The sequence below is a fragment of the Actinia tenebrosa genome, unplaced genomic scaffold (genome assembly GCF_029948245.1).
Source record: "Actinia tenebrosa isolate PJP-AT-01 unplaced genomic scaffold, QUT_ActTen_1.0 PGA_scaffold11__36_contigs__length_13525064, whole genome shotgun sequence".
In the NCBI taxonomy this organism is placed as follows: domain Eukaryota; kingdom Metazoa; phylum Cnidaria; class Anthozoa; order Actiniaria; family Actiniidae; genus Actinia; species Actinia tenebrosa.
The window spans coordinates 2,238,265-2,454,797 of NW_028292571.1; the positions used below are offsets into that span (position 1 = coordinate 2,238,265).

General features: G+C 37.7%; 24 protein-coding genes and 2 pseudogenes across 35 annotated transcripts; 11 read left to right on the forward strand and 15 right to left on the reverse strand.

The window, feature by feature from the left end:
- The first annotated feature begins 720 nt into the window (after positions 1 to 720).
- Positions 721 to 5,725, forward strand: LOC148912322 (serine hydroxymethyltransferase, mitochondrial-like). Its single transcript, XM_089027591.1, has 7 exons — positions 721 to 743; positions 979 to 1,027; positions 1,549 to 1,648; positions 2,313 to 2,356; positions 3,144 to 3,255; positions 4,047 to 4,154; positions 4,559 to 5,725. Exons 1-7 carry the CDS (start codon positions 721 to 723, stop codon positions 4,687 to 4,689), a joined length of 567 nt encoding a protein of 188 aa, XP_088883717.1. The 3' UTR covers positions 4,690 to 5,725.
- Positions 5,726 to 7,109: 1,384 nt separating this feature from the next.
- LOC116295462 (small ribosomal subunit protein uS14-like) lies at positions 7,110 to 9,035 on the reverse strand. Its single transcript, XM_089027622.1, has 3 exons — positions 8,931 to 9,035; positions 7,911 to 8,010; positions 7,110 to 7,278 (listed from the first exon to the last, which is right to left on the reverse strand). Exons 1-3 carry the CDS (start codon positions 8,990 to 8,992, stop codon positions 7,270 to 7,272), a joined length of 171 nt encoding a protein of 56 aa, XP_088883748.1. The 5' UTR covers positions 8,993 to 9,035; the 3' UTR covers positions 7,110 to 7,269.
- Positions 9,036 to 9,738: 703 nt separating this feature from the next.
- LOC116295217 (ectonucleoside triphosphate diphosphohydrolase 5-like) lies at positions 9,739 to 25,795 on the forward strand. 3 transcript variants are annotated; one of them, XM_089027732.1, is made up of 14 exons: positions 9,739 to 9,862; positions 10,425 to 10,779; positions 12,176 to 12,255; positions 12,988 to 13,131; positions 18,923 to 19,037; positions 19,564 to 19,652; positions 20,349 to 20,428; positions 21,241 to 21,308; positions 22,144 to 22,231; positions 22,738 to 22,814; positions 23,422 to 23,493; positions 23,691 to 23,747; positions 24,747 to 24,856; positions 25,273 to 25,795. In XM_089027732.1, the coding sequence occupies exons 2-14, from the start codon at positions 10,575 to 10,577 to the stop codon at positions 25,345 to 25,347; spliced, it is 1,260 nt and encodes a 419-aa protein (XP_088883858.1). In that variant the 5' UTR covers positions 9,739 to 9,862; positions 10,425 to 10,574; the 3' UTR covers positions 25,348 to 25,795. The 3 variants fall into 3 exon arrangements, with proteins under 3 accessions (XP_088883858.1, XP_088883859.1, XP_088883857.1); XM_089027733.1 differs by having other exon boundaries at positions 10,489 to 10,779; XM_089027731.1 differs by lacking the exon at positions 9,739 to 9,862 and having other exon boundaries at positions 10,237 to 10,779.
- LOC148912323 (uncharacterized) lies at positions 13,308 to 14,660 on the reverse strand (annotated as a pseudogene).
- Positions 25,796 to 29,999: 4,204 nt separating the features above from the next.
- Positions 30,000 to 33,174, reverse strand: LOC148912324 (QRFP-like peptide receptor). The gene has a single exon (XM_089027632.1). The coding sequence runs from the start codon at positions 31,946 to 31,948 to the stop codon at positions 30,947 to 30,949; it is 1,002 nt and encodes a 333-aa protein (XP_088883758.1). The 5' UTR covers positions 31,949 to 33,174; the 3' UTR covers positions 30,000 to 30,946.
- A 5,757-nt stretch (positions 33,175 to 38,931) lies between these two features.
- LOC148912325 (uncharacterized) lies at positions 38,932 to 40,265 on the forward strand. Its single transcript, XM_089027132.1, has 3 exons — positions 38,932 to 39,251; positions 39,360 to 39,578; positions 40,143 to 40,265. The coding sequence occupies exons 1-3, from the start codon at positions 38,945 to 38,947 to the stop codon at positions 40,229 to 40,231; spliced, it is 615 nt and encodes a 204-aa protein (XP_088883258.1). The 5' UTR covers positions 38,932 to 38,944; the 3' UTR covers positions 40,232 to 40,265.
- A 365-nt stretch (positions 40,266 to 40,630) lies between these two features.
- On the forward strand, positions 40,631 to 43,943 carry LOC148912326 (uncharacterized). Its single transcript, XM_089027110.1, has 3 exons — positions 40,631 to 41,644; positions 41,717 to 42,716; positions 42,789 to 43,943. The coding sequence occupies exons 1-3, from the start codon at positions 40,658 to 40,660 to the stop codon at positions 43,691 to 43,693; spliced, it is 2,892 nt and encodes a 963-aa protein (XP_088883236.1). The 5' UTR covers positions 40,631 to 40,657; the 3' UTR covers positions 43,694 to 43,943.
- Positions 43,944 to 48,770: 4,827 nt separating this feature from the next.
- On the forward strand, positions 48,771 to 58,621 carry LOC148912327 (uncharacterized). 4 transcript variants are annotated; one of them, XR_016119318.1, is made up of 4 exons: positions 48,771 to 49,376; positions 49,483 to 49,737; positions 50,011 to 58,449; positions 58,518 to 58,621. XR_016119318.1 is itself a non-coding variant. In XM_089027677.1 (4 exons), exon 4 carries the CDS (start codon positions 51,274 to 51,276, stop codon positions 58,198 to 58,200), a length of 6,927 nt encoding a protein of 2,308 aa, XP_088883803.1. In that variant the 5' UTR covers positions 48,771 to 49,376; positions 49,483 to 49,737; positions 50,011 to 50,971; positions 51,040 to 51,273; the 3' UTR covers positions 58,201 to 58,621. The 4 variants fall into 4 exon arrangements, 3 of the variants coding, with proteins under 3 accessions (XP_088883803.1, XP_088883801.1, XP_088883802.1); XM_089027677.1 differs by having other exon boundaries at positions 50,011 to 50,971; positions 51,040 to 58,621; XM_089027675.1 differs by having other exon boundaries at positions 50,011 to 58,621.
- A 31-nt stretch (positions 58,622 to 58,652) lies between these two features.
- LOC148912328 (uncharacterized) lies at positions 58,653 to 61,563 on the reverse strand. Of its 2 annotated transcripts, none has more exons than XM_089027678.1 (7): positions 61,342 to 61,563; positions 61,006 to 61,203; positions 60,630 to 60,816; positions 60,113 to 60,364; positions 59,675 to 59,843; positions 59,268 to 59,416; positions 58,653 to 59,181 (listed from the first exon to the last, which is right to left on the reverse strand). In XM_089027678.1, exons 1-7 carry the CDS (start codon positions 61,561 to 61,563, stop codon positions 58,973 to 58,975), a joined length of 1,386 nt encoding a protein of 461 aa, XP_088883804.1. In that variant the 3' UTR covers positions 58,653 to 58,972. The 2 variants fall into 2 exon arrangements, with proteins under 2 accessions (XP_088883804.1, XP_088883805.1); XM_089027679.1 differs by having other exon boundaries at positions 58,987 to 59,181; positions 59,341 to 59,416.
- Positions 61,564 to 61,568: 5 nt separating this feature from the next.
- Positions 61,569 to 62,951, reverse strand: LOC148912329 (uncharacterized). Its single transcript, XM_089027680.1, has 3 exons — positions 62,403 to 62,951; positions 61,781 to 62,316; positions 61,569 to 61,704 (listed from the first exon to the last, which is right to left on the reverse strand). Exons 1-3 carry the CDS (start codon positions 62,754 to 62,756, stop codon positions 61,569 to 61,571), a joined length of 1,026 nt encoding a protein of 341 aa, XP_088883806.1. The 5' UTR covers positions 62,757 to 62,951.
- Positions 62,952 to 65,324: 2,373 nt separating this feature from the next.
- On the forward strand, positions 65,325 to 66,254 carry LOC148912330 (uncharacterized; annotated as a pseudogene).
- Positions 66,255 to 66,322: 68 nt separating this feature from the next.
- LOC148912331 (neuropeptide FF receptor 1-like) lies at positions 66,323 to 68,209 on the reverse strand. Its single transcript, XM_089027135.1, has one exon. It carries the CDS (start codon positions 67,988 to 67,990, stop codon positions 67,034 to 67,036), a length of 957 nt encoding a protein of 318 aa, XP_088883261.1. The 5' UTR covers positions 67,991 to 68,209; the 3' UTR covers positions 66,323 to 67,033.
- A 4,227-nt stretch (positions 68,210 to 72,436) lies between these two features.
- On the reverse strand, positions 72,437 to 76,758 carry LOC148912332 (putative glycoprotein hormone G protein-coupled receptor). Its single transcript, XM_089027138.1, has 4 exons — positions 76,541 to 76,758; positions 74,781 to 74,852; positions 74,462 to 74,533; positions 72,437 to 74,069 (listed from the first exon to the last, which is right to left on the reverse strand). The coding sequence occupies exons 1-4, from the start codon at positions 76,720 to 76,722 to the stop codon at positions 72,686 to 72,688; spliced, it is 1,710 nt and encodes a 569-aa protein (XP_088883264.1). The 5' UTR covers positions 76,723 to 76,758; the 3' UTR covers positions 72,437 to 72,685.
- Positions 76,759 to 78,764: 2,006 nt separating this feature from the next.
- LOC116295464 (uncharacterized) lies at positions 78,765 to 96,047 on the reverse strand. The gene is made up of 11 exons (XM_089027592.1): positions 95,694 to 96,047; positions 94,954 to 95,118; positions 94,098 to 94,211; positions 92,355 to 92,412; positions 91,495 to 91,713; positions 90,609 to 90,982; positions 89,701 to 89,868; positions 80,555 to 80,665; positions 79,714 to 79,833; positions 79,213 to 79,303; positions 78,765 to 78,772 (listed from the first exon to the last, which is right to left on the reverse strand). The coding sequence occupies exons 1-11, from the start codon at positions 96,045 to 96,047 to the stop codon at positions 78,765 to 78,767; spliced, it is 1,782 nt and encodes a 593-aa protein (XP_088883718.1).
- Positions 81,067 to 87,184, forward strand: LOC148912333 (uncharacterized). Its single transcript, XM_089027656.1, has 9 exons — positions 81,067 to 81,834; positions 82,173 to 82,255; positions 82,427 to 82,593; positions 82,686 to 82,883; positions 83,722 to 84,041; positions 84,162 to 84,294; positions 84,660 to 84,793; positions 84,942 to 85,119; positions 85,821 to 87,184. The coding sequence occupies exons 1-9, from the start codon at positions 81,175 to 81,177 to the stop codon at positions 86,078 to 86,080; spliced, it is 2,133 nt and encodes a 710-aa protein (XP_088883782.1). The 5' UTR covers positions 81,067 to 81,174; the 3' UTR covers positions 86,081 to 87,184.
- LOC148912334 (uncharacterized) lies at positions 86,603 to 89,000 on the reverse strand. Its single transcript, XM_089027657.1, has 3 exons — positions 88,336 to 89,000; positions 87,565 to 88,117; positions 86,603 to 86,893 (listed from the first exon to the last, which is right to left on the reverse strand). The coding sequence occupies exons 1-2, from the start codon at positions 88,845 to 88,847 to the stop codon at positions 87,640 to 87,642; spliced, it is 990 nt and encodes a 329-aa protein (XP_088883783.1). The 5' UTR covers positions 88,848 to 89,000; the 3' UTR covers positions 86,603 to 86,893; positions 87,565 to 87,639.
- Positions 96,048 to 108,418: 12,371 nt separating the features above from the next.
- Positions 108,419 to 115,319, reverse strand: LOC116295480 (TGF-beta receptor type-1). Its single transcript, XM_031703300.2, has 7 exons — positions 115,153 to 115,319; positions 113,569 to 113,880; positions 112,365 to 112,580; positions 111,049 to 111,267; positions 110,463 to 110,714; positions 109,985 to 110,337; positions 108,419 to 109,660 (listed from the first exon to the last, which is right to left on the reverse strand). Exons 1-7 carry the CDS (start codon positions 115,208 to 115,210, stop codon positions 109,523 to 109,525), a joined length of 1,548 nt encoding a protein of 515 aa, XP_031559160.1. The 5' UTR covers positions 115,211 to 115,319; the 3' UTR covers positions 108,419 to 109,522.
- Positions 115,320 to 116,081: 762 nt separating this feature from the next.
- LOC116295459 (fumarylacetoacetase) lies at positions 116,082 to 126,326 on the forward strand. Its single transcript, XM_031703271.2, has 15 exons — positions 116,082 to 116,240; positions 116,537 to 116,647; positions 117,303 to 117,389; positions 117,773 to 117,807; positions 118,420 to 118,469; positions 119,470 to 119,560; positions 119,731 to 119,828; positions 120,239 to 120,291; positions 121,120 to 121,173; positions 121,386 to 121,431; positions 121,848 to 121,978; positions 122,468 to 122,543; positions 123,304 to 123,350; positions 123,609 to 123,710; positions 125,928 to 126,326. The coding sequence occupies exons 1-15, from the start codon at positions 116,160 to 116,162 to the stop codon at positions 126,120 to 126,122; spliced, it is 1,257 nt and encodes a 418-aa protein (XP_031559131.2). The 5' UTR covers positions 116,082 to 116,159; the 3' UTR covers positions 126,123 to 126,326.
- A 3-nt stretch (positions 126,327 to 126,329) lies between these two features.
- Positions 126,330 to 132,612, reverse strand: LOC116295460 (G protein-activated inward rectifier potassium channel 4). Its single transcript, XM_031703272.2, has 2 exons — positions 132,151 to 132,612; positions 126,330 to 128,608 (listed from the first exon to the last, which is right to left on the reverse strand). Exons 1-2 carry the CDS (start codon positions 132,610 to 132,612, stop codon positions 127,871 to 127,873), a joined length of 1,200 nt encoding a protein of 399 aa, XP_031559132.1. The 3' UTR covers positions 126,330 to 127,870.
- A 6,194-nt stretch (positions 132,613 to 138,806) lies between these two features.
- Positions 138,807 to 144,900, reverse strand: LOC116295482 (adenylyl cyclase-associated protein 1). Of its 2 annotated transcripts, XM_031703301.2 has the most exons (9): positions 144,771 to 144,900; positions 144,644 to 144,666; positions 144,491 to 144,559; positions 143,540 to 143,617; positions 142,604 to 142,657; positions 141,659 to 141,748; positions 140,804 to 140,889; positions 139,509 to 139,631; positions 138,807 to 138,950 (listed from the first exon to the last, which is right to left on the reverse strand). In XM_031703301.2, exons 1-8 carry the CDS (start codon positions 144,778 to 144,780, stop codon positions 139,526 to 139,528), a joined length of 516 nt encoding a protein of 171 aa, XP_031559161.1. In that variant the 5' UTR covers positions 144,781 to 144,900; the 3' UTR covers positions 138,807 to 138,950; positions 139,509 to 139,525. The 2 variants fall into 2 exon arrangements, with proteins under 2 accessions (XP_031559161.1, XP_031559162.1); XM_031703302.2 differs by lacking the exon at positions 142,604 to 142,657.
- A 1,016-nt stretch (positions 144,901 to 145,916) lies between these two features.
- LOC116295450 (protein transport protein Sec61 subunit beta) lies at positions 145,917 to 148,554 on the forward strand. The gene is made up of 4 exons (XM_031703256.2): positions 145,917 to 146,007; positions 146,104 to 146,198; positions 147,030 to 147,131; positions 148,213 to 148,554. The coding sequence occupies exons 1-4, from the start codon at positions 146,005 to 146,007 to the stop codon at positions 148,298 to 148,300; spliced, it is 288 nt and encodes a 95-aa protein (XP_031559116.2). The 5' UTR covers positions 145,917 to 146,004; the 3' UTR covers positions 148,301 to 148,554.
- Positions 148,555 to 149,309: 755 nt separating this feature from the next.
- LOC116295449 (uncharacterized) lies at positions 149,310 to 169,241 on the reverse strand. 4 transcript variants are annotated; one of them, XM_031703255.2, is made up of 7 exons: positions 169,150 to 169,241; positions 157,471 to 158,912; positions 156,427 to 156,483; positions 154,953 to 155,106; positions 153,147 to 153,238; positions 152,161 to 152,252; positions 149,310 to 151,796 (listed from the first exon to the last, which is right to left on the reverse strand). In XM_031703255.2, exons 2-7 carry the CDS (start codon positions 158,701 to 158,703, stop codon positions 151,613 to 151,615), a joined length of 1,812 nt encoding a protein of 603 aa, XP_031559115.1. In that variant the 5' UTR covers positions 158,704 to 158,912; positions 169,150 to 169,241; the 3' UTR covers positions 149,310 to 151,612. The 4 variants fall into 4 exon arrangements, with proteins under 4 accessions (XP_031559115.1, XP_031559113.1, XP_031559111.1 ...); XM_031703253.2 differs by lacking the exon at positions 169,150 to 169,241 and adding an exon at positions 160,227 to 160,487; XM_031703251.2 differs by lacking the exon at positions 169,150 to 169,241 and adding an exon at positions 159,897 to 160,016.
- Positions 169,242 to 171,141: 1,900 nt separating this feature from the next.
- LOC116295492 (N-acetylneuraminate (7)9-O-acetyltransferase) lies at positions 171,142 to 187,338 on the forward strand. Its single transcript, XM_089027864.1, has 23 exons — positions 171,142 to 171,360; positions 172,985 to 173,078; positions 173,658 to 173,775; positions 174,142 to 174,180; positions 174,824 to 174,886; positions 175,484 to 175,528; positions 175,811 to 175,856; positions 176,521 to 176,652; positions 177,490 to 177,580; positions 178,350 to 178,455; positions 179,372 to 179,496; positions 179,855 to 179,922; positions 180,411 to 180,543; positions 181,073 to 181,181; positions 181,949 to 182,038; positions 182,737 to 182,856; positions 183,171 to 183,327; positions 183,900 to 183,979; positions 184,442 to 184,546; positions 185,166 to 185,306; positions 185,742 to 185,819; positions 186,228 to 186,320; positions 186,978 to 187,338. Exons 1-23 carry the CDS (start codon positions 171,156 to 171,158, stop codon positions 187,248 to 187,250), a joined length of 2,511 nt encoding a protein of 836 aa, XP_088883990.1. The 5' UTR covers positions 171,142 to 171,155; the 3' UTR covers positions 187,251 to 187,338.
- Positions 187,339 to 191,851: 4,513 nt separating this feature from the next.
- On the forward strand, positions 191,852 to 205,997 carry LOC116295444 (catenin beta-1). Of its 2 annotated transcripts, XM_089027386.1 has the most exons (14): positions 191,852 to 191,989; positions 192,071 to 192,219; positions 193,790 to 193,829; positions 194,083 to 194,138; positions 195,962 to 196,211; positions 196,597 to 196,753; positions 197,452 to 197,517; positions 197,892 to 198,070; positions 198,618 to 198,838; positions 199,389 to 199,570; positions 199,997 to 200,311; positions 201,304 to 201,702; positions 202,083 to 202,355; positions 204,706 to 205,997. In XM_089027386.1, the coding sequence occupies exons 5-14, from the start codon at positions 195,970 to 195,972 to the stop codon at positions 204,910 to 204,912; spliced, it is 2,241 nt and encodes a 746-aa protein (XP_088883512.1). In that variant the 5' UTR covers positions 191,852 to 191,989; positions 192,071 to 192,219; positions 193,790 to 193,829; positions 194,083 to 194,138; positions 195,962 to 195,969; the 3' UTR covers positions 204,913 to 205,997. The 2 variants fall into 2 exon arrangements, with proteins under 2 accessions (XP_088883512.1, XP_031559107.2); XM_031703247.2 differs by lacking the exon at positions 191,852 to 191,989 and having other exon boundaries at positions 192,061 to 192,219.
- A 1,300-nt stretch (positions 205,998 to 207,297) lies between these two features.
- Positions 207,298 to 210,793, reverse strand: LOC116295433 (uncharacterized). The gene is made up of 2 exons (XM_031703230.2): positions 210,662 to 210,793; positions 207,298 to 210,045 (listed from the first exon to the last, which is right to left on the reverse strand). The coding sequence occupies exon 2, from the start codon at positions 209,964 to 209,966 to the stop codon at positions 208,116 to 208,118; it is 1,851 nt and encodes a 616-aa protein (XP_031559090.2). The 5' UTR covers positions 209,967 to 210,045; positions 210,662 to 210,793; the 3' UTR covers positions 207,298 to 208,115.
- Positions 210,794 to 210,888: 95 nt separating this feature from the next.
- On the reverse strand, positions 210,889 to 215,511 carry LOC116295436 (carotenoid-cleaving dioxygenase, mitochondrial). The gene is made up of 2 exons (XM_031703239.2): positions 214,938 to 215,511; positions 210,889 to 213,643 (listed from the first exon to the last, which is right to left on the reverse strand). The coding sequence occupies exons 1-2, from the start codon at positions 215,464 to 215,466 to the stop codon at positions 212,619 to 212,621; spliced, it is 1,554 nt and encodes a 517-aa protein (XP_031559099.2). The 5' UTR covers positions 215,467 to 215,511; the 3' UTR covers positions 210,889 to 212,618.
- Positions 215,512 to 216,533: the final 1,022 nt, after the last annotated feature.

A 216,533-nucleotide genomic window follows, 5' to 3' on the forward strand; every position in this document is an offset into this window, starting at 1 on the left:
GAAAAAAACTTAGTGGGTTGTTTACTTTGCATGTAATGATATTGAATTGTGCAGCTAAAGTGCAGGCTTTATCCAGAGCAGTCATATTTAAATAAAAATTTTATTTTAGACACACATTAACATTTTAAATGCATTACTTTAGTTGATTCCAGGGCCTTTGATCACGTATGTCATAACCACAACGGACGCACAAAACACTCAGAGTGCCAGGTTAAGAGATGAGTGGACACATGCTGACTGAATTGATTCACTGCAGTGGCGTTCTATTCTAAGTTCTGCCATCATGTTGAGGGACTGAGTTTAAGAGTCCAAGTGTTGCGAGGGGGGCTGGGGGGAAATAAACCAACACAAAAGGAAAAGAAAAGTAGAGGCACGAAATCACCTGAACTTCCAAGAATTACTTACATTTTTCGTAGTTATAGGAAATCGCATTGATCTTGAGTACAATCAAAAATAGTACAAAATTGGACGATTCTGTATGTGAGGTTCAATTTGAGAACTCTCAAAACATTACAAGTATCTCTGAATTCTGAATTGTACGAGAAAATTGTGTGATTTTTTTATTTTAATCACAACTCAAAAACTGTGCAACTTATTGGGACTTACAGAGTACAATTGGGATTTAATTGCTACTTGTCTTGTTCAATCAGAATGAGTAATGTGTAGAGTGTATTATATAAAGCGGCAGTAATCTTGTATGCAACTTTTCATCATTAAATTATGGATGATATTTCTCAGGTCTGGTATGATTATTCTATGCATTGGACAAAAGGGCACAGTCAAAAGAAGAGGAAAACGTTCCTCTTTAAATAAACCCAAACATCCTCAAAAAAAAAAAAATATATTGGAATGATGATCTTATACACGATCTGGCTGTATGAAGCTTTTCCTGTTTGGTCGAAGACCCTTATGACAAGTATCTTAGCCAGTCTGTACGATTTTGAAGAAAATTAATGATTGCAGTCTTCATCTCTCCAGGAGGGCCTCACAATCCGCCCATGCTGGAGTGGGTGTGGCCTTGAAGCAGGTAAGTCAAATTGATTTTCTTTGCTTGGGCGTAATCTTTTCCCATTTCACACCACGTGTCGTTCCCTAGAGTATCATTTCTTTGTTAATGATTGCAAATGAAGAAGACACAGGAATATGGATACACTCAATCAATGATCTTATTCTCAAGAGAATGACATTGTGATCTGGAATGGGAAAATTATTCTTCATTCTTCCTTCCTTCCTTCCTTCCTTCCTTCCTTCCTTCCTTCCTTCCTTCCTTCCTTTATTTATTTATTTATTTATCTATTTATTTATATGATTGATTGAATGATTGATTGATTAATTGATTGATGAATGGATTAATTTCTATTGTAATTGTAATGACTCAATGACTCAAGCGGGGACAAGTTCTGCCAATCATACAGTAGGCAGGCTTTCCTTACAAATAATCATGTTGGTTGCCTTGAAAACATTGAACTAGACAACAAACTTTAAAAAAGTTAGTCAACCAGTAATTCATACTTTAAAAACATCAATTATTCTTTTATTTGTAAACAGGCCTTGACCTCAGACTTCAGGAAATACCAGAGGCAGACTTTGATGAATGCCAAAACAATGGCTGTAAGTCTGATGGAGAAAGGATACACCATTGTTTCAGGTTATTCTCAAGTTTATTACAATCAAGTTGGTTACAATCATCTGATAAAGACTTTTAGATCTCATTATCTGCTGCAAATGGTGCTCTAACACTGACGACCATGTACTGCCGGGGAGCAGATCCAGGATTTTGTTCAGGGAGGGGTGCTGCGCACAAATTTAATCCAGGGAGGGGTGCACCCCTCTAGAATCAAAGAGAAAAAACGTACTTTCTATTGGTTATCTTCGAAAGTAGGGGCACAAAGTGGAATCAGGGAGGGGTGCACACCCCCTGCAACCCCCCCCCCCCCATCCCCCCCGGATCCGCCACTGTACTGTCAGCCAGAAACTTGCAAATCAGCTGACGCATTCAAACATTCTGCATGAGACAAAAAAAGGGTGTAAGCGAAACCAAGAAATAGAATGTTCCAATCATAGTTTATATGCATGCGCATAGTGATTTGCATCAAGCATGTGCAGTTAAGTGTCACATATTGTTTTCTTTTGCTATAACTGGCTTAGATTTGTAATTTCAATCCCTGATAATGGGCCAAGTGGCCAGAAAGCTTGGATATTAAAAAATATAAAATTACACATAGAAGAAACACTTTTAATTTTTGTTAACAAGAATTTCTTTTTGTTCTGTAATAGTTTATAATTGTGTTCTATTTGAAATCTTTTTGTAGGAGGAACAGATAACCATCTTATTCTTCTTGATCTAAGACCCAAGGTAATGTTGTTTTACTGTTGTACACAGTCCCATAACCGCATGTCATACAACTAAGTCCAAAATGGCGCACGGCCAAGTGTGTTACATGAAAACAAGGCATCCAGGGCCAAATGCAAAGAAATAATATGGTGACAATGCAAAGTATACACTTGTTCTGTCTTTCTTTCTTTCTTGCATTCAGAAAATACTGTAAATTTGTAAGTTTGGCCCTGGATGCCTCATTTTCAACTGGCTGTACGCCATTTGGGATTTAGATGTATGCTATATTGCCAATGAAGGGAGTCAAGAAGAGGGGAGGGGAGGGGAGGGTAGCAAAGAGAAGCTAGGGAGGAAAAACTGGTTTAGTGAATCAGTGGTGGAGTTGCAGTCCTGTACTTGCCTCTCTCCTCTTTTCCTCCCTATGCAAAACCTAACAAGCTAAATTCCAATTCAATCTGTGAGGTAGGCTTACCCTGACTTCGATCAGCCCAGAGGCTGTTTCATGGTATTGATAAAATTTGAAGTTGATTCAATGGGTAGAAAAGAATGGAAGAGAAGAGAGTAGCTTGAAGAAAAGAGAAGAGGACAGAAAAAAAAGAGAACAAAAGAAAAGGAAGAGAAAGTAAAGAAGAAAATGAAAAAGATCTGAAAAAAGGAAAGAAAAAGAAAATAAGAAAATAAGAAAATGAAGAGATGTGAAGAGAAGGGAAGAGAATAAGGAGGGAAGGAAAGGAAAGTGAAGTTCACAATACTCGTCACTGTACCTTTTTCTCTATAAATTACTATTTTTGATGGACTGATATTTCAGGGAATTGATGGTGCAAAAGTAGAAAAAGTACTGGAAGCAGTATCCATTACTGCTAACAAGAATACCTGTCCAGGAGATAGAAGTGCTCTGAAGCCAGGTGGTCTGAGACTGGGTATGTTGAACAGAATTTTTAGAGAGATTGTTGGTGTGTGGGGTTTGAGGCCTGGAGGGGGAAGGCAGTATCTTAGGATGAAGGTGGTACTTTAGGGTAAAGGTGGTATTTCATGGTGAAGGTGGTATTTCAGGGTTAAGGTAGTATTTTAGGGTAAAGACAGTATCTTAGGGTTAAGGCAGTATTTTAGGGCGAAGACAGTATCTTTGAGTAAAGGTGGTATTTTAGGGTGAAGGTGGTACTTCAGGGTGAAGGTGGTATTTTAGGGTGAAGGTGGTACTTTAGGGTGAACGTGGTACTTTAGGGTGAAGGCAGTATTTTCATATTCACAGTGCTCCTCTCCAACCATTTGGGGGGGGGGGGGGGGGGGAGGAGAGGGCATAAAGAGAACATTTTGTGGGCACACACACCCAGTCACCCCATGTAAGAGCTGGTTGGTTCTCTTTTTGGCACTGAAGGTTTTCTGGTCCTCTGGCTTTTCCTCCCTCCTCTCAAATAACACCTAATTCAAACTGGCCAGAGCTGTGCTTCGGGGTCATACATGGACTGTATAGCAGCTGCCAGAGGCCCCTTTACATGCTTTCAGTTCAACCCTGTTGAGCTGGGCCATCGCTGTACTTTGCCGTGGTGATTAGCTACAACAGTTTTAGGGTATGGAGGGGAAGCAAATATACAAACAACCCTTTCATTGTATACCAAATGTATAGAATACTAACATACTAATTTGAAATGAAAACATTAAGAAATATTTCTTAAATTTTCTATTGTTTTATCTTTCTTTTATTGGTCAGGTACCCCAGCATTAACCTCTCGTAACTTCAAAGAACATGACTTTGAACGTGTAGTGGAATATATCGACAAGGGCGTTGAAATTGCTTTGGAAGCTCAGAAGACCACAGGTAAGAGAACTCAAGAATTTTTTCAGATACTCAATTTAATGTGTAGTTCCAGAAAAATATCCATTTCCCCACCATATAGGGAATTCATAAAAGACCCCACCTTCCCCCAGGAACTTCCAATTTTCTTCTATACAAACTCTGTTATTTTGTTCTGTCTCTTATCCCCCTCCCCTCCAGAATTTCCAATGTCATCTGTGGGTGGGGTATATGGATATCTTCACTACACAATGTTACAAACCAAATCCCGGTTTACAAAGGGTGAATAGGCCTATCCACTGCATAAGAATTTATCTATCAGATAGCACTTTCCACCCTTTGTACAACTATAGGCCCAGCTGGGCAACCCTTGAAGGAGATTTTAGCATTTTTCAATATGTTGATTTTTTAAATATTCTACTCTGCAGGAGACAATCTCAAAGAGTTCTTGGCATTCATTCATAAAGACCAAGCAACCTTAGACAAAATAGCGGGTTTAAGAAAAGAAGTGGAAGAGTTTGCGAGAGGATTTCCCATGCCTGGATTTGATGATCACTAAGACAAAGTGATAAATCTATAATAAATTTAGCAATATGCACAATTCTATATTCTTAAAAACTACAAAAAAACTTCTTAAAAACCATCATTTATAGCTCATTAGAGATGCAGCTTTTCTTTCGTTCTTTTGTTGACAGTTGATTCAATCAATAGTTTGAGCTTCATGTTTTTACATTTAATACATTTTCCATATAGAGTATCATTTCTTAAACGGTTGTTTTTCGGTTGTTTATTAGAAGACACATGAAATGTGAATACAACTCAAAAAATTTTTTTCTCAAGAGAACATGGTGGTGTAAATTGGGAAAAGATTACAACAGCGAACCACCATAATAAATTGAGGGTTCATTGACATCTACAGTAGCTTGTCATCCTTGCAAACCAAAGGGGAAGAGAAGACAGAGGAAGGGAACTTATTTGTTGTTGGTTTAGTATAATTCCTGGGGGGTACTCCCATATATGGACTATGCGGGGATGATCCACTGATCAGGGTATGGTTTTTCAAGCTTCTTATCATAAACAGGGTATGCAATTTCACTCGAGTTCCAAGTTTTTCCTGAGTTTCCTGTCATATTCAGGGTTTCTACTTTCATATTGACCGAAACTGGTTATTATGGTCATAAAAAACGATACGTGAGATGACGTGATAATTGAAACAGGAACTCAGTGCAATAAATTATATCTTTTGCCATAAACAGGGTCTACAAATTTGATTTTTTTTTGTCATAAATAGGGTACCCCTTTCAGAATCCGAGCGGAACACCCCTACCCACATTCTGGCAGAGTAGCCCCTCCGGGGTATAATTATAGTAGTGGAGGTAAAGACAAGGTTTTTTTTTTGTAATTTTTTCTCTTTGTTGCACAAAACATGCAGGATACTCTGGGCTCCAAATCATCTTATTCACTTTGGCTAGGCCAACTTTTCAATTAAGAAGCAAATGCCGCACATTAATAGATAACTTAGGATAACCAAGAATGCAATACAGATAAAATATATGCCTTTATTGTTGTATAAAAATAATAAAGTGATAAATGGTCTTGCTTTCTATTAAAAAAAATTAACTTTATGGCACCAAACCAACCTAGATTACCCTGTAAGGACCTGCAAGCTGTGCATGGTGCCAAGGGCAGACCCAGCCAAAATTTCAGGGGGGGGGAGACAATTGAGTTTGGGGGTGCTAATTAAGTTTCTTCCGTCAACACAACGGAAAACAATGAAAAAAGCATATCATTCTTCAGTTTTGTTTTGTTTGTTTTTTTCTGCTGAAGGGGATCTGCCCTTGGGCGCCAGTTTCTTTGTGTTCCTCAGCTACTAGGCAAACTTGACTCAGATTTTATTAAAAAGTGAAAGTTATTCTAACTTGGTGATTGGGATGGACCCTAGGCCTTTCCAAAATTATATTGAATGTGAGGCTAACATAAAATTGCAAGAGAAATGCCGCTAATTCCATCGAGAAAAATTGTGATTTCTTTTGTATTTTCATGTTACAGTAGCCTTGCATTCAAGATTATTTTGAGAAAGGTCCATTGTCCATTACAGAGCGGCTGTAGCCACAAATTTGTGTTTGGTCCGGTTTTCGGTTTTTCTTACATTTTTAAAATTTGTCTTATATTTTTTTCCTGAAAGTTAGTCTGGTTGGTGGCTATGGCCCTGCATTATGAGTGATGTATACAATAGAAAACAAAAAAGTGCAAAAGCACTGAATAAGCTAAGGTATATTTCACTGGTTTATGAAAACATCTCTTATGTGTCAACAACTTTTAATAGGCTTTGTCACTCGTTTGTTGGATGATTCACCGTTTCTGGTTGGCAATTTAAATGACAATTCAGCAAAAACATTCTTGCCATTAATTTATTCCTTCTACATCTAATGGACTATTGATGGGTTGCAAACATTCCCAATAGAGTGAAAAGACAAAAACATGGCGGCCATTGTGGTGCCAGTAACAATGGATGAAATTGAAAATGAAATAAAGGCAATATAAAATACAGTACGAATTAAATTGTAATCTACCATCCAAGAAACACTGAAATTTCTTTTTATTTTTCTCTTATCATTTGCAAGAACTCTTATCTGCCAAAGTGTAAGAAAAGATACTTTGTGTTTGGAGATCGAGTGAAGTCACTAATCCTGTGAAATAGATATTAGACAAATACACATTGGTAGACCCTAATACCACTGCTTTCTTTTACACGTTGACTAGTATTCTTCACTCTAGAGGCTTTGCACCATCACGTGACAGCAGCCATGTTAGATGCTAGGGACAATACGATCATTTTTACAAAAGAATTCAATTAACGAGAGCAAAGGCATTTTGCTCTGCCATCTAACCATAGGCACCCCAAGCTGTATTACGGTATGGGAACAAGCATGTGAAGTAATATACGGAAAACTCCCAACAAAGAAAAAAGAGAAACTGTTATATTTCAGATTTTATTCTTTACTATTACAGTAATACAATACAACACCGTTCTTTCCATCATTCATCTTCCCTGACTCTTGTCTTCTTTCTTTATAAAAACATTGTCTCCATTTCTTGACAATTGTTTTATTGTAACAGTAAAATTCCATTTATTCCTTTAGTGGAACTGAAAACAAATGGAAAAAACTAAGCATATTGTTGTATGTAGTTTAAAAAACATTTTTTTATGTACATGGAAGTAAAGCTACCAAAGTTCTTATGGAGCATTTATATGCTTATATACATAACTGGGATAATAAAATGTTTTCCAATAGACCAATCCCGAATTTGCTTGACTGGTCACGAAACAATGGTTTCAAGTCGAGGTTGAACTTGATGAATAAAAGAACCAAGTTCAGTCTCGACTTCAAACCATTGTTTCGTGGTCAGTCAAGCGAATTCGGGAAAGGTCTCTTTCAACCCACATTTTGTCCCTATGCAGGAAAATTGTTGAACAGAACTATAAATGCATATAAAAGCATAGGCATCAATAAATAAAATAATGAAATAACAGCGAGCCTTCACTCGATGTCCGGAATTTTGACCAGTAAATGAGGTAAAACCAAGCCAAGATTTGTCCAGTGATCATAACCGACAATGGGTTATTCTTTTAAGCCCTGCTAGATATGCAGATCACAGTTCCCAGGTAAAAAATCTGGAAAAAAACTTTTGCCTATTCCAGATATTGGTGGCTCTGCCATGCACTCTTCATGATTTTGATTCAAGTTTCAACAGTGCTTAATAATACAAAAGACATACCTTTTGGAAGCCAATATCTTTGGCATACTGCCTGAAACATCTACGGCAGATATTTAAACCATATTTGCGAATAAGACCATGGTGGTTGAAGCACACACGGCTGGAAAAACAAATTATACATGTTACAAAAAGAAAACAGCCAAATTACATAAAACAAATGATAATCTTAGGCTAAAATACAACTATACTGGCCAATGAATTGATTTAATTTGTTCTTTAAAATAACTTGTCTTTCCCTTGTTATTTCTTTGCTTTATCAACAAAGGTTGAGGAGGTGTATTGGTATGCTAAAATGCTAGTAAATAATCTTATTCTTAAGAGATTTCAAATGGAGAAAAGTTTAAGGTGAGCCAAGTAAAGTCCAATTTCGTTAGAAAACTGTTAAATGGCATGATGGCATGTCACATAGTGCTGTATAAAGGGTATAGAATTGACAACATCCTTTTTGAAAGATTACTGCTCATCCAGTCATGTTTGGATACAGTATACTAATACCATGGTCTTGGCACTTCATCCATACTTTGGGTTTATCACGCACTGTTAGTTCTATATTTCCATTTACAGTATATGCTATGGACTATCTTTGCGATGGAAGGATTTGATTATAGGGATATCTTAAAGGAATCAATTAAATTGACTTCCTTTCAAACAAAGCTTTTTTATACGGTAATCTTGAATATTTATTATGCAAAACTTTGAAATTCAAGGCTTCATGGCTTGCTCTTTCCTAATATTCATTTATCAAGCACGGATAAAAAATGCAACTAAGCAAAACTAAATACCGTAAAGCGTTAAACAAGTTTTACATACAAATTCCTTTAGCTTTTTAACACTAATTTATTTATTTAAAGCCATTTGGCCGCAAGACCATGGAATTCATTGCCGCCATTTTGGATTCGACTGAAGTTTTCGAGACGTAATTCCTTATTAAGTTTTGCTTGTGCGATAAAATTGAGTTCCTAAATCAAAAGATTATTACTTTAGGTTGAAATAAATGGTAAAATAACTAGATTAACTAACCAGGATCGCGAGCCAGCGCCGTAAGTACGAGAATGACTGAACCACACGTTTGAGTGTCCCATCTTGTTCAACGCAAAGAGAAAGAAAGCATGTGGGTGCGCGTCTAAATGCATGACGGGAAGAAGCAAAACTATCCCTTCGGGGGTGGACTAGTAAAACAAATTTTTTTGTTTTTTGTTTTTAAAATTTAGTCTCGAAACCGACTCGAAACCTTCGTTTATGTAATAAATGATATTTCAACAACCTCTTATTAAATAGGAAAAACATAATTACGATAACAGTTTATAAGAAAATAGATAGCAAGCAAAAGCGATGAGACGATCCAAATGATAATTTGCGTAGAAAATTGACCGAACAAGGAAGAGAAAAATATTATTTATTTAAACAATCTGATCGTAATGTGTGATTAATAGGCTTCGGAAATGCAGAATGTCCAGAAAATATTGTCAGTGATATGGCGGGAAATGGGTCACGTGATTTATCCTTCCATTCACTTGCGCATGTATTATGAGGTAGATTATCTGACATAATATTGTGGGCTCATTGAGGTGATGTGGCTGTGACACGACTACATCACGGGCGAAGATGGAATCCCATTCTGGTGCAGTGACCCTTAAAATCTCATTTTCCATTCAATTCGCAGATTCAAAATAAAGGCTTCTTTACTAGAAATTATACGAATGGTGGGTTTGCTGAAACTAGAAAAAATTGGTAAACATAATTAGAACATTTGGGAAGGGGGGAAGGGGGGATGGGGGAGGGAGAGGGGGGGGGGGGGTGATGACGTTTATCCAGTCAATTCGTAGGATTTCCGTGAGGACGAGGACTAGCAGATCACATTATTCACTGCCATGTTATTCATTCCAAAGCACTCATCATCGGAAATAACCCAAGGACATGTATAACAATTAATAAAAGGACAAACGAATGAGGTAATGAACGATCGATGTGATTTCAGATTCCATTTTTACGTTTTAAATTGACGTGAACGAAAATTTCAAACGCGGAAACAATTCGAAAGGAAGGCGGAAATGACAGAGTTATGAAATTGTGAAAAGAAATGCTTCACCAGGGCTATATCGATTTTTATTTATGCTAACTTGCTTTTTCTCCTCGTAATACCAGTAGTTCTGATTATCGTTTTGTATAAGCATTGAAATCCGGATGAATATTACTAGATAGTAGGATGATTTTTCGTACGAATATAATATACGGGGATGGATAGAACATTACGATGTAAAGCGTTACAGCATTACGTCAAATAATTTAGTCATTTTTTCAGTCACGCCATTTTGAACATCTTCTCCGCCCGAGGTTTTACGTATGGCTTCTACGCGAGGGAAGAAGTTGCATTTTTCTTCTTTTTATTGTAAAATCTACCAAGACTGACAACCAAGCAATGCTTTAAGGACTCATTGTCCTCGATATTATTTTTTAACAAATCCTTTTTTTTATATATATATTATATGGATACGTGTAACATTCATCATGAAGTCAAAGTTTGAATTTGGGCGTTCAGGAAAACGAAAAGACTTCAAGGAACTTTTCGACTTTCCAGGAGGGTCGTCTGTTAGGAGAAGTCCTTCACAAGTCAGCTTAAAGAGCTTATTGAAATCAAGGAATCCTTTCAAAAGCTACAAGGCCATGGGTTTAGTATTAATACTGCTGTTATTGTTTGGACTTCTCGCAAGAGCCTTCAACAATTTCTCGTTGGAAGGGAATTTTTCTAGAACCGACCACTTCTCGAGAAACGTTTCTTTCGCCCGACGATACTTGGAGTATGGAATAATGTTTGATGCTGGAAGTACTGGTAGCAGAATACATGTTTACGCGTTTAAAAAGAATCCAGGTAACATGAATAAAGAGTTGAAAGCTTATCTTTAAGGTGGCTAGAGAGGGTTTCCATGGAAATTGGTTGAATGACCTAAAATGTCAATTAGTGGGCTGTTGCCAAGGGAGCACATTAAAATTTTGATTGTGTTGGTTTATCTTCGATTTTATCTCACATATTAAGATATGGTAGGTGTTCCTTGTAGTACTTGCTTACTTGCATGCGCTACACTTTATAGCGAATTTACTCCGAAAACCAACGAAACCAAAACGCTACAAGGAACGCCTGTCACATGATGGATCACGCATGCTAGATAGATCAACGAAGAACAATAACTTTCTTTACGTAAACAAAATTTTAATGTGCTCCCTTGCTGTTGCATGGTTTCTTCAGCACATACAGAATTATATGATTTTCTGTTTTGATTAAATAGCTTTTAGTGAACTTAAAAGGCCCTTCCAGGTTTTTTCAACTTTCGATATGTGCAAGTTAGCAAAAATCAATTTTGCCAGTAGAAAAAATACCTCGAATTTAGCAAATTTCCCAAGTTAGAGGGCGATAGGAAGGAAAATGGCGAAGATATAGCTCCGTAAAGTTGAGATTGTATAGTGGGAAGCAAGTTTGTGCCCACCACCATATAAACGTCTGTCAAATTTCCTGACTTTGCATGGCTATATCTTTGCTTGTTTCCAATACATCACTCTCAAACTTGGTAAATTTACTAATTTTGGGATGCTAGGTTTACTAATCTTAAGGTCATATTTCCCTTGTTCAAAAATAAGCCATGTGAGAAGCATTTATATCATTTCACTAGTTATAGACCCTGCTAACATATACCAAGTCTGGGATTCAAACTTGGGTCACATGGATGTGAGTTGAGCTCTCTCCCTGCTACACAGCCCATTATTCCCAAATTGCCAATGTAAACTTTTAATTAGCTTTAAGTTTATATATAACCAGGGCTGTCAACTCTATCTCCCGGATAGACCAGGAGTCTCCAGATTTTGGACTGTATCTCCTGGTCTCCAGATTAGAGTCTCAAATCTCCCGGATACTCACTGAATTAAGCTGACCATTTCTTGTGAGACTTGACTTTCACAACCATAAAATTCCAAATGTTTCGTGTTGTTTGTGTTATTTTACATCGCTAACAAAATCAAAACCTCATAAACTGTTATTGCAAGTAGGCCATTGTAACTATAAGCGATAATCTGATTGGTCAGAAATAAACCAATCACATCAAATGTTACAAAGTAAATGACGTCTTTTTGCTCGCTTTTTTCTGCTGTGATGTCATTTCCCTTCCCTATCAATTCTCCAGATTTGAATATCTTGGGGGTTGACAGCCCTGTATAACCTAAACCAATCTTGAAGATGGATAGTTGCATGTAAAGTTGATTAACTTTGGTTTCAGATGGTCAATTGATTTTAGAAGATGAATTATTTGAACAAGTTCAGCCAGGTCTATCATCATATGCGAAAGATCCAAAACAGGTATGCTGTTTTGCCAGAACTTTTCTATGTACGCAGGGTTAGATTTGCCAGTCATTTTGACCAGTAGCGTTTAACCAGAAATGAGGTATGATGAAGCTAAAACTGATTTGGCCTGTGTTATGACTGGCGACTGATTGGCTGTTAGTTTTAAGCCCTTCATACATTGTAAGTAGCTTTATATTGACTCAGCTGTTTCAAATTATTGGTCCATATTTAGCAGCAGTTGATGAAAATTACAAGAGTTGACAGCTAGAAAAATTACAAATGTACCTGTCAACTAACTGTTGTAAGATTGAGCAGTTTTAGTATGAACTTGGTCCTGACACAGCAAGGCATGCCAGACCAATCACATTGTGCAAGAATGTATTCATGAAATCAAATACCAGAAACATGGCACAGACACACCAAGGTCACAGCACTGCCCAAGTAGGCCAGACCAATCACATTGAGTGCGAAAAAATCAGCCAATCAAAATTCTCGCACTGACCTTTTCAAAGTCATACAAAGACTGCTCTAGTCCCCGAACTTTCATTTGCTTGCCACCCAAGAGTTGGTCCAAAAACACATTATTTCCAGTTGGATAATATAAACAAGTACTTTATCGAACCCTGAAACAACCTCTGCATTGATCTAAGTCAGGGCATGGCTCAATCACAGATCATATTTGACTGGATTATAATATTGATTTATAATTATATGTTGCTAAGTAGAATCTTGATTTTCCATTTTAAGGGTGCCATGTCTATTTACAACCTTCTACAAAAAGGAAAAGATGTGATTCCACCCAACAAATGGCATAAAACACCTGTGGCTTTGAAGGCTACTGCAGGGCTTAGGTTACTGCCACCAAAAGCCTCAAAACAGCTAATACAGGAGGTACTATACAGAAACATCATGTTAAGAAATAATAGGCCTTTATATTAAATATAGAACTTTTTAGTTCATACATGTTCTCCCATTTCAGGTCACTTGTATCCATGAATTTTATGTGTCTTCACAAATGAAACATTAAACAAAGAAATTTTAGTTAACTTGTCGTTACGATGGAGAGTAGGTGCCTGGCAAAGCGGTAGGCGATGGCAACTAGCTGGCAAGAGGCAACCATGGCAACCAAGCCACGGGTCAACCTCCATTACTCCTCTCCAAGCATTTAGTGTGGTGCTTGGAGTTGGTCGACCCGTGGCAGGAGCCGTGGGACCGACCAACACCCAAAACTGCATCTCCAAGCACCAGCAGTCGCTGCCTCTCCAGTTGTCACGCATGCAGACACAACATCCATAGGTAGTGTGGTGTACGCGACTCAACCCAGGTGGCAATGGCTAGCATGAGGGCAAAATTGACAATGTACAAATGGTGGCCAAGCTAAAAGGATTCCACTTACCAAAACTAAGCAAGTTTACCAGAGGCATTAATGATTACTTGCTGAGGAGTTCTAATATACTGTTTATAGGCATCACTTTTCCAACGGCCCAAGACTTGGATTAAATGATCTGGTATACCCACTTGAGCCGCTGTAGTTGCGGCCCCAATACGGAAGCTATGGCTTGAAAAGTTACCAGCTACACCTGCTGATTGTAGAATAGCCCTGAGTCTGTCAGTGACCAGCTGCCTAGTCAGTGGCTGACCATTGGCCAGCAGGAAGAGTGGGCCTGGAAGATTACCACGATATGCTAAATAGTTCAGCACTGCTCTCACAGCACACAGGGATGATGATCCGCGACCAACATACACATGACAACCCTGACGAAACGGATCCGTTTTTGAGGCTTTAATGAACAGTCTTAAGCAAGAAGGAGACCCTGTAGAGTCCACGGTTATGTCCTGCACAGTCAGGTGTACATCTGGATCAAATTTTTTTAAGCGAGGGGCAAGTAAATTCGGCTGAGCGAAGGAAACCAAAATAAGCCAATGAGCAAGCAGCCCAAAACATGCAGTCACTGAACGAAGATAGAACCAAGCCAGAGTGTACTACTCTCAGGACCTCTGGAGTAACAGGCAGTCTAGACGAAGAAGAGGCGACGCCTTGGGTTCGCTTAATGCCTTTTGTCACTCTTTGGAGCCGCAAGCAGTTCTGAAGTGGATCATCGAAACCTTGTTCAATATGGAGGGAACGGACAGCTGACAGATAAACTTTTATAGAGGAATGACGCATCGACTCGGCCAGCATTGTCACAAATAAGCAGAGGGTCCATTCATCTGTGGGACATGGTGAGCCTGATGGGGATAAGCGGCCACTTTGGTAGCAAAAGTTGACAAACTTCTCTTGGGCGGTAGAATAACAGCGACGGGTGGAATGCGCTAAACCCTCAGATAAATAGACCAAACACTGATTATTTAGAGAACCGATGTCAGAGAAGACAGAAGCTGAGCTGGGACCTCTGCTGGGTATAGGTTGGCGTTCGGGGCCAGAGGACGGAAGACCTGCATATTAAAACGAGAAAGAGCATCAGCTATCCCATTACGAATACCTGCCACATGTTCAGCTGAAAAGGAAAAGCCATGACGGGCTGCTGCAAACAGAAGGCTTCGGAGTAAAACCATGATCGAAGAGTCTCTGGAAGTCCTGCTATTTAGGATTGCTACCACAGCTTCGTTGTCCACCTTAAACAGAACACGCTGCTTTCTCCAACCGTGACCCCAGATATGCGCTGCCAGTACGACTGGAAATAACTCCTTGTAAGCAATGGAGAGGGAAGCTTGCCGAGGTAACCACCTGCCATTGAACCAATCAGAATCGAGGAAGGCACCATAACCCTGTGTTCCTGAGGCGTCTGACCCTACGCAAACCGTAGGTGGAGGCTGTAGTGGGGGGAGCAGGAAAAAACTTATCCCCTTCCATTGATTGAAAAATCCAGCCACCACTTCAGGTCTTTCTTGAATTCTGTATTCAGGCGGATGGGGTGATCGTCTTTTCGGAAGCAACAGAGTAGATCAATCATTCTCCGAAGAAAAGTGCGACCTGGCCAAACTACCTTAGAGGCATGATAGAGTACACCAATCAGCGACTGAAGTTGTTTCTTGTGGCACCATTTGTAAGAAGACCAAGTTCTCAACAGTTCCAGGGTAGCAGCAAATTTGTCGGCAGGGAGACGCAGAGTTTCGGCCATTGTGTCAATTTCAATCCCTAAAACTACTAGGCAGGTGGATGGCCCTACACACTTGTCTGGGTGTAGGGGCAGACCTAGGTCAGCGGTAATGGATGTAGCGATAGCTAAATTGTTAGCACATAAAGCTGAATTAGGAGGTCCAGCTAGTACGAAATCATCTAAATAGTGGCGGATGTCAGGTATCCCATAGTTAGACTGAAGAATCCACTCCACTGCATTGGCGATTGAGTTAAAGATGAAGGGGGCTGATCGCAAACCAAAGGGAAGGACAAGGTCAACAAAGTACTTTGACCTCCATCTCATGCCCAAAAGATGTCGGTCAGATGGGTAAACTGGGACATTTCTGAAAGCACTTTCGATGTCGAACTTAGCCAGCATAGCCCCCTTACCCAGTTTGGAACCCATCTTAACTATATCGTCAATTCTAATGTATTGCAGTGAGCACTCCTCAGGGTCGATGCCATCATTAACACTGTGGCCAAATGGGGAGGACAGGTCAAAAATTAGACGCCATTTTTCTGGTTGACCTTTCTTTGGAATCACGCCAAAACTGCTTACTTGAAGAGGAATAATGGGAGGGGATTCAAAGGGGCCAGCCACCCGCCCCAATCTAACTTCCTTGTCTAAATACACATCAACGACTTGAGACTGCTGATATGCTGAAGCTTTGTTCTTCTTTGACGATTTCAACTTGACAGACGACTTAAAACCCAGTTGGAAACCATCTATAATGCCATGCAGTATAAATTCTACCCATTGCCGATTGGGGTGATTCTGTAAGCCATGGGCGAATTTATCAATTCAAAGAAGAAATTTCAGCAACTGAAGGGAGGGGAAGGCTGGTGCCTATGAAACAATGTATAAATAGATCAACAAATGCCCCCATAAATGATTAAGTCAACATTAAATGACGTACGTTAAGTTCGACGCACAATGTAGTGTCTAAGTGATATTCAACAAACTAGAACGAAAATTAAAATGGTGCTGTTCTCTGGACCTAATAACACAGCCTTGAGTCCAAAGTCACATGCTTAGTGGTATTTTCTGCGCTTGGCCTCGGACGGATTGACAGAGCGGGAATGTTCCAAATTTCTGGGCTTGATCGGCTCTGGGCATGCACTCTTGCGATGGTCCCCTTCGCAGCTACTGCAAGCATGGCGGAACCGACATTCGGGAGAAGGGGCAATGCACCGACCAGCATTCCAAGAGTGGCAAAGGACCCTTGAGGTCAAACTACCTTGGGCCTCCCTCCCCCCTGCTGTAGTTGAAGCAACCACTCGAGGGCGCACCTGGGCACCTGCAGTGTTAAAACTGTAAAGTTGGACATTCATTGTTGACCACGTTGTGCATTTCTCAGCAGCAGCATATTCTCGAAACTTCCGATCATAGTTCAGCCATGCACTGCCACTAAACTGTCGGTATGTGCGCAAGATAAGGAGCTTGTACTTGAGCACATCGTCTTTGCGGTTGGGAAAATATTTTCCGACGATTAAAGAATAAATGGTGAAAGCTTCCACCCAAGATGTAATATCTGAAATTTGCTTTTTGTTTTTCTTGGCGGTGTTACAAAGGATGAGGCGGCCATCGAAGTGCAGTTGTGGCTCTGGTTCTTGAGAGGAGATGTTTTCCGGCAGCAAGTCCTCAAGATGAACAAATTTTCCGGCAAGAATTTGGGCCACCACTTTGTAGGGAACGGGAGAATAACCAGGACCCACTACAAACGGCTGGTTAAGGGGGGGCGTGTTCCCCAGGAAATTTTCCGGCGCCGAAAATGACGAAGACGACGTCGCGGCACTTGGGACAGTTACGGGCCGAGGGAGAGTAAAAGGCGATACAAATGAAGGTACAGATAAGGCAGACGTACCTGAGCAAGATGGCGGAGGCAAATAAGCCGAAGACGCAGTCGATGAAGAAGGAGGCGACCCGGCCATGGATGTCCATGGCATAGATGAGCCAGTCTGGGCCAATTGGTTAGTACGGTTGGCCAGAGGTGTCGAAGAACCCTCGTTGTTCTCGGGCAAAGATCCAGAACCTGCCGATGACGAGGCAACGCCTGCCGCTAGTAAAGCCGAGTTGACCATGGCCGCCAAAGGTGCTTTTAAAGCTTCTACTACTGATGTAACCAACTCAGTAGACGGCGCAGTAGATGTAGGGACGCCATTACAAGCCGACTCAACCGAAACTGGAGGAGCCAGCGAAGAAGAACAAGGTAGGAACCATGCTGTCCAAGCTATTGCGTGTGTTACGAAGCATTTTTTTTTTTCGACCAAACAATTAACACGAGGACAAGGAACAATGGAAAGACGATCGTAAATAGACGTCGAAACGCTGGAAGAACCACTAACAATAAGGATTGAGAAAGGATGGCTTGAAAAAAGGCGTATAAACCAGAAGCAAAACTGCGATATGAAGGCAATGGCTAACAGCAACTCAGCTACAGCAACCACGAGGCCTTAGGCAGCAACTGCGCATGTGCAAGTCTCACACCGCTGGCCAGCACTCCACTCCCAGTTAACTTTGCTTAAATTTAACCACATTTAACAAGACAAACAAAGAGTAATATTTTCTAACTTCAGTGTAATGTTTTCACATATTATTTATATATTTATAGGATATAATTTCTTTGTTTAATGTTTCATTTGTGAAGACACATAAAATTCATGGATACAAGTGACCTGAAATGGGAGAACATGTATGAACTAAAAAGTTCTATATTTAATATAAAGATAACTGGGAAACCCCCTCCATTAAGGAAGGTTATTTGACAACAATATTTGCCGAAGGCAAAGTGATCATTGGTAGAATATTTACCGAGCAGCAGTCTTGAATTGAATGGTGAGGTAAATATTCACCATGATCAATGAGCTTGAGAGGAATAAAATTATTGTTTTAGTATAATTTTAGACTTTAATATCAGACAAAACACAAATTGAAATTAATTCAGGATAAAATTCAGGAACGTTTTGATATTACTTCCACTCGGGCAAACTTTGGAAAACATCATATTCACTTCTCAACTAGCAGTGATTATCATCTCAGAATCACTGGTGCTCAACCAATCATAGCGTGTCTAAGCTCTATATTCAAGTCTAAAATTATAATAAATCTTAATAAACCCCACTCACATGTGATGCTAACATGACCCCCAAAAGATTACAGTGCAACTAGTATAACCGTGGCCACTTAGATAAGTTAAACAAGAGAACCAATTAAAATGTAAAATGAAAACAATTATACATACCAACTTTGGTTAGTGGAGCCAATCAGAAACCTAGACTGCACAAGAATTGTAACTTGACCCAGGTTTTCTGTGTAAACAACTAGATAGCGATTGTCATTTTCTCGTGGGAATAAAAAGATATGTTAAAAGACTAGTGTTTTCTGCTGATTTCTGATAATTGGCTCCACTACCCAAAGTCATAATGTATTGTTTTTATTCTACAATTTGATTGGCCCTCGCTGTCTAAGTGGCTCCGGTTATACATGTAGTAGTCGCACTGTAAAAACACCATATGTGTCATTCCCCATATAATAACCACTGTCTGTTTTCTTGACTGTAGGTATATAAAGTCTTTAAAGACTCACCCTTCCATGTGACTGGTGAAAGTAGTGTTTCAATCATGGATGGCTTAGATGAAGGCATCTTTGCATGGGTCACTGTTAATTTCCTTATAGGTAAGGAATAGAACTCTGGTGTACTTGTCAGTTCTATTTTATTTTATTCTGGTCAAGTAAATAACTCCAGTGCCCTTTATATTTTATTATCATATTATTATTATTATTATTTTATTATCCGACTATACTCATTAGCCGAAAAAGAAGGAGAAATGTCATTTTTCCCCAACTTTGTATAGTCCTTTATTGCACCATGGATGTTTCAAATATGCAATAAAAAATGGGGGTCACCATTCTCGTTTTCGTGCTACATGACCTCAAAATATGACAAAATATGACAAAATATGACAAAATACGGCCTTGATTGACAGATAGGGCTGTAACCAGAAGTCAAATATAAATAACACCATTCCTTGCAAAATTATATGTTTATGTTAATTAGGTAGCATGGGTGGCATTCAATTATATGTATATGTTAAGGAAGCATGGGTGGTGTTCAAGGCTAATGCAACAGTAAGAAACAGTGCCAAAGCAGTGTTTGCCATTGATGCCAATATTCCTAAGTTGTGGTGTCTTCTCTCTCCAGGGAAGTTCAATCATGGAGTTGAATCATTGGTGGGTGCTTTGGACCTAGGTGGTGGATCCACACAAATCACCTTTTACCCTAAGTCAGAGGTACTTAATGATTATTAAAGAAACTGGCTTACCATTGTATGGTCACTGTGCATTTAGTAGCTGCTCCTAAACTGTGTAATAGACTGATTTAGCAAACTTAGTGCACTCACTGTTGAATGTTTTTCAAAACAGCCATTGACATCACGACATGTATGCAATTTTTATGGGAAAATATGGTTATTATCAGCTGTGTGAACTGATAGTAGAGACCGTTAGCACAACATTAGATTTTGCTAGGTTACTGCAGTTCAACATTAGGGGTTTTCCATCAAACATTTAACATTCAGCAAGACATCATTACAAAGTTGTTGATGGAAGAGCCGACATATTGAATTTCATTGATGCCGAGTGTTTCTCTGTGTTGGTGGGTGTGTTTCTGTGCCTTCGGATCATTAGTGATTAGTACTGGCTAGCGGTAAACCTGATGCTAAAGGTCTCTTCTAGTGATATGTTAATTACTGATAATAGCCCACCTCCGAGATATGCTTCACTTGTCATGCACAAGGATTTCAGTATGAGGCTATGTGCTAAATTAAATTTATTCTTACTGCCTGTCACGAATGACTGAGCATTTAGCATGTAGCCTCATACTGAAACCTTTGTGTGTGACAAGTGAAGCATATTTTGGAAGTGGGCTATTTCAACTACTGGGAGCCAATTATTACTTAAATATATGCTGAAATGTCTATTTTGTAGGATACAATTGCTAATTCCCCAAAAGACTTCACACAGAAGGCTAAAGTGTTTGATCAGGAATACAAACTCTACACACACAGGTAACCCATCACGAGGAACAAGACTATATGCCTATCATCTTAATATGCGAGCAAGGTTGCAGCTCTAAGGAGATTTAACCCAATTGGATTAATACAATAGAACGAGAAACAATATGAACAAGACAATAGATTCTCTGCTAGCAGAGTCCCTCCTCTTTCTCTCCCTTCTTTTAGGCAGGGAGGAGGGAGAGCCTATTTTTCTCACTCCACCAAAACAAAAGGAAAATAGGCTCTGCTAGCAGGGAAAACAATAGAAAGATTTGACAATGAAAACTATTGTTTGTTTTGGCCAATCTAGGCAGCTCTTCTTAGCAGGTGTGACATATACTGATGCTGTTGCAAACAGTGTTACAGTGTTTTCATTAAGAGCCGGAGATCAGAGAATGCTCTGGTAGCTTAGCAAAATTCTCTGGCTAAAACTACCATAATCTTCTCCTATTATTTCAAAAATTTATGAAAACCTGACAAGACTCTTCAACTGGTGCATGGTCTTCTAATATTATTTCAAAACTTAATGGAAACCCTGCATAAAGAAGTGGTAAAAAGGCTTAAAATAGGTAAAAGTTGCCTTTTGAGAACTCTTTTTTTAATGGTTCCATCAACTATTTTTAAAATAAAAAGCACAAAAATTAGCTAAAGATGAAAATGCTTGACAGTTAATTCTCACTGCAATTATGAAAAATAACATCTACAAAAAATTTCATTTAATCTTTGAAATAATTCATGGTTCTTCTCAACTAAATGACAGATTCTAAACAGTAGATCTGACATCATTACAGAGTTAATGCGTTTATTCTCTTTTTTCACTGTAGCTACCTTGGGCTGGGTCTGATGTCAGCAAGGGCAGCCATTACATCACAAGGTGCCAAGACCACAGATTGTGAGTGATAGTCATTCAATATGTATTTTTGTGTAAACATCAAGAGAGAATTCTTTTCGTATTCAAGCGGTGAGCGCCAAAAACTTTTTTCTTGAAGAAAGGCTGTCGTACAAGGCTAAAATCTTGTTATTCAGAAAGTTTAACTTGTTTGGAAGTGGAGATGACCGATGAAAGTGGAATCAAAGTGTTAACCCAAAGCAAAAATTTTCGGAAATGAGGTTTAGGCCTTCATTTGCTTATTTCCCATATATTTTCTATAAAAAACCTGACAAAGCAACATTCTAACACAAATGCAACAAAACATCTTTGTACAATTGAAAATACTACTTCAAACAGGCATTTCCAATAGTAAATACTCATAATCCACATGTGATAAGAGTGTCAAACCATTACTGAGTTGCATTGGTGAGATGCAGCACTGACCTTAATGCATCCCAACAGAGTATATAATAATAATGTTATTTACTGGCCCGGAGGTCTGAATATTAGGGAAAACTGTGCATGAGGTCTTGAGTATATGTACCTCCAAGGTTGTTAGGCCAATATTCATTTTCAATACTGAGGGCACAGTTTTTACCTATCTGGACTGCTGGTATAAATAGCTTGTAATAATTTTTTCCCCATTTGCTTTTCCACTTGTTTTGTAATATTTTGTTGTTGTTTAACTATTCATTTTCCATTGTGATTGCTAAATGGATGAAGTAGTCTTATGACAGGACACTGGACCTCAAGCAGAAAATACCGCCTGCTCGTGCAACCAATCAGACGCACAATTTTTAGGATAAACTGGACCAGAAAAAAGCTATTTCATTTTGTGTGTATTTTTCATCTTTAGCCAATGGTAATGATATCCGTCAAAGTCCCTGTGTTTCTCCAAGTCATACTGTCAATTGGATGTTTGGTGGAAAGACTATTACAGTCAGGTAGGGTGCAACCAGATTAGAGATAGGATCATTGCTTACTGTTAGCATATATTTTATCAGGTTGGCCAAGTTAATTTCGTTAGTACACTGTAAAAATAACTGTCATGTACTTGATTGGCCCTGAGGCATATCATATATGCATTATGAGGGTTTCATTATGAGAGCACACATATAACATGATGTTCATGCCCTCTTTTTTTTTCATTCTCTTTTAGATAAAATAATATTATTTTATATTTTATGTTATATAGAAAAACCTCCCTTTTGTACTGTTTTCAGTATTTGGAATTGGCAGAACCCTCAAGAAGCATTGAAGAAGCTTTCTGCTATACGTCATGCTTTCCCTAACAATTTTTCCTTCTACTCGTTCCTGTATAATTTTGTGCTTTATAACTACAAACAGCATGCTTATAGATTTTTTATTTCCTTTGTGGAATAAAAGCAGCCTCTCAGTCATTGAAAAGTATGCATTAATCGATAGCTGAATACCTTTTCATTTATTGCAGTGGACACTCAAACTACAGTTTTGATGCCTGTTTGGACCATGTCAAAAAAATAATCAATCCCGTAATAGATAGGCAAGGTAAAAAAAAAAAACAGAGAGTGATTTGTGAATATTCAAGGTCAAATTGACATTTAGATAAATTTAGCCCACCTAATTACCCCACTTGCTAGTGGGAGACGATGTGATCAAATTAATAGACCTCTCCAAATTGTAAATTTGGCCCACACCAACCCCACCTGCTAGTAGAAGATGAAAAATCCTCGATTTTTCCCCTTAAAGATATGACAAGCATCCCCGCCATTCAATATATGGGAGCCCCCCCTGGGGCCCACACTAACCCCACCTGCTTGTGGAAGATGTTATGATCAAATTAATAGACCTCTTCACCTTGGATTGATTGCTTTCCCATCTTAGACCACACATCATTCTCTTGAGAATAAGATTCTTTGTTTGAATCATATCCATATTCCTGTGTCTTCTAATGTGCAACCATTAAACAAAGAAATGATACTCTAGGGAATGACACATGGTCTGAAAAAAGTGGGGAAATTATGCCCTGCAGGGTGAATAGGTCTATATATGATAAATTTCCAGTCTTTTATATTCTGGCATTATTCCATGCATATACTGTATCATCTTTATATATTTATTATATTTCTAAATTATATTCATCTTATTTTGGCAGATGAAATGAATGAGCAAACGTTTTACATCTTTTCATATTTTTATGATCGAGCAGTTGACTTGAATCTGATAGGTAAGTGCAATACTTGTATTCAACTCTATATTTTTATGACCCAGACGAAAACTGAATAAAATGAGAAAATGCCATGAAAGAAAATTTAATGAATACAGATAGAAAAAAGTCTGAGCAGTCTAATGTTACTGAGAGGTTCCTTAATTGTATCATTGAGTAACAAACCAATATGGTTTGGTTTTGCTTTTTCTTGGCAGACGTTAGAAAAGGAGGAACTATAACCGTTGGGGATTTCATAGAGAAGACAAAAGAAGGTACTTAAGTTTGTAAAAATATATAGACTTTAAAATTATTATATTTCCATTAATACCAATTTAACAAATTGACATCAGATTTTTATGTGTCCGTCCTCTTACTGAGGATAAATTGCGTCATCACATTGTCAAAGTAGTGTGGATCCACGAGGCGTAATGACAATGAGATGGCAAAATTTATCGTCAATAAGAGGAGAGACATAAAAATCTGATGTCAATTTGTTTTTTACAATAACAAAAACGATAAAAACCTCTCATTTTTACTGATCAAAACAACTAACGGAAAGAGCGCACACACGTTGACGTCAGCTTTATCTGTCTGTCCTCTTAATTGATGATAAAAATTAACCAATTAGTGTGAGAGAAATTTGTAAGTTTTTGTAAAAAAATAAATTTTGAATTTTTTTCACACTAATTGTAGTTAAAGGTGATCTGTTTAGAGATCATGGTAAATTATTGTCCTTGTATTGATGAGGGTACATGTAGCACTTGATAGCCAGGGACTAACCAACCTGTGATCCTCGTGGTACCATCCTCGTTCCATGAGTAATACATATATAGACCTTTTGGGCTTGAATGTAATGTTTTCCCAATTCAGACCACATGTTATTCTCTTGAGAAAAGGATTCTTTGTTTATGTTGTATCCATATTATTTTCTCTTCTCATGCTAAACTGTTAAATAAAGAAATTATCCTCTTGGGAATGACATGTGGTCTGAAATGGGAAAACGTTACACCAGAGCTTAAAATGTTTATTGGAATTTGTAAGTTGATTTTTGCAGAGAAAACTGGAAGAAAACTGGAGAATCTGTAGAAAACCTTCAACCAACTAGCCACTCTCCTCTAATATTATGGGGAGACAAACCCGTGACCACAGGGATGAGAGATGGTGCATGGATTAGCAGCAGCACACACCTCTTGTGCCATCCTTGGGAATAACCAGGGGTAAAATAAGTGACAGAATTTGACAAAGAGACCTAATCTTTTTTTCATTTGTAGTGTTCTCTTCATCTCGAATCAGAGCCAATAAGCTTGCAAGCTTGGATGCAACATACATTGTTGCCTTACTAAAATATGGTTATGGATTCCACAATGACAGAAAACTCATTGTAAGTTAGTATGACCACATGCAGCTCCAGGGCATTGCTTAAAATAATGGCCAATCACTCGCCATTCATTATGACCAGTAAAATGAGCTTGGTCATACAGCTGTACCTCATTTGTGGCTTAACATTACTGATCAACATGACTAGTGAGGCAAACATTTAACCGGCCAAGTTCCAAATGTGACAGGACATTGGATCTGCTGGTTGGCCATTTTGCATGAGTAACTTTTGGAGAACATTTTACTGCAATTTTCATAAACTTGCGAAAGTCTCTTTGTCTTCAAAACTTGCATTATTGTTTAAAAAATGTTTTAATTATCTAAAAATAATTTAAATAATAATCAGTTAATTAACATGTAATTCAAATTTCGTTCTCAGTATTCTGAAGTACTAATGTACGTTTTTCTAATCCATTTCAGTTACAGAAGAAAATTAACGATGTTGAAGTGAGCTGGGCACTTGGGGCAACACTAGATATGTTTAGTAAGAGATGAGCAAGGCAAAGAAGGTAGATCCATGCATTATTATAGTTGCTTTGTCCTATAATTTTTGAAGACAAACTAGGGAGACTGGTTTCATTATATCTCTTAACATAGGAAGGAAGGGGAATTGCTTTCTCGTTTTAAACCAATTCCCTTGAGTATGGTTTCTTCATTTTCCGGTCATGCTCAATGGAAAACATTTATATGAATGAGACTTGGAAAATCTTGAGGGCTAAAAGGGGTAAAGAGTACAAAAAGTTTAAGAGCTTTTTCCAGAAACATTACTAAGAAGTATCGTTTATTTATATGGTTTGATTAATGGAGTTAATGATTAATTAATAAATAACTCCATTAAAAAGTAGTCAATTGTTAATCAAGTAGATTGGCAATCTCAATTTTTATTTAAAAGTACGCAGTTTCTAAGCAGCTCACAATGTCATATATGAGACAGGAAGGTTTTTTTTAGGGGGGGGAGGGGGAGGGGGAGGGGGGTGTTGGTGGAGATACCAAATCGCTGCTAAATGAAATGAAAAACTGAGCCAACATGGGCTATTTTTAGCATTTGATAAGCATTTAATATTAAAATCAATATACTAAAACGGTTTTGGGTCGTATGCCAAAGAAATGGTTGGTTGATAAAAAGATGTCGGGTGCAAATATAAAATGGGCTTTAAATTATTTTTTTTCGGAATTTTTACTATTACCACACCTCGTAATTTATCAAATATAACCTCTTAATTTTAAAACCACATTTTCTGTTTAAAACTGAACATTTTATGCTCTATCTCACTCACACAAACATTACACAAGGATTCCTATTTCTCAAATAAAATCTATTATACCTTTAATCATAAACTTGTAAACAATATATTATTAAAAAATGGAAAACTCATTAATAATTCTTTTTCTTTTTGTTATCAATAAATATTGCATTTCGGAATATTTCAAAATGTTTTTTTTATTTATTTATGACTGAAAATTTAATTTTGTTCTATGATTTGGGGATTGTGTCTAAATACACATTAAATTGTTAACGAATAAATACAGTAAAAACCCCAAAAATTTTTTCTTTTTGTCATTTTGTACTCTTGATGACTTGATCGTAAAGACTTCTGAATTAAAAATTCATATTTTAATCTTAAAATTTAACTTTTTACTTTTAATGTTGTCATTCAAACTAACTTATTTTATTGTTATAATGAATAATCACTAAGAGTTGCTCAACGATTATCAACTACATTTGTAAAGTGCTCCTTTGTTGAGTTCCCATTGAAGGAGTTAGTATGGAAGACGTCTCCTACGCAGCCGCTATTTTTTGTTTATATGAGGGATTTTTTTGTCAGAAAACTTATTGCGGTGTACTATTCTGTCTATATTCGCGCAAGCATCTATTAAAATTGAAGTGGAAGTCGTACAAGACAAAGAAAACGCTTTATGTTTAAAAGCAAGTGGGTGTTATTAGTGCAGCTCTTAGTATTATTCCCTTGGCAATGTCAAAATATTGAATGACAACCGTTTTAAAGTTCAAATAATCCTCCTAGATTGTGCAGCTTCCATACTACAGGAGTAAGTAGCTACCCTAAGTAGCTTTTTAGGGGAGTGAGCATGGCGTGACGACACTAATAGTAAACTTTTCCAACCCACAAACCGGGTGCATCCTCGCCTATTTTTAACCAAGAGAAATAGAGTCAGATAAAATAGATAAAGTCCATTATCTCTTGTCAGTGTGTGATCTTTTGTTATCTATGCGTGATTTTTGCATCATTTCCGTGATATGTGAGTGATTTTAAATGTGTGAAATACGTGCGCTGATTTCCGGCGCGCGATTTCCTTTTGCACTTGAGTGTGTCACGTTGCGTAATGATATGTCCATTAGTCGTAAAAGGTTTGACAAATATCTCACTGAAGGTGTTATTAAAGACATCTCACTACAAGCTTTTACACGTTTTAATTTCAATATCTTTAAGGGACTGGTCACTTTGTATCGCCTAGTGGGGTCGGAGGATTTAAGGGGGGTCACGTGGGGATTAGATAAAAATGAAAAAGTAGCAATTACTAGTAAGGGGGGGACCATAAAAAAGTAATGCCCTTTAGGGGCGGGGACTTGGATAATCCTTCCCCCCCCCCCTACTTCCCACTCCTCTCCTCTCCCCCCTCCCCCCCCCCCCTCCCTTCCCTCCCCCTTCCCATTCCCCAGTCTTTTCAAACAGACTTGTTTTATTAATGTTCCGTGCGCCGATTTTAGGGTATCGATGTCGTGAGTAAACAGAGTTAGGATATGCCTTGCAGTTTGTCAGTATACAAAAGCAAACTTTCGTTGTTGCGTCACATCATATTTTTGGTACTGCCGGCAATCCCTGTGTAAGACAACTAGCGCCAAAACTATTATTGGTGATTTTTAATGTTTTCAGTAAACTTAAAAGAAAACAAGCGAATAAATCAGTATGAGTTGCGATTAGTGTATAAAGCAGAAATGATGGAAATGATCTTACGCTTTATTTTCGTCTCGGACGTTAGTCTAGTCCTTCGTCGATAAAGAAAGGTACCAAGTATAAAGATTAATCACTTTTGTATCAGTTTTGGCATCGAGTTGATAAACCGGTTTAATTAACTTTGTTTCTTCCAGCTGGTATTTTTCCGAGAAAGTAAATTTTACAGTGTCATTCTAAAATACATAAATCTGTACGTTGAATGACAATTACTCGGGTTCGGACAGCTCTGTCAATCTTGAAGCTTTTAATATTTCACCCGAAATCATAAAATAACTAAATATATAGAATATACATTAGATAGAAGGTATGAATGGCAAACGTATTGGGCATTTGAATGGCTTCCCTTTGTTTTTGTGTGAATTATCCAATTGCAGCACGTAATGAAAAACACCAAGAGAACATAAAATTATTTATTTATTTTATGCTCTTATTAATTTATGCTCTCATGTTGAAAGCATGGTTTTTAATTGCACGACAACACTTAAATTTCAAAAACAGGTCTATAAAACCGTTTTATAATTTTCATACGTAGTTCTGATTTAGAAAATGAATAGTCTGCCTCCTTAGTATTTTCAAGTAATCCTTCCTTTACAATCAATTCGTGAGTCATGATAGACTCGTAGTGCAATACGCTTACGACATTTCAATTTTTTAGTGTTGTAGCAAATCACTAGAATCATGGGTTTTTTTTTTACGATTTAATGCGCAACTGTCGTCTTTCAATCGTTTTATCTACACTAACTACATTTCAAATTTCACCCAAAATTAATGAAAACTCATGTAAATGCTTTTCAACTTTTCACGTTGCCAAAGAGTCACATACCTACTTTACTCTTATTTTCCTTCCGAAAATGAATCCTTAAAACGATTTCTTTGGATTCTTTTCGTTTTATGCAAATTAACTTGTTTACTTTTGATATTTGGAGTTAAAAATTCATAAGCTCACGATACTAATAATTTCATTTCAACACAATAAAAATTCCGTCAAATTTCTCTCGGAATTTGATAGCTGTAATCCAAGAAAATTCTTTATTTAAATATTTCATGTTGTCACAATTTTTTGCACAAATGAAAAATTGTTTTTCTAAGTGCAGATACAATTCAAGGATATTTCTCTTACGTCATTATTCCATCTTTAAAAAATTAATTTTCAGTAACAGTATATACTTTTTACTATATTTTAGATTGATTATCAATAGACCGTTTACTCAAGGTTGCGTGTGCATCCAATCTTGACAGGCCACAAAACTGTAAAACGCAAATTCAGAAAAATTGAGAAGACATATATTTCATTTCATATTTAAATAAGAGAAGAATCGATTTTATGAATTCTTATCGAAAAATTAAAAATGCATGATAATTCTCATCATAAAGCTCCTGTTTTGGTGTCGTGGCCCGTCAAGTTTCTAAAATTTGGATGAAAAAAACGTTTATTTAGCTGTTTTAAGTCAGTAAGATTTAAACTGACCTCATTGTATTTCGACTTGATCGTCTCTCTAGCATCGCAAATCACCAATTCAATTCATTTTTTTGAACGTTTAGTTCGTATTATTTGCTCAAAGAGTAGCCATATACCCTTCCATTACGATCAATGCATTTATTTGACAGTTTCCCCGCGACGGAAAAGGTTTAAAAGTATATTCAAACATAATACAAACACGCTATATGGAACATATAACACAGAATGACAAGCGCCTATTTTGAGATATCCCATATACAAGCACCTGTTATGAATGCCGCTCAGTTTTTGACGTTCATCATGTTGACATAGATTTGATTGGAGGTGCTAAGACAATTGAGTAAACATTCGTGAAAATAGACGCCTTGAAGAGGAAATGTGTTCATAACTTGTGTTTTCATTTCCTTTCGACGCTGCATTCATTTACTATTAGATGATTACGGGATCCACTTTTGCTTTGCGCTTATTGCTGTTGTCAAATTTTCCTCTTTCTTCTTCTTTTATTGAATAAATAGACTCTTTTATTTAATAAATAGAGAAATAGAAGAATAGAAGAGTTGTGAAGATGCTTCTCGATTTTCAGTTAAAGCAAAAGTTTTTACAACATTATATTCCTACTGGTATCTCAATCATAGATCATATCAATAATATAATGGACTCAAAATGCGTAATTCTGTTTAGATATCAGATAGAATACATAAGTCTGGAAGCTGTTTAGTTTGATTATCATTTATATTGCTTATCATTTCGATCGGTATTACATTTTCGTGCTATTGAACTGTCTTTAAAAACTGCAAGATATTTATAGACCTTACTCTCCCATGCATCCATGCGTCAGCTGTTTTGAGTTCCTCGTTGTTGCTTCTATAGATCATTCTTTTACCACGCGATGTCGTATCAGACTGTGTCCGGTTGTACGAAGAGTGGATAGCGCTATCCAACGGTCACCTTTCGTATCAGACTGATTAAATTATCGTAGTGGTTATTCCTCGCTGTTGCATTCCCAGTAGCTTACGAATTCTTTCCTTTTTTAATAATCTGGGAAGCAAAAGTACTTTTTTCGTATTAGACTTCGATTAATGACCTAGTCATTCAGAGTTCCTCGCTAATGCATTCCTGTAGCTCACGTCTCACAAAATGTTCACTTTTTTAATGATCTGGTAAACAAAAGTACTTCTTTATACTCAGACTTAGGTTACTATCTTAGTGGTCAATCCTCGCTGTTGCTTTCCAACATCGTTCGTTGTCAAATTTCGTTGCTTCAAATTGTCGGTAAATAGATAGCTGAAAAAATTGTTCAAGTCAATCTTGTCTGCGACATCTCTAACTTTATTACGATTAACTTTCATCTCCTGTGAAAAGTGGTTTATCGTAAATGTTTTCGCCTTTTCCACTTCTCCTGAGTTTTCAATTAAGTGTGTTGTTTTCCTGTTTTATTGCAGGTTCTTCCTCTCAGAACTCTCGACTTTCTCTGACTTTCCGCTCTCCTCAAAATTTTTTTATCACCATTATTCATCTTTTGCATTGGTTTGTGAAACCCAGCAAGAATTGATTAGTATCTTGTAACAGCAATTTTTGTGTGTGCGTGCTTTCGAATTATTGCTCAATACCACTTATTAAGAATACTCTTGTGATGTATGATGACTTAAATAACGAAGGCTTAATGTCTAGCAATCAACTGACTTGAATGCTCGAATGATACCAGAGGGTGCAAGTTGTAGTTTATTCTTCCAGCGTTAAACTGAACAGTACTTTCCATAAGATTTGCGGGTTCAACAACCGAATTTCCGCAGCCCAGCAAACGTTTGATTCCTTTTCTGAAGGTGTTCAAATGCAGGCAAAGCAAAAACGGATGGGTAACAGAGTTAAACAAGATAAATAAGACCGTCACGTTGTACACCATTGAACCATACACAGCTCCAGGAGCAACATACGCAAGAAGATAAAATGTATAGTTAGGTAGTCTACAACAGGCGTGTAATACAGTGATTATCACTAGCATTTGGGTGACTCTTTTACGCATTTTAAGCCGAGCATTCTGAGATGCTTCTATAGCGTTATGTTGCCCTTTCCATAAATAATAGATAACGAAGGAATAAAGTACGAACATAGCAACGACTGAACTTGTCCCCACCATAAAGACAAATCCGACGTACGCTCTCGGCTCGACCCATTCAGGCCACGATTCGATGCAAAAGTGCCTTTCTTTGCTGTAAGAAAGAGCCGCAAGTGTTGGGGTATTCACCGCAGTATTTATCCCCCAACAAAGTGGAACAATCCATCTGAGTTTCCTGATAGTGATGCGTTTCTTAAAGCTGTAGGGATGTAGTATAGCAAGATATCGTTCAGTTGCTATAGTTATAAGTGTGTAGCCTTCAGCAGTTGCCCCGATCCAAATAAAAACTCCTCCAGATATAAACTTGCACAAGAAATCACTCCTCGAGTCTTCTTGATGGTTGAACGCACCAAAAAACACATGACGAGGGAGAACAAACACTGAAATCATAATATCGCTAATGGCTAGGTTAAGCAATAGGTAATTCATCGGAGTTTTTAACGAGTTGGTACGGAGAATTACAACAACTACAAGAACATTGAATACTATTCCTGTCGCTGAATTAATGGCGAATAAAACCGTCAGAATTGTTTCAGACATTGTCATTTTTGAAGACGAACTTCCTTTCCAAATGCACTGAGCTTATGCCGAGCGTGATAGCTTTTTCGTGTCTTAACAAGTGGTTTTTTCACCTCTGCGATGTCCTTTGAAATGCTCTTTTAATAATCTGGTTGTGCGATGTCCTCTGAATACTCTGATATTATTTGAATACTCTGATTGTTATCTTAGAAGAATTTCAATTTCAAACCAACTTTTTCATTTCATCCATTCGATATTTGCGGTTTGTTCTTGTGATTTTTTTGGGTGTATTGTTTGTTTGTTTTCGTTTAGATCATCTTACTTTACTCATTAGCGCCTCGTAATGTACAGTCAAAGCTTGCCGATACTTGCGTCTCTTATCTCTCGTATTCCCTGCTATTCCTGGCAATAATAACCTTCCGCTTGCGTGTCCTTGTCCTTATGATATAAATCTGCGATTGCCAAATCACCGGTCGCTAAAAAGCTTTGACGTAATTACCAAACAACTAATATCAGTCAACAAGCAGAAATCTGTTTGTAATAAGTTGATAATGTAAACTAACGAACGGAAGAGAGACGGATGGGAATTAAGCCAAGCAAGCAAGACGGTTCTTGAAGTCCCTTAAGAAGAGCCAAGTAGAAAGCCAGAATCGCAAGAAGTCTTAAACGGTCTAGAGACCTGTTGGGCTAAAAAGAGGTAATAGGTATCAGGCTTGTAATGAATGAAAATGGATTGCATATCAAGTAGCTGTCCACTTATAAAATCCTTAACAACCAAAACGGACATGGCTAACCGTTCAAGTGGAAATCAATTCATATTCATTAATGACCTGTTCTAATGGTTTGCAAATCATTAAAATGGGAAGATTAGCCCTAAAGATTGTCGAAACGGATTTAACATCGATAAGAGGTTTTGGAGTGTTTTGGATGCGGAAGTATCGAACCACTGACGACTATTTTTGCACCACACTGTTAGGTGTCGTAAAACCGAATAAAGCAACATCCAGCTTTGCTGTTGTGGTACATGAAGAATCTGTAACAGAATTCTGGCTTAACTGATGTAGATGTCGTTGCATCAAGCATACAAACCAACGCAACCGTGATCGATCACTGCCGATTTCTGTTGGACGTGACGTGTTGCATAATTATGCATGTTTGGAAAAATTGATTAAAAATGAGATTACAAGTTATTGGGTGTTTAAACAACCCTGACATGACGTGCGCAACAACATTAAGCGACGTTGCATGGATTGAACATACACTGTAACCAAAGCAACATCACCAAGGTCTGTTGGACGTGACATCAATGTTATGACGTGGAATATCTAAACAAGAGTCCAAGATCTTGGGTGTTCAAACAAAAAGTTGACATAACGTGCGCAACAAGTTTAGATGACGTTACATGGATTGAACATACACTGAAACCAAAGCAACATCACCAAGGTTGGTTTGACATAAGTGTTATCACATGGAATATCTAAACAAGTGTCCAAGCTCTTGGGTGTTCAAACAACCTTGGCATGACGTGAGCAACAAATTTAGACGAAGTTGCTTGGATTGAGCATACACTGGAACCAAAGCAACATCACCAAGGTTTGTTGAACGTGACTTCAGTGTTATGACATGGATTATCTAAATGAGAGTGATCTTGAGTGTTTAAACAACAAGTTGACATGACGTGCACAACAACATTAAGCGACGTTGCATAGATTGAGCATACACTGGAACAAAAGCAACATCATCAAAGTTTGTTGGACGTGACATCAGCGTCCAAACAACCTTACATGACGTGCACAACAACATTAAGCGACGTTGCATGGATTGAGCATACACTGGAACAAAAGCAACATCATCAAGGTTTGTTGGACGTGAGATCAGTGTCCAAACAACCTTACATGACGTGCACAACAACATTAAGCGACGTTGCATGGATTAAGCATACACTGGAACCAAAGCAACATCATCAAGGTTTGTTGGACGTGAGATCAGTGTCCAAACAACCTTACATGACGTGCACAACAACATTAAGCGACGTTGCATGGATTAAGCATACACTGGAACCAAAGCAACATCACCAAGGTTTGTTGGACGTGAGATCAGTGCCCAAACAACCTTACATGACGTGCCCAACAACATTGAAAACTCCCAGACAATATTGCTTAGGTTTTGCACCTCGGTGATGAAAATGAGAGCCCTCTCGTCCAATCCCTGGCCAACCTAATTTCTGGTAACCAATCGTCATAAATTACAGCCAAAAAGAAAATTATATGAAAATTACCGGAGGGGGCAGGCACTCTTCGTTTTTAACGGGTAATCGTTCAACTATTTAAACCCTTAACTGACAAACTTTACCTTCAAAAATAAAATCAAAACTTGGTTGGTTGGCGCTGCACTCCGACTTGATTCGAATCCGTACTACGAGTTTGTGAAAATTAACCACCGTAACTTTCGTAGTTTTTGATGAAATAACTGGTTAGTGGCAGGTGTATTCTGAGGCATGACATTGACACAACCACCATATCATGACATTAGATTGGTTCCCGCTAGAAGAGCGGTTCGATTTATTAATGTAATATCAGCGAGACTAATTTGCCAAATCACTAGTCGTTAGAAAATTGGATGGTCCGCTTATACATGTAATAGAAGTTCTTTGATCATATATATATTGCGCGATTATTACACACTTTTAATTTGTCGGCTTGAACTCCCAGTGACATTTCCTTTTTTTTTAATTAGTTCATATGTATAACCTTGGCATTTAATTTTGTCTCTATTTATTTAAGTTTCATATATTTTTACTGGAAATTCTCTTGTTTTCAATTGTCACTTGGCGCCAAAACAGGAAAATTGGTTTGTTTGCGGAACGTAACAGTGATTTGTATTCTTGGTCCTATTTTCTCACCGAGAGCATGCATGATAATTGGTACTAAAATTTCTACAGTGGTAAATTAAGGTTGATTGGCATGAAAGTCATGTCACTTACTGATGTTATTGCTCCCATCTTATGAGCGAATGGACCCTTCTTAAACGTATCTTGGCTAACATTGAAATACAAAAGAAATCACGCTCTTTCTTTATGGAATTTGTGGCATTTCTATTGATTTTATTTCGCCCATCGTATGAGCGAATGGACCCTTCTTAAACGTATCTTGGCTAACATTGAGATACAAAAGAAATCACGCTCTTTCTTGATGGAATTTTTGACATTTCTTTTTGAATTTCCATGTTACCCTAGCATTCAAGACAATTTTAAGAATGTTGCATCTGGTGGGAATAGTTTGAAGAGTAACGCGCTGCTGTAATGCAATCACCTCTCACCTCAGAAAATTTCCACTCATGCTCGAAGCCTGGATTCGTTATCACACGCTAAATTCCAATTCGATCTGTGAGTTAGCCGTGCCGTAACTTTGATCAGACCAGAGGTTGTTATAGAATTCGATAAAATTGATGATTTGTTATCAGATCGGTCAAAAAAATATTTTCTTAGCTCCAGTTTAGATCTCAGTAATCAAAAACTTTTTCTAAATTAAACGCGACGAACTGATTGAAAATAGTTTTTGTTGGCGGCCAATTTCCTTTGAAAAGCACATATTGATATTGTGCATCAGGAAGACCGTCGAGAAGTCTAAAAATGGAATTGATTTCAAGATTACTATTTAAATTGGGCTTTGGTAAATAACTGCCTAGGTAGCTGAACCTGATCATAAGAATACCCCATCTTTGTCCATCTGCCTGGGTTAATAGCAGGATACCGCGATTGCGTGGAGAACATTCGAACAAACAAAACCTTGGATCACTGAAATATGAATTTCACTAGTGGCCATGAGTTGAGGACTGGTAACGAGTTTTTAGAATTAATCTAGTTACAAAATAAACACCATAACGAGAAAGAGTACATCGAAATTAGTAAACTTCTGGAGTTTCAAGATTTTGGGTTTCATACCTTTTGTGTAGCAACTTCTCAAACATCTCAAAAATTACAAATGCTTGTCCTAGTAAACACACATTTCTTTATAATCTTCGATGTTTTTGATTGCTTATAATTTAGCTGTTACTGTTACCATACTGCTGAAACCGGTTAGTTTTGATGTGCTCTTTATAAAGACCTCATTTGTTTCTATTCAGACCTCTATTGTCTTCAAACAATTGCCTCAAGTCGAGGCATTTGGGTCAATACAATGAAATGTATAGAAACTGACCCAAATGTAACAATTGCCTGAAGGCAATAGAGTGTAACTCCAATATCTGCTATCGTAGTCAGATCCAATCATTTTTTTTAATGCTAAAAACACACGTCAGAAACATACGTCAAACAAACTAAAACATATTGCTCATATGGTTTGTTCACACATGAATCAATCAACTCATTCTGAAGTTTATGCTCGTACTACTTCGTTCAAGACTTGCATCTTTGATTAGCATTAGATCCCGGCTAGTTGTTGTTATGTGATTTTCCCGGAAATGTAAGTTTTTCAAAGTTTTTCGAAATCAAATAATCAAGCTGCTTTTTTTTCTTTGACACTTGGTATATAACGAAACACTTATTGACTTGAACCTTGGGAAGCAGTGTGTTATGTGGTCCCTCGAAGGCGACGTTTCCCTCGGCTTCGCCTCATGAAACATCGCCGTCTCGGGACCACAAAACACACTGTTACCCTCGGTCCCAGTCAATAAGTCAGGGGAGGGGTATACTGGGCCTTTGTTCACCCTGTAGATAGTAATCTGCGGCTTTCAATTTAATCAGTCACTTTGCCAATTTCGTTACGTTGATTGACAACTGTTCCATGCGTGAACGCCCTCATGACAAATGCCATGAAGACCCTTGGGTACTATTACGCACTGAGTTTTGGCATTTGTTTTCACCTTTGCAAAGCGAGACTTTTCTCCAGACTGGCACTTAATAGTGTCGCTTCCGGTACTATAAGTGTGTCTTTTTCGTGTTCCAAGCCGGTAGCACTACAAAACACTTCCCGTCTTGGTACATCCTGTGAACTCCCTATATGAGATCTCGATTTCTTACGAAAATTCTCGATTTATAGCTGTAACAAAAAAGAGTGAAAGTAAAACACCGGAACTAATAGTAACAGCAGTTTTAAAAGCAGTCTGATGAATCACGACTATCGATATAGTGTCAGGGGTTTCGCTCCACCAATTATTATTATCGCGAAAGAGAAATTCAATGGTCATTCGCAATACGTGCCAGGTGATGACAAGGTGTTTTTCATTTTTATTTCGCACAAAAATGTAGAATAAATTTCGTCGTAGAACTGCATGATTCTCGTTTTTGAACGAGGAAATTTGTTATTTTTTCATACGATTGACGTCGCGATGATAAGCTCTATAAGATGTATGCTCCAAAGTAGAGTGTATACTTGGCCAAATATACAAATATTAAGAGTCAATGTCTGTAACGGTCGAGAACCATCGGACAGTTGAAAAAAATCGAAATTGCTCATACTTTGCCTAAATAACCTTCCTGGTAAGACATTTTCAAAAATATAACTTTAAGTGCTGGGCGTCTTTTATTTTTGGAGAAATCGCCAAAAGTTGATTTTTGAGCCGAAACGGGCTTGGGCACCCTGTGTCGGATAGGAAAAATCGAAGTTTTCTCGGCGTTCGCACGGCTTCGCGTTTTATTATATCTAGACCATTATTTTTTCGTTGAAAAGGTACGTTCTTCTTCTTGAGTTTCATGCCACAATAGTTTTGCTAGTCCCCATTGTAAATAAATTACAGATTTTTAAAGTGACCCTACTTTGGTGCTTCAGAAAATTCGTGAATTTTCGTCATTTTCAATATGCCTAAATGTGTCGTGGTACATGTACCAGAACTAAATAATTACCACCATGTTATAGCCTAACCCTTCTAAAATAACATATCCAAAGATTGTTGGCGGCCCGCTAATCCTTATTCGCTGAGAGTCCCAAATGTGTCGGTAGTTTTCACCCAAGAAAGCGTTACGCAACGCGTTATTGATTATGCAAGTATCTCATGCTCGCGGGATTTTAACCTGAAAACAACATAAAACAACCACATTTCACACGCCATGACCTCTAGTGATGCCATTTTATTTCTTCTTTCGACTATAAAGTTGAAAAGTACTATTATTTCAGTCTTCTATCATCACTAGTTCCGGTGGTCACGCAAGGCGACTCAAAACATGTTTCCACAACGCCAAGGATAAATACGTCTTACAGATGCACTACATTTGTTTGTTGCACATTATCAATGGATAGTTAAGAAGTGTTGTAATGGAACATTTCCATCAAAATACAATTGTCCACTTGAATGTTGTATTTTGTCTTTCGGTTCTTGGCAGATTGACCAGTCATCCGAAATGACACTCGGACTAGACCGTAACTCAATAGTACCATAACAGCCTCTAACGAAAACAATTGTTGCATTAGATTAAGTACGTCGTATGTAGGTAACATCAATTTTTCAAAGTAAATTTGTTTTTTCTGAGTAAAATATTTTTGTTTTCCAAGATTTTGGGCCCAACGGTCCATTACTGTGTAAGGGAATAAACGGTGTTACATTCTTTGCGCAATCTTTGACGGATATTTTACTTAACAGAAATCCAGATGAAAGTAATTACACTTGATGCGATGTTATCTTTTCGCGTAACTTTTGACTGACATTTTACCATACAGAAGGCCAGTTAAAACTAATTCAGTGTTGTTTTTCTTTGCGCAATTTTCGTTAAACAGAAATCCAGATGAAAGTAATTACACTTGAGCGATGTTATTTTTTTGCGCAACTTTTGATTAGCATTTTACCAAACAGAAGGCCAGCTAAAATTAATTTATTGTTGTTATTTTTCTTTGCGTAATTTTTGACTAGAAAACAAGATGAAAGTAAGTAGTTTATGTGGTGTTCTTTTTTTTACGTAACTTTTGACTGGCATTTTACCATACAGAAAGCCAGTTAAAACTAATTTACCGTTGTTTTTTGTTTGCGCAATTTTTGACTCAATCCGTGACAGTTTACTAAGCAGAAGACCGGATGAAAGTAATTACACTAATGTTATTTTTTTGCGCAATACACTACAGAACACCAGTTAAACTTTTGCGCAATATTGATCAGTACTTATCAACTGTGAAAGTAAAGCATGTTCAGTGCCACCATTGTGCTCGTAGTAGCATGAGCTTCTGCAACTACTCTGCGTTAGTTGGTGGTTTGTGCGGACCCAGTTCGTATAATGAATCTATTACAGAATGCACCACCCTTGAAAGTTGCCAAAAAGATGTTTCCAATCACCTTTCTTTACATAAAGTCAGCGATGACTCCGGTGTTTCTTCCGAGTTCAAATTACTTCTTGCTCGGGCAGGTAAGTGAAAATCAGTTTTGTATATTGCAATAACAACAGAAAATGTAGTTTTTAAATTCTAGTGCATATAGATTATAAACATTCAAGACGAATTTATTTTCTTTTAAGGAATATTCAATGTTGATGAAAAACATCCACAAATGACAATCTGTCCTCTTCACCGTGATAAGTTTGGTGTTCGCTGGAGATGCAATAAAACTCGATGTGCAATACCAGACGGCATTGCTGCCCACAAATCGTCATCTGTTAAAGGCCAGTGTGGAGTGACAACTTCTATTTCCTCATACGTTTTTAATCAAACAGAGACTCTCCTTCCAGTAGGAACACGTGAGTACACTAACGAATGATCACCGTAAATTTGGCGTGGATAAGGGTAGTTTCAGTTAGTTTAATATGACGAATGGGGGCATGAATATTTTAAGGAAGGGCCCTAAAAATACTGAAAGGTATAAGCGGGGGGCTTTTTATGTTTAATGTTATTGGAAGGGGAGGGCTTTGAATTTTTTACACTATACTGGGGGTGGGGTGGGAGGGACATAAAATATGGCAAGTGCAAAGGGGAAGGGGGGCGGGGGGTGCCCTGAACATGATTTCATATTTCAAAATTAGAAATCTTCATGCTCCCCTCCCCCCCCCCCCCCCCTCCCCCGTCATAACAAATAAACCTTCCATAATTAACCCAAAATTAAGTATTGGGCGGAAGCCTGGACGAGAAATTTCTCTTTTCGCACTGTTTCGTTTATTGCCACTTGTTTGTTGTTGTTTTATTCTTGTTGCTGTCCAGAAGGGAATGATTTCGCTAGTCTATTCCGTACATTAGCAATCAGTACTATCGTTCTTCTCCAGACCTGACAGTACTGACGACGGTGAATTTTATTATTTTGTCTGTAGTGATTTGCAAGAGATGTAAAACCTTCTTGAATAAACAAATGACTCATTTCGAACTTACATGTAGCCGAGACAACCGAGCCGAGTTCTGATATGCCTGAAGACCAACCATCAGAAACAGAACAGGTAACTTTTTACCTGGAGGTATGCCGATGTAAAACTGCATGCATAGCGGGAGAGAGGAGGAACAGAGGCAGGGCTGTTCGTACCCCTTTGACAGCGCTAGATAGCTCCTTTGTACTGTTCGTAGTTAACTCATTAACGTTGTACATCGTGGAGAACATCTCAATCTCCTAATCTCGACACCGAAAGGAGTCAAGAGATTTCTTTAATTTTTTAAAGGCTTGAACCTCTATTCAGTTAAAATAGAAATTACGTTTATCATGATATTTTTCAGTCTGCATATAGCAGTATAGTCGACGCAAAAATGAAAAGTGGAAAATTATTTCTTGTTTGTTTAATAGGAGCAAGAAGAGGAGAAGGAAAGTACGGATACTTCTGACGAGATAACAGAGGCAATGAGAAAACTCGAAATAACTGAACATGATGACACACTGAGCGTATTTTCTCCAGACACCATGAGTACTGCATCTTCTTCTGGCGAGGCACCCGAATTCCCTTCTGCTGTCCTTGCATTAAACAGATTCTTGATAGCATGTCAGCTGGAGCCTATTGTGAAGCCAATGCTTGATTGGGAAGAAGTTACAGAGAGAACACAGCGGCGATATGTGCAGAGGACGTGTGATGTCATAGTTTCTGTTCTTAATGCAATATCTCCCCAGAATGCAGCTCACCTGTGGCAAGCTTTACAGATATCCAAAAACATGAGCAAAGCGTTTGGTCTTACTCACTTACCATCAGAAAGGGGATATTTAGATGCTTTGGCAGATGCTTATAAAAACGCGGATAGCTGGGATACTCGCCGACAAGTGTTGTCTACCTTCTCTGACGTTGCCAGTTTTAGCGTGGCCTCAGAATACATTCCAGAGCTAACCCGTTATCGATACACTATGGCTAATCTTCATCGTCTTCAATATGGAAGAAGCACTCCAGTTCCTGTAAAAAGAACGCCTCGCCTTCACATAAGCCACCACCAGTTGGAACATTTTCTAAGTTTTATAACCAGCCCCCATATTGTACAGGACTTGCCTTTTGGAGAAAGACAATTAAAAATGTCATCAGGGAGAACAATAACCGTGCCAAATATCATTCGTTCAATGGTGCCTGAAAGGATTGTTACCCAATATTCTAAATACTGCGAGGAATCAAACTTTAAACCATTCAGCAGGAGTACCATGCTCAGAATACTTGATGAATGCAGTGCGTCTGTGCGGAAATCACTCCAGGGCCTGGATTATTTTGCAGCACAAGGGGCGCGAGCATTTGACGACTTGGCGGAACTTGTGCAAACTGTGTCCCCTTTAAGGAAAGATGGTGAGAGTTGGGCTTCCAATACACAAGATTGTTTGAAAGTCAGCAAGCTTTATCTGAAAGGAGACTACAAGGTAATAAACAATAAATTATTTAAATATTGATTGCTTCTTTACCCTAACAAATCGTTAATATTTCGTCGACAGCTGCACGTCAGCGACAACACGCAGGTTGCAGATCACTGCTATATCTACGCACTGAGTGACAAGGCAGACAAGGATTTCAAGCGCAATTGTAAGCATGAACATAAAGAACGATGCGACCAATGTAACGCCCTTGATGACACACTCAAGAGTATAGAAGATGCCATAGATGAATGTGAGTTTTCTTCAGATGAAGACAGGGACGAATGTCTCTATCTTTGTCAGTCTTCAAAGCGTGCCATTTATTCTTGGAAAAGCCATCAACTAAGAAGTGTCCGACAAGATGAGGCTCGCCTTGATATCATAAACCTTCTGGATAATGGTACAGTGTGGATCGTTAACGACTGGGCCATGAAATTCCTGCCCCGCCAGTACCGAGAGTCCCAATCAGACTGGTTCGGGAAAAGAGGCATATCCTGGCACATCTCTGTGGTGTTTAGACGGTTCAATGGCGAACTTCAGTCCCAAGGTTTTATTCACATCATTGATTCCTGCAGTCAAGACAGCTCCGCCATCATAGTCATCATGCAGAACGTGCTCAAGACCTTGGAGACTGATAATCCAGATATAAGAACAGCGTTTTTCCGTCAAGACAACGCGGGGTGCTACCATTCTGCAGCAACCATCCTTGCATGCCAGTACATTGAAAGAACGACCAAAATCAAATTATCAAGGATTGACTTCAGCGACCCCCAAGGTGGCAAGGGCCCTGCAGACCGACTAGCAGCCAGATGCAAAAGCCATATCCGTTTGTTCGTGAATGAGGGCAATGATGTTACCAACGCTCTAGAAATGAAAGATGCCCTTCTGTCCAATGGAGGAGTAGAGGGGGTCCGAGTTGCTGTAGTGCCGAGAATTGATAGCTCTTCCCTTGAACAGCTGGGAAAACTTCCGGGGATAAGCAAGCTGAATAACTTCGAATATAAGAAAGAAAGTATCATTGCATGGCGTGGCTACAACATTGGTAAAGGCAAGAAGATAAAGAAGGAAACGATCCAAGAGGGTAAGTATAGCAGTGACGTAAGGGTTCAGTGTGTCGTGATATTCTTAATGGTTTCCTCTATCACTTTTCCAGATATGAGCATCAAATGGATTGAAGTGGAGTTTTCACCCGGCAGTTTTAGACCTGTTGTATCTAGAGCTAGACAGACAACCAAAGACCCGAGCCAAGAAGCGGAAGAGGAGGCGGTCCCTCAGCAAATACAGACTTCAATCTACTCATGTCCTCAAGAAGGTTGTCTCCGTGTTTTCCAAAGATCTTCAGCACTAGAGAAGCACCTGTCCCTAGAATCCTGCACAAACACTCCAGAGAAGCAATCGATGCTAGACCTAGCAAAAGAAAGGTATGCATGTCATCTCAAGGAAGATGTTGATGCCATTCCAACAATTATGGTTTCTTCCTCTAATGATACTACCCAAAGAAGCTCAAGCACTACGCTTGATATGGGATGGGCACTCAAGGAAGCCCGAAAAACGTACCGGTTTAATGAGAAGCAGAAGTCATATCTTATAAAGAAATTTAACATCGGGCAACAAACCGGACGGAAGCTGAGTGCTGAGATCGTATCAAAAGATATGAGACGTGCCCGTGGCGACGATGGTACGCGACTGTTCAGTGTCTCAGAGTTCCTTTCAGTCGAACAGGTAGCCTCATTTTTTTCGAGAACTGCATCCAAAGCACGGAATCAGACGGCAGATGTAACGGAGGAAGACGCTCGCGCCGCTATAGAAGAAGAAAACTACCATCAGGCCAATGAATCAGTGTTGTCATCCCTTGGTCTACAGCACCCAGTAATTTACGACCAGTACAATGTGTGTCAGTTGGTCAAAGAATCGAAACTGAATAAGTTGAAGGTCGACATGCTTTGTGTGATGTGTGAAGACCTGGACCTGGATGTACCTGCAAAGCCAGTTAAGAGGAAAGCACCCTATTTGCAATTATTAGAAGAAGTGGTTGCAAGCTGCAGTTGCAATAAGTAGTTTTTTGTTATTATATGATTTCTTTCTTTTCACTTGAAACGTTTTCTTTGCCATGTTGTTGTAGCTCTTGGAATCTGTCCTATAAATATGGCACGCGTCCGGCTAGATTAGAGGCTCAAAAAGCTATTTGTTTATTCATTATTATTTTATTCTGTTTTATTTAGGGTTTTCCTATTCCTTTCTTTTCTTTTCTTTTTATTTAGTTCGTATACACTCTTTTAATAAAACTTACAATGCTTTATTTTCCGCGTTTGACGTCAAATCTATTCTTTTCAATTTCATTCAAAGGAGCAAATTTCAAAAGAATATAAATTTGACGTCAAACGCGGAAAATAAAGCATTGTAGGATGTTTTACAAGGGTCTATACTTTTCCTTCGCGTTCATTTTTCATTCCTTTCTTTCTTTCTTTATTATATGCTTTTCCAATTTCTTTATTTTATTTTCCTTTATAGAAAGAGGCGCTTCATATACTTAAGATCGGTATTAGTTAAAATGTTCCAAATGTATTTTTGACGAACAACTGATGAACTAGAAATCGGGTTACCTGTGTTACGATATAAATAGAGTTGTCACTCTAACATCGGTAGGACCATGCAGTGAAATTTACTGTTGCTTTAATAACAAAAATCACAGGGTACAATTCGTCCTATATTTTTTCTTTATTTTTTGATAGCCGTTGCAGTTGATTTTTGCCATCATAAATAGCACTCTTGGTAGTTTTTTTTTTATTATTTCATATAAAAATGCAGCTCTAAACCCGGCGCTAAACTACAGATCCAGTCTTACAGTATATATATCATTCCATGATTTGAACTAGATATACGAGTGGTAGTATTGCAAATGTAATCGAATCATTTGATATCATATTATTTTCTTTAGTTTCTGGATGTTCACTGCGTAAACGAACTATAGAGAATGTCAATAATCTTTTTCTTGGATAGTTAATGGCCTTCTTGGCGTTGTGGAAACATGTTTTGAGTCGCCTTGCGTGACCACCGGAACTAGTGATGATAGAAGACTGAAATAATAGTACTTTTCAACTTTATAGTCGAAAGAAGAAATAAAATGGCATCACTAGAGGTCATGGCGTGTGAAATGTGGTTGTTTTATGTTGTTTTCAGGTTAAAATCCCGCGAGCATGAGATACTTGCATAATCAATAACGCGTTGCGTAACGCTTTCTTGGGTGAAAACTACCGACACATTTGGGACTCTCAGCGAATAAGGATTAGCGGGCCGCCAACAATCTTTGGATATGTTATTTTAGAAGGGTTAGGCTATAACATGGTGGTAATTATTTAGTTCTGGTACATGTACCACGACACATTTAGGCATATTGAAAATGACGAAAATTCACGAATTTTCTGAAGCACCAAAGTAGGGTCACTTTAAAAATCTGTAATTTATTTACAATGGGGACTAGCAAAACTATTGTGGCATGAAACTCAAGAAGAAGAACGTACCTTTTCAACGAAAAAATAATGGTCTAGATATAATAAAACGCGAAGCCGTGCGAACGCCGAGAAAACTTCGATTTTTCCTATCCGACACAGGGTGCCCAAGCCCGTTTCGGCTCAAAAATCAACTTTTGGCGATTTCTCCAAAAATAAAAGGCGCCCAGCACTTAAAGTTATATTTTTGAAAATGTCTTACCAGGGAGGTTATTTAGGCAAAGTATGAGCAATTTCGATTTTTCTCAACTGTCCGATGGTTCTCGACCGTTACAGACATTGACTCTTAAATCTTGTAATACAAAGTTGTCTTTTCAAAAATCAGTTCAGGAAAACAAACTGAAAAACGCACTGCTGCGCATGATCAGGAAATGGGCGGGAAAATAGCGAAAGCCCACTAGTCAAAAAGCTGTGAGGTTTTAAAATATCCATAGAAAAACTGTTAATGAGAAAAATGTGGTGCTAATTTTAATATAAATTTTTTATTGAGGGTTTCTTATTCGAGTAATTAATGCATCTAGTTCCTTTTTGTACTTCAATATTTCTTTTGCCCATCTGTTGTGGTTCATCTATATTTATCTAAATATATCTTAATGATATCTTTGCAAAATGCAGCTTTTTCTCTCAGCGAGACTTTGTAGGAGATTCGTTCATAGGAATCAGCGATAAAAGATTATGGAAAAATATTTTTAAACTAAGCTGCTTTGGATATTGTATTATTCCATTAAATATGTGGTGAATTGGGATTTCAAAATGATCACTTATATAAACAAAGAATACGTACAAATCAATTCAAAATCTTGATACGAATGTAAACAATAATGTAGGCATTGAATATACTAACTACTACGAACTCTTTCTTTTATCTACTTATCAGTTCATTGTTGCTTATTTAGCTATTGCTTATACTCATTTATGTTTATAATATATTTTTGAACTATAAAATGACGTTTATAATAATTCAAGAATGTTACTATATTTTAAGAATAAAATTGCAAGTACTTACAAACTTTTATCGTCGAAATTTATGGTCAAATTAAGATCAAACTAGTTTTACTCGAGTATAAAAGTTTTCTCTATAATACGATTGCGTGCAAAGTCAATTCTCGATGGTTAAGCCACAATCAAAGCAAGAAATACGTAAGTATTATATATGAGTTTTATCTTATACTCACTGAAGAATCATTTATCACTGTTGGCAAGTGAAAATTTTCTAACCCAGCTCTTTTGCTAATTTATCATTCCCGTCGATTTTATTGGGTTATTAATATCTATAGTGCTGTTTATTAAATCTATAATGGGAAACCCTCCTTAATGTATTAAATTATATAAAATATTCCTTCAAGAATATATCCCTTTTTGATTCCAAATCCTTGAACCATTTCACTTTATTTCCCTGCACAAATTCATGGCTCAGACTTCAATCGGTTCCATGGTTAACATCACATCTTCTTCAGCAGTTGTTTTACGGTTTGTTCTTTGTGGTTTGACATCGTTGTTCAGTTCTGATTCCAGGGCATATTTGTTTTCCGCTATTTCTTCGTCGACTTCCTTTGCTTCGCTGCTACCATCCTCATCATCACTCGAAACTGATTTAGTTACTTTATTACTGCCTTGTTCTTCTTTTACGATTTTGCTTCCTAAAAAATCTTTATTGCTTAAAACCAAATCTTCGCTACGACTTTCTTTCTTGTTGTCTTCAGTATCAGTGGTCAGTGTCTGTGGGCATTTTTCGTTCCTCTTCGTGGTGTTTTTCTTCCTTTCGTCATAACTATTCGAAACAAAGTCCGAACTGTGCAGGTCTTTCATCCTGTGAGCTACCCCACCTTTGTGAGCTGCACTGTCACTGTTTGCCTCCGTCGTTGGCAAAGTAAGCTTTCTTAACCTCGCGGGAGCGTTCGTGAGGAAACAAGAAGGCAGAACGGCAAATACTTCACGACGAAGATTATTCATGTACCAGCAGAAGAAAAATGGATGGGTTGCAGAATTGAAGAGAATGAGAAATACAGTGAAGCTATAGACAGTCGATCCGTACTTGGCCTCTGGATCGAATTTGCTAAGCATATAAAAAGTGTAGTTGGGAGTTCGGCAAATTGTGTGCACAACAGTCATGAGAATCAACATTTTTGTCACACGTTTCCTAGCATTGATTCTGGCGGCCCTTGACACATCACTGACTGCTTTACGTTTCTTCCACAGACTATACATAATGATAGAATAAAGAATACACATAGCAACGACTGACGAATTCCCTGCTACGAAGGCCATACCCACATAAGCTTTGGGATCACTCCATTCGGGCCAGTCTTCCATGCAGAAGTGGTTTGTGTGATCGTACTTTTGAACCAGTGGACTTGGGAGATTGAAGGCGATTGACGACAACCAACATGCCCATACGTACCATATTAGTCTCCTCTTCGTGACCCGAAGGTTTGCTTTATGGGGAAAGACAACAGCGAAAAGTCTCTCCAAAGCTATGATAGTAAGAAAACCGCTCGAAGTCGTAACAGAGGTCCAGATGAAATTCCCACCGGTGACAAATTGACAAATATAATCACTAGCTTTGCCGTCTGGATAAGTTATTGCATAGCTTAGGATGTGCCTCGGGATGATAAATACTCCTATGAGAACATCGGCGATGGCCAAGTGGAGAATCAATAAATTCATAGGTGTCTGCAGGGATTTCTTTCGACGAATTGCTAACACCAACACCACGTTAAGAAAAATATCCATTACCACAAAAATAGCAAAAAATACAGTCAAAACAATATCTAAAGTCGAAGTCATGGTTTCAGCTCTTGATCTCCGTCTTGTCTTGTTGCCTGACTAGATAGAATTAAACCTAACCTTGTCAAAATAATATCACGTATGTAATCTTAAGAGAGGGTTTGAGTGATGACAGATATGACAGGTTTTCGCGGTTTATAGTTCCACTCGATAGTGAAAGGAAAGAGAATCTATTATGATCTCATGAATTCCGGCTGCTCTAGCTGCTTCCGTGCTTCGTAGACGTGGCTCATACCACAGTTGCTAATGTACTACATCAGTTGTTTTACGTCAGTATTCATGCTTTTAATTTTGTCACATAAACAATTTGGGTTAATTGAGTAAATTAAAGACACGTCAATTTTGGCAAACTTGTTAAGACTTATCCATATCCATGATTAACACCCTCTTAACCAGGTATTGTTTTAGATTAAGGGATTTTGAATCTTTAAACTGTTCCGTGGACTAGGTTGGCTTGCTCAAGTTGCAATTCAAAACGCCCTTTATCGAGCATTTCTGAGTTGAAATGTTATGAAAAACATCACCGGAATTCTGTCAGTATTGATGCCAAGACACTTATGTTGGCAACTCGTTGTCAAAGCGAAGAAGATATATTTTCTTATCATTTTTCCATGCATTTTTCGCCCCGAGTTTTGATCTTTGGTAGCTTAGAAATATATGGCACAAGTGGTCTAGAGCCACCATTCACGGACGAATTTTCTTTTCATTTAAGAACCACTGGGGGTTACTACAATGGTATACTTACTAGTTCAGTCTAGTCTTAGTTCGGCTACAAATACGATCATTTGCACTGATCAATTTGCCTTTTTCGCTGATTTTCGTTTGAGATTATGAGTAGTTATTCTTAAAGTGTATATCAGGTCTAGAATTTTTTTACGGTTTTGGCATCTCTAGATGATATAAGTAAATATTCCAAAAAATTTTTTTCGATTTCGAATTTTTTTCACCTCGAAATCAGCCTTCAAAGTTAGATTTCTGGCGACGCCCAGTCGTGTTGGCCGTGTTTTAGGAGACTGGTAACTAGTGACGTAAATTCGAGAACCGAGAAAAGCGATTGTCAAGGATACGAGTAGACAAAGTATTGTAAACATTGACCCGTTAGTGACTTTCATTCCTTCAAAAAACATAAATTTCAATATATAATTTCACAAGATGGCTACGAACTATTACGGGAGTGATTGCAGCTCTGAAAGCGAGATTTCAAGTATATATTCAGAGGAAGAGGATGGAGAAATAGAGGACGAATGCCATCAACATGCTGAAACACACGAGTCAGATGATAGCTACCCCAGGTCTGAATCTCACGAATTGGTAGGACCATATTCTTCAGAACCACTTGCTGATGCGGACTGGCTCAGTGAATATAACGAAGAAATTTAAAAGATCGAGAAGAGAAATGAAAAGCTTCAAGAAAGATTTGATGGCGTCACGCCGAATAGCGCTTGGTACGTAACTATCAAGATCTAGCTACAAGCTCACTCTTTTTGCAAAATATTTAGTTTCGTTTTGATTTTTTTACTAACTCGCAAATCTAAACGTTTCCTCTTTTAGGTGTAGATGCGGTCATTGCAAGAAAGACTTACTTCAAAAACCTCAAGAGTGTAATTGCTGTCACGAAATAGAGGGTTGTCTCGAGTCACTGAAGTCTTCCGAAGTGCTCGAAGAATTGGAAGTACCTCCCATTTGTGTGACCTTACATCCAGGGTTTGAGCCTGTTTGTTTAAATCGCTGGTCCCTACGTTCATCATGTGCCAAATACCGCACTATCGACGGATATAAGTATAGACAAACTGGCAGTGAAGAAGAGTGAGTAAATCCTTTTTTTTTCTTCTAAGCTTAGTTTTAATTACATGGGCCCAGAACAAGTAAGATAACTATGACTAATGTTTTCTTCCTTATTTTCTTATATCTTTTACTGTTCACGTGCTTTACAAGTCATACCATGCCGTTTTAAAGTATTACTTATTTCCATGATAATGATGTAAATAGCAATTGTAACTGACAGTTGTTTATTTCAAGAATATATTCTTGTTTGTTTGATAAGTTTATATACTAACAAATTATCATTTCATATTTTAGGCTTCTCCGTGCAACAGCTTACAGGGAATTCACCCAATTGGTTCATGGTTATCAAGGAGGAGGATCCAAGAGAATCCCACTGCCTGCTTGTGCATACCACTCGATAAGAAAACAGTTTCCTAGCACCGATTTTTGTGGATACGAAGATAACGAGTGATACATATTATATTATAAACAGAACATTGCATTAGAGTGATTTTACTTGAAGCATGAAAAAAATTGCACTACATAGTAGTAGATATTCACTGTTTTCTTTTGTTTTACTTCAACTCTCCTCACTAATTATACAACTTTGTATCATGGGTCTAATAGAAATGACTCAAATTGCCTTTATGAGGGTTGTTTTGTATTTGTCACTTTGTATTGCACTTACAACTATAATAAAAAATTATAAAATAATTAATTGTAAAAAGTATTACAAAATGATACATTTCTACATATTAATATAAGAGTGAAGTCACTAAACCAGTGAAATGGATAGTAGACTAATACACCTTAGCACTGAGACTCTAATGCCATTGTTTTCTTTTGTGTCTATTTGACTATTACACCTTAACAAGTAATTTCTATTTCACGGGTTTAGTAACTTCACTCTAAAAGCAAGAGAGTATTAACTGCTTTTCTGGTTTTTAGGGCAGTCTTTCACATTCTTGTGTCCTTTCATGGGATTCTTGCAATGAGTGCAATGAGGGATTGATTTCTCTATCCTGCCTTCTCCAATCTTCTTTGTTTTCTTCATTTCGGCAGCTTTGGCTTCTTGTTCAAGTACCTGTGATACTGATAAAAGTAATGCACAAATTAGCATGAAGTGAATAGTTGATGACAAAATTGTTAGTTTATATTATTGTAAGATATGGTCAGCGGTAACAGTTCGCCATGCGCAAGAACGTAACAAGAACGTAACAAGAACGTAGCAAGGACGTTAGAGGATCTAAAGTCATTATTGTAGGCCAAACTTGAGGTAAATTCCGGTTTTCTTACGTTCAGATTTGTAAGTCTTATGTTAAGAATATAACTTTCTCGTTGTAGAACCGTACAATAGCGTATAAACCATACAAAGGTCATAAACTGTACAAAGTCTTCGATGACGAGATGTAATGAGAGTCGTTACGAATTAAATGAAAACTGAGTTACGCGTGTCTAAGTCTGGTCCCTACATCAAGTTCTCAAGTCGTCCAAAGTTAAGGTAAAGGGCAAATGGAAAACTAGTGATAAAGAGCTGAAAATTGTTACGTTACGACGAATGGAAATTACTGAGTTGACATGTCAACTGAAACAAACGAAGATGAGTCTGAAAACCCGATAAGCGAAGTATGTGGAAATGTTAACGCTAGCATATCAAAAATTAATGTCAATGTTTATGGTTCGCCGACTACTACTGGAATTTCAGGAAGTTATGAATTCCCTGCTATGGCAATTTCAACATGTAATGTTCCTGTTAATGGTTTGTCAAGAGCCGAAGGTCGACCGCTTAATGTTTATGTTAGTTCAGAGACCACAGGAACTCCGTCTAGCGAATTTCACCCGCCGACCACAGGAATACCGCCAACCGATGTTCATTGGTGTACCACAGGAATCCCATCACACAGTTTCTACGAATCAACAGGAAATTCATGGAACAATCTTCATGGGCCGTTGAACACAGGGATTCCAATTAATGTTCATGATATTTATGGATTATCAAAGACACTTATGCTACCACCAAGACTGAGGACTACGAACATACCGTATGACGACGTGGAAGGAGTACTTTCAGAGAAACTGACAAGCTTCAAAAGATCCTATAGTAGCTACAAAGGACACTTGACAAGAATTTATAACGAAATCGACCGAGCAATTAAACTATCAGACAAACACTTAGTTGAAGAAAAGAGGAACACAATGGAATCTACCTTCAAAGAACTGACAAGGATTTATGACAAAATGATGCAGCTAATGGATTTGCACGAAAGAGAGACCTTCACCAAAGAACACACCAACGAGATTCAACGGAGAGGTGCGTGTTTACTGAATTGTGGACAATGGCTGACGACTGTTAATGACCAAGCTTCGAAAGCTACCGTGCCAGCCGCGACAAGAGATTTAACAACGACGACGGTAGTGCCATCACCTCACATGTTTAAACACTTCGCTTCCGTCAATTTAACCGAAGAAGGCGACAGATGGAGCCGCAAGTCTTGCAGTAGAATGTCGTCAAAGTCCAGTCGATCTTCAACACGCAGTCGCGCATCTACAAAGGCTAAGTTGGAGAAGGCACGTCTACGATTGCAGCGGCTGGATGAGAGGAAGGAGCTAGAGAAGAAACTAGAAGAACACCGACTTCGAACAGAAATCGAAGAGGCTGAGATAGACATGCGGGTGGTGGACGAAATAGATAGTGATGGATCGCAAAACGAATTTCTCGACCTACCAATACAAAGTGACGGTGAGAAAATAGTCAAAATACTCGATTATCTCGAAGAATGTTCTCAGTCATCTAAAGTTCAACATACGGATGTGAGCCCTGACGTAAAACACGTAGATGTAAGGCTCGAAGTTGAGCATATGGACGTAAAGCCCGAAGTTAAGCACGTGAATGTAAACCCCGAAGTTAAGTACGTGGATGTGAAACCCGTAGTTAAGCACGTAGACGTAAAGACCGAAGTTAAGTTCGGGGATGTAAGCCCCGAAGTTAAGCACGAGGATGTAAACCCCGAAGTTAAGCACGTGGATGTGAACCCCGAAGGTAAGCACGTGGATGTAAAGCCTAAAGTTCAACACGCGAATGTAAAGTCTGAAGCTAAGTACGTTGACGTAAACCCTGAAATTAAGCGCGTAGATGTGAAACCTGAGGTAAAGCACGTGGAAGTGAAGCCTGAAGCTAAACACGTTGATGTAAACCCCAAAGTTAAGTTAGAAGATGTAGAGCGAGAAGTTAATGAGTCGCACGTGTATAGCGAAGACGGCGATCAATCCTTTAGATCAGATGAGAGTCACAAAGGCCAAGTGTTCAGCAATGAAACTGATTATGATTTTCTTCAAGATCGAACAGACGGCGACATTCGGTCGGCACACACCACGAACACTTCTACAGTTTTTAACGTTTTACGAAAACAACAAGAGACAATGGATGAAGTTGTCAGGACATTGAGCATGCCCAAGAGAGGATACATGTCATTCGATGGAGATCCACTGATGTTCCCATTGTTCATCAAAAACTTTGAGATAAACATCGAAGGAAGAGAGACACATGACAGTGATCGACTAAGCTACTTAATTCAATTCTGCAAGGGCAAAGCTAGAGAATCGATTGAACATTGTGTGATGATGCCACCAAGTGAAGGTTACTGTAAAGCAAAGGATATCTTAAAGAAGAACTTTGGTCGAACTCATGTTGTATCGAAAGCATTTCTAGACAAAGTCGTTAAAGGATCATGCATCAAAATAACGGAAAGTGAAAGGTTATCACAGCTCTCTCGCGATATGGAGACCTGTCTACTGGGATCGAGTGAGCTCGGACTTGAATCAAGCTTGAATTCTTTGGACACTCTAGGAAAGGTCGTAAATCGTCTACCAATTACGTTGAAGGCAAAGTGGGCTGAAAGGGCCAGTCAAATTTATGATCAAGGACTAACTCCCACGTTTTTACATCTAGCGAAGTTCATCGAGCAACGAGCTACCGTAGCAAACACTTACTTTGGTCAATTGATTCAAGATAACAGAGCTGACAGAGACGTGAAGATAAAAACTAGAGCCTATGGTGGTCCAGCTGCTAAGGTGACTACGCTCGCTACGACGTCAAACAAGAATCACTCCGAAGAAAAGGCCTCACAAATCAAAACCTGGCGACCCCACTGTCCTCTATGCGACAAGGAACATTATCTCGATCAGTGTGAAAGTTTTCGTGAAAAGACGGGAAAGCAACGTATGGACGTGACGTCGGAACGGGAACTCTGTCGGAAGTGTCTTAAAGGGGGTCACGTGGCGAAGAACTGCAGAAAAACGAGAGCATGCAACGAAGGAGGATGTAAAGGTAACCATCACCCTTTACTTCACACAGCTCTGGTGAATGAACAACGACCACGTAGTCAACCAAGCCTTTCTAGTGATAAAATAGTACCACGTGTAGAAACAAAGAGTGAGACGGACAACAGTTCTGCAACAACCAAGTCACCAAGCACGGTTCACTCTAGGACTGCGAATGTAGCCCACAATAACGCATTAAGGACTGACTCACGTCTGGTGAGTTTGAAGGTTATCCCTGTTAAAGTAAAGGCTCCCGACGGCGATCGAGAGGTAGAAACGTATGCTTTCTTGGACGACGGATCCGATACGTCAATGTGCCTACAAAGTCTTGCTGATGATCTTGGAATAAAAGGAGAGCCGGTGCGGTTCATTCTGTCTACTATGACGGGTGATCAAGAAAACAACGGAAGACAGCTAAGTTTAGACGTCACTGGAGTGTCAACTGAAAAGGGTGTACGAATAACGAACGTCTGGACGACCAACCGGCTGCCTATCACTGAAGAGAACGTTGTTGTCAAACAGGATGTCAGTGAGATGAATCACATGAAGGACATTGACTTGCCAGAGTTAATAGACAAGAAGATAACATTGCTAATCGGTAGTGACGTGCCCGAAGCGTTATGTCCTTTGGAAGTTAGAAGTGGAAAGAAGGGAGAGCCCTTTGCACTGCGAACGTTATTAGGATGGACAGTGACTGGACCATTGAGAAAGGGAAGCAGGCAAAGAGCAAGTATGAACTACATCCATGTTGATCAATCGATAGGATGTAATGAATCGGAACCAGTCTTAACGAACATACACGACGACTTTGTGCGCATGTATAATTCCGAGTTCTCTGAATGCACTGCGGAAGTTCGAGAGTGCCTCTCGGTAGAAGACCAACGTGCCAAGAAGATAATGGACAAAACGGTAGAATTCGTTAATGGACACTACCAAATAGGATTGCCGTGGAAGTACGAGCGACCACAGTTATCAGACAACAAGTCAATGGCAGAAACACGACTCATGTTACTAAAGAAACGTCTTTTAAAAGACCACAAGCTGTTAACGAAATATACGGAAACCATGGAACAGTATATATCGCGAGGTCACGCAGAGAAAGTGCAAGCAAGCGATCACAAGGAACAAAGTAACCGAACAAGTCCCCGGTGGTACCTACCTCACCATCCCGTGATGCACCAACAAAAGCCCGAAAAGGTCAGAGTTGTCTATGATTGTGCGGCATCTTACAACGGAACATCGTTAAACGAGCAGCTGCTGCAAGGTCCGGATAATACGAACTCGTTGGTTGGAGTGTTACTACGTTTCCGAAAGGAACGTGTGGCATTCTTATCAGACGTCGAGCAGATGTTTCATCAAGTTTATGTACAACCAAGTGACCGGAACGCGTTGCGTTTCTTATGGTGGCCAAATGGAGATCTTCAAGGCGAGCCTGAGGAGTATAACATGAACGTTCACTTGTTTGGGGCGACGTCGTCACCAAGCGTCTGCTCTTACGCACTCCACAAGGCAGCGGAAGATAGTAGAGAAGAATACAGTGTACAGACGATCGAAACAATCAACAACAGCTTTTACGTGGATGACTGCCTCAAATCGGTTGCAAATGTAAATGAAGCAATTTCACTTGTCAAAGAACTTACCTCTTTACTAGCAAAACGAGGTTTTAGGCTCACCAAGTGGGTTTCCAATGAAAGAGAAGTTCTATCAGCAGTACCGTCTATGGAAAGAGCAAGGTCAGTCAGTCTCGATATGGAAAAGTTGCCTGTCGAAAGAGCTTTAGGCGTTCAATGGGACGTTGAAAGAGACATGCTAGGATTCCGTCAAGGAAAGGAAACGAGCAGCACAAGAAGAAGTATCTTGTCATTCGTCGCATCTATTTACGACCCGCTAGGTTTAGCGGCACCATTTGTTCTCCCCGCGAAGATGATGTTACAACAGCTGTGTCGCCTCAATCACGACTGGGATGCAAGCCTATCAGAAGGATGTCTTAAGAAGTGGGCAGAAATCAAGAAAACGGTCGAGAAACTGATGGAAGTACAAATTCCACGCTGTTACAAGTCACCAACCTTGAAAGAGATACGAAGTGCAGAACTACATCACTTTGCCGACGCTTCTGCAGAAGGTTATGGCACAGCGTCGTATATCCGCTTGGTCGACATCGAAGACAATATTCATTGTACCCTGATCATGGGAAAATCAAGAGTGGCTCCCTTAAAAACAATAACTATACCAAGACTAGAATTGTCAGCGGCGACCCTGGCAGTAAAGGTAAACAAGCAGATACGCCAAGAGCTACAAATGCCAATACACCGTGTTGTATTTTGGACAGACTCTGTTATCGTTATCGGATATATTCGAAATGTATCCAAGCGTTTTCATACATTTGTAGCTAACAGGCTACAAATAATCCACGATGCATCTTCTCCAGAACAATGGCGTCATGTACCGACGGAAAGTAACCCTGCTGATCTCTCTTCAAGAGGCATTAAAGTCAACGACGAAAAGGAGATGTGCAAATGGTTCAATGGTCCAGAGTTTTTACAAAGGGAAGAAGATTACTGGCCGTCATCACCAGACAACGAGCAAGAGATAGGAGACGAGGATGCTGAAGTAAAGGGAAGCAAAGCACAAATGTACGCTCAAGTCAAAGCGAATGTTGATGTCAAGAATGTTACCACTTCCTTAGATGAGCTTTTGCATCGTTGGTCAAGTTGGTACCGACTATGTAAAATGGTTGCATGGCTCCTACGCTACAAGCGATATCTGATGTGGCACTTCAACAAGACAAAACATCCTGCAGTATCTTCAGAACCATTAAAGGTGAATGAAATGTCAGAAGCAGAAGTTGAGGTGATCAAGCTAGTGCAGAAAGAGGCCTTTCCATCAGCACCAACCAAGATGCGTACTAAACATGGAGCAAAGATCGTACATGATCGTCTTCAAAACCTGAGCCCGATTACAGAGAATGGAGTCTTACGAGTAGGTGGTCGTTTGACAAACGCCCCACTAGACGAAACCCACAAGCACCAAGCTATATTACCCTCCAGTCATCATGTAACGAGTATGATTATCAGACATTACCACAAGCATAATGGCCATACTGGTCGTAACCAAACGTTGGCGGCGATACGGAAGAAGTTTTGGATAATAAAGGGACCATCTACTGTCCGGCGAGTTTTGAACTCATGTGTACCGTGCCGTCGTCAAAGTCAGCAAACTCCAACACAGATAATGGCACCGTTGCCGAAAGCTCGAGTGACCCCTGGTAGACCGCCATTTACATCAACCGGTGTAGATTACTTCGGTCCATTACACGTCAAATACAGACGCGGGACTGCTAAGCGGTATGGATGTATCTTTACCTGTTTGAGTGTACGCGCTGTGCACATAGAAGTTTCCTCCGATCTGACGTCGGACTCATTCATCCAAGCAGTATGCAGATTTGTTAGCAGACGAGGCGCACCTATTGAACTGTACAGTGACAACGGGAGCAACTTCCGAGGAGCCGAGTCGGAGATCAAAGAAGCCCTGAAACAATGGAACCAAGAGAAGATACGCGAAAGATTGAGAGAGAAAGAAATCCAATGGTATTTCAACGCACCATCCGCTAGTCATACTGGAGGCGTTTGGGAACGGATGATCCGCTCAACCAGAAGAATTCTTAGAGCCACAGTCGGAAATCAACTACTTGATGACGAAACGCTGTCGACGACACTGTGTGAAGTCGAGAAGATAATAAACGATCGCCCGCGAACAGCCGTCTCAAATGACCCTAAGGACATGGAGGTATTGACGCCAAACAGCCTTTTGCTTCTCAGACCGAACTCATGTGCTACGCCATGCCCGAACGACGATAACATCGCGGCAAGGGAAAGATGGAAGCTGGCCCAAAGTTTAGCAGATTCGTTTTGGAAGCGCTGGGTAGCCGAATACCTTCCAACGCTGCAGGAAAGGCAGAAATGGCTCAAGAAACAGAAGAACGTGTTGAAAGGTGATCTGGTAATGATCAAAGACGACAGCCTTCAACGAGGACAATGGCCCCTAGGACGCATTATGGAGACATATCCTGATAACCTAGGAGTAGTACGAAGAGTTTTGGTGCGTACCGCCAAAGGAAGCTACGAAAGAGATATCAGGAAGCTGAGCCTATTGGAACAACAGGAGGATTCTGATGATACCCCATGAAATAACAAGCGTGAATACACGTACTAGGAAAAAAGAAAAAATTAAGATAGTTAAGTTACTGTTATATAAGTATCATAAGTACCGTTTTTTTTTGGTAAGGTAAAAAGGGTCAATGCCCTTTTGGGGGGCGGTGTAAGATATGGTCAGCGGTAACATAGTTCGCCATGCGCAAGAACGTAACAAGAACGTAACAAGAACGTAGCAAGGACGTTAGAGGATCTAAAGTCATTATTGTAGGCCAAACTTGAGGTAAATTCCGGTTTTCTTACGTTCAGATTTGTAAGTCTTATGTTAAGAATATAACTTTCTCGTTGTAGAACCGTACAATAGCGTATAAACCATACAAAGGTCATAAACTGTACAAAGTCTTCGATGACGAGATGTAATGAGAGTCGTTACGAATTAAATGAAAACTGAGTTACGCGTGTCTAAGTCTGGTCCCTACAATTATACTTCTATTATGTTATGACTGTTAGATTATTCAACATATTAGAAATAAACCTTCATGACTTAGACACAACAGTCTAATTATGAAGAAAGATCTATAGTGAAAGCACTGAATAAGGACTTGGTGATATTTGAACACTGAAACAGAGTGCAGTCAGTATAACCAGTGAAATAGTACAAAATCTAAATAGTAGTAATAATTAGCACAAATTCATTTGTTTTCTTTTGTTTGGTAAGCACTATTCAGTGCTATTCAGCTAAGCAAATTTCACAGGTATGATGATGGCACTCTTCAAACTTAGAAACATCAATGGGAAATAACATCCTACTCACATGGTGTTGTGGGTGGTACATTGTCTACAACCATACTCTTTCTTTTTTCCTTTTTTTCCAAAGCCACAGTTTTACTTTCTTTTACCAGCATCGTGTTCATTGATGGTGGGGTCATTTCTTTTAATTCTTTCTGTGCCTCTCTTAACATGTCTTCTTTCTGCAATGCTTCGAGAAAAGTGATGTATATCTCTTCCACATACCCTATTGATAAAAGATAAACAATAACATGTATACAAGTATTTTTTGACTTTTTGTTAAATCAGATGTGCCGAAATAGCAATTCTTACCATAATCTGGTTTTATTCTCACATCTCTTACAGTAGCCTCCCCATTTTTAAACTTCAGATAAATAAATCTCACTTGGTCTGATCCATCTGGCTTCTTTTTTGTCTCTCTAATGATATTGTAGTTGAAGTGGCTTACAGCAAGTATTTGTCTTGGAAGGAAAGAAAACAAAGAGAATGATTATAACAAATTATTATTCTTATTATTCGAATATCTTAGTTTGATTTCATTTGTTTCTTTATTTTGCATATTGCAATTCAAGTTTTTGCAAGAATGCAAATATTTAGTCATGCATTTATGTCTTATTTCTTGATAGCTTTTATATGAGAATAATACTATGATTATAATATTAGAAAAATATATATAGCAAAAATACATATTGATACAAGTTATACACAGTACTAGATACCTGCAATACATTCCAGGGAAAGAGAATGCAATCATTTTGGGACAAAATAGTAGTAGCGAGTGAAATCCCTCGAGGCAACTTGTTTGCGATAAAGGAGAAGCCTGTTTAATGCCAGCAACAATTCCTTTTTTGCTCAATGCTTTGTCCAGTTTCTCATATGCCACAGAATCTAATAAAGAAAAATAACATAATTATAACAGTCAAATAGGTGCTAGGTACTAGGAGTCAACTTTTCTGGGCTAGAAAAATTCAATTTTATGCACCAGGTTTGGGATTTGCAAATAAGAAGTGGGAATTGGAGTTGCTCAAAAACATAACTAATTTGAGAGCATGGGATTTGGCCAGGAAATGGAATTTGGATCACTCTTCCAAAACCGTGTGAACAAAACAGTGGTGACAAATTTTGAAATTATCAACATAAAAATAGAGAAAGAGTACCAGGGATAAGCCATTTCCTAGGTGTTATGTCATCGGCATGTGAGCACTTATTGAACAGAGGGTCAGGTAGATCTTTATGCCTATTAAGAATGTGGCTTTTGAAGGAGTTGAATTTTGACCAGATGATTCTTCCGGTTCCACAGACAGTTGATGTCGCACTCCAATGGAGATGGTTTAAGCAAGGCTGAATCCAGTCCTTGATTAATTCACATCCTTTTTCTCTTGCAACTTTGTTCAGAGCCTTCTTGACAGCTGCAAATTAAATGCAATATATTACTATTATTATCATAATATACATATGCCATTAGAATAAATGTATTCATAAACAATCATTCTGACTCCAAAGGTGACATGAAAACAGGTATAGTTGACCAAGAGATATTCAAAGATAACTGTAGTAAATATTTACTAATATTTGCTTTGCCTTCATTAAATAAGTGGTGTAGAGGTTTAAAATATGTCACACCAATAATTAATAAAATATGATATTAATAATAATACCACTAGATATTCATACATTTCTTTAGGTGCCAAAGATCAAAATAGTGAGTAATATTTGGCAGCTTTTCTCGCATGTGTTTGGCAATGGAGAGATGTCTGTCAGATACGAAGGTGCCAATTGTAAGGCCAATTTGAAGAAGGAAGTTGATGCTCCTATTGAAACCAACGTACTCCATCGCCGTACTGCTACCAGTTTCATTTCTCTAAAAGGAACAATGACACAATGCAAAGATTAGCATTAATTATCTTATAGAGTCAAATAAGAATGTGTGTACAGAACATAATGAATGTAAAGTCAACAAAGTGCTTTTTTACAAGTTTAATTCTCACTACCTGTTTTGGCAGTAAGGACAGATATAGTAGAATCATAACATCCAATGATGATAACATACCTGTACGAGGGAAAAATGAATAATGTTCGGCAAATTACAAAGGAAGATTGAGTATACTCCAAATTTGGCGCTGTGCCCCATGCTGTCATGCCTGGCATCTCCAGATAGTGTTAGGGGCTCTGGCAGTGACTTTACTTCACTTAGCATTACTTTTTGGTACTTTTTCCAAAACAGCAGGATGGAAGGAAACAGCTTTTCCTAAAATTCAAAAAATAAATTTACATGGAAAATAATTCTCCTACTTCTCAGGTACAGAGCCCTTGTTTGCATTACTCAACTAAATTCAACTATGATAGATCATTTTTATAAATAAAGCATTTTGTAAACATTGCGTACCCCTTGATGTTTAAAGAAAGTAGTAAGTGTGATGCAGGCAACTCCCATGTGCTGAAATAGCCTGAAAACCTTGCTTGCAGAAGCACCTGCAGTTAGGACAGCAAAGCACAGGAGAATATTACCAGCTGGGATCTTAGTGCCTGTCATGTTGGGTTGGCTTCTCCAAGTATTTTCCTTCTTTGGGCATCTGGGGTTTTGGCATGTAGTAGTGATATTGACCATAGTCCCTACTTCTCGGTATTATATGTCACAACAGGGTTTTCAGTCTTGCAGGAGTGGCAGAAGGAGAACAACAATAACAGCTTGGACAAGAAGACAATGTACTTAGGCTCAGTTCTAGTGCTATAGTTGCTTGAATTGAATCTGTAAGACAAAACAACAGCAAAACAAATTATTTTTTGTCAAGATTTAAACTATAAAGATCAAATTTATTCCATACCTCTTTCCTGTCATATGCTCTTCATCCTCCGTTTCAGTTTCTGTCTCTGTATCTGTGTAGGGGTGATAGTCAACATCATCAGGGATACTCTCAGGCTCTTCCTCTGTAATGTCATAGTCAACTGTGTCCTCATCATCTTCCTCCACTTCCATATTTACATACTCATCGTCTTGTTCCAAATTCTCTCCGATCCTTTCTCCAAGACCTTCTTCATGGTCGTTCAGCTGTGTTAAATTACACTGAATACCACAGGACGATTTTGGAGTGGGTTCCTTTGCCAGAGAATCGATCTTGTTTTTTAAATCGATGCATTTATTATGTAGCAATCGTTTTTCTTCTTTGAGCTTTTTGCAAGCCAAGCAATCTGGAGTCTGGGTGCTGAAATCCCGCGCTGAAGAACAATCCTCGGCACTGATTACTGTATCAGGCTCCTCTGCATTGTCTACAGGTAACCTGTCTTCATTCTCAAGCTCTCTAACAGGTCCCATGGCTTCTCTGGACTCACCAGTACTAGCAGCGATCATGTCTCTAAGAATCTATATAGTAAACAAACGATAGTGCTACAGTTGGGGCATATAGTCCAATATGTGTGACATTTTTTTATTATCAATCGACGACTTACCTTTCGGCGATTTCTTTGAGAATTGTTGGCTTCAGCTGAACTAGTCGATGGAACTGGGTAAAGTTTTGGGTATGACACAATTCCGGTCTCATCCCTTACTAAGTGTGCCAGCTTTCTGTCGTCTTCTCCGAAAGAGTAACGCTGACTGTAGTCCTCTGGAGAAAAGTGCTCCGAGCATATTGCCGAAGTCGCCGTAGGCGTCCATTTTGCTCGTCTTTTCAACACAAAATCGACCCATCTTTTCCTTCTAGCCTTTGCTATTGGTCGGTCATCATTAAAATAAGGGATCGTATGAAGTTTTATGCCTTTCTTCGTTATATTTGAACACCCTCCAACCACGCACCTACTAGGCATATTTACAATACTTCGAAAGGCCGATCTAAACTGTGTCACCGAATTTACGTCACAGAAAAACTAGTGCCAGTCCATTAGCGTCTCCCAAAACACGGCCAACACGACTGGGCGTCGCCAGAAATCTAACTTTGAAGGCTGATTTCGAGGTGAAAAAAATTCGAAATCGAAAAATTTTTTTTGGAATATTTATCTATATCATCTAGAGATGACAAAACCGTAAAAAAATTCTAGACCTGATATACACTTTAACCAAACCGTAAGAGCTATATATCAAGTTGAATAAACTAAATGATTAATTTTCGCCAAAAACAAAGCAAAATATTATTCAAGATTACATATACAACAATGGATTTCCTGATTAGCAATTCTCGAGATGAAGGGATGAAATTAAGGACTGAAGGGCCTAATCAACATATTTCATAATGAAAAAACCTATTGCGTAATTAGCTGTACAAAATTAATAAATTGATGAAGTTTGGAGTAAATAGTATTTTTCTTCGATGGAATAGCATACTTACATTTATATAATCAGTTGCCATGGTCTTTCCGTCTTTCATATTTATCATTCTAGTGTACTTTTTCTTGGACGAAAAGGGTTGACAAGCAACGTTCATCTTCCTGGGGAGAGAAACGTGACGTGACGGCCCTAAGAACATCTGCGTTAGGGAGGCTATTGAGCTTATTTTTTCAGTTTTCTCGTCACCTGTTCATTCTTGGTTATTTAGGGGATTTGGATTAACTTATTAACCGACGCGTACGCTTACGTACGCGGTCACGAGGCAGGTATAGGATACAGTAGTTCGTTACGTACGATTGGACCCTTGGTCAGCAGTATTTTTGACGTATATAGACGGGAAAACTGAAAAAAATCAAGCCAGAGCATAGCAGAACTGATAAGTAACAGTTTAAACCGTTCCTAACGGCTAAAAAACGCCAATATTTGCCCTAGCGCCCTTGCTATAGCAAGAAACAAAGATGCGGTCGACTGCGAAACGGCGGAATCAGTGTGGTAGGAGAGGAGAGGAGAGGAGAGGAGAGGAAAGGAGAGGAGGGGAGGGGAGAGGGCAATAGAAGGAGCTTCTTACCCAGACCCTCTCTTTTCCTTTTCAGTACTGGGATTAAAATAACGGAAAACCGTTCAAATGTTAACAAATTGCTACCCACAACACGAGAGTGCTACTGTGCCAATCATTTTTTTTAATGCTAGAAACTTAAGTTCAGAAACATGCGTTGTCAGTGAGAAAAAGAAAGGCATAAAACTAAACTTTAAAATTTTTACTCTCATTAGCGAGCAATAGCATTGGACAGGAAACAGAATAAATGAACTAAACTAACCAAAATTTAGTGGCAGTAGTAGAGTGATTTTTTTTAAAGGGAAAAGAGGTAGTACGCATAATAGTTAGTAGTAGTGAGACTCTATACCCGTTGTTTTCTTTTGTTTGTTCATCAACTAGTACTAACTAAATAGTTTTTCTTTCTTTCTTTCTTTCACGGGTTAAGTTAAATCACTCAAGTGCAAGTAGTAGTATTAGTACAAGTAGTTGTGTAATGGTGGTGGATACATTTATATTCTTTAATCTATATACTAGGTGTCGATGGGCAAATTTACAGTAAGCAATTAAGGGATGAACAATAGTCCCCTTCACAGTTCCCTGCGCCATCTTGAAAGGTAACCGTGCTTTGCATCGAAGAGAGACGAACGGTGAGCTTGCAATGATATCATTCCAAGCTCACCGTTCGTCTCGCTTTGATGTAAAGGCACGGCTACCTTTCAAGATGGCGCAGGGAACTGTGAAGGGGACTATTAGATAATTCAAGGGTACATTGCAGGAATTTATGTTGCACGATATTTATTTTTTTGTGACAACCCCGGCACGCAATAGACCTCTAAGCTCTGACGTAATGTTTTCCCATTTCAGACCACATGTCATTCCCTAGAGTATCATTTCTTTGTTTAAGGTTTGCGCTCGGTTGCACATGAAAAGACACATGATTGATACAACTCAAACAGAGGTTCTTATTCTCAAGGGAATGACACTGCTCGACATTTCTTCTCTGAAAGGAGAGGTTGCGCGATATTTTTTTCATAGGTGAAGTGCTTGCTCGTTTTCCTTTTTTTTTTTTTTTTTTTTTTTTTGTTTGTTTTGTTTTGTTTTTGTTTTTGGCTGAACTATTTTATATTATGAATTATAGCCGGTTATTCTTTTTTTCTTTCATGTCCTCCTGGATATCCTAGTTTTAACTATGAAACATGAAAGCCGTTAAAGCTGTATTCCCGTGTCATACATGGACTGTATAGCGGCCTTCATTGGCGTTCAGCGACTGATAGCGACGTTACGTGCATTCATTTCAGGGTCTTTGATTAAATTACAACATCGTGTCTTAGCTGCCTTAGATGATACAACATGTAAAGCTGTGAGAGTCTTTAGTATGGACTTTTCCAAAGCCTTTGATTACGTTAATCAACATAAACTTTCTGAAAAACTCAAACAAATGCCGCTGAACCCATACTTATAAGAAATTTATAAACCAGTTGATTAAAATCAACTGGTTTATAAATTTCTTATATAATCGGAAACAGCGAACTATATGTAACAATCATTTAACAGTTTGGAAAAACATAAATAGAGGGACATTACAAGGAACAGTTAGTGGACCATATCTATTCAGTATTTTTATTAATGATTTAGAGATATTTGATTCCTCCAGTCCTGATGAGGAAGTGTTAATCAAATATGCAGACGATAGTACTATTGTATCTCCTGTTTTCTGTGTTAATGGAAATCTAACTGATAATTCAGTCAGTTATGTTAATTCTTTCATGTTATGGTCCTCAAATAATAGTATGTCATGCAATCCTACTAAGTGCAAAGAAATAATTTTTACTAAGAAAGGAATGGACCAATTTAGTTTTCAGCCTATTTCTAATATTCCTCAGTGTAGCAGTCTTAAAATCTTAGGTATTACTTTCCAGAGTGATAGTAGATTTGACCTTCATGTAAAAGATACCATTATAGCTATAAACAAATCTTTATTTGTTATAAGATCCCTTAGGAAGGAAGGATATATCAACAAAAAGAAGTTGACCATTTATTTTCAACAATTGTTATATCAAAACTAATTTATGGTCTTAGTGTTTATGGAGCATCACCTCCGGAGCTTACCACCGTACAAAACTTTTTAGATCGCTGTTACAAACGAAATTATACAACATACCATTATGATATCCAGGATCTTTTAAATAAATTTGACACAAGGTTATATAAGAAATCGGTTAGTAGTGACCATCCTTTGCATAGCATAGCGCCTAAAATACAAACGTCCAAATATAATTTAAGGAAATCATATTTTATTAGACCTAGAGTTAATTCTCAACGTTTTAAAAACTCATTTGTAAATAGAATAATCTTTAGTAATTAGTATCTTTTAATCAGTTTTTTAGTTTTATGATTGTAATCACGTTAATGATATGTATTTTATCATTTCTTTAATAAAGACATTATTATTATTATTATTATTATTATTATTATTATTTCCGTCCCGTCGACTCAACTGAACCCGTTGTAGTTACGATAGTACAGTTCTAGCTAGAGCGAGAAAAATTTTGTCATTCTATGCTCCGTATCCGTACATAGACTGTATAGTGTTATAGGGACGCTTTCACGTGCATTCATTTCAGTCCCGTCGACTCAGAACCTGCTGCAACCTCGTCCCCGACGACCGCCATATTGAATTGGAGTCGGCCGAGAGGGCCCTAGGGACGAGGTTGAACCTGCTGTACATACGACGGCGCGTGCGCGGAGTTTCTTGTGAAAGCAATTTTTATTTATTCCATCTATGTCATCAGCCATCTATTTTATATTCAATAGCCACAACTTACTCATAGTTTAGTACATCCATCTAGAGATAAAACCAAATCTACTAGAGCTAAGACAAGAGATAACTATCCGACATCACTCAAATACGACATAAAATAAATAACATAAAAGCTTAGCCGGTGGAAATAATTCTGCCAGGCGTTTGGTAATCTCATTAGCTGTCTGTTTAGATAGCCGGTAATTTATTTTCAAGTGTAATTATTAATTCGCGTGTGCCTTCCTGTAATGTTTATCATTCTTCTCCCGTTAAGTTTGCATTGTTTTGTTTTCATTCTGTATTTTATAAATATAAAGCCCAGGAACCGATCACGTAGTGGCGCTTATCTCGACTCGATTGAATCCGAAACCATTTCTTGCAAGATTTGGACCATCGCTATTCCTTTTCTACTCACAATCGGTTCATCTGTAACTATAGCTCATGCCAACGCCGTAAACTCGCCTAAAAGCAACCTTTCTTACCGCTTTTATACAAAGACAGGTCTTCAAAATCCTTGTCACTCCACGTCTAAGGGTTCGCATTTGCCAGCAAAGTAAAAACGGGTGTGAAGTGGAATTAAGAACAATCAATAAAACGGTAAAATTGTAGAGATTTGAGCCGTATTTAAAGCTCGGTTCGATATAACTTAAGAGATAAAAGCTATAGTTTGGAGCGCGACAGAGTGTATGAACAACTGTCATGGCGACTAGCATTTTGGTCACCTGTGTTCGCACTCTTAGCCTAGCTGCTTGCGAAATCTCAGTGACATTCCGTTTTTTCTTCCAGAATTTGTACAGGATCCTTGAATACAGCATGTACATGAAAAGAACTGAACTGTTTCCCATTATGAACACGACTGCAACGTAAGCTTTCGGAGACACCCATTCTGGCCATTCCTCCAAGCAAAAATTATCCTTAGTATCGTATTTTAAGACAAGGGAACTCGGGCAGTTAGCAGCTACTGAAATCGCCCAAACAACAATCACAATCCTGTGGACTTTTTTGTTTGTAATGCGAAGCCGAATAGAATGAGGATACTCCACTGTGAAATATCGTTCGAAGGCAATGACAGTGAGAAAAAACCCAGAAGATGTCACACTAATCCACAGAAAACCACCTCCAGTGAGGAACTTGCAGAGATAGTCGCCGAGGACGCCTTGAGGGTGCTCGAAGCTGTGGTTGATGATGTGACGAGGAAAGATAAATATTCCAATAAGAATGTCGCAAAACGCGAGGTTCCCGATCAGGTAGTTTATTGGCGTTTGAAGTGATCTTGTTCTGAGAATCGCTAAACACAATAACGAGTTTAAAACAACATCTGGTATAAACAGAACTATGAATCCTACAGTCAAAGTACCACTCTCAAAATCCGTATCCATTTTCTCAAGTCGAAATGAGTGAATAGAATAGCCCTTCAAATCCTCTTGATTTAGTTGAATTCCAACCAGTGTCAAAAAAACAGAACTCTATAAATCCTCAGCTTAATTTGCGTAGATCGGTGGCTCCTATTAAGCACAGCGTTAATCTGCCAATCTTTTGTGTCCTAAATTGAAATATAACGTGCTAGATGATGCTTCATATACGTCATCCGCGTAGGCAGAGACTTAACAAAGTGATGAGAAAGGAAGCTGGCTTGCTCGCTTTATTACTTTACTATACGCTTCCTCGTAATATTGATAGACATGCGAGACTATGGAAAAAGTGTCAATGCAGGAAACATTGTCTTACCGTGGAAATAATACTACATCAAAATTAATCTGGTTATTCTCTACCGCAGGAATGAGGGGGGGGGGGGGGGGGGGGAGGGGGTTGATTTTATACACACAGACCCTTTTGTATTGCTCTAAATTTTCTCGTAGTAAATCTAAAACATATAAATTGTCTATAAATATTGATTTATTTGAAGATCATTTGTTTGGCTTCAACAAGACTTATTTTTAGGTCAATGTCTTAATCGCGTCTTTCACGTCATAAACTCCTACGTACGGTACCCTTGAGAGGCACTTGTATGGAGATTTTTGACATGATGACGTAATGTTCGAGCGGTTTTTATATCGAGTGGAAAGCGTAAGGTACTAACACTTTACTCGATGTTATGGCATTGAAATGGCTTTCTATTTAACGTTTTCCGCAGCCCAATCATGGTTATGAAATCTGCTCTAAAAAAAATCAAAACTGGGTGTGAAAGCGAACTGATGTTTGAGCTTTAAACGCAATCGAAATGTCTTTCCATTCATCGTTTTCCGCAGCCAAATCATGGTTATGAAATCTGCCCTAAAAAAATCGAAACTGGGAGTGAAAACGAACTAGTGTTTGAGGCACCACTTCTCTTGTTTTATCTCTGATTAAACACAAATGGATTACCTAATGAAGCGCAGCGCCTAACTTATTCCGCATACGGAAAAAGCAATTACATAGGCAGGATTTACTCACTCTGATACTGGGATAGCTTCCGTTCATTTATCAGTCCATTTATGATCCATATCAACATCTACTCGCCATTAATGGTGCTCCAACCATAACCAGCGCGATATTCCGTTTACTCTTCGATCCATTAGCAAACATTAATGAGCCAGAAATAAGTCAGAAACTCGGCTCAAAAGGTCAAAGGATGTTAGGAACGTTCATACCATAAATCTACTGAAAATGACTGGTTTCTAAAGAGATCGTCAATCTAGTTACTTCAAAATTTACGATTAAAAAGTGGCGAAACACGATTTAAAACTAACTTTTAAATTTACTTTTATTTCCAAAGCGAAAGCAAAAATGATAGCACCTTGCTCGTAAGCGCCGACGAATACGAAAAGTCATTCACGGAATAAATATATCGTCAAAGAAAAAAAATCTTAGCACTCCTGTCTTTGTTTTATAGCATTCTTTAATTTTACAAGTCTTCATTCATATATCCCCCCCATAACATGATAGTTTTCCTCTTTTTGAAATATTGCTAAGTTTTCTCTCTGTTCTCTCATAAAAAAAGTAAGAATAGTAAGAATTGGTTCACTTAATTTTCTTTCCTTTGGCGTTAATTCGAATTCCTTTTTTGTATAGTATATTACAATCGCCTTTTCTACTGAAGAAAAATGTTACTCTTGAAAGATTTCTGTAACGAAGATTTCCCAACCTTTAGTTCGGCTGAGGCAGTTCGTGCTATCGTAGCAGAATAAAACTCCCTGTAAAGTTTTTCTTCGGCCGTAATTTGAATGCAACTAGTTTTTGCTTACTTTTGGCAAATAAATTATACGAAAAAAACGTCAGAAAATCTCGCGTATATTCAGACGTAAATTCGATAAGAAGAAATGTTGATTTTGTTATTTCACCTGCGATATTAGAAGACTAATCTAACTAACCAATCAGAGGAGTAGAAAGTTTTTAAGCGATGCGATATCATTTAATGTTTGAAATGCAATAGGATATTTTAGTTTTGAACCTTATAAACAAGAAGACGGTTGAAATTGATGGAGAGATTGGAAATATAGACAAAGCATTCTTGTTCTTCCTATTTGCTCTGCTCTCTCTCTCTCTATTCATCCATTCATCCATTCATCATTCATTCATTATCAGGAGCCAGCAGCAGGCAAGCATCAGGCACAGCAGCAGGCAGACACAGCAACCAGGCAGCCAGAAGCAGGAGCCAGCAGCCCAGCCAGAGCATAGCCACGCAGCAGCAGGCAGCAGCAGCCGTCACCAGGCAGTCATCCAAGCCCCAGCAGCCAGGCAGCCCAAGCACCAGCGCCATCAGCCAGGCAGCAGCAGCCCACCAGGCAGCCATGCAGCCGGCAGCCATCATAACATCAGCCATTCATCATTCATACACCATCACTTCATCCACATCCATTATCCATTCAGCCATTCATCCATTCATCCATTCATCCATTCCATGCCCTCCATTTCATCCATTCATCCATTCATCCATTCATCCATTCATCCATTCATCCATTCATCCATTCATCCATTCATCCATTCATCCATTCATCCATTCATCCATTCATCCATTCATCCATTCATCCATTCATCCATTCATTCATCCATTCATCCAGTCAATCATTCATCCATTCATCCATTCATCCATTCATCCATTCATCCATTCATCCATTCATCCATTCATCCATTCATCCATCCATCCATTCGTCCATCCATCCATTCGTCCATCCATCCATTCGTCCATTCATCCATTTATTCATCATTAATAATAACAACTAATTCGTTTACAATAATAACAATACAAGATTTAACAATACTCTCTCGATCGCCATCAAAAGCACTTCTGTTTAATATTCTAGTTTCATATTTCTCATGATGAATGTGTTTTCCTATACGCGGCGGAAATGCGGAAGCTCACTCAAGTATCTTAAAGCAATCACTTCATTAGTTGATTCATTCCTTCTCGACTTCGAGATATTAATCAATGCAAAATGGGTATATTTTGACTCAGCTCGGTTATATGATATATTGGATCGATTACATGTTTTTTCCCCAGTTAAAGAATGGCTGTCCGTCAGAAAATCAGCTGGCCCTCGACTGGGCTTTGGCAATTTCATATTTTTAAATCATGACGTAAAAAAAAAAGCGTCAAAGAGGAACAAAAACAGGGCGTATATAGACTGTGGGTGGGGTCATAAGTTGCCGCTAAGCCCCCCTCCCCACCCCTATGCGAAGATGATGAATACAACAGGGGGCGGGAGGTATGATTTGTTAAGGTTAGCCGAGGAGGGACTGGTGATGAATGTTGTTGTCCCAGTTGTCTCAGTCCAGATTAATTCTTGGCTTTCACGTGAAGTCATCGTAAAACTAAAATCCAAATTATTTACTCCGCAAATCTGTTTATGGAATACTTTGTATATATCCGTTCTAAGAAAAGTCTTAGCAAAATAATGTTGTATTTTCGATGTATGGTTTAGAATTATTGTGAGTCAAATTCTGTCACGCATTTTCAAAGCAGTAGAAATAGGGACATTCGTTTGAACTTATACGTTTTTAACTTATATGATGGGTAACATTATTTTGATGATTTTCGGTATTGAAAAATTGAAGCGTTTACAATATAAAGACGATTTTCAACCTTTGGGATTTGGCCGCCATGTTTGTGCCTCTCAATGGGACACCAAGATGGCAGACCCATACTGATTTCAACTAAATAAGCGAGTTCATAGTTTAAGGATAGTTTTCAGTGCGCATGCGATTTTAAACCGGATTTCTCGACTTCTTTTGTTTAAACCTTAGGGACCAGTCGCTATTTAAGTCGGGGGGAAGGGGGGGAGGGGGGGGGGGGTGGAGGAGAAAATGGGGGACCCTCAAATTTAATTTTTTTTAGTGGAACATGGGGGCCTTGAAAGGTCAAAATGAGGATTGGGAGGATTTTTTAAACGATTGAATGGGGGTACCCGAAAAACAACGACTTAAATATTGACTGGTCCCTTCTTTTGTTGTTAATTAAACAAAAGGTGAGAAATTCGGGATAAAATCGCATGCGCACTGAAAACGATTCTTAAACTCGGAACTGGCTCATCATGAGCACAATCAATCGCTTGTGTCTTCGTATCTTAAGTTTTTTTTAACTAGAACTTCGGCTGAGATACATAGATTTGGTTTCTCTTTCGGCCCATCGAAGTTTTGTTTTATATAATTCCTGGGAAGACTTTCGATGCGTGACGTAGGTGAAAGACAGGAATATCAAAAACCACCGCGAGCACCCTAAAAGGGGTGCGTGTGTGTGCGTGTACTGTGCTCAACTAATAAACTGATTTTTTAAAACCTCGATAGGTTCATTTATCATATTTATTGTGTTCTCTTTTCCACAATACAAATACAATTATTTTAACCGTTAACGAATGTCTTCTACTAGGATATTTAACTCGAGTAATGTGAGCCATTTTGAATTTCAATGGGTTTTAAATTTAAATACCAATGTGATTAATTTTTTTTTTTTTTTTTACATTTTACATTTCATTTTTTAAAAAATACATTAAAAATGAACTCGGTCAATGTCTCTGCATAAGAGTTGAGCGAGATAACTAGACGTTTCTATTATTTACCAATGGCCTTCATCAATAAAATGACGAGGCTTAAAGCTATCAAAGAGTAACTAGGGATGTGCTATTATTTGGAGAATGTACGACACGGGCAGCTCGTACGTGAAGCTTAATGTTGGTAGAGCGGGTCTTGTGACCTCTCCTGTTAAGCGAGCAACGCCAAGATAACATTCTGCTGAATTCTGTTCTGAACAGCTTGATCCTGAACGCATAGAGGATTGGGTTAAGAACTGAATTTAAAGTCAAACAAAGCAGAGGGAAAGCTGAGTTCAGTACCTCAGACACCTCTCGTGAAATAGCGTTTGTTTCGCGATTAACGCTAGCGAAAATCAATGACATAATGACTGGGAGTAGGAAAAACAGCATGTTTGTTAATACAAGACTGAATACCCTCTTGGCTAGCTCGATATCTGCGCGTATTCGCATGTTCTTGCTGGATCTCCGTACAAATAAGTACATTCTAACGTATATAGGTATAGTAGCGAGGTACATGAGACCCGATAGACCTGTTCCAATAACGCTGTAATAAAACTGAACGGGATTTGACTTAACTGGAAAAACTGATATACAATAAGTATTAATGGAATAACTACCTATTCCAACCATGGGTAGAACAGATCCGGTTAGAGCCCATAACCAACATATAGCTGAAGCTACCAGAAGGGTGGTGGGGCTCATTCTACTGTGACGTGGTAAAGTGTGCATTACACATTTGTATCGCTCTATTGTTAGAACAAATGAAAAGCTTACAGCAAGGCATGTACCAAGAACCCAGAAAAACCCTATGGATGCACAGTAATCTTGCGCAAATGTCATCATTTGGTCAAATGTTTTAAGCGTATGAATAGATATGATCAGGACAGAATACACGCCGTTAAACATATCCCCAATCCCGATATTACAAACCAATATCATGTCAAAGTTCTTGCGGAGACGTTTGGAACGTATGGTAGTTATAATTACAACTAAATTTAAACTTATTGCTAAAGGGCCAAGAAAATACTGCAGGGAAAACACTGATAAAGTTGTATCTCGACAAGGTGCCTTTACGACTTCCTTGATCTCTGACTGACTGCACTTTGGGTTTTCAACTACGCAAGTTGCTAAAAAACTATGGTTTGCAAACCTTTGAACTATTCTCGAGGCTGTAATAGTTATCGTACGGCATGCGTAACCTTTGATGTATCTCGTAGAACCTTCAGTTAACAGCTTGAGTTGACTGGAGTTATTTGATTTGATAAGTGAACAGTTCCAGCAGTGTTGACCCCAGCTAACGCCTTGAACGGTCCTAAGCCGTTTTAACCTCAAGATGCCATTATCTGGTAACCATGGTGATGTGCCAGTTAGGTCTAACGTAGTTAGATTAGGAACTTGACTAATAAGTTCTGATGTTTGCCACACTTTAATTGGGTTCGTGCTAAGATTGCTTCAAAACAAAAAGCAACAAACATGAGTACTTTTCTTGTAACATCTCCATCCGTTTCGTGCGTATTATTTTGCCTCTTTACGCATTCTCCCCACGTAAATTACGTAATGAAAAATAGCATCAAAGGCATATCTTTTTTTAAACCAAAGTGATACTTAACTAAAGAGCATTAATTTGTGGAGAATGTGAAAAAAAATCAGGGGGAAAATGTCGTTTAATCGTCTGATTCAGAATGACGTCACTTTTTTCTTTATTTCACTTTATTTTCTTTTTGAATCCTCTTAAGAATTCACTCCATTTTTAAGAGTTTGAACCAGGCTTAAGTTAGCATCGAATACTAAAGCCATGTGGGGGCTGGTTTTCTTAAAAGAACAAACACTTATGTTACTTACAGTGTTCGAAGAGCCGTCAGTCCTAGGAAAGCATTGGCTGATATCTTCTGGATGTTATTGTTGTATAACGACCTGAAAATAAGAAAAAAACGAAGTCAATTAATATTCAGTTCCGGAGAGTGAATGTATTGTTCATTTCAGGAATTGTCAAATAGATTTCCTCATTTTTGTTCTCCTTATGAGCCCTACCGCCCATTCAACTTGAGCCCACACCCATTCGACCTACAAAAGTAAAGGTTCTTGATTTATTCATATAATTTTCTGATATCATTGATAAGCTAGACAATGAGCGCGCGTGAACAAATTATACGTTACTTACAGAGTTAACAGACTAGTAAAATGTACGAATAACCCATCTCCAAGAGAACTCGTGCTGCTGTTGAATATTTCCCTAACAAAAAAAAAGTTGATAAAACAGTCAATCCATAATTACAGGCTGTGCCTGATATGGTTCAATGTGTCAAGGAGCTGCGTGAAGTAGACCAACGCCTCCCGTTTATAATTCATTTAGTTTTTCTCACGGTGTAAGACGTGGTCCTTCATGAGAAAAGCTGGCAACAACATGCAGAATACCCAGCAAAGTTGTTGGAACTCTTTGTAGAACGAGGCATACAACAATTGCAATCGTTTTTAAAAAGAACTTGAAAAACTAAAAATGTCTTAAACTCAAACGTTGAACGGTTTCAGATCGTAATCAGCGAGTTTTCCAGTAGTTTTTGCTGTCTTAAAAAGAAGCCAACCACGTAAGACAGAACTAATACATTCCTCGATGGTAACTTTGCTCCTGAAATATCTCTTCATTCAGTGAAAATTTTTATTTTCTTGGTTGAAAAACACTTGCCTTCTTTCGCTTTAAAACAAACACACACGTCTCCAGTAACAATCCCAGCAGCCCTTGCAATTCGACCCATTCCCCCACTCGTTTTTGAGAAGAGCAATCATTGTTACTAAATATGTGCATATGATTTGCGAGGTTGGCTGTCATCCAAGGCGTAGTGGGGGTCTCTGGTTTTGCGTTGTCATATAGTTGTAGCAGAGTCTCAGCAACAACGATAGCTTGTACAACTTGTTCCAGGCGGTAACGCAGTCGTCAATACTTTCCGTATCGGTGAAAACAACATGCAAAAGAACTTCTAAAGTGGCTAAAAAAAGATTGCCTATCACAATTGTTAAAAGAGTGATTTTTTAAAATAAATACCCTGTGCTTGCTGAAAGGTTTTCGCAAAAATTTCATTAATTGTAAACCTGCATTATCCAATGTCCGCTGTTGCTTTGTCACGAAAAGTTTTTTTTAAAAATTCCTCACGCACTTGCCTTCTTGTGAATTTTACGATGATCGATGGCTTCGAAGATCTAAGAAATCAATGAATCTCGGGGGAAATCGAGTACAACATGTCTCGAACACAATACTAGACAAGTCAGGGATGGTCCGCAGTCTTGGATCAGTACGTATACTGACTCGGAATCCACAATTTTCTCATTAAAATTAGTGAATACCAAGTCATTGAGAGTTTTAGAATGCTCGGGACAGTGACGCGTTGGCTAGCACCTCAATCTTTTCCTTCACTCTACAAACTTTTATTCCATTTTTCATTTTTTCCCAAGTCGTTTTGGTTTGATATTCCAACCGTATTTCGTTTTCTTTTGGTGCCACTGCCATACAATCAATTCAATAAACGTTGTCGTCGAGCGGCTCAAGCCTACGCGACTGGACCGAAAGGAATATGGGTAAAAATCACTGAAGCGGTTAAATATTTGTTCTGAATTAATTGTTCCCGTTAGTAGTAAAGATAATAATGGGGAGCAAAAACCCTTTAAATGCGTATTTGGGTTTAACCAAAGACCACACTTTCGAAAATGGGAAGGCATTAGAATAACGTTTCTTTCAACACTTTCCGCTCGAGCTCGTCCTGTAACCCATAAGAAAAATTCATCAGATAAAACCTATGCAGTCAATCGCTTTAGTAATTTCTACCCAGATTTCCTTTCGGACCAGTCGCGTGGGCTGGTCGACGACAACGTTTTTTGAATCGACTGTATCTAACAGATGCCTTATAAATTTATCTCATTTCAACTTACAAAGAGCAGATACTTGAATTGGGTAGTGGTAAATGTTCAAGGTCTTGCACGGTAATATGCTGAAGATCGCCACCAATGCCACCACCACGAAGGCAAGCACGAAGAAGGACACGTACAGCATCGACTTCATGGATACACAAGAAAACAAAGAAAAGTGACGAGCAGTAAACTCGTTGTTCCATCTGGGCTGACAAACAAGAAATGATGAATGAACAACACTACTTGTCGTACCTAATGAAGGCCGGTTCAGTTACTGGCAAACGAACATGCTGCATGTCAGCACTGCACGGCAAACAAGCCTGATTCGAAAATGAAAATGGGATGTGAATATTAGTGTCAAATAAATATATAAATGAGTATATGTCATAATAATTCGCTAATAATAATTTTTCAAAAAAATATATAGGCGAAAGTAAAAGTTTTTGTTAAAAGTTTTGAACGTTTTTGACAAGTGTCATCTTCAGGAATGCCAAGTTCGGTAACCTGAATGTTCAGAAATATATACTAAGACTATACTAAGTAATTCCCAAAGGGAAAAAATTGGCAATGAAGCACATATTTTCTAAGTAAGCTTTCACTGATTTCCCTCTATAATCGCGCCCATGATGTTCACATAAATAACTTAACAAAAGGGTTCATTAAATTTCAAGTAATGTCCTGGGGATTTTTTTCATTATACGGTTAATACATAATCTCTGAGATTCATTTGCTGTTCTCTTCTCCTCTTTTGGCAGTTGCTTATAAGTCTTTGGCATAACCTAAAGAGTTATCTGCTTATCTGTTATCATGCTTCTCTTGCTTAACCTGGCTGTCGCCATCGTGTCTTTAACCTGATGACATATGGTTCCGGTTTGAAAGGTTCTTCCTTTTTCCTCTTCTTTTTCCTCTTCTTTTTCCTCTTCTTTTTCCTCTTCTTCTTGTTCTTCTTCTTGTTCTTCTTGTGTGTGTGTTTTTTTTGTTTTTTTGTTTTGACAAGAACAGTCGCGGTGTATAAAGCGTAGTTTCTCTTGTAAGCATACTCCTTCTGGCTTCGTGTTGTGGTTTTTGATTTTTATCAATTTCCGTCAGCTGATTTGGAATCTAGGTGTGCAATACATTGTTCATCACAGCGAAAATGTCCAAATATTTTCTATTATCTCTCGTTAAAATGAATTTTTTTCCACCAACAACGACGGAATATGATATTTCTAAAAGATATGTGGTGTATCTTTCCACGGATTAGTTTTAACGTCATTAATTTTGAGTAAAAGATGTTGTTTATTGCGCCAAAAATCTGGATCTAGGAAATATTGAGCTACGAACAAAATGCTCGCTGATCGATTGGCTAATTCGATGGGACTGAGCGCAGCGAAATGACATGCATGGTGTAAATAGTTTTGTTCTCGAATCTCTTGCAAACATTGCAAGCTTTGTATATGAATGTGGTTTACAACGGTAATCCTAAGAAATTTATCAAAAGATCTTTCTTCCATCTGTTGCCTTTTACATGTGCAGCTCCTTTCATGAGTGGCTTATGAAAGGATATATTCTTGTGCGTTTGTTCTGAGCCAGTTTGGTGTAATCTTCCTGCACGTAAATCCCACGTATTTTGCAGAGTTTGCAAAAGCGTTTGAATTAAATGGAGTACGATTTGCTTTTTAAAATGAACTTGTCCAGTACTAGAATCACAGCGTCAGCTGAGGTTGACTTTGGGATTTCTACAATGGAATCACTTGAATATTTCGGTCCATGATTGTGTGTATAAGTACTCTATCGTGGGCTAGGATCCACAGAAGTCGGCACTCAACATTTCCAATGGGCTATCTGTCATTTGTTGGGGTTCCATGCGTGTGGTGTTTGTATAGGTGGCAGTCTGCAGTGATATGCAAATTTGCCTGCATTTTTTTCACCAATTACAAGCAATAATATTTTCAGTTTTTTCCGAGATGAAATAAACAAGGTGCATCATGGTCTAGCTTGGGTGCAAACAACACCATATAAGGCATGCTCAACAATAGATATATTTGCATCCAAGCTAGATCAAAATGTATCATTTATAAACAAAGGCACACGATGTTTCGTTCAAACGAGATAAATAAAATAAACACAAAGTAGTTATTTATATATGCTCATAGTTTTATTTAATCTTTTGACTATAAATATAATATTTCTATATATCCGACGTAAACATTCTCGTAAAATGATTCGACCCTTATTAATCTTCTATTGCTTCTTTTCTTGTAACTTAGGTAGCTGAAAAACAAAGCAAAGCACAGATTGAGATGGTCAAGTCGTAAGAAATATAAACTAGTTAAAATGGGAATTTACTGTAAAGTCAATTCTACCTCTCGCTCGAACAGGAAGCTATGTTTGTTTGCCATTTGTTTCTCTTTCATCTAAATCAATTTCTCAGGTATTATTCTTTTATTTACGATTAATGATCAATAACAAACATTCATTTGAATGAGACTAGGAATCTTGAAACGTAAAGCACTAAACGCGAAGGTAAAGAATTATTTCCAACGGGAAAAATAATTCGAATTTATAATTTAAAAGTTCACATATTTCATAAGATCATTGTATCTCGTCCAGTTCTCGTCCGATATTTTCGTATTTTAGCATTTTAAAGAATTGTATATTGTTTGGCTTGGTAATTTTTTCCTCTAAGCAATCGCGTGACTCTACAAACTCACCTATGGCAAGAGCTGTGACGACGACAGGATCGTATCCATTCGGGGCGTGGAGTTCTTTAAGGCAGACACGGAACTGAGTTATAGTGATGAACTGCAAGAGAAATACTTTTGCTCAACACACCAATTAATTCAACGGTCTATAATATCTATCAAAATAAACATAAAAGTAGAAAGAAATTGGTAACTTTTCGAAGTCTACGAAGGTTTTTCCTAGTGCAATCTAAGTGATCTAATGGAAGTTAGCTGTTGTGTTGTGCACGGAACATTGACTTCTAAGGACATTTAGTATAGGACCTTCATTGTGTTTAGTACTTGCGTTGCACTACTTCTGCAACCATTTGACATTTTATAATTGTATTACAAACATGGTACTTTGCGAATTTTATTTTTTAAATGTGCTAACTGACTAGAAAAAGTAGGCGAAAAGATGATATATGTTTGGTGACTGGCTGCTATGAATAACAACAACAATTGGCTGCTTTTTACCAGCTTTTTACCTACCTCTGCCCAGGCAGAAATACTGTTATATTCTGGTATCAGATGCGCTAACGCAGACGAGCGATGAAGAGCTGTGATTATCACTGTAGGAGTGGTTGTGTAGTTTCCATTGAAAGCGACCGTCTGGTAAATGAAAAACAGAACCGATGATAAGTATAAAAAGAAATACGTACCCCTTGCAGCACTTTGGAATGCAGCTCAATCTGGGCGCAAAACAATAGGTTCCAATTCTCAGGATATTGGAATTCTTTTGTTTTGTCCTCCAGATAGAGCTGCTTTGACGTCACATGGCAAGGGGTCTATACAGTGTGTGCAACATGCGACTCGAAATCCCTCGAGATATGAATAATGAGACCGCCACCATGTTGGTTGATTTAACAAGAGAAGCTAATGAGGAATGCTTTGTTATCGTTAACCAAGATGGTGGTTATGATGTAACATGCACTTGCTCTATTACAGCACTTTTGTTTCTGCGCTTTCCCCATTTTACAGATATCTGGGTTTTCCCATTTTACGATTAAAATAAGCCCCAGAGGTCTTTTCAGAGTGTATCGATAAAATTTGGTTATTGGTTATAGTTAATAGTTGACCCCTTCAGTTCCTTGCGCCATCTTAAATAGTAGCCGTGCTTTTGCATCGAAGCAAGACGAACGGTGAGCTTGCAATGATAGAGACCTCTTTTAACTTGGACAATTATTCACGTCTCTATCATTACAAGCTCACCGTTCGTCTCGCTTCGATACAAATGCATCGTTGCCATTTAAGATGGTGCAGGGAACTGGGAAGTGGATTATTTGATGATCGACAGGGGGTCCCTTTGATTGGTCGTATTTGAAGTATCTACCTGGCAGTAGGCAAAGTTATCGGCTGTGTTTGGTAGATTGATGTTAGGGAAATCAATAACCAGCTTTTCTGTGTTCATCTCGGCTGGTAGGTTTTCATAGGCAATCCAGTTCTGCAAAGATGAAAAATATTTTAGATCTCACTTTTCTATGGACGTATGGCACATGTGCTTAAACCAGTTCCTCTCTCCCCTCTCAAATCGTACCGTGTACTTGCTGCAAGTCAGTATCGTACGCTTCATACTCGTACACACTCGTACGGCATGTCGTACAGTGTACTTGCTGCAAGGCAGTACCATACGCTTTTTATATGGCGCGTTTTTCTTGTCAAAATTCAAGTTCGACATTCGTTATTCAAGTTCGACATTCGTTATTCAAGTTCGGCATTCGTTATTCAAGTTCGACATTCGTTTTTCAAGTTCGACATTCGTTTTTCAAGTTCGACATTCGTTATTCAAGTTCGACATTCGTTATTCAAGTTCAACATTCGTTTTTCAAGTTCGACATTCGTTTTTCAAGTTCGACATTTTTAGAGATTGGGACCTAGTGAAAGGGCTCAATTGCGAGGGACTGGACACCACAGAGACGACTTTACATGTGCTGCAGAAAGTGAATAGTGAAAATGTCTCTAGGAAGATGTCGAAGCCTTCTGAAAGAAGTTGAGGCGGAACTTTCCAAATCTTTCCCAGGTAATACAGAGACAACAGCAGCTGGAGCTCCTTCAACAGAGAATTCTACAAGTACTGTCCCTTCTTCTAGCAGTGGATCGAACATTGCGCCATCATTGACCGAATCAACAGGTCTACATCAAGAACACAGAAGATTGTTTGGTTTTCGCCCTCAAGGGAACAGTCGACACCGTCCATACAACAACAACAGAAATGGGTTTTCTAACAACAAAACGTCCAAGCCAAAAAAAAGAGCAACATTTACTAGGAACTTTATGTGCTTGTCGCACATGGAGGATACCGTCCCACCATCCCCATCCCAACAATCGGCGCTTAAAAGAGCTGGTCTGGGGGAAAAGAAAATCACGTTAAACCTTGACGATGGGCCTTTTGAAGTAGATAAAACACTGAAAGAGGCATACCCGCAACTCTTTAAGTCAGGTGGTTACGTGCTTTTGAGGATTGTCGAGTGTGGGGTGAGAGTGCTATCTGTTATTAATGGCCCTTACAGCTGCGAACAACTAAAGGATGTAATTGGACAGGGAAAAATCTTTATAAGACCTCTACAGAGAGACCTGAGCATGAATCCACTACCAACTAATGATAATTATAAGGTAAGCATATTGTATTTGCTCATATTAAAATTTTTGAGTTAGATATTTATTTTGAACTAGCTAGGCTTCAAATAACCAGTGAGATTATAAAGAAAACGTGAATTTGTTCATTTCGTCCTGACCATCTCAGAGCTTTGCAGAGAAGCTGCATGCCTAAAAACCAAATAAACAAACAAACATCCAAACAATAACTGAAAAGGAAAAATATAGAGAAAAATCTTGAAAAAGCAGAGGTAGTTTTATAAAATTTACATATGAGACAAATATTGTCATTTCCATGTACAGTGCTATGTTTTCAACAGTTATGATGCCTCACACAGAGATGCCTATTTTTTAAGGTTGAAGATTTGCAGGAAAAATGCTTAAATTGTCAACAAATGTTCTTCCTGGCAGAGTTGTCAGAACACATAGAGCAGTGTTGGTAAGTTTCCAAGTTGTAAAAATATGTGCTGTGTGGCTGAATAGAGAATGCATGGCTTACATGTAACTTATATATTAGCTTCAACTTGATAAGGGGCATCCAAGGGGGGAAAGGGGGAGGGGTGGTTCAAATCACAAAGGTAGTAATGGTCATATTTTGCAAAATTTATAGTAATGAAACCAGTGACACAGCAACAAACCCTGCTTCTACAGAAGCAAGTAATTCTACTCCAACAGCTACAAAAGCAAGTACCACAGTAACAAACACTACTATAGCTACTACTACAACAGCTGTTAACTCTGCTACTATAGAAGACAAAAACCACAAGGCAGAACTAGGTAAGGCTGACAAACACATTATTGCTTTATCAACATTTCCTAATACTTTTGGGTATCATTAACTTAGTGTTATATTTATGATTTATTTAAAGATGACTATTTTGTCCAAAAATATGGCCAAGGAGTTGTGTCTGATGTAAAGTGTCCAAAGTGTGGGTGTGAAGTAGAAATTCCCTCGGCAGGCACTTATACAAGTGAATCAGGGTCTCTGCGAATCTATGCTGATGAGGAAGAGTTTGAATGTACCAGCTCCCAGTGTCTGTACAGTGAAAAAAGAAACAAAACTTTGGGTAAGTTCAACAATCTAATTCAATCTGTACAAAAAAAGTCAAGCCATCATGCATTCCAGTATTTTTGACCATGCGTCCCCCTTTTAGTTACCTCGATCACCTCTCATTTTTAAAAATATGTTGCACTTAGATGAGCGATTCTAATGATGGCCATTTCATCATTGTTAATTCTACAATGCACATGCAGTCAAAAAAAGGGTTTTGCATAATAATTGTAATTATTTTAAATTTAAACCATTATAAAATTAATTAGCTTCTACAAAACGTGCTATTTTTATCAAACTACCACAATATAATACTAAACATGAATATGTAGATGATATGACTGGTAAAAATGTGCATTGATCATTTAATGACAATGTTTTGATTTGTACTTCAAGCGGTGCCTGCATAGATCTTAAGATATCAATAACTTTTAAAGATCTTGTTTATGATTACTGTGGAAGAAATTACTCACTGAAAAAATGAAAATCACTACAAAGTTTCACATTTAAGTTAGCTAGTGTAACAATGGGATGTGTGATCCACCTTGTTTAATTTCACTAATAACTGATTCAATGACATTTTAATATTGTAAATATTTTGTACTTTTAATTTTCATTCCATACTTACCATTCATATTTACATATATTTTGCATATCTTGTCACTTCATTCACCCAGTGTCTAATAATGATTAAAGTTACCATTATTTTTTACTTGATCAATTAAGATAAAATGCAGATTGCCTCGGGATTCTGGTTTGGAGGGACATATCCCTGTAAATGCTAATACAGGATATGTGCTGCTCAATAGGTATGTTTTTTAGGCTCAAAATAATCTTAATTCTCTGCTTTACAGAAAGTGTATCAACACCCTTAGAAGATGATGACGAGGCTTCAGGAGCTCCAGGAGTAGACCCTGGCATTTCTGATGCTGTTAACCAAACATTGAATCATGCCCACAACCATGAAATCACCAATGGGGTGGAAGTGCTTAGATACTTCCAGAGCATAATGGTCACTGGAAGACCTTTAAATGTAGTGGACCTGGCCCAAGCAACGGAAGGGCCCACCAATTACATTCTAGTGGACAGATACAATCTTGTGCAAACTGCCTTTGAGGAAATCAAAGAAATGGGGAACTTAAGGCAGACATTGGAAGTGCAGTTTTATGGAGAGGTTATTAATTGAAATTGTTTCTAAAATAAATTAATCGACATAATTTTGTGTCAAGAAACACTCAAAAACTCTAGCATTGAACTAATTGCATTATTAATAAATCCATTCATTTTTTTCTAGGAAGCTGAAGACATTGGAGGACCAAGAAGAGAGTTTTTTCGATTAATAGTTCGTGATATTTTTAACATCTACTTTGAGAATGGCTTGAAGCCCCATATGGCAAGTGATTACCAGTTGATTGGTGTCATCTTTGGTAAGTCTTTCAGAACACATGGGGTATGTTCCACCTTATTGTTGATGCTATTAAATTGTTCAAGTTAACCGTCCAAACCAATGACATTATGTTTTGTCTCTTTGAGGCTGGAGCCACAAAAACCCCACCCCTCAGCAAAATAATTAGTCTGTCAATCAGTGTAAATAAGAAAAAATTATCAGTGTATTAGAATCACAAACATGACAATGTGTTCTCATGATTGGTGCAAGCATGTTGCATAATGCAAGGCACTACAACTTTTGTCTGTGGTGGTCGTGTCATAGCAATGCAAGTGACAGTACTGTTGTCTGACACTTCAAAAATGAAAAAAAAAATTGCATTATCATTTATCTTTCAATTGTCAGGTTTGAGCTTGGTTCAAGGTGGCAAAGTCCCCAAGTTCAAGGAAGATATATTTGAGTCAGTTTTCAACTTAAGTGTAGATGACCCATGCCTAAATCTATTACGCTTAGGGTTAAAAAAAACTGGCATATTCCAGGTAAATGTGCTTAAACTTTTTTGAGGCCAGTTTTAATGTCAATTTTCCCCAAACACACAAACACATTTAATGGTCAAGCCTCCTTTTTAAAGTTGTCCAGTTTTCCAGTCCTACCTCTTTTTTAAAGTGTTTTTAATATTTTGTACAGTTTGCTATAAATATTGATGCATTTAAAGACTTGTTCAGAGAGGGACCCAAAGCTACTATGACCATAAGGATTCTGAATGGTTTTTTAAAACCCGTCTTCAGTGAAGCAGGTTGCAATGCAAGGAAAAGCGAATGCTTGGTTTACAGGGCTTTCCAGAAGTACCTCAGGGAAGTTGCAAGTAGGTGGTGTTCTGGTTATTTTTGGGTTGGAGCTAGAAATTAATTCATGTGGCTTTTTCAATTATACACCATAGCAAAGGGCATTTTGACTTGATGTCTCAGTATAAATCAAGCAATGTTCAAAAATAATTACTATTGTTTTCATTCTGCATTATGCCAACTAATGCTGAACAACTTGCATCATATTATAAATAATAATGCTATAGGTTTATTAGACTGAGAGCTTACACTTACACTAACACATACTAATTGCTAACTGTTATTTATGAAGCATATTTCAATATGTCATATAGAAAGTGAGTTATGTAAATGCATTTTTATTATCACTATTTAATAGATAATCACGTGGACACAAAGCATTCATGGGTATAATGCACCCTTAACCTCCTGCATTCTACCCATGAATGCTGTGTGCCTCAGTGATTATCTATTAAATATTGAATGGATTATGAGACATCCCTGACTGCAGCCTATTTAAACACAGGCTATGGATATAAATACTTGAACATATTATACATTGCAAAAGTTTTTCAGGATTATTGTCCCTTGTGAGGAAAAAAAAAAATGATATTCACATTCTTCTGGCTCATCAGATGCTTCAGAGAAATGAAATTACAGTTGATGGTTCCCCAAAATTAACATCGAACAATAATCACAGTGCATTATTTTGTTTTAACTTCTTGATTATTCTTATGTATAGGTGGTAGGCGAACTGGTTTAGATTTAGAAAGTGTGTTACAGTTTGTGACAGGAAGTAATGAAGAACCTATACTTGGTTTTTCCATTGATCCATCGTTAACCTTTCATGAGGTTACTGGTAGTTTCCTTCCAACAGCAAATACCTGTTCGAACACCTTAAGTCTCCCAAGACCGACAAGAGAACATGAACTTCCAGAAGAAAACATATTATTTGAATTGTACGATATGGCTTTTACAAGTTCCTATTTTGGTAACAAATAGATGAGAGTAACGGAAGTGTTGCCTGATGCACTCATCCAGATCTATCAGATTGTTTCAAATTTCTTCTAATTGCTTTGAAGCTTTAATTATAGTTTCATTATTGCTATCCCTTTAGATGTTACTTGTTCATACCAATATAACACTTAGATAATCAGGATGAAGTTGCATAAAGCAATTAATTGCTGGTCACTTATTAAAAAAACAGCATTTAATGATTTGAATGTAACACATTTGGCTGGTTAAAAATTCATCTGTGTTTTCAGCCTTTATCATATAGAATACCATAAGCTTGGGTACATATATTTTTTTATTGTAATTGCAGTTGTGTTTTTTGCCAAATTATTACCCATCCAATAACTGGAAATTAATTTCAAATCAATTTTGATTAATTACTTATTTGGTAAACTTGTCAATGAATAGTAATTTTGGCATCATTCTAGTTCTTCAAATTAACTGCTGTAATCTACTCTCTAATTTTACTCTAGCAATTAATAAATAAGTTTAAAAAAAGTTATATTGACATAATATGGTTTTAGTTTAATGGTTTGATGAAAAATGAAATGTACTTTATGATGCATTTGATGTATTTAAACAATCAGATACAAAAGAAAGTGTTTTCATGTACAAGTCAATACCATATGAATCACTTGTATCAAGTGGATTTACAAGAACTTTAAGCCTTCCATAATCAGCCTCTTGTAAAGGACAGTTAACAGGAGGAATTTCAATGATATCACCATCTTCATCTGGACCACTCCATTCACTGCATGGTAATGGGCCATCCCAGTCAATCCCATAATTATTACAGTTACCCTATAACACAATTGGTTGAATAAAAAGTTAATGTTTAACATCAGTAGTGAATGCATCCCAGCAATAATAATACCTTTAATATGGCCCTTATTACATTAATATGTCATAGAGGTGTAAGGAAAAGAAGAGCTAAGGGTGAATATGGATGATAATCCAGCCCCACGTAGTTCCTCCCTAGATCCTCCTAAGTGTCCAGCTGCTGGCAACCAGTGCTGGTCATAGCAGGACTACCATCATATGTTATACCATCACTATAGTATCAAACTAAACTTTCAAAATATTATCATTATATTCAATGTGTGACATGGCTCCTTACTTGTAGCAAATTTATCTAAAGCAAATTTCTGTTCGATATAAACCTGCACTAGTGTGTAATTTTTCTTATCCCATAATAAATCCAATACCATTGTTCTAAATTTCACATTAACTTAACAGTTTTGTTTTTTATGTGTGCAAATATCAGGGGCAGATCCATGAATCACTGAAAGGGGGGGGGGGTGAACAAACTGAACGGGAAAAAAAATTGTACTTTCTCTCTACTTAAATTTACTCTGCACTTCTTTTCTTTTGTTTTACTTAGCAAAAGGGGGGGCCCCTGCCCCCTTCAATCCTCCCCTAAATCTGTCCCTGAATAGATGTGATCACTATCATTATTACTAGTTCTGTTATACCTCCATGTCTCCAAATGTTTCCTTGGCCACAGTTAAGCTGGAGTTTGCAATACTATTCATACCCAACATCCACAGCTACATTGGTGTGCGATGACCAGCTGATGAGATCTTGTGATGGTTCCAGCCAGAAACAAAATTTTGTAAAGTCCTGTTATATCTTTCAATGTATATGTAGTGTAAGCAGAAAATATGGCTATCATCATTGGGATTGAGCACTTGACAGGCCTCCATATGATAGAACAGGTTGTAGAAAACGAATGTAACTTGGTAATACATGTCTCTCCAAAGCCTCTCTATCCTCTGATTGTGTACACTTTTTCCTGTGATCATACTTGCTCTTCCTGGACCTCGTGCAGGGTGTGAAAGCATAAACATCGACACCTCCACATTCTCGCCACCCATGTCACTCCTCACCCTTGATGGTAGACCAAAAAAAGTGATAGCTTCTTTGAATAAACCAAGAACTGTTTCTGATCTATTGTTGTTTGAACATTTTAAATAGACAATAGATCTAGAGAATCCATCAATCCCCCCATGAACTACCAACTTCCATCTAGAAAAAGACAGTGAAAAAGTACAGTATCTTTATATCATTAAAATATTGATTTTTCCAAACTGATAAATGCATGTGTTTACACTCGCAAACACATTTAGCTTGCAGAATATCACTTTCAATTTAAAACTGCTAGTATATTGAAGCATATTGCAAAAATCATTATCACTGCAGGGGGGGGGGGGGGGGGGGGGGGCTAACTTGCAATTAACTTTCACCTTATCAATTTGTGATGGCCATCAATATGCCAAAGAGCATTGGGACTACTGACACTGTACTTTCGTCTTTCTGTTGCTTGCATCCATCTTGTTACGGTGCCCTCTGGATCAACACGTTTTATGCTTTCTCTGACACGTAATTGTGGAACAAAAATTTCCCTGGCCATTAGGTGACCTAGCATCATGCGATAGCCAGAATTGGGGAACTCGATCTTAATATTGCGTATAACATCATCTAGTGCACAGTCGTCAATGTCCGTAAAAGATCGACTTGTACCAATGTTTAAGTCTTTAAGGCGTCTATTAATCGTTGATTGAGATACCCCACACATACGGGCCATGTCCACAGCTTTAAATCCCTTTTCAGACAAATAAAACAATTGTTTCTGTGTTATGCGAATCTTTGGTCTTCCTGGTAAACCAGAGTGCTCTAAGTCTGATTGAAAGGACTGCTGATTCCTGAATACTGCTGATTCCTCTTCTTCCTTTAACAAATCGACAATAATCCGCATCTTTCTTGTGACAGAGTGCTCTATTAGATGTGCTGCTTCTAGATGCACAGAATGGTTGTATAGTAGGTTTGCACGAGTAAATAAATCTTTCAAATCAAGAGGAGTAGCGTCAAGAGAGTTTTCAAAATGTTCTAAAGTTTGAAGGAAATTTTGTATCCGTTTAAGAAAGGGAATTTTTGCATTAATCGCCGACATGTTTTCAAGTTAAAAACTGAAAAAGCCCAGTCTTTTTCGGACGGCTAAGTGCTCTAGGGCCCAATATAAAAATGTTGAACTTGAAAAACGAATGTCGAACTTGAAAAACGAATGTCGAACTTGAAAAACGAATGTCGAACTTGAATAACGAATGTCGAACTTGAATAACGAATGTTGAACTTGAAAAACGAATGTCGAACTTGAATAACGAATGTCGAACTTGAATTTTGACAAGAAAAACGCGCCATATTTTTATGTACTCGTACCAAAATTATTATCATGTCGTACAGTGTGCGTGCTGCAAGGCAGTACCATACGTTTCTGCAAGGCAGTATCGTACTTTATTTATGTACTCTCATATCAAGCTTTACTCTATATGTTAGTGTCGAAGTTGGAGTAGAGAAAGCTCACTCACATATCTGTATGATCAATTCTGGATTGTGCGGAAAAGCGGCAAACAAAAAGGCCGTCGTTTTATAACGAATTCAACATGAACATTTTTGAAGAAGAAAAAGAAAAAAAGAAGTAAAATCGAGGAAGGATACGGGGACGATGCTAACTCGTCGGTCTGCCTCGCAGACAGCAGACACAGGGAAATTCGACACTCAGTGTTTGATATGTACCAAAACTACCGTTGTATTGAAAAAACATGACTAACCACATGAATGTCCTTGTGAAGCCCATCAAAATCCTGAAGTTCACGAAGACAAACTTTTAGTTGGTCTGTCTTAGTGTCTTCCAGCCAGATAGTCGCAGCATCATGTTTTTGACCAACCACCATGTGTTCTGATGAAACTAGAGCATTTGGAACACCTGTAAACTTGCCCTGAAAGACATAATCAGTGAATTAAAATAAAATTCTGCTTATTTTTAGAGGAAAAACAACGAAACAGTCACACGATATGATTTAATATTTTAAGAGAGAATTCTTTTCGTATACAAGCAGTGAGCACCAAAAACTATTCTCTTGAAGAAAGGTTGTACAAGGCTAAAATCTTGTTATTCAGAAAATTTACTTTGTTTGGAAGTGGAGATGACCGATGAAAGTGGAATCAAAGTGTTAACTTAAAGCAAAACATTTATTCGAAAATGAGGTTTAGGCTTTCATTTGCTTATTTCCCATATATTTTCTATTAAAAAAAAGCCTGACAAAGCAACATTCTAACACAAATGCAGCAAAACATCTTTGTACCATTGAAAATACCGCTTCAAACAGGCATTTTATCATAGCACATCAGTTTCTAACTGTTTAAAAAGGTTTTGAGTGTTAACCCAAAACGAAAATTGGGATCAAAACTCATACGAGAGTCTACTTTTTTGCGCTTTTTGCCATAATTGCTCGTTATGAAAAAAATCTCCTCTTAAACTAAATCTATCTATGGTTTACAATATTCGTTAATATTCGTTTTCTTATAATTTTTTGTTAATTATTGTAGTCCTTTTTAATTCCCCCCCCCCCCCCCCTTTTTTTTAAAGACCTCGTGGCACATAGGGTTGTGGGACCGAATTTTGTAATGACATCGAAACAGCTCCCAATCACCTTTAGATTGTTAAAAAACCACTTACCGATGGCAGAACGACAGTTTGACAAGTCGTCCCCTCCCACCAGTTTGTCAAGACCAATTCTCCAGCCACAGCTCCATTAGGTGCTCCTTGGTAAGCCATATAATCAACAAACGTGATGCCATTGTCAGGTGTCGCTCGATCGTTCCTACCAGCCTTGAGTGCACACAATGTGAAGTTATATGCGTTGATTTTCTCAGCCCAGACAACAGCAGCATCGTGGACGAAGTTTGTAGGACCGTTATGGTAGTTGACCGACACTTGGACGTGGACCGTCCTATCAACCTTGAAGTTCTGGGTCTTGTATGCGACAAGTTTGCACTGAACATCGGTGGTGGATAGGTCGAGAGTGACACGGCCGTGGTGAAGAATAAATGCTGAAATACAATTGTTTGTCAGTCAAGAATACTGAGATTAGGATTACGTATGTCACCATAGCAAGACATGATAGTTTTGAAAAAGGTGGGTCACGATTCTGAATAACGTCAATCCTCCTAAGTGGACACCAAAACGACGATTGTCCGTATTACAGAGGTCTGTTTTCAAGTTAGTCTGTGCATTCAAAATTCGCGTTGCTGAATGAAAGTCAAACCTCGGTGACTGCATTATAGGTGTTCGTATTACAGAGGTCTGTTTTAGAGTTAGTCTGTGCATTCAACATTCGCGTTGCTGAATGAAAGTCAAACCTCGGTGTCTGCATTTCACCAACCTTTTTTGAAATAGCCGTATAGATTTCGTGCGATTGTAAAATGGTTCTGTTTATCCAATTTTAGGGAATAAAATTAATGCTCATGAAGCAGCTATATTCAATTGGAGCACGGTACCGTCATATCACGGTAAGACACGGCACGGCAGGTCTGTACGTGCTCAGTAGCAACATTAGTCTTACCGTAACAGGCCCCGGGATGCACAATAGTAACATTCTTGCGAGTATTGCAGATATACTTCTCGTAGTAGCACATGTTGGTGTACGTATTGCCATCGCTTCCACACTGCAGGTTTTCAAAGGTTGGACATTTGTCTTTACATATACAGCGGGCATCCTTGGGACCGAAGGCTTTACAAAAGGAATAGTGGGTGCATTCAACGGGTATGCATGGGTCCAGATCTGGAATTTAGAATGAATGAAATACTCTTAGTAGAAATACTCTTAGAAAATTAGGATTCATTTTGCGCTTTCGGGTGAAAAGAGAAACAAAAACTTGCGGATTTTCCTTTCTCAGCAATTCTCTGAGTCGATCGAAGTCAAGGGGGGGAGGGGGGGCAAGGGTATCTCACAAATCGAAATGGAATTCAGCGTATTCAGTAAGCTTTGTAGAGGAATGAAAATTGGAGAACCCTCGATTCAGAGGAGAAACTTGAACCAATTCTCTCTATGTGGTACCGAGTCCAGGATCCAGGATTTGAAACTCAGTTCTAAAGTCATAATTTCTAAAAATTCAACGATTAGTTCTAAAAAGATCGAGAAATCTTAAGTAGGTCACAAGTATTCTGTGGCTTTTTCTTGGTCAGCTTGCTCATATTTCTTGTATAAGACCCCCCCAAGCTACACGAGATCCCCCCCAAGCTACACGAGATCCCCCCCAAGCTACACGAGATCCCCCCAAGCTACACGAGATCCCCCCAAGCTACACGAGATCCCCCCCAAGCTACACGAGATCCCCCCCAAGCTACACGAGATCCCCCCCAAGCTACACGAGATCCCCCCAAGGTACACTCTTTTCAACTCCAAAGTCCTGCAGTACTTACATCCTATTGCCAGGTAACTGATAGTTACTGGATCATAGGCGTTATGTGGATAAATAAACTATTATTATTATTATTATTATTATGGTGGCTGGCAATTGACTGGATGTCTTTCATACACACGGTGAACTGCGTCGTGGTAACTTCCTAGACAATAATAGAAGGAACACTTTAACGTTTAGACGTAATATTTCAAAGCCGACAATGAGGACTGGACGGGATTTCAAGTCCGTGCGCCAAGGACTGGAACTAATTGCAAGGACTTGAAATCCTGTCCACACTCCGATTTGGAGGCTTTGAAATGACTTCTCATACTCATTAATAATTCGGGAGATTATTTGTTTAGGATTGATAGACTTAAGGGACAGATATGTCCCTGAACTGAATTAATTTTAATCCAGTCCAAGGACTTGAACAAAAATAATTCAGTCCTTTCACAGCACTTTACCAGGTTTCAAGTAACATCATGTGACCCAAAAAATAGCCCATTGATTGGCTGGTTTACTCATGAATTATTAATGAGTATGAGAATTACATGTAAAAAGCTGTTGTGAAATGTCCGCGATTATTCAGCCATTTTGCCTTTCCTCTTCTCCTTACCTCGACCCATTCTGTTATAGCATTGTTCTTGGGGTAGATGGTGTTTGGATTATTCGTATCTGAAAAATGCTTGGCCGTGGTGATCATAACTGGCTCACTATAGAAATCTTGAGAGTATGTGGACCGCGTGGCACTAATGAAATAGTAGAAGATAATATAGGTAAGTTGTAGTGCTATATTATCTTCTACTATTTCATTAGTGCCACGCGGTCCACATACTCTCATCTTTGCATCATAATTACCGCGACCTAACATCTATTTCACCCCGGCCTGCTCTCAGTCTGACCTCTAGCTCAGCTGGTAGAGCATCGGTAGTACAATTCCGAAGGTCGTGGGTTCGAATCCCAGCGAGGTCGGAAATTAATTTTTCCGAATTTAATTCCAAGGGCTTTCGCCTGGAATAACCTCGTTCCCAAGCACTACAACTTACCTATATTATCTTCTACTATAGAAATCTTGGGCAAATGGTACAACCTAAAGAACAATGATAAGCACCTTGTTAAAAAACCACCCCTTATCACATCTCAATTAGCCATTCCGAAGTTGAGCGGATAGAAAAACTGCATGGGTTGAGTTGGCATTGAAGTGCATTGCGAGACTGTTTTAGGGACACATTTACAAAATGGCGCCTATTTCGTCCCCTAGGCCTAAATCGCAATAAACCCAGTTTTTTCCTCAACCTCGGAATAACTAATAAAGTCATTCATCAGTTAATGTGATGTAGAGCCCACGACTTTAATCATTTAGGTCGGTAAAAATTTCCATATAGCAACTCCTACTTGAATTTTCCACGAGATAATACTCTAGTATATAAAAACCTAAATATTTGAATTATTATTGCCGATATATTAAGGATGATATTAACCCTGACCTTCATATGAATAAAACAAATTTTTTCGATGTTTCGTTTTAGTGAGACTTTTCAATATTTCCTTTTTTTCAAAATGAATTATAATTATTGAGTGGGGAAGGTGTTTAAGCCATTTCAAAAAGAACTCGAGTGTTCCCTATGTTTTTGACCGATGTTTTGCCCTACCTACATCGCTATCGTGCGATTTGAAGTCTCGTTCTCATAGAGACGGCAGTCAGAGAAGAGAAAACAGAAAGCTTAAAGAAATTCAACTCGATAAACAGAGTTATCCTTACCTGGCAGAAACTGTAGTGAGTATTAGATGTCAATGGCGAGGTGTTGGGTAGTTTGACAGCATTTTCAATACCAACTGTCCATCCAGTTGGAGGGGTTTCCTGGGCTAGCCAGTTCTTGAAGAAGAAAAACAAAAAAAATGCTATACTAAACATTTCACACGGGTTTTCCCCCTTACAAGTGCTAAAACAGTCCATCAAATAAACCAGTCTTTGTTTAAAGAAAAAGCTAGGAAATTAGAATTAAAGAGATACGATGCACGCAAACTAAGCTATTGCGGCCATTTTGCGCGGTTTTTTGCGCGCCGCTTTTTGACGAAACTGCACTTTCGATTCCATGAAAATGTCCAACTCTGCAGAAAATAGAATGAATCTCTGTTTGGGGGACAAATTTTATCGTGTGAACACATCCTGTAACGCTGGTTGTCTACTAAAAAGTTGCACCGTTTTCGCGAATCGGCACGCAAATGATTTCCTTATTCAATTAAGCAAAAAAGGAAAAAATAGAAAGAAAAGAATTGTCGCCAGCAAAGTAGTTTGCTTTATTTGCCGAATCCTTCAGCACGCAAATTATTGCCTTAACCAATCAAGTTAAAATAGCTATAGTGTAATAAAGAATGTACCGAGTTACTAGTTTTATATAATAGAATGGTTTTCAAAAACCCGTAAAATACACTTTAGCGTATTACACTTTAATACACTTTATTGTCCGCATTTTCTTTTGATTTTTTTTTTTTGTGTTTTCGGTGTATTACAATTTATTACACCTTAGTTATTACACTTTATTTCACGGGTTTTTGGAAATCACTCTAATACAAACTAAAAATACGATAAAATTAAGTAAAATCTATTTACTAACCACGGTGAATTGCTTGTGTTCGCCGTCGAAGTTCTTCAGTTCACGTAAGCATATCATGAAGTCGTATATGGTCACGTCCTCGGCCCAGATGCTTGCGGCATCGTGCTTGTTGCGGGTGATACTGTGCACGGAAGTGACGTAGATGAAGGGTGCCTTTGCAAATGTCTAAAAAAGACAATTATATAGATTGGAAATTACGTACTCGATAATATTCTATCAATTAGTCATAGAAAAACTAAATTTTCACGAACACTGAAACAACCGTTGGGTTCATTCAAGTCAACGGGCACGGCTAACTAGCAGATCGAACTCTGAAACAACCTCTGCGCTGATCTATAAGTCAAGGAACTGCTCACTCACACATCTACTGATTAGAATTCAGTGTGTTGGGAATGCCGGCAATGGCTCAGCAGCAATAATGGATAATTTTTGCTACAGAAAAGAAAATGGTCATTACAAACCCATAAGCGAGAAGGAGTTGCACAAAACATTTCATTTACTAAACCAAAATGGCCGACGGACTAAGACGCCACGTAAAAAAACCCATCAATGGAAAAATGCCTACTAAAGAATTTGGTTTCTGAACGCAGAAAGTATTTTTTGGATAAGATTCGAATACTTCAAAATACATTTTCTAACGAAAGTTTCATGTTATCACTCATAACCAAGATGGCGGCCATGATGACATCACATCCAAAAGCCAAAAAATTTTGTTTGACAAAAGTGACAGTTTTACTTACCACTCCAGCTGCAGCAAAATCCACAGTGACACATTTTGTTCCTGCCACCCAAGTTTGGATAGTCTGTTGACCGAAGCCACCTCCAGGAGCACTGCTGTAGGCCATCCACTGAAGACTTACTGTTCTGTCACCGGAAATAGGACCAGACGCAGCAACACAGGCAGTGAAACCACTAAACGTCACTTCCTCTACCCAGCTCACCGCGGCCTCGTAAGTAAAAGCATTTGGTTCGTTCATGTGAAGGGCAAGTTGGACTTGTACTGGTCCACTGGTGAAAGCTTGATCGAAGGAGAAAGCCTTGCAGAGAAAATCAGTCGGTGATGATACTAGAAACACGCCTCGGCCATACAGCATGGAGTGACCTAGGAAATTATAGTAATAACATTTTGATTAAGAGGAAATTGTTTTCAATAATGAGCAATAATGGCAAAAAGCGCCAAAAACTAGACCTTTGAATTAGAATTTTGATCTCAATTTTCGTTTTGGGTTAACACTCACAACCCTTTTTTAAACAGTTAGAAACTGATGTACTATGATAAAATGCCTGTTTGAAGCGGTATTCAATTGTACAAAGATGTTTTGCTGCATTTGTGTCAGAATGTTGCTTTGTCAGGCTTTTTTATAGAAAATATATCGGAAATAAGCAAATGAAGGCCTAAACCTCATTTTCGAATAAAATTTTTGCTTAACACTTTGATTCCCCTTTCATTGGTCATCTCCATTTCCAAACAAGTTAAACTTTCTGAATAACAAGATTTTAGCCTTGTACAACAGCCTTTCTTCAAGAAAATAGTTTTTGGCGCTCACTGCTTGAATACGAAAAGAATTATCTCTTAATCTCGAAAATACTTCTACGCAGTCTTCTCAACAGACTTTATGTTGATGGTTTTCACAGCCGCCATGTTGGATGAATTCAACAAAAGATTCGTCATTATTCTCTTTTGTTACACCATCCAACATGGCCGCCGTGTCTCTTGTTATTTCATTCTCTTGAGAATGATTTGGCCTAATGTTTCCCTATTTCAATCCACGTGTCTTAAAAATTAGATTAATTCTTTGCTTTATATCTTCTCATACACAACCGTTAAACGAAAAAAGTATTTGGGAAAGACGCGTGGCCTGAAATGGGGGAAAAAACGTTGATTCAAGACGAAGGTCTACCGGTAAAGATCCGTAAAACTTCATTTTTCAGTTCAAAAAAAAAAAAGGTACTAAATTCTTTTTGCCAGGATTAGTGCTTTGTCAATATTTTTAGAACTCGTTTGAAATATTAGTCCAAACAAGTATAGATTCTGGACACAAATCCCTTAGTTTCAGCATTTTCCACTTCTCTGCGCACTACCTAGCAGCTAGCAGTTTGTTTTCGCGACTAAAAACATTCTTTAAAATTGCGTAAATATAAATTAGTGGCATATTTCCGGGGATAATATAAACAAAAGTAATGATTTAAAGAAAAGTTGCATTAAAAAAAATGCTTAACTTTTAAGTTTACGAGCCCAAAGATTTTCTTAGTCGGTACAAGTTGATCGTGTCAATTCAGAACAGTGCGAGTTCACAAATAATAAATAATCTTACCCATGGAAGCCAGGCCAAGGAAAACGAGAATAGTGCAGATAAACTTCATAGCTCGTCTCGGAAAACTGAAATGAAATAATATAGTTTTAAACCGTGAACACACCAAACGCTCACATCAAGACTCTCTAGCTTCAAAAATTTTACGATAACTGGCATCATTTCTAATTTCAAAGATTGAGTGACGCAAGGATGGTTCTTTCGTAGCAATAATCCCAACTGGGTTATAAAGGTGAAATGGAAAAACAAGGTATAAAACATTTACCTAAAGCAAATGTGTGGCATAAAAATCTATTTTCTAAATAACTCTTAGTAAAAATATCTTGATATCTGCAAAAAATACAATACATCTTCTTACCTCTGGATTACAGCGACCTTAATTAGAAGCTTGAGAAAGTGGCTGAGTTTCAGAATCACCGGCTTTTTATACTCTTCTCTGTCTCGCACTGCATAATCACAAGGTGAGGAGGCATGCAAGATGGCAAACCCGTGGATACACGGAGAATAGGGAGCTCTATCGCAACCATCACAAACACAATTAGTCGATAATTATCATCGCCAGCAACAGATATTATGGCTCAAAGGATTGCTAATATCAAGGTAATAATTATTTGTATTGTTTGGACATTATCATTGAGTTGAGAAAAATATTCCTCGTTTTATGCACTCGTGTCACACTGTTGTTGGTAGAAACCTTTCATTCCAATTGTAATGCGAATCAAAGGGAGAGCTACACGGAGTACAAACATAGCAAGGCGGCTTCTTGATATCACATCAGGTACATTCCACACATCATCTATAGTGCTAATTCGTTTTGAATCGGCCCTGAAGCACTGATTTGATTTAAAAAATGGTCAAAAATAGAGCGGATCGAAATAAACCTTAAGATTTATGGAGTCGAATATTCTTTTATTCGTAGTATTGTTTAAAGAGCATAGCATTCAAAATATTAATGTTTCGTCTTAGGTATAAGGATTTATTCAACATTGTCAACGTGTCAAAAGACGTCGACATGCATGCTTTTACATCGCCTCAGTACCGGACGAAAGGAATGTAGAACATATGCATGATGCTGGTGTCAGTCTTTGCACCCTACTGACTCTCCTCCCCCCACGACCGGACAAGGTTAGTTTTTTGCTTGAACTTCATTGATAGAACCAATATCGAGTGCGTGGGGGAGAGGTGGGGAGAGTGTTTGGTTGTGATCTGTTGTGAGAATATGTAAGCACACGCTTTGTTCTTTTACTACCCTTGGGTTGTAATCGTTATTTTTGGGGATGGTGAATATACGTTTGCAAAGTTGAACAAGATCATAAAATTATAAATATCCGTCCATTGCGTGTTAGGACTTTCGCACAACATGCTCGAACTGAAGAGCAACACTTAATTTCATGTTTGATCTCTAATTTAGCCGTCCAGTGGCTCATTGAAGGGTTAAATGTTGATATGTGAATTATATTGAACTCCAAGAAGGTCGTTGTATTGATATAATTGGCAATCATGCTACCATGAAGTATATATAGAGCGCTTTTCATCTTAGGTCACTCCGCGACTTCCAGCTAGCTGAATTTTAATTCGGAACTTTGGTAGACGGAAGCCAAAACACAAGAAAAAGTACATTTAACTAATTCGTAGCTGAAGTTTTCTATAAGTCATTACAAGGTCGAGGGAAAAAACTGGGAGTATGTATTGTAAAGCGCTCTAAAAAACATTGTGTGAGAAAGAGAACTTCCTCGTGTTCTAGGAAGGAATCGGCTTTCGATAGGTTGCTATCAATAGACGTCACTTCCGGTAATAGCTCTTTTTTGATGGCTTAATCCTGGAGGTTGTTTTGATCTCTTGTTTTCTGGTTTGATGTCGTGAAAAAAATCCAATTCCATAGTTTGAGGACTTATTTTAATATGTTTTGACTTAGCATCCGCTAGTTGCCCCCCAGTCAACCGCTTGCTTGCCCCCAGTCAACTCCAAAAAGTCACGTGATTGATAGTAAGCAATTGAGCATGCGCATTCATGGTTTTGACTCAGACAATAACGAACCAATCACCATCCACCCTTATCTCGCTAGCGTGACATAAACTAGTTGCAGTGGCGTAGCAAGGGTATTCCGAAGGGGTTGGGCTCAAACTGAAAAGAATCCGCCATTTTGTTTGCGCCATTACGTTGTACGTTTTATTTTTACAAAAATATAAAAACCGGATATCTTATGTCTAAGTCTTTTTTACAAAACAAAACAAAAAAAACAAAAAAAAAAAACAAAAAAAAAAAAAAAAAAAAAAAGAAAAGAAAAAGAAAAGAAATGAAATTACTGTATATGATCTAAGTGAGCCGCCATTTTGTTGCCACAAGTGAGGGGGGAGGGGGGCTGGCACCCTTGGCTACGCCCTTGATTTGATTTATTGGAAAGAGGATTTTACCATCAAATTTGTTACATCGATAATAGTGAAATGCAATGTTTTTCGAAATTCCAATGAATCAAATATCTCAGTGTAACGCTGGCGTGATAAGAGGCAATACTTTATTTTACAGTTTCGTTCAGTGACCACGAATAATAGTTTCTGTGTATGATAGAAGGCATAGTTTTGCTATGCGCGGAAACTCCAACCTCGACTTGGATCTATCATTCGTGGTCACTGAACTGAACTAAGTAAGTATGAATTTTATCGGTTTTAGTGATATCGGATTAGCATATGATACGGAATGACATAGTTATGAGGTATTCACGGATTGTGATTGGATGGTGTGTGCTATCTAGCTTTTTGATTGGTCGAGATAAGAAACCATTTGTTAGTCACGCTAACCTACTTTAGCCACTCTACTCCACCACAATTTGTTTTATAAAGAAGCTAGATGTATGAAAACCAAACCTTAAACATACCAAACTTATTCACAAATATTTATTTCAGAGTTTCAATCGGGGAGAGTCAAGATATAAGAGATGATACTACTTCATGCCAATCAACCAATAAAGTTCAACTACTAACAAGGTAAAGACTAGTAGAGTACAAACACTAAAAGTGTGCAACACTTTGCACTATTTAGTAGTAAAAACAATAAACAATAGAAAACGATAAAGGATCAGCATAATTAAGCAGTATTTAGTGGTATTTATGTTACACACTTATAATGTTTGTACTCTATTACAATTCATTCATCTAAACTCGCCTCAGATCTATCTCAACACACCAAAATATTCAAATCCTAAAAACAGGATTATCCAGTGATGATCTCATATCGCGGTATTAAATACATTCTTCAGTATATGAATATATACGCCTTATTGTCCATGTCGCTGGTTCTTTCGTTTTTCATTCTTTTCCTACCTGTTCTAGCGTCACTTGTCTCAGATCAGTCTCAACACACCAAACATTCAAATCCTAATTATCTGTTCCCATATTGCGTTAAGTATTGCCTTGGTGTATCATGAGCAGACACACCAAGGATGGGCAACGTTCTAACATTCTCTTTGGTTACTGAGACGATTGAGTTCGTAAAACTTTCACGAGACAATAAACTGTTTTCAAAAGAAAGTTCTTACATTGATGACACTAAAGTCTACCTATTCCCTTTAACTTTCTCAAGCCATTTTGTCCGCCATCTTTCTCCATCTTCAAGCTATGTACGTCATCTCTTTTACAATCCGCGATTGCGTAAAACCAAGTTCACAATGAATAGTTTACAATGTCCACTTTACATTCCCAGGAACCAAACAGTTCTCTCCAAGGTGGTGATGTAAAACTGTCTCGCTGTTTCAGGTGCGCGCTTCACATGACACCTCTGTATGAACAGGAATCCTTGGTAGAAAATATAGCAAGTACAGATGATGGAAAGAGCCAGCATGGTTGGTCCAGATAGTACGACAATAAACCATCAAAGTGGGAAGAAATAAGATGCAGGTCTTTCCCAATAAGGAGTTTCTTTTAAAAACTTCAGAGTAAAAGGAATTTCTTTCTATAATAATTTTCAAGTTTGTCCAAGTAGTGCCAACATTTTACTATCTTTAATCTTTGAGAAATTAGTAGCCAAATCGCTACCATGAAAAATGCTCTTGCTTTAGTGTGGTCTTGTTATTCTTTTTCTTGCTTTCCGATACATTATTTTTCTTTTCTCTTAGTTTGGGAACAATCTCCTGTAGTCTTTTTATCTTTTTTATGCCATGAATCAATATATAATTGCTTGTGCCATCTCCGGAGAGGAGGTCAAGAAAAGAAAAGAGGTCAAGTCAGTACGAAAATTTAAAACGGAAATTGATAGTTTGTACAGTAAGAAAAGTTGTAACTAAGGGCTCCACGGCAAACATGTAAAACAGTAACTAGCTTTTTAATCGTAAATCTTTACTTTTAAATATTTTTAGGCAATTGACTGATGTTTTTACCGTGGCAAAATAAAGAAGCTTCCTTCCTTCCTTCCTTCCTTCCTTCCGGAAATTGCTTCAAGCCGCCTTCTCGCTAGAATCAATTCTTTTCGCTTTATCTACTCCTCAATGATGACCATCTCTCGCGTGGTCGAGGAATGTCTGTAACTGTTACTCCGGCGTCCCTAATCTGTGGGTCGGGTAATAAAGCTGGATTTGTTATGTTAACATTGATAACATTGGTGTTTCTAGTCTCGTGTATTATTCTCGTCATTCTGCTCTCCATTTCATTTGTCGTTTGCTCAATTTTTCTTTCTATTTCTCTCAGTTGTTCTTCTAGTCTCTCCTTTAGTGGTTTCTCAGAGAAGAACGTCCAGATCTGGTTTGGAATGGAAACCAAGAAGGAAACTAGTTGATGTGCAGTGGTGATGGTAGAGATGATGAGTCTGTAGGTGGCAACAATCTTGTCAGCCATGATCCGATACAGCTGATGAATATACATGACAATGGATACCACTTGTCTGTAGGTCTGGACCACCTTGTCTATCACTTGTCTGGGGATGTTCAGCACAAATTGGATGGTACTGATGATGGTTGTTATGATAGCTGTGATATCAGCTCTAATGGATTGGTATAGTTGATGAACCTGTCTGTATGCCAGCACTAATCTGTTAACCATGTGTCTGGGGAAGTCCACGACAAGATGAATTGCGCTGATGATAGATGATGTCATTCTGGTAAAATAAGTTGCAATGGATTGCAATAGCAGATGAACTTGAATGACAATGGACTCTACTTGTCTGTATGTAAACAAGATCTTGTCTGTTACTTGCCTTGAGCAGCATACAACGGATTGAATCGAAGTGGTTACAGTTGATACAAGTGTAGTGATCTTAGCAAACATGGGTTGGAAGAGGTGTTGAATATGTACCATGATAGATACCACTTGTCTATATATGCACCCAAACCCGTCCATCATTCTCTTCGGGTAACCAGGAATAGATTGAACTGCAATGGTTACAGTTGATATAATTGTAATGATCTTAGCAGCAATGGACTGGCATGTCTCAAGACCTTGTGTGAGGATGTATAACACTTGTCTGAGTGCCATCACAACCATGTCCATCATTCGTCTTGGAAAGAACACAACGAAGTGAACTGTCATGAGTACAATTGATACAATTCTCTGGATGGTGTTACCAACTTGCCGTGGAAAAGCAAGGACATCATTGCAGTATTCTGCTGCTTGATAAAATACTTCCCGTGATTGTTCAATCCTTTCTGTTACCATTTGGTAATTCTCCTCTAAGATTCGTTGCACTTTTACGACTTGAGGAAAAGTCACAAAATTCTCGCAGACAATTTGTGATCTTCTCAATAACTCGGTCCATAAAGTGATCCAATGTTGGTTTGTGAAAGGATTGCCGTTTTCCATTCCCAGGAACCACACAGCTCTCTCCAAGGTGGTGATGTAAAACTGTCTCGCTATTTCAGGTGCGCGTTTTGCAATACGAAGACACCTCTGGACGAACAGGTATCCTTGGTAGGAAATATAGCAAGTACAGACGATGCAAAGAGCCAGCATAGTTGGTCCAGATAGTACAACCATTAAAGTGGGAAGGAACATGAGGAAGAGTATTCCATAAAAGATGGCGAGTAAAGCTATTCCAGAAAGGACGACAGAAGACAAGAAGACTAGACAAGAGGCAGTAGGGACAATCATGGGCGAGAAAAGCCAGAACAACAGTGGATGAGCACGAGGGAATTTGGTCAGGCATCTTAGTAAAGCAGTATTGGAGATGGCATTCAAATTGGCATTGACTGATTGGAGATTTGATCGCATTCGATGAGATATGGCTGAAGCCATGATGACCGAAGCTAGTCTTTAACCCAGCCCGTCACTTGTTGTCTTCAGTAATTCACTGAAACCAATTGATATAGAAGTTATGGTAAATTAATGGGATAGAAAATATGTGTATTTTTTTATAATGTTAACTGAGTGTAAAACCTTTTTAGTGGCATACAGACAGTCTACACAAACAATTTAAATTCTAGCCCCAGTTAAAAAGAAACTTTATTGTGTTTTCTTTTCACGAGGTATGGAATAAAAAAGCTGGCGATGATGTTTCAGCTGGTGCAACAATTCTTTAAAAAGTTATTTTAGTTCGATGTTCTTTAACTAGATTGCAGATCACTCACTGAGGTTTAGGCACATTTTGGCGTCACTATTTTCGAACAAAAAACTGCGACTTTTATATTCCATGAATAATTACTGAAACATATGAATAATTTCTTGAAAAAATATTCATACGTCCTTAGTCATTTGGATTTAAAACTTAATACTTTTAGCCTCTGAGAGATAAAGAAGGAGAAGAAGAATTTTTTTAGTTCAGAAAAGATAGTTACTATAAGTTTTAAAAGCGGGAAATAAGCTAAAACTTTCGTTGTGTAAATAATGCGCGCGCATTTGGAATTTTTAGACGGTTGAGGAATACTTTTACAACGAACAAGAAATGATGAAAGAGGAAGAAACGAAAAACGGAAACGACAATTCTTAGGAGATTCAAATTATTATATTATTTAAACTTACCTCACATATTTCTTATTACAAATGAACCGCGAGTTAAAACTTGACAATCAACATACAAATTCTAACCTGCAATAAATGCACTTGTGACGTAATACACTTTAATTATCAATTAGGTTCAATTAACGGCAAACGAGATTCTTGAATTTGATTGGTCAGAATAAATGACGTCAAACTAGGTAATTGACTGAATTAGTTGACAAAGGCATGAACATAGGGAGCCCAATAATGTTTTTTGGCAGTGTGTTACAGTCAACTAATTGATTCTAATTAATAATTAGCGTTTGTTACGTCGATAGTTTTTTATGTCAAGTTGAAATTCAAAGTTAAGTTTTAACTCGCGGCTCATCTGAAATAAAACAATATGTGAGGTAAGTGGATTGGTAACGATTTTACACTTAAGTAACGTCAAAGTTGTCTCGTCCGTCTTCGTTTGGTTTTCTGTAATAATTTCCAGGAGTAAATCCTCAAGTGCCGTAAGTTATACGAATGCACGCGCGCGCGTGGCTGGCCAAACCTTGGAATCGCATGCTTTTAGATTTCACATTTTTTTAAACATTTTGCCTTATCACATGTAATTCTCGCGACACGTTAATTTTGCGAAAAAACTCATATTTTTAGTCCCTTTAATTTTGCGCTTTCATTGAGTCAATCATTCATAATTTGTTTCAAATAGACAGAGATGCCGCTTCGAAAAGATATTTTGTTATATTATGCAACATTTGCAACAAAAGTAACAAGTTCGCGTTAGTATATATAATGAATAATGCTAATATTGGTTCTCATTTACAGTTCATTTCATTGCTCCTTGATCCTTGCTTATATATACTGTTTATAATCTTAATACTTAAGAATCATCATTATATTTTTGCGACACCTTTTTTCGCTTTCATCTTTTCGAAATCGCTAAAATTTGATGTCATAAACAAAACATGCATTTTAATCCAAAACAGAAAAAGCAAAATATGGTTTTTAACTTCGAAAGCAAAAAGAAAAGAAAAACTGACAAACGTTTCAGGTTAGAAATCTGTGTTGCACAGGAGTTTGGGTAGAATGTACATAAAAAAGATTGCGCAACTATTTTTTTTTACTTTTACATTTAAAAAAAATCCATATTTTTTCTATCCCATTCATTCCCATAATTTCTATTCTAATTGGTTTCAGTGAATTACTGAAGACAACAAGTGACGGGCTGGGCTAAAGACTAGCTTTGGTCATCATGGCTTCAGCCATAACTCATCGAATACGATCAAATCTCCAATCAATCAACCCATGTTTGCTAAGATCACTACACTCTTATCAACTGTAACCACTTCGATTCAATGCGTTGTATGCTGCTCAAGGCAAATGACAGACAAGATCTTGTTCACATACAGACAAGTAGAGTCCATTGTTCATTCAAGTTCATCTGCTATTGCAATCCATTGCAACTTATTTTACCAGAATGACATCATCTATCATCAGCGCAATTCATCTTGTCGTGGACTTCCCCAGACACATGGTTAACAGATTAGTGCTGGCATACAGACAGGTTCATCAACTATACCAATCCATTAGAGCTGATATTACAGCTATCATAACAACCATCATCAGTACCATCCAATTTGTGCTGAACATCCCCAGACAAGTGATAGACAAGGTGGTCCAGACCTACAGACAAGTGGTATCCATTGTCATGTATGTTCATCAGCTGTATCGGATCATGGCTGACAAGATTGTTGCCACCTACAGACTCATCATCTCTACCATCACCACTGCACATCAACTAGTTTCCTTCTTGGTTTCCATTCCAAACCAGATCTGGACGTTCTTCTCTGAGAAACCACTAAAGGAGAGACTAGAAGAACAACTGAGAGAAATAGAAAGAAAAATTGAGCAAACGACAAATGAAATGGAGAGCAGAATGACGAGAATAATACACGAGACTAGAAACACCAATGTTATCAATGTTAACATAACAAATCCAGCTTTATTACCCGACCCACAGATTAGGGACGTCGGAGTAACAGATACAGACATTCCTCGACCACGCGAGAGATGGTCGTCATTGAGGAGTAGATAAAGCGAAAAGAATTGATTCTAGCGAGAAGGCGGCTTGAAGCAAAAATTTCGGAGATGGCACAAGCAATTATATATTGGTTCATGGCATAAAAAAGATAAAAAGACTACAGGAGATTGTTCCCAAACTAAGAGAAAAGAAAAATAATGTATAGAGAAAGCAAGAAAAAGAATAACAAGACAACACTAAAGCAAGAGCATTTTTCATGGTAGCGATTTGGCTACTAATTTCTCAAAGATTAAAGACAGTAGAATATTGGCACTACTTGGACAAACTTGAAAATTATCATAGACAGAAATTCTTTTTACTCTGAAGTTTTTAAAAGAAACTCCTTATTGGTAAAGACCTGCATCCTATTTATTTCCACTTTAATGGTTGTATTATCTGGACCAACCATGCTGGCTCTTTCCATCATCTGTACTTGCTATATTTTCTACCAAGGATTCCTGTTCATACAGAGGTGTCTTCGTATTGCGAAACGCGCACCTGCAATATCGAGACAGTGTTACATCACCACCTTGAAGAGAGCTGTTTGGTTCCTGGAAATGTAAACTAGTCATTGTAAACTTGGTTTTACGCAATCGCGGATTGTAAAAGAGATGACGTACATAGCTTGAAGATGGAGAAAGATGGCGGACAAAATGCCCTGAGAAAGTTAAAGGGAATAGGTAGACTTTAATGTCATCAATGTAAGAACTTTCTTTTGCAGACAGTTTATTGTCTCGGGAAAGATGATTTACGAACTCAATCGTCTCAGTAACCAAAGAGAATGTTAGAACGTTGCCCATCCTTGGGGTGTCTGCCCATGATACACCAAGGCAATACTTAACGCAATATGGGAACAGATAAATAGGATTTGAATGTTTGGTGTGTTGAGACGTATCTGAGACAAGTGACGGTAGAACACGTGGGAAGGGAATGAAAAACGAAAGAACCAGCGACATGGACAATAAGGTGTATATATTCATATACTGAAGAATGTATTTAATACTGCGATATGAGATCATCACTGAATAATCCGGTTTTTAGAACTCTATAACATTAAAATGGTGCAACATTTTTCCTGTTGTGCAATAATAGTACTATTTTGTCATTCATATCCAAAATAACGGTTACTCTAAGTTTGTATTTTATAATAGTAAATAACAATTTTGCTTGCTGTGCTGTGAGGAGTCATAAAGCATTTGGGGTTTAGAAGAACACTCGAGAAATGTTGAGAAGCACTTCGAATTCGCTACGCGTTGTGCTTCTTCTAACACTTCTCTCGTGTTTTGCCAATCCTCGCGTGCTTTATAGAGCAGTTTTCGTATGACTGTGAAAAGGCTCGTTGCCGTATGCGTGCCTTGCCTCAGCCATGATGTTTTATCTGGCATCAGTGATTGGCTTATTTTTTCTCGCGCAATGTGATTGGTCTGGCAGTGCCTTTAGAGCATTTGATTGGATGAGTATATTCTCGCGCGATGTGATTGGTTTGGCAGTGCCTTTAGAGCATTTGATTGGATGAGTATATTCTCGCGCGATGTGATTGGTTTGGCGTATATCTTGCCGTGTCAAGACCGCGCATGTGCCGTGAGCTTTTCCCAGTCATACGAAAAATTGCATTAACTACACACACGAGCATGCGCGCGTTTTCTATTTCTCCACTACGTAGTGGGGGGATGAGGAGTAGCTCACAAAGTATAACATTTCCTAATGTTTTTGCCTGAGATTGTAGCTTCTTAATGAACAAGGAGAACGTACAGTCCCTCTTAGTGATAGTTATTCAATACATTTAGTTATTTCATCTATCCTTTTCCCGAGAATGAAAGCTGCAAATCCACTGTTCAAACTTTGCTGTGTTCCAAATTTCTGGGCTGCACAGTGGATCTAAAAATAACAAGGGTTTGTGTTAGGGAGGGGGTGTTTTTGGTATCCTCTGCATGGGGTAAGTAAACCAATTCCCAGGCACTAGGGTAGCTCTAGGTTCATATCATCAGGAGCTTAGGCTCAGTTCATACGTCGAACTTCATATGAGCCGAACATAATTGAAACAATGAATAACAAGGCGGTCTTCTTTGATGTCATTAGGTACGGCTCATATGAAGTTCCACGTTTGACATGAGCCTTAGAACCAGTACAAATCCTACCCAAATAATTTAGTCACTTTTATCACGAAATTAAGATACAAATTATTATATTTTATTAGCATTCTAAGATAATTTTATTTTACATAAATCACTTAAAAACTACACTTCAAACTTACATTTTAGACTTTTAAAGCCACTAAACTTGTTTAAAAAAATCGATCTACGTTGTTGCACTAGTCTCAGACTACTCTTACAATTTAATATTATTTGGACATACTATTTATTTTTCATTCCTAAAACTCATTAGCTAATATAGTATTTTAAAAGTTCTAAGTATTTTTATACTAGTATATACAGTGACCCGCTGGATAGAAATATTTTTGGTCACCTAGACATACTCCCTACCCACCCCTCCCTCCTCCTTTGGGTATTGGTTACGAATGCTTGTTTGCTGTAGCACAAAGAACGAGGCATGGTTTTCTAAACCACTACAGGAGTGATACATTGCTTCACATTTTGTTACTGCAGAGGGAGTATTCAATGTATAGCAGCCGCGGGGGAGGGCCGGAGAAACCTATCTAGTCTAATGTGGGGGAGATATCAAAGAGTTGGTAGCCATTGAAGAAGGCTGAAAGTAGAATGGGGGTGTGACGATTTTGCGCTCCCAGAAAGGAATTCTGGGTCAACTGTTTTTGGTCAGCATTGTCCTAGCAGGGACTGAGTACAATGTAGATTTCTCTTGTTGATTAAAATTGGATTCCACCATGATTTCGACTCCTAGTGTTTACGATAATTCGTATTTCATGGGTTCTCTTGGCAGAATCAAGGAAAATGCTAATCAAAATACAATGCCGAATACTCAATTCTGATGGTCAACTCAGCTGGTTGAATAGAAAAATGGCTGTTGGTTTTCCGGCGCTACCCCTTGCAAAAACCATGAATGCTCATGAAAAATGTCTTCCAAATAAGTCCTGGTTATTGGTACAAGATGCCATTGGTCGCATCTGATCTTGAATTGGGCAATTTTCGTATCTTTTCTGCTTCAAGGAGTAAGAAATTGCGCCAAAAATTCTCACTTCAAACACTGCGAATCATATCGTGAGACAGTTGCGTCTTGTGTCTTAAAAATTTGAAGTGACTCGAATGCACGACCGACGATGTCTTGTCTGACTTGTCCTTTAGTGAGGCTTGTATTCAAGCATCAACTGATCCTTGTTCGCTGAGGGAGTCTTGGAGACTTTGCAGGGTCTTCTTGATGCGTAGCGCAGTGAGTCGGGCTGCAGGGTTGTGGTACCAACATTCTTTCATGATTCTTGCAAACTTCATCATGACCTGCAGCAAAGGAGAAAAATGGAGAATGTGTGAAATTTGTGACAAGAATGTACAATGACAAGAATGTGTCTTAGCTAGCCTTGTAGGAGTAAGGGAAAGGGAGAGGAAGGATGAGAAGGAAAAAGGGAACAAGGAAAAGGAGACAGAAAAGGAGAAGGGAAGGAGGAGGAGGAGGAGAAAGAAAAGGATGAAGGACAAGGAGGAGGAGACCGAGAAGAAGGGAAGGAGGATGAGGAGAAAGAAAAGGATGAAGGAGAAGGAGAAGGAGACCAAAAAGGAGAAGAAGGAGACCAAGAAGGAGAAAGAATATAGAATGTGTGTTACCTCGTCCTGCTTCCATCTATTTGAATGTAAAGGTCGGTACTTCTCCACACAGACCACCTGAAAGACGTCTTCAATACTTGGATCAAGACAGACTTTATCATAATATGGCAACTGGTATTCTTCACACATTCCACCCAGCGTACATCGTCTTGAGATCTCCCAGAGAACCAGACCAAAAGCATAGATATCTCCTCTCTTGTAGGCATCGAAGGTACGTACAGATTCACTGTCTTCAAGAAACTCTGGGGCCATGTAACGCTTGGTTCCAACACGACTTCCATTAGGAATATCTACGATGTCGGATGAAGCAATGTGCCGTACTGCTAAACCGAGATCGGCTATGCAGCATGATCCTGCAAGAAGAATAGGAAGAAATTTAAAGGACAATACAGTGAAGGACTCAACAGCTGTTAGGAAGTAGGAGACTTGGCAGCATACTGTAATTCTGATTAAAAAAATTCTACCACTGACTACATACCATTCTTCTTGACCAGGATGTTCCTACTTTTAAGATCTCTGTGTGCAATGGCAGGCTTTCCCAAAATGCCAGTGATTTCCATGTGTAGATGAGCCAGGCCACATGCTGTCGACAGGGCCAGGGTCAGCATACTTTGTACATCTAATGTTACACCTTGTAGGTAGTCGTACAGGGATCCATTGCTGTGATAATCTGTGATGAGCCAAAGTTGTGTCCATGCACCATTGTCTTTGTTGTCGGCTGCAATAAAACCTGAAAAAGGAATGTGCCATAGTATTAAAGACAGGTAAAACAGAAAGGAAATCTATAAACAGATCTCTGTGGAAATAGCTTGGGCATTTGTTTTGCCCATTTTATACCATGCATCCTTCCCTAGAGTATCATTTCTTTGTTTGAATTGCATCTAGATAAAGAAATGACACTCAAGGGAATGGCATGTGGTATGTATTACAATGCAAGCTAAAGAGGTGTATCGGAGTTTGGAGAACAAGCATTGGTAGTGTTCATATTCATATTTTCAAAAGAAATTCAAACAGAAAACAAGGAAAGAAAAGAAAAAAAAGAATAGAAGTGGTGCAAGTGTTACCTAAAATGTTTTCATGTCGAAGCATCACAGTCTGGTAGATTTCAGTTTCTCTCGTCCAGGAACATTCATCACGTGAGGAAAAAATCTTGACAGCGACATCTTCACCTCTCCATTTCCCTCGGTATACCTCCCCATATCGCCCAGTGCCAATCAACTCTACCACTGTAATCTGCCTTGCAACTGTTCTTTGGACAAGAAGTGGTAATCCTGAACCAGAGCCTTTGGCGGGAAAAAAAAATCAATAATTAACTACAAATAAGTACCATAATTAGCAACCAAACTTCATGCAATTTCACTATTGCCCATAAGGAGAAGTCTATTAAGTAAGAAGTTTATTTATTTATTTCAACAATATTTATACAGGGATGTCTCATTTAGCAGAGTTAGTTTAAAGAGAGCCCTGTTAACATACACACACACACACACACATACATAAACTTTATTTCCACACAATAAGTAATTAAAGCATACGCTTATGGGGTCGTGCATCTAAATCAAATACAATGAAAATATAAAGGAAACCAAATAAATATTAACCTAAATCAATCATCTAAAAAATAATTTTATAATAGAAGAAAAATTTGAAACCTACTTGTTTCTTTTTTTTCAGGTTAATATTTATTGCCCACTTAGAATATACATTTTGAGTCAGTGATCAAAATAATACTAGTGATAAGTCCATTGTTTCCCTAAAGCATTGATTTTTAACATTTTGTGAGCGATCAGATTACTCAACAAAAATCCCTAAAGTGGGATATTTCTGTAGCATTAAGTAGTTTGGTATATTCTTCTTGTACTCATCCAAACCAAACTCCAATTTTTGCTGACCCTGAAATATCGTCTGGGCTGATTTAAAACAGGTCTCAGCTAACTTATAGAATGAATTAAGATTGAGTGTGTTGGGCTTTAGAGAGGGAAGATAGCTGGAGAACCAGAAGAAAAACCAAGGAAGCACCGGTGGCGTGCGCTGCTAATGCACCACCTCTCACCAATGTAATCCGGAGTTGAGCTCCCCAGGTCTCTGTGTCATATGTGAGTAGAGTTGTTTGTTGGTTCTCTCCTGTGCTTCAAGGGTTTTTCCTCCAGGTTCTCTGATTTTTCCTACCTCCACAAAAATTAATTTCTAAATTCTAATTCAATCTATAACGGCTGCCTTATCAATTGGGTTGCAAGGCCTGTTAGGCATTAAGCTGTCCACCCAGGAGTGGTAAACACATTAGATTAGATTAAATCAAACGAGAGATGAATGAGAGAGGATGTGACGCCTGATTGCCATTTATACAACTATACCACTGCAGAAAGATAAGTATTTTTACCTGTTGAAATATCATGTAAAGCATCATGTAAAGTCATCCCAGGAGGAATATCTAGGTCTTCTTCAGAGTTCACCCCTCCATAGGATGGTAACTGGGATTTGCGATGTTGATAGTACCATATAAGTAGCATTATGCACATGCATATCACAAACATTGGACATGCAATAATGGCTGCTACTACTGCAGTGCTGAGATTAAGGGACTTGTAATCCTTGTCTAGATGGATGGAGATATATATCAGACATGTTAGCTACAATTTTAATAGCTTCAATTTCAAGAAAAGGACAATTGAATTCAAGAATTAAACAAGAACGTAAATAAATTAACAACTTAAACAAGAGGGGAGTAGATGCATTATAGAAAGAATGCAATGAGTATCTAGTCAATAAGTAAATTTAAATTCAACCGTAAAGTATTTTAGTTACTAGATCAAGCATTTTAAGAGACAAAAAGGGGTTGCATTGCTCTAGAAAACTTTTATTTTGATCAGCATCTTAACATCAGGGAACAGTCGCAAGTGTAGTCAAAGCAACAAACATGGTGATGTTGTGAGCTGACATTACTATATGATTTTTTTCTTAAAATTCCCAAAATTGAATCTTTTCAAATGAAAACCAAATTTCACACATCCTAGTCAGTAATGTATAGAAATGGCATGGATTGGCATTTTCTAGCCTAGCTGTTTTTCCCGTGATTCGTGGATAATACTTCTCTCTTACATTATTATATATTCTTAGATTGCACCTTACTTCATTGTGGCCTCTCAGGGGAGTTTTAGTGCCATTAATTAACAAAAGGTTTATAATTAGCATCTATTTTTACAATGGATGGCCACCATGTTTTTGTCTTTTGACTCTCTTGGGAATGCTTGGAACCCATCAATATGATATGCTAGAGCGGATGCAATTAAACCGTGAAATAAAATCACACTCAATACTAACTAATAGTTTCTATTTAGTGACTAATAGTTGCTATCACTCAGCCAGAACATTCATCATACAAAGACAAATACATAAGAGACCATTTGTGTCTTTTGTTTAATAAATGTTCTGGTTGAATAATAAGTGACTATTAATCACTAAATAGATACTATTAGTTAGCATTTAGTTTGATTTTATTTCATGGTTTAATTGCATCTGCTCTAGTGTAGTGTTCAAACAAAGGTTAACTAATTACCTTACTTTTTAACACTCATAAAGCTTACCTTCATCCAAAGACACTAAGGAAATGGCTGGTTTCAAAGTTGGGAGTGTCAAATTCACATCAATATTACACATGTTGTAGTAACAACAGTGATAAATAGAGTCAGTGCGACCATTATTAGCTTCTGGCTCACACACTGATCTATGCATAGGACTATGAAATCCACATGATCTTCGTCGTGTTACTTCGCCATCACCATTCCTTTTCAGTCTTGTTAGGCAACCACCAGTAGTTGTGCAAGTGAAGTTAGTTATTTCACAGAAGTCACAATAGCATTCTAATAGAACTCTGTTTTGAGTCACAGGAATCTGATCTAAAGTAAAAGATAGAATAGGAGTCAAAATAATACTGCAATTTGATCTAATTTTCCAAAATGTGTACAAATGTAGTTTTAGAAATTAACCACACCCTCCTCCCATAAGGGGAATTTTTAAAGCCCCCATCCCCCCCATAACTTCCAAATTCCTTGGGAGGGAGGAATATGGATAACTTCTGAAAAAGTTCTACACAATTTTGCTTTAAAAAGACAAACCAATTAACCTAGAGTGACCTCTAAGTAATTTGACATCTAGTCTATCTTAGTCTATCTAAGTCAGGACATGGCTAGCAAATTGGAAATCAGGATTGAGCAGGGGTGTAGCAAGGTCTCAATAATAGGGGGCGGCAGTGTACCATTTTCCTGCTAAATCCTGCATGGATAAAAATTAAATTTTGGTGCAAAAAGCAACCTTTTTGGGGGGCATGGGTTGGGGTGAAATTAAATGAGAACTTCTAGTAATTTATTTATAAGTATTTAAAATACTATTGAAACTCTCAGCCTAGTAAACAACATTTTTTTTTTGCACTCTATAATAAAGAAAAGGGACCTTAAAAAAAAACATTCAATTTATCTGGAAAGCAAGCAAAATGTCTCTTTTTACATTTCATTTTAAGTTTAATATAAATGGTTCTTTGAGCTAGTGTAAGTTGACTTAAATGACGCTTTGTTCGATTGGAGTGGCAACATTTTTATTCCAAACTGTGTCAACCTTTTTTAGGTTAAAAATATTTCGATATCAAAAAGCACACATTTTGGCTTTCTATATATAAGACTACGTAGATTTGAATTTCAAATTAAATCCCTATATGTTATTACTAAATATTCTTTTGTCTATAATATGGTACCTCCAAAAACTCGAAGATCGGTTTGATTGCTCGTCAACCAACGGCTGTCTCGAGATAGACAAAAGCAAAAAAAAAAAGCCGGGCTGAATATACCGATCGAGACGAGACACCGTAACAAATACTCTCGGCTTTTTATTCAAACATGGAGTCTTGGAGAGGGCAAAAGAGTCAACCACCAAGTCTACATGTCTTACATCGGTTACACGGAACGAACACAGACGAATCAACAGCTTAAAATACCAGTTCTAATTCTCAAAGACCTATTAGATCGACTTTTACAGTCCTTAGAGGAAAGAAGAGTCAAAAAGGACAAAAAGCGGCGACAAGGGCGCGAAAACAATGGCGCTGTTCCATCCAGACAAACAACCCCATTCGATTCCGAGCGATAACTCGGTTAAAACACAGACGATTTCGCTCATACCTATCAATAATAGCCCTCCAAAGCATGCCAAAAGTGAAAGCCGTAGTCTGTAGTCCATGGGATATTATGGGACGTCGGCTGCACGATTGTTTTAGCCAAAACAGCATAAAATAAAAGCCCGTCTTGAATCTCAAAGCTGTCGGGTTTGTCGTCTGGAAACATATTACGATCGAAATCTACTTTTTTACCACGTGACCGAAAAAACATACTCCCCTCCCATCCTTCCTAGGGGCTAAAGACAGTTTTGATCTTGTCCGAAAAAAGAAATGGGGCGCTATCTCTTTTACGACTACAATTTTACGAAATTAAAGTTACTAGTAAAAGTGATGTATATACTTTAGGAGAAAATGGTAAAATCAATTTTTGTATAAAAGAAGGTAGTGTGGGAGGGGGGAGGGACATATTTGCCACCTGGCAAAAGTCAGTGGAATGAAGTGGGGTGCTCTCTCTTACGAAGCAATAGAAATAGAAGGTTATAATTTTAATGACACTAGAGAAAAAAGGAAAAATAGTGGAACCAATTCGAATGCCATCATTCGATCTACGATATATACGCACCGGGGATGAGTAGGGCAAATTTGTTACAATGCAGTTTACTATTGTTTTACAAATCATAAGAAATCTAGGACTAAAAAAAATACTCTAAAAAAACTTATAAGCATTCATAGATAACTGTTTTAAGGATGTTTAAGTAAGTTACGTAAGCATTACCGAGAGAGGGAGGGAGGGGAAGGGGAATCTTTACAAAAAATCCTTTTCAGAGAAAGCTTGATTTTTCCCTTTTTTCAATGTTAACAAAATTGAACACAAGAAATCCTTATGAAATCCTTTTGAAAAATAATATCTTTTTTTAACTAATTATTAGTTTTTTTATCAAAATTTGGTGTATTGGGCTACCTGTGGTATTAGTACCCAGCCTTCATGCACACACACCTCCAGCAGCAACGTGGATCGACGGATTTCACCAGAAAATCAATAGAAATTTGAAGATTTCCTCAAAAATTATCATGTCTTTTGTAGAAGTTACTGCAGAAAGTCATTTTCCAATCCAAAACCTACCTTATGGGGTCTTTTCTACGGCTGATAACGTAAGAAAACGTGTATTGAAGGCACATGTTCATAAAGGCCATAGCAATTTTGCATAATCTCATTTTATAGGCTTTTTTGTTTCTTATTTATTTTTTGAGAATACTTAGCTTACTAGAGTAGTTTTATTTAGGCTGTTATACAAAGTCATATGATTAGTTACTAACAGTCAAAATAAGACAACAAAAAACAATGGAATTAGTGTGTAATTCTATGTATTACTGTAGGCAGTATTTACTTACTATCTTTTTATGGGCCAAGTAAGCTTAATTCTTTATTTTTTCCATATTTTATACAGTCTAAACAAAGGATAGGAGTAGCAATTGGTGACTATATTTTAGATATCAGTCAGGTTGCACATCTTTTTGATGGCCCGGTCATGCGGCAAAACCAAGATGTTTTGAAACAAGTAAGTTATTGATTTTTGTTGTGTAGATGTAAGTTTTTTGTGTTAGAGATTGTTAAAATGTATATTTATTTGACATGCATTCATGATTCTTGAACTCAGGCTTCCAATGTATCCATTCATTTTTCCATTTGGTATTTAATTAATTACTTCCATTCATCCATAAATCCACCCATCTCCCTAGGTATTCCTTTCATTTATTTATTGGTCATTAATAGATTATTCGTTCCATCTATCCATCCTTTGATTTATTGGTACAATGCATTCATTTATTCGTCCATCTATTCATTTTGTCCTCCCATCCATCTTCCATCTATCCTTTTCAGCAATCTATTCATTCATGTATACATTCATTCATATTAATAACTATATGTATTTTGTCTGTCCATCCATCCATCCATTCATCCATCCATCCATCCATCCATCCATCCATCCATCCATCCATCCATCCATCCATCCATCCATCCATCCATCCATCCATCCATCCATTTATTCTTTTATCCTCCCATTCATTTAATATTCATACTAATGACTATGTACATGTATATATATTATTTTCTGTCAATCTATTCATTCATTCACCCATTTATTTATTTATTTATTTGACTCGCACATCCTCATTGAGATAGCTAACTTCTTTTTTCTTTTTCTTTTTAAGTCTACCTTAAATTCATTTATGAGTCTCGGTCCTGCTGCTTGGAAAGAAACAAGAGCAACCTTACAAAAGATACTTTCTAAAGATGAGGTACTATAATAGACCAGCTTCGAATTCCAAATTACCGCTGTGTTCCTTGATTACAGACTCATTTGCACAGGGTTAGTCTCGTATCAGTGTCGAAATATTTCCAAATACCAACGGTAAAGTAAAGAATGCACAACTTCAACGATACAAACACCTTGAAACTCGGCGGACCTTGACTGGAACATATGAATATTCTTCACAAAATCGAGGCTAACCCTGTGCAAATGAGTCTATAATCAAGAAACACAGCAGTAATTTGGAATTTGAAACTGGTCTATTATAACATCTGCATTCTCACCACCATTAGATAGAGCAATAACTCTGTCATTTACTAAATGTTTTCTTTTAATTATTGTATATGAGATATTTGACTTTTCATTTATTAGGCTGTTCTTCGAGATAATACAGAACTACGCTCAAGGTAAGAGCTTAGATCCAATTAATATACAATAAAACAGTTTTCAATGTTTGATACTCTGATCAAAACATGCAAGATGCAGAGAGAAGACTGAGAATAGTAGGAAAAGTGTTATCTCAACATCCCAAATGCTTTGATCAGAGTATCAAACACAGAAAACTATTTTTATATTTCTCTTGTGAAATAACAAGCACACAAAATAACAAAAAAGACTGTTTCATTTTTCCTATGAACGTTCAACTTCAGTGCTTTCAGCTCTACGAAGACATGTGCTTGTATTTTAATATTCCTCAAAAGTTGACAGTCCATTCAGTAACACACCATTAGTCCCCTTCACAGTTCCCTGCGCCATCTTGAAAGGTAGCCGTGCCTTTGCATCGAAGCGAGATGAACGGGGAGCTTGCAATGATAGAGACCTTTTTTTAACACCTTGAACAATTATTTATCACATGTCTCTATCATTGCAAGCTTGCTGTTCATCTCGCTTCGATGCAAAGGCACGGCTACCTTTCAAGATGGCGCAGTGAACTGTGAAGGAGACTATTGCAGTAGGAAGTAGCAAATTTAGTTTTTTATATGTAAGTCATTTAACAGCCTTGTTTTTAATCTTTTTAGGTGTCTTATTCCACAAAACAAGGCAACTATGCATCTTCCTGCAAGCATAGGTAACTGACTTGAGATAATTTGGAAAAAATGTGTTGTTCCAGAAAATATCCGTACGTACCCCACCAAGGGAATTGGAAATTCAGGAGGGAGGGGGGTCAGAGAAAGAACAAAATAACAGAGTTTGTATTGAAGAAAATTGAAATTCCTGGGTTATGCGAGTCCTTTTACGAATTCCCTCTGTGGTTGGGTATGGATATTTTCTGCAACTACACATTTCCAGGAAATATCCATCCATCCGCATGGGGGAATACCCATGCAGGTGGAATAAATCATACTAGGATATGAGCAAGAGTAATGGTTTTTACAAGCTGAACTTATACAAAGCTGTTCATCTAGTTTCTGTCCAAGTCGCTACTATTATTGTCCAAGTGTGACCTACAAAGTGTGATGTCCCATTCATGGACTAGCATTTCAACGACCATCAATCGAGGAACTGAAATAAAAAAATATGATTTATCTCAAGAAATGTTTTAAACTGAATTAAAGCTTTAAATAATCTAATCTCTTCTAAAATCTTTAAGAAGCCTGAATCGAGATGACGTTTTACCCTCGTCTCTAGACCATAATCCTTTTCACATTGCTTTTGTTCTTTAATTATGGCTATTGTTCCTGTATTCTCTAAGGGATCAAAAATTTTAATATGAAAGAATTTTAAAGACTATTATGGTATAGAGTCGGAGATAAAACATCATTTCGCTTCAGGCTTATTCAGTTGAACATTTCCCTCAAAATATTGTTTTTCTATTTCTAATTCTTTGATTGACCATCATTGAAATGCTAATCACAAGCATTTTTGCACTTTAATTACTCTGTTTGCACTTTAATTACTGTACGATAAGGCTTTCATGTTGGTGGCTTTTAATGAACTATTTCTCTTTAGCTTTCTTTGTTAATACCACCAATAAGTGGCTGCCATGTTTTTGTCTGTTGACTCTCTTCAAAGGAAATGGTTGCAAACCATCAATCAAATACTAATATTGTATTCCTGTAATGCTATAGGTGACTACACAGACTTTTATTCCTCTATTAGCCATGCTACAAATGTTGGTACCATGTTTAGGGGTAAAGAAAATGCTCTTATGCCAAACTGGTATGTGTTTTGACTATTGCAATACTCTAGATCTTAACATCATTAAAAAATATTTTTTATTCATGTTAATTTACAAATCATGATAACTGATTTATATGCATTACAAAGCCCTGGTTTATTTAGACTAGCACGGATGAGGTAACCTGTTTTTCACTGTTTTTTTTTTATAGGAAACATCTTCCAGTAGGGTATCATGGGCGTGCGTCGTCAGTCGTTGTATCTGGAACCCCTGTAAGGAGACCATCAGGACAAACACGTGCTGATGACAGTAAGAAACTCTTCCTTGTGCAGTTATCGAAGTATACATTCATTAATGATTTCTTTTATTTGACTCTTCATTCGTTAATTTACAGCCTGTATCATTCATTCCTTCATTTATCATCCATTCATTTATTTATCCCTCCCTCCCTCCCTCCCTCCCTCCCTCCATGCATGCATGCATCCATCCCTCCCTCCCTCCCTCCAACCATCCATCCATCCCTCCCTCCCTCCCTCCCTCCCTTCCTCCCTTCCTCCCTTCATCCATCCATCCATCCATCCCTCCCTCCCTCCCTCCATCCATCCATCCATTCATCATTAATCATTCATCATTCATCCATCCATTCATTCATTTTTCCTGCATACATCTTCTTATATATTTGTTTGTTTGATTTATTAATATTCCTGTGTTGTGTTTAGCCAAGCCACCGGTATTTGGACCTTGTAAGCTGTTAGACTTTGAGATGGAAATGGTAGGTTTTTTAATTTGAGTACCTCCACACAAAGTGTATTATTATTTTTTAGTATTAACCTACTCATGGTCTATCATAAATGCTGCACTGTGAGACACTTGTCACCAAAAAATCGAGGCTCTGGTAAAACCCAAACCTGAAGACCCAGATTCTAGGTGGTTAGATAATATTAATAAATTCAAATTGTTTTTTTCTTAAAAAGAAAAACAATCAAGCTTATTAAATTATTTTATGCTGTACATTGTTTATGGAACAGTTTATTTGTCTGTGATTAATGGTAAAGTATTCAAATTTCAACTGTTGACTGTAAAATCAGCGAACTGGAAACAGATGTGTCGTAGTAGATAATTTTATCACCGTAAGTACGAAAGATAGTAGACTGACGTTTCGGACGTTAGTCCTTCGTCGGAGTCGATCAAAACAGATGATTATGCTAAAAATTACAACAATTGAATTAGCGGCCAATTTGTGTGTTACCAGTGCCTTGGATCTTTTGTTAGAAAGCTGAGAAAACTTTGGGTACGAGAATGGGTTAAGCTACTATTGGTTTATTAGTGATTGACCACTAGTTGCAAAGAGTAGCAGTCCTGAAAACCAAAACGATGCAAAAATAAATTATTTGAACCTAATTTCAACAATGTTCGTATTCATTTATTTGACCAATAAGTTAGAGTAGGTTTATACTGAACCAATTAGATCTCTGGCTCTCATTGTCTACAAGTCAATAGCCCATGAAGTCTTGCTATTGACTCGTAGACCATTTGCGCTGCCACTCAAATTGTTTATTAAATATTGTAACAGCTATGCATTTTTTATATTCTTTGACAGGCTTTTTTCGTCGGTCCCGCAAACAACTTGGGTGAACCAATATCCATTGACAAGGTAAGTTACTACATGTACATTAATCTTTGTATGTCTACTGTGGAAGACTACCAGATAGAATATCAAAGTAGATAATATACTTGCAATTCTATCTGACAAACTGAACAGTTGTGCAACAACTGGGGATATGTCTGGCAGATGATCCATGGGTTGTGTACCTATATTATCAGTATTATAGTATATATTATTATTATTTTATTGCTGTTCTTCAGGCACAAGACCATATATTTGGGATGGTGCTCATGAATGACTGGAGTGGTGAGTAATTGCTACTGTACTGCAATAAGGCTGATTTATAAAGTACAATTTCCCATCCCCCCCCAAACATGATTTGACTGATCAGTACCTCCCCTCCTCCTTTACCAGCCTGGAACCAAGTTTTTTTGAATCATAAGAATAAACATGGTTGCCTTGTGCCGCGCCTTGTATAATGCTCAAACATGGCACATGGAAGAGCATGTTGCTACAGGCTGTACTTGTTGGTGTCTTCTTCATAGTAATATCATACAGTTGGAGAGATGTTGAGGTGTTTGAGTTGCAAATGTCAGTTAAGATGAAAATGTCTTTTACAATGCCAAAAAAAATTGGTATTCAAAATCTCACAGCTTGAGATACAAATGTCTGAAGATGCATACAGCTGTGTGTCTTTGGCAATAATATTCAAAATCTTTCAGCCCGCGACATCCAGAAGTGGGAGTACGTGCCACTTGGTCCCTTCCTGGCCAAAAACTTTTCCACTACCATTTCACCTTGGGTGGTTACCATGGAAGCACTACAGCCCTTCAGTATTCCAAACTCTGTACAGGTTGGTAACTAAACCTTTTTGATTTTGATTTAGGGAAAAAACATCATTCATTTGGGTAGGGGGGGGGGGGGGGGGTTGGGGCTGTAGAGGGGAGAGTCATCAGTAAAAATTTGAATTTTTGTAGAGGGTCAAACCTTTTCTATTTCAAAGAAGGCTGTTGTTGACTTAATAGGAGGGTCATGAATCTCTTACTGAGTGAAATAGTGAGGGTTGCAACCATTTTTCAAAAGTTTACTGTGAATCCCCCAGTCCTCCCCTCACCCTCCCCCCTCCCCAAAAAAGACGCTCCCCCACCCCCAATGAAAATCTATTTTCCTTTAAGAACTGTTTATCTTGGAAAAAACATATGTGAACTTACATGGGAAAACAATGAATTAGATCCATAGAATTTGTCTCATTCAATGAGAATTTACAAACCATTTTTACAAATTTTACTTCCTAGATAGTGATATAGTGTACTTGTATCTTACTAGTAATTTTTCTTCACAGGACCCAACACCTCTACCATACCTCCAGCACTCAGATCCCTACACATTTAACATCAATTTGGAAGTAGCTCTTAAATGTAGGTCCATTGTAAACCTTGTAAATGTTAATCTTGTTGAATGTCTACCACGACTATGTTTGTAATAATTTGAAATCCTACACAGAGCAGTTTTTGTACGGACTGTGAAAAGCTTACGGCACGAACACGGTCATGACACGGCAAGGGATTCGCCAGACCAATCACATCACACAAGAATTTACTTTCTATCCAATCAAATACCCAAAACACGGGAGAGAAAAATTCAGCCAACCAAAGCTCTAGAAAACATTACGGTCTTGGTAAAGCACACATATGGCTTCTTCACAGTCATACGAAAACTGCTCTAAGCATACATTGTAAGTTTTGAAATACGACATAGTTTTTAATGGTGAGACAGTTCTCCAATACAGCCTCAAGGAGTGATGAAAGCTTGAAAAACCTTTGAAAAAGCACTTCCTGAATGCCATATTACTAAATGTAACAAAAATAAAATGTTGTCAATATTGGTTTTTACATTTCTTTGCAAAGTTTGAGAGAAACTTGAACTTTGGGAAAGCGTCAAAAACCCACTTTATTTATCTGAGGGGTGACGCAGTTTGGAACGAATCAGAGTGTGCAGCGAAGTAGTAAAGTAGTATTACGCAGAGAAATTTTAATTTTTCAGCTTTAGAATGTAACATTTTAAAAATTGTATTACTGGAGCCTTAAATGGCATTCTAAGTTTCTCTTATTGAGAAAAAATACTTCTAACATAATTATTTTGGTTTGGTGTAATGTTTTCATATTTTATTCACTTCAGGTGAAGGTCTTTCAAACCCTGCTGTCATATGTAAAACGAATTACAAGGTAAATTATTGCCATCAGTTATAAAACTTCTTGATGTCATCGTTTCCTCTTCCTTCCTTCCTTCCTTCCTTCCTTCCTTCCTTCCTTCCTTCCTTCCTTCCTTCCTTCCTTCCTTCCTTCCTTTCTTTCTTTCTTTCTTTCTTTCTTTCTTTCTTTCTTTCTTTCTTTCTTTCTTTCTTTCTTTTACTCGATCCTTTCTTTTCGAATCTTCTCAGCAAATGTTTTTCTTAACACCTCTTTTTCCCCTCTTCATATTAGAATATGTATTGGACCCAGAAGCAGCATCTTGCCCATCATACTGTGACAGGGTGTAACGTTCGACCAGGTGACCTGATGGGGTCTGGCACTATTAGTGGAGAGGTAAGATTTATCCTTAAAATAAACAGTTACGAATATAAGTACAACGGCACGGAAATCCTTTCAACCAATCACAGTGCGCAAGATAATTCCTCAGCTAATCGAACAGATTTCGTATCAGTAAGAAAGCAGCCGTTCTGTGACCGTGCCGTATCTTACCTCAGTCATAGCTATAAAACGAGGAAAAATACGCTGTTTATTGCTTACTATCAATCACGTGAAGTTTTGGAGTTGACTGGGGGCAAACAAGCGGTTGATTTAGGATGTTAAGTCAAAACATGTGAAAATAAGTCTTCAAACTATTGTATTTGACTATTTCTATGACATGAAACCAGAAAACAAGAGAACAAAACAACCTCCAAGATTATACAAGCCATTAAAAACGCAGCTATTACCGGATGTGACGTCTATGGCCTTGGAAGCGCGTTTTTTTTTTTCTTTTTTTTTTTTTCTTTTGACTATTCATCTTATCGCTTTTTATTTTATCTTTGTGTCATGATATTATCTTGATATGGTACAATACGTGTTATTTGTTATCCATACAGCTAAACATATTACCGTATCTCTTCATCTGTTTGATCAGTGTCTCTAATCTCCCCGCTCATTAATCTACACTGATCTTGCATTTGAATCCATTATCGGTGATGGAACTTGCGGCTATGAGCAACGGCTGTTATCCGCCCTCATGGATGCTGATGTTCTTATTATAAGGATATAGATTCAGAATATGCCAGTAATCATTCAAATTGATCTCTTGCCTCTATGTTATTAGGAGTTACTTCCAAATTTCTGAAACGCCTATGGTTTCATTTTATCATTCTAGTCAGTTTGTCCATCACTCGTATCATTCAATACACCTGCCGCATTCGATGAATACCGCTGATTTTGAAGACCGCAGACTCATCTGCACAGGCCCAGCCTCACTTAAGAGCAAATCATTTGCAAAAGTCACCTGAAATGCGAAGAATATGCAGCTTGAACAATACCAATGTTTCGAAACCCGACGGACTTTTAATGGTATTTGTAAATAGCTCACTTATAAACAATGTTAAGCCTGTGCAAATGAGTATGTAGTCTTCAAAAACAGCGGTATTCATCGAATGCAAAACTGGTGTATTCAATTTTAAAATAATTTACAATCGCCTTCAAGTAATGCCTTTTTATGGTAGTTCGGTTTATGATAACGCCAGTCCTAAAATGAAGCCGAAAATTTGCGCGTTGTCTTTCCAGGCAAGTGTCAATAAGCCCGTTATAATAGTTTGTGGCTTTTCGAATGGTAAGATTTTTTCTAATAATAATAATAATAATAATAATAATAATAATAATAAAACTTTATTTAAAGAGGGGACACACAACAGTTACAATAAAACACATCGTACTGAAAACCCAGTGGCCCTCTGAAAATTAAAACAATAAAAAACTAAGAAATACTAAAAAATACATAATCGAAAACAAAAAAAAAAAAAACAAACAAACTTATAACTGTCGCGCGCAATATGCTTATTCCAAGACGGACAGTCGATTCACACGAAGCAATTCCTGTCGTTGCGGAGTGCGGGCGACAGTTGTGAGGATAAATCATAGCGTGTAAATCGGCGTTCATGAACCTTTTCTAATAGCTGTAGTGCATTCTTATAATGCCCCTTACCGTAGCTAAACCATTTCAGTGTTACGGCATTTGGTGCTGGCACGTGCTGTAAGCAGGTACCTTACGTTTCCCACTTATACCAAAAGCGCTGTGCTCAAAAGCAAAGGAAAGCCATTTCAGTGTTTCGGTATTTGGTACGATGTACGTGCTATAAGGAGGTACCGTACAGTTCCCACTCGTACCAAAAGCGCTCTCCTCGAAAACAAAGTAAAGCCATTTCAGTGTTGCGGCATGTGGTACCGTGTACGTGCTATAAGTAGGTACCGCACGTTCCCCACTTAAGCATAAAGCGCTCTACTCGAAAATAATGGAAAGCCAATTTAATGTTTCGGCATGTGGTACCGTGTACGTGCTTTAAGTAGGTACCTTACAGTTCCCACTCGTACCAAAAGCGCTCTGCTCGTAAACGAAGGAAAGCCATTTCAGTGTTGCGGCATGCCTTACCGTGCACATGCTATAAGAGGGAGCCAGCATTGAAGACAGTACAGCAACAATGAAAAGCCCCACGTGCTCGTCCCTTGTCATAAAAACATTACCTTTTTAAAATCATATTCTATTGTATTCATCTCCAGAACCCGGAATCCTACGGCTCACTGCTCGAGCTCTGCTGGAAAGGCACTAAACCACTGGACCTTGGTAATGGAGTCACCAGGAAGTTCCTCCAAGATGGCGACGAAGTGATCATGTCTGGTTACTCACAAGGTGATGGGTACAGGGTTGGGTTCGGCCAATGCTCTGGTAAAATTCTGCCTCCACATGTTTTTTAGGGTACAAGCTAGTGGTTCATCTAGGGGTCTTTGATTTTAAACATTACTGATCTATCTGAGGGGCTTAGCCCAGGACAACTATCCAAACCTTACGAACTTCATCAATATGTGATGGCATAGATCTAGAAACAAGCTATAAGTTATGTTGTATTGTGTATGGTCTCCTGACAACTGTCAGCCTACTAAATAACGTCATTCTACTAACAGTTGTCTGCATGGTAATTATTTATTAGGGTGTATGATTTCAGTCTTGAAATACAAGTAAAATATGGATGGTTTATATAATGGTACACGGTGTATATTTCCCCAACATCACACTGTTAGGGACCGGTTAACCTCATTTTCACTCGCTCCCTCACTCGTCTATCCCTTTCCATTACCCATTATCTGCACTGGTTCACTTCACTTTCACTCACTCCCTCATTCTGCTATCCCTTTCCATTACCCATTATCTGCACTGGTTCACTTCATTTTCACTCACTCCCTCACTCGACTATCCCTTTCCATTACCCATTATCTGCACTGGTTCACTTCATTTTCTCTTGCTCCCTCACTCGGCTATCCCTTTCCATTACCCATTATCTGCACTGGTTCACTTCATTTTCACTCACTCCCTCACTCAGCTATCCCTTTCCATTACCCATTATCTGCACTGGTTCACTTCATTTTCACTCACTCCCTCACTCAGTTATCCCTTTCCATTACCCATTATCTGCACTAGTTCACTTCATTTTCACTCACTCCCTCATTCTGCTATCCCTTTCCATTACCCATTATCTGCACTGGTTCACTTCATTTTCACTCACTCCCTCACTCGACTATCCCTTTCCATTACCCATTATCTGCACTGGTTCACTTCATTTTCTCTTGCTCCCTCACTCGGCTATCCCTTTCCATTACCCATTATCTGCACTGGTTCACTTCATTTTCACTCACTCCCTCACTCAGCTATCCCTTTCCATTACCCATTATCTGCACTGGTTCACTTCATTTTCACTCACTCCCTCACTCAGTTATCCCTTTCCATTACCCATTATCTGCACTAGTTCACTTCATTTTCACTCACTCCCTCACTCAGCTATCCCTTTCCATTACCCATTATCTGCACTGGTTTACTTCATGGCTGCTGTTTCATTGTTATTTAGCATCTCAAGGGATTTTGAGTCGTGGTTGTACCCCAAGAAAATTCTCTTGAAACGCCTGAAGGGTGAATACTTACAGGCTTATCTTTTACACGTGATTTGTAGGTTGTCTAGTATAAAAAAGGTTGAAAATTCTACTAAACTAACCGGTTGCTAAGCGATAGGTTTGTCGTGACATTCTCTTCTTTCCTATTCTTTTCATTTTCATTTTCACCAACCAATTTGTCGGACTTACTCCTGAAGTTCGACCACTTAATTTCATTTTGCGTGACCCACGTTCGTCTACCGACCGTCTGTCTGCCTGCCTTCAATCGACAGTCTGTCTGCCGTCTACCGAATGTCTGGATACCTTTATATCGACTGTCTGTCTGTATTTCTGTCTGCCGTCCACCGACTGTCTGTCTGCCGTCCACCGACTGTCTGTCTGCCGTGTATGGGTTATCTATCTGCCTGTTTACTAGTCAATACGTCCACTATAGGAATATACATAATGTAGAATAAAGGAGTTAGAAAACATTTCAGTCTTGAATATAAAACATAGGAAAGCCTGAGGTCAACGTACCGCCTCTGCATTACTCACTCTATCATTTAACTGGCAGTACATCATTAGCTAGCTCGTTCCTTACCAGGCACGAATGTATCAAGTCCGTTCGAGGCCATGTAAAGAGATTCGTTCTTTTCTTGAGATTCTTTTGCCGAGCATTTAGGATTTCCAATCACTGGATACGTTTTATCGAAGCAGGAAAAGTCCAAATGCACTCGATTATTGGCTAGGCCCGTATGGATTGACAACGGACAGAACTCGTGTCCCCAGAGTATCTCGTGAGGAAGGTAAGACGTCCTTGCTTGTGTCACCATTCCTGTTGCCTCCACGACGCCTTCTAAGACTGCCACTAATTCCAGGTCCGCATCACGTACATCCTTAGCGCTTAACTCGTAGAAGGGGCTTTTTTCATCAATGACGTGACTGACTGTTAAAGGAGTTAAGAAGAATGGTCGCACTTCGTAATCTGGCTCACTTCCTGGACTGATCTTCAGAGGAAGCTCGATCTGATCAAGGAGTACTTTCTCGTTGTCTCGCTTATTCTGGTACCGAAAAAGGTGGAGCTTCACCGTCACTTCCAGAAGTTGGCTCTTACGGATGTCACCCACTCGGAATGAAAGAGTCATGGCGTTGTTTCTCAAGGCGATCACCGCGTGTTTTGAGAACACCACGGTCTGCGAACGAGGGCGTGGTCGGGATATCTTGGCAAATATGAGCCCGACTAGAGAAGCTGAGAGGCTGAGACCGGTGAGAGACTGGATCAAAAGGCATAGAATGCCTTCTGGACAATCTGTGGTTATCTATAGAAAAAGGAAATGGATGATCAAGGTTTACGCTTTTCTGGCCATGCACGAAGTATGTATAAACATATAAAAAAATTCAGGTTCAAAACAAGTGATATTACTAAAGATATTTCTTCAAGCTTGTAGAGACGTAATTTATATCTTTAATAAAGATATTTATCCAAGCACTAATACGCCTTAATACTTAAGTGCTATTACCCTGGGTGTAATGTTATCACGTTATACCACACGTTATATGCTTTTTTATTGTTTTCGGAAGAAACTCGATTAGCCACCCCCCCCCCCCCCCAATTTTGGCTGGATCCGCCCTTGACGTTATTCCCTTGAGCATCAATTCTTTGTTTAATGGTTGCGCATGAAAAGACACGAGCATAAATGGGAGCTATTCGTCCACTGAGTGTCCATCCAAGCAATGTGTAGTTTTACCAATGGGATACAGAATATCCGACCAACAAACTCGAGTTCATAAGATGTTTTAATAGTTAAATCAAATAGTTCCTTGTTGGTCGTTGTTACATTCATAATAATTTGTCTTATCAACCATAGATTTAATAAATATGTTCCGAGCTTTCGGCCTACTCGGCCATCCTCAAGGAAATGAAAAACGTTACAATTGACAAAGTAGTCATCGATTTTCTTCTTAATTTACCTTTAGAATGCATTGTTTCTAAGACAGACATTTACAATTTTCTCAATCAGTGTCTGTTCCATGCTGTATATCAAAAACACATTTTAGCTTGTCCGACGTAGCAATAGTAACTAGGGAGGTAGAAAAATGAATACGGCTTCGGTGTATTGAATTTTAGAAGTTGATTTTTGCGTTGGGAGGAAAACTGAAAAAACCCTTGAATACAGACACAACTCAAACAAAGGACCTCTTATTCTCAAGAGAATAACACGTGGTTTGAAACTAGAAAACATTAAGCCTAAAGTAATTCATCGATTTGCACTTTAGCTGGTCTCAAGAACCACCAATGTAAGCAGTCCTTTTCATTGTCAGTTAAATTGTTGTATTGTGGGAGAGAGGAGTGAGGAGTCAGTGATTTGCTAAGGTCAGCGAGGACTCCCCCCTCCCACATAGGAAAACCCTGCATAAACCCACTAAAACATATTACCATAGACCTCCAAGTTATCATAAAAGAATCAGTAATCACACCATCATACCGCAGAGGATCCTGTTATCAGTAAAGCTCTTCTCACGACTAATGCATTTTTACTTAGTCAAACGTAAACAACGCTCAGTAGACAAAAGACCTTCAGGAGTTGAAAACCTGTCCTTGCCTTCTGGTTTGTAGTTTTATCAGACAGTCGATCACTAATATACTAATATGTTGAGTTTTACTCTAGGATTTGGACCATAATAAATCATTATTACGAAGATTTTTTTTATAAATTGAACTATTGACTGTGTTCTGCAACGAATATAATCATGACCACGTAGTATACCGTGCTATAGGTACGTTTTGTTAGACAATTTCTTTTTATACTATCTAAAGGTAGAGTGGTTTTTATAAACCCGTGAAATACCCACTAGACTAATACAAACTAAGTAGACCCTCTATAATTCCATTTTGTTCTTTTGTTGTCATTTCACTTTTACACACTATTTCACGGATATATACTTTGCTCAAATTTCCGTGAAATATTTACTAACAAAACTGTACAAATTAGTGCAAAGTTCTTTAGGTCTACATTCTTATGAGTTCTACTGAACTTACTAATTTGTGCAAACGTGTGTAATTTCTTCCAAAGTTTTTCACTATATATTGTATGCACTCAATAATAGTGGTATCCGTTTGTCAGACGGAGACAAGCGTCGGTGTTTATCGGACGTGCTTCCTAGAGGCAGCGTTCCTCACGCCTTGACCGAGTTTGACCACTTATTTTTTTGTAGGTATAGACTGACATTTTTAATATAACCTTGGTATATGAGTTTAAAAAAATCTTATTATTAGATGTATTTAGTATTTAGCACTTTAAAAAGTAGAAGAACTGCAGTGGCGGATCCAGGATTTTTCAAAGGGGGGTTCCGTTTCTTAAACTGTGTATAATTCTCTTTTGCTTAGTCGATGTTTGACTAAAAAAATTGGCTCTAATCACCTAATTTACTATCTAGTAACGGAACTTAAAGGTAAATTAAACATTATAACAGCAAATATCCCCGGCAAATATCTATCATTTCGTGTTCAACATTATCCTTGTGGAAACTTTTAAGCAAAATTTATATAAGACATATTTCTATTACCTAAAAAATCAGACCTTCAAGGGGAGTTCCGTGGACCCCTTCGACCCCCCCCCCCGGATTCGCCACTACTTTAATGCTAAAATGTTTTATCGACTGCGGTTGATCGACATAACGTCAGGTATAGACTGACATTTTTAATATAACCTTGGTATATAAGTTTTTAAAAAAATCTTCTGAATTACTTTTTTTTAATGACAACGTTTTTGCAATTAGATGTATTTTGTATTTAGTACTTTAAAAAGTAGAAGAACTGGGACTGAATCTAAATGTGAGTACATTTTACAAGTGCTAAAATGTTTATCGACTGCGTTTGATCGACATAACGTCAGCACGAGTAACCTCTTCGAGACTAGACAATCCGAGAGAAAAATGGAATCCATGTTTAAAAGACTTTAAGAATTCTACCGAAAACTAAAAACGCTTCATTATCATTCAGAATGGTAAGTATTAAGAGTTTTACAACCAGTCATTTACATAACCGTCAAATTATTTTCTCCGGCTTTTCCTTCGACGTTTATTTTTTGAAATAATTAAAATCGATTAACAGCGCTGTCTTCTTCATATTACCTTCTGCACTATTATTTACATAAGTAATTTCTTTCCATCTACTATAATTGTAAATATTCTTTAGAAAGCTTGCCATGGATAATAATTAATTGCGAATGAAAAGATTTTAATTTGGGGAAAAAAGAAACTGGGCTATTTTTAGGTTAGGAACGGAGAATGATTTGATCGTGCTCAAGACGATAAATGAAAGTTGAATTGAAGTGAATATATAGTTTACATCGATTGAGATCCATACAGTTGAAGATCTTTTTTTTACAAATGGTAGGAATATAGACATTAAAAAACGGTCATGAATGTTGATAATTCAGAGCTTTTAGAAGCGTTGAAAGCATCATGCCTGAAGGTTTGCTCTTTGGGAGACATCGAAAGTGCTCTAATGAGTAGGGAGTTCCAAATGCATAAGCCAGATTATGTTATTCTAGAAATACGAATGATAATTGATTATTAGGTTTGACCTCTTTGCCTTAGGAAATCCTTACATCCTGTCGAACATAGCTAGCTCAACAACAGCTGTAAATATTCCTCCAAAAAGATATAAAAACCTGTTTAAAAACTACATTTAAGATTTTTCAATTAAGATTTTTCAAAAAAAATTTTTTTTTTCAAATGCAACTTGTTGAATTTCATTGTCAGTGCTATAAAAGGTCCTTCATCCTTCAAAAGCTGGGGAAGTTCCTCTGAGGAACCACTTCACTTCCGCAATATCCTAGAATTCAATATTGCTTACCTGTCTTCCTCCATAACCGATAGTAGTTTGTGTTTCGATGGAAAACAAAAACGCTGAAGTCCAAGAGTTGACATTTTCCACGCAGGTGATGCTGCCGTGTTCCTGGCCATCTCGAAGCCACGTTATGAACCACCAGAGCGAGCCAAAAATTAGCCAACTCGAAAGAAAACTGGCAGAGAAAACCAAAAATATCCAGTACCATTTACAGTCAATTAAAGTAGTAAATAGGTCGGAGAGATAGAGAAGGTTTCGTCGCTGAACATTGGAAACCAAGATGTTTACTCTCCCTCGCTTGGCAATGAGACGAGCCTTTTTATCTTGCGCAAGTTGTTGATCTGTCGACAAAAATCGCGTTAGCTTACGAGTTATCGTAGATAAACTAGGCTTAGACATGAAACTGGGCTGCTCTTGCATCGACGTTTGATTTTCTTGGCAAGATTCTTGGGGGTTATTCGGCTCCATTTAGTAACAGAGGTCGATTGTCTATTGAAGCTCTGCACTAAATATGCTATAGTTTCAATTATTAATGCGTTACGCTACAATATACTATGAATATTCAGCTGAGATCTGATCTAGACTGCGCAGTTCTTGAATATCAAATGAAGGCAACCTTTTTTTTGCTCATAAAACGTCAATGAGAATTAGAACCTAGACACCCTATATTACGTCTGTGTAGCGTAAAGTTTTTCATACTGTATTATCGACATTGATTAAAATATGACTTGAATGTGTTGTGTTCCATTTAAGTCGAATTTATTGTCTCTAATCGACAGGCATCGAACCTGATACGTGCTATCTAGAACTGCAGGGAAGCTGTATGGTCTATCTAACACAGTATCTCTAGTTCGCTAACCGATCGCCGAACGGTAGAATTCGAACAGATTTCCAAACTCAATTGGGCGTTGCCATATGTCTTTATCGAGATCTGTTTACAGTCAGATTTACAAAGGCGGTCTTCATAGTTTCCTGACATGGAATAACAAAACTCTTGGACTTGAAAATACCACATGGAATAAAGGAATTGATGGTTTTTAATTTTCAAATGTACTCGTAAAACATTTTAAGGCATTCGCGGAAATAGATCGCAAAAACGATTGGCTTACGCGGCACACCCACGTGTTTACCTTGAAGGGGGATTAGCTGAATAGATAATTGGGAATAGATTGTTACCCTCGAAGATATTTCCCGCCTAAAGTGGCTTGTAGCATTTTTAAATGAAAAACGACAGGTATCTAATTCTTCTTTGGTAATTTTCACAAGTTTTTGCCTTCTCATGCAGGGAACTTATGAGTGATTTTTATTAACCATCCAAACTACAATTGCCATTCCGTATGGCGTCATAGTCCTTTAAGAAAAGTTACAGCCTTGCGAAATATGAGGAAGACTTTACAGTTTTAATTTAATGCCAGAGTTTTCCTCACTATATAAAAATAAAAAATCCGAAACAGAATATGACTCATTTCTTGTGCGTTTTTGTTATTAAAGCACTTGACGAAAAAGAAAGAAATACTTGAATAAACGTAAGGGTGACTCTACATATGGATTTGTCTAGAATCGTCGTTGTTACGATAGTATTATTTTTATCTCAAGCAGGTGTTTGACAATCAGTTTTCATGCCATCTTTCATCCGTTCCCATTATGCTCTCACGATTAATTTTCGATCACTTTATCCATTATATTTATAATAGATGGGATAAGCAAACATGGTTGGACCATCTGTTCAGGCTATGAAGCACCGTATTGATGTTATCCAATTGACGCACTCTTTGCGCGCGGCGTCTTTTTTATTCTTTTTTCTTTTTTCTTTTTCTCTTTCTTTTTTCCTTTCCTTTTCATATCTCTTGATTTCTTTTCTTTTCATTTCTAGATTTTATTAATTTTTCTGGGAGGGGTTGGGGTCTCTTAACATAAATGATAAATGCAAAAAGCACATTCTCTACTTTCACATCCCCATAATATTTTGCGTCTTTGGGGGGTAACCAGAGGGTAAAAACCCACTTATTTTGCTGAAGGCTGATCAGACAATGTTGAAAATGCCTTGTTTGGTATCCAAAGATAAAATGAAGAAGTAAAAAACAGAAAAAGATAGAAGCTTGAAGACGTTTAAGGTAAATTTTAAAAATTTTTTCGTAAGTCAATACATTTTCTGTAAGACCAAAACTCTTGATGATCTGTACACGCAAAAATAACTTGGAATAAACTGATAATCAGTATTGTACAGATAAAAGCAGGTATAGTATAAATTCAATTAAGAAACCTTTCAATTTGGGACAGTTTTTTGATTGGAATTACCCCCAAAGACGCAAGGCATTATGGGGATATGAAAGTCGAGAATACACCTAGAAGTCTCAACCGCTCTGTCAATCGGTATCTGAATCATAATCAGCTACTTTTCTAAGATAACTTCATTGGCAGTTTTATCTTTGAAGTAGATATGACATTTTCATGAGAGGTTCTGAATCTTTGTCCTTGGTTTATAGTAATAAGTATTGCAAGCAGAATGACGTCACAATGCACACGCACGCTAACTGGGGACATTTTTCATTAAGGCAAATAGTGTACATATTGTCTGGAAACGACCAAGAAAATCTTCATGCAATATTCACGATTTGAGGTATAACTTTACAATACCATAAAATGTTGAATGCAAGAATAGTCAAAAAAGTCACGTATTTCAGTATAGTAGTCCTCTGACGTGTTTGACGTCATTATATTCATAGTTAAATTGTTTCTTGACTATAAGAGCACACATCGAGAATAAATACCATTTGACTCGTTTTGAATCGTATCGATAACCTTCTGCACTGATCAAAGTCAGGGAATGGATAACTCACAGATCGAACCCTGAACAACCTCTCGAGGCTGATCAAAGTCAGGGCTCTTTACTCCTCTGATGTCGAGCCCAGGAATCCAACCAGAGAACCAAGAGGTGATAGGCCGAGTGATTGCCATGTGCGATACCGTTAGACAAAATGACACGTGGTTTGAAATAAAAAACAAAATTGAACGAAATGATAACGCATTTTAAAAGATCGTGTGCGTTTTCGTAGGAGTCTTTCTAGCTTGGAGTGTGAGGTTGATTTTTCATTTCAGACCAGTAAAAGTATTTAAATATCTGACATAAATGTTGAGTGAAATGGAAAATCATTATGATCAATATTAAGATCTCCCCTTGGGGCTTGATGATAGTAATCTATAATGCTATGCAACGTTTCGGTTGATGTTTGCAAGTTAAATTAGCCTGCGTAGCGGTCCTCAATAAATCGTGAGGTTGGGATTCCCTTCTCCCTTTTCTTTGCCCTACCCATCCCCCCTCCTTTCCAGTTTCCCTCCAAATCCCAACTTCACAATTGCCCTATTTCACTATGACGTCACATCAAAACAATCTATTGTTTATACGCAAAGGATCATGGTTGTCTGAGGGGGTCAAATCAACGCAAATTCACCGAAAATTGTTCTAAAACCCGTATCAATCCACGAAGAGAAGTAGAATAGCCAGTAAACGCTCAGAATATTTTTTAGTACATATTAACACATTCTATCTGAAAACCAGACCATTTTAGATTAAAATGTTTTGCTAGGAGCAAATTTTGTTGAATTTCCTATTGGATTTGGCGATTCTATCCCCACATAAACAAGCAGTGACAGTGATAGCGTCATAGTGAAATAGGGCAATTTATCGAGGGCCGCTACACAGGCTAATGTTAAATATCTAATATATACTTTCATATAAATGTTTCAAATTTTTCTTAAAGCTTTAAAAAAGGGAAAGGAATGCTCTTCCTTATCCCGTGTAGTGCTTTAGTCGATATTTATCATTGTTAAACATATAATATGTACTATTCTCTAGAAATCTTTCAAATAGTATCTTTTTAGAGCCTTAAAAATGAAAAAGAAAAAACGAATAATTTTTTTTAGCGGTAACGGTGTTTTTCTGAATTATAAATTTTAAATATTATTAAGCCACTTCTAGTTTTTTTCTAGGATTCAGAAAGCCTAAAAGTCGTAATTTTTTTACCTGAATTTTATCGCAGGTTTTCATTTGTTTCTAGGTTTGATTTCAAAATATATTATATAGTTAGGATAGTACGCGCGCGCTGATTGGTCGAAAACTGTGCTTTATTAGTGAACGGAGCACAGTACTGACGCCATCCGCACGCACGAAGCTCTTGATCTTTTTTATTTTAGTAAAGGTCTAGTCTTTCGTGTTCCTTTTTCTCAGCGTAGAAAGACGAAGATGCGGTTTGGAAAGTTAAACCGAAATGCGCCACGTAAAACAATAAACAAATTAAAGAACTAACAACAACAGATAAACAAATACTTTTAACACAACAAACTAAAAAGCAAAGCAGTCAAAACATCAAACAGATGCTTAAACATATCGTTACCTTTTATAACACGCGAGCATCTATTCATCATGGCTCCCGTTCCAACAGTTCTTCCTCCTTTCTCTAGCAGCCCAGTTGCAGATTCATCTGCTACAGACACTTCTAAATTCAACAATTGCATCAGTCAAACTTTATTTCATCTCGGCTCTGTCTATAGCTGAAGAACACCTCTCAAAACTTCGGATTTCGTTACTTCTCTGTCGCTGTAACTTTTCTCAAGAGCTCTGTTAACTTAAACGGTTTGAAGCTCTCGTTAAAAAACTCCTACCTTAATTGTTAGATTGCTTTGAAGAAGGCTTTCAATATGGAGTAGATTGCGCTGTCAACAAGCGTTAGAATCCCGTTCGTCAAGTTGCGGCACAATTGTTGTAACTTAAAATACTTGACTAATGTTCGTTGTTCCGTGATAAGATTTGAACACGAATCGTGCAGTTCGTTGTACAATCTGCCAAATGTATCTTCTACATAATAGTTAAAGAGAATAACTGGTTTCAATCAGTATAAGCTTATTTGTCCGTGGGTTGTTTAACCAGTTCCTGCTAGCTTCGATAAACACGAGAGGTTCAATTAAAAAGATACTGATCAAGGATAGGACTATGTATGCGTGTTTGATGCGTGTAAATAAGAATACATCAACCACAGCTGTGAAGATTACGGCATATGGTCGAGATACAGTGGTATTAGTATCAATAATGAAATCAACTGAAAGCTTGTTTGTTTACTAGATAAAAACATTAATAGGGCTAGGATCCCATTACTAAGAGAATTCATTTCCCATACTGGGTATTTAAGCCAGCATATTCCCAGATCAGGAGCCCATCTAGGAATAATCCGGTCTCAGACTCAGTATCTGAGATGGATGCTTAGTAATGGGTTGCTGATCTGGGAATTCGCTGGCCCACAGACCTAGTATGGGAGATGGATGCTCCTAGTGATAGGCTCCTGATCTGGGAATACGCTAGCTCACAGACCTAGTATGGGAGATGGATGCTCCTAGTGACAGGCTTCTGATCTGGGAATATGCTTTCTCACACTATTTTGGTTGGTACTTGGGAATTTCATTGCTGCAAAGCCGTTGCGTTTCCCGCGCAAAGTAATATATTTGTTTTATGAATAAATTGATTAAGGGATTAAGGACTGATTTAATGACGATTTTACTGTGTGGATCCCTGAATTCACCACAGCACACTTAATTCTCACCACCAAGTGCCCCTTTTCCCACAACGACCAAATTCAATAGCGTTGCACTTATCTTGTCGGCTTACATTTCAAGTACAGCTCGAGTAATCTTACCGGTAACCACTAAAACTATCCAATCGCATTCAAGTGTGCATGTGACCAAGAAATTATCACAAACCCGAATCGTTTAATTATGGTTGTGTTGAGAGACCGTACAGCAACGGAAAAACTAATCTCGATTCTAAAATATTATACGAGATTCCAAAGAAAGAGAAAAAATATTTTTCGTGCCGTGAGTGGCGTAGCAATATCATTTCGAACTAGTAGACTCTTGGCAAAACCATGTTGCTCATAAAGTTTACCATTCAGAACCATAAACCTGAACCGCATATCAGCCTCAACATTGTCGCGCAACGGCGCGGTAGAACCAAGATGTTCTTGCGAAAGATACGTTGCGTGCAGCGATTTGACCGAGCAAACGTGATGGCAATATTTATGGGTATTAGTAAACAATCCGGTGGCTGAAATTTTTCTAGTTTTTGTTCATTTAAAAAAATATTCAGTGACGCGGTGCAGCAGAACCTAGATGTTCTTGTGATTTAAAAAAAAAATTTGACCGCGCGAACATGCTGGAAATGTTTATTGGAAAACGACCGTTGTAAGGGATTCGTGGCCTATTGTCGTATATCCTTAGGATTGACGTTTCTAAATGCTTATAAATAAATATAGGTATTAGTAATAACGTGAACGCATTCAGCTAAAAAAAAATTTCAAAATCCTTCAATCAAATTTCCAGCAGCTTAAGTTATTATTATTTTGAATGACCGAAGTCAAAAAATGTTTTCGGGTCGCGTAATAAAACTCTTATAGTTTACTTTAGACGTAATTTTGTGTCATTTCAGACTCCGTTTCATTCTCTTCGTGTGTCTTCTCATGCATAACCGTTAAAAACAGAAAATGACACGTGGTCTAAAATAGGGAAACATTACGCCCGAGGTAAAGAGGTCTATTGTGAAAAAGCATGGATCAAACAGTATATACACTGTGTATTCAACAATCTTTATGGACAAAGAAGAAATGAGACATAAGTTATTCATATTTTCTACATTTATTTGAAATTGAACAGCCTTTCAGGTACGAAAGTAATGGCTAAATTCCAACATGCTAAAACTAGAAGAGAAGATGAAATACTGTACTGGCTTGGAAGCATTCATTCGTTGTTTTCTCTAGGACCTGTGAAACGAGAATGAAATGGAAAAAAATATATATATATATATACATATTCATTATTGACTTCCTTAATATTAGAGTTAAATAATCCAGTTCATAATTTATGAATCGTTTTCAGTGCGCATGCGATTTTAATCCGAATTTCTCACCTTCTTTTGTTTGATTGGGAAATTTGGGAAAAAATCGAATGAAAAAAGAATTCTTATCGCTAATCACCACCGCAGTGTGCACCATTGGCGCAGCTCAACCCGGGTCGAATTAAAAGCATGTGATATGGATATAGCATAGAATATTCCATGGTGTGCCACGGGAAAGCACTTTATGTAACTGTTTTATCCTAGATCGTACACCATTGAAAATACTTAGCGGGCCGCAATGACTCTTGTGAAGAAACCGTGGAATATATACAATGGATTTCATGCAACCACCACAATATCCTTTTCAAAATCTCTTTTTACATTCAAATGTTAAAACTCCTTTGAGAATACCAAGACACTAGTTAAAATTGGCAAAACAAAAAAGCTACCGAAAGGGATTTCGTGTTATACCAAGAATACTTACCTCAGTTGGTAGATTATCTACTTTCCCCAGGTCAGAGCTGCACTGTGATGTTTCTTTGTGTACGCTTCTAATTCTTTCAATGCACCAAGAAATGCCTTCACCCAATCGGCATGCTTGGCATCCCTAGAAAAAATATTATTACTATTAGTTTTCAGTGCTTTCGGTGTTTCGAATTTCTAATGATTCCGCATTCCCGTTCTGGCATGAAAGAGCCGTCCTGCTTCAACCATCGAACACCTGAACCGCATCGACATGAAACATGCCCTATCTATCTAGAATGAAATAATATGTTCCTTATATAAATATTTATACAGCTATTTCAAAAAAGGTTGAATACTGAATACTGCATACTGAATAGTGTATTCCAAGACCAAAGGGCATTGTGAGTCTCGTTAATTTGAAATAAAAAGTAAACATACAGGAATTAACTCTCTACATGTAGTTAGTAAGACAAGTTAGTAGTTTAGAAAGTTAGACAATGTCACTATGACCCCCAATGCACTTCGTTCTTGGAATGCACTATCCAGTATGCAGTATAATAATATTTAACAACGCCTCAGGCTCAGTGAATATCTGGGAATGATAACCGAAACGAAGTTGAGATTATTATTCCCGATATTCACTGAGGCTGAGGCAAATAATCGTTTTAGTATAAATACACAGGTGATTCTTTGAAAAAAAGAAAGAAAAAAAGAAGATAAAAGACATTTTTTCCCGGTAACAGCAACAAAGCGGCTGGCCGCCATTTTGGATTATTGAGTTTTTCGACCAATCAGCGCGCGAGATTTTCAATATTAACCTGTGTATTTATACTAAAAATGTATAATATATATCATTTCAACCATAATCGATGACCACATCAGCAGAGCTGTAATATCAATATACTGTCTAAATAAATATCATCATCATCATCATCATCATTATTAATATTCTTCTTCTTCTTATCATTATTATTATGCAGTTTATTAAACATCTGGATGCGAGGCAAAGACACTCATAGGGCGTGTAAACGTAACCTATGAGTGTTCAAACTATTTACAATTAGATATGCTCTACAATAAAATATTTACAAATTTAACAATTATTGACGATATACATCAGTTCATTTAGTAAATGCAGAACATAAGAAATACTTTAGAAATAATATTTAAATAATATAATATTTCTAAAATTTGTAATTATTATTATTAATAATAATAATAATGATAATAATAATAATATTATTATTATTATTATCATCATCATCAAAAGTGTCGAGTAGCCAAGATTCAATGTTAAGATAAAGTAAATCTTACTGGTCTTTAAAATCCTTCAAGACTCGGTTTGTGTAGAACTCCGCTGCATTTATTTTCTCCTTGACGAAGGCATCGGGTTTCATGGGCTGAAAGAAGAAAATACACGAGAAAAAATCAAATCTGAAACTACTCCGAATTGTAGCTGAAAATGGGTTCATTTGGAATTAAAAATGGGGATCACTGGCGGTGTAGCGCGGTATTGCACTCGCCCCTGACATTTGAAAACTATAGTTTGATTCCTTAGCTGCGTTTTGGCCCAACTTGGGGGAGAGGGAAAGGGGTGGGCTGGGGGCCTGTGGAGGAGGAGACCTGGGTCCCCTCTTCCCCCGCCAGCACCAAAAATGCGTCTCTACACGAAGTCTAAGATTCCTGGATTCGTTCTCGCATCTGAGTATGATTTTTTAAATTCTCTCCCTTTATTCGATTGGTTTTAATCCAGCTTCTCCTGTTTTGCTCCTTCCTCAAAACCTAACAGGCTAATTCAAATTCGATAAGTGAGCTAGCCGTGCCCTGGCTTTCATCAGCCCACAGGTTTTCGGGGTCTTGATAAAAGTTTAAAGAGGCTAAAGATTGTATTTGGCCTTGTTAAAAAAGATGATATAATCTAATCCTTCTCTCAATTCAAAGTAAAGAAGCACTGGTGGTTTGCGATTTATTTCATCGCTGGGTTAGTTCAGTCAACATGGAACCACTGCACAATTCAATTCATATGTGATTTTCGTTGAACTCGAGATCTCAGAGGTGAGTGGGAAGTACACTACCACACCATCCTTGATTCTCAAATTGCGCACTGCAACAAAACTTGCGCGCTTTATATTCGACTTCACACATAGAAATGGAAGTAAATCTACTTACTGCAACGACCCATCCAAGAGCTCCAATCCCCTCACTGACGCTTGACAAGTGGTTGAATTGCTTACTGCCGCGGTTTTTGTTGCGAAACTCCTGTAAAAAAAGATTTCAATCTTGTCACGCGGGGGCCATCTTGGATTCTGCGTCATGCGTGGTTTTGAATCTTAGGTGGCGAGGCGGCCTCGTAAAACGTTGGAGAATACTTCCTTTCACAGTTCCCTGCGCTATCTTGAGCTTGCAATGGTAGAGACCCTTTTAACACCTTGGACAAATATTCACGTATCTCTATCATTGTAAGCTCACCGTTCGTCTAGCTTCGATGCAAAGACACGGCCACCTTTCAAGATGGCGCAGGGAACTGTAAAAGGGACTATTAGTTCATTCCAAATGTTGGAGACATATATTCTGATACATTATAAACCATGGTAACGGTAACCAAGGGGTTTCGGGACTATATAACGCACTAGCCAATTCACCTTTTCGGTGCTAGCTTGAATTGTGTTACGGTCACCAAAAAGTTTGGACAAATTGTTCTCGGATTTCCATACAAATTCACTGACTTTAAAGAGAAAATTTAGGTAGATTCCTTTAGTTAGGGATCTCTTAACAGCCGTAAGAAAAGCTTCAATCAAGCTAGAAAAATGATGAATAGAATTGTATTTAGAGAACTAACTAAACAAACCAAATACATAGCTCATTGAAAGTGAGAACATTTGTACGGAAATTCGCGAACAATGCCTGAACTTTTTGGTGGCCGCGTAACACAATCCAAATTTAGCATTTCCCCCGTTCCTCGGGGAAATATTTTCATTAACAAATTATAAATGTTGTTGTTCAAAATTCATGCTTTCATGCTGTATATGCGCTACGATCAATCCCCGGTCGCGTCACGTTCCCCTCCCTGTCCCGGGGGTCGGGGGTCGGGGGACTAGTGCGTAAAAGTCGTACCTCAACAGCATTCATCTTCTTCGATGTTTCTTCTAACATTTTAGTCAACTCATCCTGTGATCAATGAAAGGTAGACAATGAAACAATCAATAAATCACTAAATCAGGGAATGAGTAGCCATAGTGTTAGTAGAAACACGATTGTAACGCATACATCGATGATGCAAACAGGTAAAAATGTATTATATGATTCCAGGGGAAAATACCAGGGGAGTGCAACTCTCAATAAATATCCGTAAATCTTAATAATCCTTATATAAAAACAGAATTCAACCAGCTAAAATTCATTGAATCAAGCCGCCGAAAAAAGCATTCAGCTTCTTACAAAGACGATGTCACAGCCTTTAACCAATCAGCGCGCTATTTATTTTTAGCCTATAGCTAGCAATCTGATGGATAGTAATTTTCCCCACGTGATAAGTAGTGTATTCATTGGATGCGAGCGATGGAATTTGTGGCATTTCTTTTGTATTTCCATGTTAGCCTCGCATTCAAGACAATTTTAAGAAGGGTGGATTAAGTCATATTTTTGTACTATACATTATATGGTTTAAAATCGAGGTTAGACTTGATGTGATCATACATTTGCTGTCTTTGATCAATAGACCCTTTTCGAGTTCCAAATTACCGCTGTGTTTCTTGATCACAGACTCGTTTGCTCAGGCTAAGCCTCGTATCAGTGTCTAATTACTCGCAAATACCAACGGTAAAGTAAAGAATGCACAAGCTCAACAAATACGAACACGGCGTTTGAAACTTGACGGACCTTGACTAGAAAACGTGAATGTTCTGTACAAGCTCGAGGCTTAGCCTCGGTGATTTGGAACTCGAAAAGGGTCTATTTATCGCCAACCTTCACATGAGGCCATTGTTTCGTGGTTACTCAAGCAATTCCGAAGATAAATATTCTTTTGGAGTGGGTTGCCTGTGATATTACCTGAGAAGGTTTCGCTCGACCAGCGGCTGTCACAAGGAAGGCCCTCTCCGCGTCTAACGCCTGCTTCACAAGGTCACTCTAAACATGATTAATTAATGACAGTGAATTGAATGCAATTTACATAAAGAGTTCTGTCTGTTATAAATGACTGTCACGCCGTTTTCAATCCCAAAATTATAAAAAAATATGAATACTTTTAATAAAGTTGTTAAAGTTTTTTTTAAGACTAGCGGAAAAATTTGAAATAGTTGAATCAATAAGTGATAGTACGTGAACTATAAGTGATAGAAACATATACGAAATCATCTTCAATGACTAGAAGATGAAAGTATAGTAGCTCGGTGACTTTGAACATCTGTGTCAATCGAAGATCTTAATTTCTGATGAGTTTTGAGACGATTTTATCTGCATAGAGGACTAAAAAAATTTTGCCAAAAATTTCACACACTACTGAGAGCTTCCGTGTACGTGTAACAGCTGAGGAATTGGAATAGGGACTTAAACTAACAATGCCAAAGCGAAATGCATAACATTTGTTACTGCAGTCGTTGATGAATAAATTTGAACTATTTTCAAGATAAACTATTGCACGTATAATTTCTTCAATTCTATAGATAAATTGTAAAAGAATTTTAAGACTAATTTATTCTTTGATGTTGAGTTCTAGATCGTTCTCGCTGAGTTGAGCAAAGTTTCTAAACAACACACACGCACGCACACCCAAAAAAATTCATAAATTTTTAAACTCTTAAACTTGTTAAAAGCTTTCCTCATTTCAGTTAGTTTAACTCACGATTTTGCAAAAATAACTTGATATTTATAAGGAAAAAACATTTCACAAACGTTTGGAAATTCTTAGAGAAAAACTTTCAATGATTTATGAATTTATAATCGTTTCGCTTCATTTCGTGGGAATTTTTTAAGATAGTATTCCAAGACATTTAAGAATACCTGTTCCTTCACATCGCCGCCTATCTGCTCCGAAATCTTTTTATAAACTGCAAACTGCCCTTTCAAAACCTGAAATTATTATAAAAACGCAGTAAAACATTTAGCAGTGAAAAATACTTCAAGGTCGATACGACACTGACCGGGATTACTTACTTCATCATAGCCTTGAACGCTTGCTTTGAAAATAAAAAATAAAAAAATGTTTCTATATTAAACTAGTTTTTTGCAAGAACTTCATAATTTTAAGAGGATAACTATTTTCTCAGAGCGAAAGACTTACCTGAAGCCATTATCGAGTTGAATAAAGTCTGCAGAGGTCTTTAGTTAGCTTGTCACTCGTATATGAGTTATACTCAAAGGCAAGCTTGGTTGACTCCCACTGTCTTGGCGTGACGTAACGCGTAAAACCGTGCTTGACTTTGCATAGCATTGTTCGAAGGATTCCAGCTTTGACGTAGCTTGTTTTGCTTTTTTGGGAGTCTATTTGAATATACGAGACTTTAATTGGGCAGGAAACTCATTGTTAATATTAACGATTAAAAATGAGAATACTTATTGAAATGCAATAAAAAATAATGGAAGAAAAAATTAGCCAGAAACAACGGAAATGTGATCCTGGTACGGTATGATTCGTTCAGGCTTTCCTATATTTTTCTCATATCAATTTATGAGCACATATTTTTGTAGGGAAACAGGAAACACGTGAAGAAAAGAGTATTGTAAATAGCCATAGGCGGTGAGGGGGGGGGGGGGGGCGCCCTCACATAGCCATTTATGGAGGTGGAGTATCACAGTTCTTCGTACTGTGACATCAACAATATATATGATAATATGTAATGACATAGTGACATAAGGGCTTTAGATAAGAGTGAATGAAAACGGTATCCAAATGAGAAGGAAGCAACAAATAAATGAGAACGAAAAAATAAACAAGCAAGCGGACAAACGATAATGAAACAAATAATAATAATAATAATAATAATAATAATAATAATAAATAAGCACAAAACGAAAAACGGAAACAGAAATAGACGAAGCATATCAAAAATCAAAGTTAAGATGTGTGAAAGAACAACACAAACAAAAACATATTTGTTCGACTCTAGAGAGAAGTATCTGCCAAAAAATTAAAAGAAACCCTTTAAAATGTTCCCTGCAAGCAGAGAATTTTCAAAAACCCTCTCGGCCCAGGGTATCTAAAATGAAACAGAGAACGAAAACTCAGAAAGAGAATAAGAAGCTGAGAAAAAGAAGGAGACTAAATGGTAAGACACCTAATCGAGAGATATAGCTATCACGAGAAAAAAAAGGCCTGAAAAAACTTCAACAAGAAGAGAAAAAGAAAAGAGAATAACAAAGAAACGATATTTTTCAAATTTGCTGGGTTTCCTGTGGTCTGAAAGGACGAAAAAAACTGGTAAAGATATATTGATTTGTCGTGAAGCATGCTGGGTATCTGAGTGACGTCACTCGATCTTTTTCTCTTTGTGAATCTAAAGAACACGTCAGTGAAAATGGTGAGTTGAAATATCTCCTAAAAACACCCGAAAATATCACTTTTAATCCCAAATGAGCCCGAAAATATTAAATGCCATGTATTGGTTATCGTTTAGGTTGAAAAATCTCCATCGTCGACAAATGTGGGAGCTGGAAGAGCGCCTTCAAAGGCAGTTGCTTCGAGAGGCTCCGGTAGTCAAGTTAGACAAAGGTTCGAATTTTGCTTCTAGTATTTTAAAATTTTCTATTTATTCCTTTATCTTAATATTTGCTATAGTTTATCATAGAATATTGATAATAGTTATAGTTTAGTTATGAAGTGCGTGGGTTTCTGTGAGAACAGCAAAGATTATAATTTCAATATAGTGTATTTGTGTGTCGTGAAGATTTTTGGAAAAATTTTACGAATCTTAGATTATATTTTCTTTTGATGGAAAAATAATAATGCTATTCATTATACGCTATAGCTGTTTTCAGTTCCTAATTTTTAGCTTGTTTGTCTAGTAGCAAAACTTTCCTTTACTACAAAAATTTCCTATGAAAGACCAGGATAATATAGTAAAGAAAGCTTTGAGAATTTTTTATCCAACTTTTTCTTTTCATTTCCAATTTTTTATTCAAAAACAATTAAGGATTCTGGGACTAAATTTTGGGATGTGGAAAGATGAAAGTTTTTGATCTCATCCCCAAATTAAGTCCAACATTCCCATACACCATAAGACTATTATTACTACCAGTCTTCGTTAGATACATGGAAAGACAAACAAAACCTTGAAAAGTCTAGTGGATTCAATGAGGAAGCTTGATTGAATCCTGAATCAGAATCAAGAGTTAAACAAGAATTTTAATTATTATGATATGCATGTGAACAAATTTTTATGAAACATGGGCAATATAAGTAAAAAATATTAATTTCACAACATGGGATCTTGATTTGTAGTCAACTTGGGGCTCCAAGCATTCTTATACTATGTATCCCAATATTTTGACCAATCAAAGTGATACATAAACATATACATATGTCATTGATTTTGTCATGTAGGAAAGGTGGTGCATCATCATCAGGCAGAAGCATCAGAGCAGCATCCGGTGGCAGTAGCGGCATGTGGAGATTTTATACAGAAGACTCTCCAGGACTAAAAGTGTAAGTTAGGTTACATATCTTACATTAATATAATAAAATAACTCTTTCCTATCCTTTGTGTATCCGTAAGTTTAGAAGCTTTGAACATAACACCATTCAGAGCTACTTTTAAACCAAGTACATTTTTTGCATGACAAAACCACAAGCAAGGTTGAATTGCAGTACTATAGATAAAACACTCTGTATTGACCTTGGAATGGCTTACACTTATTCACTCTATGGTCAAAAGATGCCATAGAAATACTTAAGATAACACCCAAATGTTACATGTTACATACAGCTATTTCAAATAAGGTTGGGAACGGCGATAGGTAATAAGTGATAGGGGATAAGAGTAAGAGATAGGTCATTCCAAGATACAAAAATAGCTGGAATGACTTATATTTCTTAGCATTGTTTTTGTCAATAACACAGATGTTGTTGTTGAGATATTTAGTGTTCACATAGTGGATGAAACCATTTAAAATACCTGAATTATTCTTGTTTAGATACATGCCCACTGCGGCTTTTGGTTGTGCAAGCGCCAATCAACACTGAAATAGCTTTTCATTCTTTAGCTCATGAAATCAAAAACAACAGTACATACAGTACACATGTTGACTTGCGATAACACTAAAATGGCTTCCCATCCTTAACCATATATAATGAAGGGCATCAGTACATACAGAACAGTACATAACACTGACATGGCTTCCCATTCTTTATCATATGAAATCAAAGGCAACAGTACCAATACAGGTTGACCTGCCATAACACTGACATGGCTTCCCATTCTTTATCATATGAAATCAAAGGCAACAGTACCAACACAGGTTGACCTGCCATAATGCTTAAATGGCTTCCCATTCTTCACTACATGAAACCAAGAGTCACAGCTCATATTGATTCACCTGCCAATAACACTGGAATGGCTTCCCATTCTTTGCCACCAGTACATACACAAGTTGACCTGGCTTAACACTAAGATGGTTTACCATTCACACTACATGAAACCAAGAGTCACAGCTCATATCAATTCACCCGTCACCTTTTTCATGGACTGTAATGACACATTTTAATCCCAATGTTTTTTTTCTTTCAGTGGACCAGTTCCAGTATTAGTAATGAGTTTGTTATTTATTGCATCAGTCTTCATGCTTCACATCTGGGGCAAATATACCAGAGGATAGACAGCCAGCCATTATTACATCTCAATTATAACAGTCATTAATACATGTTGTAAAACATCCACTAGTCTACTATTCAGATCTTTAGCATCATTATCAGTCATGTTACCATCAACAACAAACATGATATGTAACAAATTATCAACTATTTTCTCAGTCTGTAAATCATGCAGTTGGCTGTTAATGCTTGTATTTTATTTTGAATTGGAATATTACAAATGTTTTAAAAATGTGAAATAAATTTACATTATTATAAATGTTGGTTGGTGTATTGTGTAGGTCAAGAAATTATCCATACCCCCCACAGAGGAATTTGAATTTTTTGGGTGTGGGGGAGGGGGGTCTTTAAAAAAATTCCTCCAGTGGGGAGGGGGGGGAAGGTGGATAATTTCTGGAACTGCACATTCTTAATTCTGTAAGGGAGAATCCTTTTTGCAAATGTGTTAAATACCTGTACCTCCATCATTGCTTTCTACCAGTGCAATAATGTAATGTATGAACATCCCACAAATATTGTTTCACTAGATGCATCAATCTTAGACAAAATGGTTAAGAGTTTTGGAGTTCGTAAGGATATTTTGATTTAACACAGTAAGTTCTCTTACAACGACCCCACTCCCCCAAGACAATGTCGGTTCTGGCAAAAGGGAGCAGTGTTTGCTTGAAAGATTGGTTGCACTTCTTTCGCAGCCATTCTCAATCACGCACTGCTCTAGCAATTGCTTCTGTTGCAAAGGTTTTGATAACACGTGCCCTTATAGCTTTGTGTTTTTGTCCACCGAAACCTTCTTTGTTGTGACAGTGCGCATGTGATTGAGAATGGTTGTAAAACTTGTAGCAATAGACCTTTCCTGAATTCACTTGACTGATCACGAAACAATGGTTTGAAGTTGAGGTTGAACTTGATGAATAAAAGAATCGAGTTCAGTCTCGACTTTAAACCATTGTTTTGTGGTCATCCAAGCGAATTCGGGAAAGGTCTATTCTGGATCCAAAAAGAATAATTACAACATTTGCAAAACGTTTTATTTGAGAATATCATAACCACAACACCCATCTCGAACACTGTACAAAATATACCACAGAAATGAATACATCTAATAGAAAACATTAAACTTCTGTGGCAAGGAGTTTTAAAGTTTTATCAAATTCGTACTCTAAAACAGGGGACTGTTCTTATTTAATTTTTTCGTCTTTCCCCAACGCGAGTAAAACGAGATTTAGTCTACCACAAACGTTTTTTACGTTGGTTTTTTTTTTTTTTTGCTATTTTGTTTTACTAATAAACTAATTTTGTCTAAAATTTATCCTAATTCTATATGAATAATTTACAGCCTTTATTAATCGTTTGTGGCTGGTCAAATTTAAATAGATGCATAAAAAAGAGCGACTAGATGTAACCTGTGTAGCATTCGACGGTAGAACAGTTGACAGAAAGTTTGACATTGAAATGGTTTCTCGTTTTTCTCGGTTCCATCCAATTATAACACGTAGTTATGTAAAGGAGGACACGGCTACTCGTCTTTTAGCTATCTATCACGAGGACTCGTTTTTTAGATTTGACAGGTTAAATCAAGTCGCCCCAGCACCCGACAATATTTCAGAGTACTCAACTATGCAACTCAAAATATCGTAATTGTAACTAAGTTTTACAAGAGTATTACACTATTATATTAATTCCCAACTTCAGTTTTACTAAGTTGAACACATCTTATCGATCTTTATCTCATTGTGGTTAATAAATTTCAACAAAAAAGTGACACTAATTCATGGCCTCTTGAGAGAGCAGTTATATCGGTAAACCGGTGCTAATGAAACGCAAGAGTCGAAAAGACTGAAAGCAGCTATTTCCACCTTCATAATCACACGACCAAGACAACCAGCAAAAATTCCAGAAATATAAGTTTCTGGCTTTAGTCAAACAAAGAGTTTGTAGTTATTTTTCAACGGGCGAAAAACTAAGACGTCTTTAGGCTGATATGGTCGTGCAGTTATAAAAGGGTGTACTACTGAGTAATATGTAGCAATTTCCAAAAGATTGTTTCACGAATACTGAATGCTTCCAGGAAAGGTACGATTCTAAAGCTAAAATGCCAGGTTAAAAAAATAGTATAACGTATCCAATAAGCTATGAAAACTGATACTCTTTTCTTTGCTTTTCCTTAAATTTAGTATTATTCAGTAACAATATTCAGTATTTTCAAGATAACCGTTTTAAAATTGCCGTACGATTCACAGGTTTAGTGAAACTGGATACCGGCATTCTCCAGATAGACGGAGATAGAGGTAAAATCCGATGAAATTCTTAAACTTAGATGTAAAGTGAATGTTCAAAAACTTAACTGCGTCATTCAACCACATCTTAATAAATAGAAAAGTCAGAGCTGTAAGGAATAATTCCAAACCCTTACTGTGCTTGTGGTCCAGCTACCTCTTCACCAAACACAACTGGTTAAAGATTTATCTAATTTGACCACTACTTTAACTAAGTTTTAAAAATTTAGTTAGAACGAAGTCATTAAACCCGTGCAATAGATATTAGACTAACACACTTTAGTCGGACCTTATTTCCATTGTTTTATTTTGACTAATAACTTTTATTTCACGGGTTAAATGCCTTCACTCTACTACTAGTTTAAGTAGTAAAGTTAAAACTTTTACATTTCCGAATTTTCTACGACTAACACTTCCCAGTTTTCATCAAAAGTCACAACGAATACTTCGAGAAAACGCCCGTTATTATTTGCAAACTATTCTATCACTATGATATTTGCTACTTTAATCCGCTAAATTTGAGTAACGATGAAAAACCTCTAAAGTGAATGAAAACAAACTCAACGAACTGAGTTCATTAAAGAATATCATAGTCGCCTTTAGTGATAAGACAGGAAGTATACGCTGATAATTTTGTTAGCAGAATCTGCCACAAAAAAACAGATTTCGTGGTGTAGATGGAAATTGTACCGTGACTCTAAAATGGTTCCGGCGACGAAATGTGCGCCATCCAATGACTCTCGAAGGGCTTCTACACTCAACCAATTAAAATACGTGCCATTAGGAGACTTATCAAAAGCAATTGAGCCAATCAAAATGCAACAAAAAGCGTGCCATTCAATGACTCTCAAATGGTTTCCGCCTTCAAGCCTTCAACCAATTAAAATAAGACAAAAAGTGCGCCATCCAATGACTTTCAAATGGTTTACGCACTGAGCCAATCAAAATGCAACAAAAACGTGCGCCATCCAATCACATTCCCTGGATCAGGACACCATTTCAGAGTGACAGTTTTCCAACTGATATGAAATCTGCTGTGGTCTAGTACCACGGGTTCTTAATAATTCTCCCCATTCTGTGGTCGTAAATTTGACGACAAAAGAAGACCAATGATGGATCTGTATTGGGTGGAGGGACAGAGCCAGGCTTGGTAGATTCACCCGGTGGTACAGGAGATAATGGTACACTCCGAGACTCTTGGAATAGTCTGTTCTGGGCTCGATATCTGAAAGATAGACAAAACATCACTTTGATTGAACTCTGAAACAACCTCTGGGATGATCTAAGTCAGGGCATGGCTAACTCACAGATAGAACACTGAAACAACCTCTGGGCTGACCTATGTCAGGGCACGGCCAACTCACAGATAGAACACTGAAACAACCTCTGGGATGATCTAAGTCAGGGCACGGCCAACTCACAGATAGAACACTGAAACAACCTCTGGGCTGATCAAAGTCAGGACATGGCTAAAATCCAAAATACTACCACAGACACAAAAACTTAGGATACAACAAAGGCGAGGGTTGCTTCGGCTGTCCCCAAATCTACCCCCGCTAAGTCTTCTTTGCTTGATGTGGTCATCTTACCTGCAATACTCTGGATAGCTGAGGACATAACACTTATCAACGATACAGGCTACACTGTTGTCATCTTTATGCCTAGATGCCATTACCTCCATCTTGAAAGAAGAAGAAAAAATAATTTAAGTGTCTAGTTGTTAACTCACACACACTGCCGCTACACTCAATGTTCTATGCACACAACAATCAAATCACAAGTTGATTTTTAATGTCGTAAAACCAGAGAACCTGAATAAAACCCTGGCAGCATATATAGGAGAGAACACATCAAACAAAATCAATTCAGATGATGTCGGGAGGGCTCAAAAAGCTAGTGGTGAAAAGCGATATGCTACCCAATTTAAAGAAAACAAAAAATATTATCAAAATAGTGAGAGAGAGATCTCTTTTTTTTTTTTTTTTTTTTTTTTTTTCTATTTTAGATCTGAATTGTATAGTTTTTCCTCTTTGTAATGAATTACTTTCTGTAGACACAAAAGACACTATATCAGTTAAAAATGAATTTTATGCTGCAGTATATATCAAAAGAGATTTAAAAATTGATGCAAATTAATGTTCAGGGCATTTTTTTAGCTTAAAAATATCAATAAATATCTTGCACAATTGAATATATTAACGAACAAATAAAATATTTGCATTTTTGCAAATAGACCTCTTAACCTTGGCATTTCAGACGACGTGTCATTTCAGTATCATTTGTGTGTTTAATGGTTGCACGTGAGAAGACACATGAATATGGATACAACTCAAACAAAGAATCTTATTCTCAAGACCACGTGTCATTCCCTAGAGTATCATTTCTTTGTTTAACGGTTGCACGTGAGAAGACACATGAATATGGATACAAGTGAAACAACAAATCTTATTCTCAAGCGAATGACACACGATATGAAATGAGAAAACCTTACGCCCAAGGTAAAGAGGTCTATTTAGGCAGGTTTCTTTGCTCTAATTGGACATTATCACACAAACCAGTTACAAATGCTACTCACCTCTCCATGGACATGTGGCAGTCTACCAACTTCAGTTTGTTCTGGTCTGTAATACCAAAACACACTCATCATCATTTCACCAGCATTGGGACCTAAAGACAACAAACATAAATTATACAGTTAAGACATTAAATAGACTTGATCAGAATCACTATGTAATCAGGACTTTTTAAGGTGTTTACATAAGTCTTTTTAAGAAAAAGGCAGCTAGACAAACCCACTCAAACAACAGTAAGCATTATTATTTTGTTCTATTATTCTGTACAGGGAAATAAAATGCACCAAAAATGCACCAAGAAAAAAAGCTGAAAAACTACTTTTACTTTACAGTTCATGTATGTGTTTCAAGATTCAGTCTCAGGATTTTATATTCAAAAAAACCTGTTTCTTATTGGTTGCTAGACAATGAAAGTTCCAAATAATATATCAAGTGCCTTATCTTTCAAGTCATATGCCATTCCAAATGATAGGGAAGAGTATAGTGTTCATTTATCAAAATCATTAGAACATACAAAATACATTGTACAACCAATTTTTGTCCTTTATCTGCATTCTGTGAAACAGTAACTAAATTTGTAGATTTATTTTACACTAAATCGTTCAAAATAGTGTTATGTCTATTGTTTTTTTTAAATTGTTTTATCAGAGCTAGTAAAATCACCAATGCATTGAGGATATAATGGCTGCACTTTGAGAGGTCATGCATGGAATGACGTAATTTATTATTTGCATTATTTTTAAGTTGTATGAGAGGTCACGCAATGACGCAAGTCACTGTTTGTAAAGTATTATCCAAAGATTAGTACATGGATCATTAAACAGAACTCATGGCAAGGTTTGTTTGACAAAATAGATATTTCACAATAAAAACTTCCTAAGAATTATAATATATATTTGAAATGAAGGCCAACAAGATTGCAAACACAAGACAAATGATTCCAAACCACCTACACTGTATAGTGAACATCACCCAACATGGCTGCCACTTTTACTCTCTTAGGAATGACTACAAACCACCTATAGTGAACATCATCTAACGTGGCTGCCACTTTTATTCCCTTAGGAATGATTACAAACCACCTATAGTTAACACCATCCATAATGGCTGCCACTTTTATTCTCTTAGGAATGATTACAAGCCACCTATAGTGAACACCATCCATAATGGCTGCCATTTTTATTCTCTTAGGAATGATTACAAACCACCTATAGTGAACACCATCCAACATGGCTGCCACTTTTATTCCCTTAGGAATGATTACAAGCCACCTATAGTGAACATCATCCAACATGGCTGCCACTTATTCCCTTAGGAATGATTACAAACCACCTATAGTGAACACCATCCAACATGGCTGTTGCTTTTATTCCCTTAGGAATGATTACAAACCACCTATAGTGAACACCATCCAACATGGCTGCCACTTATTCTCTTAGGAATGATTACAAACCACCTATAGTGAACACCATCCAACATGGCTGCCACTTTTATTCCCTTAGGAATGATTACAAACCACCTATAGTGAACATCATCTAACATGACTGCCACTTTTATTCCCTTAGGAATGATTACAAACCACCTATAGTGAACATCATCTAACATGACTGCCACTTTTATTCCCTTAGGAATGATTACAAACCACCTATAGTGAACACCATCCAACATGGCTGCCACTTTTATTCCCTTAGGAATGATTCACAGCCATTTTATTCCCTCAAGTATTAATATTGCTTAACAAACAGTATAAGCTTATAAATTAACCAGAACTTCAAATTTCGTGGGACAAAATTAAAAGTTCCACATACCATCATGTTCTTCCCACAATCCTGAAACTCTGGCAACAAAAGGTTGATCTTTTCGTCTCGTACCAGCTTTAAGAAGAACTGAGTCTCTTACATTGATGATCTCATCACCACGCTGAATGCCACTGTAGTAATGCCTTATAACTATCTTGTCATCCTGAAAAAAAAACAACAACATTAATGTCTACATGTTTACACTAGTTTTCACTAGTTTTCCACCTTAATGTCTACATGATATGAATGTCTCTTATAGAGGCTTTGCAACATCACGTGATGGCAGCAATGACATAAGGCAGTAACAATAATTTATTGAATACAGTACAGGGTCCAAAATAAGCGGTCGTCCAGTTGTCAGGGACAAATAAAATTTGCAAATGACGACTAGATTTTGGAATGTGTTTGTCCTTCTGACGACCTACGTTTTGCCAAGGTGTTTTCTTTTAAGATAAAAATAAAAGATTCCATAAAGTCTGAATATAATTCTAAATTATATTTCTTCTGTTTGCTTGTAAAACCTAGAAAATTCATTTTTCAACTGATAAACTTTCAAAAATTCGAGATAACGCATTCATCGGAAGCCATTGAATACCGCTGACAAATTTGATTGCATCTTCTGCACTATAGCTAACCGCTGACCATTGTCATTCAGGCTCTACAAAATGGTGTCCAAGTGGGACTCCTAAGTTTTGCTCTGGACGCCTACGAATTAGAACATGGTTGTCCAAAGGATCACTTAGCTCAAAAGTTAATTTCGGACCCTGCAGTATAATCTGATTTACATGAGAAAGAATTCATTTTCCCAGGAGGAAAAACTCTATTGCTGTGCCTCATGTAACTGCCATCGTGATGGTGCAAAAGCCTCAATACCAATAAATTGTACTCCAGTGGAAAACCTAATTCATTAAAATTCCGTACAGTCTGTGTAAAAGCCCAAAATTGGGGCTTGCATTTTCAGCATGGTTTAAATATAAAGTACACAGGATGTTGTGCATTCAGTACATTATGATGAATATTCAATGTGTTCCAGGCAATTAAAGAATTTATTTGTATTTTTTGAAGTTGTGCATTCTTTACTTTACTGTTGGTATTTGTGAATATTGTGATGCTCAAAAATGAGGCTATAATCCATAATAAATGAGTCTTTGATCAAGGTTGTACAAATTTCAAACTGATCCATATTCACATCTTTTGAAGTAAACTTCATGGTTTCACCAAAAATATGAGAAAGATTTTTTATTTAGCACAAGAAAACCTCTTCATATTTGAGAGTGAAAATGCATTAAGGTTTTCATATATATATACACTAAGGACTGATGTTAAAAGTTTGAAGGATTGACTAAAAAATAAATACATTTAAAATCAGTTTTTTGTCTGATTTTCTTCACTAGCTTACTCTTTTTTCTTTTCTTATTCTTATTTCAAATCTTTTCCAATATCTCACAGATAAGATCAGGATAACTTAAAATAAGTTACTTACCATATAGCAATATGGTTTATCAAGAGGTTCACCATGATATGTCCATCCATTGGTTCTCTAGAACAAAACAAAAATACTTTTAATCCTAATTGTAAAGAAAGAAACTCAGTATGCAATACAAACAAATTCAGCAATTAAAATAATAGCAATTAAAATAATAGTTGCTATGGATAAAAGACTATTTTCATGAGGCAACAGAGAAGTGAAAATATTGCAAAAAATATTTAATTTCCATGTATTTCGTGTTTTAAACAATATTGTTATAACCTTTTCATCCTTTTAAAATGCTATACTGCCACATCCAGATTCACTTACAGACATTAAACATTTATTATAATCATAACTAGGCTTCTTTTAAGCTGCAGGGAAAGGAGCTGTGGTTGCATGGTAACAGTTTAATGAATTTTTTTGGGGTGCAAATTATGAGTGACTTCAGGTGAAAAAACAATTCCTTTCCAAATTTTTAGGTATAGATGTTACAATAAAGTAAATAAAGTCTCTACTATGTTAGGATTTTTTTGAATTAATTACATTATTGCATCTTTGTGTTACTTATTATGAATACATACAAATGTATCTGTAAGTAGTCTGAATTTTTGAAAAATTTTGTAGTAAAATAAAAGTAGTGAGAGAAGAAAAGAAAAGTGAGGATTTTAGGAAGCACCTTCACAATTTTAGCTTGTGATTCACATTTAATATATTTCAAAACAAAAAAAAATTTGACAGTCTCAAAGCCTTAGAACTCTAGTTTTCCACTCTTTCAAGAGTCATAACTTCCTAGGACAAATACAAATCATTAAAAAACTATTCTGAAAGTGCTATGTTACTGTTTCAAGATAGAGGAAATTTCTCATCATTCTGAATGGAATATTTAGAACGACTGAAGAAAATATGGCAAATGACTTAGTTGAGGAATGGATTCTATATTACTGTGAACCACAAATTTTAATGTTTAAAATAAACAGGTTACATATATTTATAAAATTTTATTGTTGTTGGCTCAATTATTTAAATAAATTATATATGAACTTTTACAATACACACCTTTTGTTTCCATGGATCTTTTGCTCGTTCAGCTTGCAATTTTTCAAGCTGCATATTTAAGCTTTTCAAGTAAATATTCTTGACCGGGTTACCAGTTGGTCTGTGACGTCCTAGGCTAAAATTCGAAGTAGAGGTGGCTGCGAAGTTGATTTTTGGGATGCGAAGCGGAGGAACATTGACTAAGTTCTGAGAGTTTTTGGTGGCAATGTTTTCTTTGCTGGATTTGCTGTTCTTGGCATGAGGTATCAAAAGATTACTAGCATTTTTCATTTTATGCAGGGGCCCATCTTTGGCCATCATGGCATTCAGCATTGCTTGGGCATTCAAGCTTGCTGTGCGCTTTGTGGATGCCTTCTTGCTGATTGTATGCTCAACTGGTGGCCGTGGAGGAGCCCCTGGAGCTATCAAATGACTTTTTGTGAATGGAATAGAACCAGACTGGGTATAAATCTGGCCTTTTATGGGAACAGAGAGCACTCGGATATGCTTTAACTGTGGTGGTCGAGGTAAATCAACTTGTATACAAGCATCTACCATAGTTTTAATATTAGCATCAGTGGTGGTATCACATTCCATTTCTAGCTGCTGTTCTCTCTCATAAAGCATGTTATTGATGTCAAATTTTTTGCGTCCTCTTTTTACTGTTCCCTCAGAAGTCGAATCTGCAGCCTCCAATTTACGTTTCTGTCCTATTTTTGGGCCTTCAGGCCTTCCATTTTCAACCAAAATCTCTTTACCCTTTGAAATATATTGAATATTTTCTTGTTTTTCTATGGTGGCTAGTGATTCAAAGGTTAAATAGCCATCAGATGTTGATGAAATTTCCTGTAAAACACATTCATCATTTTCAAACAAATTATCATCGTATGAAGTACTCCCATTCCTTAATCCACCATCATAGTCTTTGTCTGAAGAACCCTTTGACATTCTACGAGATTGATGATGAGTATCGCTGCGCCCTGCTATCGGGCTTGCAGGTTCAAAAAACAAGTTAACTTTTGCTGCTGCATTGAGACTTGCCATTCTTGGGGTCCTTCGTCTTGCTAAGGATCCAATATCAACATCCACACTTGGTTTGTCTACGAAGCCAGGAGTTGGAGCAAGTCTATCGAGCAATGAACTGGACATCCTTGCTCTTCCTCTACGTTTCGGCAATTTGCCGTCACAACCATCCACCTCAAAGTTTGGGTCATCAACCTTTGAGCTTCTAGGCTTTCTTTTTGCTACTTCCATCTTTTCTTTTGGGTGAAAGTTTACAAATGACTGTCCAGAGAGCTTGTTTAGATCAAATTACCAAGTTTACCAATATGCAACTTTCTTCACTTGGATGACTCGCATGACTATTACACTTTCATCTTGTAAAAAATTCTGATTGGAAGAATTTTTTTCTTCAGGAAATGAAACAGTTTTGAAGGAATTTATTATATCCACATAAATAGGCACTGGAGAAAAAAATAGAGAAAAAATGTGAAATTTTATATAAGTATTGAATAAAATACATTATATTAGGGTTACAAATGCAAAATTGCATGTCTGGGCGAAGAGGGGAAAAGAGGGGTGGAGTAGGGGTGCAGCAAATATTTGGAGAACTGAAGAATACTAAATAAGGAGTCTCACAGTATTAATTATCATGGTCTTGTTATTAAATTGTGTCACATATTAACTAAAAATATACCAAAATATCGCACTATAATCCACTGCAAATCTTTGTACTTCACTAAGCTAAGATAATAGTAATGTGGAATTCCAGATATTTGCAAACAAACGACGAGATAATTAAGACGGGCTGAAACGCTTAGAGGAAGAGAACGAGACCAAAACAAGGTAATATTAAACAGATGCTTGAACGAATAACTTAAACGAATTAACTACAAGAACCGTCCTGTCCCGTTCCACCGAAAAAAGGCGCGACAATTACGTCAATTCTGAGGAAATACGAAATAGCGCTCGACTTGGTCGACTTTCTAGTTTTCAGCATTTCCTTCACACCTGCTACTCTTGAAAATACACGGCGAAGGTCTTGCTACGGATTCTCGTCTGATTTTGAAGCTATTTATCGATAATCTCAAGGCGTATTTCGCTGCAGACAAGCCTGTCTTTGAAGTTGGAAAACTGTACCCTTCAACACTAGCGGTTCCCACTTAATCGGGATCAGGGTGTTGGAACGCCACTCACAACACCATAAGAAAATCGCCCACAAGCTAAATCAAAGGACAAGACATAACCACTCCTCCTTACATCAGAAGATAAAAAATCAGGCTTCCTTCGAGGGATCAAAAGGCAAAGAAAATCAGGTTTAGATTTCGGCCGATGGCGCCATGTACACGCTGAATACATTACGCCAGATCGACCTCGGACAAACAGACTCAGTCCAACTCCCAGCGTGTCCGCTCCGATCGACCTCACTAACACAAAAAAACCCTTACCTGCCAATATTAATATGCCCTAGCGAAAAAAACCGGGAAATTCGTCTCTTTTTGTTGAGATATTTTGCGTAGAAACCCCTTTTCAACAAGCTGTTTTGGCCTACGAAACCCACTGCACCCAGAAGCCTTTGCGGTATAGACGCTCAGAACGAGGCTGTAAGTGCTGAGTAATTATTTTATCACACGTCAAAGGATCCGGACTGGAACTAAAAATAACTCTCATATAAACCCTGCCACCTATCACATGCTTAATCTCTCTATAAAGTTATAAAATGTAATGCTCAATTGTTAAGAAATAAACATATTTTGTAAATATATGAGTTTTAAGACCTTTTTGTTGCTTGGAAGGTATATAGGAGTTGCCGACTGGCCTGTTGGTACGAAGTCTGACCCGCGTCTGTGACTTGCTTGAGAAACCTTTCTTAAAGTCCCAGCCAAAGTACTAGTGATACTGATATAGTAAGAAGTCAAGTACGAAACAGTAAAAGTACTCAATGTCTCATCATGATAAGCTGTAACGAAGATTAATGATCTAGCTTGATTTAGCAATTTAGATAGTGTCCTTTTGAAAACCAACACGATACTTCCGTGTTCCCGAAAGCAAAATGATTCACATCATTTGAATACCTGTAACGATCGGTGAATTCTTCGCTAAATTTCTTGAATTAGAAACTTTGTTTTCCTTTATAAAAAAGGGAATTCAATGAAAAGGAAGTTTAAAGCTATTTATTTTGCGTGGGACAGTCCGTTACATCATGTACGCTTTCAAATTCCACTGAAAGTGAACTTTGTCGCTGATGCATGATATATTCACTAGAACAAAGAGTTTTCCCTTTTGATATTCCAAGAATTCTACGAAAGGTGTAGTTTATCTTTAGATTTTTTGATTAAAAAAATCCCCCATCAAATAAGAATTTGCTAGCGTTTAAGAGGTAGCTAAGAAACATTTCACATCGGTTGGACATAGGACTATAAACGGGTAAGTCAATCGTGTGAGGATGTCACTAGCTCAAGCGTACGTACAGGAACCAAATAAGGAAGTGCCTCCGTCTCAACACCGTATCATCATTTTGAATAGAGCTAGACCTAAAATGGAGTTATGTGGCATAAATATTTAGGTTTTACCTCGCTCTTATATTTTTTGCAAACGAAACTAATGAAGTGATTAATGGCTGAGCTGTGGTCCAGTCAACTTCTGCGCCAATGCCTACGGTCTAATCCTGTGAGACTGCAAAGAAAACTAAAGAAAACTCAAGTGTATTTCTTTTTTGAAATGCCTTCAGTTAGAGCTTTTTTCTTTAATCAAAATTAAATTAAATTAATTCAGCTTCGACTTAGCATTCCTCTCACTGGAGTCAAACGGGGAAGTGAAGCCTGACCTTACGGAGAGCAGAATTCTGAATATTTCACTTTCGCTCATCGGATATTTTAATATCAAATGTCCGATACAGCGCATCGAAACTCATCAATATCTAAATCCTCTTTGAAGTCTAGCTAAGCTCAAAATCACCTGCTTCGCGTATCTCGGGACACTAGAACATAATGATTCTATTTATGATCGTAAGCGCAGTGCCGACCAGCTGTCCAGTATAACTTCTGATTTGCGTCATTGAATTTAAACAAACGTACTGTCTTAGCTTCTTGTCACTGTAGATCTAGCCACGCTGACGTCCAAGACATATAAAATAGTCAGAGTATTAACAGGAATACAAATTTATCTTCAGGACACCCGGTATTCCGAGAGACGCGTGTACGATTCCAGCGATATATTTTACGACGACTAATTGGTATAGTGCTATAGTAGCTCAGTTAACAGTGAACACGCGCTACTGCCTAAAACATATTGTATCGTCGAGGGTAAGGACAAAGTTTTCCGATGATAAACTGTTTTAAACATGAAAAACGAAAAAACGAAGACTGCTTAGCTAGTGCTTCACTTTTCCTAAGTGGAATGCATGGATGCATTTTTATGGTACGATCGAATCTTTGCAAGTATACCTTTGAATTAAACTCAGCGAAGTCATCTTATATAATCTGCATTTGGTCCCCTTGGAGTTTAATATCAACATAATTCAACTCAATAGACTTACGAAGCGCTTGCCGTGCCTCTGTTAATTCATGCTACCTTGACGGCTATTCAACCCTTATGGTTTAGTGGACGCCAATCCTCACACCCGTCGCGTTCATTTCCTTTATAGCTCTTTCTACACTAGACATGGCGAATCAATAAGAACCATATGCTTTGTCATCTGAAAGGCTTATAACTGCTACGGATCAGAAGTACGTTATTTCTGCGATTGCAGTTTTTTTTCCAACGATTGCCGGCGTAAAGATTATGATTTTAAAGTGCTACTATGACGAAAATCGCTCAAACTTGGATTCAGCTGAAACTTCCTAAGAATACTCTTTAAAGGTCCAATAATCACTGTATGAAGTGTTTTCTCGATATTCAGGACGAAAGTATGATATTTTTACGATTATTTTTTGGAGTCTGTGACGTCATACACTCATCATCAAACATTGCTACATATATTTCTTTGTATATAAATCCTTAATTTATTTTATTCCTATGAAGCCCAAAGGGTGGCTAATGTGCTTATTTCACATTACTTGTGACTATGATTTATATTTTGGGGTGTTTGGGTATTTCTTTTTCCCTTTACTACTGATATTCTGATCATAAACTACAAAGAAATGTATGGAGAGATGTTCAATGTTGAGTGTATGACGTCACAGACTCCAAAAAATAATCGTAAAAAATATCATACTTTCGTCCTGAATATCGAGAAAACACTTCATACAGTGATTATTGGACCTTTAAAGAGTATTTTTAGGAAGTTTCAGCTGAATCCAAGTTTGAGCGATTTTCGTCATAGTAGCACTTTAAGTCAATCAGAGAGAAAGACGAGACTTGTGAATCGATTTAATGCGAATTTTTTTCCTCAATGCCTATATGATTTTGTGTTCAGCGAAGTGAATGCATCATTTTCAACTTTGATTGCTGTGATTTTATTTGTTGCAATAATTCTTACAACTTTTGTCCCATGCAAAGGCCGCAATATCAACCATAACCACCAACGTACGTAGATTATAGTTCTATGCATTTAATTTGCACAGGTAATCCAGAAAGTCTGCTATAGAATTGTAAAGTAAGCGGTATTGCGTAAGTACGGGTACTTGTGCATTATATTACTTACTTTACAGCAAGGTTTCTGAATTACCCGTGCAAACTAAATACATAGAACTAATGTACGCGGTGCCGACTTTATAAAAGATTCAAGGTAGATTAACGTAAATGGAAAGAACCATGTATGCCCATATTCATGGTAAAAGAATGATTTAAATAACCAACAATGAGGAACTCAAAACTGTTACGTCAGTAGACGGGTAGGAGGTGCGTTGATCTGAAGTTGGGCCCACTCCGTCAGTTTTCGCGTTCCTGACAACTTCATGCATGGAAATTGGGGAGAAGGTTTGGGCATAGTGAGGTGTCAGAGTGTGGTGTTAAAAAATGCAGACACAGAGAGAGCTATGAAGCTATTAATTTCACTTAGTATACTACTAGGATATACCAGTAGAAAAAGAAGGCGTGTTATATACCATCAGAATCAATGACTGATATACTGAACTTTTAGCACATATCGACCCGTTAGCCCATGTCCGTCGACCCGCGTCCCCTCTAAAACACAGGTCGGTGCTTTTACGATTGAAACTAAGATGGGGCGGGTGGATTGATGAAGTCACTAGTAGTTTTCAAAATTGTTATATTTGACTATACTGAATAATAAAATTAAGTTATTAAAATAGATTTGCATGTGTTTGTATGTCATGTCGTTGCTAGGCTTAGCTCTGATCTGAAAATGGAGTTAAGGTATTGCATGGGTCATGTAAGTTTAAGACGACGCGTCACACGGACACACAGCATAATGATGTTGCACCTGTCTTCAGAATCACGGCGGGTGGTGTACGCTGCTAATGCGCCGCCTCTCACCAATGCGACCCGTGTTCGTATGTGAGTAGAGTTGCCTGATGGTTCTCTCCTGTGCTTCGTGGGTTTTTCTCCGGTAAAGTTCCTCCCTCTGTAAAAATATAATCAACTTCTAATTTCCAATTCAATCGTGGAACGAGAGCCACACTTTTGTAAAAAAAAAAATTATATATATATATATATATAAAGAAATCTGTGAATCAATTTTCCGTAAAATAGTGCTCAATACATCGATAGAAGTAGAGCAGAATATTTGTTTGAGAAGAAAAAGTCAAGACAACATTTTTCCCGACAAGCCTGTTTCGTGAATTGCTTCACTCTTCAGGGGATTTAATGATAAGAATATTCGTTACTATCATTTATATAGAAAAAGTATACATAATTAATTAGTGGATGTAGTTTAGCTGTTGCGTAATAATGCTTTGTTTCTGTGGCGGCATGAAGATACAAGTTCGTTGCGCTTATTTAATGATGAGAGTTCCGGTCGATAAATTATTAGAAACTTTTCTTTAAGACAAAGGTTACATCTTTTGCTGGAGCTGTTGTAGGCGGAGCTTGAAGATAGGACGCGCCATAAAATGGAGTAGCTGATATTACCGTTCTTGAGAGTCCAGATGTATTTGCTGAGTTCAGTCGAGTTTTTATGTTGTTCGTGGCGGAATGAGGCGGTGTGGTTTCTGTATCTTGTTTTGAAGTCGTTTTCTGTGAGTCCTATGTATGTTGCGGTAGTGTTGTTGTCCTTTCTTGTGACGGTGGCTTGGTATACAACTGATGATTGGAGGCAGTTGCCATTAAGCGGGCAATTGTTCTTTTGTCGGCAGTTGCATGTTTTCTTGTCCTTTGTGTTGTTTGCGGTGTCGTTGTCGTCTCTCGGTGGATGTAAAATGCGCTTGTTATGATTGTCAATGATTTGTTTGGCATTGTTCATGCAGCTGTAACTGATCTTGATGGTGTTACGATTAAAGACTTTCCTAAGATTATGGCCTCTAGGAAAGTGTTTATCAACTAGGCCAAGGAATCTCTGTCCGATATTGGTGCTGACATTTTTGCTAAATGGGGGGTTGTACCAGAGTATGCCGTTTCGTTGTCTGTTTTTGCGTTTTGTGGTCGCGGTTGGTTCGTAGTTTAGGATGTACTGGTATCCGCTTTCGTCAAGTGCTTTTTGATATGGAGGGGCAGCTTGGTCGAAGGATGCTTTGTCGGATGGAAGGGATGACAGTCGTCTGTTGATGCCGGCAGGTATGTTGTTGGTAGTGATTGGTGGATGGTTGCTCTCACGGTGGACGTACTGCAGTGTAGTGTTAGGCTTTATGTAGGGCTGGTAGGTATTTTGGTTTAGGTTGAAAGTAGCATCTAGGAAGTTGATGATCTGCTTGTTGGCTTCGATGGTGATGCGTAGTCCGTTGTTGTTGAAGATTCGGCAAATGTCTTTCTTGATATTTTCAGTTTCTCTCGGTGTGGCGTTAGAAATGGCTAGTCCGTCGTCTCGGTACAGTCCGCATTCATAACACTTAAAGACCACAAGCCGAACTTCGCTAATAAACCGGCCTGCCGTCTAATCAATCCTACTAAATCCGAGATAGGCAAAATCAGTAAAAGAATCCTCGACAGAATCAACAACAAAATCACGACAGCATCGAAATTCAATCAATGGAAAAACACTGCCTCCGTAATCGAGTGGTTCAAATCCATCAAAAACAAACAACAACACAGTTTTATTTGCTTTGACATCGTTGAATTTTACCCATCAATCAGCCATGACCTCCTTAACAGAGCGCTTGACTTCGCCTCAACATACGACAATATCACCAACGACGAACGAAACATCATAATTCATGCTAAGAAATCAATCCTCATACACAAGCAGCAACAATGGCAGAAGAAAGGAGACACAACATTTGACGTTACAATGGGCAGCTATGACGGCGCTGAAACATGCGAGTTAGTAGGAAGTTTTCTTCTTTCTCAACTACAGAACCTTAACATCAACGTAGGACTGTACCGAGACGACGGACTAGCCATTTCTAACGCCACACCGAGAGAAACTGAAAATATCAAGAAAGACATTTGCCGAATCTTCAACAACAACGGACTACGCATCACCATCGAAGCCAACAAGCAGATCATCAACTTCCTAGATGCTACTTTCAACCTAAACCAAAATACCTACCAGCCCTACATAAAGCCTAACACTACACTGCAGTACGTCCACCGTGAGAGCAACCATCCACCAATCACTACCAACAACATACCTGCCGGCATCAACAGACGACTGTCATCCCTTCCATCCGACAAAGCATCCTTCGACCAAGCTGCCCCTCCATATCAAAAAGCACTTGACGAAAGCGGATACCAGTACATCCTAAACTACGAACCAACCGCGACCACAAAACGCAAAAACAGACAACGAAACGGCATACTCTGGTACAACCCCCCATTTAGCAAAAATGTCAGCACCAATATCGGACAGAGATTCCTTGGCCTAGTTGATAAACACTTTCCTAGAGGCCATAATCTTAGGAAAGTCTTTAATCGTAACACCATCAAGATCAGTTACAGCTGCATGAACAATGCCAAACAAATCATTGACAATCATAACAAGCGCATTTTACATCCACCGAGAGACGACAACGACACCGCAAACAACACAAAGGACAAGAAAACATGCAACTGCCGACAAAAGAACAATTGCCCGCTTAATGGCAACTGCCTCCAATCATCAGTTGTATACCAAGCCACCGTCACAAGAAAGGACAACAACACTACCGCAACATACATAGGACTCACAGAAAACGACTTCAAAACAAGATACAGAAACCACACCGCCTCATTCCGCCACGAACAACATAAAAACTCGACTGAACTCAGCAAATACATCTGGACTCTCAAGAACGGTAATATCAGCTACTCCATTTTATGGCGCGTCCTATCTTCAAGCTCCGCCTACAACAGCTCCAGCAAAAGATGTAACCTTTGTCTTAAAGAAAAGTTTCTAATAATTTATCGACCGGAACTCTCATCATTAAATAAGCGCAACGAACTTGTATCTTCATGCCGCCACAGAAACAAAGCATTATTACGCAACAGCTAAACTACATCCACTAATTAATTATGTATACTTTTTCTATATAAATGATAGTAACGAATATTCTTATCATTAAATCCCCTGAAGAGTGAAGCAATTCACGAAACAGGCTTGTCGGGAAAAATGTTGTCTTAACTTTTTCTTCTCAAACAAATATATATATATTATATATATATTTATTCCTATATATTTACTGCTGTCGTAAAATAAGAACGATTTATTTATTTTATTTACCTGTCTTTGATACGTTCCTAGCTATTCCTGTGACACTTATTTTGTGGTCATCGAATAAACTTCGAAGTGCACGATCAACTAACTGCTCAAGTGCAACGTTCTAAAGATAGCGCGACGCAACCAATCATCTACCAGAAGGCTTTTTTTTGGCTTCTGTTTTATAAATCTCAACCACTTTCATAGGAGAAAGCTCCTTGTAACCATTTGTGCATGTGGTACAATATTTTTCCTGGACTCAAATGTCGGAGCCTCGTGTACGACATATACAACCACACACACAGTAATAGACCTTCGCAAAGTCCGCAGCACCCTTTGTCAGTGAATCTTAACTCGCGACTTCGTCACTCACTCGCTACGCTCGAATAAAACAGTCGCCTCGGTCGGTAAACAAGAGAGGTCGACTTGGGGCAAATCTACTCACTCTACTAGGTGGCTATACTGATACAGCATTTGATCGCCCATGCGACTAATAAAAGTCTAGAACCACACTGGTACCATAGAGCCGGGAAATCGTGGGAGGAAAAGAAGGATAGAAACTAAAGAAGGCATTAATCTACAACATTCGGGTATTGCTTTTTTAACGGGGCTAAACTAGGATGAAATTGATTGCTAGATAGCATACGAAAAGTACAAATCACTGCGATAATGTTTGGTGCATTCCAGTTTTCTCTGCAACTTTTTTCGCAACAGCGTTGCGACACGAGTTTCATGCAAGAGTGTCTACACGGTGCAACCGCGGAGACACAATCGTTGCCAAAAGTAGAAACGAATCCTACTTTTCGCAACGATTGCTGCAACTTGTCTCGCAACATTTTTCAAATTACGCTGCAGGTTACACGCCGCAATGCTCCATGCAAATTGTGTCGCGCCTTTAGTGATAGTTTAGATTTGTGGTGATCATGGAATCGAAAAGGATAGTATAGTAAGCCGGCTACTAAAGAGTGAGAGTGCAGGAAAAGGAGGGAAGAAAAGAAAGAAGGAAGAAAGGGAGAAAGAAGGAAGCTAACGACGGAACTAATAGACGTACGAACGAACGAAAAACGAAACTGAAACAAAGCACAAAAATAAATAAACAAGCCAGAGAATAAGGAAACCGAAAGAAAAATTATAATAGGAAGAAAATGGGCTTCAAAACGAAAACGGGATTAACAGACAAGCAACGCTGATCAGTCTTTAGAAAAAAACATGTAGGCCTTCGATTCAGTCTCTTTCTAAAGGTGATTCCAAAATGAAATATCCCAGTTGCTTCAATTGATTAGCATTTTCTCGATATAAATTTACAATTCATGATCATGGGGAGACCGACCTCATACATGATACTTCATTCAATTTGACCGAAATCCAATAAATATAATCAGCAAAATGAAAAATTGGTATTATTAGTGCGTCAGCGTTGCATCTTAGTAGGCTACACCTTGTGGACCACGGAGAAGCGTCTTTACAGTCCTTATTTTTTGAAGTTAGCTAGTCCTATATTCATCATTGAATACCCAAACCTTCAACTCCAATACTAGTAAGATAAACAGCCATACTATTAACCATGTTAACTGTCTAGGTTCTGCTTAGCCTTAATTGAACTTTCAAGTATAAATCATAATTGAACTCAGTCCATAACCAAAGAAAACCTCGAAGAGTATATCTTGTAATAAATTTTACTTTAAAAATTTCAGGTAAAATTTTAGTAACGTGTTGAATTGTAGATTAGGAATAAATGTCTCTAAATTCTGGCTTATCTTCATCGGTATCTGATTTGTGGCCATATTGTTCCGCTATTCAAACGTACGGCAGTACGACGAATCAGTTCATAGCCGGGTAGTGTAGTATGTAAATCAATCTACCATAGGTGATTTAGTAAATGATGGATGGCGGCCCTATCAAGCAGCTAAAATCCCCAAGGTATCTCTTATATATTGAGATTTAGAATATCTGAATACTGTATATCTTACCCTATATATTCCCCTGTGTTGTCGAGTGGTTCTTTCCGTCAATTCTCTTATATTTTAGTCACCATTGCCTCAATTGAACACACCGTACCCGCCGCCATTATTCACTAGATTTACTGGTAACGTATAAAGATGACGTTGCTACTCTGACGTCACGTTACGTACGCGTTAAACCGTTCAACCCGTCGATTATTCTAGAACTCTAACGACCCGGTATTTCACAGTGATGTTGGCTCTAGCGGTAGGACTGACCATCACCATACAACGAGTGAGTGATATCAAATTAAAAATTTTTTAATATTTATCAAAATAATAGCTTTTTAATAACTGTTTCTATCAATTTTCTTTTTCCCAAAAGTTTTATTCTTTTTGAAAATATTTCTCGATTTCTGACTGAGTATTGTAAATATAAAAGCGGTCAGTTAACATCATGAAAATAACTGTTAAACCCCATCCATACCCTATAAGTTAACGGATACTGAGCTAGCTACTCGTACAGACTCGCAGAGTTGTCATTACTAGTACTAGTCCGAGTGTTTTCAGTAGTGAGCCTTAGAAGTAGGACTGGGTATGAGCGGGTAAGTCATAATGAAGAACCTGTTGAGCTAAAATAACAGATTATGCTTGATTAGTTTACCATGGCATGGACACCAGCATGGTACATTGAAGAGGAAACCTTTGAGTACGGGGGTCACGAACTTGTAAATGTATAGCAAGCGTGAACAGGGGTCATAGACTACCGCCTCCCCTTACTCCCAACCTTTCCCTCTCTGAGCTAACACCAAAGCAACCCATGTAACGAACTAACTTGTTTGTAAGGGCATATGATATGTGTTTTGGAACTAAGGGAAAGCTAAAGACTAGGCAATTTACTAATAGGCTTTCCAACGCCATTGTGAGACTGGGACTGAATAAATAAGCCACGTGCGAAATATTGAAGATTCTAGCCGTACATGAAGTTAGACAAGCATAAACACAGGAAAAAAACCGGATTCCCAAATTGGGAATTGTTGGGAATTTCCTTGAATTCCCAATTCGAACGACCAACGTTGGGATTTATTGTTGGGAATTTCCTTCTAATACCCAATAGAAAAACAAAATTCCCAACAAACTAACATTGGGAATCAGTGCCACGTTCCCCATTTCGTTCTTTCAAGGCGAAACTTCAAGGAAATTCCCTACTGAAATTCCCAATTTGATAAATCCGGTTTTTCCCCTGTGAAATAGAATCAATAGTATCAAAAACAATAACACCAATAAAACCCAATATAATAGTGCCATTTCATGAAGTCTTACATGAAGTAGTAAGCGCTGAGCGGACTACTTTGACGGTACGGCGGCCATCTTGGATTGCAAGGCATTATGGGGCATTCCAGGGGGCAAATAACAGGCTTCGTTACAGTAATGACGTTGATTGATATCAACAGCTCAACACAAAGAAAGAGTACAACAAAAGATGAATTAAAACGGTACATCGATCACCTTTACCCATAGAAAAAAAGACAAACACAGGAACCCTATATACTTTCCGTCATCTTTGTTTTGTTTTGCCCCCTGTCAAGATGGCCGCCGTATCGTCGAAGTAGTCAATTGCACCGCGTAGTTAGTCAATATTGCAAATTTGCAATATTGCAAAGAAGAGAAAAAAACGAAGAAGAAAATAGGAAAGAAAATAGGAAAAGAGAAGGAATGAAAAAAGAAAAGAAAAAAGCCGAAGAAAAAAGGAAAGAAAAAAGAAAAGAAGTGAAAAGAATAAGAGGCAAAAGCAAATGCAAAATAGGCTAGAGAAATAGAAAAAGCAAGGAAAGGAAAAGAAAAGAAGGGAAGGATAGGAATCTATTTATAAGAGAAACGAAAGAGAATAAAAGAAAGAAAGAAAAGTAAAGAGTTTATCGAGTTTACCTTGGTTTGCCTGTGTATTTTACCCATTTGACGAATCATGACGTGTCATACCTCTCGCCCACGATATTGTTATCCAGCGGCTATCCACTCGACTACAAACATCCAAGATGGATGCCAAATCGACAGACAGACACACAGTAACTTTCGACCTCGATAACTCCTCAGTACCGAAGCATTCAGAGAAACAAAAGGAGGAAAAGGGAAGGCACACGTCTAGTGCATCTACCAGGGTTGAAAAACTGTGCAAGCTTTTTGCAGTTTTTTTGGTCGTTCTTGCTTTTGTTGTTCACCTCATTCGTGTTCTGAGCTATGGTAAGTCAAGTCAAGTCTGTTTTTTTTTTACGAATAAGCATTATTTCAGAATTTTGGAAGGTTATATCAAGATCGTTTTATTATCAAGTAGAAGTATGACTACATGGCTGTGTACTTGACTGCAAATATTTTATAAATTATTGTTTAAAACTATACTTGTTGCCTCCAGCTGTTTTATTAAATTTTTGATAGATTTGATCTTCTTTTTTAATAAAGAAGAGGTCTTATCCCTAGATAAATTACTTGTTTGGTGTGTTTCTAGCTGTCTGGTACAGTACAGATTGGTACACGATTTTTGTTTGTACTTCCGTGCTTGAAGTTAAAACTTGAATGCTGTTAAACAAATCAATATAAATTCCAAACCTCTATGATTTAGACCCTCCCTTGGCAAAAGGGCTACTTTGGACAATGCAGCAGCCATCTTGGATCGCAAGGCATTATGGGGCACCCATGGGGCAAATAGAGCTTTGTTACATTAACGATTTTGACTGATATTGGTAGTTTTTCGATATTCTGTGTTTTTCGCTGCCATCAGTCAAAAATAATCAGTGGGTACCTTTTATATTCTTGACTGGCTGCATTGAAAGAAAAACAAAAAACAAACTTCACAACAAGCCATTGAAATATCTGAGTTTGCAAAATATCGAAAAATGACCACAAGAGAATAGGACAAAAGATGAACAAGGATGGCATGTTGATCACCTTTACCCATGAAAAAAGACAAACACACGAAAGTATATATTTTTTCTGTTATCTTTCTTTTGTTTTGCCCCTTTGCAAGATGACACAGGAAACTTTTTCAATTTCCCAAATGGGAACTTTGGGAAATTATTGGGAAATCACAACCCAAATTTGGAAAAATCTTGGGGATTCAGAAAGGAATACAATTTTTTCCCAACCTTGGATTTTGTTGCATTTTCCCAATCATGGGAATTTATGTGAATTTCCCATAAAAGTCCCAGAAATTACCCAAACATTTACCAGAATGGGAATCATAAAAAAATTTCCTGTGTGACCACCATATCATCAAAGTAGTCCATTCTGAACTTGGATTTAAACTTCCAATCCTCAATCAAACCATGAATTCCATCAATAACTTGAATTAACCTCTGTGATACCTTTCTTTGGCAAAAGTCAATAACTTGAAATTCCAATTTGAACATTGATTTGTGCAGCCTGCTGATAAAGATGCAGAAATGATGGCAACACAATTGTGCAATTTATCATATAAAAAATGTTGCTCGTATTACCAATCCATGCACAACAAAGTTGCATTGTTGCTTGAATTAGGAACTCTTGACTCTTTGCAACAATAAAAATTTGTCATATGGTGAGTGCATGGTAATATGAGCAACTTTTGCTTTGCAACTTGCAATGCAACAATGTTGTGCAACGAGTTGCTTGATTTTGTTGGCTGTATTACCTTAATTCATTTATGATGTTTGGTTGTGGCATGATCTACTGTACTAGAAAAAAAGCTGTAAAAACTTGGGTCCACTGTAATTAATATTGGCCACCTGTTTAGGGTACAGGTCCAGCCTTTACCTAGTATCTGTACTATCGTAGGTGAAGATAAATAAAATACAAGATAAAATAAACAATATTAATTTTCTCTTTATCATAGGTTCAGACACTTGTACTTTAATGTTTGGGTCAGGGTGGTGGCGGGATGACATGTGGCAGCCGTATGGTTGTATGATGCATAAATATATACCAAGGTAATGTGTGTGAGATTAAAAATGACAAGCAAAATTAGTTCTCCATTTTTCTTATTAAATCTTTATACCACTTAAGGTGCATTTGCACTTATAGATAGTGTGACAATAACATCTTAAAATCAACCCAAAAGACCCTTCCCCCACCCCCCGTTCCAACAAAGGTGGCATAGCTTATAATTGCCCTATTTCACTATGACGTCACTTCTTGTTTATGTGGGGGATAGAATGGCCCAATCCAATAGAACATTCAACAAAATTTGCTCCTAGCAAAATAGTTTACACTGTAATCTAAAATGGCTTGGTTTTCAGATATAATATGTGTTAATATGTACTAAAAAATATTCTGAGTGTTTGCTGCCTATTCTACTTCTCTTCGTGGATTGATACGGGTTTTAGAACAATTTTCGGCGAATTTGCGTTGATTTGACCCCGTCCGATGACCATAATCCTTTGCGTTTAAACAATAGATTGTTTAATATTGTTTTGATGTGACGTCATAGTGAAATAGGGCAATTAAAAAACAGATATGAGTGCTATTTCATTGATGAAGATTGCTTTTTTCTTAAATGTCACTTTCAGTGAAATACGAACTTGTCTACAAAACCAGCCAGTTGCATTTGTTGGAGATTCAAGAAATCGTGGATTATATTATGAATTATTGAAAACGTTAAACCCTTACATGACAGAGGGACAAAAGGTATTGAGTATTAAGTATGTGTTGTATGGTATATGGGATTTTCATAAATATAAAGATGTAAAGCACAAGAGCAATAGCATAGTTAGAGCCTCTCAAAGTCCCAGAATTTTTATTTTTTCAACCTGGAGAAAATTCCCATGTAATGTTAAGAAAATGTGCATGTTGGGTAACTTCCTTCATTCAAGGGTTTTTCTCCAGGTTCTCTGGTTTTCCTCCCTCCTAATTCTAGTTTGATCTGTGAGATAGTGATTAGCTGTGCCCTGACTTAGACCAGCCCAGAGTATATTTTGGACCATTGAAGTTTTTTAACTTACATTCATTATTATTAAATAACTCATTGATATTCTCTTTTTAATCTTTATTTAGCATAGTGATATGCAGTACAAGGAAGGAAATATTACTATTGTAAGTTATACTATCTAGCTCTTTTACTAGCTTTTATTTACTTGTATTCTTGTATTCTTTTTATTCAAGTCTTTGTTTTAAAGATTGAAGTATTCATTTTAATAAGTCAATGAAAGATTAAAGATTTGATTTATAATGGAATGTTGGTGAAGTGATGGTCGAGTGTTGGCCAACACATGGCCAACAGTCAGGCAACTGTCGACCAGAAGTCAGGGGATAGTCGACCGACACATGTCAGCTGGTCATGAAGTACATGATTACTGGATGTCTGCATAGGAAAATATAGTCTTTGACCATATGCTTTATTTTGGGATTTAAAGTTTTACCTGAAGGATTGTGTTAGATTTTTATCCTGGCATGAACCAAGAAACTAGGAAATGAGTCTGTAATCAAGAAATACAGCAGTAATTTGGAACTCGAAAAGTGTCTATTCTGTTCTACACAAAGGAATAAAAAATAGAATTTGGAAAACTAAGGGTTCATAATTATTTTCTAGTTTATGATTGGAATATTGTTAAAAATAGGGAGGGAGAGAGGTGGGATACATTAATGTTACCCTGTGCAAAATTTTGCTTTGCTTTTCCCTGTACATACCCCTGCATTCCATGTCTTTAATGTCACTTCTTTTTCTCAAACATTCTAGTCATATTTCTGGAAACCAGAAGTAAACAAATCAGTGGAAAAACTATTTGAAAATTGGATCAAGGTATGTTGTAGTTAATTTTAATTTCAAGGGACTAGGTACATGTAGCTACACAGTATTAGATTTGAAAATATTGGAGACTGATATGTAAATTTAAGACTAAAAATAAAGGGAAATTGTAATCTAAATATTTAGAAGTTACACCACGTCCTAAATAAGTGACAGGTTCAAAAAAAGACTGGGTCAAAGAGGTATAGTTTGAAATAAACACTGAGGATGTTTTGAGGGTAGCATGGGTGGCGTTTGCGGCTAACACGTTGTCTTTTACCATTGTGAGTCCAACGGGTCGGTTCGCTGGTTCGAGCCCTGCAGTCGCCACACGTGAATTGAGTTTGTTTGATTCCAGTTTCCTCCCTCCGTAAAAATCAACATGTGACTTGAGCGTTGTGTGCATAGAATATTGAATGTAGTGGTAGTGTGTGTGAGCAAAAAGTGTCCCCAAATAGTGCGAAAGCGCTAGAATCACTCACACTTAATTAAAATATATTTATTCATTTCTTTTATTTCTAAACACAGTATTAGCTTTTAAGCTAGTAAAAAGTGGGGTGGCTCCCTCATCCATCTCTGCAATCCCTGTTTCATTTCTTTATTTCTTTGCAGTCTACCAAGGGAAGGCCACAGCTTATAATAACTGGAATGAGTGTAGTAAGTTTGGTTTTTACTTTAAACCTGTCACTTGACACTTGTTGTTTAATTTACCTTTTGAATTTTAAAGTCTTGAATTAAAAAAAAAATTACCTTAAAAAGTTGATTTCTTGTACTGTACAGTATACTCCTGGCAGTGCTGTATTTACCACAGTAGCTGGAGTTCAAGTACCTTGCTAGGATTCCTGGGAGGCAAGGGAATTCAATTTCTGTGGAAATCCTGGGAGAAATACAGGAACTGTAAACTCAAAGTTACTTATTTTAAACTATTTATTTAAATAGTGGACAATAAGAGGCCAGGGGATTGAGCAAGCTTCAACGTACAAAAGTAAGGAAAATGACCTTTTGTTATTAAATATAGAAAACTTATGTTTTGAACAAGTTTTTTTCTACTTTTTAACTTACTGTATTTGTTTTTTGTTCCCTATCAATTTTGTTTGTCTGTCTGTCTATGCTGCCTGTAAGTCTGTCTGTCTGCCTGTCTACCTGTAGGTTAGTCTGTCAGTCGGTCTGTCAGTCAGTCAGTCTTTGTCTCTGTCCTTCAGTCAGACAGTCTGTTTGTCTGTCTGCCTGTAAGTCTGTATGTTTGTGTCTGTCTGTCTGTCTGTACTTCAGTCTGTCTGTCAGTAGTCAGTTTTCCTGGGGGGGGGGGGGGGGGGGGGGGGGGGGGTGGGGGAGGGGGTACTCTTGCCCATTTAGGGTAGGGATGTGCCACTGAGCCCTCTGAACCCTGACCCTGTTCCAGAGTAAAATTGCTGAAATTCATACGCTGTTCCAGAGCAAGATTGCTGAAAATCATATCCTGTTCCGGTATTGCGAAAATGGATGCCCTGTTCCAGAGAGGAGAGAGCGTGATTTCATATACTGCACCCTGTCCCAGAGCGAGCTCGATTTTACATACCCTGTTCCAGAGTAGAATTGCTGTCTGTCACTATGTCTCTTAATTCTGTCTTATTTTTATTCACCAATAAAGATAATCTTCTATTTACCAGGGAATTTAACCAAGCTAAAAGACTACATAGAGGTTTTGTCCAAGATCAACTACAAACCTGAAGCAAAAATACCAGGGCCAACCCTGAAGCCACCCTTCCCAGAATCACCTGTGGTAGTATGGGTAAAGCAAGGTGAGTTGAGTAGTGCAAATAGGAAGATAGAATAAAGTCTTATTTTTAAAATAAATAAATAGACCATTAAGTTTGTGAGAAAGTTATCATAGATAGAGCTTGAGTTGAGCTATGAATCTAGGGTGGTATACGGTAGGTCTCTCTTACTCTTACCCTGGGGTCTTGGGTGACTTGGCATCAAATGTGAGTTGAGTTAGTTAAGTCTCTCCCTTGATTTAAGGGTTTTTAACAATATACTCACATATGATGCATTTCAAAAACAAGAATTTCAAAAACAAGAATTTCAAAAACAAGAATTGAATATGAGATTTACTCAAGAGCCTGGTGCAAGGTTTCTGCTTTACCAGTACATTGCCCTCGATTTCTAATATTAAAGAAAGGAAAAAACAAAAGAATGCATGAATTCATAAATGCAGGAACGAATGAACAAACAATGGAATGAATAAATGAACTAACGAACGAAGAAAGGGTGGCATCGATCTGTGAACTAGTTGTGCCCTGGCTTTGATTATCCCAGAGGTTGTTTCAGGGTTCAATCTATGCGTTAGCCATGCCCTGACTTAGATCAGACCAGAGGTTGTTTCAGGGTTCAATCTGTGAGTTAGCCATGCCCTGAATTAGATCAGCCCAGAGGTTGTTTCAGGGTTCAATCTGTGAGTCAGCCATGCCCTGACTTAGATCAGCCCAGAGGCTGTTTCAGGGTTCAGTCTGTGAATTAGTTGTACCCTGACTTTGATCAGCCCAGAAAAAAATATGAATAATATGAATGAGAAGAGGGAATATGTGTATGGATGCATGCATATATAAATAAGAAGAATACTGTTATTTATTGCACAGCACCAGTTGTACAGTCTCTTCTCAAAGGATCAAGAAAATCAATCACAAACCCTAAAGTGGATCTCTTCAACAAAATTGCAGAAGATGTTTTGTGAGTAATATGTATCTACCAAAACAGCATATTATTCTAATATTTATAAGCCTTCAAAGGTATTCCTGGCCAGTAATTAATTAAGTAGCATTGGAATTTGGAATATGATTTTTGTTGGTATCTTATAATTACCTTTACTATGACTATTTATGAATGGAGTACTTCAAGTTTTTCTTTCCATTGCTCTTTACAGTGCAACTACTATAACCAGGGCCACTTAGACGGCGAGAACCAATCAAATCGTAGAATAAAAACATTCCAACTTTGGGTAGTGGAGCCAATCAGAAAGCAGCAGAAAACAATAGCCTTCTAACATATCTTTTTATTCCCACAAGAAAATGACAATGGCTATCTAGTTGTTTACACGTAACATCAGGGTTAAGTTACAATTCTCATGCAGTCTAGGTTTCTGATTGGCTCCACTACTCAAAATCAGAATGCATTGTTTTCTGCGTTTTAATTGGTTCTCTTGTCCAACTGATCCAAGTGGCCCTGGTTACAGTAGTTGCACTTTAAACCTTTTAATTAATAACCCAAATTTTAACTGAGTCAGGCATCATAAAGAAGTTAGCAGTTGTGGGTAAAATCACAGGCTCACCTGCTTGGTATAAAAAATGTGCAGATGAAAGTGGACCGATTATTGTGGTGACTTTGGTCAAATGTTTTCCCATTTCACTCCACTTGTCATTCCTTTGAGAATAGGATTTTCTTTGTTTGAACTCTATCATTCCATATTTATGTGTCTTCTCTTCTTCTGTGTTTTCCTCAGTGATAATTCCTCTGTGCGAATACTTCATGCTGCAGCTCAGGTGGCCAAAGATCATCCTGAAGACAGTTCAGATGGTGTTCATTATGGAGGTGTGGTTTCATCTGTGGTGAGTTCTATTGTACTAAATGATTTATGTTTTCTTGGTCCTAGATAATCTGTGGTGGATTGAGAATGATTTCAAGAGGGGTGTCTGTTAACTAGAAAGTCATCACATAGAATCCTTTTAGGTCTTAGTTTATCCTTTAATCTTATTATTATTTGACTACAATTAGGCCCCTGGATTGGCACTTGCTAATATACATAATCACAGTCAAATTTCAGACCAGACATCTTGACATGGGGAGACTAGCATCAAGTTTCCTCAAGAAGGGAAGCTGTGGAGTGACTTTTAGAGCCACTCCACAACAAGCATCAGCATATCAAAACCAAACTAGTGTTCACACTACATTACTGACACACTAACTAGGACCATGTTTACAAAGTTAATCAATCATGGTATAAAAGGGGAAATTTAATTTTTTGTCAGTCTGATATGTTTTGTACACCTGTATGTTCTGTGCTGCACAAAACATGAGCTGGTTTATGGTATCATGAACTTTCAGCTGTATGGTAGCCTCCCAAGGATCTCAGGTCACAAGGTAGCCTGGCGGGGACTTGGTCTTGCTGGCCACTGTTACATTTATAAAAAACGTCCTGCTAGCTACCTCGACCTTTGGGAGTCCCTCCATGGTTATAGGGGCCGCCCACTGACTGCATTCATATTGACACCCTTAAGAGGAATGCTGGTGTAGCTAATACCGCATGGCAAGCTGCCTGTTTGGCTCACCCTGAGCCGCCTTGATGATAATGATGAAATATGTTGTTTGTCAGACATGTTCTATATAATCAAATCAAGGCTACTATTTTTTCCTCCAGATTAGGTTAGGTTTGGCTAAGTTTGTAAAAGTGGCCCCAGTTACGTTAGAGTTTCCATGCTGTGACATACACAAATGTTAAAAGCAAGATTGAAATTTTGTTTTCAGGAGCTCGATTTCATCATGAACTTCTACTGTAACAACTACATGCAAGTTACAGATGCATCATGTTGTGTTGAAGCCCCAAGAATTACTAGACTTCAGTATAATGCTATTGCTGTGTTTGTAACATGGTATGTTTGGGTCAATATACTATGGTATATTGTACGATAGACTATGGCATTTAATGTACAATAGACTACAGCATAATACTATTGCTGTGTTTGTAACATGGTATGCATTGGTCAATATACTATGGTATATTGTACAATAGACTATGGTATTTGATGTACAATAGACCACAGTATAATGCAATTGCTGTGTTTGTAACATATGGTATGTATGGGTCAATACACTATGGTATTGTATGAACTGTACTGTACAATACTAAGACTATGGTATAATGTACAATAGAGCACAGTATGATGATATTGTTTTGTTTCTAACATGGTATGTGTAAGGTGATGAGCATTCCATCTGTTTCCCTTTTAGCATAGTTCTGTTTCTCATGATGTTCATTTGTCGCTGGGTGTACCCTTCAGAGCATGATGGGTCTGCAGGTAACATTTATTATTTTACACTGTACTCAATGAATTCTCATTGGTCGAAAACCTACAGATAATTCTAACTATCAGCATGCACCAGTGATTTTGCAGCAGTCGATAGTTATCTGTAGGAAGTTATTAGCAGATGATGGTTATCTGTAGGTTGTTGTTGTTGTTTTAAATGTCATGTATTATTTTGAAACTTTTCTTGTAAGAAAGTTCATTATGAAGTTTCTATCTATGTATTATCAGTTAATCTATTTAAACAATGTATAATAAACTATTTATTGAGTTCAGTTTTGATGATATCCGAAAATTTTATCAATGTCTCGGCAACGTTGATAATTTTGGATATCATCAAAGCCTCATGCAATATGTTTTTTAATTATTTGATGATGATAATAATGATAATAATGCTGATGATTACCCAAGATAAGAGCTAGTTTGTCTATACTGTTCAAATCATTGAGAACTGGCCATAATGATTGTTGTGGTTTCTTAAGGTGTGGAACCAACTACACCAGGCGGTCATGCAAGCTCGTCACTTCGCTGGATATACTCAGATCAGATGTATTTTGTCATGAAGAATGTGGCCATACTTGGGGTAATCATGTTCTACTTCTATATATGTGATAGGTAAGGCAGTTGTAATGGAAAATTAACAGAAGTTAAGCCTGGTTTTCACTAGCGATACAAAAGGTTTATCCTTGTGTTTGTGCATGCAATTCTCAGTGGAGTCTTATGCTTGCGCTTATGCTTATGCTTGCGTTGCTAGTGAACAACAGGCTTTAACACAAGTAAATCTCTCATTGTCAGTAAATCTAATGCTATCTTTCAATGCCAGCCATTTCTGTGACACATGGCTGTGCCTTTGAAAACATTGTATTTTCCAACAATGTCATGAAAACAATTTGATTGACGTACACCAAAATCGTTTTAGTTGTGAAGGCAATTTTTGGGTGTGAAGCCAAATGTTAATTGTGAAGGCAAATTGAATAATTTTAGTCGTGAAGGCAAAGTGTGCTTCAGACAAAACCTTCAAACAGAACCTACAAAGAGCACGGTGCCTGATGGACCATGATAATGGAAATAGCAGCACCACACCACAGGGAGCCCATATATAATAAACAAGAGTGTGACCGTTCTACGTTCTTTATCTTTGTAGGACTAATCTCTTCTTCAAGGAACAAAAACAATACAGCAACTTAGTGTTTGGGATTAGCATGTTGACATTTCTAGCCCTTGGGGCGTACACATGGGTACCTGCAGAACAGGTAAATCTCATTTTCTCTCTCTTTCCCTTCCACCAAAGGTTTGATTTTTATCCCAGCAGTTCAGCCCTAAGCAGCAAACCAGCAAGCAGCAAAGTCCTTTCAAATCCACCCCTCCCCTCCCCAGAAGATTTTATTTTTATCCCTAACAGTTTAGCCTTATGAGGACATCCTCTAACTTTCCCACTGAAAGTTTAATTTAATAAATTGATAACAAATAAACCAGAGCAGCAAAGTCCATCCCAATCCTTCCCTCTTCTAAAGGTTTCATACCCAACTAGCAGCAAGTAACCAGAAAAGTGAATCCCCCACTACCCCTCCCATCCCTGACGGTTTAAGGGTTTACCAAGAAAAATGACATGCCATTACACTCAAATTGCTTTCACTTCTTTCCACACGACTCCCTTACAAAAAAACTTGTCAAAAAACTTGTCATCGCTTATCACTACCGCAAGTACAGCAGTGGCGCAGCTAAACGGGGTCGAACTGAAAGCATGTGAAGGCGCCTCTGGCAGCCGCTATACATTCCATGTATGACCCCGGAGCACAGCTCTAACCAGTTTGAATTAGTTAGGGTTGATTTGAGAGGAGGGAGGAAAAACCGGTGGACCGGAAAAACCCTCGGAGTTAGAAAGAGAACCAACCAACTCAGCTCACATGCGCGTAACTACGGTTACGGTACAATACAGTACAGCTACGAGCTCGCCGTGTTATGATTATTTTCCACCGATATGAAATGTGTTCTAATCCATATTGTTTTATTCTTCCAGATTACTGTTATCAATCGAGATCAGAGTGATGAGTGGAGAGGATGGATGCAGCTTGTTATACTACTGTATCACTATACCGGCGCCAGTAAGGTGGGTGATGTCACACAGTTTACGATGACGTCATATAGACTGTAACTGCTTAGTGACATCACACGGTTAACAATGATATCGTGTGGCTTATGTACTTTGAGTGATGTCACAGGGCTGGCTGAGCAGTGACCTTCCGCGATGTCATTGGTTTAAATTAACGATGCAGGGATGGCGGAGCACTTTTTTGATTGGGGGGCTCAATAGTGACATTGTATGTCAAGGTGGGGGGGGGGGGGGGGCTGAGTTTAGTGAAAATGTATTAAAATTTCAAAAAAAGTGGGGGAGGGGGGGCTAAAGCAACCCAGCCCCCCCGGTTCCGCCGTCCCTGCGATGTCATCAATTCCGTACTATAGGAAAGCCGCTCTAATGAATATTGACCACTCTTGAATGGCTTTTGCTTTGTGAACGATGAGCAACAGACCTTTTTACCGTTTGAATTAAGAAATTATGGGAGATGCCGAGGGGCAACTATTGGAAAATTATAGAGTATCTTTTTATATAACTTTACATTTTACCAAGACTTCAAATTATGTCAGTGAAAACGTAACCCCGTCACTCGATGCTTTATGGATTTTATACGTGTTTGCACCCTTAGTATCCAATAATTCAAGATAACTGTCGTATCAGTAAATAGGTCTATTGAACGAATGGTTGGATGAGTTGCCGACCTACTGATTCTTGAATCTTATCTTTTTCAGAAACTTCCAATCTACGTGTTTATACGACTGTTAGTAGCCTCATATCTCTTCATGTCTGGCTATGGTCACTTTACGTTCTTCTGGAAAAAAGCAGATTATAGCCTCTATAGGTTTTGTCAGGTAAGAGATTCAAAGAAATACTAGCCAGTGGCCCTGGTAGGGGGGAAAAAATTGGGAGATGTCGGAGAATTTTGTATTTTGTAAGGTAAACATTTAAAAGTTTCAAAAGGCAGTCAATGTTTGGGTCAGCAAATGCAAACAAATCCTCTTTCTTGGGGATTTGCCAGGTAAAGCAATGCTTGGAAAAGGAAAAAAAAGAGCTTAAAAGCAGCTTTTAAAAAATCTAATGCTCATGGATGAGAATTGATCCTTCTTTCCTACAAGAATGCTGTACAGATAACGTAATCATTTAATCTATGAATCACTTTTTTAAGGTAATGACTCGAATGAACCTGTTCGTAACATCTCTGTGTCTGGTTATGGGACGTCCTTATCAATTCTACTACTTCGTACCTCTCGTTTCCTTCTGGTTTGTTGTTATGTACCTTACGATGGCTGTGTTGCCTAGAGTTACGGCTGCTTCAGTCAGAGGTTTGCATTCCTTTCTTGACTAAGGGACAAAAGATGTCGCGTATTTTTTAGTATTTTGACAAAGGCTAGCCTCCTTCGCAGACGTTGTTAGGGTCGTCACGCAACGCTAAGAGAAGCGTTGCGTGACGACCCTAACAACGTCTGCGAAGGAGGCTAGACTAAGGCGGGTACATCCCAATTTATTCCAGCTGAGCTCCATGAATGAATGAATACCTTTCTTAGATTAGGCTGGATAGCTCACTCAGTAGCTCCCGATTATTGATTACATATATCAAAAAAACGTTTATCCAAAGACGCCCTCCTAATACCAGTGGCTTGAGGGAGGTAGACAAAGGGTGCACGACCAACGCTTCCCTTAAGATTTTCAAAACCCCCGTCCCGAATTAAATTGGTTCTCTTCGTGCCTTGTATTGATGGGAACCCTGTGGATTGGGCGGGAACTTTTCGTGCCAAAATGAACGCGCGCTCCCCTCGCTACGCGAATGATGCGCATTAGATTAATTTGGTTTATTTTGGTCTTCACTAAGATAAGATTTTTGGTTTATATCCCCTGTTTTGCTGTTTTATCGCAGATGATCCAAAACAGTACATATTCATATGGCTGAAGTTTTTCATTCTCTTTGGTGTTATCTATATCATCTGGTCTTCTCCTGTAAGTTGATAAACTAGGATGGTCAATATAGAGGGGTTGTCGTACGAGTGTATAAAAACTACGGTACTGACTTAAAGCACGAACACGGTACAACATGCTTTAACATTAATGTTACGGCTACAGTACGATACGGTATGGCTTCAGTACGGCTGCAATTCCCACTCTTACGAAAACCGCTCTAATAATATGACAGTAATCACATATAAACGAAAGCAAATGAATGTGGAAAAATCCTATCATAATAAGTCAATCGAAGACCGATCTACCTACCTACCAAACGATCGATCGAACCGAACTAATTGACCGACCAACCCTACTTACAACCGAACCGTCCAACTTAAAGAACAAAGTAATGGAATTTGTTTATACATGGGTGCTTCCGTTGATGATTCCAAGTGCTGTTTGCAGTTTCATACGATAAATCCATGGAATGCTTCATTTGAGATTTGTTTTAATTGTCAGGTGCTGTGTGATTGGCTCTTCTCACAGTGGGCCATAAAAGAACTCTTTATTGATAGTAATGAACGAGTTAGAGAATGGAGATTTAGGTCATGGCTCGATCGATATGTGAGTAACACAGTCTTGAAATATAAATTTTAGCAATACCTTGAAACAACTTGGTGTTGGGTAGGTTAGCCGAGTGCTCTACCGCAAAGCCTTCCTGCTCATTGGTACAAAGTTCATCACGGTACTAAAATAATGTCCTTGAAAAGGGTTCAGGACATACCTTTTTACCGATAAGGTGGCCATCTTGAATTTTATAGTTTTAATCCAAACTTTATGGAATGCCAAGGGGGCAACTATTGGAAAACTTCATAGACTGCACAGCTGTAAGGGTGTCTTTTTACATAACCAATGAATTTGCTGGTAGTTGGAACAATATGCGAAACACCAAGACTTCAAATTATTTGAAAACGTAACCCCGCGACTCTATGCTTTATTAATTTTCTGCGTGCTTGCCCCCCTCCCCCCCTGCCCCCCTCCCCCCGGCATCCAATAATTCAAGATGGCCGCCGTTTCAGTGAAAAGGTCTATTCAATGGGGAATCAGGCATATTGTGCGGGCGACATAGGGGAAACTCTAGTTAGCTTGAAAAGAGAGACACGGTTATTTCAAAGATTATTGTTGAAAGCATTGCAATGGTGATAATTGTAAACACATTGGAAATGTTATTTTATTTTTTCAGATCGTCTTGTATGGGATGGTTTTCGCGTTCGCATATAATACTGCAAAACAATTAAACGTAATAGACGACACAAAAAGAAAGAGATTTTTCAGTCTTACGCACACTAACGTCACTTTATTCATGTCTGCGTTGGCTCTGGTGGTAAGTGGATTGAACTATTGACTCACCTGAGGTATGGACCTTTGTCACATGGCGGCCATGTTTATTCTCTTGAGAATAAAACCTTTGTTTAATCCGCATGAATTTATTTTCGAGGACTTGAATACGAGAATAGGTGTGGTGGAATCTATTGTTTAAACCAACATGGCTGCCGCATGAAAAAGGCCTATAGGAAGGTTGGTAACAAACTCGTGTCGCAAAGGAGCAAGCTCAGTCCCATGATCCTCTGCGTCACAAGTCCCTACCATTCTTCCTTTAATTTCGGAAAAACACATGCAGGGCTAGAAACAAGCATTAGGAACTAGTACAAATGCTAGTAAATGCTTTCCTTGACTTTGTTAGTTGTAAACCAAATCTTGCAAACATTAGCAAGTAAATGTTTCTTGGATCTGACCTTCTATATTCTATACTTGCTAGGTTTATGGAATTCAAGCTTTCACATGTAGCAACAAGCCATCGTGTAACGCAACTCACTCAGTTGCATCGTGCATACCGGTAAGACAATCCTAACATATGTTTTTCTTGTTATTGCCTAGAGGTAGAAACGTCGTATATGGTACTTTATTTTATTCCTACCAATAAATAGTGATTAGCGTGTTTGTACAATACATGAAGTACCATATGAGTATGGGACCGTCCATTTGTCAAGGCGGGGCATGGCGGAGCCGGCTGGTGGGATTTATGGGGGGAGGGGCACGTAAAAAATATGGTATTTAAGAAGGGCAACCCAAAAATGATTAGCAAAAATAATTAATGAAATAAAAGGTTTATCCTGTTTTGATAGGGGGCCACGTAAAAAAATTCAGGTTGGGGCCAAAAAATCCCAACCCTTCTGCTCTTAAAAATAGACTAAAGTAGGGTTAATTCAACTGTTGATATTTTAATGATCTTGGTATTTTTCAGATTACTGCATATCTTCTGTTAAGAAACCTTCCTACCTTCCTTCGTACAAAATTTAGTCGTTTCTTTGCCTGGGTAGGAACGATGTCTTTAGAGGTATGTGACGGTGTCTTGATAAAGGATTTGGATGATATATATATATAGTATCTATAACTGTATAGACCTTTTCAGCCTCCCTCGTTTGTTCAGTTGTGCACATTTCAGACCATGTGATGCCACTCTTGGAAGTTGATTCTTTCATGTGTAAATATTTTAACATGTATCGGCGTCATAAAAGAACAATTCTCAAGGGAATGTTATGTGATCTGAACTAATTTGCATACGAAGCTACGAAAAAGTCTGTTAGTGTGGTCATTCGTTTGTTTTGAATTTTTGGGCTATTTGGGGTTCGTTGGATGGGTAGAGTCGATCTTTCGTACCATCTTCCGTGCATGCGATATCGGGGATTCTTTATTTCGGTCTATATGTTGCTCATACAGCCAACTAACTAATTCTTTCGTTCGTTTGTTCTTTCTTTATTTCGTTTGCACATTCACTGTTTGAATACACTGAGTAATGCTTAACAGGGGCGTTGCCAGGATTTTACCGCGGGGGAGGGGGGGGGGGGGGGAGAACAAATCCGATTAGTCGCCCTTTTGTTTGCCCCCTCCTAAACTCCAAACCAAGTAATAATAAAAAAACAAGAGGAAACGAGCGAAAGTATAATAAATCAGAAAGATGAAAAACCTTCATTGACTGTTTTTTCCTTCCTAGCTATTCATTGGTCAGTACCACATTTGGCTGGCCCAAGACACCAAAGGAATCCTGGTCCTAATTCCTGGTCAACCACTGCTGAACATCATCGTCACTACTTTCATTTTTGTTTGTATTTGTCATGAGGTACACAAAGTATCAGCTGAGCTTACCAAAGCAATGATTTCCAAAGACATCACGACTTTGTTAAGAAGGCTTTTCATTTTCATCATTGCCCTTATTATTATCTGGTGGCACAAAACTCATCATACGATGAGACCAAGATTATATTGAAGGGCTGGGATAGGCTTTAGGCTGCGTTCATAATGTATGGTAGAGGGAGGGGGCAGGTGAAATCTTTAAATGACAAACAAAATCTTAAGAACCCCCCCCCCCCCCCCTTGAAGTCCCCCCCAAAAAATAACTATCCCCCCGGGCAATCTCTCCTAGCTTCTTCTAAAAATTTTGCATTCCCCACAATTCTCTGAAAAAAAAATTTCAAACCCTCCACCCCCCCCCCCCCCCCCCCATCATTTTACTGGTAAAAGTTTTTCCGGCCCCTCCTAAATTTTACCTGCCCCCCTCTGCCATACATTATGAACGCAGCCTTAGTAACTTGGTTATAAGGATAGGACCCAATGACTAGAAGAATGGTACTATCTTTTTCTTGTTACTCGATGAACATTGGGGCTGGGGTATCCTATAACGAACGAACATATATAACTTTATGTGCGGCATTATAATGCTCCCTAAGGGAATGGAGTTAGGGGGGGGGGGGGTTGGGGGAAGTCAGGTCGAAAATTAAACAAATAGATTAAGTAGAAGTAAAGACAGACGCGTTCACAGGGAGCCCAATTTAGATTAAAGTGAATGGTGAAAATAAAATCGGTCAGAGTATATATACATAAGATCAACATCAGATACCATAGGGAAATTATATAGGAAAACAAAGGCGTGCGTGAAAAAAAATGTTCTAGTGCATTTTTCATTGATTTTTTTACTCTTTCGCATTACGGAGGACATTATCTTGATCTCGAATTTAAAAAAATATTAACTACTTAATTTTTCCGATTTTATTTTCACCATTCACTTTAATCTAAATTGGGCTTCCTGTGACGCGTTCAAGAGAAGCAGAACTGGGAGTTGAAGAATACATTGGCAAATAAAAAAAGAAGAAAAGACAAACAACTTAATCATCCAACGTTTTGGAATCTTACAAAACTTTATTGAAATTATGGAAATTAAGATTAGTCGGATAAAAACGATTCAACGTAGAAATGAAACATTTCTTAGGACTGTGATTGTGACCAATCAAAGTACCAGATCCCTGATTACCCTATCAGGCCCCGTCCACACTATGCTGGATAAATTTGAATCCGAATTTTTATTTATTCGGTTCCATTTCGAAAATTCGTTTTCGGTGAAGAATTGTTCCGGATTCGCCCGGATTAGTGTGGACGGGGCCTCATAAATGAAAATACTGTGACGCGAACATCACGCCACGTGACTGCAAATCGTTTAGTTTTTCACAGACATGTACGAAATCTGTCATATATAGATTATATCAATAGTTAATATATATAATAAAACAGATGTTATCAAGGAAGATATATTTAAGGTAAATCTAACGCGGGTTTTTCTGCGGAGACATGACGTCATAGCTGCCATATTGGATGAATTAACACCTGATGCCAATTGCATCTCAATGCTTTTTACAGATATAATATATATAGTGGTATATAACTAAGATTAAATATCGAGAAAAATTGTAAAAATAGATAATTAGATAAAGATAATTCAGAAAAAATCATACTAAAGGCCTTAAATAATGATTGTAATCTAATCTCTAGTTATTAAAAAGATATGTCTTTAATTTGAATTTTAAAATATCAGTTCGTGAGTTTTTCAGTTCTTCAGGTAATGAGTTGTTTAGTTACATTATTATCGATGTAATATATACAATTTGATAAATAAGGTGCATTTTGGTCTAGCTTGGTTACCAACAACACCAGGCATGTAAGACATGATGAGCAAAAGATGTTTGTACCAAAACGAGACCATAATGCACCATGTCTGCTATCTTGGAAAATAGACCTCTGACAACGTTTTTTAAATATATGATGTTAGATGGCTAACTTAACTTAACTTGATTAGTATATATACCATCACGTGATGGCAGCAATGACAGGAGGCACAGCAAAATCCCGGGGAGGGGGGGGGGGGGGGAGTACTCCGCCAGGATTTGGGTAGGGGTGTTCCGCTGGGATTCTGAAAGGAGTACCCTGTTTATGACAAAAAAACTCAAATTTGTAGACCCTGTTTATGACAAAAGATATAATTTATTGCACTGAGTTCCTGTTTCAATTATCATGTCATCTCGCGTATCGTTTTTTTTTTTACGACCATAATAACCAGTTTCGGTCAATACGAAAGTAGAGTTTCGTGTCTTTGTCTTTCTTTTATGGGTAAAGGTGATCGATATGCCGTCTTAATTTATCTTTTGTTGTGTTATCTTGTGGTTAACTGTTAATATCAATCATTACTTTAACAAAGGTTTATTTGCGCCCTTGACGTCCCATAATTCCTTGCGATCCAAGATGGCCGGCATATTGTCGAAGTAGTCCATTGTTCCTGCCTCCTGCCATGGCTGCGATCACGTGAAAATACGGGACAATAGTATTTATCATTAGTGAATATTTATTGATTTATTTGGTCCTGAAAATTAAGTAAATGAAGGTGATTTTGAGAGGACCTTATTTATAATGATTTTGTGATGTTAATTCTTCGAGTATTATTTAAAGCTATTTATAAAATAATTGGGATACGCGCGCTATGATTGGTCGAAAACTATGTTTGATGAGAGTATCAAAACACGCTATCGTTATTTTTAATCTATCGCGCGCGCTTATTGGTCAGTTTGAACAAGACGGCACGTAGGGAGAATTTACTTAGACTTTGCTTTTTTCAATCTTTTCGCGCGTTTGTTATTTTATAAAACAAATCAAAAACAGTTTTCCGTGTTTGATACTCTGATCAAAACACTTGGGATGTTTGGATGTTTCCGCTAACCGTCGTGGTTTCCTACGCTCCTCTCGTGTTCTTTCAACATCCCGCGTGTTTTGATCAGAGTGATCAAACACGGAAAACTGTTTTTGATCTGTTAATTCGAAAAAGCCGGCGTTGTTGAAGGTTTCGTTGGACTCAAGTTCCATACCAAGCCCGAATTGAACTATGAACTAAGTGAATACAATCAGCGATAGGACTGAATGCGAATTTTCCCAAACTTTGTCTGCACGATTTTCTGGCATAATTTCTTCTGCGCTGACATTATTTACAAAGAAAATTAAAACTGAAAAATAGGAAGGACAAAAAATGAAAAATAAGAGGTCGAGATCAGGTTATGCCAAAACCTTATCATTCTTTAGATAACTGTGTGAAACGTTCACAATACTCACTAAATTGCCAAATGTTATAATTACTAACTGTTTTTGATGATGTGTAATTTGTTCTATTTTTATTCGTTTTTTCAAGTAACCGGGGACCATGCTTCCAGACATCGAGTGCTGAACAGTCGAATGGCAGCGGGAAGCATTTACGGCTACGCCAGAGATTTTGGCCCGCTAAAATAATCCATACATTCGTTGGAACTCGAGAAGTTCCGGTCGATCGTACGCCCACCATTTTCAGTTTTTCTCATTTTGGTTTATTTATTTGTTTTTCTTGATTACTGTGACATATTTATGATTGCTCGTTTACTTAATAACGTCGTCAACTGCTTCCTTAACTTCTGAGCAAAACAACAGGGCGCTCACTAAAGATTTGGAAGAAAATGAGAGCATAAAAACAATTCGGATATTATGACCAAGATAATCGACTATTAAGATATCGACTAACAAAAAAAGAAACCAAAAAATAAAATAAAACAAAAAAATAAACAAATGGAAGAAAACATAACATAAGACTACAACACGATAATAAGTTAAATGTCTGCGCGCAATGCATTGCATACACGTGATGAAAAATAATTTTTGCGAAGTTCCAAGGTAAAAGGCAAGTGTTCAAATTATATTGTTTGTGTCAACGACGATTTATGCGTATGATACCATGCGAGCAGAGTCTCCTTTTGCTAGCAGGTATGCGTATGAAAAATATCTGTAGAAGAAAAAAAGGGGGGGAATAGAAATTGAGAAGAGAAGATAAAAGAAGGACAGAAAAGAAAAAATGTCCATTAACAAAAGGTATGTGGTAAGTGCATGGCTATAACGCTGTATATATTTTGAATATATATTTCTAAAAGTAAAAAAACTAAAGAACTAAAGAAAGTGAGAAAAGAAAATGAAGAGAGAAACCAAAAAGTTCAAAACCCAAAACGTCACTGTTTTTATTTTTTAATAATTATTTTAATGTGGAGTGAATAGAATAACAGTCAAAATAAAAAAATAATAAACAACAAAGCAATTAAGATATGGTTCCGTATAAGACTCACCAGAACGGAAAAATTAATTACTTTACATTTTTTAAGAGCGTCACGCGCGAAGGGTTTTATATCTGGACTACGTATTACAGAGCCATCTCAGTTTGATTTTAATTTTTGGTGATACTGTATGAAAAACATTTGTCATCTATGTGGAGACGCTTCCACGTAATGCGCCCAGCAAACAGGAAGTGACTTCAAACTTATACATTTGATATTTCCTAGATATATAGACACTCAAAAAAAAAAAAAAATCAATGGTTCAAACTGCCCACTTCAAAACACTGACACTACAAAAGTTTTTTTGTTAAATATTTGCATCAAATCAATGTGGGTGGGGCAAAATATGCCTCAAGGGAGTTAAAGACTCTAAGGACATGTCAAATTCCAAAACCATTACTCCATCACTGACTTAACAAATGCTACCAATGACTCACTTATAGTCTTCTAAAGCGAACCCTTCGCGACCTAACCAGTCCGTTTAACCTCGTATTTCAATTTGTTCCAAGTTTTTGAATTCTGATCGACAAAGAAATCACAAGAATGAAAATAATTTGAGGTAAAGTTCGCAGCTTTGAATACAATGGTCGCCTCGCCTCGCCTCAGTGCGTGAGTGCATATTTGTATTTTTGATTGACAGGCCGTTCGACCAGACCCCACGCTAGAGATTAATTTTACCAAAACCTCCACAAACTGACTGCGGAATTTAGCGTGTTTTCAACGATTTTTTTCCTTGGGACCGCTACGGACACGACGGCAAACAAAACAAGGTCCAACAAGACACTCCAGGTAAGATCTTGAATCGAAATCCAAGCGAGTTCGACCAGCGAAAAAGCCTCTGAGATTCAACTCATGGGAAGAAGGCGCCAATAATGGCAGACAACTTCAAAGTTTTGAGTCATTCTTCTTCAAATATTTTCGAAATAAGACCTTAAAATACTCGAAAATCCTTGATCGCGTAGTATTCACATAATATCCAATGTTTTTTACTATAGTATGATTTAAGTTATCGTTAGTAAAGACAGTTTTGGAGGTCAACTAGAAAGGACTTTGCGTAAGCTTTACTAAAAGTCTTGTGTATTTTGTGTATCGAACAAAGAACTTTCTGCGCTTTTCGAACGCAATGATTTCCTTTGCATTTTGTCTTTATTTTCGTTCCTAGTGTTTGATTGACTTCCATCTATTGTATTCTCCTGTGTAAGCGGTGCAATTTGGCGTGTTTTATGGAGTATTCCACTTGCTTTGAAAGCCGATATTGCTTCGCGTAAAACACTTCGCCTTCAAGACAAACGCCCAGGAACCGAGATTCAAGCCGTTGTGACATTTTCTTCGTTCTCTAAGCTAATAACTGCATTAACTCTCTCCATCCTCCTATCAAGACAATTATAAAGATACCGAAATGAAGCTGCTGTTTTAAATCTTTGGTTTCTTTATTATGTTCGTTGTTCGTGTGTCGCTTTTAGTACCACATTAGCCTTGAACCTAATTTTCGCAAGCTGTTGGTTGGTCATACCCATGATGATAATCCCTCAAAAAATAACGCTAATGGTGGGGGAAATTTTCAACTGTATAATACAATTTCTTTGTTTTAGTAGTCTACGTATCTTGAAAGAATGATTTTTGTTTAATAATACGATCGTAAAGCGAATTCCTATTTTGTATAGTTGTTTCTCCTGAAAGGTTTACATCGCTTTCAAAACTACAACTCATAACACGAACGAAATACGAAATGGCTGCTCGTCGAAAATCATTCCCAAATTAAAATATTGCATAAGAAAAAACATATTATTTGTGTATTTTAACCAGTAGAAGCGTAAAAGATTTGGAAATAAGGTCAAATCTTCTGATTTATTGAATATTTTCTTGACCGAACCGCAATATCTTCATGCTGATCGATCGAGTTCACAAAGGAGAAGATGTATGGTATCATTTTTGCGATTATTTTATGGATTAGAAGCTGGATTAAAACTTCTTGGAAGAATGTTATGAAGGATTTTTATCGTATAACTCCTTATTTTAAATATTTTCTTTCAAAATGCTTGCGAGATCCAAGGGAAAAGTTCGAAGTATACTGATCATTGCACATGTAAACACTAGCTTTTTCAATATCGTGGATTTCGAACGAATGATCTCGAACCTTGAATAAATTTTGGAATTTTTCATAAAAATGATTCTTAAAGGAAACAAAAATCTAAAAGAACAATTCTAGTTAGCGCTGGCTGATCTTTGTCGTTGTGCAAGCAACTGAACGAATAGATATTTTGGATTCAATTCGGAGCTTTGAGTCTTGGATGTGTTTACATCTTTGTCAAAAGAACTTCACGAAAATCATATTCACCAATTTTCTTATCTTTTTTAGCTCCTTGCCACATTAGGATCAGTGTCCATGCTTCGGTAAGGTAAGTCTACCTAAAAAAACTTTATTCATAATTCAAAAATAGCAGAAAATGTTACCTATTATGAAAATATAGTAGTTTGGGACCCTCGCTGGGCGATTGCCATTGTTTTCTGAACAGTGGCTGATCGTTCAACACCAGGAGTTATGTTATTGCGAACAAAGTGTTATTCATTCTAACATCAGCCCATTTCAATGGCTAGGAAGAGCTTTGACGGTTTTATTTAAGCTAAAATATATCAATTTTTTGTTGTCAGATCTGAGCTGTTTTAGTCATCCTGCATTTGGTTTCAACAACTTAGGCTCACTCTTGGTAAGACATTTACGTACTTCTTTCTAGCTTAGTAAATCTTATATATATCTTATTATATACATCCTATTAAATGCAGCTAATTCTGCTATTCTGTTTACCCTATTCTGGTAAAAACTAATGTTACAAGAAATTAATTTTGTTACAACTCAGTTGTAAATTTTTCTTGTCCTCTCTCTCCGAATCTCAGTGCTACATTTAGCTCTACTATTCAAAGTAGCTTTATTTCGACCAGATTTAGCATATTTAAATACTCTAAGACACTTTGTTTCAGAGCACGTTTTTGAAATTCGAAAAACTTTAACAATGCTGACCACAAAAAAAGAGTTACTTAACACTCCTATGTTGCCCATTTTCTGGAATGTTACAGGCTGGTATGTCTTATGATGCCCTTATACTCTTCCTAATCTCTCACTCTTTGCATTTATAAACACAGGAGTATTGTTTCTGTTAAGACACAGTGTATGTAATGCACTTAGGAGTCGTTGGGTAAAGTCTAGAAATAACTTGACAATCCTGGTATTTGTGAACTAACTGTAGACAAGTTAGAGTGACAATTCTGCAAGTATTTTTACACATCAAGTAAAGTTCATTTTTTCTCATCCCTAAATAACCTTTCAAGAAGACTGCAGAGCAATATTTACGTATTAGGTCCGTTTTAGGACACAATCTTAAAAACCAAGAAACTGTATGTGAACAGTAAAATTGACTTCATTTAGTGTATCAAAAATGTTTCACTAGAAATTGGCCAAAATTAAGTTTTCTGCCAAATACTGAGATATACTGAAATAATGAGAAATACTCATGAATAAGCTCCAGTCAAAACCAAGAAACATTGCCACATTTAAATAAAGATATTTTTGCTTCATCTGTTTCACTGCATAGTCATAAAAGGTAATACATTCCTAACTTTTTCTGAAGAGTTGAAGAGATTCCACTGTTGTATATGTGTCTACATGGTTGCTATACTGGGTCATTTTAGGGTTTCAAAATCCTCATTGGAATTTGTGTCAGATTGTTTGTATAATTGATGTATTTCAGCAAATTATTTAAAGGCATTCTGGTCATCCTACTTTTATATCATGCTAATGTGACATAAGACATTTCCTTTAACTGAGTGAGAAGTTTGCCATCAAATTTGTCACACTGATTGTATTACACTAAAATTGCAAAGTTTCATTACGATTGCCCTAAAACTGAGGAAGATATTAATTTTTGAAACTAAGTATTTATATGGAATTTTTACAAATAAATGTACGTGTCTAGCCTGATAAAGAGCCTTGCTGGGCATGCAGTACCCATTCTTATACATTTATTTATGAAAATGCTTAGCTTCAAAAGCTCTTCTTCACCACTTCAAGAGCAATCATATAAGATAAGTTATAGGTCTGTTCATGGGATTCATGGATGATTAATCTTAACTGTATGCTGTGCACTGTTCAGACAGCAAAACTTGTATTACCACTAATGTTTTAATGCTACCAGCAGATCAAGATTAACCATTTGCTTTAACTCAAACGTTTTCTTTGATTGACAGTTGTCTATACGATGTTTTTATTTCAATAGGACTAATGCATGATGGCGTCATTGACCTCTACTACCAGACTCTCTTGCATGCTTTCTTTTGTTCAGTTAGTTAGCACCAATTGTCTTACTATTCTCATGAGGGAATACAAATTTAAATAAGAAAGAAAATTCATGAAGCATCATGGTAGTAGGAGTCCAAAGATGCCATCATGGAAACGTCCTATTAGTGCATAGTATGTGATGTGTTTGCCTTGTGAGCTTGTACTTATTGTTTTTCATTGTTGATGTTTCTCTCAAAGCTGCAAAAATGGAGACCGGTCACATGGGGTTGCCGAGAGGCGAAATGAACAAGAATGCCCAGACCACTATGTGGCATCAACAGTACCACGATTCTGGCATCATGTCTGGTGCGACAACAACAGCACACTCTATGAAAGGTGATGAGGATGATGATTATATGAAGACTACGCACATGAGCTTTGAATGGGAACAGAGCTTCACAGACCAGGAGATGCAAGCAATGAATGAACAGTTTGTCTCTACAAGGAGGTAACTATTGATGAAGAAAATTTTGGAAATCAAATAGTACCTTACCATAATCATGCCACGTTACACCACATCACACCACAACACATAACACCATGCTACACCCTTCCATACTACACCTCACCACACCACACCATACTCATTTCATATACAGATCTAGTTTGTTTGTAATTAAAATAACCATGATTACCTACAAATACAGCTGTATTATAAAGGCATTAAATGACATCATATTTTCCTGTCGTATTCTAAGGATTCTTTAATGGTCTACCTATAAAAATATTCCGAAAAATACCCATGTTAATTTTATTTGAAAAAAAATCAAAGCAGATTGAAGCTAGTAATAAAAAAGTAAACCTCAGTCTTTTAAATTTGATTTTTTTTTAAGCCAACGCATTCGACAAGCAATGTTTCCTGAAACTTTGGAAGAGGGAATGCAGATCCCGTCAACTCAATTTGATGCTACATCTGCTACTGCCGTTCAACGTTTGGCTGAACCGTCTCTGATGCTCAAACAAGCTGTAGTCAATTTAATAAACTATCAGGTAAATAATTAATATTGAATTAAGCTTGATAAATTGTTTCTGTCATACTGTCATCTAGAATGGATGATTTGATTTGATTTAGTTCATCAGTATTAGGTTACATATTAGATTTGTGCAAATTTGATTACAAAATTGCAATTTACAATCAGTAATTTAGTTAACATATAAACTTATGGCACTATAACTTACAGTGATTTATAAAAAAAGGAATTTAGAAAAAAAGGAATATTGTACGTTTACTTTACCGTTGTTATTAATTAGTGTGTTTGACTTTAAAAAATATAACTGTTTTGAATTGCCATCCTTCTCACTCGCAATAACAAATTATTAAAATTATAAAACACTCAACAAAATTTTACGGTTCTGATTGGACCAGAGGAGTACAATTAAGTCCCTAATGGTACTCTGTAGAGTCCAAATTAAGTTGCTCAATTTTGTGTATTATAAACAAAAAATCACACATGTTCTCATAAAATTCAGAATTTATAGATATTTGTGTTGTTTTGAAAGTCCTCCAATTTATTGGACTCACCTAATGGTTCGTCCAATTTTGAAAACTTTCAAAACATCACTCGTACCTATGAATTCCGAATTGCACTCGATATCTTGCGATTTCCTATACAAATTCCAGAGTTGACTGCTATAAACTTTTAATTGATTACATATTTTGACCTTAACATTTTATGATTTGTTCATAGGATGATGCAGATCTTGCTACACGTGCCATCCCTGAATTGACAAAACTTCTAAATGATGAAGACCAGGTAGGGAATAAGTTGCTTTCCCATTTACACCACATGTCATTTCGTTGAGTACTTTATTTTTGTTTACCATTTGAAAAGGGACACAAACTTATAAATCAAAGAGTCTTATTCTCAAGGTTAATTTAATCAGAATCAGATGTTATATTTCCCTTTTTTTACCTCTTGCTCGACTGTGTTATCCTTGATAGATTTTTTCCTCTTTTTGTATTTTCTTTTGAGTTAAGAGTTCCGTGCTTAAAATACAGAATGTAGTGGTAGTGAGTGTTGAGTGTGTTCTATGCATAAACATTAGCGTCTGGCTAGGGAGATTTGGCACTACTTCCCACATCATAATGCAAAATAAAAATATTAATTTTTTAAATTATTATTTGAAGGTGGTTGTAGGCCAGGCAGCAATGATGGTTCATCAACTGTCCAAAAAAGATGCCAGTCGTCATGCCATCATGAATTCACCTCAAATGGTAGCTGCATTGGTGAGAGCTCTAAACAACTCCTCAGATGTGGAAACAACTCGCTGCGCAGCTGGTACTTTGCATAATTTGTCGCACCACAGGTATAATTCATAACAAAATTGTCTCACTTTATTAATAATTTATGAAAAGTATTAGTTTTGTTATTGTGGGTTATGTGAAAGCCAGGATAAGCTTAAAAGATTTGCACATTCATTTATATTTAGTATAAATAAAGGTTTCAGCATTGGGTCCAGGGATTGTGGTAAAGTTTTTTATTTTGAGATCCACATATCTGGACAAATTAGGATCCAAGTATTGTTGGTGTGATCCAGTATTTTAACAGTTCTGGCAGTGCAAGTGGTGTGAATCCTAGGATGCTTTATTAAGATGTGAAAAATGCATCATGAATCATTGTTTTCTCATATGAAAATGGCACAATTCTTACATAACATATAAACCTTGAGGATTATTTATCAAACGCTTATGAAGTTGAGCTTCATTTGAATTGACATTTCAAATATTACTTATTTATGGGTAGAATATTAAATTTCCCCAGAGATCGTTATGATTATTTTGTCATCCACAATATTCATGAGAATTTATTATATTGAAGCTATTATTTAATCAAGGATCTGATCAATCCAACAGGCAAGGTCTGTTATCCATCTTTAAGTCTGGTGGTATACCTGCTCTGGTCAAGCTGCTTGGTTCCCAGGTCGAAGCTGTGGTGTTCTATGCCATCACTACCCTTCACAACTTGCTTCTTCACCAAGAGGGGGCCAAGATGGCTGTCCGTCTTGCTGGAGGGTTGCAGAAAATGGTTGCTCTTTTGGGTCGTACCAACGTGAAGTTCCTGGCCATTGTAACAGGTACAAGACATAACAGGAAAAATATAATGCCTCCACACCACACAAATTTTATACCTACAATAACAACACCAACACCATCACCAACAACAACAACACCACAACAAACAACAACCATCACCAAGAGCAATACCATCACCACCACCAACAACAACAACACCATCCACAGCTACACCACAAACATCATCATCATCATCATCAAAAACAATAACACCACCAACACCTTCTACTACAGCAACAACACTACAACAAATAATACCACCACTACAAACAACACCACTATCACCACCACCAACAACAACAGATACCAGCAGCAACAACAAAGTAGCTACACCACAAGTACTATCAACAACAACAGCCAACAGAAGCTTCACCACAAACAACAACAAACAAACAAAAAACACCACCACCAACAACAACAGCAAACACCAACCACAACAACAACACCACCACCAACAAAAACCAATTCCTTTACCAGAAACAACAAGAACAACTAATTTCATCAACAGCGAATTTCAATGTTCAAAACTCTAATTTATCTCTTGTCCATCAGACTGTCTACATGTCTTGGCTTATGGCAACCAAGAAAGCAAGCTTATTATCCTGGCATCTGGTGGACCAGCTGAACTTGTTCGTATCATGAAAAGCTACACATACGAGAAGCTGCTCTTTACCACTAGCAGGGTGTTGAAGGTCTTGTCAGTGGATACTGACAATAAGATGGCAATCGTTGAGGTAAGAGTCCTATGGTAGGACTAAACAATGTTTCCCCATTTCATATGCTCAAAATGTTACAACCCGATGGAATGAATAAATTAATACACCTGTAAATCTATTTTGAGTTGAAGGTGTTTCAGAGAACCTATCTCAAGTCATCTCTTCTTTACTCTTCGCTCCTCTTCTCTTTTTTTATTTTTTAATTTCTTTTTCTCTCCTATTTCTTTTATCGAGACGGCTTGCACTAACTAACAAAATGGACATAATCCCAAACGCCTCACAAATTTCAGTTTCTCACAAACGTTTATTCACTGAAACAAAATTATTTTAAAAATCTGTTCTTGTGGACGCCTTGTTCAGCGTTCTCATTTTGTGCTTGTGTGTATGCTTTTCTTTTACCCATTTTTTTGCGCTCTCTCTAACTTTTTTGATCTCGTTCCATAGGCTGGAGGAATGCAAGCACTTGCTATGCATCTTGGTCACCAAAGTAATCGCCTTGTCCAGAACTGCTTGTGGACTCTTCGTAACCTGTCCGACGCGGCAACCAAGGAAGAAGGTCTCGATAATCTTCTCCAAATGCTTGTCCAGCTCTTATCTTCCAATGACACTCAGGTCGTCACATGTGCTTCAGGAATCCTCTCTAACTTGACCTGCAATAATCCAAGGAACAAACAGCTTGTGTGCAGGTTCGGAGGTATTGAGGCGCTTGTACGTACTTGTCTGCAAGCTGGAGATAGAGAAGAGATCACTGAACCAGCTGTAAGTTTTATCTTCTTAAATTTTTCCCGCTTTGAACAAATTCAATATCATGTCGTTCAAAATTCAAAAACTGTGACACTTCACATTCACAAATATTTCCCGGTTTGAGCAAATGCCATTCATACTTGAGCATTGTAATTGGATAGTTTACAGCCTAGTTCATTCTGATTGGTTCAACGAGTAAACCATTTAAAAATCACGGCTTGTCACTCGTCCAAAATTCCGCTGATTTTTTCCCCTTGCGTGTGATACTGGAGTATTTTGATTGGATAGTTACCGAAAAGTTCATTTTGATTGGTTCAGCGAGGAAGCCGTTTCAAAGTCTCGACTTGTCACTCTTACCAAAATCTTTTCAAGCGTTTTAAGAGTTCTTTAATATATTTGTTTTTACTCAAAAGAGTTGTTTTGAAAACAGGCGTTTGAACTAATTAAAATACAACGGAAAACCTATTAAAAAGTTTTAAAAAACATGCCGCAAAAAGCGGCCACTTTCATGTTGAAACCGAAACGGAAGTCTGCCTTTTACCGACCTTTTTTGAAACCCCCGAAATGTTTGAAGGTCATTAAAGATATTGCTAAGGAATGCAATAACGGTTTTCTGTTCCAAGACGTTTAACTTGACTGCTCTAAAGGAAACTTTTAGACAGCTGACCCTAGAGTCACGGCTCGTTCAAAGAGCGACTTTTAATAGATGTTTTTTTAAGCTGAATCATACAAGATAAAAATAAAGTCGATGAAACCAAGAAAAAGGTGTATTAATGTAGAAAATTTTCTTTGCTAGGTTGCTACAAGGGTAGTTAGAATTTTTTACTTGAAGGATTTTTGTGACTTTATTCAATTGACAAACACGATGTATTTTAATCTAGCTTTCGTATCCGTCAACGGAGCCATTTACGGCATGATGAACACTGTGATGTTTGTAACAAGCGCAAACCAGAATACACCCAATTATCTATCAGCTCGTTATTGAAAATTGGTATATTGTTTCCTAGGTGTGTGCCCTTCGTCACTTGACAAGCCGACATGTCGATGCTGAAGCCGCCCAGAATGCCGTGCGTGTACACTATGGGCTTCCTGTGTTGGTCAAGTTACTCCATCCACCATCTCGCTGGCCACTCATCAAAGCTGTGATTGGTCTAATTCGTAACCTGGCTCTCTGCCCAGCCAATCATACACCAATCAGAGAACACGGCGGACTGCCTCGTTTGGTTCAATTGCTGATGCGTGCTCACCAAGACATGGTGAAACGTCCAGGACAGACGGCAGTGATTGACGGAGTGAGAATGGACGACATTGTGGAGGGAACTGTTGGTGCTCTTCATATTCTATCGAGAGAAGCACACAACAGAGCTGTCATCAGAAGCCTTCACTGTATACCTCTCTTGGTTCAGGTATGTTTTGTTATCTTGGAGTTGCAAGAGGAATAGTTGTGCAAAAACTGAGAAATTGGATGAAAAAAGTGGTAAAAGGACAAATGTGATGCGTGAATTGGGTGTTAATGGGACATAGACTGATGTATGTAAAACGATTAAAGGAAAGGAAGGAAGAAAGGAAGAAAGAAAGAGAGAAAGAAAGAAAAGGAAAAAAGAATACCCGTTGATTGAAATTGGTTGGTTGCATGGATAAGTAAGTGTCCGAGAAAGTGGATGAAAGTGGAAATAAAAGGCTGAGTACATAGATTGATTGGTTCATTTATTGAGTATTAAAATAATGAAGACGATGAAATGAAAAAAGTAGACTACTACAATAATATCGTCTTTTCCTATTTTAGTTGTTGTATTCTCCCAATGAGAACATCCAAAGAGTCGCTGCTGGTGTCCTGTGTGAACTGGCTCAGGACAAGGAAGGCGCTGAGGCTATCGAGGCAGAAAACGCTACCCAACCCCTAACAGACCTGCTCCACTCACGAAATGAAGGCATTGCTGCGTATGCTGCTGCAGTCCTGTTCCGCATGTCGGAAGATAAATCACAGGACTACAAGAAACGTCTATCTGTTGAACTGACAAGCTCGTTATTCAGAGAGGATGCTCCTTGGCCGCCAGAGGTATCATAATAGTTTTCTTCGTTTTTGATTTTTATTAAGTAACCATCCTCGGGGAACAGACCTCCTCGGCTAAGGCGTAATGTTTTCCCATTTCAGACCACATGTCATTCCCTACAGCATCATTTCTTTGTTTAAAGGTTGCACTCGGTTGCACATGAATATGGTTACAACTCAAACAAAGAATCTTACACGTGGTCTGAAATGGGCGACGTCACAGTTACCAAGTTGGTGTACCAAGAACAATGCATTTTCTATCCTCGGGGAATTATTTTCATGCAAAAACTGTGCAGAAAGTTTCTATTGTTTGGTACACCAATATGGCTGCCTTTTCACGTGAGTGAAAGCGCTCTATTGGCGAGTGGCCGCTAAATAGAGGTACAAATTGCTGTACAACAATTTTTTGGGACTTGGAGAACTGGCTGCAAATAGATATAGGTCGCTAAATAGAGTTATAAGTTACTGCAAAAACCCCGTCTTAGGAAATTTGACAGCTGACCGATAAATAGAGGTAGCTTCTTAAAATTTAGGCTCACGGCCTCTAACTTGGATTACAAACTATAAAGTTGGAAGAAAAAAACCCTCCCAGATCCAAACTGAGGACTAAATATTTTCGAGGGAGATGAGGAAAACGCAATTCTCTTTAAAACTTTGTAATTGTGCAAATTTTATTCCATACAGAAGTAGAGAATTCGAGTGTTAACCCCTTTTCTCCCCAATCAAACAAATAGCCAAAGTTGTGTAATGAAAAAATTACGAAGAACAATTTACATTGTGGTGAAATGATCACAATTGAAAATGATTTTTTATTTATTTTGCATGTTTTTCCTTCCGTATTGATTAAGATAGATTGAAAACAATTTTCAGCATCGAGTTTAATTACGAGTTCGTTGTATCAATAGTTAAAACGTTTTGAAATGTAGTTGAATCCATTTTTTATTTCTTGATTACTTGTGAATTAATATTTTGTGGCAAAACAAAAGAATAAAGATGTACAGTTCGTATGATTAAGAACGTACATCAAATGACGACATGGAAAAAGAATTTCCTCGCAGCACGTAGCCCAAACACGCGGTAGTTAATTTAACTTTCTCAAAACAAATTTAACGCTCAATCTAATTTGTTTTCTAGTTTTACGCCAAAAAATTAATAGTTTCGGGTCGCCGTGTTTGGATTTCTCAACGGGGTTTCCTTTTAACTTTGAAAAAGTTGAAGTTTCTAATCGCTCAGCTAGTAAATACTACATTTGTAAGTTATAGCTGCACGCCTTTGTGCTTTTGTTATCGTAGTTTGTCTTCCTGTAGAGATAGAAATCGTTTATCTTCGAGTTGTATGTGATTACATTTTGGGCGTTTTCCTCCTGATCACGTTCGCTTGCCATAACGTCTGTCCCAGTCACGTCTAAGGTCGTCAGGAAGTGAGAAAGGAAAGCGACCAAATGCTTCAAGTTCCGTAAACAACCTTTCGAAAATCAATGTTCACTAAGAATTGTTTTAGAGGCAGGAAATTTGATCGTCAATAAGTATTTGTCGTTCTTGTTTTAATTGTGAGTTCATAATATGGGCTTTGGTAATTCAACGTTTAAATTTAAAATTTCATGATTTATCAACACAGCTCATGAAATTCCCTAGTTGGAACAGCAGCAGGTCGTTGTTTTGGGATATATAAGTTACATTACAGGGAAAAACTGGAATTCTTCTGAGATGAATATAAAAACTGTGGAATAATAGATTCAAGCAAGAGTCTCTTGATTCGAGACGGTTTTTTCAATTATTTATAAAGTTTAAAATAATTTCCGATAAACCTTTGGATTGGGTTTTCGTAACCAAGAACAGGAGTTTTGGAAGGTTTTTTTTTACTACAGACGATTATAATGTTATTGGGTAGTGTTTTTTAAGCATTAGACTTTTTCTCAGTATATTTCTTTAAAATTTATGGTTTACAAAATCTCTTTAAAGTTCGTCATTTCTGTATTTATATTCATTAGCTAATACAGACAAGAAAAAATTGTCAATCTTTTTTTATCGATATCTGTTCATAATTTTTAAAATATATTTTATTCTAAAGGCTCCTATTTATATGTCAACTCACACAGACATGCAAAAATCTGTAAATCATTTTTATAGCTCTCCATAATTAAAAAAATTGTTTTGCTAAAAACTCTATATTTTAGCACTATTTATGTTTGAAGGCCCTAAAATTCACTATTCCATATTGATATGTTAGCTCACACAGACAAGCAAAAATCTGTAAATCGTTTTTATAGCTACATCTCTTCATAACCATTTTTTTTAATGTTTACTAAACCCACTAAATTTTATCATTATTTATGTTTGAATTTTGAATTTCCCAGCACATGGATGGTGAGTTCATGGATACGTATCATATGGCTGGAGCTTATAATTACCCCGCAGAAAGCATGGATTACACCCAAGGTCCCATGGACTACCACCAACCCCATTATGACTACCATGGCGACTCCGGCATGCCTCCCCCTGGACATCACCACCCTGGACAGCACCCCCCTGCCAGTGGAACCTGGTACGACACCGACCTTTAATGACCTTGTCTGGCACTTCTTGTCAAGAAAACGAGTTAGATGATAAGCCTTTCCTTTACGAAAGTTAACTGACATTATTTAGAACCGTAACGAACATGGGTTCGACATAGCGTAAAATAGACTTGTGCTGGCTTTAGTCGTATTTTTTTGTTTTTGTTTTTTATTATAAAGTAAAATGTATATCAAATATTTGGGAGCATTTTTGTTGATATTTTTCTTTAATTTTGTTACCATTAGACTCTTTTGTAAACGTAGACTTTGACTCAGTTTTCTTCTAACGAAAATTTTGGCTCACCTTTTGTTGGAGAGTATTTTGTTTGCCCAAAAAAAGTCGAAAATCAAATAAGTAGAATGTTCCTCGCTCCCATGACGACCAAACGTTGCTTCTCCATCACAACAGCCTCATTTCGATGAGACCAAACACCTCTGCCCCCTCCGCCATGTATTCAAATACCACTGGTGAAATGAAAAATATTTCACGGTATAGATATTTTAGGCTACTCGAGTAAATGAATAAGCTAGTCTTCTAGAATTAGTCTTTTTCCATGTGTAAGTTCAGTATTTTCTTTTTCTTTTATTTATTGTAAAACGTACGATCACGATTTTGAAGTGAAAGAAATTCGCTTGTTTTTCAATGTCAAGCTAGAAAAGCTGGCTTTTCCCGCCTTTTGCAATTGGCGAATGTGCTTTCCAGTTTAACCGGTTTTATTTCCCCCCCTTCGCAACTTGCGAAAATGCCTTCCGACTAAACCAGTATTTTCCCGCCTTTTTAAATCGAAGGCCCTTTGAGCGCGCCCCACTTCAAAGTCATGGCAGTCCGTATTTAAAGAAATTACCCTAAAATAGTTTCAGTTGTAGTAGAGCTTTAGTATTTTGTATGCGCTAAAAATAATGCTTCCATTCTGCTAACGCTTCTAGTGAGACCACAAGCAATGTAAGCTTGGGAAGGAATTTTTATCAATGTATATTAAAGCTTGTTTGTGATTGTCTTTGTATTTAGTAGTAGAATGTTGGTATATCTATAATAGCAATGGACTTTAGATTTCATTGATCATCAAAATAAATAAACATAGTTCTTTTACCAAGGTTCTGTTGTGTTTCATTAATTAGAATCTTTTTTTTTCTAATCCTGGGAGGGACCGGTTACATATAAAGGCAGGGTGACCATACTGCTAAAGGCCCGAGCGCAACATTGTTGGCCAACAACATCCAACATTGTGGGGCCCAACATGTTGGGAGCATTTGAACACCATGTTGCGTGTTGTGGGACTTGTTGGATGTTGGATGTATTGGGTGAAGTTTGAAACTCGAACTTTTGAGCCAACAAGTCCCAACATTTCTTATGTTTCGCGGTCATCGAAGCGTAGCCCAACAATGTTGCGTTCGTTTGGACAGCACGTCCAACATACTAGCGCTGACACACGCGCACTGCACGCCGTATCCATGGAGATTTCAATCAAACAAACAAACGCAAAGCACTAATGTTTAACTGGAAAAGCCATCATTTTCGTTATGGCGTCAGAGAGAGAAGTTCATGAAGGCTGATATGGAAGCCACGAAAACAGCTGAAGGCAAGAAGACTTGAGTTATATAATCATAACTGCTACGAATTTTCGCTTCTTTTCTTCACGTTGTATGAATGCAGCCATGATGATTTCAAGCAAAAACAGTAGGTTTGAATGGTATTGTGGGTATATTTCGTCCCAGGATCCTTTGCATTGTCATCATAATGCCCAACATGTTGGGACACAATCGCCAACATCATCCAACAACTGGCAACAATGTTGGGTGTTGTTGCGCGCGTTTGCTCGGGCTTAAAGGGTAACTATTTTTTCCTTGGTGTCTCCTGGGGCAAGGGAACAAAATACTTTCCTTTCTGCGGTTCTTTTGTCTCGTTATTGAGTGGTAGGGCTGGTTCACGCTTTAACATAAGTATAAACATAAGCGAAAGAAACACAATTGTGAACCCGGCTTGCACAAAGAATGAGCATAAGGAATAATGGAAACTTCTATTTTCTTATGTTTATGCTTGCGAAATCCAAAGTGTGAACCGGGCGTACATAAGAATAAGCATAAGAATTACAATATAGTACCCAGGCCTAAGACCCAGGATACAATCATCACACAACATTTTTAACAAGTTCAGTTTCAACATTTTCTTCATATGCACGCTTCCTAAAGTTAGAAACGTATTTATCCCCTGGGGGTTGTCAGTATATAAGCAACTCACTGGCCTAATTCTTGTCTCTCTGGCTGGTTGATGATGATCGATTTTTTTAAAAGAGTGTTATATTCTCAAATGTGGATATACTCAAAAAAATTGTGCGTGCCATTTTAAATTTTTCTCAAAAGTATTCTGCCCTCGAAAGAAAATATACTGAATAATTGCCTTTTTTAAATTTTATTTTATTCATTTGATATTCCCTGCCCTCGTTATTCAATTTACAAGGTTTTTACTGTCAGTGGATTGTTACCCCCTTGCACACTATTCTATAGTTTCGTTCAGTGTGCAACTAAACATACCTCGTATATCTTCCCGTTGTGCATGTAATACGACAGCACACAATACAGCAAAATTAAATATTTAAATAGAGTGAAGTCATTTAAACCGTTAAATAAAAAACTAGACACTATTGCAGCGTTTTCTCGGGCTTCCTTGAGGAAGAACGGCGCGAGAACGCCTTACTACGTCATTTGTACCCCTAGATATGCCCAAGAGATGCTGCAAAAGCACTCGAGTATTTCTTGCATTCTCTACTTTCACATCCCCATAATGCCTTGCGTCTTTGGGGGGTAACCAATCAAAAAACTGTCCCAAATTGAAATGTTTCTTAATTGAATTAATACTTTACCTGCTTTTATCTGTACAATACTGATTATCAGTTTATTCCAAGTTAATTTTGCGTGTACAGATCATAAAAAAATGTATTGACTTACGAAAAAATGTTTAAAATTTACCTTAAACGTATTCAATCTTTTTCTATTTTTTACTTCTTCATTTTATCTTTGGATACCAAACAAGGTATTTCCAACATTGCCTGATCAGCCTTCAGCAAAATAAGTGGGTTTTTACCCTCTGGTTACCCCCAAAAGACGCAAAGGATTATGGGGATGTGAAAGTCGAGAATAGAGTAAAGGCATTTTAACCGTTAAATAAAAAAAATAGTAGTGTGTTTTCAGTCATTTGCCTGTTTGTTTGTTTGTCACTCCTTGGGACTTCGTTTCTGAAAAAGACCACCAAAGATGCCTTTTCTTTCACTCTTTGCCTTGGGTTTTGGCTGTTCGTCACCAACAACACTACTTTCCTTTAACTTTCTTGATTTCATCAGCAGTTCCATTTCAGCGTCTTGCTGTTTAAGTATCTCTTCTTGCTGCAGTTTTATTTGCAACTCTCTTCTTCTTGACGCCTCAAGTCTGAGTCTCTCTTCATCTCGTTCTCTTTCATCACTGAAGGTTGTTACTTCGACTTGCGTTTTTCTGTCTTTATTTTCCCTCTGCGCTTGTTTTTCGTGCAAAGAAGTTTCATTTTCTTGTTTTAGTCTTTCTTCATCCATTTTCTTCTTTTTTTGCATTTCAAGAAGTTTGGAAATTTCTACTTCTACTTTTTCGTTTTCAGATTTCATCCTTTGTTTTTCCTTTTCCAGTCGTTCCTGTTCCTTTATTCGTTTAGCATTCTCTTCTTTTTTTAAGTATTCATCGTGTAAACTAACAATTTTTTCCACCTCCCTCTTAGACTCCTCAAGATTCTTCCGTTTATTTGCCTGTATTGCAACAAAGCTTTCTGTTTCCTTTGCAATAGCTTCTTTTTTGGAATCTTGTTCCTGGTTACGTATTTTTTGTCGTTCTAAAATATTTGACACTTGCTTTTCTTCTTCATCAATTTGTTTTTGAATTTCTTCCATCTTTTCTAGCTCTCTACGCGTTCTTTCGTCATCTCCCTTTTTCAACTCTTCTTCAAGACGAATTAGTTCTTCTTCTTGCTTCAATACTACTTCTCTTCTCTTCTCCTTCTCCATCGCGAGAGCTACTTTTTCCATTTCGAGTTTCTTGCTGTCAATCTTTTCTCGTTGCTCTTCAACCTTTTCTCTTTTCTTCGCTCCTTCTTCCTTTTTTCTCTTTTCCTTTTCGTGGAAACTATCTATATCTATTTGTCCTACTCTTTTTTCTTTGTATTCTTTCGACATTTTTAAGACATTAGTTTCAATAGCTTTGGCGTCGTCTTCGGCCTCTTCTCGAGCTCTTTCGTATTCAAGTAGTTTTTGTTTTTGCAGAGCAGTTCTTGCCTTGATTCTTTCTTCCATTTCGAGGTCTTCGTTTACTTTTTCTTCTTCCCAACGCTTACATTTTTGAGCCTCATCTCTGGTTTTTGCTTGGTGTGTCTCGTCTATCATCTTGGCAAATTCTTGTTCATGTTCTTTCACCAACAAAGCTGTCTTCATTCGGTTTTCAATCTCTTCTGCTGCTTTTTCCATTTCAATCTTTTCTTTTTTCTCCTTTTCTTGAGTTTGATGTTTTTGTTCCTGCACCATTCTTTCGCTTTCCAAGAGAGCATTTTTTTCTTCTTCCTTTTGACCTTCAACGTGAAATAAAAGTGCTCGTCCTTCTTTGTCTATCTTAGATTTTTCTCCCTCGTCGAGCTTTTGGTTTTCAAGCTCCTGGAGTTTTGCAAACTCATTCTGTGCAACCGCTTCTTGCTGTTTTACTTCCTCTGCTAAAATAGCTTTCTTTTCTTCTTCTTTCTTGTATATACTTGCAAGTCGCCTTTCTTGTTCATCCAGAAATTTCAGTCGATTTTCTCTGCCAACAGCATGATACTTAGTTTCCTTGTCTAATCGAGATTCCTCTTGCTTCTTGGTTTTTTCTTTTGTCAGTTCAAAGACCTGTTTTGTTTTAATGCCATTAAAAAGGCTTTTGTCTTGTATCATCTTTGCTTCACATTCCTCCTTGGCAAGCCTCTCACCATGTCTTCTTTTCTGCTCGGCAAGAACGTGGTATTTTTTCTCTTCCTCTGTCCAGCTATCTTTGCTATTCATCTCTTGCAAATGGTGTAACATCAGTTGGTAAATTGGTCTCTTTTCTTCAGTTCTTGTCCTTTCAAAATGATTTACAACTACGCCAAACGTTATATGGCATCTGCAAGTAAATATGTCACGCGTCACAAAAACCTTCATAGTATCGCGTTACCCTTTTGTTGCCATCTAAACAAAACAAAATTCTACATCCGAGGAGATCAAACAACAGCTGAAATTTTTCGAATCTTTCTCCTCGAATATTATTTTTAAACCCTTACAAACGTCGCTAGGTCGGTGAAAAAAAAATCCATCCAAAATGGGTTTCCTATTTAATCATCAGTGTTTATTTTTAAATACCAGCATTTGGGCTCCAAAGAGCATGTATTCCTGAATAACTTAATACATAAGATTGTAAAATTGGAATAATTGTAAGTCTGCCTTGTGTTCTATTTATAAATACTCTTGATGCTATGACGTCAGCTTGAAAGATCACATCAGAGAACCGGCTCTCTAGATGATTTACCTTGAGGAACTACGAGCGATTGATTTATAAAATATTTTTTGTCGTCCTAACGAGGTTAAAAATAAGACAATCTCGTTCCCCTACACTTATTCTTTTATAGATCTTCAATTCGAATGCTTTCAATTACAATGGATGTAATTCGGACTCTAGATCGCCAGGAACGCAGAACAAATTGTCCAACATCAAAAGCACTTGACGAGAAATGGTAACTTACATTAGCACGGGTGAAATTCAGCATCTACAGGATTCCTCATACGATTCCTTCGAGGAAGCAAGCCGTGCTATATAGCCAAACCAACACTGTACCGTAAACACTCTTGCTGCGATTAACAGCATAGGTCTTCACCAGGTCTTTTCCGGATCTTATCAACTCTGTCAGAAGATGCTCAAAGAAACTGGTACTAACAAATTTACTATGGTTAATATATAAAAGGCTAAAGGCAGGTGGGTTAAAGGCTGACTTCTGGGATTGTACCATGGGGGGAAATATTATAAAAACAATACAAGCAATATTTCCAAGCATTTTATCTGCACATTTTATATGAAATTCACTCTACTATGATCATCATAGTAGATTGAATTTCATAATTGATGTTGGTAATATTTTTTTCTTAATTTTAAGCCTTTAAACAATTCTTCTTTCACCTCCCCTCTCCCATACGATGTATTTTCTTATTTTCACTTTCATGGAATACAAGTAGATGTATAATTAAAATAATCACAAAAATTATGAAGCTTAATCACATTATATGGCATATTTCATATGGCATATGAAACATGTAGTCTCCTCTGCAGCTGCTATTAGTGTGCACTGCTTGACGACACAAGTGGCTGCATAGGATAATAACAAAAACATCTAGCTATATCACGTTACTATCATTTGATGATTATTTGCCAAGGGCAAAGTGATTATTGGTAGAATATTTACCAAGCAGCTGCAAGTCTTCGAGCGGCGAGGTAAATATCACACCATAATCTCTGAGCCTGAGGGGAATAATTGTTTTAGTATAATTTTAGATTTTAATATCAGAGAAATTCAGGATAACAAATGTTTTAGCATTACTTCTGATCTGGAAAACTTTGCAAAATCTCATAATCACCACTCCAGCAGTGATTATCATCTCAGAATCACTGCATGGCTGCTTGACCAATCACGGCTTGAGAAACTCTATATTCTAAGTCTATCTAAGTCTAAAATTATACTAACATGTGTTATTTCTCAAACCATTATCAATATCATAATATTCTGAAAGGATTTATCTACTTTTTCAATATTAATTTTGAAGGTTGTCAAATGACAGTATATCGGGCTTGCATGAACTACATGCAGCTAACATATATGTCTGACCAGGAAGTGAGCATTTTTTTATCGTAAAGGAATCAATAAATTTAATTCAATTTTATAAAGTCAATTTCAGTCATGTTAACTAGAAATATTATATATAAGAACAGCTAGCTGATCTCAAAATCAAGTAAATTTAAACTGAGTTAACACTTTTGCTTTTGAAATTATGAATTTGTACTAAGGCCACCAAATGAAAAAATAGCTTTGCTAATTTGCAATAAATGGGTACATTTCTATCTTCTCCTGGTCAAAATTTGACAGCCTCATGTTAAAAACCTCAGTTTTATAGTCATTTCATTATTGCCACATCACTATTTCAGATCTGCTAGAATGTATCATTGGTAATATATTTCTGGAGCTGGAGGGGTAAGGGGGTGCTCCCATATTAGCGACCTTAAGATTTTCAAAATCTGCGACAGCGACATCAACTGGAAGTGTAACTCCATTTAGGGTTTCGGACCCTCAAAGTCTACTGTCTTTCCTGTAGATGAGTTTACTCTTACTGACAATGTTTTGAATGAATTCTCCAATAAAGAGAACCCTCCCAAATAAAAATTCTTTACACTTCTTGTTGATGTTGCCATCAAAGATTTTACCTATTCCTATACTAGGATGTTTCGCTGGATAAGGTATCATTTTTGAGAATTAGATATTGGTCTTAGACAACCTAGGGTATACAATTGTATTAAAAACTGATAGCTAGCTAGTGATCCAATTACAAGTCTTAGATACACAGTACAACCCCTAGCACCTCCCCCCTAGGTTCAAAATTTGTGTGTACTGCTGTACATCAACTACTGAACTCAAAACCCTAGTAGTTCTGTCATTAGTTCTTAACAAATGCTCCATGTATAGTGGCAGTAGTGATAAAGGGGACTTCTGCTCTTCCAACCTCTTTAAAGGTTTTCCCATCAAGTACCAACAAAAATGTTTGCTGGTTGCTTACATCAATAACAACTGACAGGATGACACCATCATCTTCATCAGTGCTTCCTGGTCGTGGTACAAACACAGGTTCGGAAGGATAGCTTAGTAGATTTTCTCCATGATCTTTCCACTTGATTTCCTCTTTTGTCTTCACATTCAGTTTGATCAAGGCATCGTGAAATCCTGCTTTCTTTGTGCAATGTAAACCATAGATATATTCATATGGCTTTCCATTGCAAAGGTCATAGTTGATACGTGGGAGTTCCATTGCCTGGCCAAGAACTTCAAAGTCTTGCCCTTCTGCATTTTTTGGCAGCTGTACTGGTTCAAGGTTATTTGGCAGTGGTAAGGGAATCTGATAGCGCCTGACTGAAGGAATAGAGGTTTTCTTGGGTCCTGAACCTTCTTTTCCTCTCAGCTCATGAAGATAAAGCAGCTGAATAATGTTTGCATCATCATAACCACACAAATCAACTACGATTTCAGAGTCTGTCTCAAAGGCATTGACATGATGAAAGGTAAAGGTTGGTTCTGCAGTGAAAATGCCTAATTGCTTTCCTGTCTCTTTGGATATGATATGGAAATGAGAAAGTTGTGTAGGATACCAGTAGAAGCAGTCAGCAATGCTCCATCCAAATAGTTTATGTGTTAGAATCTTAGGAACACTCATCAGTAGTGGGTTCTCCATGAGGATCAGATAGTTTTCTGTCATTCCAAAACTGTGGAAGTAAGCTTGGGTACTGTGGGAGGGTACTGAACAAAGAATCTTTCCACCTTCCAGAGGTTGTTCATCTGCTACGGCCTTTGGAGGGATTACAGTCACATGATACTTGGGGCTTGATCCTTGTGTGGTCCCCAAGTTGTAAGTTGTTCCATCCTTTTCATTGTGGGGGTGAGCCAAAGAGGAATCCAATCTAACATCACCTGCATATATGCAATGTTACATCAAAGCATTAATTGACGTTGATATTATTATCTGTTTCAAACTTCATCATAATCCGTTGTATAAACAATCAAAACAAAAGACAAGAAAAGCAATGAACAATAAAAGTATACCTAGCTAAACCACTTAAAATAAAGTCCTGAAACCCAATTTTCGATTATACCCCATCCTCCTCCCCTGGGGGGGGGGAGGGGTACTCTTCCCTATTTAGGGTAGGGATGTGCAGCTGAGCCCACTAAACCCTGACCCTGTTCCAGAGTAAAATCGCTGAAATTCATACCCTGTTTCAGAGCAAGATCGCTGAAAATCATACCCTGTTCCGGCATTGCGAAAATGGATACCCTGTTCCAGAGAGGAGAGAGCGTGATTTTATATACCCTGTCCCAGAGCAAGCGCGATTTTATATACCCTGTTCCAGAGTAGAATAGCTGAAAACCATACCCTGTTTGGCGGCACATCCCTGTATGGCAAATATAGGGGAGAACCCCCCCCCCCCCGGGCCTCTTCCCATCCACCTTGCATGCTCGTAAAAAAATGAACATTTTCTTGGGCCCTGATTAGAGAACCTTTTAATGTGTTAGCTATATTGCACAAAAATTAACAATGAACTTTCCATTCATTAATCTAACTTATTGATCTTGTTTTGATGTGATTAATTGCAGGATGTGCAAACGATACAGCATCCCCATCCCAAACAATCTGCACAAAATGTACAAAGGGACAGAATTAGGGGGTTGCCACCCACAAATCTGGATCTTAATAACCTTTGGTGATTTAAAATAAAGGGTAGCTAGAAGACAATAGGATACCATCAAGATAGAGCACCATAAGGAAGGGGACGAGGATAGTGGGCAGTTTGAATATCTCCTATTTTCCCCAAATATATATATATCCTGCTATTAATCTCTGTACATAACTCCACAGTTTCTTTTCCATTTCCCTATGATTCTTTGCACATCAATATCCCATCTTACCCAGTATTTCCTTAAACCTTTTAAAATGTGGAATTCCTAAAATGTAATGCTTTAGGGGGCTTTTATTTATTAGTGCATCAGGGGGGTACGCAAAATAATAGGGGGGTTACCTTATTTTTAGAAAGTGGTAAGATGGGTTATCAGAAATATTGCAGAATGATGAAAGGAGGGAGGGAGTTATGCAATTGTTTGTCAAGCTTTCCATGATTTTGTCAGCCCCCACTGAATAAATGAAAGCCCCTTAATCATACCCAGAAAAGTTGTGTATTTAAGTCAAATCAAAAGCATTAGAAACTAGTACCTGAAGGGAATTCTTTGGTTATGTTAACTTTGCTCAAGACTTCCAAGGTGTTTGGATGGATCTCCATCATATGTGGAGGCTCTGATACGGCATACTTCTTACCCTTGACTTCAACGACATTCACAAGGCAGTTATCCGTGACCATGGGTTCTTCACCAAGACCAAAATACGAGAAAAAACGCTGGAATATATTCTTGCATGGATCTGGGTGGCCGTTAGTTCCAAACTCGGTGAACAAAATCTGGTTTTTCAGGGTGTTGATGGTGAATGTTTCCCCACGAACAAATTTATTGTAGTATTTAACTTTTCCTTGTTCAATTGCAAAACGATGCAACAGTGCTTGCCCATCGAACCAGTGATTATACTTGGAGTCACCAAACTCGAATTTTCCCGGACCATTTCTAAGTAATGTTCCTTTCAACCAAGAAGGAATGTTTCCAGTGACTGTTGCAGTCACCTCTTCGTCTAGTTCTTCCATCGTTTCGAAAATACAAGCTGGATCTTTCTGTTTTTCCATTTCTTGCGCCATGGTTTTGATCAGATCAATGTTCTAAGGTCCAATGTTTGGCTAGTCTCCCCCACACGCTTTCAGTGTCGTCACGCAACGCTTTCGGAAAGCGTTGCGTGACGACACTGAAAGCGGCTGTGGGGGAGACTAATGTTTGGCAAGCACTCGAGGCGGTACTATTCCCTTCCCTTCCCCTCCCCCTCTGGCGTCCCTGGTAGCATACCCTGGTATTAGTAAATGCAACAGGAGTAACGGGAAGACTTTACATGTAAAAATATGGGAAAATTATTAAATTACTAAATTAAGTGGCTAGCTTATTAACTAACCTAATGAATTGATAAAGTAAACAAGGCGTAGAGCTAGAGTCGTATTTTGCCGTATTACAAGGAAAAAAATAGTGGTGTGGCTAGTATCTAGATGTGTGAGTGGAGGCTTTAATACTCTTCGGGTACCGGACACAGTTTACGTAGTTCAATAGAAACAAGTATCTAGAAATTACACGCCTTTCAATGCTCTTTATCTGGGTACGGCTGAATTTACAAGTATTTCTTTCAGCGAGAGCTAAACAACTAAACGCCAAATGCATGTGTTGAAATAGCAGTTTTCTGGCTCTTCTAGAAGAGGAGTGGGGGATGGGTACTTAGTTGTGATCGGGGACGCTGGGAAATTCTGGACCCTTTGGGTAGACATGCAGTAGTCGCAGATATCATAGCCTTAAATAGAGAGAAAATACCGAGAATCGATCGTCAAAAAGCTCTTGTAAAAGCTCTTGTCAGTTAACTGTTGACCAGGCGGCATTTGAACTCAAAAAAATACACTCGATTTTTTCGATCGAAATTGCCTGCCACAGTAACTGTTAATGCTGAAAATGATCAAAAAGGAATTAATAAGTAGTCACTGTTTCTAAAAAAAAAATATCAGTGCTAAATTCAAGATGGAGCAAGAACTTATTTCTTATTTGCCTGCAGCAACTAGTCTAACATGCAGCATCTCGTTTTCTTACTAGCCGGCAGCAACTCGTCTAACTTCACTGCATGTCCTTATGGGTCACCGTAGATATTAGTGCTTCAGAGAAGCATGAAATCAGT

What these genes read in the sequence shown, in the direction of transcription:
- LOC148912322 (XM_089027591.1), top strand. Translation starts at nt 721, where the DNA reads ATGGATGATATTTCTCAGGTCTG. An exon ending in GATGATATTTCTCAGGTCTG is followed by an intron (nt 744 to 978) that starts GTATGATTATTC and finishes TCATCTCTCCAG; the next exon opens with GAGGGCCTCACAATCCGCCC. An exon ending in GGAAGCTCAGAAGACCACAG is followed by an intron (nt 4,155 to 4,558) that starts GTAAGAGAACTC and finishes TCTACTCTGCAG; the next exon opens with GAGACAATCTCAAAGAGTTC.
- LOC148912325 (XM_089027132.1), top strand. Translation starts at nt 38,945, where the DNA reads ATGTTATTTTTTTGCGCAATACACTACAGAACACCAGTTAAACTTTTG. An exon ending in ATTACTTCTTGCTCGGGCAG is followed by an intron (nt 39,252 to 39,359) that starts GTAAGTGAAAAT and finishes TTTTCTTTTAAG; the next exon opens with GAATATTCAATGTTGATGAA. An exon ending in TCTCCTTCCAGTAGGAACAC is followed by an intron (nt 39,579 to 40,142) that starts GTGAGTACACTA and finishes TTTTGTCTGTAG; the next exon opens with TGATTTGCAAGAGATGTAAA.
- LOC116295444 (XM_089027386.1), top strand. Translation starts at nt 195,970, where the DNA reads ATGGAGACCGGTCACATGGGGTTGCCGAGAGGCGAAATGAACAAGAAT. An exon ending in TCAATTTAATAAACTATCAG is followed by an intron (nt 196,754 to 197,451) that starts GTAAATAATTAA and finishes ATTTGTTCATAG; the next exon opens with GATGATGCAGATCTTGCTAC. An exon ending in ATGCTCCTTGGCCGCCAGAG is followed by an intron (nt 202,356 to 204,705) that starts GTATCATAATAG and finishes TGAATTTCCCAG; the next exon opens with CACATGGATGGTGAGTTCAT.
- LOC148912324 (XM_089027632.1), bottom strand. Translation starts at nt 31,948, where the DNA reads ATGACAATGTCTGAAACAATTCTGACGGTTTTATTCGCCATTAATTCA.
- LOC116295492 (XM_089027864.1), top strand. Translation starts at nt 171,156, where the DNA reads ATGGATGCCAAATCGACAGACAGACACACAGTAACTTTCGACCTCGAT. An exon ending in ACATGACAGAGGGACAAAAG is followed by an intron (nt 173,776 to 174,141) that starts GTATTGAGTATT and finishes ATCTTTATTTAG; the next exon opens with CATAGTGATATGCAGTACAA. An exon ending in ACTATACCGGCGCCAGTAAG is followed by an intron (nt 182,039 to 182,736) that starts GTGGGTGATGTC and finishes TATCTTTTTCAG; the next exon opens with AAACTTCCAATCTACGTGTT.
- LOC116295450 (XM_031703256.2), top strand. An exon ending in GGTAGTCAAGTTAGACAAAG is followed by an intron (nt 146,199 to 147,029) that starts GTTCGAATTTTG and finishes TTTGTCATGTAG; the next exon opens with GAAAGGTGGTGCATCATCAT. An exon ending in GACTCTCCAGGACTAAAAGT is followed by an intron (nt 147,132 to 148,212) that starts GTAAGTTAGGTT and finishes TTTTTCTTTCAG; the next exon opens with TGGACCAGTTCCAGTATTAG.
- LOC148912331 (XM_089027135.1), bottom strand. Translation starts at nt 67,990, where the DNA reads ATGGATACGGATTTTGAGAGTGGTACTTTGACTGTAGGATTCATAGTT.
- LOC116295459 (XM_031703271.2), top strand. Translation starts at nt 116,160, where the DNA reads ATGTCTTTTGTAGAAGTTACTGCAGAAAGTCATTTTCCAATCCAAAAC. An exon ending in GCATCTTCCTGCAAGCATAG is followed by an intron (nt 118,470 to 119,469) that starts GTAACTGACTTG and finishes GTAATGCTATAG; the next exon opens with GTGACTACACAGACTTTTAT. An exon ending in ACAAACACGTGCTGATGACA is followed by an intron (nt 119,829 to 120,238) that starts GTAAGAAACTCT and finishes TGTTGTGTTTAG; the next exon opens with CCAAGCCACCGGTATTTGGA.
- LOC116295436 (XM_031703239.2), bottom strand. Translation starts at nt 215,466, where the DNA reads ATGGCGCAAGAAATGGAAAAACAGAAAGATCCAGCTTGTATTTTCGAA. An exon ending in AACCAAAGAATTCCCTTCAG is followed by an intron (nt 213,644 to 214,937) that starts GTACTAGTTTCT and finishes GCATATATGCAG; the next exon opens with GTGATGTTAGATTGGATTCC.
- LOC148912327 (XM_089027676.1), top strand. Translation starts at nt 51,274, where the DNA reads ATGTCAACTGAAACAAACGAAGATGAGTCTGAAAACCCGATAAGCGAA.
- LOC116295460 (XM_031703272.2), bottom strand. Translation starts at nt 132,612, where the DNA reads ATGGAGCCGAATAACCCCCAAGAATCTTGCCAAGAAAATCAAACGTCG. An exon ending in TCGGTTATGGAGGAAGACAG is followed by an intron (nt 128,609 to 132,150) that starts GTAAGCAATATT and finishes CTTTTTCTATAG; the next exon opens with ATAACCACAGATTGTCCAGA.
- LOC116295217 (XM_089027731.1), top strand. Translation starts at nt 10,419, where the DNA reads ATGAAGTCAAAGTTTGAATTTGGGCGTTCAGGAAAACGAAAAGACTTC. An exon ending in CACTGTTAATTTCCTTATAG is followed by an intron (nt 19,038 to 19,563) that starts GTAAGGAATAGA and finishes TTCTCTCTCCAG; the next exon opens with GGAAGTTCAATCATGGAGTT. An exon ending in TACAAACTCTACACACACAG is followed by an intron (nt 20,429 to 21,240) that starts GTAACCCATCAC and finishes TTTTCACTGTAG; the next exon opens with CTACCTTGGGCTGGGTCTGA.
- LOC116295482 (XM_031703301.2), bottom strand. An exon ending in GCGGCGATGTGAAGGAACAG is followed by an intron (nt 143,618 to 144,490) that starts GTATTCTTAAAT and finishes AATCATGTTTAG; the next exon opens with AGTGACCTTGTGAAGCAGGC. An exon ending in TTGAAGGATTTTAAAGACCA is followed by an intron (nt 139,632 to 140,803) that starts GTAAGATTTACT and finishes TATTTTTTCTAG; the next exon opens with GGATGCCAAGCATGCCGATT.
- LOC148912333 (XM_089027656.1), top strand. Translation starts at nt 81,175, where the DNA reads ATGTCTCTAGGAAGATGTCGAAGCCTTCTGAAAGAAGTTGAGGCGGAA. An exon ending in AAGTGCAGTTTTATGGAGAG is followed by an intron (nt 84,042 to 84,161) that starts GTTATTAATTGA and finishes ATTTTTTTCTAG; the next exon opens with GAAGCTGAAGACATTGGAGG. An exon ending in GTTGATTGGTGTCATCTTTG is followed by an intron (nt 84,295 to 84,659) that starts GTAAGTCTTTCA and finishes TTCAATTGTCAG; the next exon opens with GTTTGAGCTTGGTTCAAGGT.
- LOC148912328 (XM_089027678.1), bottom strand. Translation starts at nt 61,563, where the DNA reads ATGGTCAATATCACTACTACATGCCAAAACCCCAGATGCCCAAAGAAG. An exon ending in TTCCCTGGAATGTATTGCAG is followed by an intron (nt 59,417 to 59,674) that starts GTATCTAGTACT and finishes TTTCCTTCCAAG; the next exon opens with ACAAATACTTGCTGTAAGCC. An exon ending in GAGAATAAAACCAGATTATG is followed by an intron (nt 59,182 to 59,267) that starts GTAAGAATTGCT and finishes TTTTATCAATAG; the next exon opens with GGTATGTGGAAGAGATATAC.
- LOC148912332 (XM_089027138.1), bottom strand. Translation starts at nt 76,722, where the DNA reads ATGGAACAACGAGTTTACTGCTCGTCACTTTTCTTTGTTTTCTTGTGT. An exon ending in TTTACTAGTCTGTTAACTCT is followed by an intron (nt 74,534 to 74,780) that starts GTAAGTAACGTA and finishes TCTTATTTTCAG; the next exon opens with GTCGTTATACAACAATAACA. An exon ending in CTGACGGCTCTTCGAACACT is followed by an intron (nt 74,070 to 74,461) that starts GTAAGTAACATA and finishes TTTGTTTTGAAG; the next exon opens with CAATCTTAGCACGAACCCAA.
- LOC116295480 (XM_031703300.2), bottom strand. Translation starts at nt 115,210, where the DNA reads ATGGACTACAGACTACGGCTTTCACTTTTGGCATGCTTTGGAGGGCTA. An exon ending in CTTAGTGTCTTTGGATGAAG is followed by an intron (nt 112,581 to 113,568) that starts GTAAGCTTTATG and finishes CCATCCATCTAG; the next exon opens with ACAAGGATTACAAGTCCCTT. An exon ending in TTTACATGATATTTCAACAG is followed by an intron (nt 111,268 to 112,364) that starts GTAAAAATACTT and finishes TTCCCGCCAAAG; the next exon opens with GCTCTGGTTCAGGATTACCA.
- LOC116295449 (XM_031703255.2), bottom strand. Translation starts at nt 158,703, where the DNA reads ATGGAAGTAGCAAAAAGAAAGCCTAGAAGCTCAAAGGTTGATGACCCA. An exon ending in TGCCACATGTCCATGGAGAG is followed by an intron (nt 152,253 to 153,146) that starts GTGAGTAGCATT and finishes TCTTCTTTCAAG; the next exon opens with ATGGAGGTAATGGCATCTAG. An exon ending in AGCTATCCAGAGTATTGCAG is followed by an intron (nt 151,797 to 152,160) that starts GTAAGATGACCA and finishes TCTATCTTTCAG; the next exon opens with ATATCGAGCCCAGAACAGAC.
- LOC116295462 (XM_089027622.1), bottom strand. Translation starts at nt 8,992, where the DNA reads ATGGGACACTCAAACGTGTGGTTCAGTCATTCTCGTACTTACGGCGCT. An exon ending in GGCGCTGGCTCGCGATCCTG is followed by an intron (nt 8,011 to 8,930) that starts GTTAGTTAATCT and finishes TTGTTTTTCCAG; the next exon opens with CCGTGTGTGCTTCAACCACC.
- LOC148912326 (XM_089027110.1), top strand. Translation starts at nt 40,658, where the DNA reads ATGAGAAAACTCGAAATAACTGAACATGATGACACACTGAGCGTATTT. An exon ending in ATCTGAAAGGAGACTACAAG is followed by an intron (nt 41,645 to 41,716) that starts GTAATAAACAAT and finishes TTTCGTCGACAG; the next exon opens with CTGCACGTCAGCGACAACAC. An exon ending in GAAGGAAACGATCCAAGAGG is followed by an intron (nt 42,717 to 42,788) that starts GTAAGTATAGCA and finishes TCACTTTTCCAG; the next exon opens with ATATGAGCATCAAATGGATT.
- LOC116295433 (XM_031703230.2), bottom strand. Translation starts at nt 209,966, where the DNA reads ATGTTACACCATTTGCAAGAGATGAATAGCAAAGATAGCTGGACAGAG.
- LOC116295464 (XM_089027592.1), bottom strand. Translation starts at nt 96,047, where the DNA reads ATGCTGTATGGCCGAGGCGTGTTTCTAGTATCATCACCGACTGATTTT. An exon ending in AACACAAGCAATTCACCGTG is followed by an intron (nt 94,212 to 94,953) that starts GTTAGTAAATAG and finishes TTCTTCTTCAAG; the next exon opens with AACTGGCTAGCCCAGGAAAC. An exon ending in AAACTGTCGTTCTGCCATCG is followed by an intron (nt 89,869 to 90,608) that starts GTAAGTGGTTTT and finishes TATGTCTTTCAG; the next exon opens with GGCAAGTTTACAGGTGTTCC.
- LOC148912334 (XM_089027657.1), bottom strand. Translation starts at nt 88,847, where the DNA reads ATGCGGATTATTGTCGATTTGTTAAAGGAAGAAGAGGAATCAGCAGTA. An exon ending in GGCCATCACAAATTGATAAG is followed by an intron (nt 88,118 to 88,335) that starts GTGAAAGTTAAT and finishes GTCTTTTTCTAG; the next exon opens with ATGGAAGTTGGTAGTTCATG.
- LOC148912329 (XM_089027680.1), bottom strand. Translation starts at nt 62,756, where the DNA reads ATGCCTAGTAGGTGCGTGGTTGGAGGGTGTTCAAATATAACGAAGAAA. An exon ending in CTCAAAGAAATCGCCGAAAG is followed by an intron (nt 62,317 to 62,402) that starts GTAAGTCGTCGA and finishes TTTACTATATAG; the next exon opens with ATTCTTAGAGACATGATCGC. An exon ending in GAGCATATGACAGGAAAGAG is followed by an intron (nt 61,705 to 61,780) that starts GTATGGAATAAA and finishes TTTGTCTTACAG; the next exon opens with ATTCAATTCAAGCAACTATA.